The sequence below is a fragment of the Brachionichthys hirsutus genome, chromosome 9, assembly GCF_040956055.1.
Source record: "Brachionichthys hirsutus isolate HB-005 chromosome 9, CSIRO-AGI_Bhir_v1, whole genome shotgun sequence".
NCBI lineage: Eukaryota > Metazoa > Chordata > Actinopteri > Lophiiformes > Brachionichthyidae > Brachionichthys > Brachionichthys hirsutus.
In genome coordinates this window covers 1660446-1867816 of record NC_090905.1, presented here as the reverse complement: position 1 = coordinate 1867816, position 207371 = coordinate 1660446, and the positions used below count along the sequence as shown (strand labels likewise).

The 207371-nt window shown below is 42.6% G+C and overlaps 14 protein-coding genes across 15 annotated transcripts in view; 9 read left to right on the top strand and 5 right to left on the bottom strand.

The window, feature by feature from the left end:
* The first annotated feature begins 4039 nt into the window (after positions 1-4039).
* Positions 4040-50623, top strand: LOC137899303 (discs large homolog 1-like protein). Its single transcript, XM_068743326.1, has 26 exons — positions 4040-4142; positions 5185-5343; positions 6601-7375; positions 7549-7645; positions 16092-16415; positions 17607-17729; positions 30188-30241; positions 31559-31609; positions 32386-32510; positions 32582-32751; positions 32930-33066; positions 33612-33756; positions 35572-35704; positions 37161-37317; positions 37545-37647; positions 43146-43260; positions 46093-46275; positions 47053-47116; positions 47733-47748; positions 48139-48180; positions 48526-48576; positions 48854-48955; positions 49443-49615; positions 49694-49803; positions 49884-49975; positions 50517-50623. Exons 1-26 carry the CDS (start codon positions 4124-4126, stop codon positions 50621-50623), a joined length of 3627 nt encoding a protein of 1208 aa, XP_068599427.1. The 5' UTR covers positions 4040-4123.
* Positions 50624-53992: 3369 nt separating this feature from the next.
* On the top strand, positions 53993-61427 carry meltf (melanotransferrin). The gene is made up of 16 exons (XM_068743020.1): positions 53993-54035; positions 54297-54451; positions 54826-54925; positions 55258-55443; positions 55540-55696; positions 55957-56024; positions 56111-56295; positions 57072-57237; positions 57331-57473; positions 57680-57776; positions 57869-58063; positions 58525-58678; positions 59437-59504; positions 59594-59781; positions 60272-60464; positions 60719-61427. Exons 1-16 carry the CDS (start codon positions 53993-53995, stop codon positions 60784-60786), a joined length of 2166 nt encoding a protein of 721 aa, XP_068599121.1. The 3' UTR covers positions 60787-61427.
* Positions 61428-63468: 2041 nt separating this feature from the next.
* Positions 63469-65048, top strand: fkbp2 (FKBP prolyl isomerase 2). The gene is made up of 3 exons (XM_068743024.1): positions 63469-63511; positions 63602-64083; positions 64732-65048. The coding sequence occupies exon 2, from the start codon at positions 63632-63634 to the stop codon at positions 64046-64048; it is 417 nt and encodes a 138-aa protein (XP_068599125.1). The 5' UTR covers positions 63469-63511; positions 63602-63631; the 3' UTR covers positions 64049-64083; positions 64732-65048.
* A 991-nt stretch (positions 65049-66039) lies between these two features.
* Positions 66040-68389, top strand: LOC137899019 (nuclear cap-binding protein subunit 2-like). Its single transcript, XM_068743021.1, has 5 exons — positions 66040-66177; positions 66588-66674; positions 66896-66990; positions 67145-67283; positions 68252-68389. The coding sequence occupies exons 1-5, from the start codon at positions 66103-66105 to the stop codon at positions 68348-68350; spliced, it is 495 nt and encodes a 164-aa protein (XP_068599122.1). The 5' UTR covers positions 66040-66102; the 3' UTR covers positions 68351-68389.
* Positions 68390-68793: 404 nt separating this feature from the next.
* LOC137899020 (nuclear cap-binding protein subunit 2-like) lies at positions 68794-72217 on the top strand. 2 transcript variants are annotated; one of them, XM_068743023.1, is made up of 5 exons: positions 68794-68907; positions 70163-70249; positions 70431-70525; positions 70691-70829; positions 71673-72217. In XM_068743023.1, the coding sequence occupies exons 1-5, from the start codon at positions 68893-68895 to the stop codon at positions 71769-71771; spliced, it is 435 nt and encodes a 144-aa protein (XP_068599124.1). In that variant the 5' UTR covers positions 68794-68892; the 3' UTR covers positions 71772-72217. The 2 variants fall into 2 exon arrangements, with proteins under 2 accessions (XP_068599124.1, XP_068599123.1); XM_068743022.1 differs by lacking the exon at positions 68794-68907 and adding an exon at positions 69624-69739.
* A 12743-nt stretch (positions 72218-84960) lies between these two features.
* On the top strand, positions 84961-135181 carry LOC137899796 (contactin-associated protein-like 4). The gene is made up of 25 exons (XM_068743836.1): positions 84961-85042; positions 86617-86619; positions 93739-93849; positions 100756-100949; positions 104824-104971; positions 105732-105935; positions 110623-110801; positions 110991-111137; positions 111976-112243; positions 112866-113015; positions 113412-113571; positions 116662-116768; positions 119533-119652; positions 119801-120001; positions 120919-121081; positions 122521-122648; positions 123152-123322; positions 123830-124048; positions 127236-127475; positions 128717-128923; positions 130184-130317; positions 131131-131218; positions 134124-134339; positions 134758-134829; positions 134982-135181. The coding sequence occupies exons 1-25, from the start codon at positions 84961-84963 to the stop codon at positions 135179-135181; spliced, it is 3912 nt and encodes a 1303-aa protein (XP_068599937.1).
* A 20851-nt stretch (positions 135182-156032) lies between these two features.
* cp (ceruloplasmin) lies at positions 156033-163719 on the bottom strand. Its single transcript, XM_068743146.1, has 24 exons — positions 163559-163719; positions 163098-163342; positions 162804-163016; positions 162538-162711; positions 162323-162414; positions 161841-162003; positions 161580-161718; positions 161340-161479; positions 160828-160968; positions 160693-160737; positions 160401-160615; positions 160047-160197; positions 159716-159928; positions 159189-159393; positions 158507-158646; positions 158254-158382; positions 157824-157930; positions 157690-157745; positions 157502-157573; positions 157259-157350; positions 157006-157145; positions 156866-156922; positions 156148-156253; positions 156033-156058 (listed from the first exon to the last, which is right to left on the bottom strand). The coding sequence occupies exons 1-24, from the start codon at positions 163717-163719 to the stop codon at positions 156033-156035; spliced, it is 3222 nt and encodes a 1073-aa protein (XP_068599247.1).
* Positions 163720-165450: 1731 nt separating this feature from the next.
* Positions 165451-168873, bottom strand: tm4sf18 (transmembrane 4 L six family member 18). Its single transcript, XM_068743813.1, has 4 exons — positions 168681-168873; positions 166584-166652; positions 165960-166102; positions 165451-165805 (listed from the first exon to the last, which is right to left on the bottom strand). Exons 1-4 carry the CDS (start codon positions 168858-168860, stop codon positions 165607-165609), a joined length of 591 nt encoding a protein of 196 aa, XP_068599914.1. The 5' UTR covers positions 168861-168873; the 3' UTR covers positions 165451-165606.
* Positions 168874-170161: 1288 nt separating this feature from the next.
* Positions 170162-178040, bottom strand: LOC137899859 (glutathione hydrolase-like YwrD proenzyme). Its single transcript, XM_068743908.1, has 12 exons — positions 177941-178040; positions 176879-177032; positions 176654-176807; positions 175931-176137; positions 175452-175604; positions 175297-175384; positions 174496-174667; positions 172575-172731; positions 172050-172232; positions 171785-171869; positions 171480-171575; positions 170162-170307 (listed from the first exon to the last, which is right to left on the bottom strand). Exons 1-12 carry the CDS (start codon positions 178038-178040, stop codon positions 170162-170164), a joined length of 1695 nt encoding a protein of 564 aa, XP_068600009.1.
* Positions 178041-179409: 1369 nt separating this feature from the next.
* tm4sf4 (transmembrane 4 L six family member 4) lies at positions 179410-181531 on the top strand. The gene is made up of 5 exons (XM_068743580.1): positions 179410-179580; positions 180056-180145; positions 180874-181022; positions 181123-181309; positions 181514-181531. The coding sequence occupies exons 1-5, from the start codon at positions 179410-179412 to the stop codon at positions 181529-181531; spliced, it is 615 nt and encodes a 204-aa protein (XP_068599681.1).
* A 1557-nt stretch (positions 181532-183088) lies between these two features.
* On the top strand, positions 183089-184600 carry LOC137899045 (transmembrane protein 69-like). Its single transcript, XM_068743051.1, has 3 exons — positions 183089-183136; positions 183668-183713; positions 183815-184600. Exons 2-3 carry the CDS (start codon positions 183669-183671, stop codon positions 184598-184600), a joined length of 831 nt encoding a protein of 276 aa, XP_068599152.1. The 5' UTR covers positions 183089-183136; position 183668.
* A 1325-nt stretch (positions 184601-185925) lies between these two features.
* Positions 185926-191520, bottom strand: LOC137899044 (mitochondrial adenyl nucleotide antiporter SLC25A24-like). Its single transcript, XM_068743050.1, has 10 exons — positions 191341-191520; positions 190220-190346; positions 189969-190056; positions 189093-189204; positions 187706-187864; positions 187453-187605; positions 187200-187307; positions 186796-186963; positions 186557-186707; positions 185926-186116 (listed from the first exon to the last, which is right to left on the bottom strand). The coding sequence occupies exons 1-10, from the start codon at positions 191518-191520 to the stop codon at positions 185935-185937; spliced, it is 1428 nt and encodes a 475-aa protein (XP_068599151.1). The 3' UTR covers positions 185926-185934.
* Positions 191521-196895: 5375 nt separating this feature from the next.
* Positions 196896-202539, top strand: fam102bb (family with sequence similarity 102 member Bb). Its single transcript, XM_068743423.1, has 11 exons — positions 196896-197041; positions 198435-198555; positions 198828-198857; positions 199164-199280; positions 199416-199462; positions 199834-199905; positions 200945-201072; positions 201441-201645; positions 201825-201961; positions 202091-202160; positions 202497-202539. Exons 1-11 carry the CDS (start codon positions 196896-196898, stop codon positions 202537-202539), a joined length of 1116 nt encoding a protein of 371 aa, XP_068599524.1.
* A 1956-nt stretch (positions 202540-204495) lies between these two features.
* Positions 204496-207371, bottom strand: part of henmt1 (HEN methyltransferase 1) — a 2967-nt gene continuing 91 nt past the window's right edge. Inside the window, exons 2-8 of the mRNA XM_068743450.1 lie at positions 207084-207196; positions 206496-206630; positions 206201-206383; positions 205940-206123; positions 205416-205588; positions 204863-205014; positions 204496-204584 (exon numbers count right to left, since the gene is read on the bottom strand). Of these exons, the coding sequence (XP_068599551.1) occupies positions 204496-204584; positions 204863-205014; positions 205416-205588; positions 205940-206123; positions 206201-206383; positions 206496-206630; positions 207084-207196 (1029 nt within the window). The remainder of the gene's footprint in view (positions 204585-204862; positions 205015-205415; positions 205589-205939; positions 206124-206200; positions 206384-206495; positions 206631-207083; positions 207197-207371) is intronic.

Below are 207371 nucleotides of genomic sequence, written 5' to 3'. Positions count from 1 at the left end.
AGATGAAAATCATAAGCCTTGTGTACATAGAGCTGCAGCTTTCTGGAGCTGCCCTCTTCTTTGGGGTCTGGACAGACGGCCCTTAAAACTTTTAAGGTGAATATAAATGCCGTTGATGAACCACGTTCTCGTGAAAATACAGGGATCCCTTCTCCCAATGGATGATTTTCTAAACCAACCACTGATTTTTCTGTGAAGGAACCTCTTTCCATGCTTCACCAGTGCTTCACCAGTGCTTCACTTCTCATTGCTTTAGAAGCTGTTGCTTTCGCAGGCCGTGCTGAAAAGAGCTAAAGCAATATTACTGCGGTTCGGCCCTCCTGGAACTCGCAGCAGAGCCGGTCCCCTGCGGTGCCATCTCCCGAGCGAGTCATGCTAATGTTTACACACCCTGCCGTGCACATGACCTACCGGGCAGGCGGTAAACGTATGTGCCCTCATGCACGGCATAATAATACATGTGCCATTTTCTGAGAATCCAGTTTAATACTGCTGTATTTCAGTGAGACTGGTGGACTGTAGGTGGTGCCACATGCATCTGAGCTTTCTTTGTGGTCCAGCTCTGATCTGAGGAGAATGAGAGTAGCTGCGTGGAGGTCCGCTGGTTTTAACAGCCGCTGCCTCAGCACCTCTGAGCACTCATTGGATAAGAATCAGTGAAACTGAATGAGACAATCAGGGAAAGAAATGATCATCCGGGCATCACTTGAAGCCTTGACGGCGGATGTTCAGAAGAGACCCTGCTCTCCATTCCTGACAGTTGTGTTTGTTCTGCTTTACATTCCACGCATCAACTTCATTCTCTCTCATTTCACACGACGACGTCGCTTTTGTGTCAACCCTCCCAACGAGAATTAGAATAGATTTTGCTCAAACATAGGAGACACAAAACTGGGACGGCTTCGTCTCACCGTACACTATTAAGACTTGTTTGGATGAGAAAGAAGAAAAAGGTTTGATAATATAATTATTTTTTACTACATGTTTCAGGTAATTCTTTCTAAATATTGATATACCCTAGCTTTGCTCAAAAATTGTGATATTTTATAATAATGACAATTATAACCAAGTTATGGATGGAAGTACGCACAGTATGACTTGGAGACCTACACATGTACTATCCAGAGCTGTATAAAATGTATTTATACTGTAATTGTGAATTTGTGTTATACAAATATATATTATATATATGTATATGACTATAAGAAGTCATTTTCTATGTGTTTAAACTACATAAGAGCCGAACAAATGCGGAGGGTGGTGTCACTATACATAGCTGTGAAAGAAATCTGATTTAAAATGACTCATATTGATTGTGAATGTACTCATGCTTTTGCAGTACCTACACCTACCCAACTTGAATGCTGCTTCTTCTTCTGTTGTGTGACAAAAAGTACTTTGAGCTCCCAAGAGAGAGCCGCTGTCGAGTTCTGAGTTGGGCGAACTTTAGTGACGATTTTAACAGAACTGTTTCTTTCTTTCTTTATTTGCACATGTAAGTTGAAATCCTTCCAAGTTTTAAGTTTGAGTATTAATGCAGAGAAATGTAATTGCAGAAATATATATAATATATATCATGTGTTTAGAATGCATTTTGCAGATGCTATGTGTACATACTATTTAAGATACAATTTTTACAAAAAATAATATATGTATAAAATGGAAAAAATGCTGTGCAGCGATTATACCGGAGCCATTTTGGGCTTTGGGACGTACCATTTTTTCAGTATATAAGAAGTGTTTTGAATAATGTATGAAAGTCTCTATTGTACAAATAATAAAAATGTCACGATTGGTAATCTGAGCTCTGTCTGTGTGTGTAGGGAGGCAGAAGAGAGGGATGTCTCTCGTTCTCTGCCTTTGTACTTCTTTGTCATAGGAAAGACAAATGCAAGGACGAGAAGAGGAATAGTACAAAGGAAGAAAGGGAAGATTGAATTACACCGTATATGCTACAAGAAAGTTTTGAAATAAATTCTGAGGAGGTTCTAAAGAGAAAACAGGCCGGGGCGAAAAAAGGGGGAATGGAATTAAAGAATTGAGGATGGAAAATTCAGAAATTAAGATACCGGTACTGGTCAACTGGAAGAAAGCAGAAGACAGAAATATTGGAATGGATAATGAAGAAGAGATTTAATAAAGAATGAAAGAGAGGAAGGGCGATGAATGTCACCGCCTCAGGTCTGTGGGTGATTCCAGTTTCCTCTTCTTCCCTGTGGATTAAACTCACTCCATCTCAGCAGATGCTTCTTTGTCCGTCCATCAGTCTGACTGTCCAGCACTTCTTTATCCTTCTCTTTAGAGCCGTGGATCGGGCGTCTCAGTCAAGCTGCTTGGATGCATCTGCAGCTTTATTTATAATCTAAATTAATGATAGAGAAATTGATCTGTCTATTTTATAACCCACATTTATCCAAACTTCAAATTAAAAATTAAAATGCAAGCAAGTAATAGTAAATTAACAGGTTAGTACTGATGCTACATCGACGTATTTAAAGCATGCAGGGATTATTATGGAATATTACACCGCGAGACTCACCACTTTTATTCGTGTGAAGGGTTTGAGTGCTTCATCTGCTCACCACCGTTATAACTCAGCACCAGTGGGTCCTAATAAGATCTATAGGGATCATTAGCTGAAGGCTCTTCCACATGTCTGTCTTGTACCAGTCGCCTCGGTTCTCCTGGCTTCTGCAGAACAGCTTTGTTTACTGTGATCCAGGCTGACAATTAACAATAGAGGAGGGTGATAATACACACCCACGCACACACACACACACACACACACTCTGCATTGATGAGAGCTGAATGAAGCCTCTTTTTGTTCTCTTTCCTCTTTACTGTACTGATTTGTACAAAACGATGCTTCTGTGTGCCGAGTGAGCGACCCACTCACACAACCATGCATGATATTATTCCACACAGCAATGCACATATTATACGGACATTAATGTGTGCTTGTGTGTGTGAGTGAGAGATACAAAGGGACAGATTTTGTGCTCCCTCCCCATCTATCAATATGCTTTTGTGACCTGATCAATAACAATGCCAGAGACAGAGACCATGACCTGCATTCAGCTGTGGCATGTGTGTGTGGTTGCAGACACACAAACTGATCTATTTGACCGTTAGCCTCTGACTGACTGCTGTCCTTGTGGCTGAGTTAACGGATGCATCGAAGCCAGATGCAGACTGTCGGTGCTGCAGTTTTACAGTTCAGCTCATTTTACTGAACAAAGACATCTGAACCAAAATCGTGTTTCCCATCTTTATTATTATTATTATTTCTTTGTTTAGGGTAAACCAGGTAAATCCTGGTAGTTGAGGTGGATCTGGGCTGAGAGACGAGCCTGGTAATAAAAGCTTTAATCTACTCGACACAATAAAACTCCTTCCCATGATAATAGCATAAAGGTGCAGACTTGCCTGGACAGATATCTGTTGGATCTCTCACACATACACGTCCACGTTTTTTTTTCTTGTTATCTTTAAAGATTATCCCAGTTAAAACGCACGCACACACGCACCGCATTCTGGCTATTAGTCTGAAACTTAAGATTTAAGACTGCTGAAAACATCTCTATATTTCAATAGGAAAATAAACGTATCAATAACAGAAGACAGTGGGGGGGTCACCCAGAGGAGCAGGCTTTTATCCGATGTCGACTAAATACCTGTTTAAACCTGGATTAACTGTGCTTTGATGGGAGTGCGTGATTGTGGGACCATCCCACGGAACTGCTGAGAACCGGTTGGACAGCGTTCTGACTCGAAGCTGAAGGAAGGAAAGGAGAACTAGTTTCACCCAAGCCAGTCGGAGGAAGAACCGAAGAGAAAGAGAAGAAGAAGAGAAAGCAAACGCCAAGCCGCGGGTCCCAAGTCCACGCGGACGCCGACGCGGACGCCGCGCGTCACCTGTTTGTCTGTTTCTGCGACGCTTTCGGCCACTTGGTGAAGTTTTTTTTTTTTCTTTTTTTTGCCGTGGGGTCGGTGCAGCCCGTTGTGGTGTCAGTCTGCTGTCCCACTCTGGAGACACACAGTCGTCGGATTTACGCACACAACTGTAAAAGCACAGCGACACGCGCGCACACAAGCCCCGGGGAGGAGGACCGTGCGCGCCACCATGCCCGTGCGACAGAAAGGTAACAAGGATAAATTACTGTGTTTATTTATTTAAATCTCACTCATATTGAACTTTGATCTAGAACCCACGTCAGTCCAACTAAATAAAGGTTCGCTTTCACCGCTGGAGCGCACTTTTCTGAGTGTCGCGCAGTGGCTGTCCGACGAAACTCCTCTAAAAATCCTGCAAATTCACTGTATTTGTCCACCAGATGTAATAAAACCAATGATATATAACTTTAAGCGCTTTTACGAACTATCCACATATCGTAATCAATTCGGCTCGCATACATTTCTTCAAACAGGATGTTTTTTTACTATTTTGATTATTTGTCCAAATTTACGATGACCTGTCACCACTTCTGGTTGAATCAGCTGTTCTGAGTGTCATGGAGGCTGGAATGCACCCTGACCTCTGTTGCCCTCACGCATGAAACCTACACACGCACTTAAAGCTGCATAAAACTTAATAATTGTTGCCATACTTGTTGTCGTTGCCCTCGGCCATGGAACCTGGAGGAGGTTCCGTGATTGGGCGCATTTTTTTGTGTCTTTTGTCCACAAGAATGTGTTCAATCTGTAATGTTCAATCATCAGGCTAATCAGGCTATGGGTGTAGATTCTTCAATACTGATATTGATATATTAATATAGGGCCTTTAAAAAAAAAGGCCATACAGTCAATGTAATGAAAATGTATAAATACTATGTGCATTTGGATTTGGAATAGGATTATAAACATATCTGGGAGATTAAAAATTGCACGTGGAGAAAGAAAAGGCAACACTCATCTGGAACTCTCAAAGAGAATAAGCAGATCATACTGATAACACACACAATATGGAAGCAGGTGTTATTTATCTAATCCCAAGTAAATCCTGAACTTCATCCTGATAAAAATTCGGGGTGGTCTGAGTTTTGCACCACGGTAATCTTCTATTCATCAGGGGCTTTTAATGGACAGTAACTAATCTGGCTCTACCTACAAATGTCTGGAGAATGTCTCTTTCTTTACTCTGTCATTAGTTGTGTATTTACTCACCTTTTTATATTTTGCACACAGATGCTCACAGAGCATTGGAGCTCCTCCAGGAGTACCGGGCCAAACTTGACCAAAGACAGCGGAACCAGAGCCAGACCAAACATGAAGACCACCAGCTGCAGCAGTCTCTGGACAGAGTCATCAGCGTGTTCCAGAGCCAGCTCTTTAATGCTCTGCTTGGTGAGTCTACCTGCATATATGTAGTCAGTCGCTGTTCCTCTGTCCACATGGAGCAATAGAAGGTATGTGCTGATGTGACTTTACTCAAGGAATAGGATTATAAACATATCTGGGAGATTCAATGTGGGATTCAGTGACAAAATGGTTTGAATTTATATATTTTTTTGTTATCGTGATATTCGTGCCAGAAGACAATGAATATTGAAAGAGGTCAAAGTTTGCATTTCTTAAACATGAACCGCAGCCAGGTTTTGGCCTCTCTGTGTGGACGAAGGCTGGAGTTTGTGTTTTTGATTATGAGAAAAGGAGAGTAGCGCTGTTTGACGTCTGCGGGTCGGTTGCACTACTTTCCGCGGCGTCGGCCCACATGACCAGACGCAGGCCTGATGCGTCATAGAAAACACTCAGCTTTTAGTTCTACACATAGAATGTAGCAGTGAGTGTCAAGCTGCTTCCTGTCCTGGTAGACTGTTGCGTGTTGAAGGAGAACACCAGTGAGTCTTCATGATTTCTTGCATTACTACAAACTGGTTTTTATTTCCTTGAGCCACACCCACGCCTTTGGCTCTGACAGTCGCGCTCCTTTTTCTGTTTGTGTGAGTGTTTGCGAGCTGTTCAATAAACACGAAACATGAGTTCCTGCTTGCGACTGACCTTCCTTTGGGCTTTCTCTGAAACAGCGCTGTCTACCCCCCCCCCCCCCCCATCTCCTGATTAATAGTCCTTCCTTGTTCTGTCTTGGACACCGAAATGAGTCAAATGTAAAATGTGTTTGAATATAAAGTCCTCTCTCTTTTTATTTTACACATGCACACTCAGGTTGTATATGTATGTCCATATACTGTCTCTGTTTTTACAGCCCAAGCTCACAAATGTATGAATGATTTAGTGTGGAGCTGCCTGCCGGTTGTGTGTGCAGAGATAGGGAAGTGAAACCAGGCCACAGCAGTCACTTTGACACATTCGGTCAATAAAGAAGAACTGATAGTTGAATAAAAATGTCTTGACTTTTCCCCCCCAAAAATCAGAACATTAGAAGACCAGCTGTTTAGTAAAGCTCTGGTTGCAGTATCTCCATACTGACACTAGAGGTCAGCAGTGTCTCAGCTGGATTTGGTTTGATTTCTCTACCAATGCTGAATTAATTGGTGTTTTTGAAACTTCCTGCTTTGGGAGGAAGTTAACGGAGCAGATAGAGGAAGGAAAAAGCTGATGGGTCTGTAATTCTATCCATAATGCTCATACCTTTCCTTACAGATATTCAGGAGTGCTATGAGTTGACAGTCCAAGAAGGAGACATGTATCCTGTGGACCAGGCAGACTTCTCAGCCCCCTTTGTCCTTCCAGCAGACCCATCAGTCCAGTTACAGCCTTCCTCTGGTCCCCAGAGCCCCCATGCGTCTGGAGGACCAGTCCAGCAAAACCCCTTCGCCCATAGACCCAAATCAATCAAATCCCCTGCCCCTTCAGTCCCACCTATTCCAAAGCCATCATCCGATACAACACAGCCCAACACACCTCAGTCACAGCAAGACAATACCAAGTACCGTCCTCCTCTACCTCCTGCCCAGCATGAGGCCTCCAGAATATTCCTATCAGAGACTAAGCCGTTTTCTCCATCTGCTTCCACATCCCCTGGATTCTCAGTGAATGGCGCAGAAGCCTTTATTAAAACACCTCCTGCCGTATCTCTGAATGGAATGAAGCGGCATCTGCCTGCAAAGAGCTCCACCACCTTGCCTGGTCCAAAAGGCTGCCCAGTCTCTCCAGACCACTATTTGGTGACCGTCTCAGCGCTCGTTTCCAGCACCGTCAAAGGCCTTGTGTCCCCAACCGCTCCAGAAAAACTCACCAGCTCAGGTCCCAACAGAGTCGCTGTAACCTCACCAGCACCGTTGACCAGCAAGGACCCAGGCATTGGCCAAATCACTCCCAGCAAAAGTCCAGCTGGCCCCAACCAGGGCAAATTTTCCTTCAACATCCAGAGTCCCACAAGTCCTTCAGGGCCTTTGACTAAAGGGCCTCATCAGAGGTGAGTCTATTATAAGCAAAAGTGTGTAAGACTGTGCTGTAACACGATATAAATCTATTTTAATGATACTGTAAATGTGAAGGCAGTAACGGGATGCTGAATATATGTATCATGGAAATGCATGCATATGTCAGGTGTATTTCACACGATCTGTCCTTGATTTGTTTTCCTAGTCCAACCAGCTCTGGGCCCATCAAAGTCCCCTCCACTAGCCCTGGCTGTGGTCCAGTCAGCCCCAAGCCCGCTACAAGCCCACTGACGCCCAACAAGGTATGACATCTCTGCTTGTTTTGTATCCCTGAGGAAACCAGTATAGAACACATTGCCTGCTCGTTTAAAGCGGGCGGTCTCATTTTTTGGGCAACAGTCTTGAGATTGCGGGGCGACATGACTGCAGACGGAGTAAGAAGTGACATTGTGATTTTTGTTTTATGCTGAGTATAATTATTCAATTCAATTCAATTTTATTTCTATAGCACCAGATCATAACAGAAAGTTATCTAAAGGCACTTTATAGGTGTAGCAGGGAAAGACAGAACCCACAAGAGCAAGCACTTTGGTGACGAGGCAAGGAAAAACTTCCTTTTACCAGGCAGAAACCTTGGACAGAAACTAAACTAAATAAAGCCTGCATTACAGAGAACTTGTACTTTGAATATGTCACAATGTCATGGCCACACATTGTGTTTTGGACATAATACAGAACACGAGGTTCGCCACTTTTCCTAAATAAAAATAGTCTTGACTGGCGTTTTTAGAAGTTGCTGATGGCTGGAAAAAGCACTATTAGGTCAATTATACATCTCTACGTCTTCCTTTCTGTTTTTCGTGCACCGAGTGTGTTCTACTTGAGCCGTGCGATCTTTGAGGGTAAAGTGTGGCTAACCAGCTGCCACAAAATGAAGCCGGCAGCTGGAACACGCGACGGTGGGAGATGCACTGGGACAGCTGCCACGCTTTGGAGTTGTCCTCTATTATAGTGGAAAAGTCATTCCTGGCTTTACAGGTGGAGAGAACGTGAGGAATGTGAGGGAGGAGAGAGAGAGATTGAGGGATGACAGAAGAGGGTGAGAAGGAGGAGACAGAACCCAACAGATGCCGGGAGGATGTCACCGATGGTAACAAGCGACTGAGTGGTGGAGAAGGGAAGTGGCGGCTGGAGGATGCTTTGGTTGGAATGGTGAGGATGGACTGCATCTGTATCCTCACTACCAAGGTGAGACACAGGAAGAGAATGGGATAGATTAGAGTTTTTATGAAGAGACTTCCTCTTGATGCTGGTCTTCCATTCATAGCTGTCATGCATTTAATTTTATGCTGGTTTGGTGTTAAACATGCTGCTTTTTATTTTTATTTAAGATATATAGATTCATCTCGAGAGCAATGTTTTTTTATAGAACCATGAGACTGAGATTTGCACCCCTTTTTGGGGATTCCGGATGAAGCTGAAGGCTGTGCTGTAGTCATCTGACATTAAACTGTTTCTCAGCTGACAACATGTGACACCCTGAGAAACATGAAACTGGGTCGTTAGGATATTTCACTCCTTTTCCGGTTGAGTGATGGATTGAATGACTGGTTCCAAGGCAAGGAAGAATATTTGACTAACGATTATGCTGAAAAAAATTGCACGGTCCATTTAAATGGTTGCTTTTAAGCAATGTGAATTTTTGAACGAGAGGCAAAGGTCACGTGTCTTTGGATAATATCAGAATATTGACTATTTATTTTGTTTGTAACCACGATTCAAAAACACCTAAAGGAACTATCAAAGGGGCCGATGCTGCTGCAGACCTCGATTAATTGTGTCAAGTTTGCGACTTTCTGACTATTGAGTGTGCGTATTCTCGGGCTTGTCTCAGAGCCAACTCGGGAGTTTGCATTGCATTATCTACCTGAAGGGCAAACACTTTGAACCGCAGGTCGCCCTTCCGCCTTATACTGTAAGTCTTGGAGTCTGTTGGCAGACGCAGAAACAGACGGCTGGGATTCCAATCTTACATTCATCTGGTTAATCTGGTTCATCTCGTTAAAATAACGGATCACCAAACCGAGGGGGTTCCTCGAGCTCTGGACCGCTAGATTACTGCTGAACGAGGTTTCAGTGCATCTTCTCACATCCTCCTGGATTTGTCTTTTTCATATCCGATTCTCTCACACTTGTGGAACACTTTTGTGACCTGGCTGGCTCGCCAGAAAAATGCATAAAAATTTACAAAGCAAAATGGCGACAATAAAAGTAGTATGAACTTTGTGTGGCTGCAATCGTTAATGCATCCGATGCTTTTGGAGATTGTTTGTGGATTTGACTGTTTATCATTATGCTCTTCTCTATCTTTCCCAATCCTCTTTCCCCCTCTGATACATCCAGTTTTAAATCCTACCCTGGTTTCATCGGTATGTGATTGTCATTTGTTCTTACTGCCACTGCCGTCCTGTGCTCCAAGAGAGCAAGAGTCCCTGCTAAGAGGCTTATCTTAGGCTGCTAATAGACTTTTCATAGGTGGAGCTATTTGAGGACAGACAAAGAAGAGAAAAGAGAGAAATAACAAGAGGGAGATACACAAGGACCCGGGAAAGTCTGTGAGCTTGAACACGAGCTCTAGATCCTCGCTCGCCTAGCATTTTTGGTTTCTTGTACCTACTGGATTTTGCAAGGAAACTCCAATGTTGCATTGTTCCACCAGTCCACTCATCTGTGCAAATGCCCAGCTGGCACTGTGGTGTAACTGAGGAGAGGTCAAATGAATCAGAAGGCATGAGAGGAGACAGGTGGAGGGCGAGAACTTTGCAAGCAGCTGCAGGATTATTGCGCCAGAGCTATGTATCTGAAGTACAGTATGATTAACAGCGCAGAGTAAGACTGCTTTATGAGACCCAGACCGGAACGTCCTGCAAAGGTGTGCAGGATTCACACTGGTCACCTGAAGCAGCGCTGATAACTGCTGGACCAACGCGAGGGACTCATGCCAGGATGGACCGTCACAAGTCTGCATGCTCAGTCAGTGTAATGTATAATCTCTTACTCAGATTACAAGTCATTCTCTGATTCACCGTTGTCACTACACAGCTTGTAAGAGCTGATCACATGACCACATTTCAAGTGTATGGAGTCTTTTTTCTTTTGATTGGCTGCTGAGTAGAATGGACAATCCACCATGATTGGTGAATAGTTTGTGAGGTCGCCACACATACATAAACACAGCATAGTTATTTCTGTGCTGGCTGACCTACTATTGCTAACATGAAGTACATGCCTGCTAGGCTCATGATGTAGCATCCTCTGTCTCCCCCACCGCCCTTCTCTCCATATCTCTCTCTCCCTCTTCCATCTCATTCATTTTTCTTCTTTCTTTCCCATATTCTTTTGTTCCTCATTAATTTATCTTTCAGTAATTTGCTCGGTAATGAAAACGTGCCGGTCAGTCTTTAAACTTGCTTCACTGTATACTTTATGAGCATATGAGCCAGAAAGCCTCTGGTTATCACAGATGTATAAATGTGTGTGTGTGTACATTGGCATGCATGCACGCGAACAGGATCCCCATCTGCTCCTTGGTAAACCGAGAGGAACCCCCTATAGCAGGTCTCAGTGCAGTTACCTTCTCTCACAAACCTTTGGTGGAATTGTCACTTGACCCAAAATTGACTCTGTGAAAGCGTCAATATATTTACGGAATAACACAAAACTCTAGATGAAGTATTATTTCTAGAAATCCACAGAGAGCTAAAGCTTTGCATGTTTAATAAATCAATTATTCATGAATGCATCACGCCCAAACGCGGTCAAAAGTTTGATGTAGGTAGATTTATGCCTCAGAAGGGCTTTTCTTTCTTCTAACTAACTCCATGCTCTGAATAACCTTTCATGTTGTTGTATTATTTATATGACCTGTCTACCTGCATCAACTTCTCAGCTTAATTTGCTTAATATGCATTTATTTTTTTTCAGTAACGGTTGGAAAACCTAAAAATAGTTCCAGCTGTAAGTGCAACTCCAGGCAGAGTTTAACGCTATGGATCGGGTAACATGGACATGCATTTGTCTCTGCCTTCTTTCATCCGTTCTGTATTCCTTTCTCCCTCTTCCCCTCTGGTGACCTCTAAATAAGGTCCGTGTGCTCGTTGCCCTCACCGCGCCATCTCCCTTCTCGCGCGATGTTCCCCTCCGTCTGTCTTCGTCTCTTTCGTGCTGCGTTTGTTGTTTACCAGTCCAGGTGTGAAGGCGGAGACAAACTGCAGAGAGCGTACTGGTCCAGATGGCCCAGCCATCAGCACCATGAGCCTCAGCCGAAGACGGGGCTTCGACTGCAGTTTGACTTTCTCAGCCCTTTAACGCCCAGAAATCCTCTCCTCTCTGCTTCTCCTCGCTTTGATTTCTTCTTTGGTTTCAGTTGTAACTTCCACACTTTGGTAGTTTGCTTTAGTTGGCGTGATAAAACTGCGTTTACTTTCAAATTTACAGGCAATATGTTTCTCCATCTAAAAAAGCAAGACAATTTTTCCCTTACTTCTGGTGTTGAATCGGCTCGGCCTTGTGTGTCTTGGGTCTTTAGTTAGGAAATCGGTAAATAGCTAATCTCGGCTAGTAATTTACGCCAAAGGCCATTTTCAAACTGATTAAAAAACACAGCACTCTCATTCATTTTAATTAGGCCAATCCGGACATGCAGTGAGGTTGGCAACACAGCGGTTCCAGCAAAAAGTAAAAAGAAATGCAGGATTGTTTCAGGTAAATTGTTTGGCTGCAATACATGATGTAATCTGGAAAGATTTTGCACCGGCCAGTCACACAAGCTCTCGTTTCTCTTGATGGCTTCATAATTACGGCAAAGATTTTGAATGAAAACATTGAAATAGACGCCAGAATGACAATAAAATCACTTTGTCCAAATGTCGGTTGTAATTCTGATCCTCTACCTTCCTCTTCCTCACAATGTACATGAACATTTGTTATAGAATAGTAATACATGACAGAGCGTCACTGCAGCCCGTAGAAAGAGAGCGAGAGATGGAACAAGAGAAGGAGAGAAAGAGAGGGGGACACTTGAGAGATGACATATTTTTTAATCCTTACTCCCTAAACAGGCAGATCTCTGCCTCTCTTTCTTTTTCTTTCTTTCCATTTCTCATTGATCTTGCTGTTGAAAGACGGGCCAAGAGAGGCAGTGGAGCGAAACGAGGGAGAGCGAGAAAGCCAAGCAAAGCGAGAGAGAGACCAAGAGAGAGAGAGCGAAAGAGGAACATACTCACACAAATAGAGAGAGAGAGGAGAAAGAGGACTGGAGACGACGCTGCAGAGGACGACAAGCGAAATCACATCCATACTGACACATACATGCACATTCTTGCATGCACACACGCATACACACATATGTTTATTTGTGCACACACCCACCTAGGCTGACCCACACATGCTGACAACACACTGAAAACAGAAACACATGTGCTAACACACACACACACACACACATTCAGACATCCAGTGACCATGGTGCCATGGTGCTTCCTGCATCCTGACCAGCTATGAGGATTACAAATATGAAGATGACGATGAGTGCGATGAAGAGTGAGAGAGAGAGGACGCTGTCCTGCCACAGCTGAGGACTGTAACCAGGCGGTTGGGGGGGGGGGGGGGCAGTGGGGGCCAGTGGAGTGGGGGATAGTGGGAATGGCATGGAGTGCAGTTGATAGGAAACATGCATGCATGTGTGTGCACGTGAGTGTGTGGATGAATGTATGAAGATTAGGATGCCCCCCCAACGCGGGACCAGCTAGCTGAAGTTAGCCACATGTTGTGCCACTGCAAAGTAGCATGCAGCAACAACACCTTATCTCTGATGTTCGGATGCAAGGTAGGTATAGCTCTGGGTGTTTGGAAGCAAGTGTGTGTGTGTGTGTGTGGGGGGGGGGGGGTTATGAGAGACATTGGACAGCGATAGAAACACAGCAAAATGTGCTGAGAGAGGAGGAGAGAGTTAATGACTAAGCATGTCAGAGACTGGGCTGAGGCAAAGTAAGGTGAGGGTCAGCAGGTGAGAGAGAATGAAAGAGCGAGCGCAGATCTGTGTTCTGCTGTCATGATTTTATATTCTACATGGTAGGTACGTGATATTTCCATCGTTCAATTCATTTGAATTCGTCGGTAAAACTTTCTTCCATCTTTGCTAGAAAAAGCATCAAACTGTCATTTTGTTAACTGCTACTTTTTAATGCTTATTCTGCCATCAGGTAGATTAGCATTTTTGTCTCTGGATGATGAACACCTACGGATGTGGATATGGTGGCTAATTTATTAGCAAACAGAAGCCCCACAGCATTGCATGAAAATGAGATGATTTGCATCCAGGTGATTGGTTAATGACTGAGGCTTTTTATTTAACCTGACTGTGCCAATTATATATTGTAAATTGTATATTTTTTCTCTCCCCCAAAAAATCTGCATTTTAAATTAGAAGTTCACCAGAGCTCTTAAGGAGCTGTACATTTGAATAGCTGCAAAAAAACCAAAAACACAGGCAACCCATAATAATGCTGCAAACTTGCCTATAAATAGCACAGTGAGAACAAGACATGTGCTTGAGAGACACACAATGAAAAAACAATATGTAAATGTTGTAATACGTCAAGTGGCTTTAAGACGGTCTATTAGGCCATCCACGTGAGAAGCAGTAGGCTGCTACAGGAAGCCACTGAAGGACCGCTGTGTGCCGTTCAGTCCAGCAGTCAGCCCTTAATAAACTGTTTCGGCTTCACTTCTGTCCTTTTGCATTACCTCCTGATGACAGGCCGCGAGACAACCGCTAGGCCGGAGCCGCAGACAGGGCTGGAGTCAACACGTGAACACAACGAGAGCAATGGTGGCGTCCTCTAGCTGGGGAGGCTAACGACTATAAGTGTGTCCCGGGGAAGCTCGAGGCTTTTTAGACTGCAGATGAGGTTTTTGGGGAGATGGTCATCAGATCACATCATCACAGATAGGGGTTTTCGTGTGTCCCACTATAGTGTGCCTGGAGTATTTAAAACCGATCGAGTGACTTGTGTTGCAGAGACCTTATTTCAAAAATGTATTTTTGTCAAGCAATGCATTTGAACAATGTAGTTTTATCAAGCAGACTTGAAGAATTCATTTTAATTGAGTGCAATGGAAGATTTTTGAAAGATTTTAGCAATACATTTTAAATTATGCTACAGAAATGTAGAATATAATCAGGTCTATAATATAATATAATATAATTTTAGAATATGTTGAATTTATTTTATATGAAAATGATCCAAGTGTATCCACTGATTTAGATCGGGTTTTATCTTATTAAACATGTGTTGTCTTGGTTGCCAAATGAGGTTTAGCTATTCTCTAATGCTCTTCCTTTGGCATGATGTCCTTTTGGAGAGAGAGAGGGAAAATAGATGGAGGAAGAGATGGAGGTGCGTGTGTGTGTGTGTGTGTGAGAGAGAGAGAGAGAGAGAGAGAGAGAGAGAGAGAGAGAGAGAGAGAGAGAGAGAGAGAGAGAGAGAGAGAGAGAGAGAGAGAGAGAGAAGTCCCTCACGGCAGAGGATCCCCTGCTCTTTCATGTCTCACCAAGCGTGACTAACGCCTGGCTTTTCTCTCTCATGTATGAACGTGCTGATTCTCCTCTCTATCTGGTTACATTTCTCCAGCGATGCAGGCCTGGTTGAAACACCAAATCATGACCGAAATGGTGTGCATGTATGTGCTACTTTCCGTGTGTAGGAATGTGCGTGTGCGTGTGCGTGTGCGTGTGCGTGTGCGTGTGTGCGCGTGTGTGTGTGTGTAGGGTGCAGTAGCAGAAGTGTTTTGACAACACAGTGAGTCGGGGGTGTCTTCTGGGTCTTAGTGTCTGACCACAGAAAACCTGCTTTCGATATTACTTTGAGCCATCGCTGGCCAATTAGCGAGTGGATGAAAAGATCAGAATGACGGACTGAGAGGAAATGAAATGAGCTGAAGGTCATGAGTCGGGTTCGGATCAGTTCATTTTGTAGGAGCAGTGCTCCCAATCAGCCTAAATGAGGTTAAAGTACGCAGCGGGGACGGGAGCACATGCGGCCTTGTCCATCCTATTGGCTGATGTGCAGAAGCACAAAGCAGCCGTCCACTCTCAGCACAAAAAACACCATTTCTAGAAGAGGTTTTGCATCTGCTGCTGACTGCGACGGCAGCGGCACTGAACAGTCGACTGTCTTGACAGCACCCAGCGTCCTTTTCATCCAGCCTCCCTGTTAAACGTCTGATGGAGCGACTGCACGCCTCAATAAATCGAGAAGTTTGTCAGTCAGGCCCTCAGGACAACGTGTCTCGATTCCCCTCTTGGGAATGACGTTTAATTAAGACTGTCGGCTGAGTAGCCACTGGATCGGAGACACAAAGGGGCCCGTTTGATAAATGGCACAGCCATACTTGTTTTTGTAGGTTATTGGGACATTGTATTCGCTTACAGTAATTTCTGGGAAGCTCGCCACAGCTCTGACAGCTCTTTTATGCTGGCTATTATGTTGCACTAATTCGTTCTTCTTTTCCAACTTGACTGAATCTTACATTTCCGTCCTTTTGTCTTCTCTCCTGCTCCTTGCTTACCTTCCTGCACCACCTTTTTCTTTCCTTCTTTTTCTCTAACACTTCCTCATTTTGGTGCTTCTTCCGCCCCTTTGCTGTCCTATTTCCTTTCCTACCCCTCCTCCGTTCTTGCTACAGAAATATCGGTATCAGGAAGAGGAAGGGGCATCTCCAGGTGCCCCGAAACTCCATCAACACCCGTGCCATCAGCACCCAATGGGAATGATCAGAGAGCTGAGGGATGGTGGGACTCTCGGGAGGGAGGTGGGCACCTGGAGAAGAGATGAAGGGGGAGGTGGGAGCATGGAGAAAGAAAGGCAACGGTTGCTGGGAAGGGACGGATCTCTTGGTCGCCACGGTGACCTGCGGGGCGCCGAACTGGTTCAGGTGGCGGAGAGGCAGCTGTCGCAGATTCAACACGTCCACGGATACGTTACTCACACACACACCACACCTGCTCAGGTAACTCGCTCTGCATACTATTTTAAATTAAATTCCAATATTGTTTACGTGCCACTAATAGGTTTTGCCAGTTTAATTTTTGAGGGAAATAAAATTTCTACCTGCATCAGATTTGGTTCATTACAGAAGATGGTTTGATTGTAGTGCCATTCAAAATCAGGAAAGGAACAGCTCACCCTAAAAATGAATATTCAGCCATTACCAACTCTCCCCCACGCTGATGAAAGTTAGTTTCTTAGATTGTAAAATTTTTCTGAAGCTTCTTTTCTTTTTCCTCTAAACATGAAGCAGATTTCTTTTAAGATATATATATATAAAAGTGTTCACAAAATTGGTGTGTAGTAAACGAAGCATCTCGCGACCTCAAACCGGTTTGAGAAGTTTTAACTTGCATGCTTTTTTAGGCTGAGACCTTTAACCTCCATCCACAGTGGTCAAACTTGATTCATCAGCCCAGATACATCAGCTGATGTCAGCTTCTTTTCTTGGTCATTCATTTTCCATATACATTATGTTTGTCTTCGTACCGGGACAATACTGTACCTTTTGCAGAACTATGCATGCAAGTATTCGACCCACTGTTTTAACTGCAGAGGAAGTGTTGTTATTGGTGTATAGCGTCACCTAGTGGTTGGTTGTAATTTTCTTTAATTATATTTGACTGCTGCACAAGGTTGTGAGTGTTTTTCTTGACACAAATGTGTCAAGATAAGCAAGTACTGGTGGTGTGATTTATTATTCCATCCATCAGTAAAGCTCCTCATATGTGATGTGTTCGGTGGAAAACAACAATATGCAGCAAATGCAGAGATTCAGCTTTATAGATTTGGACTGTTGTCTTTGTTGTGTTCCATTTGTGCTCATCTTCATCATCATCATCATATTCGTTTGAGCTGATTGTCATCAGTCTGATTATATAAAATTATATTGTGTGTGTCTGCGTGTGCTGAATCTGGCTTACTTCTGCATGACAGATTGTCCTGCCATCATGTTCTCCCCATGTGTTCCCTTCTCTTCATCTCACTTTCTCCCTCTCTCTTTCGCTCTCTCTCTCTCACACGATAAAATGTGAGTTTATTTATCACCATTTTCGTGGTCTATAAAGACATAATACCACATTTATTTTGCACAATAATTATGTAACTATTATTAGTTTATTCTATGCAATAACTCAATGGTGGTACATCGTAGGTAGAATCACCTGAAGGTCCCTTTGATGAAGAGGCGTGGCCTCACCCAGAGGGAGAGAGGCTGAACGAAATCCCAGCCCCACCTTTCTCTTCCTTCTATTCCCATAGCCCCGCCTGCTACCAGGTAAACCCGCCTGCAAGCGATCGTGGTTGTGCTTATGTCACACATCATTTCTAATGTCTGCAGCTGAGGTTATGCGAGAATGTGGTTTCCTTTTCCCGTCATTAATTCCTCGTGTTTTGTGAAACGGTGCTGTGCATTCTTGAAAACGTGGGGAATAGCTGGGACTGACTTGCAGATATGAAACATGTCAAGGTGTTCTGAATCTGAGCTATATTTTAACACTGACCTAAATAGGGTTCTCTTCCTCTGCACAAATGGAGCCGAAGTGCCAGAGGTCTTGTTGGCAGATGGTGCAAGAAATTAAAAGTGAGAGAAAATGAACATGTTTATGTTCATAGAAAAGGGAGTCTCTGGAGGGAAGGCAGCTGGGATGGGAAGGGCATGTTTAATCGTCTTTTAATGAAGCATCACAGTTTAATATAGAGAATTAAAATTATTTGCAATTAGCAACCGTGGCATGAAAATTAGGCCATATGAACATTTCAGTGAATCACACAATCAACTTAGATGTTGTTTCACTTAATAACCTGCAGGAGGCAGTAGAGGCGGTAGAATAACAACCTTATGTCTGAGATCTGACTGAAATGAGCCTGAAATGAGCCTGTCTAATAGCAAAATGTGATGGAAATCAGTGAATGAATACTGCAGGTAAAGAGGCTCGATATATAAAATAACAAGGCGTATTGTCATTGTTATTGATAAATGTGTTTGACAGATAAGTGACGAAGCAATACAGCCCACACAGCAGGCGGTGTAAATGACTTGCTCAGCTTAAATAACTGCAGAGACTGATTGAGGAGAAACAGTAAAAAGCCGCTTACAGGCCTTCAGTAAACACACAAATAAAAAGGCAGACGTCGGCCACTCAGAGACAGTAGCCAGGAAGCTAATGCAGATAATTAGGAGGAAGGAAAGACAGAGTTATGGAGCTACAATGAAATGAATTGAGAGTATGTTTTTGTCGGCTATTGGAACCAGACAGTCGGCCAAATCACCCTGCAGTGAGTGTCTGTTTTTATTTGATTTTTTTTCCTGATGATGCAGAGAAATGAGGATTCTGAAATGTTTGCATTGTGCTGACTGTCTAATATAGTGGATTCTCCAGTGTGACAGAGACACAGGCCTGACAGTAGAGACATGGGAGTTGAACCCATCTTCTGTACGATTGCAGCGTCAGGACTTCTTTTGTCCCCTTGGGGAACCAATCAGCTCAGAACATAACCTAACGTCTTGTGTTGCACTTTCATTTGTTGCAATGTTTTTTTTTAAGTGATGCACAAGCATGAATTCAAATGCTACTTTAATTCAGACTGCAGCTGATAAGGGAAAAAAGACACATTTTAAATTATGGAGGGAGTTTGTGATTCAATAGATTTATATGCCATTCATATGGCCCCCAGACCCCCAGTCTTTGGTTTTGGTGCTGAGTATATCTATAGAGCACAGGAATATTTAAATCTTTATCAACATCAAGTTACAAGTCTGTCCTGACCTATTGGGCTTCTCCTTTTGCTTTCAGCTGGTGTTTTGCTTGCACTCCAGTGATGCATGTCTATTTCCCTACCTTCTCAGTATTTACCAGACGAGACACGGACATAGCTCTTTTTAAAATGGGTCTTACCAGAAGCTGAAGGCGTTGTAATGGAAGTGCTGGGGGGTAGCCAAAATAATGGTTAGGAACCACTGGAATAGACTGCAGTATAGATCAGCACGGTGTCTGCTTCACAGTCCCTTTACGGTTGTTGACAAGAGAAAGGCTGCAGCTTTTCTGGTTTTATTGAGAGCCATGTTTGAGTTAAAGTCGATGTGCCAGAGCAGCAGCAGCAACAACAACAACAAAATTGTGAGGATTTGGATGAATTATTAATACATGCACAGATTTATAATCAGTCATTGCAGTCCATTCACTGTTTAAATCGGGAGGGATGAAGCCTTTAGATAGCTGTAGCAAAGCTTTAGCATTTAACTGCATGGTTACTGGGCCACTGGGCCACTGGGCCAGCAGAGTCCAAAATAGGTTTTAGGTTAGTCTGTGGTGGCGCAGCAGCGAAGAGGAGAAGGACCGAATAGCATCTTAAGCCGGATCACAACATCTGTACGCTGGGCTATCGTTCCCCAGCAGGACCCCGCCCTGCCTTCAGCGGATGGTGGCGGGGGGGGGGGGGCAAAGTTGACTCTCAGCAGTCAGACATTAAACTTGCATGATGTGTGCTTTCATTTAATTGGTCCTGAAATATTAATATAGCTGGCATTCACCAGCTGACATTTGACTGCAGGGAGACAGAGAGAGAATGAAAAAGTAAAAGAGAGAGAGAGAGAGAGAGGCTCGGGAAGACCGGGGTTTGTTCTGGCCGCTGTCAGAGAGTCGTTCTTGTGTCAGATGATGTCTGTGTGTATCATGGCATGTGACGCTAATGATGTAAAGGCGTAAGATGAGAGCTTCAAGTGGCGTTATTCATTTTGCTTATTGCAATTTGTTTTGTAAGGGCTTTTTTTTGGTGTGGGGTAGAGATGAGCTTCTGAAAATTTGGACCATTGCAAGGCTACATGATCCTGATCTTACTTCCAGTACCATCTCTATCAGCTTTGTGATAACAGACGAAAACGTGTTTCTCTTCTGTCCGAGACAGTCCTCGGCTTTGTCACGCCTTTTGGTGTGAAAGGTCATAAGAAAGTCAGAATCTTGTTTGAAGTCAGCTGGTCCCCTTTAACGGTACGGTAAGTGTAAATCACTCTCGCCCACTCCGCTTTCACATTGAGGCTAGGTTCTTTCAGGTCAAGTGAATAAAAAAAAAAAATATATGTTCATGATCTTAAGGACTGACACGCTGCTCAGCCGGTGCTAGGTGTGTTTCAGGACTGCAAAATCTGTTGCCATAGATACAGTTCCCAAGGAAACACGGGAATGAGCAGTGACAGGGGTCCTGCTCCACCTGTGGGTAATCCTCAGGGAGGGTGTGGGCTAATGATACACCTTGGGCGCTGCTGGAAACGGCTCGGTTTGGTTGCACATGCATTCAGGCGGTGCTACCCGATGAGGCCAGCTGACCGCTCTTACCCTGAGCTCGCCTTTGGCATGCTGAAGCCTCAAGGCCTTCACGCCACGCTCGAAGGAGGCCGTGCTAGCCTGGTTGTTTTCTCCTCTCCTCTTTCCTTATTTGATTTGATTTTTTGGTCTTTTGTCTTAGTCATGTGTCCAGCAACAGCCTGTTGTTTCCATTGTGGAGTCACACATTGTGTGTGTGTGTGTGTGTGTGTGTGTGTGTGTGTGAAAGAGTGAGTGAGAGCCGGTGGTGTCCGGAACCAGTCCAAGGAGAAGATGGGTCTCCTGCACACACACTCATCGTCTTCAGCTGCTTCTACCTCATCTCCATCTCAACCTGCAACAGGCGTGACGTGTGCATACGTGATTGCGTGTGTTTGTGTGTATGGAGGTGAGGGTGGGCTCCCTCATTGTCATTGGCTGACTGGAATGAAAGGGGTGTGGCTTGTGCCGGTAATGTTATCTGACATTTGGAGAGGCAAAGACGGAGAGAGAGGCATCGGGTCGCAGCACCAATTAGACTGGAAAAGAGAATTTGCTGAAAGATTGACAGAGGAACAGAGAGGAGGTGCGTGTGCGGTAGGTTGAAGAAGGAGGGGGAGAGAAGGAGAGACAGAATAATGTACAGCGCTGTGCGAGAGAGGCGAGGAGAGAGAGTGATACTTGGAGCGACGTCACAAATGTAGGAGGGAGGGGAGCAGAAACAGAGGAGTTGCAGAGTGATTCTTCCAAGCATCCAGTATACTTCAGATGCTCTCCTCCTCGCCTGCATCCATCCACCTCCCTCCTTCTATATTTAATGGGAGTGTACGCCGTGGCAGAGGCGAGACTGATTGATCGTCTCCTTGGACCGGAGGGGAGGTTGGAGTGAGGGTGGAAGAGAGGAGGCGGGGTGAAAAAAGACAGAGTGAACTTAAATAATCAATTCTCATATCCTGTTGATGCCGGAGCCGGAGTCACTCTGTGCTCCTTCTGAAAAGGGGAAAGAAAGGAGTTGAAGAGAGGAGATTTTGGACTCCCAAAGATGCAGGAGCTGGATTTTTCTCCCGGTTAGAGAGAAGATGGGATGATGGACAAATGGATGGATGGCTGAGACAGAAGGGCGGTCTGTCAGAGTGACACTGACAGACCGACTGCAACACCTACTCTAAGAGGACTCTCTCCACCTGCGCTGCACTTTCCTCCGACTCCTCCTCCAGCTCCTCCTCCTCATCTCTCCTTCTGCCATCTGGAGAGAAATGTATAAAAAAGGAATTCTTAAAAAAGGGATGATGAAAATAGCATCAATGGCCACATAATCTTGTGAGAGATCAGAAGAAAGCGTCAGACCGTGTTTCTGAGAGGAGAGAGAGAGAGGGAGGCGATGGAGGTGAGGAGCTCGAGATGAAGCGGTGGAGGAGAACTACAACATGAACTCCATCCTGTCCGTCTAAGGGGAGAGCAGACAGCCGACAAGATGAACTATATTTTTGGGAACAACACCCTGTACCCCCGTAGTGTGAGGGTAGGCGGGCCGTCCGGGGGTCAAGGTGCGGGGCTGGGGGTCAAACAGAAGGTGGGACCCAAGCGGGGCTCCTCGGAGGAGTTGGCACCTCCCCACACCTCCTCCCCCTCCACATCTTCTCCCGCCTCCTCCTCCCCCTCCACGTCCTCCTCTCGCTGGCAGCAGCTCCTTATGTTCTTCTCCAGGAGGAGTGCCTTCACTGACTGTATCAATGCTGGCCAGGTAATGCACACGGCACGTGTGTGTGTGCGTGTGCGTGTGCGTGTGTGTGTGTGTGCGTGTGCGTGTTTTCTCACCCAAAACAGAGAGACAATCAGGCATAGCAAGAGGGTTGAAGCAGCTCTCTGTTTTGGGTGAGATTTCTGACGTTGTCATGGAAATGAGCCCTGGTACAGCATACGAGATCCGGTCGGCCAATGTGTTGGCATGACAACGCCATCATTTAGCTGCCGATTGTGTGTGGACCTTGCACGTCCCATGACACTTGATTGAAGTCCACATTAAAATACTAATCTTACCGTGGAAGGGGAAGCTGTGGCGATCCAGAACAGGAATCTCACGATGCAATAAGGCATGAGAATTAGCCGTCGCATGTCCCAGATTTAAATACGGTCTAATTGATTAGCATTGCTGTCTGCCTACGTCTACATCAAGCAAATGGCAAGGATTGTGATCCGCTTGAGCTGCTCTTATGCATTTTGTTGAGTGCTCTGACACTAACGTTGTGTTTTTCATAACACACTTCTTGCAAGAACATTTCCATTCCTAATGCTCTACTGTTCTTTTTAATAAAATAAAAGAAGAGAATATATCCTTCTGCTTTCCCTGTCTTGTCGTCAGCGCGTGACTGTAACTCAAAGTTAGCTCTCCATTACATCACCATTATAATGATTAGTTCCATAAACTGCTGACTAATATCCATAGATTTTCCGAGCGCTACTTACTCAATAGGAATCTTGACATGAAGCACGTCTGATGTTGTCTGATGCTATCTTAAGCCTTAATTCCAATAATACATCAAAGTCCCCCATCCTCAATCTGTACGAAATCTTTTATCCATGCCACCTTTCTTTTGTCCATTTCATTTACAAGTTTATCCTTTTCCACTTTTTTATGTGCTTTTAAATCGGGCACCATTTGATCTATGAATATTTTTACAGATCGTAGATACTCATATTTAGGATGCTTCTGCCTGGTTCTGCTTACATCTGCGGAGAAGCGAGCCTGAAAGTCTCGCACGAGTTGTAACCGTACAATCAAAAGTGATGGGAATCCCTTCCTGTCCAAGGCACTGTAACCCACGCACACGCACACACACACACACACACACACACACACACAAAGGATCCCATTCATATAATACATCCCCCACTCATTTAATGGCTGAATATAATTAAAAATAAGGGTTAACCTGACTGTTTTCATTTGTTTTTGTTGTGAACACACTTACCGGCTCTCCCCCCCCCCCCCCCCCCCTCCTGTATCTGTATAATTGATGAGTGGCAAAGCAGAGGCCTGAAAGTCATCCTGGTCCTTTAGAAAGTGCTCTAAAAGCCTTAAAGAGGTGTTTAGCGGTCACAGGAAATGGGAAGGTAGAGAAGGATGGCCGGAGCCGGAGACACGGACGGAGAGAGAAAGAGGCAAAATAAGGCGCCGGCGGAGACAATGAGGGATTGATCGTGAGAGAAATCCGATAGGCTGTTAGCTCAAAGTGGGCATTGTGAATAAACAGTATCAGGCGCCCTGGATAGTAATGTATCCATCAACATAGAGTCAGCTGACTGGGTGGGAGTTAAACGCTAATAGTCCATCAGCTGTTTCTGTAGATAGAGACGTTGTTAATGCATGATGCTGGCATGTGTTTCCTTGTGTCTACGTCTATTTATGTTTGTTTGTGTGCATCTGCATCGATAATCTAAACTAGATTATTACCACCAGTGAGATGTGAGTAACAAATTTGTTTTTGCTAGAATGACACCTTAAAATGTCATTTCAATATACTGGGTCATTTTTAAGATGGAAAAATGTGTGGGAGCTACGCAATTAACACCCAATCCACTAAGAGTGTACACGAGAGATCATCCCACTCACAGTCCTTCCGCTACCCGGGGAAAACTTTCCACTCTCCTGATGCCTCATGGGAAACCGCCGTGCAAGCGTAGGCTTCTCTGGTTATCTTTATCCTTCTGTAGATCTGCTCCCGGTGAGGAGACGAGCAAGAAATGTTATTTGGATTCTGCACCAACGCGTACTGTACAGCGATATCACAGTTTCTGCTCCATTGTTTTTATAGATCATCTGCTGCTGAGTGGGCAGCTTGTTAACAAGAAACAAAAACAAGAGGTTGTGTTTTGGGGGGCTCTTCACACCATAACTGTGAATTCACCATTGTGTGGCTTTAAATGTTTTGGCAGCATTATTCCCTCTCCTGTTGTTCAGTTTACGCCATTTGAGATCAAATCACAGGAAGCATCTTTGGACAGCAAGATCTGTGCAGCCGTTGCTCATGGCAGCCAATGGATCTTCTCCAATTGTTGGCCAACAGTCAGCATCAGCTGTTGTCATGGCGATACTGCTTTACTGATTGCCGAGCAGAACGTGGCGTGTGTGTGTGTGTGTGAGTGTGTGTGTGTGTGTGTGTGTGTGAGAATTTAAACACATTGTATTCTAGCGGGGGATGAAGCTTTCATATGAGCTCTCTCCCACACACGCTCTCTCTCTCTTTCTCTCTCTCTCCCTGCCATCTCTGTCTCTGTTGTCGATGTCATCACAGGAGATTATCTTACCGCAAGCGATCACTTAGCATGTCTGCTAACTAATGTGGCTGAACACAACACAACACAACGGCATCTTCATCTATCCGGCTGTAATTACTATGTAAAGGGATGACACCGTAGAAGGCTGGACCAATGCACTGCCCCCATGATGATGATGAAGATGATGACGATGATGGCGGTGGGACTGATGAAGTGAATCAAAGCTACAGTGCTTAGAAAGTTTAAAATCACCTGCCCTGTGCTGCAGAGGCAGACAGAGGAATCCGTCACTCCTTGAAAGACAGAGGGCACGTGTAACACTTTGTATTTAAGTTGTAGAGGAATACTCTTTAGCACGTATCCTGACCTGTGGAAGTGATCTTTCCCAACAGAAGCAGGATCGGGTCCTGGGCCCGGCGAGCAGCGAGCAGCGAGAGAGGAGAATGTTCTGTTATCTGCTCTGGAGAGCCTTGCTCCCGCTGACCCACCGCTAACGCTCCGATCCCATTATCCCGTAAAATCCTGGCTTATGATCGCTGGAGAGTTTGTATTGTGTTGAAGTTCATTGAGACAAATTCTGCTCATGGAGAAACCATACCATTGTTCAATAATCCGCCGTCTATGATGTATTTGATAGGCATTGTTGTCAGTCAATGCTGAACAGACTACATGGAACAAATACATCAGTAAAGGGTAGATCATGTAGAGTAGCTTCTTCATAGCTGGTCCATTAGTAATCCCACTTTCTGTGGTGCCTACCGCCCCCTGCTGGTAACACTCAGTGTAACAGCAGTGTGGTCAACAAGTTGAGTCGAATAGTTATTTGAATGTTTTATTCTGTTGCTGTTATTCAAACACAATTTAATATATACGTTTTTTGTATTGTCCATTAATAATCAAGTAGAAATTGGCTGGCATACCACACCAGTGTGTTGCATTTCGGATTTAAAGCCTAAACTGAACAGACACATCCCTTGTCTTTGTTTCACCTCCACCCCCTCCATCCCCCGACTCTCTAGGGCTGTGTTAGTGGGGGCTCCATCACGCAGTGTGATGCTAACAGCCTATTCTCCTTGCTCATCCTCTCCTAACTGAGCGGCATGCCTGCAGCGCTAGCAGCACTTTAACAGGGAACTCGAACGGAGACCTTTCTTTCATTTATTTGTTTTCTCCACGCTGCTGTTTAATCTGCCTCACTCTCTCTCTCTCTCTCTTTCTCTCTCTCTCTCTTGAGGCATATATTAGCTGACATTAGGTTTCGAGCTGGTACCAGATGGACGTGGGTGTTTGTCCGTCGAGCTCTGTGTACAAACTAATGGGAGCTCCTGCTCTTCTAACACAAATGCCGGCTGCGGAAGCCAGAAGCTATGATTTAATTTAAAAAATGACTTGTGGTTGAGCAATAATTTTATATACAATCTGTCATTTTGTTTCACTGTTGATGAACCAGTGCCAGTATGACACTCCATCCACCAAGGAGGTCATCATTTCACTCCTTTCTGATTATTTGTTCTTTGTTTGTTTGGCAATAGTACACGAAAGTCACTGAATGGGGTTATGAATTGACTTTTTTAGGTATAGTATATTTTATTAACTTTTCTTAGATACTTTCTTTTGTTGCAGATTAAAATGCATTTGCCCCCAACAAACAAACTTGAGAACACAAACAGTGAGTCGCTTTCTTACAAGGATGTAGGCCACACACAGACACACACACACTCGGCAGGCATTTCATCCATTGTATTCCAGTTTACCTCCCTCGCCTTGTGATGCTTTAAGAAGGAGATAAAGGTTGATGGAAGGACTGCTCTCCTCCAATCACAGCCCTCTGTTCGTTGTGGACATGGAAACACGCACAGACTGAGCGTCGCATTACCGTCCCTGGCTGCCTATCGATTTGTCATGCCTGGATGCTGTCATGTGCGGGAGTCCCATAATTGGCTAGTCCAGGAAAGAGGGCAAGAGAGGCAGAGTTGGTAAGAGAGGGGGAGAGGGACAGACACAGACACTGGAAGAGGGAGGTAGCACAGACAGATGAGAGAGGCTGAGAAAGAGAGTTGTGCGTAGCGATCCGGCCTAATATCAAATTCAGATTTTACTATTTTTACTATTTTACTATTTCAAAAAGGAAAATGTTTTTGCTTTTGGATGGACATGAATCTGAAAACAAAAGAGCATCAACTGTCGAGGTCTAATATGGGCAGTCCTTTTTTTTTGTTGGCTCTATTTTCCTTCTGGAATTTATGAATGGAACTACATTATCTCCACGGCGACAAACAATCTAGATTCAAACCCAGAAGGCTCAACAGCAAAGATGGATAAAGTGTGAAGCTGAATCATGGCACGAGAAGGACGAACCTTAAATAAGAGCAAGACTTGAAGGAAGTTCATTCTGCCTATGAGTCCTGCCTCTGCTTCTGCTTCTGCTTCTTCTTCATCTTCTTCTTCTTCGGATCGCATCTCTTACATTACTACTGTCCCTGTAACCTGAAGGAGTGGTGGGACGATCACTGCATCCCTGATGGAGACAAGCCTGGAAGACGGGGATCACATCGAGGACTAAAGGTTGCTTGCCTGGACTCTGATTGGTACGGGAGAAGAAATGGAAATAAATAAAGGAATTGATTCGTTTTCTGATATTGCAGTGATCAACATTTACTGAGAGATGCATACATAGCAGAGAAAGAGAGAGAGAAGGAGGGAAGGCAGCAATACCAGCTAACAAGAAGGGAGATATGTGGTTCTGGAGTTCTGGAGACGCCTGACCTACATTATTCAGACAGAAGCAAATCTGGAGAGCGACTCTCTTTTGTCATCTTAAAAGATGACGATGTGGTGAGAGCGGCGTTGAAAGCTAAAGAAGATCTCTTTGGGACTATTCGTATATCTCTGCATCTATGACCACTTACTTCCACGGCCATGAGTTCTGCTGTAGCCCCAAGAAACCCAGCAGTGGCTCCGCTAAGGGCAAATCTGGCAAAGGGAAGACCAAGTCAGGAAAAAGCCACTCTCACTCAAAGAAAAAACGGAATCTATTACAAATACAGCATGCACCCAATCACCAGCTTCCCCCTTCCCCCCTGCACTCACCAAATCACAACCCCCATGCCCCGAGACATAGCTGCCATCCGCCAAAGCATCTGCTTCCTTCTCCTTCCCCTAGCTATTACCACATAGCGCCGCCGACTCCAAGCCATCATCGAGCACCACCATCTCCAACTTACCAACAGCCTCCACTGTCGCCAAATCGCCTGCTGTACTCGCCGAGCCGCCACCAGCTGCATCTTTCCCCGAGCCGCCACCAGCTGCATCTTTCCCCGAGCCACCACCAGCTGCATCTTTCCCCGAGCCACCACCAGCTGCATCTTTCCCCGAGCCACCACCAGCTGCAACTTTCCCCGAGCCACCACCAGCTGCAACTTTCCCCGAGCCACCACCAGCTGCATCTTTCCCCGAGCCGCCACCAGCTACAACTTTCACCAAGTCATCATCAGCTGCACCTGTCACCAAGTCAGCTGCAGCATCACTGCCAAAACCATCAGCAGTGCCACCCACAGGTGATGCCGACACACCTGCTTTCCTCGCAGTCCATCCATCAAATCTACCAGCAGCAGCAGCAGCAGGTGCAGCTCCGTTCGCCCAGTCAACAGTCATTTCAGCAGTGCCAACACCAATATCCTCCTCCTCTTCCTCACGCCTCCCAGTCCCTATCCATCCACCCTTTCCACTCGACACAGCTCCCGCTGTGTTCAGGCCTGGGGGGATATGGATGGAGCACGTTGCCGAGCAGCCTGGCTACAAGGGCCACTAGAGGAAAGTGCTCCAACCTGAAGGACAGTCTGAAGAGGAGTCCCACTAGGAGCAAGGCCGGGAGCCAGCCGTGGCCCAATGACACGTACATCTGGACGTCACACTCGCCCCGACGTTTGCCACTGATGCACCCCTTTCCACACACGCATGTGCAGGTAGGTTTGATGGGTGGAGAGTAGAGGAATATATACACGTCTTCATGACGACCATGACCATGCAGTTCACTGATACAAACACACACAGATGCATCTGTCAGCGTGAACCCCCCCCCCCCCCCCCCGCCCACCCCCTTCCATTATGGCTTTCCCCACCATTCATTTTGATTGATTTCCACTCATCCTCTGGGTTTTCATGGTGTGTTTATCTCGGCACTGTACGGTTCCTGTTGTTGTGTAGCAGCCTTAACTCCTCCCACAAATATCTATAATCCTCCTCTGCTCCCCCCCCCCCCCATCCACTCTCTGCCTGTTCCCATGTGGGATCAAGCATCCTGTCGGCTTGACTGGCAGACAGTATGTGGTGGAAAGAGAGGCGTAGGGGGGGAGATGCATTTGTGTGAGACGATAAAGCTGTTTAAAGGGGGGATGACAGACAGAGGTGGAGATTCACGTAGCAGGCTAGATGCTGTTTTTGCTCTGTTGCAAATCTGGAGAGCGACTCTCGGCGTAACATCTGGGTGGACTGTCTGCTTAGTTTAGCTGGTTTGATGCGTGTGTTTTTGTTTTTTTTTTACTAATGAAGAACTGCTGCACCTTCAGATGAACACACCTGAACTGGTTTGCTCTTTGCTGGTTTGTCGGGAGATGATTCGACCTGTGGCTGCTGGACCGGCGAGCTCTAAATACGTTTTGGGAAAAACTAAAGGAAAGTGAAAGGAGAGGGCAAAAGGGGCGAGGTTATGAAATTGGGACTGATGCTGCAAAGAGAGGAGGACACCGTGCGGCGTGATCTCCAGTTTAATGTCTGCGAGGAGGAAGGAAGAAGAGCGCTTGTCTTCTTCAGCTCTGACACTGGCTTTGCTTTGCTGGACTGAAACCGACCATAATGAGACTGAAATCAAGTAGAATAGAAGCTTTGGAGTAATTAATAACCTTGAGTGACTATATGTTAGTGTAGTGCGTTAGCATTGTCTCATATAAGGGCTGTGCAGCATGTCATGTGGCGTTTGCTGTCGCTCTGTGGTGCTGACCTGTAGCAGATGTAGTCAACATGCTGCACAAAAACGCCAGACGAGTAAGTCGGCCTCGCACCCAGCGCCATCAGCAGTATACTGTGTGTCCATGGTTCCTCTGGGACGGCCCTCAACTTTAAAGGGGTTAAATCCGTGTGCTCTTCTGTCCTGCAGGCCAACCCCCCTCCTGTGGTGGTCAACACCGACAGCGCGGACACCCCCCCATATGTGAGTACCGGCTCTGAAATGTTGTCAGCAGTGGAAAGCGTGAAATCTCATTGGCTAATGTAGGTTTTCAGTCAAGATTTTCAAGACGTTTTGGAGTTCCTATTAAAAATTCTCAATAAATGCAAAATGCACCCCCCACCAGGGCTGGATTTTGATAGAAGGCTCAGTCCAGAATTAGATGGATCCAGATGTCGTTACTGGTAGCCAGCTGCCACAGCGAACAAGTGTCTGTTGTTGTTAGATAAATGTATTATGTAATTACTGTGGAATTACTCCCTGCTGTCTTACACACACACACACACACACACATAGCTTTATGCATTCATATCATGTAGATATAATTGCTCATTTATTCTCTGTAAATATAAGATAAATTGTTAATTAAGAATTTTTAATCAGATATTAAAGTGGACATAATCTTTAGAGCTGCATTCATTTTCTTGCTTTGCATCATCGTAGTGACGGATGACGGAGCTTTGTTAAACAGGAAACATCACAACCGATTGGGCACTTAATCTTTTCTGAAGCTTGATTGTCCTGATTTTATTGCAGAATAGTAAATTGTTGTGGCCTCTGACCGTCTGCCTGATATATGCAGAGTATGGCAGGTGATGGGAGACATACTGCACATGGCTGATTGGAGATTGTGCCCCATGTTTGAAATGACAGGAATTCAAAATCTAAACTAATCTGACTGCAGATTACAGCCAAGGGGATTACATTGACCATTGGGATGCTACTTGATTTCTGTGTGTGTCTCTTCCTAAAGTAGACAGACAGAAATATAACAGTCTGCAGCTCGATTTAGATTTATCCGTTTGCTCATTCGGTCCCGACTGAGCAGTTTGATTGGCTCACGGGCATGTTCTTAACGATGACATCAGAAGTACATCATCATTAAGTACGTATTACTGCTTTAATCTCTGGGATTCATGCGTCATTCATAAAAGATGAAATCTTTTTGCTGTAATTCTGATATTTGTGGCCGTTCATGATGAGTGAGATGACGATCAGATAATTATCATCATCGGAACGTGTCCCAATTAAAAAATTGTAATGTCTGTATGTCCCAATTTGGAACTTGGTGAAGGACATTTAGTTAAGAATCGTATTTAATCCAAACTGGAATCACATTGTTTGTTTCCAGCTCTTAAAAAGTGAAGACTTTCTGCATTTAGAATGCATGTGTTGTAGAAACAGGATGTAGTTTCATTCATAATCTGGCACATCAGAAACTTTGCAGTACTGTTCACAGGACTGTTTTAGAGTTGGGCATGGAAACCTGAACTGTCTCACGTCGCCTTTTCCCTCCAACAGGCCAATGGAACAGAAGCAGACTATGAGTATGAGGAAATTGCGCTTGAACGGGTAAAATCTAACACAGCAATGCACGACAGATTACACACAGTGTAAATGTACATGGTGACGGTACCTCCATCACGCCTCTTCTCCTTATACTCCTGTCTGAAATCACGCTGATCAAGAGCAGAGATTATTGTCTCCTTTTAAAATGACGTTCCTTCGCTCTGTCCCACCATCGGTCCGGCTCTGATGACCCGGTTCCCTCCTCTCTATCCTCATCCATCCTTCCTCTTTCTTTTTCATGACCCCCCCCCCCCCCTCCCCCCATTATATCTCTTGCCCGAGGCTCTATTTCTAACCATCTCTCCTTCTCTCTCTGTCTTTTACTCTATTCTCCTGTGACCTGGTTCTGTCGGCTTGACGGGATGTGCTTTAAAGACGCTGTGGACTACATACAAACAGACTGGCAGAAACGACAAAAGCTTTAAAACTAGCGATAAAGCATGACAGAAATAAAGAGTAATAATGACCCTCATCAGGTTATGTGTTCACCGAAACAGGAAGTCTATTGCTATAATTTTGTAGACAGTGTTTATCATTTATTTTTTTAGGATGAATTGACTTTGTAAGAAGTGAAAATTGGGCCAATAAATGAATTATAATATATAGTATTTAGACTTTGTGATGAGGGTTACTGGCTCTAATAATTACTTGCTTTGTGGGTAAATGGCCTTTATTGTATTAATTTAGTATAATTATCTGAGCAAGCTCGGAAGTGTGATGTATATCCTATTTTTTGACATTGTGTGTGTGTGTGTGTGTGTGTGTGTGTGTGTGTGTAGGGTAACTCTGGTCTGGGGTTCAGCATCGCAGGAGGGACTGATAACCCTCACATCGGAGAAGACCCATCTATCTTCATCACCAAGATTATACCAGGAGGGGCCGCAGCCCAGAATGGACGACTCAGGTACACACACACGCACACGCACACACACACGCGCCGGATTTGTCCATATAAATTATTTTTGCGATGTGCAGGGTGAATGACTGCATCGTGAGGGTAAACGATGCAGACGTCCGGGAGGTGACCCACAGCGGGGCCGTGGAGGCGCTGAAGGAAGCAGGAGGTCTGGTCAGACTATGCATACGACGCAGGAGGAGCCTCACCGAGAAAATCATGGACCTCAAGCTGGTCAAAGGGCCCAAAGGTGAGAAAACACACTGCAAAATAAAACTATAGGTATCCTGTATTTAAAATCAATGAAATAATTAAAATATTGAGTCTTGATTTCATTTCTCTGTGGATCAATCATCTGCATCAATTTCCAGAAATGATAGAAGGGCTCAGCTCTGCAGAAGTCAAATAAAACCTCCCTGTTCTCTCAGGTTTGGGCTTCAGTATCGCAGGAGGAGTTGGAAACCAACATGTCCCGGGCGACAACGGCATATACGTGACTAAAATCATCGAGGGAGGGGCTTCTCACAAAGACGGACGGCTACAAATAGGGGACAAAGTTGTCGCTGTAAGAAACGCAACACTTTGCACTCCTAATTTTTAAATTAAAATCCACCATAGAAGAAAGTAATATGAATGAATTCAGGTGTTTATTAGCTTCATAGGTAAAATGATCCAATCAATAATCCCATCCAGAAATTCAAACAATAAATCCCCGAAGGGTATAGACATAATGAATATCTTCACCAAATATTAATTCATTTGCCTGGGAATGGATGTTTGTCCGAGCAACATTTGATTATATTTGGAGGTGGGTACGCTTTCCAGGCCTTCAGCATTAAATACACCTCAAAGAGACGGTCTGTGAAGGCATCACCAGCTCTTCCATTCTAGCCCTTGCATCAGGAAGCGCTGCTCCTGTCGCCTAGCAACAGCCCATCATTTGTTGGATAATCTTTAGTCATAGTTGAAGTCATTGTCGGAAAACATATGTCACAGACGTAGTAGTTGTAGCAGTTGTAGTCCTACAGCCAGTGGAAATAAAAGTAGTACATATTAGTATTAGTATTACTGAGTAAAAGTAACAATGTCGACGTTTCCTTGTCTGTCCAGGTGAATGCTACCTCTTTGGACGAGGTATCTCATGAGGAGGCAGTTGCCGCCCTGAAATCGACTCCTGATGTGGTTTACCTCCGTGTGGCCAAACACACGTCGCTTTTTATCAACGACAACTTCCCTCCACCCGATGTCACTAATTGTGAGTACACACACACACACACCAGAGGTTGTGCTACAGTTTTCTCCTGGCTCATATCTCAGATTATCCGAAGCATCACAATAGTATATATATATATATATATATATATATATTATGGCATGCCGTTCAGGAACTTATTATATATATATATCAAAAGTGCTGGAATATATATATGAAAAGTCTGAGAATATGGACCAAACTATGAAAAGTCTGAGAATATGGACCGAACTCTGGAATATATATATGAAAAGTCTGAGAATATGGACCGAACTCTGGAATATATATATGAAAAGTCTGAGAATATGGACCGAACTCTGGAATATATATTTTGATATATATATTCGGATATTTTCATATATATATTCAGAATTTTTCATATATATATTCAGACATTTTCATATATATATTCAGACTTTTTCATATATATATTCAGACATTTTCATATATATTCAGACATTTTCATATATATATTCAGACATTTTCATATATATATTCAGACCTTTTTCGGTGCACGGGAATATATATATGAAAGCCGCGGTGACAAGTCACGTGATGGGGTCGAGGCTGCCTGCCCCGGAACATGCATAGCGCCGTATAAAGCCAGAACGGCGCTATGCATGTTCCGGGGCAGGCAGCCTCGACCCCGTCACGTGACCTGTCAAGTGCCGTAGGCAGCCTCGACCCCGTCACGTGACCTGTCAAGTGCCGTATCTGGCCAGAACAGTTTGGCCAGCGAGGGGGCGTGACGAACAGCTGTCGGCACGCCAGCCATCATGTGACTTGTCGCGCGTCAGGCGGACACCCACAGCATGCATTACATTACAAATACAGTCAAACATCCTGTCTAAGAGGAGCGTTTCAAAAAAGCCCCTGCGGATTTGTTTCAGGGCGTTCATTATCTCCTCACTGAGGATTGCCGGCACTAGATTTCGAGCTGACTCCATTTATGACACGAGATCGATCCGGCTCCCCGACCGGGAACCGAACAGGGGCAACGGGGGTGTGAGCGCGGAACCCTAACCACTACGCCGCGGCTTTCATATATATCTCCCCGTGCACCGAAAAAGGTCTGAATATATATATGAAAATGTCTGAATATATATATGAAAATGTCTGAATATATATATGAAAAAGTCTGAATATATATATGAAAATGTCTGAATATATATATGAAAGAGTCTGAATATATATATGAAAATATCCGAATATATATATCAAAATATATATTCCAGAGTTCGGTCCATATTCTCAGACTTTTCATATATATATTCCAGAGTTCGGTCCATATTCTCAGACTTTTCATAGTTCGGTCCATATTCTCAGACTTTTCATATATATATTCCAGAGTTCGGTCCATATTCTCAGACTTTTCATATATATATTCCAGCACTTTTGATATATATATATAATAAGTTCCTGAACGGCATGCCATAATATATATATAAAGGCCTATTTATGTGACTCAGTAGTATTATATTCTATATAAAGCAAATTAAATGCTGATTATATGATATTACATTACATTATCAGATAGCATCGACCAGACAGTCCTGAATGTGTTATGCAACAATAACCACTGATAATCAGACCAGAGTCATTTTGGCCCATCGGATTACAACATGTTGCCTTTCCAGATGAGCAGATTACCAGACACCAGGTCGTTTCTCCTCACTCTGACATGTTAAAAGAACAGGACATATCAACGGTTCTGACTCGTGAACAAAGCTCCGGTACGAGCTGTGAGAAAGCCGTAAGTGGAAGGATGGCAAAGATGGGACAGTGGGATAAAATGCAAAACTATTTTTGTCTCTACAGCATACTCACCGCATCAAGACAACCACGTAAAGTCCTACATGAGCAGCAGCCAGTCTGTAAGCCCCGCCCCATTGACCACACCCAGATACTCACCGCTGCCTCGGGCCATGACTGTAGAGGACGACGTTCCCAGGTAAGAGAATATTACACTCGACATAAACATCAAACACTGTCGTATTTTTAGGAGTGCTGAGTTCACTGCATGAATAGTGTACTTTACTAGTAAATAGAATGAATGCAAAACAAGCTGTAAATGTTCTGAGGCCATCCTATCTTCGTTCTGATCTTTTCATTCATTGATTGTCCCACGTCACACGTCACACTGTGGGGGTCTTAAAGCGGTCCACGACCACAGATTGGGAAACAGTCCGAGAGAGTCCAAAAACACACTGAGTGACCTCTGTGTGTGAATGTGTCTGAGCGTGTGTGAGTTTGACAGGAAAAGACAGATGGCTGTTTAAAATTTGGTCTTGTGTGGAAGATCAGCTCTCTCTCTATCACACACACACACACACACACATGCATGCAGATACACTCTGTGATGCGCCACTATCGTTAATCCATTATAATGGATGAATTACAGCCTATCACAGCCCTCGTCACTCAACCGATGTCACCGTGGTTACCAGAATATTACTCATTACGTCATAACCCTTTGGACCAATCAGAGTGCTTTGGCTATGATAAATCTGATAAGCCTCATACGGGCTGCAGAATGGTCATGTTGACGTCTGGCCCTCTTTTCTTTCTCCGTTTAAGTATCTCTCCTTTTTATCATCTGTTCCATCTCTTTCGCTGACTGATTAGTTTCTCATGCAAATGGTGGATTATAAATGTTGTCCACTGCATTTGTGAAATTGTGGCATCTATTTTCTCTTTCAGCGGGCACTTTCTTGTGAATGATGCAATTGACGTTAATTGAAGATGCACCAATTTCCCATCTCTCAGTTGCAGATTCTGAAACTCAACTTTATTTATGCAGGGCTTTTCAGGCAACACAGAGAGCTTCACAGACTGAGGGTATAGATAAACAAGCACAAAGAAAAATAATGTAAATAAAAATGGATTTAATACGAACTTGTGTATCCACCATCAAATCCTTATAGTCCACCTGGGTAGTGTTCTCAGGTTAGAAAATGACCAGATCGGGTATTCATCTTTGAATCTATCTAATGATGGTTATTTTCAGGCAAACTTCTTCATCAGGATGATCAATAATGAGACAAACCTGCATCAAACCATGTGTCATCATTAGAAGTCAGAAGTGCACGCAGTAACCGAGAGGCAAAAAGACTAATGGCTCAATGCTGACACCTACTGGTCATTGTCATGAACTAAAATAACTTTAAATACCTCTTCCTCCCACAAAGTCTATGCCATTGCAGTATTTTAAAATATTTTATTTTTGTGCATAAAATCCAAACTAATAAATACTGACTACTACTGCCACTCATCCTTTCTGCCTCTTGATCAGGTTTTATGACTGAATTTGAAAGTCAAAACACAGCAGTTTATTCAAACCTACTGACCAGATGTCATCCTACGTGATTATATCATCTTTTATATTTTGCAAACTATGGTTATTCCAGGGAGGCCAGGCGGGTGGCGCTCCAGAGAGGGTCCACGGGTCTTGGTTTTAACATAGTTGGAGGGGAGGATGGAGAAGGCATATTCATCTCCTTCGTTCTTGCTGGAGGTCCAGCTGATCTCTGTGGGGAGCTTCGGAAGGGAGACCGCATTCTGTCGGTAAGCGAGACGGTTCACACCGATAAAAAGTACAGTCGACTACTTTGTAGGTAAATAATAGATCCTCAGCTTTGTGGATTCTTTTTCATATCTCATCATAATAACTGTCAGTGGCAGACTCAACAATCCAATGATCATGATTGAAAGACACATTTCACTGAAGTGGCGTCGCCACTCGTCACTAATAATGTGCACGTGTGTGTGTGTGTGTGTGTGTGTGTGCGCAGGTGAATGGCGTTGACCTTTCCAGTGCAACACATGAGCAAGCAGCCGCTGCTCTGAAGAAGGCAGGACAGACTGTTACCATAGTAGCACAGTACAGACCTGAGGGTGAGTACTGCAGTACAACACGGAATCATCATGTGTCCCATGTACAGATGAATCCTTGAAGTACGTCCCAGCTGGATTCTCTGGCATTCCGATTCAGGCCCATCAGTGAGGCTGAGAGTTGAAACCAGACAGAGACTCTAGATTATTCTTCTCTAACTTCTCCTTCTTCCTGTCTACTGCCTTCTCCTCGATATCTCACATAGTCACCATGCTGGAATTTGGTCAGCATTCTGTGCGTGTTTGTATGTGTGTCCATCTGAGGTCTAAGTTTGCCTGTTCCCGTGGCGATGACGGGCGGTAACCAGCAGTGCTCCCTCTGTTTCACACGCACACTTCTTGCCAATGAAAATGGAGCTTGCCATGACCTCCAACCAGGAGAGGAAAACTGCCTCTCTTGCTGTGTGTGACCGCCTCCTCCTGTTATTTATATTAAATTCGGCGGCCCGTGTGGCTAAACACAGAACACCTTGCATAGGTATTTATATGTGTGTGTGTGTGTGTGTGTGTGTGTGTGCGCGTGCGTGTGGGTGTGTGGGTGCTTGGGTGCTTGGGCACGGACATGCTGATTTAATAAGCTGATTCAGCAGATATAGATCCGTGTTTATTTCAAGTGCAGCAGATGGAGTGTGCTTCTCCGTGCAAAGTCTTCATGCTGCATTAACACTCCCGATGTTCCTCAATGCGGTTAAAGCCGTTTGAAGCTAATTATGGAAGTCAGACACGATGCTCCAAAATGTGTTGTGCTGTGTGATTTCACATGGAATCATGAGACAATCATGGCTATTTAAATGCAGGCTTCAAAAGAAAAAGAAAATCCCCCTCTGAGAGATTTATTTGCAAAGATGGGAAATATAATGACATGATTTGAGTTTCTTGCAAAATACCCGAAATGTAATATTTGAGGTTACACATTCTCAGTTTTATTGCATTGAGTTTGACTGAACAAAAATAGATTCATGCGGAATGAGTGAAGCATGTCTCCTCCCACGACACAGCGCCCTGTTGTGGGAGTGGCAATGCCTGCAGGTTGACAGCAGCATTAGTCACTGGGATCACACACGTACTGTAATGTACGCACGCACGCACAGAGGCGGCGTCTGTTAGCAGGAATGCTGAGGTGACGGAGAGGATTAGCTCCACTTGTGTGTGTCGTGGAAGATTAACTCTGAGACACCCAATTTGTGAGAGCCAGAGAAGGAAATGCTTTCTTCAATTCCTGCATTTAAATGTACATTTTTACATTATTATATTGAAGTTTCTGTATTAATATGAGAGTTCTCTTTCCTGATCTCACTTTCCTCTCATCTCCTCTGCAAGCTGATCAGTTAATCAATACTAAAATGGATTACTTTACTCTATTCAATCAAATAGATGAGACTCTTGCATCGCTGCTATTTTTAGAGCCGGCGCCTGATATTGATTCTTGTACATTTGTACAACAGACTTGGCAGAATTATTTTTTTTTGAAAGCTGATCAGTCAAAGTAAAAGCAAGGAGGACATTTCATAAAAGGATGGGTGGACTGTCCTGCAGTCTAAAACACACAGCCTCTAAATAATTGAAAGTTAAGCGTAACACTCACAGTGCCTCGAAAGTCGCACATAATGAAACTTTAATCATGCCTTTAGATGAATTTGATTTCCGTAACAGGGGAATTATTTGGACCAGAATGAATTAATTGGAATTAAAGTCACAATTTAGTTTTTTTCCCCTCATTAAACTGCTTCAATCAACATGTGTTCTTTTTTTCTGCCTCTAAATATATTATTTCAATGCTTTTCACCATCACCGACGTGTCCACCTGGGGAAGCAGGTAACGCCCTCGCGCTACCAATGGCCTTTAACTGTAATAAAAGAATTATAAAGTTGTTACGTTCAAACAGTTACAGCACGAATCCAGAAATAAATCTTCAATCAGGAAGTTATATTGGGGAGGAGTGTATACACATTTATGTACTCTCATCAGTTATTCATGCTACTTGCATGCAAGGAATTTATACCGGTAATTAGGGGAATAAAAAAGGGAACTATTGGTGCAGTGCACAACTCATAGATGAGACCTGATCACCTCCAGAGGTTTTCTGCTGGATACCACTGATACTGCCCAAAGCGAGGTGTTTGCCAGCTGCTGAATAGAGCAACAATGCTCCTCTAGGGAGGAGAGGAGAGGAGAGCCATCCGTCTCTGTCATCACCCTCCCCCCTATATCTCCCCTTTCTCCTCCTCCTCCTCTCTTCTACCACATCTCTGACTCTCCACTCTGCCCTGTTTTCCTCATCCATTTCTGCCGCTCTTTCTCCGTGTTGCTGTTCATCTGACGGTGCTACATTGAGGTGATGTGTGTTGACGGAGGCGGTGAGATGCTGATGATGTGAAACTTCATATCTGGTGATTTCAATGTGGGCGACCGTATCGGTGCCTGGGAATCTGGTGTCCGGACAAAGACACATGGATGGAGGATAGGATAAGATAGCTGTTGCTTTAGTGTTAGCATAACACGAATGCTTAAATTATAATCTCAAGCAAAAGGTCTCTAAAGAGTGAAACAGATGTAGGAAATGGTAAAAAGAGAAAAAAGAATGAGTCAACGATGGAAAATGGAGCTGCAGAGAGAATAAGAGACAGATGGAGACACAGACAGATGCAATTCATGCAGAGAAGAATGAGTTGATTTCCTTATGCTCCGTGAAGGATGCTATTAGCCTCACTTTAATTCTTTTTTTTTAGTCTCTGTTTCCAAAACAAATGGAAAATCAATTTAAGAGACATGAACGCCATTTGAGCTTCCGGGAAACCAGCATTAGGTGCTTGTTAAAGATTTGCTGTGAGTCTGTGCTGTGATGCGTGGACCGATTCCCTGGGCCAAAGTAGGGCAGGAGAGCCTGGCATCAACTCGGCTTCTTGCATGACTGACCTGAGGAAACTGTGCGTGTGTGTGTCTCCGCCCTACGGCAAGCTGCTGTCAAGGAGGGGGAGGAGCAAGTGAGCGCACCAGTGATGGAGAGAGAGAGGAGGAGAGGAGTGTCGTAGAGGGAGAGTTAGCATCTGTTGTTCTTGTGGCAGCTGAGCATCACTGGACTGATTTCACGCACATCCTTTCTGCCACACACTGCTGCATACCTACACACTTTGTTTTAATATAGATTTATATCTATTTGCTTTTTCTCTCTCTTTTACACAAACATCTACTCTCTCTCTCTCTTGCTGTTGCTATTTTTTCTTCTCATTCACATCCTGAGACTTGCTGTGTGGACGCTGAGCCGCCAGTTCTCCTGCAGCATGTGAGTACAGCTAACGGCGGAGTTGGTAGAGACAGACCTGACACGACTTGCTTGTTAACGATCCCCGGCTCTAATTGCGTCGCCGGCGTCACTTTTTTGCAGATCTCATTTCATCCCGTTGCACTTTCAGCCGTTAGTTCAGGGAGTGACTCGGGGGTGGGGGTTATGCTGAAAGATGTTGGGACTGGGAGCAGAGAGTCGGTGATGCCGCATTAACACCTTGTCCTTGCTCTCACTTCCAGCACTGTTGCATTCGTTTTCTTATGGATGTATCATTGGGTTTTAGTCTTAAATCTGAACCAAATCCTCCGAAGAGCCAGCAAACATGAAGGTCTCGGTCTTTATTCTGTAGCTCACAACGCCTTTGTCTGCTTTGTCTCAGCGCTGCCCATCTTTGATATAGCTGTATTCTTTATCTGATGTCAGTTTGCAGCATCACTCATCTGTTTCCTCTCTGTCTCTCCCCCTGTCCATCCTTCATCCTCCCTCCCCATCTGTCTCGCCTCCGCTTGCTCCTCCTAATACTGCACTGAGGTGATGTGTGTGGACAGATTCCAAAGTTCACACAAGCACGTGGAGATTTCTGACATGCCGAAGCAGCTGAAATTAAGGTGTTAATCCATCAAACTGTGACAGATTAGAGCTGAGATTGACAAAGCCAGACGGAGGTCAGCAGGGAAAATGTTGAAGGTTAAAGCAAGAAATAAAATTTTCATTTTTATCCTTTTATTTTTGAAATATTGGAGCCAGTCTCTGCTTTAATGCATCTCCTCATAAACAAATTAATCATAGCTTTTTCTGCCCCCCCACTGAATCTCATTGTGGCATCTCAAAACAGCAGCTGCAGAATGAAAGCATCAGAGATGGTGTTACTCAGATGTGCATGGCTTTCAGCCGGTTTAGCACCATTTAGCTGTTTGTGTCTGTGATGTGAGCTTCAGTACATCCGGTTAATGAGCGCTTTGGGGGAAATCAGACCTGAGATGTCGGGATCGTGGGCTGGTGTTTTACATCACTCTCAGGTAAATAAGGAAATGAAGGGGGGGGGGGGGGGGAGTCAAGGGATGCTGTGGATTCCAGAAATGTGTGTATCTATTTGTGTGTGACTGTGTGTACCTCGAGTATAATTGAATTACTCAGGGTTAATTAGATTCTGTAGTCCACAGTAATGGTTCAGATACACACACTCACAGGGACATCCTTCAGCGGGGCTTGTTCAGGCTTATTGCCAGCGGCGTTGTCATCCAAACCTTGGTTGAGAGGTTTCTGGGTTTGGGGAAGCTGTGTGGTGTTAAGAAGACACAATGACAGTTAGTCAGGATTTATTACATGCATATCCGCTCTGCAGCAGTCCACTGGATGAGAGTATAAATGTATTTTTCTGCAAGAAGGACAACGTTATCTTAAAATACACAAGTGAGAACCATGTGCTTTTTTTTCATTTCCATAACTTATGTCCATTTATAATTAAAGGGGCACTGTGGCATTTTTACGGCGACTAGACAAAGACAGGGTCACAAACTGGAGGGTTATTCAGCATGTAGGAGGATGCTAAACCACAGGGTCACCATGCTGTATGAGTGTATGAGCAAATCATTGCAACTTGCATTGATGGCCTTCTGGTTGCCCCCCTCACAATTTAGTGTTTGTCATTCAAGTGAGGAGCGGCTGCAGCTGCTCCTGGTAATTTGACTGAAAGTGGCATTTTTTGCAAATCATTGGATTTTTGTGAATGCATTTGAATTTGCACAGAATACAGGATTAACGTTGCTGTGTTTCTGCTTGTCCCGTGGGGTTTCCTGATTTGTGATTTCCGGTAGGGTAGCTGCATTCGATCCATTGAGCAAATCTGGAACTGAAGGAAGGAACAAAATCACCATGAAAATGTTATAATGTGATGTTTTGGATCAGTCCATGGGCAGGTACAGATCACATCCTGTCAGGAATACCTGTCGATGCTCACCGCTACGTGTCCGGAGTACCGGTAGTTCTGTGGAATGGAAACTTTGCTTGTTGGACATATGGTGCATAAACCTGTCTGATTTCAATCCTCTACACACACCGGCATGTAGTTTCTGAACTTCAAAAACAGAACTTCGGCGATTGTAATATCAAGTAAAAATATCTGCACAGGTATTTCAATATTCGATGCAAACATGACTTTTGAAACCATTCACCTGAAGGCTGTTGACAATGTGTGTGTGTGTGTTCCTGCAGAATACAGCCGCTTCGAGGCGAAAATCCATGACCTAAGGGAACAGATGATGACCAGCAGCATCAGCTCCAGCTCCACGTCACTCCGCTCCACGCAGAAACGCACACTTTACGTCAGGTAACACACACACACACACGCACACACACACGCCGGCACAGAGGTGACTGATTGCTGAATGCCCTTCGGTGTGACAGAGCTATTCTAAGCTCTTATCGCAGCTGTCGTCTCTGCACTCTGTGTGTGAGATGAGATTGCATCGAAAATCGCAATTAGCTTGTCTGGCACACACTGTTGATGCACAAACGCATCCATCGCTTGTTGTCTCTCCAGATATCCACGTGTCATTCCTGTTCTTGCCTATTCTGGAGGTTCACTATTTGCATCTCCCTCCTGCAGAGCGCAGGAGCTGTGTCAGTCCTGAACCCGCCCACGCCGTTCAGATCCTTTCTGCACGAGAATCACAGCACTTAACGTATCGATAAAACATTAGGCAGCCGGGACCTGATGAGTTACTGGAGGATCAATACTTTGGAGAGCAAAGGAAGATAAAAGCAGCTCTAATGGTTGCACTTATCATTAAGTCCACTCTTTATGCTTTGAGGAGACAAGCAGGCCATTTTTAGGTTGTGCAAGTTCGAAACAAATATCAGCCCTGTTTAGGAGGATGATCAATTCGATCTCTACAATCCCCATTAATGTTCCTCTATGGCTGTGATGTCATTTACTTCTTCTGTGAATTTTAAATCGTGTTGTTTTCAAATTTGCATTACGCATGTGTTGGCAAATATAAGTGGTTGATGAGGAAACACAAACAGGTGATGCGAGGAGGAGGAGGCGATCGGAAATAGGTTGAAACAATTACAGTCACGCTGGAGGAGGGACAGAACAGATGATAAGGAAACAAAGCAGGAATTGTAAAGCAACGGACTCCCATGTTTATACGGCAGCCCATAAAGGACAAAGGCTATATTCAGGAATTTCAGTGGCCAGCGTTTGAGATGTGGTCGGTCGGTCACAGACATGTGATTCATAGATAGAGAATGTTGAAGTCAGCGCACACACTCACACACACACACTGCTTTGTAAAACCTCCCTTTGTATATGCACAATAAAACAAATTATTCTGCTGTGAGATGCAGCTGTAATAGAAAAAATATCAAAATTACAGATGCAATCACCCTCGTTAAATTTATAAGATGCTACCCATCGGCGTGACTATCATTAGCCCAAATGGGGCATGCGTCTGCTATTTTTATTTACAAAACGGTTCTACGACAAAGTAACATTTGCTTTGGTGCAATGAAGCGGTCCAGAGGTGACCCGCCTGATGGAGCAGCTGCAGGTGAAGGGCTTCATGGTAGAACAGGGCTTTAGGTAAGAATTGCATCACGAAACAAACAAATAGTTCTCCACTTCATCTATATTGCATGTTTTTGGACCGTGGGAGGTGGTTAGAACACCCGGAGGGAATGTACAGCAATTTGTGATTGCAGATGTAAAGAGAAAAAATATGCTTGTGTCAGATAATTACCGCGACAGCCCGTGGAGGATAATCACTTCAAATGCTGAATCTTAATGACAGCGTGGCTCCGAGTCTTATCAATGCAGGGCTGCAATCATTTTGAGGATACACAGAATGATGTAGTCTTCCCCCAAGAACCCACATAATAAATCACTGTCACTCGCAAATCTGGTTTGCTGCTCTGAAATGGCCAATCAGCATCAATTATTTAGGAGGAACTCCCGGCCTAGCAGCTGATTGGTCACGGAGAAAATGTTTGTGCATGATAGATAGTGGACGTTTGGAGCTCTGGGCTGCTGTGTGTGTGTGTGTGTGTGTGTGTGTGTGTGTGTGTGTGTGTGTGTGTGTGTGTGTGTGTGGTGCATGCGTATAAATTTGAAGAGACACAATAACCTTTCCTCAGAGGAAATGTCGCTGAAGCAGTATGACGTGTGTGTGTGTGTCCTAATTATTTTAATGTCCTGCTTCACACACTGAATGCCCTCGTTAGTATTGTACATATATTCATTGTGTGAAGAGCCACTTATTAGACAGGATAAAATGAAAGCATGTTTATTTCACACCTCCGTTCTAAATACACAGTGATATTTTTTTTTAAATTCTTTATTTGTTCTGATTTTAATTACTTACAAAGGCAAAGATAATTATATTTAAACCTTTGCAAGTCGATACTGTAAGGACTGAATAGATTGATTAAATTGCATTGATTGGAGTTTGATGGCTCTATGAAGACAAATCATTGTAATAAATATATAAATATATATATCATAAACAAATAAACACAGGATGCAGATAAAGTAAGTTCGCAAATTATGTTTACTTTTTAACAGCACTTTCATACAGTCGTATTCTGCGGTGTGTCTATGCAGCAATATTTTATGAGTATCAAGTGGAAAGTTAGACTGCAGTGCAATATGTACAAAAGTTTTGCTGGCTGGGCAAAAATAGCATCAACACATAATTTAAGAATTGAACTTTCCATGGTGCTCAGGAGGAGGACACCGGTGTAAAATACAGGCCAGGTTTTTGTGGTGCACTATGCAGTATTTCATCACGTTTCTTCACTGTGGCCTGTATGAAGTTAGACGCAGTCATCAGCGTAGACTACTAGCTTAACTATATTTACAATATACTCACATGCTTTTGATTATTTAAAGTATGCACTGCATGAGTTCTCATGTCAAGGCAACATCACAACACACTTTGGCTGCACACTTTGGTGTTATTAGATTTCAGCGGTTTTCACATAGGAATTGAAGCGACTGTAATATTGCGAACGGTTCATTGATTTAAACTCACATTTGTCTGTTTTGGCTGTTATTTAAATAGAGAGTAGAATGGATCTAAACAAACAATTGTCCTCAGTGTCAAACGTCTCACTGTAGGTGCGTTCCAGATGTTTATCACGTGAACCTTTGTTTCTGCAGGGCGTTGTTTGACTATGATGGAAGTGCGGCGGATTTGAGCGAACCCAATCAGGCTCTGCCTTTCCATTTCGGGGACATCCTCCATGTGAGCGGCGCTGGCGAGGAAGAGTGGTGGTCTGCCCGTCACCTCAGCCCCCCACCTCCAAACTGCCCGGAGGTGGGAGTCATCCCCAGTCGCAGGAGGTCGGTATAGTTTAGCTTCTCTTACAGTGTGGTATTAGTATTTTTACTTAAGTAAAGGATCTGGCTACTGGGACTTACCGTCAAAGATGACACTGGTGATGAGGAAAAAGAGAGGGATGTGGGAAGTGATGGAGTGGAAGGAAAGTGAGAGCTTGTTAAAATGTGAACATGGGATTAGAGGCAATGAGGGTGAGTGGGAGCAAGAGATGGGGGGAGAAATTTAGTAGGATGGGGAAAGACGGATGTAACAATGTCTATCATCAACTATATCATTGTTTATTTTACAGTAAATTATTTTTAACATTAAATGGGATTGAGAGGAGAATCAAATACATTTTATTATACAGCGTGTGCCATCAGGGATTAAAACTGAAGAAGCGGCTGGAGCCCAAAATCCTCCCTTTTTTCAATATTGTGATTTTGTTGTGTTCATCTCTTCAAATATATTTTCAGTGACTGTTGTTGACATTTTTAGAGATATTTTGAGGCTAAAAGCGGCATAATTTAAGACTTTGTCTAAAAACACATTTGACTCATCACCTTAAATTGTAGAGGGAGGTTTTCAACAGAGGAAACTTGTCCCTGATGACCTGTAGAAAATAAAACGGTGTCCTCAACAGGAGGGAGCAAATCTTCTGTGAAAAGAAAATGTCTTTCCCATTGTGTCGCAGCAATATGTGGGTCTTCTGTCAATCCCATCTCTGGATTTATTAGGAGATGATCATATGATATTATTATGTAATGTTCTTATATATTGTATTATCTTTTATCACACAGGGCAGAGAAGAAGGAGCGGTCGAGGTTAAAGACCGTCAGAGTCTCAAAGACTCAAGACAGGCCGGTGAGTAAAACCAGATCATCCCTTTTCTTTCATAACATTAAAATAAATTGATCCAGAGATGAAAATTCACTGAAGGTGAAGCTCCTCTACATGAAACAACAGTGAAACATCATTCTGAAGAATACAAGGACCTGTTTTAAAACATTAAAAGCAATCAAAAATTGACTCCTTGCTTGTCATGTCATCATCAGAGTCTCCAGAAGCCCTGAAATCCCAGATCGGTCTTTGTTAAAGCGTAAATCTGCGCTATATCCTCTGAAGTAGCGTTTTGCAAATCATCTCAGAACACCCTTTGAATACACTGAGTACAGCAGACAGCATGGGTGCCTATGAAAGCCTTAAATTACCAGTGAGCATCACTGCTCAGATGGAAATGAATGTGTTGACAGGTTGTTAAGCCACGTGCATGAGGTGCTTCTCTCACTAAGTTTATTGATGTGTAACAGTGCTAACATCATTCCATGCATCACACCAACACACGTGCTGCAGCCTCTGGCTCCACACGTGTGTGTGAGGTTTCTAATAGAGCGTCTGCCAGTAGAACTGAAGCTGCTGTTGTCAGGATATGATGAGTAATGCTCTCTCTCTCCCTCTCTCTCTCTCTCTCTCTCTGCAGGATCAGGATGATAAAGGTAGGTATCGTCTTCCTCAGTCTCACCTGCTAGTCTGCTCATTAGCTGACTGGACAGACTCAATAGAAAATAGCACCTGCTCCCGACATCCTCCTCCTCAATCCAGCTCTGGGACAGAGAAAAGCTTTGGGAATGTTGTTGTGTTGCCTTCTTGTTTAAACACACTACTGTGCATCAATGCTGCATTTAATGGCTCGCGTGGCTTACGACGTTTTTAATCTGTCTAGTGTGGGCCTTTTTGAGGTTATTCCACCCTCCTGATCACCTGAACACAAATCTGGTGAAGGGTCAATGGTGTCCCTCATCAGAGAATATCAGTCTGTGTGTGTGTGTTGTGTGTGGCTGTTTGTGTGTGTGTGTTGCTGATTCTGACCTGTCTTGTCCTTCCAGAGCTGGTAACATCTAGCACCAGCGATAGTGAGAGTTGTTCCTGTAAGTGTAGATCCTCGTCTACCTCTTAATTTCGTTCTTTGTTTTTCCTCTTTCTCCTTATGTCTTTCTTTTCTTCTTTTTTGTCTCCTTCAGTTTTTTTTTTCAAACCTCAGCAACTTTTTGTTGTTCCTGGTTTGGTGTGTGTTATTCACGTGTGTGTGTGTGTGTGTGTGTGTATGTGTGTGTTTGTATTTTACTTACCTAGTATCAACTGCTTCTCCAGCTTTCCCAGAGTGGCTGAAGAAGTTTAGTCCAAGAGTAGAAAAAGAAAAGGGTGGGTTATGTTAATCCGGTCCCGGCCCCTATGCTTCTAAATGTATCCATCACTTCTGTTTGTCCAATCAGCTGGCCAGGAGGACGCTCTCCTCACCTACCAACCTGTGATACAGCAGGAAGGTCAGTACTCAACCTAATGTCATCCTTTTTTAAATCAAGGTTTGTTTGTTTTTGTTGTTATATTAATCAGATCAGAACATTTTACAATTTGCACATCGATAAAAACCCGTTACGGAGTAACTAGAGTTGTATTTCTCTCTTTGTGATGAATTCAACGTCAATATTAAAACTCCTTACTGCTCGTTTTCTTTTTAAAGGGGTGAATTAGTTTTTATTTTCATACATGGACGTTGCTCGACTCAAGTCGCTGCCTGTCGTTGTGTTTGCAATCTCTCAGTTAACTACACACGACCGGTCATCATACTCGGAACAATGAAGGATCGGGTCAACGATGACCTCATCAACGAGTTCCCTGACAAGTTTGGTTCCTGTGTCCCACGTGAGTGTCGTAATAAAGCCCAACAGTGGCCTCGAAGATAAGACGGGAACTTCGCACAGAAGCCTTTCATGACTTTAACACACATTATGAAAACTAACAAATCACATTTGTCATGCTGTGATGTCATCGTCATGGTTTGTCATATATTTAACGGAACATTTTAAAGCCATCCTATTGAATCGAACCGGGCCAATTTATTCTATTTCTCATTATACTCTGAGATATTTTGAATGAAAATGTTTTTTTGCCCGTTCAGATGTGGTCAATCTTTGCCCCTGTTATTGCCTGTTTTTATGGAAAGAAATGAACTTCAAATGGATACAGATGGAAAACTAAACATTGCAATCATTTATTTGTGTTTTTAGTCATTTTAATGTCACATAATTAAAATTTCTGCTCTCCTAAAAATGCACGCAGCTCGACAAAAGTCCTACAAAAGACTCGTAAAATGATCCCGACATGCACATATTCTTGATTTGACCCTCAGACACAACGCGGCCACGGCGAGACTACGAGGTGGATGGCAGAGATTACCACTTCATGTCCTCCCGAGAGCTAATGGAGCGAGAGATCCAGGAGCACAAGTTCATAGAGGCTGGACAGTACAACAGCCACCTGTACGGAACCAGCATACAGTCTGTCAAAGAAGTCGCCGACAAGGTGAGTTCAAAGAGAGCAGGAGAAGAGAGGAGGCGGATGTAAAAAGCAAAAACGGGACCATCGCTGTTTCTCTTCCAGGGAAAACACTGCATACTGGATGTATCAGGGAATGCGATAAAGCGTCTCCAGATGGCAGGGCTCCATCCCATCGCTGTCTTCATCAGACCGCGCAATGTCGACAACATCCTGTGAGTAGTGTAAATATTAACAGACGTTTACGACCGGATTTCATTAAAGGCTGAAGTTGGAATTTCGTCTGTTTCTGCAGAGAGATGAACAAGCGTCTCACTGAGGAGCAGGCGAGGAAGACCTTCGACAGAGCTGTCAAACTGGAGCAGGAGTTCACAGAGTACTTCACTGGTTAGTTGTTGGCACACAAACGCTTACAAATACAAGCTGCTGTTCTTTTTTAAATATCTGTGTGATGAAATAAAGTTGGAGCAGGAGTCAATTTATGAACGAGAGACAATCGGGGATCAGTTTTTCACCGCAGCTCATTGTTTAAACATCTTGGTCCATTTGCTTTTCCGCTTTCTTTCCAAGAGTTGAATAATAAGATCATTGATCTTTGTGTTATGTAGCTAGAGCCTGGGCGCAACTAGACTAATACAATCCACTTTGTTGGCTTTTAAAGTATTATATTATAGGTATTTCCAACCTTTGTCTGCTCCGCCCTTAACTTCCTAACATTAGAATGACATCCGTGTTTGCTTGGGTCTTTGGACAAGAAGATGAAATTGAACCACTAACCTGTTAACAGTGATTCTATTGATGGATGCAGGATTTCAGTGGCTGTATGTGTAACAGTGTTTTTTTTTGGTATTGCTATCCAAGTCAACATGAAGAGATTCAGAGTGTTAATGTATGTTGGTAAAGCATTCTCCTCTTTCTCCGCCTGCAGCTGTAGTCCATGGCTCGACTCTGGTGGAGGCGTACGCGCAGGTGAAACAGGTCATTGAGGAGCAGTCTGGTCCTTACATCTGGGTGCCCACCAAGGAGCGACTCTGAATAGCACAAACATACTACATGATCACAGACATTACTCTTTCAACACTTCCTACTCCTCTGATTGCTGATTGATTTTCTGTTATCAGCTTGCTTCCTCTCTCTCTCTCTTTCTCTCTCTCTTGCTGCACTTCACACAAGCATGCAAAGTCGATTGAGGCTGGGACTATCTGGGGCTGCTGCTTCCTGATATGGGAGGAGCCAAGAGTCTGTCCAGTGGCCTAGCGGTGGATCTTCCTAGAGCTCAGTTCCTTAATGTTTAAGGAGGTGGTTCAAATCAAAGTGACATGTACCTTTATCTGATTTGATTTCATTGTCGTTCTTCTTATTGTTGTTGTCGTTGTTGTTTTCATATTAACAAAGGGTAATGCATTCATGTTTGGGTTTGTAATGTTATTATTGTCACCAAGAGGCAGACTTTTGCACGCTATAGCTTTAAGAGCATGTTTTTGGGACACAATCTTGATCTCCTTCCCTGTTTGTCTGTCGGTAAATCGTTTTGGCATTGTTCCTGTTTACAGTTTCTCTCTCGCTTGTCTTTTTTCCGTATTTCTCTCATATCACAGTTTTCCTTCATTCCTTATTCAGATGTGACAGTAAATCTGAAGGTGCCCCAGCATGTTGGTATCAAAGGCCAAAATGAAACTTTATAGTGAAATTACTGAATGACAAGAATTAAGTCACTATTTCAACACTTTGATATTTCCTGTAATAATAAGAACATATAAATCAATTCTATTTTTGCTTTGTTCTTTTCTCATTTTGTTTTTGGAGGGCCAAAAACAAATTGATGGTGTTTAGCGGTATTTATTGAACTTCTGAGAATTATACATTATAACTAAAAAAAAAGATACAGTTGATACATTTTGTCTTCATCACTATTGTCATAATCAACAGAATCATCGTTACAGCTTCCCTTCTTACTGTAGTTGCACAATTGAGAGCTGGTTTCCTAAAAGCATCTTAGAACTGATACCATCCCAGTGTTTCTGGCATTTTGGATGTGTGATGATGAACTTCTGTTCGGCTATCAGTGCTGATTGTGTTGCTTTTAAGTGTAGATGAAAAGGTCAAAGAGCACTTTTTGCTTTTGCAAGACACTATTTTGCATCCATTGACTGCATAGTTCACATCTAGCCTGTGCTTTCACACTGTACTGCTAATCAACAGCGAATGTAATGTATCTGTTTACAAAACAAAACAATGTTAGAGTCTTTGGATATGAATGCTTTAAATGTGGATTTAGCACCAGGAAAACATTTAATCTTGCTCTGGGCAGTTTGCACGTCTGTGACATCAACCCTCGGCTTTGTTTGAATGGGTTAAAAAAAGTTATTTTACATGTCCCTTAAATCAACTATGATCAATATTTTTTAAAAATAATGCAACAATGTGAAAGGGATTGCTTGAAGTGGTGCTCCCACAGAGAATTAGCATCTGAATCTGCAGGTTCCCTCCATTTTACAGAGCATTAAAATGAGTTTAAGTTCATCGTGCATCATTTAGTGTTCAGATTTTCTGTTTCGGTTCACGGTCAGTGCTCTCATAGCATTGCTTTCCGCCAAAATGCCCTGAAATGCACTGTAGCTACCTGCACTTCACCAAATAGTCGGCAGACACGGATAGTGGCGAGCTGGACGAGCATTTAGCAGCTAATGAGCTGGACGTTTCTCTTGAGCTGAAGGAGACTGAACACAGAATTATCAAAAAAAGACCGATGCTACAAATGGGGCTAACTGGAAACAGGAAGATGATCTCTGTTATAAGATGTAACAATTGAAATACCAAGATGCTTTTGGGAACACAGCCTCGGTATGGACCTCGTCAGCCACTCATATCCCCCCCCCCAAGGCGAATCTTGCAAGCTGACTGGACACTGGAGACGTACAGAAAGGCCGCTCTGTCACCCAGCAGCTCTTAGACCAAATGTATTACTTATTTTTACCCCTTGTGTTTGGCAAGCTTCAGTATATAGTGGCACAATATTCAGCTAAATGACCTCTTTCCATGTATCATCCGAATCGAGTTAAACCAGTGATGTCATCGGCCCGACAGAACCGTACTCTCTGTATGACTCTGGCCGAAGCCAGGGGGGCCACGCCTTTGTCTGTGAGAGAAAAGCACTGATGCAAAGAATTTATTACAGAGATGGATCTATATCTAACATATTGTAATATTTATCCCTGCTCTGACTGCCTATTTTGGTACAAAAAAAAATCAAATAAAAGTATTTCTTGAGATTTACTGAAATTCTGTGACTGATGATTCTTTTTGTTTTGCATTGTGGAATGTTCTTGAATGTGATATGTGAACTGTAAATGTTATATTTAACCTTTACGTTCAACTCCACTTTAGGTTTACTTATTTTTTTGGCTAAGAAGGAAAAATATCAGCAGGCATGGTTTAAAACCGAATTAAGAGTAATCATAAAATGTAAAAGTCATGTGTTGCTTATGCTAATTCTAAAGTGCAGTAAAGTGGACTAAAACCTGACTATTATACAAATTCATAAAATGTATATTTATATATAAAGGAGTGTAAACATAAAAAATAGAAATGTAAAGAATTATCTTTCTGTTATCTCGTTTGTTAATTTATTCATTCACTCATTTTCTTAATCCGGAATCCCGGTCGCAGGATCTACTGGGAGCTTATCCCAGCAGTCTACAGGCAAGAGGCGGGGTACACCCTGGACAAGCCGCCAGACAAAGCTGTTTAGTTTTCTGATCATCAACACTGGATGAGCAAGTGTCACAATTCACTCACATTAACAAACAAGTGTGCTCAAATATCCTGAATTCTTACTGTTTCTGCCCCTTTTTTATCAACTACATGGCCAGAAAATTGTATTTTCCAGAACACACCTGAACATTATTTTACGTAAGGCTGAAGTTGGTGTCCGCAACTGTGAACAAGTAGCTTCATCAGCCTCAGAAGGCTTCCAAAGCAGGTAAACAGACTCATTGTGTGCAGACAGAGCTGTGAGTCACTGACCAATGGCCTCCCTGTGTAGGTTTCCCTCGCCCACCAGTGGAAAAGCACCACACGAGTGGCAGAGAGGAGTTACAGGAAAGTAAAGGTGGAGTTCTGACGGGCTGTAAATGAACTCTCTGTCCAGACTTTGGCCTGCAGCCAGAGAGCAGCAGCAGAGACGCGCCAGTCCAGGTACAACGAGGAGTCGGACGCTTCCTGGACATGCTGCAGATGATTGAGCTGTAAAACAGTAAAAGTGCAGCAAGCTCTGAGGAAGTGAAGTGTGGACTTTAAGCTTTCAGATAGAAGCTGGACTTTGATTCAAGACTCATCCCATAAAGTCGAGGAGAGGGGAAAGTGTTCACCCAGAGGGGGAGACAGGAACAAGAGGCCGTGACCATGTGGAGGGCAGCTGGAGCGCTACTGCTAATACTGCACACTGGTATGTGTTCATTTAGCATTGCAGCAGGAAGAGCTATAATGTTACACAAAATGCTCCAGTTTTCATTCAATTCTGTGTATTCTTTATATATATTTTTCAGACTTGAGTTTATTCTTTGTGGCCACATAAAGCCAACCGTCATAGAGTTAAATGCTCAAATGCTTTCGTTGTTATTTGGTGGGATGATATATATAGGTGAGTCGTTTCTCTCGCTCTCTTTCTTTCTTTCTTTACTATTCACCATTTTGTCCTCCCTGTCAGTGTTCGGCCAGCAGAGCATCAGGTGGTGCACCATCTCACATTATGAGCAGAGAAAATGTGATGATATGGCCATGGCTTTTGCCAAAGTCTCAATCCACCCGGCTCTCAGATGCGTCAAGGCTGCGTCGGTCGAGGGTTGCGTTCAAAAACTGCAGGTAAGATTGTAACAAGCAGAACTTTCCTGAATTAAATAAACCTTATATAACTACGAAGGGTGATTGCTGGCTGTAATATATGAAGAGGTTGTAAAGTCATTCAAGAACATCTAATCAGGCATCAGATAACTAGATCGAAGGAACTTTACAGTAAACATTTCTATTGGTGATATGGTCATCATATCAAGAAGCTTGTGACAATCACAATCTTGAAAAATGTTGCTTTTCATCCATGATCAGATGCTAAGCTCTCCAGGCTACCTGAAGAATAAAATGGGTGGTACTGTGTGAGATGTATGATGTATTTCCTATCAGGAAATACCAGATATATGTGCAAATTACTGTTCTTCAAGTTCATTTTGCTGCGTCTGCAGGAGAAAGAAGCAGATGCCTTGTCCATGTCCGGCTCTGACATCTACCAACTAGGCAAGACCGCTTCCTTCAAGATGGTGGCCGACGAATTAAAAGCTGATGGTAAGAGTAGTTTCAGATCTTTTCAATGCATCAAGGAGGTAAGAATCAGCAACAGTCAAGGAGTGGCCCTCCACCCTTCCCAACCCTAAAGACCAAAGTCAAAGGACGTGGCTGCTATTCCCAGTTTCCAGTCTTTGTGCAAAGCCTCTGATTATTTATTATCATAGATATGAGCGAGTGGCTTCTCCTCGGCAAAGCGCTCAAAGCCATACACTGTCAGCCTTGAAATTCATGTCCTGTCACACCTGTTGCACAGATTATAAATGCATTCCTGCCTGAGGGATATTTCGAAACAGCAATATGTGTTGATATTCCTGATGTTCTTGCCTCAGGTACCGGCGCCTCCTACTATGCGGTTGCTGTTGTGAAGAAAGCGAGAACTGGCATCAACATCAACAACCTGGCGGGAAAAAAGAGCTGCCACACAGGAAAAGGTCGAACAGCTGGCTGGGACATGCCAGTGGGATACCTCACAGACCAGGGCTACATGTCTGTGATGGGCTGCGACTTCTCACAAGGTCGGGAACCTACTATGTACAGTTCGTGCATACTTACCGGTATATGCAATCAGAAAATAGAGAGCTGTACACGTGTGTGTTTGTTTGTGTGGACAGGTGTGGCAAATTTCTTCAGTGCAAGTTGTGTCCCCGGAGCAACTGGTGCCGATGACCCACCCTCTCTGTGTCAGCTGTGCGCAGGAAATGGGAATGGATCTCACAAATGTGAATTTAGCAGTAACGAGAAATACTTTGACTACGAAGGAGCTTATAGGTAATACTCCGCAATTGAACTATGATGCAATTTAGTATGATGTCACGGTATTATTTCAGTACCAATATTTCTATCCAGAATTTCGTTTTGCAAAAAAAAAAAGCTTGCAAAGCAATACCGAGGATTCCAGGATAGCGGTGACATACAGTTGTATCATTTTGTGACAGGGTGTTGTGGGTTTGTAGGGACGATCAAGATTTACAGTTACTGTCAGATCAGCTCATTTAAAATCAGTTTTCACCATCTCCTTCTCTGTGTAGGTGTCTGGTTGAAGATGCGGGAGACGTTGCCTTCATCAAACACACAACTGTTGAGGATAACACTGATGGTAACTTTTTAGTTAGCTCTCTGGACAGCCTGTCATTACTAGTACCGATTGATTCAAACACTTTAACCAGTTGGTTTTCTCACTAGGTAAAGGCCCAACCTGGGCACAAGGTCTGCTGTCGTCTGATTATCAGCTCTTGTGTCGTGACGGCAGCAGGGCTCCTGTCGCTCAGTGGAAAACCTGCCATCTGGTCCGAATCCCATTCCGTGGCGTCGTCGTGGGCAATGACATCAATCCCTCTGTGGTGTTTAACATGCTGAAGGATGCCTACGTATGTCCAAAGAGCTCACTGTGGTAACACTCACACGCACGAGTGCTACTTGAGCATCACCTCAGGGATAAGAATACAGTCACGGAGATTTGCACTTTGGCATGCTGTCCTGTCATCGTCTCATTTTTCACCTGTCACCTCAGTTGACACAGTGAGAAGAATGTCATAGGGCCAATTTATTTTTTTTCTTAGGCAGTGCTATCGAGATAATTATTTGGTCAAAGATCACATTCCTCCAGCAGCACCATTGTCACCAGGCAACTGTTGCATCATAATACCCTGGGGTGTGACACAGTAAGTGATGTCACAGTGATGTCGTCTTTTCACTCAGGTCTCATTGTCTCTTGCCATATTAAATATTAATAGCAAAAATGACACGGGAAACATGTTCTTGCAAAATGAGCGACGGTGGCGCAGGTGGTTGAGTGGGTCGTCCTGTGATCGAGAGAGGTTGGTGGTGTCCTTGGGCAAGACACTTCACCCACATTGCCTGTGTGAATGCAGTAAGCGAGTGAATGTTGGTTTGTGGTCAGGAGGGCCGATGGCGTGAATTGGCAGCCTCGGTCCTGCATGTCAGTCTGCCCCAGGTCAGCTGTGGCTAGTAGCTTACCACCACCAAGTATGGAGTGAATGAATAATGCACAATGTAAAGCGTCTTTGGGTGCCAAGAAAAGCGCTATATAAAACAAATGCATTATTATTATAATTATTAAAATAGAAAGAAAAAAAAAAGATTGTTCTTTTTAATCATTTAGTGCAACTTTCTCTCTCTCCAGGACAAGGCAGACTTCAATATGTTTTCATCTGCGGCTTATGGAGGAGGAACTGTTCTCTTCTCTGAGATGACGACCATGTTTCGGGAGGCGGAGTCAGAGGACGCCCAGAGATGGATGGGCCCCTACTATTACAATGCCATGAAAACCATGGACTGTAAAGCTGAGGGTATCTATCTATCTATCTATCTATCTATCTACTGTATATATCTATCACCTATCTATCTGTCTATCATCTGTCTATCATCTACCTTCCTTCCAGCTACCTTGCGATGGTGTGTGGTGTCCAGCAGTGAGCAGAGGAAGTGTGTTGACATGGCCACAGCTTTCAAGAGCAGAGGCCTGACTCCATCCATCCAGTGTGTCTTCGGTGAATCTGAGCCTGACTGTATGAAGAAAATCAAGGTATTCATTCCCATTGTAAATAAAAACTTTACAGTCTAGAGGCATATTTAAATGATTTATATTTTTCAGCCATGCTAAGGCACATTGGTGCTAAAAGCGGAATTCCAGTAGCATCGAATCCACAAATATGAGCATGTTGGTAGAAAAAAGGTTCAAGAAGTTGTGTTTTATTAAATCTCTGTTCTTTCTTTGTGACACTTGCGTAGAACAGAGAGGCCGATGCCATCACTCTGGATGGGGGGTACATCTACACTGCAGGGACAGAGTATGGCTTGGTCCCTGCCACCGGCGAGAGCTACACAGGTAAAACAAAAATAGACAGTATATGTAAAAGACAGATGTGGTCACATGGCACTGTTTCAAAGAGTGCAGATGCAGTTGTCTGTTGTCTCCAGCGGACCGTGATGGTGCCGTGTATTATGCGGTAGCGGTGGTGAAAAGGAAGAGCCAAGACATCAGGAATCTTCATGACCTGCGCGGACGTCGCTCCTGTCACACCGGATACGGTCGCACGGCTGGTTGGAACATTCCGGTATCGACACTGATGGAGAAAGGCCTGGTCATGCCTGAGCGGTGTCAGATTCCCAAAGGTCAGTGTGTGTAGTCAGGACCCGGAGTAAGATAATCAATCAGTATCAGGTCTAAAGGTGGTGTTTTCATTTTAGGGGTGCATTGATACTCATCACTCTGTGATTTAAAAAGATCATAATGCAATTAATCAGCATTATCATGCCGCCTTCATGCCATATTGGATTTACTGAAACTGCAAAATTTAGAATTAGAAAATATTTTTCTGAAAGCTCACTTTTTCTGACTTGAGAGTTAAGAATGTGGAAGTGTCTGAAACCCAAGCAAAGCTGATGGCTATTATCGAGTATTATCAGTAATGTTGTTGAATTATTATGGGTTTTTTAGACTTGTCAACATTCACTAAACCTAATATATCTGTTGAGATGGACTGACCCTGTATTCTTTCTTAAAATTTCTTTCAAAGCTTAAACTTTTGTGACAGTCTGACATTTCCTTTTTCCTGTTTATCCACAATGCTTAGCGGTTGGAGAGTTCTTCAAGCAGAGCTGTGTGCCAGGCGCCAACCAAAGTGGATTCCCCAAGAGCCTCTGTGAGCTGTGTATAGGAGACGCTTCAGGAAAAAACAAGTGTGAGAAGGGAAAAGACCTGTATGATGGATACAACGGCGCCTTCAGGTACATGAAACTGCAGCACACCATTCATGTTTCAATATTTCATCTTATTTTAATGAGAAATCTTCTTTTGTCCATCAGTTTGACATTGCAGACATCTCTAGATGCTACTTGTTTTCATGGCGAATTAACAACTTAGAAGTATGAATTGAAAGTGTAACAGTTAATTGTTGAAATTACAGTTTAAAAAAACTGTGGTAACTGTTGTCCACCAACATTAGATCAGAGTCCAAAAGTAATTAAATCTTCAGGTTGTGCAATTTTAGGTCTTTTAATTGATTTATTTGGCTTAATGTACCTTTTAGAGTGCAGTTTAACCCAAAAATTACAATTAAATTATGTGCTTGCGACCGTGTAGATGAAAAGATCAACCTCTTGGTCCATAAAATATTTTAGGAGAATCACAGTGAAATAACTTCAAGGTGTTCTACTAAAAAACTTTAAGAGCGTGGGGATGTGTTTTCAAATGTAATCAAAGTTTCTGGAAGCCCAGAGTTTGCATATTGATTAGAACAGATGCTGTTCACGGACTTTTGTAAGCTGAAGTCATCACTGCAGCCTTTAAACAAAAAATAAAATAACATTATCTTCCGGACAATTAAACTCCAATCACGTTTTTATACACAGAGCTTTGATGTTTGTTCCCAGAAGTCAGTCAGTCATGTAACTGTCAGAAAGAAATGGAAACGTGGTTGGAATAATCTGTGTCTCCAAAGGAACGGTTTTCATCAGTTTTCACCACAAGCTACTTCTCGTTTCAGGTGCTTGGCCAAGGACGATGGAGATGTAGCTTTCATCAAGCATACAACAGTCTTCCAAAACACCGACGGTAAGACACAAGCCACTAAATAGCCACTTTGAGGCTTTGCATAATTTCAAGCGACCAGATGAACCCAACCACGTTTTACCTTTACTCAGGTAACTCCACTGAACCGTGGGCAGTACATCTGAAGTCCACGGATTTCCAGCTGCTGTGTTCTCAGGACACTAAAGCTGAGGTCACACAGTACAGACACTGTAACCTAGCCAGAGTTCCCTCCCACGCTGTGATGGTTCGGCCCGATACCAACATCCACGCTGTCTATGGACTCCTGGACCGAGGACAGGTAAGGGAATTTATGCCGTTTGTACTTTCTGATTGAGTCGCAGATGTTATCATCACCTGAGGTCACACGGCCCCCAACTGTCTCCGGTGGTATCGAAACAGTATTTCTCATCTGGATCTGTGAGCTCCATGAAAATGTGTATACTGTAAATCTATTCAAAATTAGCACGGATTTACAAAAGGCTCCATCTGTTTCTGTGCGCATCTTTAATGCAAATCTTACATTAGGATAATTTTGGTCCAAATAAAATAACTTGTGAAACACAAAATCAAAACAGCAGAAGTACAAATTTTACAATATTTATTTAAAAACAACAGAATATTCCTTTCAATGGTTAAATGCTCGTAAATAATATGAGGTACCAAACTTCTTATGGTCATATATGAATCTATTCTTATTTTAACCTTTTCTGCGAAAGGAAATGAGATCAATGGTTAATTTCAGCTGCTACATTTGCATTCAGTTTCCGTCGATCTGCATTTCCTTGTAGGTGTATTTTGGCAATGATACAGGTCCCGGTTTCAAGATGTTTGACTCGCAGAGATACTCGGGCACAGATCTCATCTTCAAGGACTCCACCGTTCGCCTCGTGGGCGTTGGTGACAAGAAGGCGTTCCAGGAGTGGCTGGGTCAGAGCTACTTAGACTCACTGGCAAGCTTGGAATGTAACTCATCAAGTGCAGGTAAAAAATAAAAAGAGAGAAATAAATAAACGATATGCCGTATAATATCAATCTTCAGTTACACAGCAGTACATTAAGCAATTACACCAAGAGCCCAGCAAATGGTAAATGTTCTTTCACATGTACACAGTGTCAGGGAACAGCTACTGATTTCCATTGCAGTAGAAGTCTACTGAACTACTCGTCATAAGATCTGTGAGAGATGTGTTCTTGTGCGCGACCTCTGTAATATCTAATTTATCTTCCTCTTACAGTGCAGTCTTCTGTGTGGCTACTGCTGACGGCTCTGCTCAGCTTCATGCTGGCCAGCCTCTGGATGTAAAGACCTCCTTCTGCCTTCTTTCTCTCAGCATCCAACTCCACCTTCTTTTCACCCATGTTCACACGGGAACATTCAGATTAGCCCCACTTTCGTGTGCTTGAACGTGTGTTTTTCTTCTTCTTAAAATGTCACGAATTTGATGTGACATGATACAAGATATGAGAGAATTTACATTTAGAGCTCATTTCCAAAGCCTTCGTGTGATGATAAAAGTCAGATTGCTATTACATTCTGCTTCCACAGAGTTTAAGCTGTTTCTAGTACGAAACCATATCATATCTGCGAATTTGTGCCAATGTTGCCTGCTTGTCACCAATCCTCCCACCTGAAGAAAGAACAAAGAAAACATTTGGTACATTTTGTTTTTCGCCCGTCCTCCCAATCTTCTGATCCAGTCACCAGAACTGACTCTTCCTGCAGGTTGATGCTCTTCAAAGGTTGTTTATTTTCTTACAGATGTATTTTTATGACGTTCAGGTGCCATATCAGTGTATATGTACTTACGCACTGCCAGAAACATCCTCTTCCTCTTGATAGAGATTTATTTCTGTGTGAAATGATGCAACGCGACTAATATTTAGTTGCCAGACCAGTGCGTCTGCACAAGTATTATTATACAACTGTCAGATTTCAATAAAAGAAAGCCATGTAATTGTAAAGTTGTTTTTCCTGGAGAATTTAGTGTAGATATCATCTTATGCTTCAAACCATTTAATCTAAGAAGTCATATGGGAACCCTTTACACTCACTATAAACCTTTTTGCTTGCCTCATTAATTTAATTTCCTTAGTCAAAGGCAGATTTATTTTTTAAAGAATACATTTGAGTGCTTTAAAGACATCTAAAGTAACAATTTCCACACTTCGTCTATTTATTTCCAATTAAACAGTCTATTTTAGCAAAATGCCATGATGCTCAAAGCAATAGATATAAATCATCTCTAAATGTATTTTAGTGCAGTGGTTCAGGTTGTATGATAATTAAAATCTCGCTAATTTTGATCACAGTTGAGAACAAATATATTTTCAGCCTCTTGCAGCAGAAATTAGATGACTTCTATCACTGTAAAAATATATCTGCATTATTTTAGTGAAAGTACAGCTGCAGCTAACTTATTTTAATTAACAAATCTGGCTGGCTCATGATTCAACCATGTAAAAACGCAGGGTGACATGAGGAAAAAAAGCAGTACATTTATAATCACTGATAATTAACAGCAGATTATTTCTACTCACACATCATCATACAAAGTCTAGAAGTCAAGTTGTTGTTATAGATTATCTTTATTCATAGTCCCCAAAAAAAACAAACTGGGAAAATCATACATGCACTAAAATTTACATTCGCTATAAATTACACTCGTCACCCAGACAAATTCACATCCATTATTGTGAAGAGGCCATCAAAACAATAGCAGGATCTGTCCTCCTGAATAAGATCTTCTTGAATTTACTTCAGAATTATAGATTTAGACTTACAATAACTTTCTGAATACATAATCGTATTCCTCACAGGCACATCCAAGTCGGTTCAGGGTGAGAGGCAGGGCGCGCCGTGGAAAGGTAATCGGCTACTTGCATGAGGGAATCAGGCAGACAGGAAATGTTCTGACCCGAATCAGAGTCAATTGCCCTCCGGGGGTCGGAGGTCACTGCTTTAGTGCGGCCGGCCGTGCGTTTTGGATGCAGGTTCTCGTTTCCATGTTATAATTTCTGAACACGAGACGCTCTGAACCTGTTCAGGTGCGTTCCCAGTGTCCTGCAGTCAGTCTGTCGTCTTCATTTTTTTAGCTTTCTGGTGCCGTCCTTCCATCCATCCTTGATTTCCTTCACGAATGTTTCTCCGACTCTCCCGAGCCGCCTGCCGATCTCTCCCACGTCACCGGGGACTCTGCCGGCTTCCTCCCGCATCTGCTTCAGGGTGTGGGACCGCATGGCGTCCCGACCGGCGATCTGCGCCTTGGTTATGGCGTACGCTGTGAGCTGGGCCGCCCTGCGGATCGGACGAGACTCGGCCAACTTCTCAACGACATGGAGACTATTGATGAGATTGAGTAACAGACGCGATAGCATCTTGTCGAGCGTTAGCTTATCCTGCTAACGGTGACGTCACGTCGAACACTTCCACCCTGCAATGACACGAACGTTCACCGTCATCTCGCTGTAAACGCTGTCATGCAGGTCGCCTTCGATGGTTCGGTTAAATATGAAGCGCAATAGGAAGGTAACTTACTTCAGGTGACGCTCGGTCGAAGTGGACGAGATAACAACAAACACGAATCAATCTGCCGAAGGTCGTTTCCGACTCCGAGTCGACGTTACCGGAAGAGCACTTCCTGATTCCTGCTCCTTCTTTGTTTCTCCGTTTTCACAGAAAGGGGACAAACAAATGTATTTATTTTATTTTATTATGCGAGAACTTTCACGGTGAGCTCTGATAAATTATTGTTTCAAAATAAAATGCTGCCTCAAATGAATTGTATATGTTTATTGATTTATCGTTTTCTTGTCTTCGAACCTCAAAGTCCTACAACAAGTTAGTAATACATTTTACATTGGATTTCGTTGCGCTTGTTGTCATGACAACGAAGACATTCTACTCTATTCGTTTTTAATTAACGGAACTCGAGCTAACCTCGATTTGTGATTGGCGTCTCACCGGACGTGTTTTGCGGTAACACCACCAAATCAACTTCTTCCGGGGTTGTCACGCGCATCTGCTGACGGTACCGAGCTTCCAGATTCCATTTCCTTTCTTCTCGCTCCACATTCGCCTTGTCGAGCCGACTTTTATCCCATATACCCCTTTCTTCCAGAGGCCTGGAAGCCGCGCGTGCGCTGCAGCCATGAGGGTGTTTCTTTTGTTCGCAATGGCGGTGCTGTCTCTGTGCCCGATGGCTGCGAGCGGCGCCGAAAAGAAGAAACTGCAGATCGGGATTAAAAAGCGAGTGGACAAATGCCCTGTCCGGTCCCGCAAAGGAGACGTGCTGAGCATGCATTACACGGGCAAGCTGGAGGACGGCACCGAGTTCGACAGCAGCCTCACCCACAACAGACCCTTCACCTTCACCTTGGGCACCGGCCAGGTGATCAAAGGCTGGGACCAGGGTCTGCTGGGCATGTGCGTGGGGGAGAAGAGGAAGCTCGTCATCCCCTCCGACCTGGGCTACGGAGACCGCGGGGCGCCTCCGAACATCCCCGGAGGAGCGACGCTTATATTCGAGGTGGAGCTGCTCGACATCGAGAGGAGAGGCGAGCTTTGATGAAGAGGAAGAGGAAGGCAACTTTTTAAAAAAACGTAATTATAACAGATGTTCTTTCAGACCATCTGGATACGTGTTGGATGCGCCGGCCATGAATTTAAAATGAAGTAATCACAGAAATTCATTTTACAACGATTTACATTTAATAATTTGAATTTATATAATTTCCCTGTGGGATTATTAAATTATTCTGATTAGGATTTAATGCTGGCCTTGCTCAGTGATATCTAAAAACAGTGAAGGTCTTAAAATGTAATTTCTAGAAGAAAATGCTTTAAAAAAGCATCATTGATCTGTGCTTCGGAGCGCTGTCTAGTCGTGACCCAATATTACCATGCAAATCTCAACACATGGTCAGTTGGAGTAATTTATGGTACATTTGGCTCAACAACATTCCCTTGAGTACAAAAAAAGAAAATGATGTGTGTGACTAGGAAATAAGACCCTGAAAACTATATTTGCCTTCATAACAATCAAGTTTCCAAAGAAAAGTGTTTAGGATGCGATAGAATCCCGTTACCCAGCTTGTTTATTGATCGAATATTTCCTTTAAATATTAATACTGTACAATAATTGAAGTAAAAAAATGACCCCGTTCCATCATAATGTTAGAATCGAGATACATTTGCTTTCATTTAATGATGTAAATATTTAAATTCCTGTCATTTTCTTCCATGTTCCAGAACCTGCTGCACCACGAAGTGAAGATCTGACCTCTGATGAAGATTATATGACAAGTTTTTTTTAACTGATTGTTTCACGTAATACTAGAACTGGCAGAATGTCTCTGTTCAAAGCGATAGTAGCACTGACAATGAGCAACCAAGACCTCACATTTGGTTTTCATTTTCTGTGATGTGATTCCTGAACAGGTGCATTCACAATATTCTTTTTGACAGTTCTTTCCTTTCACCAATTTGTTTTAAAGTCAGCGTCAGGTGGTTGATGGGTTAGGGAATTTTTTTTATATTTGAGTTATGATAATAAAAAGTTGACCTCTGCAGTCTGAAGTTGTTTTTGACAAGTTTATGCAGGCCTCATTTGCATTAAAATTGTAAATTAAATGAACTGGAGGGTCTCGGCCCAAACTAAATATGGAGTGTGCGCTTGTGGCTGGAGAGGGGACAGTCTACCTCCAGAGCACTGCCGAGGTGCCCTTTAGCAAGGCACCGCCCCTTCAACTGCTCCAGGTGTGGCAATTATGGCGGCGCCGTCACCCCTATGCCCTCTTTGCATGCTATTGGGCCCCTAACATACAGTTTATGCGTGTCTGTGATTGTTTCGAGGGGCCCCTTGTACTAAGGTGTAAATCAAATGTCATTGCTGCGTTTGTAGTGGTCAACATTCAATGACAAAATAAAGCTTTGCCTTTAAACTCCATAATAAGATCAAGATAGTTATCATTTCCCCTCTTACCCCCCCCCCCAAAAAAAAACAAAAAAAAAACAGGGCACTTCAAAACCCTTATTGACATATACCCATGTAAAAAAAAATTAATAATTAGATACAAATTTCAAGATAATGTGTAAATTTTGCCAAGTTGATGTTGATTCTCAAGAACATTCATTTTATATGCAGTGAATACATTTTGGGATGAGTTATATAATTGGCTGACTGTAAACAGTGATGTGCCTATATTATATTACAATAGAAATACATTTGGTGTATTTATGAAAGACAAAAAAGTGTAATATATGTTTAATCATTTAATAATTACGAGTATATTTTATATTCATAAATGTAGATTCCTTAATTTGAATCCAAATTTTGTCCCATTTAAAACCTGCTTTTTTGTGCTGCTTGGTTTTTTAGCAGTGTTTCCAGAGATGTGTTCTGCCTTTTTGAATTTGTCGAATTGAGAACAAAAACATCTGGTCTTGCGTGTTTCATTTTATATATTTTTTTTTTCCCTCCCCTGGCAAGTTTGATGTTTTTATGTTATTTCCACCGGAACCGGAGGTCTTTAAGGGATGGACGCATACCGGAAATGCAACAACTATTGGGAACACAACTTCGGGAATAGTCGGAGCGCATCTGTCCGCATTTCTTTCACAATGGCTGCTAAATTAAATGCGTTGAGTAGTGATTCTTATATTGATATGAGTCGATACAGAGACCAGCATTTTGTGGTAAGAAGAAAGATATTTTTAAGCAACTGCATTGAAATATAGCTAGCGGTTTGTTAGCTGTTAGCCACAACCATCTGACAACAGGCCTGCTCTGTTCAGGATAAAGCGAACAAAGCGAGCATCATTACAGTTACCACAAAGTCATCCAGAGATGACTTGCAAAAAACAGTTGATTGATGGAACTATTTAATTAAAATGTAATGAGCCACGTGGTGTCAAAGACGGCGCAACGATATTTTTGCATGTTTTGTTGAAACTTCGGGACGAACCGAAATACCGCAGATTTTATCAACAGAGGCTACAGCTCGCGTGATGTTTGAATTGTTCATTGACTGTATAAGTCTCTGAGGTGCTTTTTATTTATTTGGCAAAGCGACGAGAAGAGGCAACATCCACGTTTGTCTTTACAGGGTGAGCTCGGTACTCAAGAGAAGCTTCTGAAACAGAGCCACACTTTGTATGTCGGGAATCTCTCCTTCTACACCACTGAGGAGCAGGTGGGATGCTTAATCCATTCGTTCTGAATATAAATCAGTGAAATCTTTCCATCAGCTTCTTACAAAATCTGTTTTTTTTTTCATCTTTGTTTTAATCCTTATATTTCATCTGTCAATTGTTCATGGTTGCTGATTTGTTTATTCCTTTGTCCCGAGTATTCATTTACAGGTCCTGACTAGTCTCAGTTTTGTAATTTTTCTGTTTGTTTTTTCATAAATAGGTACATGAGCTATTTTCTAAAGGTGGAGACATTAAGCGCATCATCATTGGTCTGGATAAAGTCAAGAAGACTGCCTGCGGATTCTGTTTTGTGGAGTATCCTTTTACAGATGTATTTTTCAAACATTGCTTTAAAAAGGAAGCACTTCTTGGTATCAATCAACAATCTGGTGATAAAAACACAACAGCATATTAGCTGAAGTTTTACCATCATAGGATGCGCGGCAGACTTTAACCCCTGCTCTACCAGATACTACACGCGTACCGATGCAGAAAATGCCATGCGCTTCATTAACGGCACACGGCTGGACGACCGAATGATCAGAACGGATTGGGACGCTGGCTTTATCGAGGGCCGGCAGTACGGCCGTGGCTTTTTTGGAGGACAGGTGGGGATTTTAATAACTTCTTTGTTTTGACTTGGCTGCTTTTATACGACCAGCAAGGCTTTTCTTTGATTGGATATGACACTGGCTTTTCCTGGTGGTGTTGAGCGTCTTGATGCATTGTTTTTTTTTCATGGTGCAGTTTCCTGTGATTAGGTTCCCTAGTCCAAAGCTGTAGGTTCTTCCCACTGTGTTTGACAGTGAGGATGGTATTCTTAGGGTTGAAAGCTTCTCAATGTGTTTCTTCTGACCATAAAACAGAAGACAGGAAGTTTTTTTTTTTTTTTGTATGTGTGGGTGTCCAGATGAGCATTTTCCAAAGGCCAGTTGGGTTTTTGTGGAGAGCCTTGAATGCTTCTTCACCTTTCTCACTTTCCTCTTGGCCAGCACAGGAGTAGCGTTTGACCTAATTGTAACACATCCTGAGATTTTCCGCAGCGTGCAACGTCTTGTATTTATAAAAATAATACTTTGCATTGTAGCTACTGGTACTGAAACGTCAACACATTCAGATGTGGCTTTATAGCCCTTTCCTGACTTGTGAGCAGAACGTGGAGCCGCAGGTCCTCAGTGAGCTCCTTTGTCTTAGCTATTACTGTCCACAAACCAGCTGCAGAGAGTTGCTGTTTTTCAGCTGTTCAGTAGATGAAAACAGCTGTTCCCTAATAAATCAGGATAATTAGGATTTCGGACTGGCCAATTTTTATTTAAATGTAAATAGAAGCTGTGAATTGTGTTTTCCCCCACAATGATGCCTCTTGTACATCCTCTTTTTACTGCCTCATTGCCAATCAAGAAAAAAACTTGATGGTTACTTTTTTTCAACAGAGTCAAAATTTACCATGGGTAGGAATAATTCTGGGCTTTAAGAAAAAAAATATGGAATATTGGAGAAACATTTCGCCACCCTCCAATGACTCAGTTCTATTTTTTTTACCTGTGCCACATGGTTGTTCTTGTTCCATGTGTAGGTGAGAGATGAATACAGGCGGGACTACGACCCGGCCAGAGGCGGCTACGGTAAATTGGCTCAGCAGACTCAATCCCAAGAAGGACAGAATACTTTTTAGAACGGACCCTGCTTCACAACAGACTGAACTACGCCACACCCCCGCTGTCAGGCCTGGCCCAGATTCATTCTCCAGCGGTGCCTCAACAGATGAGAAAAAAACTTGACGGATCACCGGAAATATGAGGCTTATGTCAATTTCTGTTGTAGGCTTTTTGCTTTCTGTCCTACGTGGAAACAGTGAACATTCCTGAAGGCTTTGATAACATGTAATAACTGGAGAGACGGTGAGTTTTCTTGTGGGGTAAATTATAGTTCCTGTTGCTCTCATGATGAATGAAAGTGTCAAGTATTTTTTTTTTTTATTAAATAAAGGTTTGACATTTTACTTTATTTTTTTCAAAGATCATAATGTCTGCGATGTATTAGTCCTTTAAGGTCTGTTCTTGTCTTTCCAAACCTTAGTGGATAGTATCTGGCTGCATGCAGGACAAGGAGTGTGGGGCAGGTTTTCAGAGCTAATTGCTGGAACCTGCTGCTAGAAATAATGCTAATTAAACTGGACCAGAACATTGAGGCTCAGAGCTCCGGTTGTGAGGAGTGATGCATTACACACAGGTTAGTTCAGGTTCAGGTTCTGACTGCTCCCTGGAGGAGCGGTCAGAATGTCCGATGTGCTGCCTGTTTAGTTCGTTTTCCACCGCTAGTTAAGTAATACTTCTCGTAACTGAGAATTGTCTGCACAATGCAAATATGTATAATGTGCCTCAATACTTTTTTCATGTGGCTCAAGAGATTAATACAGATCGCATAATGAAAATAGCAGTTTTGAGTACTTCAACATGATTTAAAGTGTTTCGTTGTGAAGAATGTGGTAAGGTTTTATTTTGATGATGCTATTTTATTATGGTTTAGGGAAGTGATGTGTCGACATTTCATATATCATGAAATAATATCACGAAAAGCACTTCAACAGGGAGCGCAACTCGGTCAATGTTTGATATAAAAATGATCCGCCAAACCCGGAGCTCTTTACGGGACGGACAGATGAACCGGAGACAGTTTCTCGTGTTTTGTTATTATTGTTCCGGTTCATTTGTCCGTCTCTTAAAGAGCTCCGGGTTTGGCGGACATTTGAACCGGAAAATTCAAAGTTTTTAGTGGTGATGAATGCGGTTACGCTTTATTCCAATGGCACAATTTCATTGTTTCTTAAAAATAATGTTTCAGGATTTCATTTAACAAGCTTGATATCAAGACGTTCCACCGGAACCGGAGAGCTTCATGGGACGGACACGTACCGGAAATACTATGACTTTTCGGAACGTCAATTATTGTTGTCGATAGTCGTTGCTCGTCGGTCAGTTTCTCCACAATGGCTGCTCAACTAAACGCGCTGAATAGTGATTCTTATATTGATATTAGTCGTTACAGAGATCAGCGGTTTGCGGTAAGTGGGAAAATATTCTCAAGGAACTGTATTGAAACATAGATAACATAACACCGCATCCATCCGTTATAAACAACAGAGGCCCTAAAAGGTTAATTTTAGGCCGTTTAGCCAGCGTTATTCAATAATTACTCAGCTAGTTCTGATATATTCGGGATTATGCAGTGTTTAAAAGACAGCAGCGATCTTTACGCCACTGAACCGAACTTATGGACAGTGTCGTTATTATAAATTAGACTAGTTCTCAACTGACTAAATCGAACTTGCTTTGGGGACTAACCGGACTACCGCTGATTTTATAAACAGACGGTACAGCTCACGTGATGTATGGATTATTCATTAACCTTATATTGGGGACCTCTGGGGGCTTTTTTTACTTGACAAAGCAACAACAAGATGCATTGTCCACGTTTTTCTTTACAGGGTCAGCTCACGACTCAAGAGAAGCTTCTGAAACAGAGCCACACTTTATATGTTGGGAATCTCTCCTTCTACACCACTGAGGAGCAGGTTGGGAGGCACATTCGTTTGGACATATAACAAAATCTGACTTTCATCACCTTTGTTTTGATCCTTATTGTCCAGTTGACAAATGTTCACGGGTTGCAAAAGAGCTGATTTGTTTATTCTTGCTCCTGACTGTAGTCTCGGTTTTGTCATTTTTCTGTTTGTTTGTTTTTTTCCTAAATAGGTACATGAGCTATTTTCCAAAAGTGGAGACATTAAGCGCATCATCATTGGTCTGGATAAAGTCAAGAAGACTGCCTGTGGATTCTGTTTTGTGGAGTATCCTTTTACAGGCGTGACCAAAATGTATTTTTCAAACATTGCTTTAAAAAGCAGGCACTCCTTGGTATCAATCAACAATCTGGTGATAAGAACACAACAGAATATTAGCTGAAGTTTTACCATCATAGGATACGCAGCAGACTTTAACCCCTGCTCTACCAGATACTACACGCGTGCCGATGCAGAAAATGCCATGCGCTTCATTAACGGCACACGGCTGGACGACCGAATGATCAGAACGGATTGGGACGCTGGCTTTATCGCGGGACGGCAGTACGGCCGTGGCTATTCTGGAGGACAGGTGGGGATGCTGATTACTTATTTGTTATACGCACGGTAATTTTATTTAGTAATTGTGCCACTGTGGGTGCAGGCAGGTATTTATATTTACAACTTTATACAATTAGAAGCTCCCAGATGGTGCCCTGGCTTTAGGTTTTAAGATACACATATGTTCCACAATTATTAGCTTTTTAATCACTTGCCACCTCAGACGTCCTATGGCTGGGGGGCTTAAGCCACTGAGGTCTCCCGCTGGTTTTGTTTGTCCATCACACTGAAAAAGTTTAGACTGTTCTGCATTTTAAAGCGCAGCTTGCTTTGTATGGCATTTGAAAAACGGCTTTTAGGAAAAAAAAAAGTCAATACCGTATATCATGACATTTGAATACATCAACATGATATTTGGAAAGTGATATAGCTCCTAAAAATAAATTATGCATGATTGATTGACATGGCTTTTGAGAAAGGGAAGCGCATATTGTATTGTTAAACACGACATACATAATCATGTTCAAATGTGTTGGGCTCACTGTGAGCCTTCCAGGAGTGTATAAATAATAGAACAGAAATACAGTGGAACCTCGGTTCTTGAACATAATGCATTCCGTAATGCGGGTCGACCCTGCCTTTGTTTGCGTGTCTTCGGTTCACCTCGGCTCCACTCGTGTGTTTGAACTCCGAAAATCTGTTTGACTTCCGAGACAATTTAAACTCCATTTTTTTGTTCCACTACTGAGTCGTTCGAGAACCGAGGTCCTGCTGATATTGGATCATCTGTTTTATTGTGGGATGAAAATGTTTTTTGTTTTTTGTTAAATATATATAAACCTGTGCCATATGGTTGTTCTTGTTCCATGTGTAGGTGAGAGATGAATACAGGCGGGACTACGACCCGGCCAGAGGCGGCTACGGTAAATTCGCTCCGCAGACCCAATTCCAAGAAGGACAGAATACTTTTTAGAACGGACCCTACTTCACAACAGCACACCCCCCGTCCCTATGTTTGGACCACATTTATTCCCCAGCGGCGCTTCATCAGATGAGAAAAAAGGTCTGCTGGATCAGCAGAAATACGAGCCGTTTTGTTTTCTGTCCTAAGTGGAAATACAGTGAACATTCCTGAAGGCTTTGATAACATGTAATAACTGGAGTGATGTCAAGACAACAGAACCCTGGACGAGTTTCCATGTTGAGTATATTAGTTCCTATTCCTCTCCAGATATGAATGAAACTGTCAAGTTGTTTGTGTTTATTTATTTTTAATAAAGGTTTGACATTTTACTGATTTAAGAAAAAAAAAACTTAATCACAATGTCAGATTTAGTAGTTCCAAGTCTTGTCTCTTATTAGTAGAACTCTGACTTTTAAAGGTGGTAAAATTACACACATTTTCTTGGATATTTTGTGTATTGCGCAAATAAAGCAACAAAGAGCATAAATCTGCACTGGCTGACAGGTTAAGTTTACTATCCTTACCTTTAAGGTAATACCTGGCTGTGTCTGCCTGCTTTTGCATGCTGGGCGAGGAGCATGTAAACTGAAAATAGAATAGAATAGAAAGCCTTTAGTGTCACGGCATAGTAGCTACACAATGAGATTAGGAAACAGCTGTCTGCTGCTAGAAGTAATGCTAAAAATGAGTGAGCTAAAAAAGGCCGAATGCACTTGAGATACGAGGAACTAGAGGAGGGTGATGGGAGTTTAACATTACCCAAGATTGCTTTCATATTGCAGACAGTCATTTCATGCAATGTTAATGTAATATTGATTAAATGGGCTTTAATAGTAAAGTTGAACACTAAATAAATTGCAATCTTGAGTAGCTATTGATCTTGACATGGCTGCATCTAGAGATATCTGAGGATATGGGTTTAATGATTCTGGAAAGCGAAACATCTTTCTTCCTCCCTGAAAGGATAGTTTTCCAGCAGGATCTTTTCCTCTTCCTGCTCCACAGCAGCTTGAGCTGGGGACCTCTAGTGCCCAAAGCAAGAATAGCATTCTTAGTAATGCAGAGAATACGCCACAGAAACGAATTTCTGTTAGGTTTATTTGTCCAAATGTTCTTTAATTGTATGACTAATCATTTTGACATAAGATACCTTTCTATGTCACAATATTTCCTAATTGCAAGTAATCTGACATTTCGCAGGTCAAAATATTTCTTCAATGAAAACCATACAGACAGCATGTCCCTGTTCTCAGAATTAAATCGTTCATCATTTCCCTTGACCAACATTCCTCATTCCACTCAAACATGCCATCTGGGCATTTCATTGAAGGAGAAAACGTTTATTTTAAAGAAAATCTCAGAACATTCTGCCTTTAACATTCTTAACTATTTGGATTGGACAGCGTTGTCCTCCATATTTCAAAACGATTTATTTTTGTCCTTTAGGCCGTGAAGAGTTCGAGCCATAAAGTTTTTGTGCGTCAGTTATACGAACCGAGAGATTGTTCCGCTTCCACTCGACTGAAGCAACACCGGCCGTTTTCACAGTCTGGTTCAAAAAGTCGAGTTCGAGTGGAATCAGAACCGAGACCAGAACAAGAATTAATAAGACGTCATGCTAATGTGAATGTGTCTGAAAAGAGAACAGAAAACCCTACGTCTAGTTTCTTCTCGGTTACTGAGGCAGCCTGTTTTGAGGTGCATCCGAATCTTCAAACGTAAAACATTCAGAGAATGATGCCAGTTTACTCCAGCTCTCCTGGCACCCATAATAAAAATGTCTACAGGCCTCCGCTGCAGAGGGTTGACTACTCATCCTTCATTAACACTTGTCAGTGAGCTTAAGTCACAACTACAGAATAATTACACGTGAGCAATAAAAAGACAGCTCGAACTCTCCACCGTCTGTTTCCGTGTCTGGTTCCGGCTGAGGAAACCCGTCTCTCGGAGCCGCTGGGCCGGTGATGCTTGTGGGTCGTCACGGCTCATGGACCTCTTGGCGGGAAGCGCTGGCCTAATATCACGCTCCACAAAGCTCTCAACACCCTGCAGCCTCCCGTGGAGCGTCACCTCATCCCCAGCGATACGTTCCTCGTGTTCACACACTGAAGATCGACGTCGCTGAACGAAACTTTCATCATACTGATATTTACATTCTCATATACCGGCTCAATGTCCGCGCCAGTGTTTCTCCTGTTGCTTTTGTCTCACTCTTGTTTCACTCGAGCTTTCCACCTGCTCCCTTTCAATTTCCTAAAAGTAACCTACATCGTACAATTGTGGATGTAAGTGGCCATTCATGTTTGCGCATGTACGCTGCTTTCTTTTCAATGTATTTGAGCATTTTTCCGAGACCTCATGGATGCGGATGAGGTGGAAGGTCAACAACAAATGAGTGAAAGAAACTCCCCATCGTCATTGATGTTTATGCTGCTGTCAGGTCTGCTGCAGACAGACCTCGTCTGTTTGAACAGGCCACCCCGAGTGAAATTCACATGCCCGACCCGTCACGCCTGAGCTCCTCTTGCTCGAACCGCAAAGTGCCCGGCCTCCTCCGTACCCATGCTATAGCTAATTGAACACAGTCATAATTACAGGAGATTTATTTTTCGCTCCGTTTAAATTTAGTACAACCCATTAGCAGCCTCCATTCGATCCGGCTCCTCCCCCCCCCCACAGCGGTGCTCATGGAGGTCTTTGGAAGCCAACCACTCAGAGTAGCACACCGATCCACAGATAAACACCACTTTATGACCCTCTCTCTTACTCTTACAGCCGAGTAAAGGCAAACCATCCATCACTGAAGAATAGAGAGATCAACAGAGTAGAGAGGAAGGCAAGAAATCCTTCAGTGGAATGAGAGGATGGAACTCTGGAAGTGTTTGAGCCGATCATGCAGGCAGTGGGTTTCTGGAGAGGGAGAGTCAATGGAATCCCTCGTTCTTACAGGAAAGTTATCAGATTTTACAGACAGACATTGTGTTTGCAGCGAGTTCCAATGATTGTCTGAATTAACTATGACATTGTTTGGGTAAAGGGATATACCAGAGAAAGCAGATCTTCTTCATCCTTACCTTGAAACTCTTATTTACTGGTTCACAAATCCGTAGAACAACAAGAACCGTTACCCGTTTGAGTCCCAGCATCAGCCTTCTTTCAACATGCCGGAGTCCCCACTGTATTCTGGTGAAGTTGGAGTCACACAGGACGTTTTATGCAATTAGCTGTTTTCATTCTATATAACAGATGCTCCAAGGAAAACAGCTGTAGCTAAGAAGCAGTTCCTAATCACACAAAAATGGGAGCTAAATTATGAAAGCGCCTAAATAAACCAAAGAAAGGATCAGAAAGCGTCACCCCTCAGGAAAGGGCATCATTGCTCTCTGATTGGCTAAGCGCTGCTGTGTCAGACAAAGGTCTCCACCCCCTTCGCAGGAGATGCTTAAAAAATTAGCTAAAATAAAAAGGGAAACTGGAATAATCTTGCCAGAGATGTTGACATAAGCAAAGGATTTGAAACACTGAACTTCACTTTAAACAAACCAGAATATGTGGCAAATAAATTATACATGGATCAAGCAAAACTAAGGACCAGAAGAGGCCAGATAGTTCCTGTTTCGTGAACAAATCAAATTAAGATTTTTTTTGGTGAGCCTGCAATATTAGAATGTTTCAAAGACAGGATGCATGGATACTGATATCACTTTTACAGACTGTTGTTTTCTCCTTTCTTGTGTGACCTTGCTTTATAAATCTGGTCTCATAAGTTACACCTCGGGGCTGTGCTTGTTTTCATTACAAGGTTGGCTGGACAAAGATGTGAAGCAGCTCTCAGCTTAACGACAAAACCCTCACAGTCCAGAATATTTTACAGCTGCCCACTGCCAACTCGCACTTGGATTATTGGACATCAATAATAGAATAATAAATAACTTCATGCCCATAGGAGGGTTGGTTTCGGCAACATCGTATAGAGAGGTGTATCTATGTCTTATGGCCAGGGCATGTTAGTATAGAAGTCCAAGCCCCATGTCACCCCAAAGAGTCGTAGAACGATTTGGAAACTTAATAAATAAAATAAATAAAAGATGAGGCAAAGTTCTCGAAAGAGCAACCAGTGATGGAGACACTGAATATTTTTCCAGCCCAACAACCTGTCAAAACCCCAGAAGAATTGGGCAGCAGATGTTTGCAAATAAAAAGTCAGGAGAAGTGCGCATAGATCACTCGGCTGACTCCAGTTGCTTTGCAAAATAAATTATGCCATGCAGGATAACTCTTTCTCCTGCATCTCCTGACAAGGGACAGCAGGGCCACCCAGAATTGGCTGCAAAGCAAAATGATTCATTTCATTTCAAAGCAAATTAAAGCATTGCATCAGCAGGAGGAGCTGACGAGGCCTCACTGCCTGGTGAACCTAGAATTATTATTTTATTTGCTTATCCTGCCAAATAATTCACTACAGATTTCTTTTTAAGTAATAAAATGATTACCGGTATTTGACGTTATCTGTTAATGTTTTTATATAAGGAAGCTTTGCTGAGCACACATGCTGTTTTCGGCAGAAATTACAATTACATTTGGGAGGGGTTCTGCACAGACACCATTCGCCTCTGAAAAGTCCTAAATGAAATTTCATCATCTTACAGTATAGCTAACCTTGACATAAAGGACACTGGGTTGAAATAAGCTCGGTATTCAGGCAACGCACTGAAAATCCCACCTTAAAGGTGCCGCTCAAATCCACAGCCGTGAATATTCAATTCCTAGTAATACCAGAACTAAATCTTTCGAGAGGGTAAAGCCTGTGTGAAATGCAAACGAGCCTGCTCGCACCTTCCCTGCCCACACTGGAGATCAGAACAATAAAGGCAATTAACAATGTTCCCGGGTCAATCTGGACGCTGAGATCCAAAACCTGCCAACCATCACTAACCCAACACCCCGACCCTGCTCATCAATTCATGGTTTACAGCAGCGGCCCCTGACCTTTATGGTCTGATGTAGCGCCTCTGGCTTTGCCAGTGGAGCCCTCCTACACTGGACAGTTTTTTTATTTATCATTGTCTATTTTTAGCTGATGTTGTCATGATTATACTTCTTCCATAAAGTCAGGCCATTTGCATTTATTTATTCAATGCTTTTAGCCATTCAGTCATTTCTCCTTTATATATATATATATATAGTGAGCTATTTCAACCATATAGACATTTTTATAAAGTGTTTTTGCATGTTTAGTTCCAGGACGCCAGACTGCTGATAGCTTCATCTGGTATACAGACACAGAGAAATAGTGGCGTCGACAATAACAGGAAAGTACTTATGCCGGTCATGCAGAAAAGTTTTCTTTAGACCTTTTCTTGACCAACTGCTCATCTATTATGCTACTTCTAGCTACATAGCAATTTTCCCCATGCAGCCCCCCGGTAACTTTAAAAGTAGATCATGCATGCAGCCTACAAGTAGCCCTGATTAGCGAGCGTGTAAAAACAAATAGGCAGAGATGCACTCCAGGTCCACAGACGCCACCTTCCTTTGCACGATTCATTAAAGTGTGTCGTTTCACTCGTCTCACATTGCAAGGCTTATCAATATGTGAATGGAAAAAGTGACGGTGAAAAGAAAAGTCAACATGAATAAGGAATTAGATGCCCAGGAGATGGCATGGCCTCGGACCTGAACTCCCGCACAAGCTATGGCTAAATTGATGCAAAAGAGGGAGAGCAGAAATTCAGTGTCTGTGGGCGCGAGGGATCCTAATGAGCGTGCATCTATTTACATACAGTGCGGAAAGATTTCAATATCAAAGCGAGGCTGACGTCAGGGTAAATGAGGCAATTATTCCACTGACCCCTGGGACTCATCTGCAGTATATGCTAACTATGGTTTACAGCACCGATGTTCGGCAACGGTAAGGTTGGAATTCTCTTTTCTGAAACCAAACTGGATGATTCTTGTAAAGACACTGAGATTGAGATTAAGGGTTACACTGTTATCAGGAAGGACAGGGACCGTCATGGGGGCGGGGTCTGCATCTACATTAGATCAGACCTCAACTTCACCGTTCTACCAGAACTAGGAACAGACACAGAGTCTGTCTGGGTAAAGATCATTTATCCCAGAGCTAAACCTCTGGTCATTGGCGCAGTATACAGACCCCCAGACCAAAATTCATTCTATGATTTATTGGAGAAGCATGTGATCGGCTTGGGAAGCTCGGAGGTCATTCTGATAGGAGATTGTAACACCAATGTCCTTCGGAAAGACACCCCGACTTTCAAATCCTTCAGCAGCTTCTGTAATCTGCATAACTTTACCCAGCTGATTCAGCAATTTACAAGGGTAAGCACCACTTCTAGAACCATCATAGACCTAATCCTGACATCGGACAAATCTAGAATCAAAAACAGTGGTGTCATCGAGTGCAATCTAAGTGATCACAACATGATCTTCTGCACTCGAAAAATTCGTAGACCTGCAGCCCATTGTCACACCACAATCAACTGCAGAACCATGAAGCATTACTCCCCAGAAGCTCTAACAACAGCGCTGGAGGAAACTGATTGGTCTGAAACTTTAAACTCCGCCTCTGTCGAGGGGACCTGGTCTTCCTTTAAATCTGCATTTCTGTCTGTAATCGATAAGATAGCACCCATAACAGCTGTTCGGGTCAGAGCCCGTACAGAACCTTGGATGAAGGGGGAAATATTGAATGCTATCAAGCTCAGAAACAAATGTTACTCTGAGTACAGAAAAACCAACAACGAGGAACTACTTGAAAAAAGCAGAAAACTACGCAATGAGGTTAACAAAATGATAAAAAATGCCAAAAAGAATTTCTTAAATGAGAACATTGAGGCAAACAAAAGCAACCCACAAAAACTGTGGGAGGCCCTAAAACAATTAGGCTGCAGCAACAGACTCCAAACAAAAACCAGTAATATCTGCATTAACTCAAGTGGTTTGCTCCAGACCGACAGGTTGGTGGTAGCTAATTGTTTTAACAGCTTTTTCACCACTATTGCCACCCTGTTGGTCAGCAAACTCCCCCCGCATTCACGTCTGTATGGTTCTGACCACATCCAAACTCACTATGAGAAGCTAGGTGCTAAAAAGGACACTTTCTCTTTCACCTGTAAATATCGTTGATGTGCTAAAACAACTAATTGCCCTTCGACCTAACAAGGCCACAGGCCTTGACAACATACCCACCCGGTTCCTCAGAGACGCAGCTGTCTCTATCGCCCCCGTGGTAACCCATCTGATAAATTTATCCATCAATCAGTGCCACGTCCCACAGGAATTCAAGATGGCGCGGGTTATCCCTCTGTATAAAAAAGGAAACAAATTAGAACCTGGCAACTACCGCCCTGTTTCCATCCTTTGTTCCATCTCAAAGGTTATGGAGAGAATAATCCAGGAGCAAATCAACCGCTACCTCGCCGAGCATAGCCTGCTCTTTGAATTCCAATCAGGCTTCAGAACATCCCACTCCACTGACACGTGCCTCATATATCTGACCGACTACATTAAGCGTGAAGTAGACTCGGGCAAATACTGCGGCATGGTTATGCTGGACCTCCAGAAGGCCTTTGACGCCGTTAACCATTCAATCCTATTGAATAAACTAGGGGCGATTGGTTTTGATAGCACATCAAAAAACTGGATGAAATCATACCTAGAGGGACGAGAACAAATGGTAGACATAAACGGAACCTTGTCCTCGTCCCTCCCGGTGAGCCGTGGGGTTCCTCAAGGCAGCATTCTAGGACCGTTACTGTTCCTCCTATACATTAACGACATGAGTGCTGCCTGTAACTGCAAATTGTTCCTGTTTGCTGATGACTCAGCACTCCTGATTCCGGGAGAGGACAAAGTGCAGGTTGAGGAGGCTCTCAGCTCTGAGGTCACCAGAATCCGTACTTGGCTTACCGATAACAAACTGTCACTACATCTTGGTAAAACCGAATCGATTCTTTTCGGGTCTAAACACTCTCTACGTGAGATAAATGTTCATGATTTCAAGGTCACAGTCGATAATACAGTAATCTCCAGCAAAGAAGAGATACCTATTTGGGCTGTGTTCTTGACAAATACCTGTCTGGCGATAGTATGGCAACTAAGGTGATCAAAAAAGTCAATCAAAGAACAAGATTTTTGGGCAGAATGTCTGCTTTTGTCAACAAAAGTGCTCTCCGGACGCTTGCTGGAGCCCTTGTTCAGCCCCTCTTTGACTATGCTAGCACCTCCTGGTATTCAAACATCAAAATGTCCCTGAAAACCAGGCTCCAAACCTCCCAAAACAAACTGATTCGGCTACTCCTCAATCTGGGGCCCATGACCCACCTTCTTCCTGGACATTTTGCTAGCCTAAAATGGCTCAGGGTAGAAGACAGGGTTAAACAGCTCAGAATGGGATTGGCATTTAAAATAGTCAATGCAGCTCTGCCCTCAGTCCCCTCAATCCCTGCATACCTGACGGAACACCTCCACAGATTTAGTGACACCCACAGCCACAACACTAGAGGGAGCTCAAACAACAACCTGATTATCCCCTCCTATAGGACTAACATGGGTAAATCATCTTTTTACAATACGGCCACCCAAGGGTGGAACGGTTTGACTCCTGCCCTCAAAACATGCACCTCTTTGGCCTCCTTCAAAAAGGCCCTAAAAATACACCTTTTAGGGGGACAGAAACGGAGATAGTCATCACGACTCTCTCCGGATCAAACCCCCCCTCCTTTTTTTGTCCACCTACGTTGCACATATTAATTGCCTTAGTAATTTATTGTAATTTATGTAAGTTATTTATTGGCATTCATTGTCATTTTGCATCAGTGGTGTAATTTATTTTAGATTAATTGTTAGTTTGCACTGGCGGTGTAAAATCATTTTATTTTTGTTTTTCTAATGTTACGTTGCATCAATTGAGTAATTTAATATTGGTTTTATTTTTATTTGTATTGTTAAATTTGTATTGTTAATTGTGGATGATTTATGTACGAAGAACTTTCAACGGAAACAAGACCGCAAGGGCTTTTTTGAAATGCTCCTCTTAGACAGGATGTTTGACTTTATTTGTACTGTAATACATGCTACTGTGTGACTGTACTTGTACTCTAACATTCTATCTAATAAATATATTCATCATCATCATCATCGTAGGGAGAAGAAGAATGACTAGACGACCAGCGGTAGATGGCATCTGGCTTGGCAACCGTTACCTGGATACATCCAGAGGAGACTTTAACAATCATACATATCAAATGGAGCAATTTGAAGGGAAAGTAAACAAGATAATGAATAAATTGATGAGAATAAGTTACCAAAGACACATTGATTTATACAACAGCTCCACTCAAAAGTGGTTTTCAATCACATTTAAAATGTTAGATTCTTGACCACAAAAACTACTTTTCTGTGGTTGACCCACAGAACTCCCCCCCCCCCCCCCCCCCCTACTTACCCTGCAGCATAAAATACAGTTTTGAGGGCCTTGACACAGACAGAAGCCAGAGAAAAGGATTCACAATTCAGTGAATTAAAGATAAACAAATCAAAATACAAACTAAGCAGGTCAATAGTGTCAAATGTCTTTAAATTAATCAAGGAAGCAGAAAAAAATGTCTAAAGTAGAATAAAGTCCAGGAATTACCGGTAGTCAAAAAGCAAATAAGGATATTTACTTACAAAGAAACACGACACGATGAACCAACAACTTTAAGGAGGACTCGCAGAGTAAATCACACCGAGTGACTCGTGGATGACAAACAGGTGACACAGAGGAGCCAGGTGGAAATAATCAGGCACTCACAAGAGGAGCAAACAGGATGGCACAAATCAGAGATAAGGAAAGCACAAGACCTCTGTTACAAAATAAAACAGGAAGTAATCAAACACACAACACCCACAAATGTTAGTAATTGATTGAGAGCATTGATAAATGAGATAGTGAGATATTTCCCTTAAGAGATGGTGGCAAATGATTTAATAAATGAATGTGATTGTGCTCCATTGAAGTGTAAAAAGATAAGTGACTTTATGATTGCAGTCTTCACAGGATCAGATGGAGTTTCTATGACGAAAGGACATAAATTACAAGCAATGTCCTCATTGAGATAAATCTCTCTATGCCATTATCCGGAAAAAGATGATCTTCCTGTTAAATACAGGCATCATTACCCCGATAGCGAGATGAATTCTAGGTTTCATAACATTTGCTGCTGCTGCTGCTCTTTTTTCTTGGATTTTGTACTGGTGCTTATTACAAATCCAGGAAGCTTAATTTATTTGCTTTTTGCTCACTGAGGTTTGACTCTCTCCAGAGCGGCTGTCCCTGCTAGAGTGTTAGCATGACTAAAACTCCAATCCTCATTACAGAATCCTATTCAAATGAGTTCATGTAGACGGACAGATGTGAAGCCAGCAAGCTGCATCCTCCGTCCTCCTGTCATCAGTGCAAGGCTTTAAAAATCGGTCGACTTTAAAACTGGAATAAACTTGGAAGTGTGCAGCTTTCCATTCCTTTAAACGCAGGCCTTTTTACAGTTTCCATTCCAGCTTCCCTTCGAGTAAAAGGTGCATGGGATTCACACAGAGCCTGCAATGAGACTAACAATAATCAAACGGGTTTGTATTCAAAGCAGAATTGGAGGTAGCAGTTTAGAGATGTCTCGGGCACGTCGGATACAGCCGGCCGGGATGAGACTATGCTTTTGCACAATGCTTGGGAAAATTACTTTTCTCACACCTCCGTCCAATGGTTTTACGTCCCGCGCAATTGCGAGGCAATTTCCACAGATCTTTGAGATGTGGCCACAAATAATCAAGAGGACAAATGGCTTCAATTTAATTTTGCATTTTGGAAAAGAGGCTTTGGTGAAATTACGGCTCTATGTACAGCACAATGTCACACCGGGAGGAAAAGAGTTGCTCTTTGAATTTCAGAAGTATTTTCCCTGCTTCACATTTATTTCATGTGGTGAGAAAAAGAGCAAAGTCCTCAGAAAGCCAATGATAAGAAGAAAAAAAGACAGAAAATGAGAGGAAAATAACATTAATGCCCTCCTCATTCTAAAGCTGCTTTGTTCGATCAGCTTTATTATAGCAATAAATGGATTCCTCAGAATGATTAAAGCGTCCAGCGTTTTAAACATTGGCATTTAAGGCAAATTGAGATGAAACATATTTGAGAAAGATTTTAAGATATTTTCTTAAGATGAAAATCTGAAAAAAGACCTGAAACCAGCTGGGAAAAAAACACATGGTGTGAGAAAGCAGAGCTGCTCTTTTTAAATAAATTTTTCAACTATCACTCAATCAAATCAAAAGTAATATTAGGTTTTTTTTCTGAATATTTTTGGGATGCTTTGTTGCGTTTTGCTGTCTGAATTATTCCTGGTTCTAGTTCTAGTTTGAGACATTTCATTTCGTTTGACGCACACCTCCACACTTTTTACATACCTGGATATTTGTTTTCAGTATTTTTAAGCGATGGCTTGCATCAGTCTTTTTTCCTGAGGCCTAGTTGTTTTTTTATTCGTCTTCTTTCTCAATGATCCAAACATTTCTCTTACAGAAACATCCTCGGTCCCTTCTCAGTCAGGTGCGCCTGTGCTCATGGTGCACATTGTGCACCTCGGGGTTGATACAGCAACAAGCACCAACGGCTATAAGGAATCGCTTCCACTGCAGCTCACTGCTAACTAGTGAGTCCTCCAGTAGCAGCAGCAGAATTCAGAAAGGATCCCTCATTAGTCTTTGCAATTTCACAGTCCTCTGTTTTCTTGTGGTGATTCACACTTGTGTTAACAAGGATGCTTTTATCACATGTGTTCGCACAGATGCAGTTCTGCACTAACACAGCCTCACAAATGCTTCCTGTGCATCTGACTGTCTTCCTAAGTAACAGATGCACCCTGTTTGGTGGTTAAAGGAAGCCAGTTGAATCTTATATGGTGGCAAACATGGAGAAACACAGTGTGTCATTCATGCATTTTGCATTTTGGTATTTGTCGTTGCCTTATGTTACATGTTGCACAATTGCACCGATATAAATTCCTAGTCTGTGAACGCTCATTGACAATGAAGTTATTCTGATTCTGATGTCATGTAATTGCACACACCAATCTGATGAAGAAAAAAGAGAGACTCTGTATTAATGCATGAGCTGAAAATGCAGATCCACAGCACCCCTCTTTTACAGGGCATGAACCTTCTTTTGTGTCTGGTGCCAGCTTTTTCCTTACGCTTGGTTGAATATGATCACGCAGCAGCTTCATCAGTCAGCACTTCACTTCATCAATGGGGAAATGAACCGGGTGCCTCGCTGTGCATTCTGGCTCGCCGCTAAGGTCTTGTTAGATTTCATTGGTGGGCTACACAGGAGCAGGAAAAAGGAGCCAAGCCGAGTGGAATTCAGCCAAAATAAGCCTTTGCTCCTGTACGATCATGGAGGCGAAGTTAGACTGTGACGGATTCATAAGCCCTTCAGTATGTAACCTTCCCTATATCTCTGCAACATACCATTTTGAATGGTGTTTGATCGCTCAGAATGGTTTCTATCGCTCACTCTAAGTGCGGCCCACAGTGTGGCAGGACTGTCCCCACCATAAAATTGAGTCAAAATTCGAAAATGATTAGAAACTGATTTAAGCTTTTTGTATGTGATTGAGGTAATCTCCTCTACAAGAACATAAATGGATGGATGGTCTGCTGGAAGTTCAACTCTGAACTGGGACGGAGTGAAGGCGCATATCTCGGAGTTTATTTCATTCCAGCAAAGCTTCCTTCTGTTTGAATTCACAATACAAGAGACGAAGCTGATTCCTGCGCTGCTGAAACAGTCCTCGGACTCCGAGCCTCTTTGGGATCCCAGCGAGAGAGGTGGGATTCGACTTGAACCCGCAACAGTCGCGTAAAAGCCCTCCCTCCTCTTTCCCTTCCATCATTTCACGGAAGGCAGGCGGTGTGGGAACATCCACCCCACCTGGTACCGGTAGCCCCCCCACCCCCCGTCACAGTGTCAGCGGGGCGGCTGCAGCGTAGCGCACCGGAGCGCACCAGAGCGCACCGGAGCGGAGCTGGAGGTGGAGGAGTGCAGAGACACGCAGCCAACAGCAGAGGAGAAGAGGGGGAAGGATTGTCTCCTCCTCGGTTGACGGGAATATACCAGACACCATCTCGTTGATTCAACATGTATTTGTGGAGTGTAAAACTCGCTGGGATTACTGCGCTGGTCGCCGCGCTGCTGCTCGGCTCCCGTGGGACAGGTGGAGGTGAGTGGAGAGGATGAGCGCGGCGTTGAGCTGAGAGGGAAGCCCGTGGATTATTGTTGCACTGGCTGCAAGGGTATGCGTTTCCAATGGAAGGAGATGGGACGTGACGCACGAGGGTGGCGATGACGTTTAAATGTTTCAGACTAAAAAAGAGTTCTATCTATCTATCTATCTAACCATCATCATCATACTAATGTCTAATATTGTATTAGTTCATCCACAGTCGGTGTAATTAGGAGTTGTTTTCAGTATTGATTAATATGCCAGTTATACTTTCTCATTAATTCATTGATCAGTCACCACAAAAACCTCCATCAACCAATAAAACCAAGAAAATTGCTTTAAAAAAATAGTGCAAATCGTCCAACTGATTAATTGGTCATATAATTCTGTCCAAAAGATAAAAAGTCAGATAAAATCTGCCTCTTCTTTTGCGGTCATTAGTCAAGAGCTCTCAGGCTGAAGCAGCAGCTGCCATGCAGGTTCTGATCCGAGCTGCGACCCATTCCTGCATATTGAGGAGAAGTCGTAGCCCATGCAGTTTGTCCTGCATGTGAATGCAGGAAGAGGAACAGCTGGCTGTGTCTGATCAGACCTCCATGGGGGGTTTCGTTGTTGAAAGGAAAGCTTGCATGCCTCCAGGGAGTTATTTCTGTCAAGTTCCAAGACACAACAAACCACACAATTTGTGCGTTGCTTTGAATGCTTCCAGCTTTCGATGTTTTCTCATGAGAGGATGGGAGACGGCGGTTTGTTGGTGAAGATACTGGCGAGTTGCACAGGAGGGTGCTGCCGCTTTAGCTCCAATTTAATCCTAAAAAAGTGTCTTCTTGGGCGCAGGGAGGATTTCAGAAGGGGCTTGAACAGAAAACGTTTTTTATTTAATAGCTGTGAGTAAAAATTGATTTCAAGGAATTGGAGAATTCACCTCACAACAAGTGCAGGAGGTTGTTCTCGTGTTCCCGCTGTGTTCAGGACCCTGAGAGGAGCTGTTAGTTTCCTCTCAGGAGGGTTTTAATTAATCATTCCAGCCTATGCTGGAGTAGTGGCTCAGTAAAAATCTGATGAGCCTTCCTCTGTAATTATTGTGTTCTCCCTGAGACCCACACTGTAAATCATTGCAGGCATCATCGCAATGCTGAAGGCACTTGAAGGAAAAAAACCAAAATCACTAACGTGATGGATTCAGAGCATTTTCACACATTGTTATTCAGCTGGTTGCACGGAAGACCTGATGGATATGGAGGAAGAAAGATACGGTTGGCTGCATTTACATTTTTTTTTCTTCCAAAAATAAATTGGCTATTTGGGAAGACAGCTGTAAAATAGAGGGCGATAGCGTGAAATAAAATTGACCCACGTCCAGATAAAATGGGCGCATCATCTCCCTCTGCTCAGACACTACAATCTCAGAGTCAAAAAAAAACAAAACAAAAATCACGACTTGAATTTTTATTGCATCACTCTTCTGTGCTTCATGTGTTTTGCTCTGCGGCATGCTCACATAAAGCAGATCATTTGTCAACCACTTAAGGATCTTCCCTCTGTCTACATTATGCTTCTAAAGCAAAGAGAAGGTTTCAATTTGTAAATCTTCACATTCAATGGCTTATGCCTGAGAGATGGTGGGTTTCTGTCACTGTCGTTGTCACATCCATCATCCTCAGCGCTGCTCCCGCTCTCTCTGTTACTAGACTGTAGCCCCCCCCCCCCCCCCCCCCTATGTGAAAAACTATTTGCACCTTTCAGGAGAAACCTTTGAGAAACGTAAACTTTTTTTTGTGTGTCACGTTCAGTTATTCATTGTTTCTCAAGCTGCGTTCAGGTGAAGCCGTCAGGAACAGGTTTCAGTTTCGGGCTTGGTTGGTTGCACCACACGCACAGCCCCTGTCCTCACTTTATTTGACGGGGTAACCCTAACCCGGAAACCTCATGCCACAGAGGCTTTCAATCCAAAGAGCATCATCACAAAGTCTAATCCAACGCTCCCTCAATGACATTGAATTCAATACCTAATTGGTAGAAATACAAAACCCCATCTGGGTTGTAACCCTCCCCCCCCCCCAAAAAAAGAAAAAACAAACAAGCTTTATTCATCATATTGAAAATCTGCTTTACAAAGAGCACCGCAAAAAAATGTGAACAGTTAGGGGACAATTCTTCATGCCGCAATGACAAAATGTGTTCTTTGGCAGTTCTTTGTTCTTCGGCTATGATTAATGTCTGCTTAAGTTGACTCAACAAAAAGCTCGACCCTTTTCCTTTGTTGCAGAACAACAGCATCACGCCTACACAGCTTTTGTGAGTAAAAGAAGCAAAATAATAAATCACAATAATTAGTCAGGCAAACAGGCCGCCCGGTCAGGAAGACACAGAAGTTATTGAAGTATTTGAGCAAACGACCAATGATGGTGAGGATTTAACATCCTTCATCATCATTCATCTGTCATCTTCATCATCATCATCACCACTAGAAATAATCAGCACCTTCATAGCCGATCTCAACGTTATTGAGCCCAGGCGGAGATTCGCCTCTCGTGTCAGCATCTTGGCAAAAGCAGCAAACAGGTAGACACATCTTCTAAAATGTCACATTTACTCTCATTTCACTTTCACCTCTCAGAGGGCTTCAGACTGGGGATTGTGCATTCGGCGATCAGAAGTATGGAAGCACTGTTATTGTCTACGACTTCAGGGATCCAGCTCCTCCGGTTCACGACCAGACCGAGACAAAGTTGATTAGAAATCAGGAGTTGAGAGGAGTGGATTTAAATTTGGCCTAGCTTCCTGCTTCATATGCAAATGGCCCTGCCTCATCAGAATTTAGTGCTTTTCAGTGGTTAGCACCGAGATAGCCTAGACCTCTGAATAAATTCAACTTGTTGTGAATGTGTGAGGCTTTTTTTTTTTCTCTCTCCCACAATCCCTGCTGTCCTTTATGCTTCACAAGACAGTAGAGTCTTAACAAACCACTCTAAGGAAAGAGTGAATTAGCGGAGGATAAATCGCCCCTACTTCTCTTCTATGCCGTCATTTATGAAAATGTGTTTTGCAAATGGGAAGTCGTGGAGAGGTTCTGATTAAGTCAAGGTTACAGCAGCAGCATTTGAGTCTGGAGCTGCCAGTCATGAATCCTGATTCATGAATCCAGGGACAAGTAGTTTAGCGATTAAAGCGACCGAGATCTGCAGTCCATCCATCTGCCTCTGTGACCTGCAGGGACTTTGTGTTTGCTCAAGGCCGGGTCCCTGGTGAAAGTCTGCCTCCCTAAAAACAGAGCCATTCATCAAAGGGCCCTGTCCTTTTATCAGATGACTTGTTATCACCCTGATATTCAGCCACATTTTCACTATCACTCTCCAGTGCACGGAGGATGTATGTATCATCTGCTAGCAAATATGAAATACTCACCTGTTTGTTGGGGCTTTATGAGATACTGTTTTCATTTGATAAATATCATTGAATAAAATGTTATTATAAGTAGCAAGACAACAATTAAACCATAGTCCGTCACACTGAGCTCTGGAACTATCTCGCCACACTGGCATTACTTTATAACGGTGGGGTCGTTATCTGTAACGCATTAGCACTTAGCAGGTGTTTTAGTGTTGCCGTTAGGAACGGAACACACGTCAGTAGTAGCAGCTGTCAGTAAGTCAGTGAGTTGTATTATTAAGCCTGTTTAAAATGGGTTTCGATTTTAGAAACCATGTTCATACAACAGGTCCCCAAATTGTTGGTAACCTGGAACCAAAGTTGTTCTTGTTTAAACAGTTTTTTAGTATCATTATCAGCAGGTGGAGTTTTAATTACCAAATTTAATTATTTAATTAGGGACGGAGTGAAGTAGCATAAAAAAAGACTATCTCGGATTTTGATTCATTCCCCCAAAGCTTCCTTCTGTTTGAATTCACAATACAAGAGACCAAGCTTTTTTTTTTTGCTTTTCTTTATCATTATGATTGCAAATAGTTAACATTATGGTATTATGGATGAAGGTCAACATCAATATATCAGCAGCCCCGGAGAGTCAAGCTCATGAAAAGCTAGAGAAAGAAAGAGAACATTCAAAAACACATTCATTTTTTTATTAAGAAAAAGGTGCAGCAATGCAGAACACTGCCCAAACCTACCATACTGTATGAAGTGAAACAGAGAATAACAATTTAAATAGCAAATAGTTCCTCATTGTGTGATTGGGAGAGAAAAAGTAGAGCCAGGTATTGGTAGAAGAGATGATAAATGCACAAAGGAATGCTGAGAAGTGGAGGTTTTTGGTTGAACGCACCGCGGACATTCATTGTAGCCCTTCGTGTTTAAACCATGCAGTGACACTCCCAAATCCCTCTCTCATTTCACCCATCAGTGGGTTTGCTTTTTTACTTGGTGTGTGTGTGTTTGTGTGTGTAATGTCAGATTAATTCGCCTAACTCCCCTCATCTCACCTTCAGACTGCTTCAGCACTGTTGTGCACAGCAGCACACGTTCCAGCAATAAAACCCTGCTCTTCTGCAGCCGTCGCAATCTGTCACTTATTTAAAGACGCTAATTCCTCCCACAAACTGGTCAAATACACAAAATTACTCCTCAGAAATACAAGTACAACTGAAATGTCGTCACTTTTCTGCAGTCAATAACAATCATCTTTATTTTTCTAGCACTTCCAAAAGCCTACTTGCAAAGTCCTACACAAAGTCCTACACAAGGACTCAAAATAATACAACCAATACAGCGTAGAGGAAGAATGAAAATACCGCCAGTTAAAAATATACTTATTTATTTGACGTTGAAAAGAGGACTGACTGCAGATGCTCTGTCCCCTTTGTCCTCAGTTGGTTCCAAATAAAATGCAAACCCTATGCCTGGATGCTTTAGGGTTCTTCATACCGGTGTGTAAGGAGGAGAGATGTCTGTGATTCCTTCAATAGTGTGGTGCCGCTGTTAAAAAGGCAGATCCCCTCCATGATGAAGGAATAAGCCTGCGCTGTAAGGATGCTCTGATGCTGATGGCCTGCATTGAGTGCATCAAACCTCGGCAGCTGGCGGTCGCCTTCGTGGCCAGTCGTATTGTCGGTGTGTTCCGTACCATCATGCCCCACCTTTTGGACTCTGTGCTGAACAAAGAGAGGGTCGGAACCGCTGACCGGATCCTCAGTGTCTCTCCTGCAACAGTCAGTCTGCTCCATCCTTCCCCGTCCCTCCACCATAATTGATAAAGTCCCTAAAGACAAAGCTCAGCCTTCCTTCAGCCTCTACCCGACAGCTGAGCTGGAGTCTCATTCAGCACCTCTGAACCCAAAGCTACCACAGGCCACACGCAGCAGTTTCTCTGTATATATGCCCCTCCTGCTGCTGCTCTGCTCAGCGCAGCGCACGACTACCACTCATGCATATTTAAAATCAGAAGAAATAAATGACAAGGAAGGAAAGAAAATATTTGTTTTATAATGTCCTGTCTTTCTAAAATTATTGACCTCCTAATAATAATAGTTACTCTGGCGCTGTTGCCCAAGTAGAGAGGTTTTTCTACTAATCAGAGGGTCAGCAGTTCTCTTCCCGGATCAAGCGACATGGCAAAGTGTATGTGGAGGAGTGAACTCTCGGGACCTAGAGAAGTGTAATAGAAATGTAATGCCATTAATAACCAATGGCATTTTACTATAATGCACCGAAGGACACTCTTTTGCATGTAAGATTTCTCTTGTTTTCTTTAACTACAATAGTGGCGGCTGTTGTTAGTGCAGCGTCGCTCCTTAAAGGAAAACGGCAAAGTAAGGTGCGTCCATATGTGGCCAGTGTGTCGCTGAACTTGTATCAGGGGAGAAAAATCAGTGGAGCAGGAAAGAAAGAAGGAGTGAACGGAAAGTTGTTATTTTAGCAGTAAACCTGCAGTGCAGGTTATAATTTGCCATTAAACAAAAACGGCGGCTTCTTAAGACCGAACAGAAGTTCTAATGCGTTTTCTTCCCAACTGCTGTAAAGGTGAAAGGGGTTACGAAGAATTGGCTTTGGCCCAGGAGAAAAATCAAACATCCCTGCTCCCCTGGCTACGGTCTGGAAACTCAGCGGGAAAGGCGATCAGCCGAAATAGATTTTTTGGTATTGTGGTTCTATAAATGCGATGAACGGGGCTCTTTTATTGCTGTTGCGTTAACACAGCAGCCCGGTGCCTTTGTGTGCAGTAAGTAGGTGCAGGGAGTGTTTCGGGACTCCTTTGCAAGGCGAAATGCAGGCGACTGTGTGAAACATATATGTTTCATGAGAGTTAAAAAATAATAATAACATTGCGAATTAAGAAAAGATTATGCAACTCATTTTGCAAAGCTCTGGGGTTATTGAAAATATTTCCACACAGCCGACATTGGAATCTAATCCTTTTGTAAAACCCTGATAATGTTGGTGTGGCGCAAACTTTGTCTGCAACTACACAGCAATACCTGATTTTAATAAAAATGAATAGACATGGCAAATAAACAGCAAACATACAGCATTAAAATGTGGATTGGCTGTGTCGGCTCGGCGACGGTGTTGCTCTCTGTGTTTGTTTGATTACAGTCTGAATATCGTGGGCAGATACTGCAATTAGTGGTATTGAAGTTTAGACCCACATCATTGTCCAAACCACCACAGGAACATTTAGAGGTAGGCTTAGATGTGCTTTAATGTGCTGCAGCGACAGCAGCTAATTAGCCATTTATCCTGCATGAAAACGGACTTCAGCACTATGCATTTTCTCTCACAATAATTGGAGATGGAAATAACATTTTGGTCGTGATAGGAGCTCAGGGCAAATTTAACCATGAGAGGTTGCTGCTGCGATTCCCAGTCATTATGAGCTGTTGCAGTGTAGCTATAGTTTACAAAGCATCTTAAACAGGAGCTCTGGAATCATCTGCTCATCAGATTCACGGATCTGAGAGTTGCTCAAGAGGCCTTGGGGTGCTGAGTACGGTAGTTTTTCAGTTCTGTCCTTGCTCACAAATCCTAAGAAAAAACACATCTGTCAAAATTCAAACTGGGAGCCAGTCAAACGTCGAGGGAATGATGCTCATTCCCATAGAAAAAGACCTCCAATTAAACCTCCTGGTAAATTTTCATTACTTTGCTTTGTACGGTATTGAATGGAAGTAATTACTCTGAGATTGATAAATAAATAAATACATGTTTGCGTAGCCATCCATTTATTAATATAACAAAATTAACACAGGCACAGCAATTTGATACAAAGGTCCCCTAATCAGTAAAGTGGAACTCCAATCTAGGTTGGAAAGTTGCTTGGAGTCTTGTGCTCTCGCTCACCTTGTTGGTTTCTGCAGATCAGTGTTCACAGAGGCTACGAAGCGGGTGAACGTTCACCTTATAATACATAATAGAGAAACCCCTCGACTGCATGGGAGCAACCGTTAAACTCTGCAATATGGGCGCGAGAGAGAGGGACTCACGCCGCACTAAACCGTTTCACCTTTACTTTGTTGAAGTGATGGATGGTCCTCATCAGTATTCAGCATCTCTGGATCAGCTGTCATTCCTCTGGGCACACAGTTATTTCACTGAAATGGTAAACTGGATGACTCAGTTTACTGCAGGAGGATGGACTTGGTATCTGTGCCTGAAACCGAAACACCGGGCGCATCACAAAATCGTGTTATCGCTGTCATACAAACAGATGAGGCATTCAAGGTATGGTAGCTGGGATGGTGCAGGGAGCGGGGGAAAGTGGCGCCGTTCACCCTGAAAATAGCACTACAGCTTTGCCGGATAAGACATGAGCCTTCAGGCTTAAAGCTATGCCACTAAAGCTCAAATAGACACGCCCACACATCTGTGTGAACCAATAGAAAGGGGCCACATTGCTGGAACAGACTCACCTGCAGCTCTCCATACATACATTGATATGGTATTGTCACATTCCGACATCACACCCTGTGCACTGCTATTAGCCCACGACCCAAAAAAGGAAATATGTGTTCCATCTGTCAAAACGTCATTCTTAAAGTCATTCATCAAACCGGACATCCAACTGGGACTCGGACTTGAAGTATGATTTCCACTGCTTTGCTTGAATTTGCCTTTTTTTTTAACACATTTCACACGCAAATACCGTCTAATGTGAACCATCAGGGGTGAGCAGAGGGGAAAGGAGCGTGTGACAGTTTCCTAAAGATTAATTTCTGTGTGCAGTTGCAGCAAATGACCTGAGCTTAAATGGAAATAGACTCTGAAGTGTCTGCAGAGAGGAGAGGAGTTGGACTGTGTAGACCTCGGTGGATATGACAGGCTGTTCAAAACTGTCAACACTGGGTGGTTTATAGCCTCAGGTAATGAAAATCCCTCTGTGGCTTGAAATCAAGTACAATAATGTTAACAAAGTAATTTTGGTTGAAGCCTCATTGTCAGAGTGGGGAGACGGGACCAAGCATTTCCAAAAGCATCATGAATAATTTGAACTGACCCTCTCCTCAGCAGTAGGAAACTGCACCCATTAAAACTCACACAGCAATCATGGGAAAAAAGTCAACATTTGATAATGTGTTAATAATAAGATTCTGTTGGACGTCCTATCCTTAAGAGGGCTTCAGATTCGCCCTTTTTGATTAGAAGAAAACATGAGATACCGCTGAATATGATCAGACCACGTAGGGTCAACAAATAATCTGTGCTTAGAATGTTTTTTCTGCTTTCTGATTGGTTAACAGAGGTGTGTGACAGCCCGCTGGTGACCAATCTGCCATCGACATGTTTCAGAAGCTCCTCCCAGCTAACCAGCAGCCACGGGCCGGTCTTTGCGAAGGTCAATAGAAGAGAAGGTGAGAATTTATTTGTCTGCATTTAAATACCGTAGTTAATTTTTCAATTAAATTGGCAGACAAGAGTACTTCCTATTTTTTCAAAGTTTAAGTGATTTTATTTCCCAGAATGCATAAATATCTTATTAGTTAAAAAGGATGGGACGCCGGTGATTCACTGTTGATGTATCCAGGATTCCCTGCAGAGACTATTTTCTCTTTGGCTTTACATTTAGTGGGTAGATTAAATTTGTCTGCACACACAAAACACCCAGCAGATATTTAATTTGGTAAACATGATATATTTGCTCGTGTTTATTCATAGGGATCATTTTTTAAAGGCATATTATTGTAATTTAATTTATATTTTCTAAGTCTAGTGAATTGTTTTTAGGCATCCTTTGGTTGCTAGATGTTCATGTGTTCCCTGCATCCCACGCACTCGCATGGTGCTACCTTATTGCACACTCCCTTCTGATGTTGACTTCATTTGGTTTCTTCTAATAAGTTTTGTTCTGGTGTAGCGCGCCTCATTAATTTGATGATGTTGTTGATTTGGCTTCTTCTATAGTGGGGATTAACAATTAGGTGTTACTAAAAGTTTGCGAGGGACAAAAGAGTTTCGATTTGAACCAGGGTCTGAATGTGTTTCCAGTGTATTCACAACAGAGCAGTTTAATTTTGTCTTAAAGCTGGAGCCAGATTGTACCCAAAAGTACTTGACACACACACACTTACGTGGATTAAAAAAATGCTGCCGTAGTTTGATGAAACAGGTTCAGTACACAAAATCTGGGCAAACTGTCTTTCAAATGTGTTCAGCTCCGTGGGCTGTATAGGAAAGTATTGGCCATTTTGTGACACACATAGCACAATATCTAAAAAGGAAAACTTCAGCTGACAAAGATGGATAGAAAGGGATTGGAATTGTATTAGTCTAGATAGTACATCAAAATGCTATACAGGGCTACCTCCTCTCAGTAAGGATATAAATCTGAGTCGGGATTCACCCACCACAAAAAAGAGTCAAGCGGGAGCTCCATGCTGCCTGCTGATCTGAGGTCTGTTAAGGATCATCATGACTCTTTTTTTTCTTGATTTACAGTGTTCAGTGGCTGACAGTAAGGCCAGAGCAGACAACAATCACTGACCCTTTAGAAATCCAGCTGTAGGAGAATGATTCACCCAAGAATCATCAAGAATGGAGAAAAACCAATACAATGTAATTCTGAGCAAATGTCATGGTGTCTCAGCCATTATTTTTTAACATATTTGAATACTTGCATGAAATTGATGTTTAAGGCACATTGTTATCCACATCCGTCAGGTTTGAAGACTCTGCAGAGACATAAAGACAATTATGCAACTGGACCAGGTCCAGAAGCTCGCTGGAACTGGAGCGATTCCCAAAGTGGGTCACTGCGAGGGTTCGGCAAGAATGCCACGGGAGTTATCCATATTAAAACGGATGGCATTTGGATTAACTATATTTTATATCATAGTTTCAAACACACAAAACGGTCAGAGGTTTTAGGAGCTCAGCAAAGCAAGTCTAAGACATCCTCTTTGGGCAAAAAGCATCTTTGCTGATGTGAGCAAACATGCTAGAACAGCTACGCAAGCAGCAGCAACCCAGCTATCCAATCTCATCACCAAATTGATCGCCATAGTCTGCAGGCTCATTGACATTGCTGGAGACAAGGGGTTTAATCCAGATCACCTCAAGCGACCAATCGGAACAGCCTCCCAGTCTAGGGGAACCATTGTCTAAAAATTCACAAAACGTACGGCGGGGAAAATGCATAGAAAGCTAAGCTGTTGGCACAAGCTTTTGGTTGAGATTTTAATTTGCAAGCAATTTAGAGGCAAGCTGTTTTCACTTTGTTGCAGACTTTGCTTTGTGACTGTTCTTTATCTGGTTATCTGCTAATTAAATCTGAAATTAACAATGGGTGTTGCAGGAAAAGTAAAACATTTTTAAAATCAAAACTAAGATGAGATGTAAAAAAACAAACAAAAACTCCTTCCTCACTCATTTGTACCAAAATTTTAAACTTGGGATTGAGAATCATTTTACACTATTATTGATATAATCAATAGGAGGTTCAGTGAAGCCCACAGCAAGCAGATGACCTCTTACTGATGCTCTATGGGAAACATAATATCTTTTGAGACCCAGCTAGTATCTGCAATAAGTGTTCACCTCCTTTGTTTGCAGTGTGAGTTTGCCGGGTTGTGAATTTATCAGGATATTGCTCCAGTGGAGGAGCCATTGCTGACTCGCTCTCTCTCATGACGAACAGGTTCAGGGAATTAATACAAAGCCAACAAGCATTGCCAGATGAAGCGCCCTGTCCATCACAGAGTAATTATGACAGACTCAAATTGAGGCCAAGTGGCCAACTGGGATCTGATAGCTGCAAAACTCCCACATGTCTTCTTGGCTTTGTTGCCGTTCAGCCTCGTCTTTGCTGGTCAGCCCACATGGGGGCTGGGATTGACAGCAGTGTTCACACATGGTGGTGGGTTAATTTCATCACAATGCTGCCTCCATTCCCACTGCAAGAGACTAGGAGGAAGCAATTGCCCTTGCAAGACTTATTATTCTTAGTTAGATAATAATGTACAAAGTGCACAATTAATACAGTATCATCAATTTGCTGAGAGGCCATGGTTAGGGGTCTGGACACAGTCGTCAGTGCAGCCCAGCAAACAAACTGGGGTCAAAATGCACACTGGAACATCTGTTGAAGCCAGGCGAATACAATTAATGCCCCATGGAATCGCCCCACTCTCCAGCTTGGAGAGAACTTCCTCCAGCGTCGTCAACCTGCAGAGCCGTGACCCGACTGAATCAGTAAAAACACACATCTTTTACTCCAGACAAAAGAAAATGTCATGCACAAGACCATTAATGCGTGTCGCTCAATAGAAATTAAGCAGTTAAAGGTCTTTTATTTCAATTCATGCCGAAATGGAAGGTTTTAAGCCATCCCCATGGTAACCAGAGAACCCGTCCTGCATTTTGCTTTGAGTGTATTGATGCCACCTTTACTGAAGCATAATCTGCACAGACAGCTGATTGCATCACTGATCGACTGATCAGCCTCTTGTCTGTCTGTGAGCATGTTATGCCGCCCACTTGTAATCGTTGTCTTGGAAATAAAATCAGTTTTGATTCAGTAAGCTAAATATCTTTGACCAATCAGCCTGGGGAAGGCAGTTTGTTTGGACACTGTTCTCTAAACTCCTCAGGAGCTGAACCTGTGGACAGAGAAGTTGAGCGCTATATCCATGATGATGTCAATTCGTCACATAGCAGGAACAATCAGTGATAAAACACACGATTGGCTGCAATGCTTATGTGCAGCATTCACCTTGCAGAAATATAGAGACAAAGTGAAATATTGGATAACGATGTGAGGTAAAGTTTAGTGTTTCATAAAACCAACAAGCCCCTTGTACAAGCGTTTTATCGAACATCAACCAAGAAGCTTTGAGACGGGAGGCCATCAACCTCACAGTCAAAGCTTCATTTATTTTAATCTCACGGCTCATGTTCTCCAGATCCTCGTCCTGCCCTGTGGTTGCACTTGTCGAGTGTTGTCGTCTACTTGTAAGTTTAATTCAGCCTTATGTGGCCAGCCAAGAAAACACTGAGACAACTTCACTCCATCTTGTGCCAAATGTTAATGATAATAGGTAACATTTACCGGCAAATGTTAATGGCAGTATTCAACATCAAATCCATCTCTGTTTTCAGTGTGCCACACTGATAATTGCACATTAGAACCACTGCTTTCTCCACTCAGTCACTCAGTTGTCCTGACAAGGATTGTCTCAGACTCTATTTCCTTATTTACACTTAAATGATTGAGATAAAAGCCAAAGAGAGACAGATGGAAATAATGTTCTGGATGTTGTCTCTTATCAAGAAGCTAATTCACCACCTGATGCTTTGAAGGTCTAGTTTCCATTACAGATTGGTTACAGACTCCAGGAGGATTCCTTCAGCTATTCACAAATCCATTAACATTTTAACAGAGGTTCTGTGTAAGGTTGTTCAGGAGTTAATGTTTTGTTGTTGTTGTTTTTGCTGTGGATCACTGCATCAATTTCACAGAGCAGCTAAAAATGGTTAATAAATCAAGAAAACAGATCCTCACTGGTCCATGTTGCCGTTAAATGCTGGCCTTCAGCAGTGGAATCCATGTGCTCCTAATATGAACCCATGCAAGAAGCTCCAACTCCTGCTTATAAAAACAGTTGCGCCTTCCCAAGAATGAAATATCGGTACGGTAATTAGCTTCTAGCAGTAATTTATTCATCATACTATAGACAGCTAGTCAAGTGAGCAGTGGAAAAACGCAGATAAAAATAGTAACAGGGTGATTACAATTTCACATGGTGCAAAATAACCCCCCCCACCCATAACACGCTTGGTACATTTCACCAGGACCTTGACCGTAAAAATGATGCAATGGGTTTGGCCGTTCCTGGATCCAAATGAAAGGATCGCCAAGGCCCCGTTGACATGGCAACATATTCGCTGAAAATTGGTATATTTTTTATTTTCCTTTGGAAACATTCTGCGTTTCCACTGCTATGTTTTTGAAATGATCCCCATAAATATACAGCCACTAAAATGATTAAATACACAATAAATGGCAAAATGCATCAAAGGTCTTTGGATGGATGGAGATTTAGATATAACTGAAAACATAATGCCAATTCCTCACTTGCTGCACACGTTCAGTGCATTAAAGGAAACAGCATTAAGTCCTGCTGCGATCAGTTGATGCTCTGTGAGCTCTCTTGATCTGGTTCATCATGCAGAAAATAGAAGCCTTGACAGCTGGTCGCAGAAAAGGTTAACTGGAGTCAGCTGAGCTGAGCTGGTGTAAACTAATGCACAATGTTTGGCATTTCTATAGGTAAAAGAAAACAACCTGAAAATGACTTAATGCCTTAAACCTATGGCTGTTCTCTTTCTGTCATTATGACATAATCATTTCTCGTTTCAGAAAGGTTACCCCGACCATAAATGTCGTCACTTGGCATTTAGGCCGTAGATCGATACATAGAGAATTTATAGGGATTAAGAAAGAAGTATTCCAAGGTCCTCAACTAAAGTGTCCGCATCTAAACTAATCCCAGGGGTTTATGGATGTTTCCCAGTTGGGTCCAGGACTGCAGATTCGTATTTTGACTGGACATGATTTTAGATGATGCTTGTACAACACTTGTGATTTTTGATGTGCTCCAACCTGCTGCTGTGGGAACTGAGCTTGTTATCTCTGAGTGTCTGTACCACCTCCCATCCCTGCCACCATTAAAAAAAGTCATAACCCAGCTCTTATGCTGCACATCCTTGGCCTGTATCCGAACACTGGGCCAGGAGGAATCAGCCAAAAAAGATTCCTTTTGATGCATTGGTGCGAGCCCAAATAAATCCATGTCGGTTTTACAGGGATGACACATTTTGACTTGGCTGCAGGAGTTCACTAATTGCATGTGTGGGCGGGGGGGGGGGAAGAAGTATTACTTTAGTTTAGAATGTTTGAACACTAAAGTTGGCCATTGAAAACTTTGATCAAGGGTTGAAATTATAGAGCCTTTTTTACACCTTGGTGCAGAAATGGTTGAAAGGAATAATCTGAGACATGTGAGCTCTTTACCTGCTGAAGAACAAAACATGAATAAAGATTATTAACACATTAGCAGATTAGTGCAGGACTGCCCTTTAGGAGAGAAAATGCTTCCATTGGCTTGTGTAGGAATTAATTTTAATAATGAAATAGAAACTTGTGCACTCAATACGGAATCCATCCATCCTTTTATTTTATTTTCATTCTCACTCACAATGACTCTCTTTCTCTCCATCACTCTCTCGCTCCATTTTTACTGCCTGCATTCTCCTTTCCTCCGTGGTTCTAATGAGTAAAGGTCAGTGTGTCAGCTCTCTCCTGTTGCGCTGTCAGTGTTACTGAGGTATTTATTAGCTCTGCCCTTTAGCTGCCGCTCTAATGAACAAGGCAGCACAGGACTGACACAGCTGGTGGGGGGTGGGGGGGCACCAGAATGAAGCGGATAACCTCAGACGCGGCTAATTTGAGGCTCCCACAGATATTTCTTATTTTAATCATCTTTGAAACTACAAATCAGATCACGTGGAAGCGTTAATAGTTTATAGGTTTTGTAAAAGTTTCTAAAATGAGAGGATGATAGAATGATACAATATGTTGAAAACTATTTATTTCCTTCCCAAATATGTTCTAGAATCTCATCACCTTGAGTAAATTATTATTGGAAGAATTCTGGCAAAGTATTTATGTAAGGTTGAATCTGTTTAGTGTTTGAAGATACACTTGCATCAAGTTCATGTTTGCAGTTGAGTCAAAGTGAGAATCTACATCTAGCAGGTATATTTAATTAAGCACTGAGTAAAATTTTGCATCAAGGAAGAAAGTGTAAGAATTAAGAGACTGAAATGTCAGGTGAGTTTGGCTGCAGTGGGAGGGTTTTAGTTTTAATGCTCAAATAATTATGCAAAGAGGCACAAATGCAAACGCAGCAACTCACATGCAATCCACACTTCAGCAGTTAACTCTTTGACATTGCTGTGAACTCCACACCATTAGTCTGTGGACATCACTCAAACACATAAACAAGCGGTTGGCATTTGCATCCAAGCTGGCTGCCTTATTATTGGCCAGCTTTATAATCACAGCACGGAGTATCGACTCCAAGCCATGAATGTATAATTTTAAAGCTTTATTTCAATGAGATGAAAATAAAACGAGTCATATTTTAGTTCTACACGTTCTTCTGTCACCTCTGTGTCGCCATCACACACTCAGTTCACTCACGCTATAACATGAAGTGGAAGCTGATGCCTTTTTGCCACTCTTCTTTTTCCCTCTGCAGGAGCTGGAGGTTGGTCTCCCCTCGTCTCAGACCGATACCAGTGGCTGGAGCTGGATCTGGGGAGGCGAACCCAAATCACAGGTGTTGCCACGCAGGGTCGCTACGGCAGCTCCGATTGGCTGATGGCTTACCTGCTCATGTTCAGCGACGCAGGCCACAACTGGCGACAACACCGACAGGAAGACAGCCTAGGGGTAAAAAATACAATAAAAAGAAGGGATTATAAGGATCAATAATTTGAAATGGTGAATATGCTTACAAAGAAATGCAGTATGGTCAGATGGCTGGATTATTTTTCTCATCTGTGATATAATCAGTTCTAATGGTATAATCGTGCTAATAAACAAACTAAACAGGGAAAACTGAAAACCCCTTTAAATGATTTCAGCCCTGGATCATCTGGCAACACATCAAGTACAGGTTTTCAGTGTTGCTTCAAATTCATGAATGCGAAGCCAACACTGAAAATGTACTCCTAAAAGTATCAGACCAAGTTGAACCCTCTCTGAATCTCCATTTCAGCTCCACATTGTAATGGTTGCAGGACCATTCTTTCATTCAGCAACTGAAAAGGACCTCTGCCTATGAAAATCTTTTGATAGACGCACACAAAAAAGTGCTGCTCTCAGTATTAAAGTGCAAAAAAAATTTCGGCTTCCATCCTTTTATCCACATCCACAAAAACATTTAATGTCCTTTATTTCTCTTTGCCTGTGCAACACGCTAATACATTACACAGACATGCATTCAGTTCTTTTTTGAGTAATCGCGCCAACAAGCAGGCAAGAAAACCCGACGTGTGGAACAATAACCTCCATTCATAAAAATAATAATAGCGCATGGCTCATCAGTAATCTGCACCAGGGTGGTTAATGAAAGCTACTGTTAAAAATAAAACAAATAAAAACTTAGAAAAGGAAAAATAATTCACTCCATCTTTTATGCTGCGACTTAACAAGCACTTCCTTTAGAAGCATTAGATAATTAATTTTATTGTCGCAATAAGATCAACTCACAGAGGCTTTAATGTCTTTATTTTATTTTTATTGTTTTGGTCATTGTGCCAATGAGACAGAGACACTAACATAAAATATATTAGCTTAAGACTGCAGCCATATTTTAAAAAAATGTGAGTCTCCCTTCTGATGCTGGAGCAGTTTTAAGGCCAGCTGGACCTCATTGAGCAATCAAGATGTGGAACACCTGGGCAGATCTGGCGAAGAGAGGACAGGAGGCAGAGACGACGAGTACAGCGCTGCAACAGGGGTCACCAACAAATAATAGAAAATCTCACTTCATTTTTCCAAAGACGGTTTTTAGGTCGTTCTAATCACACTAATGTACGTTCACATTAATTTATCAAATACGTTTGTGCTTCTAGCAGCACAGATCCCACATTTGCATTGATTTTATGGATTTTACCAGCTATGCCAGCAGACAGTCTGGGAGGACGAACTGCAGAAGAAGTCCCCGGTTCATTGAAATAAAAAGTCTTCCAGTCTCCCTGTCATAGACATAGTTTCCATTTCTCCGGGGACTGGTATCGCCTGGAGTGTAAGGCCGCCTCGCCCGCAGCCTTTCTCTATTCATTAATAATGGATGCAACAATGAAAGGAACCTGAGCGGGGCTGTGTTGGCTGTCAAATGGTTAAACCGCTGCTGACTCAGCTGGAGCTGCTGTTAAAAAGACGAAGACTCAGAGCTTTGGTTCCTGCAGCTGTGAGCGTGTCCATCACAGTCTCCCAACAAGTCACACATGGAACATGCCAACTCGCCATTATACTAGCCGGCCCTGCAGAGAGTGTCAGCTCACTGTCTGAAATGTCAATGTGGAAACACGACCAAACATGCATACAGTATTCTGGTACTTCACAGCTGAGTCACTTTCCTCTCTACTTCCTTTAAAAAGTTGTATTCATTCATGTTTGCTTTCGAAGCACATTTAAAGGTAGCACCCATTCACATGTTTCAATAAAGATTGCTTTCTGGACTGACGGGAAAGCCAGGCAGATTCTCTCCTTCATGGAAGACCCGTCTTGTAGCAAATCAGCTTTTGAATCCGATCTGACGGGACAATTTTCACACAGTGAATGATACAAATCCTCTGAAGCCTGGAAGACATTTCCAAAAAGAAAGAAATGGATAAGACTTATGACAGATAAATTTACACCTGACATGTAAGGTAATAAACCAAGATCAAATCTCTAGGTGTTTTAGGCCATCTTATTCAGTTAGATGAGGAGGGGATCGGATGCAAAAATAGCTGTGTTAGTCAAAGCTCCTCATCTTAGACTTAGATGATAAGTCCTTATCCATTTACTCTCCATTAATGAGTACATTTACTTTATTACCACACTTGCAGTCCCACCCAATACCACTTCCAATCCACTCTATTTACAATTGAAATACACATATCGGTACCTTTTAATATAAAACCAATTACCATCCACACATTCTTACATTTTCTGCAGCCACTTGTTTATAGTGGGAGATAGGTGGGGTTAGTTTCCTGCTGTTATTGTCTGTGGTTATTGATTGAAGCATTAATCCAATATCTTTCCGTGCCTTTTTAAATTAAGGTTGCTGTCAGGCACTCCATTCACCTACCTATCACCACCCAGCAGAGTCATCAGCCGCCACCACCACCACCACCGGCAGTAACTGGACTCCACAATGGGATTGATTTTGTTGTAACTCAGGGCACGTGGCATGGCATCCTCATAAAAAATTCACAAGTCTTAGTGCTGAAAACCTTCCGAAATACTTAATTACTGCCATGTGTGAACCTTCCAAGGTTTACCACTAGGGATAAATACCTTGCTACCTTGGTCAAAAATCCATTATCAATCAATCCTGCTGCACTTTCATATCTTTCCAACGTTAGGATGTCTGTATTGCAAATATGGACTCAAATAGAACACAAAGTTTTCTTTCAATCTTCATCTTTGTGGAAGATTTCTGCTGATATCACACACCAGCAGGTAGATTACATGGTGTAGTGGTGCCAAACCAATTTACATCTCACACCTTCAAACAAACTTATAAGTTATACTATACTTATTAACTTGTGTATGATTACAAGTACATCTCCAAAACCGTTTGAACTGGAACACGGGCGGTGCAACGGGCTGCTCTATATAAATGTATGATTTTGAATACAACGTGTAAAATAATGCATATATACTGTTTTATTGGAACCTTTACTGAAGTTCTGAACTCCTTCCATGACTGTTCTCTGATTCGCATGCCTCTGCCTCCCTCGGTCTCCTTGGCTGAGGTCTTGTCAAGGGATTCTCATATTTCAAAACATGCTCAGTGAATAAAATAAGACGCCACTCTCCTCGGCCTCCTCGGCAGGAAACAGAGTCGTTTGCCACGCTTAACGCTTTGCTGCCTACCCGGCTCAGTCCTTCAACGTGCCGAAGATACCACTGAGATCGCAATTATGCAGTGGCGGGGAAGACACTTCCACTCCTATCACAGTCACATCAGTGCATGACACATGGCCTAAAGTGGGCAGGATAGTCACAGGCAAAATGCGAGCACTACGATACCACCAAAAACGACCGTGTAAATGTCCACGCATGGTTTGCTCCATATGTGCCGTTTGTGGGTCAGACACAGAATCCCACTGGATGTCCATAGGCAGCTTTTCTGTGAAATTAAGGCCATTAGTCTTTTAAGAGGGGCTTGGTGTGGAGACAGAAAAGGTCCAAGAGTTATTGATCACTGGACAGAGAGAGGGGAGATCAATGACCTCTCTGAGGAAAAGATTTGAAAGACTGCCTCGGGATGGGTGAGGTTAGAGGGAGTTCTTCTCTGCAGGCCAAATGTAAATTTTCAGTGAAATCTAGACTAGAAGTTGAAAATAAATGTGTGTAGTTTGAAGCATCTAGGATGACCAGCTTCAAAATCAAATGTTCCCTTTATCAGCAGCTTGATTTGAACTATCAAAGAACAGAAACAGAATCTACCGTTTCTGTCCAACTCGCAATTTACTAGAAGCTGGAAAAACAAATATGGTTGGATGTAAAATGTAAGATAAAATAAATGTGTTCTTTTTTTCAGGCTTTTCCAGGGAACAGCAATGCAGACACTGTGGTCCAGTACAAACTGAATCAACCAGTGATCGCTCGCTACCTCCGCCTGGTCCCGCTGGACTGGAACCCAACCGGGAGGATTGGACTCAGACTGGAGATATATGGATGTCGATATAGTAAGTCCACTCAACTGCTGTGTTCGACTTGAAAGAAGTCAGAGCATCACCTCAACTGGAGCTGTGAGGTTTGAGGAAAGTGTTTATTGTGATCTCACTGATGGGGAGCCTTAAATTGCTCTCGCTGGTCTTTCTTTCTGCAGAGCTGTTTATTAGCAGAAACGGGACAAGACTGTTTTACCTTTGTGATTGAAGATCTTATACTTGGAGGGGTTGGTTCACTGGAAACAGATCTTTGAAATGAGGAGTAAATAGAGACAGTCAATACCTCAACACAATAAATCTACTGTGATGCAGTAGAACATATTTTTTGATGTTTCTGTGGTTTAGCTTCGGGTCATTTTCACTGTATGAGTCTGGGATGTTTGGATGCCAATTGCAACTTGATTGTTGTGGGGTTTTTTTGGAATTTGGAATAGCTGGATTTTAAATATTCACCTTTGTGTTCTGGAAATAAAGGTGGGATGAACGTCTGGGAAGGACAGATAGGAAGAAAGACTGTCAGCATGGATGGGAGTCTTTGTTTTGAATGTTTGACTTAGCTTCAATTGAATCTTACATATTGTGGACTAAAACCTTTCCTGTTTAAAGCTACTTAAAAGTTTGTCAAACCCAGCTGCACTCAAGACACTTGTTTTCTACAACATGTATTGTTTGGAAAGATTTGACAACAGTAAATAGGAAATGGTTATTACAAGATAACTGTGTTTGCTCCTTGCATAATAAAGCCCACCCTCCTATACCTTTCCTTTTCATGTAGCTTCTGACGTGGCCAACTTTGATGGCAGCAGCAGCCTGATTTACAGGCTGGGTGTGTGGCCAAACTGGACGGGGATGGAGGTCATCACTCTGAAGTTTAAAACCCTGAGGAATTCTGGGATGCTGCTGCACGCAGAGGGACAGAGGGATCACAGCTTCACTCTGGTGCTGAAGGAAGGACGGCTGCTCCTCTTCCACCAAGAAGGTACAGCATCAATCTACTAATATTTATATTAGATGAGGTTCACACTCCCCGGAGATATGACAGCAGCGCAGGCGGAGGAAGATAGGTATACAGGTCTATTAGAATGACATATATATATAGATGGAAGAGACAATGTTCAAGACGTATATGTAATGTTCTCAAAAAGGTGGTCCATGTATTCTCTATCTTTTTATATATTCTTTTAGCTTTGTGGCAGACATTTTCCTCACTTTCCCCTTCATCAGCTGCTTCTCTCGCTCTTTCTCGCTCCGTTTCCCTCTCAGCTTGACATCCTCTCTCATATTCTGTCTCGTGTAATCTATGATGGATGCAAGCGACATGTGTTCGTGGTGAACTCGGTGAAGCACAGTGGGCCAGCAAAGCATAACATGATTTCATGGCTTCTACGGAGATGAAGAATGGAGCTCTGTGGAGTGTGTTTGTGTGAGAGAGTGTGTGTAAATAAGGTTAAATCTGAAGTGCTGTATGACGGCCAGGCCGTCATATTATCGGCACATGGCGGACCTCTCATCAGCCGAACCATCTGGCTGCCCGAGTCCTGCGTGGCTCTGCCTACCAACCTTTCCTGTCCTTCCATCATTTCTGGTTGACGGTTTTCCTCCAATTTGAAAATGATTAAATCCTGGGAATATATAACGAGAAAAATGTGGAGTTTCTTGCCCTTCATTAAGTTCAATTGAAATGACCGATCTTTAAAGGGATATTTTTCAGATGTTTTGTCGGGATGTGTGATGACACAAAATGCTATTAACAAAATGTTACATTTCACCCCACGTTTTGCACATTTCCCCATGTATGAATATGGAGAAAGATAAATAAAACTCTGCTTCACTGACAATCTGGAAATATTTCATGGCCCAGCTGCAACTTACACCCATATTTTATTTTCCTATCACTACATCGGGTCGCATTTGTGACATCTTAAGCTCGTTGATATTTGGGATGAGAGGAAATGAGATTCCCCTGCTGGATATGAACTGGGAATGTTCCCATAGGCCCATCAGGGGATACAAAAGCTGCCATTTGTGAAAAGCCGTTTGAAGAAATTGCTTCTGAGAAAAAAAATTACATTACATCATTTCATGGTTGGAATTGAGGATATAGATGTAGCTACAGCAGTTTGAAGAAGACATCCATCATTCAGTGCGTGCAGGAGCTTTCACTACAGACCACAAACGCTGGCTTCTCCAAGAGTCTCTACTGGTAAATGTAGTGGATTTTGGCGAGCATCCAATTTTTCTGCATTCGCTTGTAGTTTTTACCTCTCTTGGCACTTCTCTCCATCCTCCACACTTGTCTTATCCTTCCTCTGGTGCTGCCTTTCTGCATTCTGACAATAAAAACAGAATATTTTCCTATAGCCTCCAGTTGGGAAGGGGTGGAAGGGCATTCATTCTCTGGCGGTGTTGTGTGCCAGTGAGAGAGAGGGGCGTTATCAGCCGAAGTCATCAATCTGACATCAGCTCCCCGAGTGATGCCTGTCACATCACCCTGCTAGCCCCGAGTCGATACTCAGCAAACTGCTCAAAGAGCCCCGGGTAGTCGGGAATGAAAATAAACACTTGGTTGGTTTTGTTACTGAGCAGAGATAAGAATGAGCTATGATAATCGAGTGATAGAGGAACATCCTCCGCTTCCATGACAGCGCTGTCACTGCATGCATCTATCTCCGGCTCTCTTTGTTTTCCTGCCTGCCTTCCAGGCTGCCCCCTCTCTCTTTTTTTTACTTTTTCTATTTTCCATTCTCTCCATTGTTATTTATTTCTGATTTTCTCATACAGTATGTTGCCTCAATTCTGTCCCTGTTCCTTTTTTTCTCCCAGAGATGGTTATTTGCCTTTTTCAATTACATGCTCTTTGTATTTCCCCCCTCTTTCCCCCTTCCCTCATGCTCTACCAGGAGTTTGCAGGCAGCAGACATTGTAATTTAGATCAATAGCTTGGCGTGTCCGTTCTGAGCATCGTCGTCCTCCTCCCTGGTCAGCTGTTTGCTGGAGGAGGTATTGCTCCTATTTGGCAAACTGATTCCAGCTGTCCCATGTCTCACTTTAACGAGTGACACAGGTCGCACCGTGAGGGAAAACAAGATGGATATAAACACAGCTAATCACGGCGAACGCTTGAATTTGGAATGCGTGCAGAGAAAAGTAAGAGCTCAGACCAGACGTGTTTCTGACAGACAATCTCATGGACAAATGTGCAGAAAGACCTGCAACCAAACATAAATAAAACAGCGAGATGCCCTCTCTATCGCTTTGGTCCGTGCTTGTTCAAGCACAGGAAGGAATTGGCTGGCTCATTAAGATTTATGCCCACTATCCAAAACCATCTCATTTTCTTTCTTCTTTACATTCATCAAAGTGTCAGTTTGCTATAATGTAGTGTGCCGCTTCGTAATTCCGTTCAACTACTCCACTGTCACTGAGAAGCTGTAATACACAGCAGTAAATACAGTGAGGGCTAGTGAGTCCTGCTCTGGTGCATTCTGGACGAATGGCATTAAGTACTGCCGACAAAATTACAGAGATGCTGCAGGACAAACTGCATTCTAAGTGAAAACCTTTTCTCTCTATCCTCCATGATGAGGAGGGACAGGGGTTGGTTTCTGGCTGCCTGCTTTGCTTTGTTTTTTTGGTGCGATAGGAGATTGAATGTTTCAGATGTTACTTTGACAAATCATCAGCGTTGTAGAAGCCAAATGCGTGATGGAATGCGTTTCCAGTGTTGTGCACGGTGTGGCGCTGTGGCCAGAAAGCGGTATATAAGGCAGGGCCAATCAGGCGGTACACAGGTGTTGACCCGGAAGGGCATACAGGTTTTGACCGCTGTGGCGGGATTGTTTTTCCCAGATGCGCATGTTTTGTTGATTATACTTTTGTTGTGTTTTGTAATAAATGAGGATAATTTTACCTTCTTAAACCGCTTCTGGACTCTCCCTGTTTGGACACGGAGAGACGAAACACGACTTAGCCGCTGGAGCGCGTCTAACCGAGCACTGCCGGCAACACCACAATAGCCCAGCATTGGGCCGGCTATTATAAGCGTGATAGCAAATGTTTCAGTAACAGACAGAAAGATCAAGGTTCTTCTAAAGGTATCTGCAGAGCGCCGTACATAAAAGCACAGAACTATATATGTAGATATTTTCTATAAACTTTCCAAAGATATTCCCATTTGAAAATCCACTTAAACATTTGACTGAATATCAGAATGTTGGTGATTGACATTCTGCCTCAGTTAATCTGATCATTTCAGTCAATGGTTTAGACATAGATGTGATATTCATCAATGTGAACATGCTTTATTTTAACAAAGTGTTTTTTCAATCCAACCTCATGCCGGTGAAACAAAAGAGAAAAGAACTGAAGAGAAAGAGAAAGATCTGATGCACTTGTGACATTCTTTCCACAAGCATTTCTCTGCACTTTTTTTTTTTTTTACCTCAGTTTGTTTTATGGTGACAAGCTCAATTTCTAGCTGTGACTATTACTGCAAATTGGCGTATAAAAAGTACATTATTTTCAGCGGCAAGCATATAGTTCCTGCATGTGACAATGAAATACAGAAACAATTATAACAGTCTGTCTTCTGTCATTGTCATCCTTCATAAACAGATTTAGACCCTGCGCAAAGAGCTATAATGGAACAGCAGACAGAATATGATAAGGTGATAATTGCCCCAGGGAGCTGTCTATAACAGTAGACTCCTCAAACGTGGGAACTGGCACAGACTTCTCAGATTGAAGACAAGAACATTCAATATTAGTCTACTCAGTATGGATAAATCAAGCTGTTATTGCCTTGCAATGCTCTCACAGGCATGCTGGGGAAAAAGACTGCTAGACTGTAAGGCAGCAAGGAGGGAGACGGGGAGTTCCATGAATGAAAGTTAGGCATTTGTTTTCCTTGATATTTGTTGAATTTATGTATCACTCGGCCTCTTTTTCCACTTTTAGCTGTAACCAAATATGTCGCCTCGATTTGAGAAATGGTGTTAGAAGCTTCTCTGAGCTGGAGCCAGGAGGTGATTGGTTTAGCTTAGCATATAGATTGGATCTAAAGGAAAGCAGGTACCGGTAAGCAATGCTATCTAGCCACTGCCATCTAAAACATTTGAAGTCAGTTCAGGTTCAAACAGAAGTTTCCCTGCTCCCATAAACATGTGAATTAATGAAACCTAACTTAAATGATTCATTCATAGTGAACGCATGTGTTAATTAATGTGTTTTACAACTCACAACATCTCTAAAATCCAAAGACATTTTTCATAATAATTAAGAACTCGATGGAGCTCCTTCTGTCAGCAGAAACTCTTTTCTCTCCCAGCGCATCGGGGGATGCAGAAATGCATCCACCACTTTGAACCCGCTGGTGGTCGGACTGCCATTAATCATGTCCTGCTGTCATTTTGTAGCACCATCATTTATTGCAGCCTCCTCCCTGCAAGCATCCAGACATATCCACTCAGTGACCCACTCCCTGTTGGACACAATCAAAATATTCCACTGAAGCTGCGGCATTTGCACGACATTTTGATTTGACTATTAAACACGAACCTCTCCATAGAGAGACTTTTAGAAAGTTATGTCCAGCCATGCTTGTCCTCGTTGAATATGCATCATGCATAATTGCGTAGCTATGAAACGCATCCTGGCCTCTTTTTCAGGTGTGAATTCCTCCTCCTCAGGGAGAGAGCTTCTTGTTTCTGTGGGAAGTCTGCTAGATGACCAGCACTGGCACCATGTAAAGCTTGAGCGACTCAGCACTCACTTCAACCTAACCGTGGATGAAAACACCAACCAGGTTGACATACCAGCTTGGCTCAGCCACTGGGACATTCGCCAGGTGGGAAAAACGTTTCCGGAAACACAGATTTCAGCCGATTCTCTCTCCAACATACGGCAGGAAGCTCAGTGCCCTTGTGCTTCCGAGCAGTGGCGTTGAGGCTGGGCCCCTCAGTCATTTGTGGATTGTACGCTTATATAAGCATTTTTTCTTTTCTTTCATGTTTATCACTATTGTTTCATTGTGCAGCTAACTGTAGCAGCTGTCCAACGCCGTGGGCTACAGGAGCCCATCCTGTCCGGCAGGAACTTCCATGGATGCTTGGAAAACATTTTCTACAATGAACTCAACCTAATAGACCTCGCTAAAAAGAACAACCACCAAGTCTCTGTCAAGGTAAGTCATAGCATATCAGCATCTTTGGGGCATCATCGATTTATTTCAACCATAAATATTACCTCGATTTTGTGTTGTATTATTTAATTGTAGGTGCAAACATGTAGTGAATGTATGCGTACTGTATAAAGAGAAGCCTTGAGTTACAGTACAAAAACAAATAATCATTCCACTTAGAAATCATTATGACTTTATGAATCACAGCTATGATAATTATTTTCATTGTCTGCATCATCATCACTTCCTTTGTTGTTTTGCACATGTCATCATCATCATCATCCCCAACATCATCAGTAGCACATTTTAGTGTGAGGAAGTCCAATGCCTAAAGGAAGACATTTAAAAGAAGACAAATGATTGAAGCAACGAAATGAAGATGAGGGAAAGAATTAAAGCAATTATTCTAGCGCCATTACGGAAATGTTTATTTCAAGTTGGATTTACTTTTACCTCACCTTGTCCTGTTTAGTAAAACTCATTTTCTTTCACAGTTAAAGAACACTGTACCTATCATATCACCATATCATTATAGTACAAATATAAATCACATCAATCCTTCTTGAATTTCAATCTGAAAGCAACAGTTCATTTTTCCATTGTGATTTTTCATTTGCGCAGTGGCACGCTGGGAGATCAGCACAATGTGCGCCTGATTCTTCAGGCTTTCAGGCGGCTCTAATATTCATATGGTGAAACAGGTGTCCTTTTCCATGAGAGCTGCTGATGAGACCTCTTCGACATGGAGTCAAATCGTTTCAGCCTCTACAGCTAATTAATATTCATGTTTTATCTCTCATAAGCATTCCTCTCTCTCTCCCTTCCCTCCTCTCTTTCTCAGGGCAACGTGACCTTTTCTTGCACCGAGCCGGTTTCCGTCGCTGTAACGTTCGGCAGCGCTCAGAGTTTTCTCCAATTGCCTATACTGTCGTCGTGGTTGTCGGGGGTTGTCTCTGTGGCACTGCAGTTCCGGACGTGGAATGAGGCAGGCCTTCTCGTCACCTTTGACCTTCCACAGCAGGAGGGCAAGGTCTGGCTTCACCTGAGAGAAGCCAGACTCTGTCTAGACATCAATAAAGCTGACAGGACCCAGCTGGAGCTCAACGCAGGTCAGACCGCTCAAGGTTTTTACAGGGAGGAGTGAATCTCTTTTTAAGGTTCCCACAGGGCCTTGAAATGCTCAATAATATTTCAGTTTTAGATTAAAAAATAGACATGGGTCATTGACAGTGCTCAAGATTATATATTTTGTGTGAACCTTGATTAACCCTGATTGATGTCTTCAAACTTTAAGTGCTGGCTCGTTGAATTCAAGGGAATTGGGTCTGGAATTATTAGCTTATATGTTCAGTAAGTTGTGGGAACCTTGAGTTGTTATTTACTTGTCTAACAGACACATCATAAGATGCTCTCATAGCCTGGAGTTTTGACAGACTCTGAGAACTAAAACAAACAATACCATAAAATGGATTTATGGGAACCTGGTCATTTCACATTGAAGGTGCAATGCTGAGCTCAAGAGCATCATTACCATTGAGAACGAGGATATTCAGATTTTTGCCTTTTATGTTGTCCATAGCAACAGTGAGCCATTAGTCATTTTAAATATTTATTGCAAAGGTTATTTCTTCCACCTGGGAATCATTTGTCTCCAGGCTCGCATTAGCTCTTAGAACCACGTCGTAGTTCGCACTTGTTTTGTTGCATTTGTGCTTCTATGTGTGGGTAAAGGCTCAGGTCTGAATGACGGTCAGTGGCACTCAGTGGCGCTGAACGCTGGTGAAAATCATCTGAGCATCACTGTGGACAAAGACAAAGACACCGCCGCTCACACGAGCACCCAACTTCATCTAACTGCAGCGCGGTCACTCTTCTTTGGTGGTAAGAAAGCGTGCGTGGCTGTTGTGTCGTGGAGCAACGCAGAAGATGTGCCGCACAGTTAAACCTTCTAACACCAGTAAAGTTACTGAACTAGCCTGTATGATTTTGACAACCTTTTTTGCAAATATTTTAATTGTATCTCAAGTATTTTACCATAAAATATGGGATAAGTCTAGACTAAACTTGCATTAAAATCCGATAGCAAATATTCCTCATTAAAATTCAACAACATGAATAGATATTTTTATATTTCTGGAGTGTAACTGCTGAACGTGAAAAGAAGACATTAATGTATGTTGAGGAAACACATTAATTTAATTACGTACATTTCAAATTTATTGATTAAAGGCGCTAAAAACCCAACTGTTGATCAAGCATTGTGGTTTTCCCCTTCAGGTTGTCCCAATCTGGAGTGCAGGAATCCCTTCAAAGTGTTTCAGGGCTGTATGCGTCTTTTGATTGTGGATAACCAGCCTGTTGACCTGATCAAAGTGCAGAAAAGGCTCTTGGGAAACTACAGCCACCTGCAGATTGATATGTGTGATATCATTGACAGGTTTGTCTTCAAACGTATGCCACAGATTATGTCTTATGATTTAACAGCATTTTGCTTCTTTCTTGGACCACATGTATAGACATTGTAATAAATAAACGTCATCAATGTATTAATCAGACACATTTCTTCCCTTCGCAATATGCATGCATGCATGGAACATTTTATTCTTTACTTGTCCTCATTGAAGTCAGCTGTGGAATGAAGTAATGTTCTGAACCTACATTCAACAAAGCTAATTAACTAGACTCCATAATGTCACTCTATTCCCAAGAAAACAGTAAACAGCTACACAAGGGAAACAATGATTTAAAGCCGCATGAGAAATACAAACAAACCCAACCATTTATTGATCTACTAACAAGTACTGTCTGCATATCCACAGCATGCTTAATCCTCAAATCCTCCCGTTTCTCCTGCCAAAAGCCATTCCAAGCAGAACAATGAGCCACACGTTTAGCATTTTACATCTTCTACAACTTGGCAAAGAGTTCATTTTCATACAATGGCATTTTACTTGAAACCCTTATTCCAAACAAGTTGGGATGCCCTGCAGAGCACAGATAAACCGTGATGTGGATTCCTAACGATTCTTTGACGTTCACTTCAATTTAATTCAGTATGAAGACAATGTATCTGAAGTTTTACTGCATCAACTTCATTGGGTTTTTGCAAACACATGTTTGTTTAAATAAATAAATATTGTATTTTATGCCGACAGCAAGTGGAACACAAGTTGGGCAAAGAGTGACAAAATTAGGAAAGTAATGGAACAAAAATAATTATAAACAAACAAACACCAACAAAGGCTCAGTCTTTCACAAGCAAAGACAGGAAGACATTTGCCATGTTGGAAAAATCTGCTGGGGCAAATATTCCAAAAGTTTTTCAGCGTTTTTCGCTGTGCATTACAAATAATTATAAATCCATGATGTAAAAAAAAAAAGAAATAGAGAAATCCCTGCAGCAAGGAGCTGCCCAAACATGGGTTTGGGCTTGTACCGTACGAGCATTCAAATATACCTTTTATAGTTTGCATGAATAATTGTATTAAATGGGATTCGGGTGTCACAGCTGGAATGCAAAAATACAAAGGAACAGTTGATGGAGGAATAATAAAGTGGATTATTAAACATTTAGTTTAGTGAGAGCCAACTCATATTACACCGAAGGGGATAGTACAATATTACATCTGATTTCTGAAACTTCAGAAAGAGAATTTTCCATATAGACTCTTCTTTCTACACAGTTATGTAAATGTCCAAATCCGAGCCATCTCTCAGGAGAAACTAGATCATTTTTATGACACAGACTGAAAAAGAGTGTCTTGAATAATCCTTCCCTAAGAGAAATTGGATCAAAAAATACACTGGGATACATTTTGTATCTGCAGCTAAGTGGATTAATTATTACTAAGAGGAAGATTTATTTAAACCAAAAATGACTATCAGCGGCAAAACGTTTTTTTTAAGGTGTCATTGAGAGAATAGACTTAATCAAACAGTGCACAGCAATAACATTTGGGACCGGTCCAAAAATGTCAATTACTGCACTGTATTAGTTTAGCTCGAGGCAGTGATAGAAATCTCAGAAACGGACTGCAACCCCCGTCACCGAAGCTAATTTTCACTCTGTGCTCCAGTTGTATTAAAAAACTGCTGCAGAGAGTTCTTGGCAAGAAAAGTTGAATTTCTCCATTTTCATGCAGTGCAGTGAAAGCAGGTACAAAGTGGGCACAGTCACAGGCATTTGGCTGCTTATTTATCTTGTCTTGGCTTTTACACTGAAGGTAGCGTAATTTCTCCTGACATTTGTTCAAAAGCCTGCATGAAAGAGCAAGAAGTCTGATGGTAAATAATAATGTTTTCTTATGCAAAAAAGGTCCAATTAAATTTCAGAGGACGTTTAGTTTTAAAGGTTCACGATTTGTATTTTAAATAAAGTTAATGACTGCTCATCATGAAGTGAAAATGCATATTGCAGAGATTTGAGGGATTTTTATTTTTTATTTTCCCCCTGATGCAGTATTTTTGCAAATTAGCCAGTACTATTAATCCATTACATTTTTCCATCCAACTTTGCTGGTGTTGAAAATTAATACTCTGTTTTGTAGCACATATTCTGTGAATATAAATTAGCTCATTAGTATTCAACTCACTGCTCTGCTCTAAGTCCCATCTAAATAAACAGTAGATTAAACTGCATTGCAGATGACTTCCTAATGTTAGAGTCTCCCAACAGTAAATTATCTACTCACTACTAATAGCACAAATAAGCTCTCATCAGGTGGGAACCTCTGCGAGCTTCATCTGCCAGATTGAATGGATGGACAACTTTGCTGTTGTGGTTGGATGTTCTGCTGGGACGAACAGTGTGGGTTTAAAGTGGTCTATTCACTATTCAAAGGAGCGGCTGGCTGGATTGCAGAATCAATGTTTACAGAGAAAAATGCATACAATTATAGGACACAGTGATAAAATGCACAGTATTTTTTTGAGGTTCATGGCAAAGCTAAAAAAAAAAGAATTCATTGATTGATTAAACAAAGAAACAGGATCTCGTGGGTTCCCCTGTGTAAAAGAGAGAAGCGTTTTATTAGAAATTGAACAAGAATGCATCCCGTATCTATCTTAGACGGAAGCAGATCAGCAAACGTGAGATTTAAGGAAGGAATTATAATTCAATATCTTGAAAAATGGCACGTTTATAAATTGAGATAAGATTATAAAATGGGACTCTGATTTTCGAAAACCGAGTTGGGTGGGAGTTTGGCTTTCTTTTTTTGTTTGAAGTTATAATAGTCAACATGACTAACAAAGGGATTATTTCAAACCAGCTACGTTTCACAGCGCACACCTGTGCTCGACTTGACATGAAAAGAAAAGACTTGTGTTCATGTCTTTGAAAAGATTGAAGGCTTTTTGTCGAATAACTTTTATTTCAGGTTTCATCCGGTCCCTCCTACACACCTGCTCACCAGGCGCACTGAAGGCCTATTTTCTTTCTTTTCTTATCCTTGGTAAACTTCCTAAAGGCAACTTTTGACAGATGTGAAGATTCTCTCTCTTTGTCTGTGTCTCCCCCCCTCCCCAGGTGCTCTCCCAGCCACTGTGAGCATGGAGGTAGCTGCAGTCAGTCATGGAGCACTTTCCACTGCAACTGTTCCAACAGCGGCTATCGGGGAGCCACCTGCCACAGCTGTAAGCAACCAGCAACAGGGCATCTGCAGGTCTTTAAGACGCTTGATGCCTCAAATGTAATGATGGAAATACTCAATCATGTTTCAATATTACAAAGTCGAGAGATTTATTCGTATGGAAAACCAGGAGATTCACTTGAAGATGTGTCCATTGAATGAATGATAAAATTTTTGAATACGTTAACAGCTCCTTATTTACCTTTTTAACAGGGACAAAAGCTTCAGAGACATTTACATTTTGTATCTGTGGTTACATAAATCATTTCTATGTAACATTTGATCTGTTTTAGCTCTTTCTTTTCACCACTGGCTCCAGATGAATTCTGTTTTCTTTTGAAAGATGCTCTATTATTTTATGCACATTTGTCAGCTATGACTGTTTTTCTGTCTAAAACATTGACAGTAAACCCCAAAATGTGCAGTGAGCCTATGGATGTAAAATTATATATAGTGGATGGTAACTGCAGAGTTGCTGCAATGTAGCATCTGAGTTATGCTGTAATACAGAGGTCGGGAACCTATGGCTCACGCTCAGATTAAAAAAAAAAAAAAAAAAAAAAACATTTTTTTTTTTTTTTTTTTAACTCGCCTTGCCCGTGCTGACTGCAGCTGGTTTGCGCGCCCAGGTCGTGTTTCGTGTTTTTTGTTGTAAGTAACTTGTTCACTTGTGTCTGGATCTTATGTTCCGTTTTCTTTGCGGCACCAGCCAGTCGCCGTCTGTTAGTAGAGCTTGTGTTGCAGGGGCATTTTGCACGGCTGGCATTTTATTGTGAAAATCACAGAGCGGAAGCACGCTGTCACGGTTCCGCCCTGAGCCTGGGCTGCCACTTTAAAAGTAGGCCGTCATCCCGTCATTAGGGGTGGGCGTGGCCAGCTGTGTGCACGGTGCCAGAGTGGACTTTGTTTGGCTCCACCTTAATTCCAGATTACTACTATTTTAATGTGTTCTTACCTGGGACCTTCTTTCGGAATAAATGTGTGAAAAAGACGGGGCCCTGCGTTTGCTTCAAGAGGGCAGCACTTGCTTTTTGGTTTTCTCTCGGCTGTGTATTATTATGTTGGGCTCCCGTCCTGTGTGCAGCTCCAGGTGTAAATGATCAATTCAACCATCGCACCGTCTCTGCTCTGCTTTCTGGGCTCCGCTCACGTTAGTCCGTTACGTTCAGAGGCTTATTATACTAGTTTCATTACCTGCTTACCGCTTATACTGACATTTAGTTGAATCCACGTTTAAAATATATTATATGGCTCTCACTGAAATAAATTTCCAAATATTTTGCTTTCATGGCTTTCTTAGTCAAAAAGGTTCCCGACCCCTGCTGTAATATATGAAAGTCATTGATGAGGTACTGCATAAAATATATGCAATTGTATGCAGAGGCTCTCTAAATCTCTCCTTTTGTTCCTCTTTAAAGTATTTTCTAATTTACATAAAAAGGAAAAAGTGTTCAAAACAAATAATTTGAAAAAAAAAAAGCAATATTGCACTTCTAATGAGAAGGTAAAATTATAGTTACATTAAAAAAAAAAAACATTTTACTGACTAAATTGCCATTCATTAAAACCCCATCGTAATAAAATATTCCTTTTATGAGCTTTTGATTATGTTTTTCTTACGAGACAAAAGTTGAGAACATCTCTGTCCATTCCGATGTTTGAAATAATTAGACTGAGATTTCTATTTTTGCGATAATAGAAATTTCAGGTTTAATTAGTTGTGTCTTGAATATCAGAACACGATAATGCACACAACTTCATTTTGTCCATATTGTCTCTTGGTAAAACATTTGATGCTTGGCTGGATTAGCATCTGAGAAACTGCAAATTAAGCATTTGATTAATAGCGAGTGAGATTAATGCAGTATTCCACACATGTTCTCATTGCATCTGATTTAATAACATTCAGACCCAAAGCCCCCCTGACACTTTTCCCCCCACTATTGTATTCAAACTTTAATTAGCCGTGTTCAATTGGGAATCGACTAAACAGATTGTTGGTACTTCATTATGATGAATAAATTAGACTTTTGTTTAATTTTAAAGTCTTTAAAGAGGTTTATTTTTGACAACTGCAGTCAGCTCACTCCCTGGTCTTTTCTATTTTCTTTCTTGATTTTAAATCTGTGTCTATATTTATATCACATATGTGCCTAACTCCAATCGTCTAGCTTGTCAAAGTAGTCCCGATCCATTGGAGCTCATGGTGGAGTTATGAACCGCATGAAAAGTATGAGCAGTATTAGTTTTTGGAAAATTAAGCAAATATAATTTAAATGGTGATTGGCTTATAATTATGTTTATGCATAATCCTGCTCATAAACCAAACATTCAACAAACAAATGATCAGGGGGGGACAACAAACATCTGTGTGAGAGCCATCAATTTTGGATAAAGTGAATATTTGAGCGAATCTGTTTGGACCTTTGTTGTTGGTGGGGAACATAATCCTCCCTGTTTTGCTAATCTCTTTGTTTGTGTGTGTTTCCATTTATCCGATGCAGTAATACAATGTTAGAGGGCTGCTTTGTCAGGCAGATACAAAGCTGTTCACATTCAGCCTTTTCTGCCAACGAATGACAAAATCGTTGACAATAATGAAAGAAAAAAAAATCCTCAGAGAATGCTTGGTTTTTATTTGTTTCAGTTGCTGAACTGGTCCTTGACCAGTGACCATTAGTACACAGAAAATGTTAGTTTCAATGCGGTACATTGTGTGTTGTGTTATTATTGTTGTTGACGTCCCTTCATTACGTTGTCTTTCATAGCGATATATGAACAATCGTGTGAGGCGTACAAATACAAAGGCAACACGTCAGGACATTATTCCATAGATGTGGATGGGAGTGGACCAATCAGAGCGCAGCTCATCTACTGTAACATGACAGGTAGCACATGCACGTCTACACAAACGTGGTCGTACAGCCTTCAATATATTACACAGCTCGATTTGAATTTTAAAATCACGATTGTGTCAACATTAAATTTAACACTTAATAATTCCCTCTCTTTATTTGCTGTTGTCTCTGCTCTCAGAGGAAACGGCGTGGATGGTGATCCAGCACAACAACACAGAACTGACCGTGGCTTCTTGGTCCCCTGACGCAAACCAACATTCAATCAACTTTGACTATGCTTCTGGAGCCGAGCAGCTAGCAGCCATCATCAGCCAATCAGAGCACTGTGAGCAGGAGTTGTCCTATTACTGTAGGAAGTCCCGCCTCCTCAACGCCAAAGGCAAGGCTTGAGCTCAGTGATTTTGTGTTTTGTGTCTAAGCAGTGTGTGTGTGTGTTTGATTGTGTTTGACACGAAGGTAAATGGTGTATTTGCGTGATGTTGTTAAATAGCTGCAGAAATGCAATTTGCAAAGTAAGCTTTTCTGCATCTTAGAGATCTATACCTGGAACAAAAGAGGAATGGTGTGTGCTGCACATTTAGTCAATTTACTATGTAATTAAAGCATCAATTACTTTGTATTTTCTCCTCCTTACTCTACTGCAGCTGGAAGTTAATTTAAACCAAAGCTTTGTTTATTTCCTTTCGACAAACATGCACATTTGGTCTTTATTGTATTTATTTGATTTTTTTTTACCACAAAGATTATGTCTTCTTGCCTTCACTCTAGGAGAAGAGAGAAAAATTCAGTTTCAATTTGCACTGCAGAAAGAGTGGGCATCTCGTGTTTGCCTTTGAAGCTTCGCTCTGTACACTCCAAAGCCTACTTATGAGAATGCTTGTGAGACAGAGAGAGGTGTTTTGATTCCATGGGTGGCCATGAACGAGACGGAAAAGCAGCAGTGATGCACACTCAAGCCTGTGAAGTGGAGACAGAACAGGGTATGTCTGTGTTGAAACCCTGAAAAGATGGCAATTATTAGACGATTGGAGAAGACCAATTCAAAAAGGGTCAGAACAACACAGGAAGACCCGCCAAGGTCCCATGATTGATTGATTGAAAGTCTGGTTTGAACAGATACATTGACCCAATGTCTTCTAATGAGAGCAGCACTGTGAGAAACATTCCCACCCGCTGTGGGATTATGTCTAATGTCTTTGTTTTATTCATGTGAGATTAATTTCTGTTTTGCAGAATCTTTTAATCGTGGCAACGCAGACAGTTTTTAATGGTGTGATTTTTGCATGTGTGTTTCAGAGGGTGCTCCGTACAGCTGGTGGGTGGGGGTTTCGGGTCCGGGTCAGGCCCAGACGTACTGGGGGGGTGCCCAACCCGCGAGTGGGCAGTGCGCCTGTGGTCTGCAGGACAACTGTCTGGATCCAAAGTACTACTGCAACTGTGATGCTGACTACGACCAAAGGTAGTTTACTTCCTCATGGTCCCTCTGTCCTTTCGTTCAAAATCCACATCAACTGTTAAGAATTACACAGTTCGCCACAATCCATTCTAAATACATCTACGCCATGAATCCTGTTGCTTTTCACTGTTATCCTGACTTTATTTTACCACAGAGTTCACATTTCATGGTCTTTCTGAGGAGACAGGCTTTGATGGTGCCCAGATGAATTACCTTATTGATCCCATAGGCACTACATTTGGTACAGACATGGTTACTTGACCATGCTACCCTTTGAGTTTGGTGATCCCAGACTTTCTCCAGCCAAACAATGAGATTTGATTTATGGAGACACTTTTCACCACCATCAGCTGCCTCTGCTGCATGCTGTGTTATGTTCTGCAAATGTTTGGGGTTAGGGTTAGGGTTAGGGTTTGCTAAAATAACTGATTAAAATTGTGATTTGATGCTACATTACAACATCATCATGAAACTGCAATATATTTGAATGTCTAATGACCAGACATGAAACTGGGTGGCTTCAGTGACATAATTCACTGAAATCATTTTATGAGCTCAAAATAAACCAATAATATGTTTCAATGTTTACACTCACATTCTGCCATATTGAACAGAAATAAGCCAATAGACATGCAGGATGAACCTTGAGATATTTTAACATCCCTTCACACTTTCTTTCCAATTCTGTATTAAATATATTTTATCCAACCTGTAAGCTATTTTGTATTTAGGTCACCTCCTGTAACCAATTCTGCAGGAGACTCATTTTATTGTATCCTACTTCTATCTGCATTGCCAGAGGTCCTTCTATCTATCATCTCCCTGCCCAAATCTAGGAAACTTCATCTTTCTCCCGTCATCGTAATCGGACTGAATTCAACCGTGCAACTTCAGGCCAGGGTTTATTTTTTTGATAAAATGTCACAGCAGCAGAGTTTCATTTTTGAATTCAAAGTATGATGAATGACACGGCCTATGCTCAAAACGTGGGTTGTGTTGTGTTGCATCAGCTGGAGTTCCTGTCACTCATAAGTCTGCCAGTAAACCTCAAAATATAAACAATGGAGATCAAGTGTTTGTCATACAAATAGAGAACGTCCCATTTCTTCTAACACAGCTTGAGCTCAGGTTGGCTTGTGTTTTACACGGCTTCCATCTGCATAAACTCATCTCCCTCCTCCTTTTGATGTTCTCTTTATTACTCCTTCCTACCCTCTTTCTTCCTTGTCCTTCATTTTATTTATTCCTCAACCACCTCCTTCTTGTTATATTTCTGCTCAACCCTTTTTCTTCCTCCTGCCTTCCACCTCATTCATCCTTTTGTTTCTCTATTTCTCAACCTCCTCCTTTGTCTCTCCTCTTCCCTCTTTTTCATCTGCTTTTCCAAATCCATTTTCCTCACCTTCCTGCTCTTCCTCCTCCTCTTCCTCCTCTTCCTGCAGGGCTAATGACTCAGGTCTGCTTACTCATAAGGAAACCCTCCCAGTGAGGTCTCTGGTGCTGGGCGACATCCAGCGGCCTGGGTCAGAGGCTGCCTACAGGGTGGGACCGCTCCGTTGCCATGGAGACAGTAAGTCTGTGATGTTCATTTTCATTTTTCTCAGTTGAACCAGAGGGCTCTGTGTATCCATCGTCTAACTGCCAGTAGCCATGTAGCCAACGGGCAACAGCTAATTACATGTACCTAATTAGCAGACAAGCAGCTAAACTATAACTCCCTTTGTACTCCTTAGCAGCAACTTCTAATGATAGGATATGTAATAAACTAACACAAGTGATATATTTTACCTTGTTTTAATTGCCTCTTAATTTCAGCCTTTAGTTTAATGAAAAAATAAAGGCCTTGAGAGCGAGAGATCACCATAAATGAGATAGCCTAAGTGGAGTTACGCCTTTGTTCCCTGCTAATTAGCCAAGCAGTCGCTTCATTTGTTTGCAACAACATTTTCATTACGAAGGCAACATAATGAGATTTGGCTCTGGCCTATAGGAAAGCGTAAAACATCCTTTTGTGTCAGAAGTATTGAAGGATTTGAAACACGTAATAAGTGAGACCTTTTGTTTGTGTCCCAGACAACTTATGGAACGCTGCATATTTTAACAAGGAGACATCTTACCTTCACTTTCCCACCTTCCATGGAGAGCTGAATGCAGACATCTCCTTTCTCTTCAAAACGCCGTCTTCCTCTGGGGTCTTTCTGGAAAATCTGGGCATCAGAGATTTCATCCGCATCGAACTCAGCTGTAAGTGAGACCTCAACAATATTATCGTACACGTTTTTTCTAGTTTGCTTCTAAATGCTGGGTAGACAGTGACCTTTCGATGTGAATCGTCTGCAATCAATGCAGCACCTTACGCAAGGAGAGACAAAATATACATTAGTTGGACTATAAATTGACAAATATTCATAAGTGGAGCTTCACATTTACACTTGTCAGTTTAGGCCAATGAATTGCCTCATGCAGTCTAGTATAAACTAACACTGAGCTGAAGATTTTCCAGTTGAACTGCGTGTTGTCTCACCAGCAAGTTCTGTAGATGAGTGGTAAGAAAGAAAGAAAAGAAGTCGATCTGGGGTCAGCCTGTCATTAGCAGTGAAACTTAACAAGGGCTGCATTTCAGAGATGTGCTTTTGTTGTCCAGAAGAATGGAATCGTGCTGCTCGAAAGAAGGCATCCCCGTTGATTTCTCTTTTACATGTTTTTGCACTCGTGTCTCATCTGATGTAATGCTTTGACCTTCCTCTCCAGCCTCCTCGGAGGTCATTTTCTCTTTTGACGTGGGAAATGGGCCCCTGGAGGTGCGGGTAAAGACGAATGCGCTGTTGAACGACGACAGGTGGCACAGCGTTCGAGCCGAGCGGAACGTGAAGGAGGCCTCGCTGCGTGTTGATGACTTCCCTGCCGCCACTCAGGAGGCCCCCGTTGATGGGCATGTTCATCTGCAGCTCAACAGTCAGCTATTCATAGGTGAGGAGTGAGGTGTGTGTGTGTGTGTTTGCCAGAATGCCTTTCAATGCTGAAAGTCAGGGCATTTAAAAGGCTTAGAAGTTCTAGAATTTTGGTTTTATGTTAAAATGAGTCAGGGTTATTTTAAGGTCATATTAAGAATTACAATTAGACATGCAGTGGAGAGAGTTATGGTGTCTGAACACCTCATTAGCAGCTGAGTGCTGGTGATAATTGCTAACACATATTATCCTTTCTTATCTCAGACTGTGTCTCTTAACAAAACACGCGTAGACACAAACCACACACACATACACAAACACACAAGCACTTGCAGAGAAGCGTGCTAAAATCACCACAAGCACCAACAATGTCTTACTGGGAAAAATATATATTTTACGACGATATTTTACGACGATTACTGTCTCCTTGGCTTTATTTATCTTGAAGTTGAAGCCAGTCAGAAATCTTGGTTAGCTTTTATTCCCATTTCTGCTCGCTTTGTCTTTCAGCTAATACTGGAGGAAAGTTTTGCAATGCAGCGATAAAAGTCTTCTCATGCGCAACGAGAAAACCGCTGGAAGTCAGGAAACCATGCAGCTGCAGGTGTCCCATAATATGTGGATAAGTCTTACCGTGAGCAGCATGGGTAGCGCTGTGTGTGTCACAGCCAGTAGGTAGTGGGTTCGATTCCTCTCTGTGTGGAGTTTGTGCGTTTTCCCCGTGTCTGCTTGTGTTTCCTCCCACCAACATGCGATTTCATCGGAACAACGGGCTCTTTGAGCTGCAGCGCTCTGGCCAGCGCCTCAGACTAATTAGACCCAAAACAAAGAGACTCGGGATGAGCTTCTTCCCTCAGACAGTGAGGTGCTGGAACTCTGAAGTCCGTTGACTCAAGATGATTATTTGATAATAAAAGAATAGATTTTGAGTTACTTGAACCTCTGAGGCCTCTTACAGACCTGTTGTGTCGACCCCGCTGTTCTTTTCTTCAGTTTAAACTTACTTAATCTCATCTACAAACGTCCTTAATTATGTGCAGCCCCTCGATCTTATCTGTCGAACGGCGCTAGAGGGGAAGAAAACCCATTTTGTATTGTGATGAGTTATTCTCCTGCCAATATCACATACATTTGTTTTCCTTTTGTAAACAAACATGTTGAGGATAAAATCAACAAGCAGATAATAATGAGATTGGAGAGATGCTTCGAGATGGAGGTCCATGCTGATTGGTTGAACTAATAATACTCCCTCAGCAGAAAGAGGTGGCCGTGAGTCGTGCTACTTCTGTGGACAGCCCTGTCCCGGTCGTTGTTTACCAGCAGTGCAGAGAGATTTGTGCATTTGAATGGAAATGTGACGGGATTATGAGATAGACTGCTGTGGGAGAGAGCTGTTTGTCTTTGATTGGATATACAACAAAGCAATATTCATTTGGGTGTCTCTGCTCTCTTGTTTTGGAAGGTGGCGACACTCCAGTTTCAGAAACTATTATTGTTAATCCAAAGCATCATAATTCAGAGTAGTGCAGAGGCACCTATATTACTGTGAGTGGAGTGTCCTATTTGGAATACATACATTTACCTTCTATGATTTAAGACATGCTATTCTATAGTCTGAATAGTGGCTGAATATATGAGACAGAGTTATTGTGGTTCAACATTTATTGCCTTGCAAGGAATTGATTTCATATACACACACTGCACCATGCATCTTTGCATAAACACAGTAAAAGGAATAACCCTTTTATATGAACATTATTAAACTGTCTGCTGATGTGGACAGTTGTGTTTGTTTATGACCTGCTTTAGTTCATTGTGTAGAAAATATATGGGTGAATACAGAATCCAAGGATGGAAGTAATACATTATATTTATTCCTACTATTGTAAACTAGTTTTGCAGTGCAGTTAAACATGATTGATTTTACTGACCTAACTGTATTTTCCAGCAGTAGGTGTGTCTCGGGGGGGGGGGGGGGGGGGGGGGGGGCTCTTATTTATTTTTATTTTTTTCACAATTAACCTTTTGCTGAATAAACCATCAGAAAATGAAAAACTTTTTGAAGTTGGGCTTCAGAAGGAAGCTAGAGAAACTATGATGATGATAGAGAAACTGCTCCGCTGAACATTTAAATCTTTTCCAGACCCATACTGTGAGACTAATGCAATTCCCAGCTGTGACAGCAACAGCAACAACAACAACAACAACAATAAAATGGACAACTTGGAACACTAGGAGAAACAGAATGTTGCCAAATCTGAACACAGAGAGCGGCATGAGTTTGCATTAGTAAATTACAGTGATAATTGTCAGGTGAAAACATGATGTAATTCTTCGTCTTGCCTGATAGTGGAAGGGAAAGATTTCCATCACCAGATGGCTCATCAGCAATGCAATTAGCCAATCAACAACCACTGCAGTGACATAAACAGCATTGATGCTTCGGTACCCTGCAGAGCAGACATGGCCTGTTGTGTTGCAGCCGCACCATGTGGTTGTGGATTATAACAATGTACAGCCGTAGAGAGGCGGAATTAAATGAAGAGTTCAAGCACTTTTGCTAGTTTTCAACCAATTCCAGACACTTTTGTCAAAGCTGTGAGATTTTTCATCTAATGAAAAGCTACACTATACCCCACTGAGTCGAACACTTTTCTTCTCAACTAATTACAGCTGATGGAGCAATCGGTTCAATGTGCTTGACTCATGACTCATTTAATGGCGTTGCTGCTTGGATGAATGTTTTTTCCTTCTCAAGTATTATTCAGCCAGTCAGGCTAAAAAAGCCTTCAAATGGACACTTTTAATGGGGAATGATTTCACAAGCGTTCCAATCCATGCCTGGGGCCTTTCTTTGTGGAGTTTGTTCTTATTCTGTGTTTCTTTGGGTTACCTGCAGCTTTTTCCACTCACTTTAAAATCATGCTATATAGGTGAACGGGTGATTCTGAATAGGCCATAGCTGTGAATGAGCGCGTGGCCCATCTGTCATTCTACACGTTGGCCTTGTGACGACTTGTATACAGTGAAGGAAAAATGGACAAATGAATTTACAACTTCAGATGATGGCATTTATTTATTCATATAACTGTTTACTTTTGTTGTAAAATATGTTAAAATGGACGTTACGTGGCGAAACATCCATCTCAGCTCAAGGAGAATGCTAGCGCTAGTGCAATGTGTGGAATGCATGCTCTTTTTGACAGGAGGCACTGCGTCCAGACAGAAAGGGTTTCTCGGATGCATCCGCGCTCTGCAGATGAACAGCGTCACTCTGGACCTGGAGGAGAGGGCGAAGATTACCCCGGGGGTCAAGCCTGGATGCCCCGGCCACTGCAGCAGCTACGGGTCGCTGTGCCAGAATCAGGGCCTCTGTTTGGAGAGAGACAGGGGTTTCTCCTGCGACTGTGTCCCGTCAGCCTACACAGGATCATTTTGTCATGAAGGTACTTATATTCACACCAAGAAGAAGGTTACAGGTTCAAATTCAACTCCTTTGGATTTGGGCCTTTCTGTGTCAGAGTTTTTATGTTCTCCCTGTGTCTGTGTGGGTTCTCTCTGGGTTCTCCAGCTTCCTCCCACTGCTAAAAACATGTGGGGGGTGCACCCCGCCTCTCGCCGTAGACTACTGGGATAGGATCCAGTTCAAAGCCACAATTATAATAACATGTTTAGCCATAAAGTGAATATCAGATGCGTTTCAGAAGAGGATCCGCCAGTCTGCAGACACTAGGCTGTCCCTGAATGTTGGTCTTGTTTGCTCTCCGCAGCTGAGCCTCTCCAGACTCCTTTGATTCAGTCCTAATGAGTCAAATCTGTCCAGACTGTCCGGCATTTGGATTGTCTTTGAGAACACTCTACACCCCTCATGGCTTAGTGTCTACCACGAATCAAGGGATCGCTTGACATTGTTAAAAGAGAACAGACTACATCAGTTCTGCGTACTTATGTTGTCAAAGCAATAGTGAAATCGATAACCCCCTCAGCCAGCTGCCAGTTCCATTTGTTTTGCAGGAAGAAGAGAAACGGCTTTGTCTAAAGTTGATGAGATCCACTTATGAGCACCTGTATATATACAGAATATTACAGTGCAGACACTTAATGGTTTTGCGGGGGGTTAAGTTGTGTAGCATTTCTGGCTGCAGGTGCATCGCTGTAGAAACGGAATATTGAGGATGACCTCAACCATTTGTTTGAAGAGCAAATTGGTGTAAACGCTCAAGTTCTCTGGATATTGCAGTCTCGCACTTTCCAAGTACTTTCAAACTGTCTCTCACCAAATCTTTATCTAAACATGACTTCAAACCTCAGTGCTCTCAGGGGGATATAGCGCTCACCACCTGCGAGTGCGATCTTCGTATTCAACAGATAAGAGCGTCGCTGATCTTGACTCTCAAGAAAGAGAAGGTGCGATTAAAATAGTGTTATTTCAAATAACAACTTATTAAAAAACCAATTGGTTTCTGTTTAATGAAAAAACAACCTGGAATGCAAATTCGGTTCAGCTGAATGCCACATGGCTAATTGGCTTACGTTGATCCTGTGTTGCGACTAAGATGTGCTGATATTATTTCAACTGTAAATGCATTTTGTTATTTCTCTGCAGCATATGTGAGAAAGCCATATGCATTTAAAAATCCACTTCCACCCCTGTCTCCTCCTTAAACTGTCCATTTCCATCTTTCAGAGGTCTCAGCCAGCTTTTTGCCGACTACGTCCGTCACTTACATCCTCAAAGAGCCCTATGGGCCGAGCAGAAACTTCAGTTTCACTGATACGACCCTGAAAGGAGAAAACATCTCCCTGAGCTTCAGGACCAGGCAAACTCCTGCTCTGCTGCTCTACATCAACTCTCTCATCAGGGAATACCTGGCGCTGCTCATCAATGAACACAGTGAGAACACCGGAAATCATTTTGGTTTATCCAGGTTGGCCAAATTGAATCCTGCAACTCCTTTATCGTTGCATTTACTTAAGTTCAGCTACTTTCCTCTACTTCTTCCTCCCCCCCTGTGAGTTTAGTCTGCCATCCCCTGCTGCTTCCTTCTCCATGCAGGGAGGCTAATTATTATGCACAGCCAAAGAAAACACTTGCAGCAGTTACTGTTTAATAAGAACTCTGTTGTCAGTGGGATGTTCTTTCCTTTTGTTCTTGCCATTGTGCTTATTTATGGTGTTCATATTTCACCACTGACTTCACAATGGATCAGTTCCAGCATTCCTATTTAGCATAATGGAATTTGCCAATATCCAATGTGTTGTAACTCAACCTGAATTAGTCGTGCATTGTTAAGCCATCATGAAATAAAGTTCAAGTTATCCAGATAGCAAAACAATAACATGCTGAATCCTTTAACCAACTAGAACATCATTTTATGTCATTCTTGTAAAGTATCCTGTTAGTGGGAGTCGTTTGTAGATTTCTGAACAACAGAGAAAGCTGGGATTAAATAGTCGATCTGGTCACCATCAGGTTTCCACGGTCTTATTGGTGTCTGATTAAATCCTAATGAATCTGTGTCTTTTGCATTTAAAAACCAGATTTTCTGTTTTGCTGCTGCAGAAACAGAAGCCTCAGCCGCTGCGCAGTCGCTCGCTATGAGCCTCAAACGCCCCGTGCCCTCGGCAAGAGTGTTCCTATTATAGAGATTTGTAATGATAAGGGAGTTGCTCCCTATTACCCTGTGTTTGATAAAAGAAATAACACAGTGCGTCATAATTAGTAAAAAAAATATATTTTGAAAGGGTACGTGTTTGGATTAAACGAAAGATTCTCATCGGCAAAGCATGAAATCCTCTCAAACTGGCTTAATGCTGTGGAATTCATTAATTCAATTGTTATGCAAAAACAAAAGGGAAATTAATTTATACTAATCCTGGCAGTATAAAATGGTTTGTGGCTTCTTAATTCAGCGGCTGATATTAATTTAGATCATCCGATATCCAGATTAAATGTCCTTACTTTGAAGGAGAGCTAAAGGAGTCTTAAGATGTTAAGGGTTCTGCACACTTTGGCCTAAATGTTTACTTAATGACAAAGATCGGCTAAATCGTGTGATTGGAAGCGACAGATGTTTTTCTCAAATTAGATCTTCATGCTTTCATATTCATCTGTGCATGTAAACTGCATCCCTTTGACAATCTTTCTTCACAGACGAGCTGGAATTGCGGTACAAGTTGCACGGCAACAGAGACGTGGAGGTGCTGTGGAGCAGCGCCACAAACCTGGCTGACGGGCGTCTGCACACGGTGTCAATCAGGAGACAGGCGGACGCTGTCTCCATTCAGGTTAGAGCCTGATAACTTATTCACAAGTTGTTGGATTTGTCAAGCAGATATGTCAAGAGCAGTTGAAGTGCTGATGCCCGTTATGTTATTCTTAATTGAAGCTGCTGGCTGACGCTTTGCTCCTGACGTTGCTGCGTATTCTCCCACAGCAAAATGAATCATGCATACAGGGTTTTGAATACCATCAAACATGCGCTCCAGCTTCTCCTAATACAATCCAACCTAAACTGGAGTCACATGCAGCAAAAGACATAATGATTACCAATATCCTGCACCCATAAATGAAAGTATTTCCTGAGCTGCTCCAGAGTAAGAAGATTGAGATCACTCCGGTTTCAGTTAATGACAACGAGCAGTCATCCTAAAATGATATTACAGTAGACAGTATTCATCATAAGCAGTTCAGATCAGTCTCTAATTTGATTACCTCTCAATGATATATTTTCTGTGGCTCTGCTTCAGTCTCATGTTGATCATCAGCAGGATGTCTTAATGACAAATCTTTCCCCAAAGCCCAAATCTCTGCTTGCGGCTGGAACATACGTCACAGCCGCTCTGTTTTATTATAACAAGTGTTTGACTTCAATGCATTTACCTGGTCAGAGCATGCCCAGCTACTGTGAACACCTGCAGCTTATGGCTCTATTGGTCTCCAGCTTAGTGGCTGATTCCCGCTTGGACATTCAGGTCAGACCAGAGGATGAGTCTTTTTGTCTGTATTTGCATCCTTGCAGATATTTGTCTAACTGAGCGGTCTGTGTGTTTAACATAAGATGTCCTATGCCTTTACATGTGATCTGCATTATCTTGCAGATTGACCGGGATCCCACAGAGGACTTCAACTTGACGTCTGATGTGGAATTCAACAACGTCAAGACACTCGTTTTGGGCAGAGTGCAGGGTACGTGGGGCTGTCATCATGCACACTGCATTTGAATAACAGCACTGAGATTTTGGTCCCATGCATTTCAGTTTTTTCTGGAGTGGACTAGATTCGAGCATTAGGTGTGGCGCTTAATTTTTTTTTTAAGAAAATGAATAAAAGTTAGGCAATTAAAATCATACATAGAACTATGCTGTGGAGATGCAAAATAAGAACAACCTTAGAAATAACGACAGACGTCACCACTGGAGACATTGCCATGAGGAGCGTTTTAGATCCATGTAGGGAAGTAAGACACAGTTTTTTAGATTTTGATCTGTTTTCAAAGCTGCGAGTGATGCCATTTTTATGTCAGCCTTCAGTGGGGCTTCAGGCAGCTGTAATGGTAGGAACTCCAGAAAAGTTCCTTCACTCTGTATGCTAATGAGGAGAGATTGAAAGGAACAAATGATTTAGTAGATTGGAGTCAGCACCCTGCAGTAAGACTCAGCCTCTGTGGATGGGGTCGAACTAAAACTGGAAGTAAGAATTGTATGGTTCATGCTCTTGTCCGCCTGACGGAACATGTTATTTTCACTTCCCTCCTGTCCTCCTCCACAGGAATCTTGGAGAGATTCTGAAAAGGGAAATATTTACTATGGTAAAGCCCCATGTGGGATGAATTGGGAAAGAGGTTCTCAAATAGAAACAATTGGAATTGCGTAAGTACAAGGCGTTGGTTAGAAATAAACTTTTTTTTAAGTTCCATTATTACTGTGTGATTCACATGCCTGAAGCTGCATTTGTATTTAACAACTTTTTGTTAAGCTCCATGTCAGATTTCGTGGCATGTCATCACCACAGTACAAATAAATATATTGGATGATTTCTCTGAAAAGGACCAGCTATATACGCAAACCTATGTCAATTAAAAAGGAGTAGTTTGCTGAAAGCTTCTTGTACTTTCTTACATTGTTACCTGTCTTTATTTTTAACATGTGAAGGAAAACATGCACAGTTCTTGTGGTTTCTGCCACGGCCCCGTTCTGCGGTGACGTGTACAAGGAGGTGTGTGCCAGTTGCAGTGTCGGTACAGCTGTCACTCTTAAATATTTGAAGACTTTAAATATTTATGTCGGCTTTTTTTTTTTTTTTTGCATTTATGGGACAGTGGTAGGGAAGAGGCAGACAGGAAAGGGGTGAGTGGGAGGAGAATGACATGAAGTCAAGCTTTGCCAACTTGTCCTGTGGGCAGAAAAGTTTAGGTGACATGTGCCATAGCGGCCTCCTAAAAGCCACCACATGTAAGTTTAAATCCAGTCCAGCCCTGACTGAAGAGAGCTGCAGCAGAGCTACGAAAAGAGGCTGCAGTTACTGCAGGATTCCATCACGATGTTGGCGACAAAGCTGGCTGCAGTCATTCTAGATTATGCTTCCTGAAGCATCCTTGAATTAGCCTGTGTCCTGTTTGTTTGTGACAATAAACTGTTTTCTCAACCCCCCCCGAAAAAAACCCAGCACAAATGTCTCACAATCAGTCTTGCACCCTAGGGAATTGGTATTCGATAACATCGTCCATCTACAACAATCAGAAACTGCTTCACAGCAAAATCCATCAAATCGTTGGCTGGCTGATGATAATGAATAAAGAAGAAACAGACTGTTTGCATTATGTAGCAACTGTCAATGGAGACATTGAAGGATTATAAAATATCTTGTCATTTAGCAAACCATCCATTCATTCTTGCATTAATGCATTTTCTATCCCTATAATCTTGTCTAGCCTCTTGGAGTTTGGCGATCGTGCAAACTGGACAGCTTGCCAGTCACAGCGTTGCTTGGCTGTTAGGTTATGACTATAAAATCAATGTGAAGCATTGACTAGCTCAACTGACTACACAGTACACCAGCATGAGAAAAATATAAATTGATGTGTTTTGACCCAATCTGTGTGACCCAGCCTTCCCTCTGCAGAGCCAGAGCATTCCGTCAGTCATACCAGTGTCAGAGAGGCAAGTTGATATACCGTCACTCCCTGCGAGTGCTGACATCCATCATCCCGACTAATGGACCAGGAAAGGATTGAAAGACTAAGGGGTTCTCACAGACAGAGAAAATGATGATGAAGGGAGGAGGAGGGTGAAATAGTGAGGCAGACAGAGGTGGAGGTGAAGAGCAGCAGCTGGTGGGCAGTGATCTTCAGGTCAGGGATACAACACTGAGGTTTAATAACTAGCACAAGCATATCAATTCACAATGAAGGCACCAATAATGACTATAAAATCAATCATTGTGTAGCCACTATGCAAGGACAAGAAAGGCTTTCTATTCTATTCTAAGGTTACAGCATCAGTTAAATGAGCACTACATCAACCTATACAGAAGTAATTTTTATTTTTTATCTGAACTTGAGAAAAAATGAATAATATCAAATATCGTCTGTCAATTCCAAACATAACAAATATTTATTTTATTTTTATATCTCAGTTTGAAGTGTAAGTCCACACAAAAGAAAGCTTCAGTAGCTTCAGCACCAATCATCAAGATGAGACCTTAATCTTTCATTTGGAATATTCAGCGTTTGTTATAGTAATGAATATTCTGTGGGGCTTGGAAAATCGGGCAAAATGAGCAAAAACTGGGGCACTCAGCATATAGCTGAGTTGAAAATGGCTGGCACTCAATGAGTTAAAATCTGAAGATTGTATGTTTGATTAATTGCCTTTAAGAGCAGAAATCTTTGTGCATAAAGTGTTTTTTCCCCTCAATATTCTCCATTATCAGTATTTTATTTGACAGTGGGGTTGAGGCTTCCAGCTGGGTTTTCCTCATATCTTTTTTTATATTCCGACATTGCAGATAATTATTTATCACTTCCGCTTTTCAACTGTGCCCTTTGACCTCGTGCCTTTCCATCCTTCCCTGTTTCCATCTCTGCGTTCAGAGGCCGACGAGGTGGATGCGGAGCTGCTTGGCCTGGCCTCCCTCGGGTTCACCGGCTGCCTGTCAGGCGTTCGCTTCAACTCCGTCAGTCCTCTGAAAGCCGCGCTGCTGCAACCTGACAGCCCTGTTGTTATCACCGGCCCGTTGGCCCAGTCAAGCTGCGGCTTGTCCTCCCCAGCCAATCCCTATGCAGCAGAGACTACACACTCCTTATCAGGTATGAAGAACATATCTAACATATCTATATCTAACACTAAAATACATATAAACAAGCCCTACCCTCTCCCCACGTCTCTCTGGTGTGCCTTTATTATTCTAAGGGCTGCTAATTAGCCATCGCCCTTGATGTGCAGACAGAGTAATGACAATACGACAAATGAGATGGAGTCTGACTCCTTTGGTGAAGTCCTTTGAGGCTGAGTTGACGTTTTCAACCCACATTGATGCTTCTCACGCAGTGTCTGCCTTCTAATCTCCTCCACTCATTTTCTTCATCTTTACGTCTTTTTTTTGCTCATCTCTCCTCATCTTTGCTTGATGTTCTTGCTTCTCTGTGTTGTTGCCGCTCTGCTCGATTTTTCCCTGCATTGTCTTTACTATTTATACAGTATTTTCGCTGCCTTTTCGCTTTGCAGACCAACCCGGATCAGTGGATCCAGGTCAGCCTTTAATCAACGCCATCAGGAGTGACTCCGCTCTAATTGGAGGTAATGCCAGTCATAAATCCATGGTCACCATGTGGATGGTGTAAATCTATTTATGAGGGGAATGAGCTGCTCGGCGGAGGTCTGCGCTCTCTGAGTGCTTTTCTAGTTATTCTTGTGATTATTAATGAATAACATAATTTCTGTATTTTCAGGGGTCATCGGCGTGGCAATCTTCGTCACTGTGTCTGCGCTGGCAATAATGGCCAGATTCCTCTGCAGCAGGAAAGAGACCTATCGAAACCGGGAAGCCAAAGCGGCTCAGCCTGAAGATGAACGCCACGAGTTCCCGTTCAGCAGCCAGGTGGACTCCCAGAGCGCTCCCAGTGAAAACCAAAAAGAATATTTCATTTAGCAGGAGCCCCGACAGGACAGACTGGGGAGATTGATCAAAAGCTTGGAGCTTTGCGACAAGCCCAGATCCTCTCATTCACCGGCACCAGTGACTCAAGAAGATGTGGAGTGAAAAAAAGAACAATTTGTGAACTTATGTCTTTTCTGTTGTTGTTAAGGGTGTAAATATTTTAAAATGTAAATGGTAATTTATGCGATTACAATTATATTTCTTTGCCATATTGACATGTTTCAATATATTTAATACGAGGAAACAAAAAAATATTGATGTGGTGGTCGACATGCAACTTTGTTCCAGTTTGGGATTACTGTCAGTTTATTTTAAAAAAGCACTTTCTATGAGAACGATGAACCACCTGTGGAATGTGTGATGTCACAGCCATGCAATTTTGTCAGAATATGGGCAGACAGATTTTTAACAATTTTAAGGACTGACATGCTTGTTTAACATCTTATACATCGCACCCGGCTATATCCCAGAAAGTCCATCTGGTGCATATGAGCATAAATTTCAACGCCTGCTGTATACAAACTTAAAGTCACTCCACATATGTCAGGAAGCTTTTATGTCCTTCGCTGTATGTTTTCCTTATATCATGAGGAAAAAAATAAAAGATTTACATTAAAACTGGGATTTTTCTTTAATCTCTGCCTGGACCTCCTGTAGCGAGCGACACACATTAAAACTCCTAAGGTGAAGTTAAGCCACGCTGTGAAGTCTCCGTCTGTCTCAGCAATAGTTTGGATCGTGGCATTCGAGGAGAGGCATGTAGTTTTTTTCTTTTTAATATTGAGGTAGCAAATGCCAGCATAACGGCTTAGTGGCTGTATGTTTAAAAAAAATACCAAAGCCTACGTCTTCGCAAATCCTTAAAAAGTTTTTAATGACATAAGAGTGAGCAGCAGCTCAGAGAGGTTTTAAGGCTTGCGTCAGCCGCAAGCAATCAGAGCAGCACTAATTGTCACAGGTGCAGTCGTGAAAATGTGACCACCGCCAGAAATAGCAAATACATGATCAGATCCAAGTTGAACAGAACCGTGTGTTGGTTTACTCATGTGTGACAAACGGGGTTTTGTTCATGACTCTATGAGAAGCACAAATGACATGCATGATCCTGTCCATGCTGATCTGAATCGCCTTCATGTTTCCTCAAATCAAACACACATGTAATTCCTGCTGATGCGATGGATGTGTGAAGCCAGATTTAATTTGACTTTTTTCGTATCGCTGGTCTGTTAACATTCATCTATTGTGAAATACAGAGGATGACATCATGACTGGAAGACAGGAGGTTTTAATGTAAGAGATAATTGGGACAATGCTGCAGTCAAAGCCCTTTTTTTTGCATTCCTACCCTCCCATCTCCTAAAATAACTGATGGACTGTCTGCACTTTCCTGCCACCATGATAAAATTAATAAGAAATGAATGCCTGCATCATTGTTTTATTAATTCTAAGGACACACAGCAGCATTTTATCTCGAGAGGAAATTAAATTACCATACATTTACATCACAGATTGCTGTTTCTAGAAACCTTTGGCATAGGGGGCGGTCTCTTTATGCAATACATGACATTATTGACGGATATTAATATTGTCCTGTCTGCTGAGGCGAGATATAGACAGATGAATAACTAACTAACACTGAAGCATTCAGGAGATGAAAATATCAAACTAATAGTTAATGACATCAAAGCGGAGATTGTAGACACAATTGCTGAAGTTAGAACCGATCATTTGATCATAGTCTCAAAACAATGGGACATTTAGCATTCTTCCTGCAGGAGTAAAGGGCCAATAAGTCATTTATCTTTAGCTCGGTTCACTCCCATTTATTGAACACGAGCGAGCCCTGAGCACCTCTCTGACTTCCTGTTTTCACAACTAATGTTTGCAGAAAGGTCAAGCTTATATAAGGTCATTTATTACAACATTTTTCAAGGACAGAACTTTGTCTTTGTAACAGTGATTTGAATTTCCTTGGTGACAATTCATGTCCTTCAGAGCCCCAGGGGGACCACAGAAGGGAAACCTATTCCAAGGACAGGTGTTACTGCACTGAACGCTCAAAAGGTCTGCTGTGCCTGCATCATATACAGGTCATGCATATATTTAAATGCTGTTTTGTGCACAAGGTAAGTGTACAGAGCCCACCCTTGTTCATCAGTGTTGAGTAAAGTGGACCTGCTGGTTGCAGCAGTGCTAACACGGTGAATTTAGAGCGATTATTTCAGCAGTAAACACATCAACCTGCCTCAGTCCCTCATGCTTTTCCCTCTCTGGAGTCGCTCTTTGCGAGCAGAATGTGTCCAGACTAGGTGGACAGGATGGATGTCTGCAGGGTGGCTGTCTTCGGGCTACACCTCCACACCAGCAGGACATGGAAATACAAAAGATGCATTTCAGTGGCAGCAGGGCTGAGAGACAAGCCCCCACCAGGGAAAAGGTACATATTGGAGTTCTGAACTATCATTACTTTATATAGTGGAAACAATATACAATATATGTTTGGTACTGGCTCTACTTTATTGCTTAATATCGAGTGTTGTACTGACAGTCTATCTTGTCTGGAGTGTTTCATGTTTTTTTTTGTTGTTGCTTCTTGTTCCTGCAGACAACTTCACAATATGTGATAACAGCATTTGTCCGCCCTCTCCGCCAGAGGAAGAGGACAAAATGTCTCGCCTCATTTAGATGACAAAGCACTAATTAATGTCAAGATGCCCGATTGATCAACACGTTTGCTTCCACTTTTCCTCCTTGGCTGACACATGAAGCCTTCTCTTTTGCATCTCCTTCTCCAAATGCGTTCTAAATATTAAATAGCACTTTGGTAAAGTTTAGTGTCACCATCACTCAAACTCAATTCTATTTCTCCCTGGGCTTTCTCAAATGGAGCCAAATGGTCAGTTCGACTTCATTTTGGTGAAGAAAAAAAAAGAATACGCAAACCTGCAGAATCTCAAGAGAAACCTGAGATTGACTTTAATGAAGCGGAGAATTTTATAATGTGCTCATTATCTGCTTGAGGTTATTATAGCCTCCCATTTTAAAATACACACAGGCTCGAAGAGAAGATGTAGTATAGTGTGAGAAGACATCTAATTATCCTGCAATGGAACCAAGGGGAGCACAGATTTGATAGGGGGACCATTGCAGCTGAAATTAGGGAGGTGATTATTGTGAAACAATATTTTCAAAATGTCCCTCCAGTAGCATTATGGGAAATGACTCAGACATATTGTGCATCCCTGGATCTTTGACCTTCACCCAATTTCTTTTAATGCATCATAATGTTTTACAGCTGTAACTAATGGCTGGTTAACATGTAGCATGTGACTGCAGGAGAATGATATTAATAGAGTTCCTCAAATTAATTTACCCATAAATCCTGCGCCTATATGTGATGGAGCGTGAAATGACAGGAGATGCAGCATGAATCGAGCTTAACCAGAGTGGCACTCTGCGTGAATCACAAATAAGCACTGCCACCGCTCAAACAGAAGCGTAAAAGGGCTTCATAATGAAAAATATATTGAGAGATTTGACATGAAATCCACATTACTCCTCAGAGAATGTTTTGGTGATCAATATTTGCATAGTTTGCAAAATACAGCTTCATGCATGGTTCAAATCCCACTGTAAAACAATGTGTTACATGATAAAATTTGTTTTATTAACAGATCAAACACATGTTTGCTGCTCATTAGACTTCGGGATGCGAAAAATACCTTGTATTTATCATGTATTTTTAATTAAAAGCAAAGATTATTTGAATAAATTAATTAAATATTCTTCCACTAATAGGGTCTGGGTCAGAGAAGCCTGAACCTCCCTCCCAGTCGCCTCCTCCAGGTCTTCTGAGATTAAACCAAGGAGCCAAACCAGAGATAAAATCCTGCTGATTGAAATGAAAACTTTTATAAAACATCACTTCCTTCCCTGTAGTAATGTATTGCTTTTAATTGTTTCCTATGAATAAGATACTTAACCAATCTTTAAAACATGCAATATGGAAAGTTTTATAATCATTATGAGATGTCATCAAAAACAGACTTTAAATTAAAAATTCATTTAATTCCAGAAACAATTAAAGAAGCATAGAAGCCGCCTCAAACTCATCAACTCTTCCTCGGCCTGGGGCCAAAACGTCCTCAGAATTCCAGCAGAATCCATTCGTTTTTTGTTTTTTTTTAAATACGGTATAAATAAGCACGCAAACAAACAGACGAGCACAATAATGGTGTTGGGAATGGTTTGAATGTTAATAATGGACTGACTGAGCCTCCTGCTGATGGACTCTCTGTCTAATCATTTTATAATCCATCTGCAAATTAAATCCTGTCGACTTGAGACAGAGAGAGGCTTTCGGATTTAAGTTAGAAAAGTCACCCTCTGTTTTTTTCAATTCCTCCTCCAGTTACAGCGATTTTATGTTTTAAAAGTTCCTCCATGCGATACTCCAAACATCCTGAGGGTGAATGCGGCATTTCAATTTCCATGCCCATCACACAACCCTGAGAGTTTACCTCTTCTCTTGTGTCATTGTGAATCACTTTATATCAGTGCATGCTTGCATGTCTCAAAATCACCTAACAGGGGATTTATGCTTGTCTTGTAATGAGACGTGGGCTAAAATTCCACGGCTCACTGGGATGATAATTGAATTTAACTGCTCACTCATGGTGTGTGTCAAGGGTTAAAAATAAATGAGCTCTCAGCTGACTGGAGAGAGTTGATTAATGCTTCTCCAGACAGATGAACCAGCAGCAATCAGTGGGCGGAGGAAAGCGAAGACTCTCAGCTGCTGATGCTCCCATTTTCTGGAGGTGGGCTGGATAATTAAGAGCAGCCTTCTCTCTGATTAGTGATCTGATGAGATCACGGTGCTGCAAGCACAGGCAGCGTTGCCACCCACCTGATTACAGACGACGTCACAGACTTTTGTTGTCAGATTCTATCCATCTTAATCATTCCTGTGACGGCGAAGGAAAAACTGTCCTGTTTGGAAATGCATCTGAGCAGCAGACAAGACTTTATCTGAATCTGAATATTTCTTTGTCTATCCATGAGACATAAATAATAAGTTAATTTTTCTTTAACATCTTTTGGTCTCACACTTGGCTTATGGGGCTGTGATCAGAAGAACTGTTTGGGTTTTAGACGCAGCAGCGACTGGACTCTTAATTTGGAATATTTCTGTGTCATGTCCCTGACCAGCGCGTGCTCACCCCTTCTCTGATCTCAGCCTCAGACATTAATCACCAGGCTTTTCTGCACACTGATTAGATCTTCAGCAACATTATGCAAAACCAGCTCCATAGATTACAGCGATCTGGACACAAAGTCACTCAGAACCTCATGTTTTATTGATATTCTGCATACAAAAAAGCATCCTTCAAAGTTCTACACCCTCAGTGTTTCAGCACAGGTTGTCTGTAGTACTCTGTACGTGAGTTGCATCAGTTGTATGAATTTTTTTTTACATATAAAATCAACAAAATGTTTTTGAAACATTTGAATGTATGTAGAAATATGAAGGTCATGTGTGCTTAATAAGAGTTTGGATCTGCTCCAGACTCATTATCCACACACACACACAGATCAGTAGGTGGACTTGGATTATAATAAAATTCAGTATTTATTCCAACCCATGCTCGCTGCATCCAGCCTGCTGTGAATCAGATTCCCTCATCTCCACCATGTAATTATTCAGTCTCTGCTCCTACAATGCATCAGATACTGTTTATGGCCCCAAGGTCAGGAGGAAGGTCCAAGGAGTCAAGTCGCTGATGGATTAGGAGTTTCTGGGGCTTTAAAATCTCACACACAGGGACACATTTTAGCAAGCCAAGACAGGCCCCATTTTTTAGAATCCTTTAGAAGCCACCCTGGGTATTGTGAACTATAGTAAACCAAAATCTGCATACAGTCGAATGTACAGTTGCTGCTCTAAACTCAGACATGCAATCCATTTAAACAAATTAGGATCAATGGTAATCCGTGCACACCTAAGAACATTTGAAAATCTATTAATCATATTTGTTCACGGTTTAGCATTGATGCAAATCACCCAATTCTTCCTTGGACCTAATTCATTCAGTGTTGTTGTATTTCCTAATCCAGATTATTGTGCACTCTTTACTCATAACTAAATAATCAGCTTCATTTTGCAGGAAAAGACGCTCAGATTGTTGCGGTCGCTCCCTGAGCTTCGGCCTTGAACTTGAAATGAAAGTTGTCTTTGCGTTTGGCATGTTATTCACCACGGTTCTTTTCAAAGTGCAAAATAAGAATATTATAGAGCTGAATTACTTCGATCATTTGATGCTTTGCATAACATTTGCAGCAGATCATAAGATAAATTGTTAAATGAAAAAAATAGACTTGTCATAAATGAGAAACAGAAAACAAGTATTTTTTTATTTATATGGTTTTCAGATCAGTGTTGCTTTTTCAACTGCTACACCCTTCTGCTTCCCGTTGCAGCCAACCGTCAAGGAGGAAATTGAATCAAGGAAACACTCAGAGGAGTTGGAGGAAAGGGGAAGTGCCCTCCTCTCACCTTTACTGCCTCTCGCTGGTTTTCTCTTATCTCTGCACTCTCTCCTCACTTTAGGAGAGGAGTCATGTCCCGTTCAGCCTCAAAGCGCTCCGGTAAAGTTCATTTTGAAGATTCGAATTCCTCATCCTCCATCTCCTCACTAAGATTTGTGTCAATTCAGGGTTGGTTGGGGGGGGGGGACAGAAAGCATTTCCGGGAACCGTTTATCACTCGCATGCATACACACATTCCCATCTGCTTCCATAAATACGTTACAGCTGCATCCTCATTTTTTCTTTGCGATGATTCAGATTTCAGTCAGACCCGTTGGCATCGCGGCTTTAAATCAGTCAGAGATGGAGCGCGGTCTGCTGGTCTGCTCAGCTGAGAAGCTGTTGGCAGACTTGTCATTCCCGGTTGAGCTTTCCTTCAGGAAGCATGAAGGGAATGCTGACATCTTATCTTGTTTGACAGCTCTGCACATCATTTTACCATTATGGTCATAATGCACAACTCGCATAAAGAATCTCTTATTTTTGTCCATTGCAAAATGGATGTCAATATGCAACCGGTAAATCGATAGAATAATTTACATGCATTGCATAATGAGGACATGGTGTGACTTTTCACACATATCTACCAGCTTTTTTTTGCCTGATCTTAAAAATGAGGCTACGCATTTTTTATATTAGACTAAAGAAACACAAACTCAGAAATGATTTCTGATGATGATGATATGAAGTAAATGAGGAAAGCACGATTTCAAAATTACCATAATGCTCTCCCTCTATTTTAAATTGGAGTTGATTTTCTTCCATGCAGCCTCACAGATCAATCTCTCGCTGCCTCCCGAGTCTCCTTCAGGACCTACATTAAAGTCAAACTCCCAAATGTTTAACCGGCAAAGTGGTCATGTGGATTTCATATCCATCTTGACAGGCCTTCTGCTTCTCCAGGGAATCTCTGGACTTGTAAAATTCCTGCTTAATATGTGGAACTAACCACACATCTTACACGAGTGGAGGTTTGAAGTCCATCGTCATCAAGCCACTTTAGTTTTCTGACTCGAGGGAACTGCAAAGATAATTTAATTCTTGCTCTAATCACAGATGTGGTTGTGAATTTCCAGAAGCCATTTTAGCAGATGGTGTCGCTCTTCGCTTGTTTTGTTTGGAAAAACCGAAATCCATTGTTTTCAAAAGAAGGTAATTTACACTCTAAAGGCGCAGAGATCAGAGGACTAAGTGCTTCTGCTGTTAGTGTAATGACATGAACAACATTGTTCAATCTATTTGTCTGTGTCTTGCTTCATATTTCATAGCATCTCGGGCTCTGCCGCCTTGGTATGCTGTGATCATGGAGTCATAAATTGCTGTGGCATATGGGCCATTATGTTTGACCCATACAACTTTACAAGTGTGTTTATATGGAATTGCGCTTTTCTAATTTAAAATGTTTTACCTTCACAGTTGGGAGAAAGGGGTGTGTCATTTCACACCTCCTGGTCTGATTGGATTGATAAAAGATAAAGTTGCTTTGAAGTTCTCTGAAATGTAAACCATCCGGATGGACGGCAACACATTCTGACACAATCAGACTGGCGATGTCACAGGGCACAGCTCTTTTTTGGTTAGTTGTCTTTATACCTAAATAGACAACACACACATTGTCTATTAAGTTACTTTGAATAGAAAACTGAAATGTGAAAAATCTATAGACAATAGGCATATTAGTATGTCAATCATTATTTTATTAATTAAGAAAATTATTTTTGATCAAATCTATTCACTGCCAAGACACGGAGCAGCGCTCCTAATCTCTTTGCATAGCCACTATGCAAAGACAATAAAGGCTTTCTATTCTATTCTATTCTATTCTACAACCGTTGATTGACCATAATCAATTATTTGTTTTTGCAGAAATTGCCATTGCCACAAAAAGGGAAAATCTAAAATAATGTCCTTCATAACTTCCTTCTTTATCAGTGAAATGCAGGATCCGATGGCTTTCTTTGATTTGGCTACACCACAAAACTAATTCCAAAGAATGAACTGATGCTTCTCCTGGAGGAGAAGGAGCTGTAGACTTCCATGGATATCAGTGAGTCTGATAGATTCTTTAAAGATACCAGTATGATAGAGAGGGAAGATGTAGTATAGTAGCATGTATCCAGAACTCCATCCCCTCTTCTATACATTGAGCCCTGTGACCTGCCATAAGGACTTAGTCAAGTCTTTAAAGTGGTGGTGTCATGCAGCACCATTCACTATTCATCATGCTGTGGTTTCATATGAACTTGGATGACCTTTCCTGTTTGCACGTAAAGTTGGAGCCGGTTTTGACAGATATCTGCCATGCTGGTAGATTTATCTATAGGCTCCTACTTCAGCAGGCACCGTGGGGCCGCCGGTGTGTTTGCAGGAATGGTCGTTAAATCAGCGAAGCATGAACAGTTGTACATGCAGCATGTTGTATTTACTGTAGCACAAACTGACCAGAAGTTGACAAAATTCCGTTAGGATCTGAACATTGGAAAAACAACATTCGGCTCAGACTCTGCACCTTGTGAATTATGCAGGAGCAGAATTGTGTTTTGTTTTTTGAATCTTTAAAGACGGCGCATGACAAAGCAGGGTGCTTGTCAACAGTTCTGTGAATTATTAAAAATGACATGTGGACTCAGCAAAACTGAAAGTGTTTACAACAGACTGAGCTGCTGACACTGCAGCTGTGTATGAATGATGTAGCAAACTGGCATGATTGATAGCAAGCATGCTAATAGAAACACAAGGATATGCCGTGTGCATGTTCTCATGCTTTCTTGTTCATAACCCTACTTGCTTTCAACTGATAAAAAAAAAAAAAGTTCAATGAGCATCCACAGATCTTGCAAAACTTTTTAAAACTCCTAGAATTGTCATTTTTTACAGTATAACCCTGTAGCTTCGGGGCATCCGGCATGTCGCGCAGTGAAAATTAACTTTCCTCACAGCGGCCCATTTAACGACAGTAAGAAACTGGATCTGGGTCAGGAATAAAACACTGGCATGTGCTGCAGCCGGCATCTGTCATAACGCTGCAGCAGCCCTCCCTGCTGAGTTATAAGGAGAGTTCGATCCGCAGGTGAGGCGGGATGAAAGGAGTATTCCTGGTGTGATTCACAGCACAGAATTTCTTTGTGCATTTTCCGCAATGCAATATGAAAAGAAATTGAGAATTCCCTGTTTTATTTATTTTATCTTATTTATTTATTCATTTATTTAACAGGGACAGCGCACATTAATAAACATTTCTCTGAGCATGAACTAAAATTTCTTCTTGGTATCATTATTACAACAGAAGAAAACAAACATCTGAGCAATAAAAAAGGATTATTGTATTAAGTGAATATCTTCTAATCTGTGAGCTGAGTGGTTTTCGTGCTTGATGTGAATATGAAGGTAAAACTCCTTAAATTCTGTCAGTTTAAATACTGGCCTGCTGGTAATGTGCTAATTATTGATCTTAGGGCTCCATAGTAAAGCTGATAACGTCACTGGGCGAGGCCTCTGAGGGCTTTATGCCTGCCAGACAGGTCTACATCCGAGACGGCAGGTGGTCATTCTGGATGAGTCTCCCATGGATCGTTTTCCGAACGGGCGGATTCCTTACTGGAAAGGGTCGAGGGTGCCCTCTTCAGCTCATTACTCGCTCCGTGCCAGAGCCAGAGGTGGCCGGTTGATTGAGAAGTCGGCAGGGCATCTAAGCATCTCAACTAATTATGATTTATGCCTCTGATCACAAAGCGCAGAGGCGTGAAATGAACTTTAATTGCTCAGTTTGTACAGTTGGCTTGTTTTTGTTTTGCCTCGCTCTGATGGAGCCCTGACTTAGCTACTGTGAGGATGAGCTAAATGGGTAGCTCAGGGTGTGCATTTAAATCTACTGCGTGTGTGTCAGATAGATCCATGGTTTATTATTGAAACCATGTGTGTTTTTAAAATGCTGGTCTGTTTTACATATTTTAATGTTTGACATTACGCTACCTTCCCTTTGAGATGTTCGTACATGAGCAGGTTTTTGCATTTTGAAAATCAATTATGGTTCAATATGTAATTCAATTTTCATGTGAAATTCTAAAATGATTTTTTTTTATTACCTTCTGGGTTCTTCAGAGAAAGACAAGTAGGCCTTGATGCAATTTCAAGAATTCTAACGCTTTGCTTGAATTTATTTTATGACAACAACAAACCAATCAGACACAATTTTTTATTCCAAACCGAATATTTTTAAATGTGTGGAGGCGATAAAATTTTAATTAAGAGGCGTCTTAAGTGCCGGAAAATCCACCATATATTGTCTTCCGTTTCCACTTGTGTTCTCATCTTTCTGTTTGATGCAGATGTTTGATGTCAGTTTACGAAGCCTCATCACCATTTCCTACTTGGATAAACTTATTGTGGGGCTCAAAACATTAAACCCTTAACAGACTCATTTTGGTGTCGAACATTTGCGGTTGTCTACCTGCTAAACGGCCCAGGCTCCCTGATGTGAGCATGATAAATATGCTTTTAAGGCATGCTTTAAACTGCATCATTTCATGCTGGCTGGCTCAAAGTTGCATATATCACATTTAATGGAGTCATAGGAGCCATGAAATATTCACGAGCTGCTCTCTGTTCAGCCAGCTTTATCAAAATATGGTGAGCAACTCTTCACATTTTCAAATTCCTGCTTTCCCTTTCTTTCCCTTTCTTTGTGCCGCTGCCAGATTCTTTTAGGTGATCAGCAGTTTCACTCTTCAAGTATTGATTTAAGGTCGGAGGCCGGTAGCTGTTTCCTTGTGAATGTCCTGAAGCTGCATCCATAACAAAGAGGAGAGTTTCTTCTAAGATGGACATTCAGGGTCAGATTCGCCAAGGTTTTTGGAGGGCACGTCTCCTGTCTGCTTCCAATTAGATTCGGGTCCAAATTCTGAGTCAGAGTGTAAGATTAGAAGGCATTTAAAAAAAAAAACTTTCATTATTTCTCAGGAGCTTCAGACCCCTCATTTACTCTCCACACAAACCGAACTCATACACGGTTTACATCGCACATCCTCACATAGTCGTTCTAAGCACAAATGTCACCAACAGCTAGACGAAATGATCCGTGATTATTTAATTCCATTAAATATTCTAAAGCTGAGAGTTTGAGGTCTTTGTTCCCCAACGTCACATCCTTATTTACATATTTGTGAATCACCTCGACATTATTTATTAGCGCATCCTCTTGTCCTCAGCGTCCCCTCTTGAATCATAGCATCATCGTAGTCGGTAGGAAAACAAAACGTGCAGGTAGATTAATCTGCCCCCGGCCCCCTGATAGGCATAAAAACAGTCAAGTCTGCCAACAGTCGTCTAAACACACGTATAATGAACACTTAGGCTCAGATGTTATGGTAATTGGACAACAAATCCTCTCACTCCTGTCTATGCATTTTGCTGTTTCATGTCTTTTCATAGTTAGACTAATCATTGATTTGCTTAATGCAGAAATGTGTTTGATCACAGAGGACAGTAAGAGCAGGAAGATAAAGGATCTGAGTGTGATTATAATCCTGTTCTTTAGGCATCCATGCCAACATTATGCTCCATGCTAATTGGAAATTGTTCCATTGCGGCTCTTTATTGGTACTTTAAGCTGATGATGCTTGTTTGAGCATATAACATCAGAAACCAAGACTGGGAGGAAATTGATGTTGTGTGGGCTAAAGCCTCTTCAGTTACTTTGCAGTACTTATATATGTCTCTGTCAATTGGTGCGATCTTATATACAACAACTGTTCAAATTAGTCTTTCATTCATTAAAATAAAATTGATCCGGTGATGACATTTATTAGAAGGCTTCAAAAGGTTCCGTGGCATCAATTTTAAATGTAGGTCTCACAGGTCATGTGATCAGTGTTGATTCATCCTTGACCCAGGCTTAGAACTAACCTGACCAGTTTGGTCACATTTTCCAATGCTGTCCATCTAATTGTTGATGTTCAATTTAATATTTTTTTCATTTTAAACATTTCAAGCTTTGTCCAGGAATCCATGGCTTCCACTTCCATTGTAGCTCTTTTAGAATGTTATAAAAACCTTCTAACACTCAGTGAGAAGGAGAATGTAGGACATTCTCCTTCATTTAACATTTAAAAGGAATTCTGTGGCATGAGATCCAAACAGGAGCCGGCTGAAAGGTCAGCTCACATCCCAAGACGGCGCCATTTTTTTGCTGGTCCTCAAAAAAGGTCAGCTTCCCCTCCGGCAACACAAAGCTCAGGGAGGGAACCATGGGATCATAGCCGGTGGAGTGGTGGTGATGGTAGTGGGGGGGTCTAAGATCGGTTCAGGATGATTCTGGGAACGCATTATTATGCTGCTCAGGAGGAGGTCCAAATGTCTGATCAAAACATCTCCCTGCAGAAACTGGAGGTCAATGACCTGCCTGTGGACACATTGTGATCAGGGTGGAAAATCAGGCTAGATACTCCTCATCTACCTCCTCATGAGCGGTTTTGTGTTTAGTAAACAAAAGTTTACTCTTGTTTCTAACGTGTCTGCAGACTCTGCAGCACCAGCTGGAGTCCTCTTATAAATCTGCTGTTGAATTCATGAGCTTGTTGCAGTGAAACCCTCGAGTGAAAATTTGACCCTAAGATGTTTTCACTGAATGTTAATGAGAAAGGTTTGCAAAACGGGAGCTGTGAAACCACCGAAAGCAGCAAGAGGTTGGTGGAGGGACAGCGGACAGCGAGCGTCTTCCTGCTGTAGAGCATGACATCCAGCCCCTGGAGTCACCCTCGCTGCGGCAACATTTCCACGCATCGACGCGCCTCAATGTGGTCAACGACACAGTAAATGCCTCTCAGTGTGAGCGTGAATAAAACATGGCTTTTACGTGACAGTCAGTTGTGCTCTTTGTGCTATGGCAGGTTCTCCTAATGAGAGACGGATTGACAGCTTTTCACTGGAGTGTTGTGTTGTAGAGTTTATAATTAATCCTCCTTAGGCCGCTGCCGACTCTCCTCTTGACCAGTGAAGAAAGAAAGAAGTGTTTGGAATGCATATAGATACAAGGCGTGTTCTTCCTCAGAGAGTTGATGTACAAATTCAGGGGATGAGGAATTCTAATGCTGCACCCTAAGGTTTTCATGCCTTCCATTAATAAGAGTAGATTAATAAAATCGAACTCTATCTATCTATAGACTCAAAAGCAGATTATTTGGTAACATGTTCTGACAAAAATATGATAATATAATATAATGCAGACATTAATAGACCATTTATTTATTCCTCCCTACAATCCTTTGGTGTGGATTTCCTTCAGTCGAGGATGACTTTAGTTGAAAGTTTAATGAAAATATCCCTTCAGGAATGAACCAGAAAATGGGATGTGATTTCCAAGTGGGAGTGTTGTCTATCCAAATAGTTTCTTCATCACAAACAAAGATAGAGACAATCTCCATCAGAATATGAGCCAGTTAACAGACCACACATCCCTCCAGGCTGCCCCGGACTCCGTCTGATCAATGTTCGTTCCATCGTTTTTAATGTCACAGATCTCCTGCACTGAATTGTTTCTGTTCAGTTTGATCGGAATTGATGAGCAGGACAGAAATGAATCGGGACTTTTCGCCTTTCAGCAGCTTAAAACCTCGAACTCATAATTACTTTTAAGGCTGGTTGTGAAACGAAGTGACCATGATGAGAAAAAGTGGTTGGCTTGAGCCAATATAAAGTGGGACTTGCGCCAAACAGAGCAGAGAACTAATGTCCTATTAAATGCCTAATTTGTGGGAACTGATAGCAGCTAATGAAGCAGCTGTGTGCTTGAAATTGGCTGGACAATAAACAGCATGTGTTGGAGGAAAAACAGAGAAAAGGCAAACAGGATAGCTGAGAGCAGTGGATGTTTCAAGTCTCCAGGGGGTCTTAATCTACTGTTATTGAGTGTTGCAGGAAAACTGGAGCCTTAAGAATCAAAGTCTGCAGATTCACCATTGCATTGTTTCAGAGTTTGACAGCAACAAACAAACCCAAGGTCATTCAATAACAGCAACACACAAGGGGTGTTTTTTTTGTTTGGTTACCGGGAGACTCGACTGCGTGGACGTCCTTGGCCAAGCTCCATCCGACTGTCTTAGTTGAAGACAAGATGACCATCTGCCACTGAAAAAGAACACACAAGCAAAGGCTTTGAAATTCCAGCTGGACATCAAATCCTCCGGATGGCGTCTTTGGATTTTTTTTCTGTTGTGTTTCGCCATAATTATTGGCTAACAAACCGCTTTAAATCAATATTTGTGCACTTTTAAGTTGAAGTCTCTTGGCAATGACCACTGTAAAACTCATCTCCCCACGCAAGTGTAAATGTTTGTTGCTACAAGCGCTCCTCTTGCCTTTTATCTAAAATGAGATCTATTAATTACCCTGGTTGAAGTATGTCTGCAACAATCTGCTGAGCAGCCGCTGTCCAATATTTCATGAGGAGAAAGGAATAAACATTTAGGTCTCGTATTATATATAATCATCTTTCATTTATCAGGAGAAACCAAAGGCGTCATACACTTCCAGTAGCTCCTACAATTAAAAAATTATATGATCAACGTGAACCAGAATGCTGGAAAAACAATGAAAACATATTTTATAAAAGATATTTCTGCAGATTTAGACACAATATCCTCACAAACGAGCAAACAAAAGTGTTAAGTGTTAAAGGAGTGTTCAGGTTAATGGAGATGCCATAATGCATTCTGGAAAAAGGCTCTGTATCCTCCATTCTCACCCGCTTTTGGACAAAAAACATGTATATTTTTCAGTGGCGGGCGGTGCATTTTACACCTCGGCCTTCAGTGAAGTCCTACTTAGTCCGACTTGAATAAATACCCCTAATAACACCATCATTCATGACACCACTGCTTTAGAAATAATGTACAAACACACACTTACGCACTACTGGGTGCTGCATCACCTCAATCGTGTACAACACAGGATATTTTTTCCGGAGCATTTAAAAATCAATAAACTGCATCAGCAATTAAAACTTACCACTATACGTGGTACCATCAGAGTTATAAATAAAAGGGAATTTAACATTATTTGTCCAAAACGTTTTAAAGTCCACCATGAAGCTTCAAATTGCAAACTTGCAGTTTAATATAAGAAAGACTGCAATACAACGTGTTGTACTTCCACTACAATCACACAGCTGCACCGGCGCACCACATTATTCACACACATTGCATTTACGGTATATCTGTGATTTTATTTCGTTATCATGTTAAATAAACAAAATGTTGGTACTCACCAAAACAGCTGTCCCGTTTGAAAACAAAATCCATTCTCCTTTCTTAAAGTTCCTAAATCCAGTGTTGCTCCAAACATTAAATCCATCCCTTGCAAACAAAAGGCATTCCCAGCAGAACAATTTGCAGCGACCCTCAGAAGTTTGAAGCCTGGAAGCAGCGTACCAATCCTTTCCCCACCCGGGACAGGTTAGCTAGCTCCGGAGCTAGCTTGAAGCTAGCTCTCGTGAGCCGAAGCTAGTAGCTTCTCTGTAAAGGCCCGTCTTGAAAATGGCCTTCCAAGAATATCCACAACCAAATCCACACTTTCCCCTCCTTCGGCCATTGTGGGTTAAAAGCGCAGGAATAGTTGTGGCTTTATTCTCGGTCGGTCGCGCCGTACCGGTGCCAGCTGATTAGCTGATGACGCAATATGCATAGCGCTGCCCTCTCACACGGAGTATCCAATCACAGGCAGGAAGGCCTTACTTTCACCAACTCGTGATCTGATTGGCTATCGCAACTGTCTATCAACTCTAAGAGCCAATCACAGGACGCGTTATTGAGTTGTGACGTGAGACAAGCAGGAAGGACTTGTTTCACCAACTCATGATCTGATTGGCTATCGCAACTGTCTATCAACTCAACTCTAGGAGCCCGTTCCCTCACACAACACAGACGGCAAGCGGCGCTGATTCTGAAGGTCTCGGACGGATAGTACTTGCCACTGGTACTATGAAATCCGCCTGGCAACACAAGCTAGCTGAATTCTGATTGGATAAAAACTCTCACCTAAAAATACATCACTGTACTATAATATAACATGAATGTGAAGAATATATATATATATACATAAAATTAAATTGATTTTATCATAAATATGATCATGTATTCTTGATTTCGGGTTATGTTAGGCAAGCAGAGAAGGCCTTGCATGCCCTGACCGCCCGCCACTGATATTTTTGCATGCATCTTGTGGTATCTTTGTGTATTCTTTCATTCTGTTTTCAAATGAGTTCAGATTTGTCACCAGTCAATAATGGCAGCAGCAATAGACCCGTGTTTGTTCATGTAAAGGTCTTCCAGTTTGTTGGTTAGCATACCTGCCATTTCTGCAAGTCAGGTTAACGTGGTCAACACCAACCCCTCCAACATGCTACTGGTCTGCCCCAGCGATCAAGGATCCTTCACCCGTGTGAGCTTCAATCTCTACCATGACTTCCTGTGGCATCTTCCCCCTCCTTCCAAAAAAGGCATAAAACAAGGTGTTGGAATCTTTACCGTGTGTTTTATAATGTTCTTGCCTGTTTAATGTCAAACTGTCAAATCTAGAGGGAACACGCTTTGGACAATGTATTTGCTTTCCTGCACATAGAAAGAGGGGGGGGGGGGGGGTTACTCAATGCCGAATGGCAGATGCTCTCCCAGAAAGCACAGCTGCAGAGGAACAGCTGAGCTGAGGAGCAGATTCAGGCCGTAGCCTCCAGCATCCAGACAGACACTCAAGGGATTAAGATGATTATACTTTTCTGTGGAGGATGGATTTTATTGCCAACTGGGTGGTTTCATCCTTCGACTACCCAGACTGACACTCAGCCAGAGGGGATTTTTTATTTTCTGCTGACAGGTAGCTGGTGTTTCGCTTCTCGTGGGAGAGCGAGGAATTAGTGTTTCTTTTTTTTTTTACAGCATTTAAATATTCAGCAGAGATCAACTATGCTATCACCTGACATTAGTCCGGCTCTATTTCCATAGAAATAACCCTTAAAACCCGGCGGGCTTGAATTTGAAGTAATACTCTGCAGAATTTAAGGATAAAATATTCTTATGTTATTTTAAAAAGGTCTGTTTTATTGTGTCTCGTTTATGCTTTACTTGAATTGAAAGTGTCCGTGGCGTACGAAAAACAACCTTTCGCCCGGCATCATCTTTTCCTGCTGAGCCCGGTCCTGCACCATGTAGGATCTACCAAACAGTTGTATTAATCACACCTAACTTGCATACCTTATAAAAGGCTGGGAACAGGAATAATTGACTTCTCTGTTAGTGTGAAGTCTGACAGCCCTCAGCAAGCGTCTGCATCATTTTCCCTGCAGCAGCCACACCGGGCTGATCTGAGCAACTGTGAGAGTCAGAGCTTTGAGAGCAATCGGTAAATCATGTGGAGAGAAATCCTCTCACTTTATATCGTGAGCTGCTTCCTCTGTTACATGTGGAGCAAACGTCTGTCTCCACGCTCCTTTTAACGCCTCCGCTGTTATCAAATCATTCATTATGCTTTTGTCAACGCTACCCAGAGAGCCTGATGTGGGAGAGAAATACGTCTGGAAGCGCCACCAGCCATCTGCCTCTCTCAACACAATGATGTCACAGGCGAGCGGCCCTAAAAGCGTCGCCGTCCTGGCAGGGCCGGAACGAGAGCCACACAGACACGCCATGGATTTTGAATCAGGGAGCAAAACCTCAAAAGACCAACAGAGACTCCTGCATGACATTTAATTACCAACACCCCAAAAATAGATCCACAGATGTACCATAACGTGCACATAATGAGCCTTCATGAGAGAAGATTTCTGACCTTTAATCCCACTGTTAGCGGTACATATAGTATCTAACTTATCAGTTTACACTCACATAAAGTTAGATGCAAAGCTAAATCTAATTCAATAAAGAGGAGATTAGTGTAGTTCTGCTTCTCCGTGTAGTTTTCTGAGAACTTATATTCTGCTATTCAAAATGTCTGTCGTGTGTGTGTTGTAGTCTAAATGATGTTTTTCCTCAGGTTCATTTCTTATGATGAACAGGTGTGCATGTTCTCTACCAGGTGCAGGCAATCTGGAACGTACCAAATGGGTACAGAAATAGGGGGGGTTCCGACAGTATTTTCCTTTTTCTTTTCTGCCCCAGAAAAGCTAACCCTCCCTTGATTATGTGGATTTCTTGAGGTATTACACAGTTAATTGGAAAGTGAGCCGAATATTGGAATGACACAAACGTTACATTGTTTCTGCTTTCCTTGGTGGCTTTAATTGTCACCTGTGTAATATAAAAGTGATAATGACCTGGAAGTCTTTTAAGCTTATTTGATTCATCTGTCTATTATTTCTCTAGACTGCCTCTTTTTATTTTTTTTGAAAGGAATGAAAGTATTTTATTGTAAATAGAGTTGTGAAATTCTACCAATCTACTGGACTTCTGTTTCCATCTGTGCTAGAATTTCCCCAAACTGACACCCTGATATACCGGTATATATGTTTTAATCTACAGAAGTCTAGAAATTGAGAAACGTGCTTGACAATCTCAGTGTGAGGTGTCTTAACATTATGACAGCACGGATGACAAACCCATTTTATTGTGGTAACAGCATTCCCGACTGACGTCTTCAAGATGACTTTATGCATTTTTTGCCTATACAGTCATCTCAGAATGAGGTTGTCAACTTTTTTTTTTGAAGTATATGAACATCACAGCATCACAAGTAACAAACAAGGCTATTAAATGCGTCTTTTTGTGGGATAAACAAATTGACATGCAGCTTTTAATTGGCTTAATCAGTCAGACAGGTGTGTCCAGCTGGTTTCTGAGGTGGTGCATATTTTGGCATTGCAGAAAGACCGCTTTCTGGGCTGAGCCAGCGTCACTTAACGTTTGATGAGTTGAATCTGATGGGGTTGTTTGCCCCATCATTGAGATTCAGTGCAGGTTTCGAGCAGAACTGGCATTATTGGCCACATTTCATGGTCTGGAACGGTTAAATTCCTTTTCCCGGCCTGCTAAAATGCAATGATTGAGTGATGACGATCAGCACAGTGTGCAGTGATAGGTAATCCTCTCAGATACCTTTGAAATTATAAAAAAAAGGGCTAAATCAAAGGACTCCTCATAAGCCTGTGAAAATGCATATTTGCTTTTTAAATGTATTTGAAGCATTAGTCTGAGGCATCTAAGGTGACTTATTTCATAGCCGGCAGCTTTGTCCTTCTGAACGAACACAGCCTGAAGGTCCCTCTGTGGGATGCTGATAGTCTGATGGTTGCATCACCTCAAGGCCCATTAGTCAATGCATTCTGTGGGTGCGCTACGGCAGCAGCAGGAATGTTCATCTCTGTTGCAGCATGGGAGTTATTGCTGCATTAGTCGGTGTTTAATTCATATTGTTTCATGGATTTTATTTCAACATGTTGGTGAGCAGTATGACACAGATCTGAGCCTTAATCCAGGTCTGTGTCCAGACCAATAATCCAGTCTAAACAGAGCATCACCCACTTCACAGCATTCACCCACCAGCTGGAGAATAAACGTTTCATTAGAGTAGTATCACAGAAATGTTTCTCTTGCCGCTCATCGTTTGCCACTCATTCCTCATATGGAAGTCTTTCAAGACCATCTTTCAGGTGGTGAAACACTTTTATTCCGTCTTTCATGAGCTCTCATCGGCAAATTGCCTGGATTACCTTGTGCAGGGACTCCAGCCAAAAACCTGTTTCTGCTCAGTGGTCAGCTAATCCACTTTGATTGAAACAGGTTTAATTTCGGAATTACAATTTCATGCTCGGTGATGGAAGTGAAAGGTAAAATGTCATATTGTTGAGGAAGATTCTGGTAGCTGGTTCAACAGTATCATCTGACTGTCGGGATGCGATCATCTGATTAAATGTATCGGATATTTTCAATGGATCAGTAGAAGTGGAACTGAAGTGCTGATGACCTTCAGTGTTTGGATCATCATTTAGGTGATTATGGTGTTAATCCTGTTAAGGAAATGTTACTTTGCTGCCCCCTGTTGTCTGAGTTCTGTCACTATAGGCCACACAAAACAGTCACAAACGCTCCAGTTTTCAAATGAAAAAATTTCGCTAATTTAATTTCAAAACAAAGTAGGAAAACTATTCTAAAGAGGCCCATTTGAATGTGCAGTGTCTCAGGGTGTGACGTTTCATTTAAAGTGAAGCCAAATATTGAAATTAATTTCCATCCATTTGTTTTGTTTGTCTGAATCCATTTTCATCCACTGCTCAGCCAAAGATTCCTTTCTTCTTTGCTGTCAATGAGAAACAAACAACTGTCAGTATCCTCTATTATTTTTCTCAGAATTTGCCCCCCCCTCCCCTGCCCTGTTTGCCTTCTTACCCTCTTCAGTAACCGTATAGATGGCCTCCATCCCCCCTTTAATATGATCAGTGACGTGACAATGGAGGAGCCAGGAACCAGGATACAGAGTACGCATCTTTACTGTCTGAACAGAAAGATGAAGGGAACAGCACATGATGTTCTGGTTGCAATTTTACTTTTCCATCTGATGTTTCACACCATTGTCACACAAACGGGCTAATATTCCTGTAACTGAATGATCTCATTTTTTTGGATTTGAATGTCCCACATCGGCAGACTTCTGCAACACTGTATCAGTGATGGAGCAAAGTCTGATGCAAAGGAAAGTGACACATAAACAAGAAATAAACATTGACTATAAAGCAAAAGAAGTCTTGAAATAATAATCTAAATTCCTGCAAAGACAAATGTAGCAGCAGCTACTGCGTTTACATTAATGTGCAGTAGCCAATCAGAAATCATCATTCATAATAATCGGACCTCTTTTACATTATGTAGGAACACTTTACTAGCTACCGTGTTTTTTGTGTTTGTTTGAAAAATATTATTTTTTAAATCTAAAATCCAATCTGGATTGTTTCTGATACATTCTATATATTTAGTCTGACATATAAATCCACTTGTTTACAGTGAGGATCTGACATCAGTACAAGTTACAGGAACAATTGAGCGACATCCGCCAAATGTAATACAGTATTGCAAAATAAAATCTGAACCAAACTCAAGGTTCCTGTACCTGGAAGGTTGCTGGAAACAGCTCAAACACATCAGTGCGATGCGGACCTCCACCCAGCTGGAAGGCAAGAACGGTTGGATGTTGATGTGAGCCAGATTCAGCTTGCGTTAAACTGTTGGTGTCTTTTATATTTCACATACTTTATATTCCACACTGTGACCATGCCAGTGCACGGTGTGTAAGTCCACTTCATTGCCCATTCCAATCAGGTGCCAGTAGATTTTATCTCCCACATTCATGTTCAAACCATTCAGGTTTGCATACATGTACCCGTTAACGGCTGCAGACACAGGAAAGCACACATCGATTTATGTCGGAAATAAACTTTGAGGTCATTCCTGGAGATGAAGCAGCAAAAACTCCATTCCACCCCCTGTGCGTGTTTTATCTCACCGTGCATCTTGTTGCTCTCTATGAAAATGTCATTATCTTTCAAGTCTGCACGAGGGTTCTGGATGTTTTTCTTGATATTCTCATCAAGATACCTGGAATGAGAGTAACAGTAAACGCTAATCTCTCGTGATTGCTGCCTAGACATAAACAGTGTCCGGTGAGTTTTTTTCAATTGACGAAACAATGAGAAACAAAATGTCAGTGTGGCCTATGTACTGGATTATTGAGAATCTTTATACATACCAGCTCTGATTCTCATCAAAAACCAGGAAAAGCAGCGCAAACTCTTTGACTTTCTCTTTCAGATTTAACATCCTGGAAACAGTTTATGTAACATATAATTATAACTGCAGTGTACAAATAAAAATATATACCTGTCCTGAAACACATACTGTATTAAATGATGATGTAATAGGCGTGGAGTCACTCACCTTGACCAGGTAGATCTACAAATCACCAATGGGCCAATCAGACCACTGTATAGGTCCTGTGACAAAGAAACAATGTAAGTGTGTGTGTGTGTGTGTGTGTGTGTGGCCTGTTTGCATGCATTAGTGCGCTGTACCTTTTCAACATCGACAGTGGAGTAGTATGCCGACACAGAGCAGCCCTCTTGGTCTGCGGTTGGTCCAGTATTCTGAGTGATGTACCAGGAGTAGGTGTGAGTCTCACCTGGGGAAGACATTCGTTATTTTTTAAGGATTTGAACACTTTGTGCACTGAAAACCTGAAGTTATAAACAGCGCAGTTGAGCTGGAGGTTAGAAATTTGAAGCCATGTAGGATAAGACCAAGGCCGCTCGAACCATAGCACGCTAATCCTAACCATCACGCTTCCATAAATCTTTCTGGAAAGTGCTTCATTTCTTTCCCACAAAACCATTGAAGAAAGAGAAAAGAGCATTTTGGATTTGCCCTTTAATGAACCTTAAAGGGTTGCTTTTGAGGCCATGCTACTGTTTTTATTTTACGATTTTCCATTCTTTTCTATTGTACCTGCTTTGGTCTGGTAGACATCAGGTGTGAGGGTCTTGACTCCGTGGGCGTGGATGGAATAAGGCCTGAGTGCCATGTTTTTAAAAACCACCTTGACCTTGTCTCCCAAGCTGACGTGAATCATCGGACCTGAGGGAAGGGAAAGCGGTTTCACTTCCCAGACCAATCAATCTGAGCAAGGTTTAATCAGCACAAATAAATCCACAATCTTTACAATCTCTTTTTACACCTTTCTGCTGCCCTAAATGCTTACCCATAATGCCAAGGTGTTCCATATCAGCTGTCCTCTCTGTCAGCGTGGTGAACTTATCGTTGGTGTACTGGCGGTAGACCACCTTTTTATAGCGGGAGCCTATAAACCCACCCTCCTTGTCCAGGAAGGCAGTAGCCGGACTGCAAAGGATGGAGGGAGAGAGAGACTTACTTTGTAGGTAAATGAGTGCATTTATGTCAGAATAATTTCCCCATATTGATGTGCATGAATATTCAATTTTATTTGTCTATTAATGTCTGTTTTTTATTTACAACTGAGATACAAAATGGAATTAAAATACAATAATAATAAAAAAGATATCTGCAAAGGAGACGTGACGTGATAATTTTCCACATGCAGATTTAGTTGTGATCATCACAGCAACAGTTCCACTTCATGCAAGGCTTTGAGATGAATTGGAAATCCAAATGAAAACACGTGGCTGGAACGCTGACAAACAACATTCCCCTTCCAGCATGTAGCTCCAGCGCTTAGAAAAGAAGTAAATTGTTGGGGACTATTTCCAGCTGCAGATTAATCCCATATTTACACCTTGATGTGTATTTAATCTTTTTTTTTTTTTTGACAGATGGAAGTCAAGCTGTGACTACACAGTCATGTGAATGGGTAAGTCTCACTCTAGGATCCATGCTGTGCGTGCACAGGCGAGGCGGTACCGTACTTCTCCTGACCCCGGAACATCTCTTCCTCCCAGGTGCGGTTTGGAGAGTAATCCCAGTCCACTTCCACAGCAGCGATGTAGTAGGTTTTTGTATGGAGCATGATCTCGCTGTTACTCTGAAAGGGGCGGCAGCTACGTACCGTGTAGTTAGCTCTCATCCCACCCTTATAATTCTTCACCATGGGGGACACAACTTCAAACTGACCTGTTTGAAGTTTAAATCATATGCATCATATGCAATGAGTATCTATTATTAGCTCTGAATTTTACTAAGAAATGCTAGTTCAGGAAATAACTTAATGAATAAGTAATAATGATAATAAATAATAAAGAATTTAAGGATATCCACGTCCACATTTTCATCATATCCCATCCATGGATTACGGAAACATCATCTGGCTTTACTTGATGTTTTGCTTTTCTCTCTGTAACTGCAACAAGACTATATTCCAGAGTACTCACTAGTATTGTGTGAAAGTACTACACAATGTGAGCTTTGGTTTTGTATGAGAGAGAGAGAGCCTTACCCATGTTGTCCGGCTCCATCGTAACGGTGTGTGAGATGTGAGGGAAGACGCTGATGGAGTCCCGTCTGTTCTGGCGGTAGATGAAGCGATTTCCCTGGAAGTAAAGGCTATTGATGTCGGTCTCCGTGCCCATGCCCGACAGGTGCCATGATACTTTAGCCCCTTTACACATGGTCAGGCCCGGGAGGTTCCTATAAATGAACCCATTGATGGCTGGGACCAAGAACAACAGAGCATAAAACTTTATTAAAATGAGAATTCACACATCTTTATTTTCCACAGCATGAAGAGTGGCATCGTTCTGATTTATAAGTGTGTCCCTCCTCCACACCATGCATCTTGTTGCTGTTTTGAAACTCCTCATCCTCTGTTTCAACAGTCGCAGGAGTCGTGGCGAAGGCCTCAATGTTGTCATCCAGATACCAGCTGAGGTTCTCATCAAACACTGTGGCCATGAGGTGGAACTCATTATTAAAGCGTTTCTGCATAAAGAGAAAGAAACAGGAAATTTGTCAAATGAAGTTACAGTTTTCTGTGAAAACTGGTTATTGTATTTTATTCACTTAAAAAAAACACTTTTTTAAAGCTTTGTGTTTCACAGAAAATTCCAGAATTCAATTTGGATCCAACCAATCAGCACTGACAACATCAGATTCTACAGGATGTGATCCGGCCCTCTTCTCACCTGCTCTCCTTTCCGCAGAGATCCAGGTCTGCACACTAGGAGCGGTCCAACCAGTCCAGAATGGGTGTCTTTTATGGGGTTCACTCCAGAGTAGTACAGATAGGTGAGACAGTCGGCCTCCCCATCTACTGGACCAGCACCCACCGGCACCATCCACTCATAGATGTGCACTGTCCCAGGTTGCACCTGGGCAGCTGGGAGAGGGGTCACCACTCCTAGATGGAAACATTGACATTATTATATAACTCTATTATTGTTAATGCTAAGGCTAGATATTCAGGGCTTAGCTCACTTGGTTCCTTCTTTAGCTCCCGCAGCTTTTTCTCTGTGTAGGACTCTGAGGGGAGGAAGAGGAGAAGACGGGTACGGGATGAGGAGGGTATTCATGTTTAATCTAGGACGCTATGTGTTTAAGTCCTTCATTAACCTTCTAGTTCATTATAGTAGAGAGTCCCATCCTGTTCCACGCTATACTGAACGCCATGCGGTTGCATGCTGTAAGGTTGATGAGCTTTGTTCTTGAACACCACCCTGATGGTGTCCTTTTCCTCAGCTCGCAGCACAGGACCTGGACACATGGACACAAACACACAAATACATACAGAGCAGGGGGATCGTTTAATTTAGAACGGACATCCTTTAGATGATATTCAATCATGGTGACAAGTGTTAAACAAACTTAGATTTGTATAGAAAGAAATGCTGGAAATAGTCATGTGACGATTCCTTTGTTTAAGCTGAGTGACAAACAAAGCAAAGGCAAGCCAATCAGAAGCAGAGTATGGTGGACGCGGTCATGACATCATCCCTGTGAAATCACCTGATTTTCTCTGTGATTTTCCTGAAACTTTCATTATTTTCAGTTTTCCTTATTTTTCACTGACATTACGAAGCAGTAACAGATTATTGTGCTACCATCCCCAGCCCAGCCTCATTTACCCAGAATTCCAAGATGTAGCTCCTCTGAGGTGCGCAGCATCTTTGTCAGGAAAGTGTTGTCAACGTATTCCACATAGCGAACCTTTTTATATCGGCTTCCAATACGGTTTGGGCCTCTAGTTACGAACTTTTCAGCTTCACTGCATAAAGAAGAACACATTATTAGGTCTCTCGAGGAATCATCAAGACCAGCCGTGATAATGAGTGTGTGTGTGTGACTGTGTGTGTGTGTACAGTCACCTATCATCAGGCAGGGTTGGCGCGTAGTCCCAGACCTCCTCCTCAGCAGCTATGAAGTACTCTCTGAGCTCACCGTGGGGTCTGGGTTTATGGACGTTGGGGAAACACTTTTTGATCTCAAATATTGCCTGCATTCCAGCTGGATGAAACCATGAAACATTAAAACTAAAGAACTTCATTGACTTTCCTGTTGGGTGACAAAACACTAACTCTTTGGAATTATACTAAGAAACATATTAAGGGCAAAGGATGTGAGCTCACCTTCTAAGTGGTCGTTCACGGTGCACGTCAGCAGCCAGTGTCCGGCGTTATCGGATACCATTTCAGCTGTAATGCTGGAACCAGGGAAGAGACTGACTGTGTCTGTGTGGCGGTTCTGTGTGGTCAAGATCTGCCCGTGGAAATGGATCGAATGCATGTCCACCTGTTGCAGATGGGAGTTGGTTCAGACTACATGCTTGTGTGGGTTTGAAAAGACACCTTTTTTGTGTGACCGCAGGACATAAAGAATAAGCAGAATGAAATTGATTTGATTGAAAGCTAGAGAGGGAGAGGATGACGACTGGAGGTCAGTTAGCTTTAGCATGATGCCAATATCCAGGTAACTCGGGCGGGCAAAGTCAACCAAATACATTTCTGGAAGTATATTAAAATGGCCAAACAAGGAAGCGTGAGGAAGAGGAAGTGTTAGTAAAGATACAAGACATGAAGGTAGTAGTAGGAGTAGTAGTAGTACTAGGTACCTCATTGCCGAGGGCAAACAAATGCCAGTGGATCGTTTTACCTTGGCACATGCTTAGTCCAGGCAGGTTACCATACAAATAACCATTAATACCTAAAATCCACACATAGAGTTAAAAGTCTTCAAACATCTGTTTACAGGATATATCTTTATATGTGTATATGGGGGTGAGGGTGGACTGTACAGCATACTGCATGCATGTGGGCCTCCCCTCACCATGCATTTTGTTGCTCTCAATGAAGTCTTCGTCCTCCTTCAGGTCCTCGACAGGATTGTTAATGTACTTCCTGATGTTGTCATCCAGATACCAGCTGAAGTTCTCGTCCGACACCATGAACAGCAGAGCATACACATAGTCTCCTGGACTGTTGACATGTAAATCCAGCGTTCCTACAGAGGTGAGAGGATGGCATGAGGATAATGGACATTGATATCTTGTAGACACAGAGGACCCCCCCCACACACACAGCAGGCTTAGTTACCTCTCTTACAGACGATGAGGGGTCCTACCAGTCCTGAGTAGATGTCTTTCGGCGTGTTGATGTGTGAGTGATAAAATCTGGTCAGACAATTGCTGTCCCTTGGTGTTGGACTGTGACTTTCAGGTACGGTCCATTCATATGTCACCGTTGAACCCGGAGCCACTGAGTCATCATGCTTCAGCTCTGGACCAGTGCCATCTGGGTATAAGGCCCCTGAAGAGAGGCATGCATGCCCAAATTGGTCAAGCGCCCAGGCTTGGGCTGTACGTACGAGTCAAGTCGTTGATGCCTTACCCTCAGTGCTCTTGCTGTAGTTCAGTCCGTGTGAGTGGATGCTGTATGGTCTGAGTGCCATGTTTCTCAGGTGGACAACGACCGTGTCTCCCTCCTCCGCTGATAACAAGGGTCCCAGGTAGCCAAGCCACTCTGGTTTCTCTATTTCTGTCCTGTAGGTGGCGTCGCTGTATTGCTTATACAAAGCCTTCTTGTAGGTGGAGCCTATTCGCTGGGGGCCTCTGGCTAAAAAGACTGACGCGTCTCTACAGGGACGGAAAATGTGTTGTTTCAAAAACTTTTGATTGGATTCTCACATTTACTGATTGATTAGGCCGGTTCACACCAAGCATTAAGACCTTTAATGGTATGAGGTACCCATATGCTTAATTAACTACGATGCATTTCCATTAACTGTCTCAGATAAACTCCAGGAGTGTTGTGGACTCCATCATAATCAAGAAGCACTTGGGCTTACTTACTCATCCTCCTGCAATGTGTGGTTCTGAATGAGGTTCATCCCACTCGCCGCATAGTCCCAAAACGTCTCTTCTATCTTGAGGAAGTATTCTCTCCTCATTCCAGACACACACGCTGCTCCACAGCACAGCAGCAACACCACCTTCAACGGAGAACGATGCATTCTGGAGAAGAAGCGCTGGATTTCTTTTCCAACTTCAAAGTTGTCCACAGCAGAAATGCCAAAGATGAAGAGGAGTATTTCTGTCCAGTGTCAGACAACTGTCAGCCCTGTAACAGTCTGCTGAGAGACTTCAGACCCTACGTGTGTTTTTATATCATCTCTGACCTGGAAAAAGCTTAGCTGGACACACAGGTCAATGGCCTCTGGTCAGTATTTGTCTAAAACAAAATGTCAGACTTGCATAATAGCAAAAAGTAATCATCCTTTCATGAGCTCTTCACGCCCACGTCGAATTTCATTAATACAAGGACATAAGTTATAGCAATAAGATTAGTTTCTTTAGACTGTACTTAAGAATATTTTAAAAGCTCTTTTTTACCATATTCTTTGACATTAGGATGTCTTAGAGATGACAGTTTGACATTAACCTGCTTTAAACATGTTATAGCAGGCCTAAATATTCTATCAACATTATCTTAAACCATCAAGTGTTGTTGGCTTTGGCATTGGATAAACATAAGACAAGAATAATTTGCTCTTGAACACAACATGGTGGTAGAATTAGTACATGTTGCTAATATATAATTAAATGTAATAAGGCCACTTAAAGAAGTAGAAATAATTATTGAGTAACTGCTAATTATTGGCTAGCCAGGGATCCAAGGCTTCTTTTAAACTGACTGCTGAATTGCTTGAAATCCTCCTCATAGCCACATTCTGATAGGCAATTTGAATAGAATACAATTACTATTTGTGAAGCTCCCGAGGTCAGAGACCGTATTTGCTCAGGTTGGTGAGTTGCCAACAGGCAATTCTGGAAACTCCACGATTTAAACTTTGTCCAGTTATTACGACACAAAGCAAGCGGTCATACATTTGCACACACAAATCATTTTACTGACCGGTCACATGTTGATTAATGCTGAACTTGAGATAGCTTTCTGGCAAATGCTTTTTATTCGAGGCAGCATAAAGAAACACACATTATAAAAACATGTTATTAAAATATACAGTATATATTTCTTTTCCAACTTCAAAGTTGTCCACAGCAGAAATGCCAAAGATGAAGAGGAGTATTTCTGTCCAGTGTCAGACAACTGTCAGCCCTGTAACAGTCTACATATATATATATATATATATATATTCTAATCTATAAGCAAAGAGACATGGACAAAATAGTTTACAACAAAAAAGACAATCTGCTCTTAATTCTCGTATGATCCAACACAGTGTATAAAAGATGCTTTCTGGTACGTCAAGATAATCATGTCACCAAGTTGCTGTTAAAAAAACAGAATGGAAATCACTCCTTGAAAATACGCCATCAGTAATGACCCAGAGTCATTTCCAGTGTGACTACACATCGGCAGGCTGTGGTAGGTCTACCAGTGTGATCGCATTGCTATGAAGAGTAGGATCACCTGTTTGTTCAATACAAATATTACAGAACTTTATCGTTCCTTTATAAAGTTGCACAAAGTCTGCAGCAAAAAATATATAATTGAGAGCAACACTGAACACTACAGATTCATATTTCAAGAAGTGAATAATGTCATTCAAAAGTTATTTAAGCATGCAACATGTATATAACATACTGTAATTACTATGATCATGTGTCTTCATCATTATTATTTTTATCAAGGATGCTCTACTATATTCTTTGTGCATGTGTGCTTAACCTCCTTTAATCAGGTGTGCTGAATCCGTCAATGATGTGCGTCATACTCCCTACGAAGTATTCAGGACATTCACAACACAACTGTGTACAACTTCAATGTATACATGTGTCTGCTATTGTCCTGCGTGTGCATGCAGGTTAAGGGTTTGAACTGTTACGTGTGCACATCCTCTTGTGTTCTCCGTGGGTGGATTTATGCACATGTATGTTTACGCATTGAGGCTGTACTCCTGCTTGTAGCAGCAGGGCCGGCAGACGGCGTTGACTAAACCGTTCCCCAGCTGTAAGAGGCAGATGATGAACTCGAGTACAGCCAGGCCCAGTAACACACACAGCAGAGTCACATTCCACTCTACAATATGAAGAGGCTGAAGACAACGTGACCAAGTATCTGGTTGTAAGAGATACCTAGACAGAGAGAGAGAGATCAGTGGATAATCAATCATAGACCTTTTGTTGCATTGTATTCTCTGGATTCAGCTCTTCAAATGTGAAGATTACATTTTCTCTATTTTATAATACACACCCCCGCCACAACACACATAATCTGACAGTTTCATACCTGCCCTTGTGGTCTGCGAATGGGTAAGACCATCCATACGAGGTGAAACACTGGGGACCCTGCAACAAGGTGAACCCTGATACGACAAAACAGTAGCCAGCACACACGAGACCAACGACAGCTGCCAACACCGACCCACACATCTGGAAAAGACAAGAAGAAAATGTAACAAAAAAAGGAAAGAACCGAAAGAAAGAACGTCCGTGTTTGGATTTCATCATGAATGTGTGAATGCAGTCTGTCTCCATGAACGCAAACTGTTTCATTTCTACATTTCTCAGATAAGAGGCAGACACAGCGGCAGCTGCAACGCACACATCACACACACACACACACACACAGCACTGCAGCTGCAGCTGTGCATGTGGCTGGAGTCAAGATTACTGTGCTGAGTGTGAACGAACAATGGAACCCTTCTTATATTATAATAACTGGATTAGCATTAGCATTCCACCTCATAAGGACGCACCGTTAGCTGTCTCAATGAAAACTGTGCACTATTATTCTCAAAGTAGTGAGAAATAAGAAATAATGGTAACTTTATTTCTTATTTCACTAGCCAAAATATTACAGTGGTGCATCTTAGCATTAAATAATGACTGGTATTAATGCTGAGTCCCTTACCATTAGGCTCTCATTCCAGCAGCAGTTACATTTCCCCAGAGTGATGAAGACCACAGCTGGAATCAGCATCTGGAAGCATAGAAAAGTAAAGTAGTTCAACATATTAACCTTTTTGCTTGTTTGTCCTTGTCTTATAATATAATGACACAGCAAAAACATTTGAGAGAAGTAATTCAACCGGAGGCTGAAGCGACGTTATTTTTAATACATTTAACAACAAGAAAAGATTATTCTGCTTTGTTCTCTTTTTTTTTACTATTTGTAAAGTTACATGAGGGTTTAATGTTCATTACAAATATTGTTTTTTAATTGTGCTATCCATATGTGACCGTGGAACTCTTTACCGGTTGTGATGAAATTCTGATGGTTGAAATATTTCAATCAGGACATGTCATATTGATTTATGAAGGCAAAGCTACAACAAATGGTCAAACAAGAGCTTCTGCTCCTTAAAAACCGTAGTCCATTATGCACTAAAGTTAGTCATGAAGTAAATAGGTATGTTTGTTCCAGGGTTCAGCTCTCTCCCAACCTCCCCTTCTCCTCTTCTCCTCTTTCCTGTGCTGCTATCTCTCTCCCAGAGGTCAAGGACTTACAATCACATCCTAACAGGAACGCTCCCAAGACTTTTCAGACTCAGCTCAGCACACAAGCTCAAGCTCATAGGCGTCATTACATATACATCCTGGATGTCCTTATTCTGTGCTCTAGCGCAGGGAGTCACCGACGTTACAACGGGAAGTGAAAAACAAGACAAGAGAGGAGGAAAAAGGAGGGAGGAAGAGCGAGGAAGAGGAAGAGTGGGAGCTATAGATAGATTTCTCTCAAAGGGGTGAGTTTGCTCTTTGACTCTTTGGTATTCTGCCATTTCCACAAAGAGAGGAAAAATCCTAAGAGGGAAAAAATAAGGACTGCAATGCAAGAAAAATACATTCATGTATGAAGACATCAAGAATTAAAGTTCATAGCACCCCGTGTTTGCAGAAAGAGTTAAAATCCTGTTTTCCTAAAAAAGTGAATGCTATCTTAACCTCAGTTGAAGGAAGAGCCGGGTCATTAGTTGTGAAAGGCACTCAACAGAGGGCTTCAAGTCGAAAAGTGAGGCACAACAAGTTTGTACGGAAACAATCATGAGGGGAAAACGTGAGTGAAAAAGTGAAAAATCTCACCATCCTCAGGTCTCAGCGTATTTATAGCCTCATATACTTCCCCTTCACAACCCTAATACAACTTCAGACTTGGTGTGTGGTTCGCTTGAAGCCCAAGGAAGTGCAGCGTCGAATTTTGGTTCAGTTTGCTTGTGTTTAATATGAATACAATTTAGAATAAACTGGAGAGCAGCTAAGTGCAGACAGGAGGACATGGCATGCTAGTCCTGCACGTCCTCCGCTACATCTGCAGCTAGTCTTTCTGTGGCTGCAGGTCACTTTTGCTGCTAGATGCTAAATATGAGAAATAATCAAATAGGTCAAATAATCGTAGCCGGGAAGTCACACAGATATGATTTCGTGGAGAAGGACCATATGGTTGCTTTGTGCAGTTTAGCTTATAATGTCATCATTTTATCTAATAGTTTGCGTAATATCTCTTTCACTTAGGTGCCAAATTGTTCTGAGTATCTTTATGTACGTACCAACAAGTACGTGTCAATCTTATCTGCAGAAAAACAATCTTGCCTCTGTTTCGCCTTAAAAACTAAAAGAACAGCTCCTTTCTGCTCAGTCAGCGCATAAACCCATCAGATCAGCAGCATGAAAGCAGACGGATTAACTGTGAGTTCACACAACACGCCATTGTTCACAACGAACAACTGCAAGCTCACACTGAATGCTCTTTAAAGGGAAACAAGATATTTTTGTTCAAATGGTGTCTTTAGGAGTCAAAATCCTGCTGGCGGATATCAATAACTGGATGTTCTCAGTTGGACAACAAATGGAAGAAAAAGGTTCTAATACAAATAAAATTGATAATAAATTAAGACATTGGAGATTTAGTGTGTCACAGCATCCAAATGTCCACTAAACTGAAAGTTATTAAAAATTGGTTGACAGTATTTTGACCAAACCAAACAGAATATAAAACCCATTCTTTACTCACCAGCAGTCCACCTCCTCCGAGTCCACCGAAGTACCAGATGTAGCTGGCCAAGCGGTCCTGCTGGACGTAGGTGATTTCTCCCATGGGAAACAGCAGCAGCAGGTTTGCCAGGATGCAACAGAGGGCCAGAGGCAGCAGGGCCAGACCCAGAGACCTGGCGAAGCCCACCGAACAACACATGGCTCAGCCAAAAAAAATGTTCACGACCGGAGGAGGAGAGGAGAGGACTGGGAACGACACGGGAGAGCAGAGAAGGAGAGGAAGAGGGGAGGGAACGAGAGGGTCAGAGCAGCTGGGGAGACAGGAAACAAAAATAAGTGTGTGTGTGTGTGTGTGTGGGGGGGGTACTTACTAATACTTTCCCTCTGACAATACATATTGCAATATTGCACATGGTAAATAACTAAAGCAACCATCTGTTATATATTATAGATGTAAACTCATAGTTGTCCTTGAAGTCATCATCAGGCCCATCGGCAAGGCCGCATTGTTCTAGGTCAGCACGATACAACGGCTCAGCAGGTTTTTGAAGGGCAGTAGGGCTCAACACAATTCTTAAATGTGCTGTGGGAGAAAAACGGCGTGTATACATGTATGATTTAGAGGCCAAGCATCCTGAAAGCTGCTTTATATTCCAACCGGAATGTAGCGATGGAATCGCTCTGTTTCAACTACTGTTAATAAAGCAGATTATGTCAAACAGAACGTGTTTGGGTGACTTAACAGTAAACAGCCGGTACCAGGCGCCGTGAGATCGGCATGAAAAGAAAATCCAACATCATGTTTTTACACCAGGAGATTTGTGTCTAAGTAGATTCTTGCTTGGGAAAGTGTTTTACAAGCTGTTTAAGTTCAACCAATGCACATACTGTATTTACCTGGTGCCTACACGATGCATTCAGGGACAGCAGTACGAGATAATGTCCAACCACTTAGCCTGAAAGCATAGAATGCAATAGATGCATTTATTTGCCATTCGTTATTTTGATCACATGTCCCAAAAAAATGTGAAGAGGGGAAAGAACGGTACTCAATATTTGATGTGTAAAATTATACTTTAATACAGAAATCGAACAAACATGTCCTTTTTCAAACATCAAATGTTAGAAACTCCAACTGATCATGTGACTATTAATAACATTAGCCGTTGTAAAAGTGAAATCTCAAATTGTAGTCTTATAACACACTAATGATTGGAGCTAACATCTACATGCAACATGCAACAACACCTACAAGCTCAAAAATTTGTGTAATGTAAATGTAATCAAGAATAAAAATCAAGGAGCATGTTTTGTTATCATTATAATTATTATTCAACCACCTACTATGTATGACACCTGGTAAAATCAAATGATTATGTAAATTAATATTTACTGTGAAATCACAGACAAATCTTTTGAATGCTTCTGGTCGACAAAAAATTACATTGGAATTTGCCTCGAGAAAGCTTTGTGACAGATAAATAAGGAGGAGGAGGTATTCTAGTAACCTTGAGCGCATCCATCCCCTCTCGGATCTGACCCTGCCCACAGCACCATGGTCGGATGATCAGCTTGATTGACAACTGGGTTCCACCAATCGCCCACTGCGATGATCTGCCCTCTCCCAAACACGGCTCTCTTGTGGCCTGAGTGTAAAATAAAAATGATATATATATAGTCTGTATCTACGATGATGATGATGGTGAGGCATAAAATGAGGCACATATTGTTGTTCTGAAATGTTAAGTAGCATAGGGATGATCAGGTAACACTTTAGCTGGCGCAAATATAATTTGTTTGTTGATGATTTTACATTGCTATACGTTTCGGTGTATAATATTCTATTTATTGCAGCAATAATTAAAAATTCAACATGAGACATTGTGTGCTAACTTACAGAAAGAACTAATAACTTCCTGTTTGTGACAGGAAGTAAGCATCAAAGGGAACTACGCTTTAATGTTACTACTGTTGGGGTTCAGGGTTGTTTTGGTTTCTTCCCTCTCCCTCTCTCTCTCTCGACAGTGGGCGTGGCAGAGAACGGAGCGGCAGTAACAGACGCACCTGAAACCCATCATCCCCATTACCCCACTGCTTAAAGTCCCTCCGTCTCCACAGTCAATCACCAGATCACCCGAATGCTTCCCGTACGTGTTTCCCGGTCCCGGTCCCGGTCCCGGTCCCGGTCCAGTTCCAGTTCCAGTCCCTGCGTCTTTGAAGAAGCTGTTCCGTTTCTCTGCCAGTTACCAGAACCAGCTGAGTATTTTGATTTTGTTTGTCGGAGTTGATTTCCCGACCAGCTGTTGTTTCTGCACTTTTGTTTGGCTGTGATTTTGTGTTGTTTTCTTGCTAGGACGTTCCGGCCCGTCCACCCCCTCAGTACAGTTTTGACTGAGTGTTTTGTGTTTTTGGGAACAATTAAAGACTATATTTTGGTTTCCCAACTCGGTCTCCGCATTTTTGGGGTCTGGCTCTGCTCCTTGGCCCTACGGGACACGACAACTACTACTTTTTTAGCCTCAGGTTTGTTTATAACTGTTACTTTCCATCAATATAGCAATTAAGGTAGTACATTAACTTTTGACTGCTCTACATGCAGCATCTGTTAGTCATAAAATACGTCATCACTGAAGCAAAAACGTGACCTCTGGCACAGCTGACTGCGAAGATCATTCTCTTTCCTTTTTTAAAAATTGTTTTTTATTCAGATTGATCAAATAATGTGTGAATAAATTAAAGATATACAGAATGATCTGTGTTCTGTAAAAAATAAATAAAAAGCAGCCAGTGAAAACAGGAACTGTGTAAAATACGGTACCTGTGATTGGCCCGATGACTTTGTGGCCCCGTTTTCTGAGGTCCTCGGCCACCTTCTGGTTGACCCCCTCCTCCAGATTCACCAGCCACTCCTCGGCTAAACAGACAGGATGCTGTATCAGATTATTTTAATCCTTAGAAAATTACATTAGAAACATTTGGCACATAAATGAGCCACCATAGTGAGACACAGTTGCACCAGTATCAGGTAAAAATTAAATAAAATAAATGAGTAGAGATAATCTTTATAGTTCTGTATTAGGCAATAAAAGATATTTGTGTTTGTGTGTGTAATTGGCGGAATACCTTCTTGGTCATAATGCACATAAACTCTTGGTGCATCCAGAGCCTGTTGAGGATTCATCCCAAACTCCAACATGTTCAACAACACCTAAACAAAACAGCAACATCTGGATATTTAGTCATATTTAGTATTTAATAATAGTAAGAAAAAAAACATTTATGTCTCCAATTAGGATTTATCCAATGCCTGACCATAAAATAAAAGATTTGTAAAAATCCAACTTATAGGTAATCAAAAACAAACCATCTGTTTGCTACATCAGCGTACCTGAATGTGACCTTGTGGTTGCATAAAAGCCCCCATTACCCCGAATGCAGCGAGGAGCCGTGGTTTTTGAGATTTGGGCTCAGACTCTGTGAGAAGTGCAGGTATGATGGTGTGAAACGGCCGCTTTCCCCCCGCAACACAGTTGAAGTGATTCTGGAGAAGAGTGAAGTTGGCCCCGCGATTCTGTGAGATTTGGTGACACACACCAGGAATCAGCTTTGCAGCCTCTTCGCTCAGGTCTGGGTTATTTGCGTCAGCAGGACAAGAGTGCAGTCCCAGTGTGATATTTACATGTTAGCACAGCAATATGTCACACCTCAAATATTTGTAAAGACACACAAAATTTACATTCGTGCAGTATTATCATGGAAACTGGATCAGAAAATTTGCAGCCTCTTTATTTGTGTCTGTTCCTCCTTGTCTTTGCATCATACATCTCAACTCCAGTAGTAACCAGATGCCAGTTGCACAAATGTGACCGTCTATCATGCATTCAAAAGCAGACTTTGAGCTTCCTTCTGAAACCTGGAGAGAGAATCCGCAATCCTTCGGCACCAGCCCACTTCCGAAACCCATGTATGTGCTGTTGGCGAATGAGCAGGCGTTTCCCTGACTGTCAATCACACAGAAATAGACGGTGTCACTTCCTGTCGGCAAGCCAGGCTCCACTTGTTGCATCGTCCTGCAGACAAACACACAGACGTTATAAAACTGCGTGGCCCATTACCGTTCATTCAGATAAAGTTTTAAAAAAAAGGACAAACTTGAGAGAAGAGTTTGAGTTTGGGGAAAAGTGCAACAAATGACAAAGTAAGAATAATAAAATACAAACTGTAACCCTTTTTATATTTAAAAAGGAACGTTATGATAAATCTGTCAAAAAATAAATAAAAGCCATTTAATTAAAATAATAAATGTTGTTTACATTTAAAAGAGTTAAGGACTTTTAAGTATTCCATATAGTTAAAAAGGCACTGAAAGTTAAATTAAAATGGAGTAGAGGGTTACGGTTGAAATCGAAATATAATTTGTTCTCATCAAATATATATGTGTAACCGGATGATTGGAGTTAATTGGGCAGGCAGGTGTGGGAGGGAGCACCTGTGGCCCATTTACCACTGATTGGCGGGGGGGGCGTATATAGGTGCCTCCCCTCCCTCGTTCCAGTGTCCTCATTTGTGTTTTCCCCGTCTCGAAGGCAGGTTGGCCGTAGACTGTCACTGCCTTGTCCCTCCTTTTCTTTTGTTTTTAGAGTGTTAGTAAATATTTTAAATTATTAACTGCCGTGCTGGTTTTCACTGTGAGCGGACCTGTGGGTGGGGAAACCCGCTAAAACGAGCTGGGAACCCGACGGAACAAAAAAATAGATCTTTAGGTTGCAAGTCCTGAAGCGGCGTTGTCGGCAAAGGTCGGACCGTTTGGCCCCGTATCCCCAACGCCACATATGAAAATACAGGTGGTCAGTTGAAGCCAAAGGCCCCAGTTTTAATCCTGGCATACTGGAAGCACCAACAATCACTTAGATAATCTTAACATGTGTGCTTTCTCACCACCTGTCATTTTACAGCCCCATCATACTTTATAATCCAAACAGAATAAAAAAAAATACTCTTCACCCTGTAATGTCGCATATCACTGATAAACCCTCTGCCAGCCAGTTCAAAAAATATCCTAGGATGTTGGCTGAGAACACTCGCATGTAAATACGGGGTTTATGGTAACCACCTTATGACAGTGCTTTTAAACAGGATCTGTAATTTCCTGCTTTCACCAGATTTTCTCCAATAACTTGAATTATTTTGTGCATGTAAATATAAAGATACAATCATAAAGCTTAGCTTTGCTATATTACATTGTATTGTAAGTTCTAATTCACATTTCAGGGTCGAATCATTAAGGTAGCAGGTGAAAATTTGCTCAAGGCCTAGGTGCAAAGATTTGAATGTCTAAGTTCTTGCCACACCAGGGCTGGGCAAACTTTTTGACTCGCGGGCCACAATAGGTTCTAAAATTTGGCAGAGGGGCCGGACCAAGAACAGATGGATGGAGTGTTTGTGTGAACTAATATAAATGACACATGAAAGCTATAGCATTAAAGGATTTGGCCTTTTACAGGTAGCATTACAGGGAAAAGGTCAAATGACTGAGGTTTAATTATAATACAATTTTATTTAATAATATAATTTGGACAAGTTTGGCGGGCCGGATTAAAGAGACCAACGGGCCGCATATGGCCCCCGGGCCTGGGTTTGCCCATGCCTGTGCCACACCCTCAATGATTCAGGGTTATAAAGGAAAATGGAAGAGGGACCGCATGGAGGCATGAACATTAATGTCATGGGGGGGGGGAAGTAAAAGTCTACAGTCTTATCTTAGGTCAACAGAGTAGGACTGGTACACACCGGTACAGACACACATCTGTAAACACACAGAAACGCTCACACACCTGTCCATGCTGATGTGCTGCGCTCGCTGGCGGCTGTAGCTCTTTTCCAGTAAGGTTTCCACAGGGATGGTCACATGCTCCGGGTCGCCAAGGTAACGAGAAGCATCTTTTACTGTCAAACGGACTGCCTCCACGAGTACATGGATGTAGTCAGAGCTGTTATGGCCAACAGCTACACACACAGAAACACACACAAGACACAAAAAATGGCATTTGGATTTAATATATATATATATATATATTATGTTATGTTAACTTGTTCTTCTAATTGATCAGTTTTCATGATGTGTGTTAAAATATAGCCTACATTCGTGTTTGGCAAAGTTTGAATGATTTGTTCTTAAAGCTTTGCATTCCATATAAGTTTTTTTTTCTCAACCTAATCTATAATTTCTTACAACCCTACAAATCATCTCACACATCTTTTGCTTCTCATACACATTTTATTGACTCATTGATGTATGGATGTGATTTCCAACTTTAAGAGTGATAATAAGGACCTGAGCCAAATACTAAACATACATATTAAGTGCTTTTGTTACCAGAGCCAGAGAGTTAATTTAATCTGTGTTACTGTATATAAATTAACATCCTTAAATAAAAAGTTAATATTTTACATGTTATAATTATATTGTATTATTACATTTTTATAGCCCACATGGAATTCCATTTACCTCCACTGCTAAGAGATGAAATAATATATTTGTCAGGAATACCTAAACCCAAGTAAATTAAACTGGACAATCTGATCAATGCTCTTGCTTATGTTATCACTACTAGTGCTGGCTGCGATGTAGGTACCTTTGAGAGGGAAGTTCTCCAGGATGTTGAGCAGCAGCAAAGCAACCAAACCCTGACTGTTAGGGGGAGTCTCCCATAGTCGCACACCCTGAGCACACGGAATCACTCTCAATTAAAGTACATACACAATAAGCATCTATGGACCCAGACCTCACCTTGTATTCTGTGCTTAAAGGGCTGATGACCTCACTCTTATGGCTGCTGAGGTCATCCAGAGTCATGACTCCTCCGTTTTCATGGATGACGTCCACAATCGCTTGGGCCACTCTGCCCTGGTAGAAACCTGGTTTGCCCCGCCCACCCAGCTCCTGTCAATACATCAATCCAACAACCAATCAGCTGTCCCCAATGCATTCTCCCATTCCTGTTTAAAAAATAAAACAGTTGTGTTTTAGATTATGTCACCCCGCAACAGTCTAGTATGCAATGACTGTGGGTGACATGTCCGCATTTGTGTACATCCACAGGTCTGATCAAAGTTATCAATGAACAGGATGACGTGAGAATTCCACAAGGAAGTGACATACACCGGCATTCTATACTCATCTTCCTTTATCAACCTTGTTTTATTTCCAACAGGAAACCCCAAGAGGCTAAAAGGTCCAGGAATGACTGCCTCACTTTGATGACTCACCTTCAGAGTCTGGGCTAAGGAAGGGTTTCTGAATATTTGTCCAGATTTAGGTGCATGACCATTAATCAGCAGTCCACGCCCCAGTTCCTTCCCCGCATCTTTCAGAGCAGCCGCCGACATAGCCCATTGGCAGGCCGCTACCTCTGCAACAGGAAACCCCTCTTCTGCAAGATCCACAGCCCCGCTCAACACCTCCTGCAAGGACAGCTGGGGAAATGGGACGAGGAAGCATGCTTCGTACATGACGGGAAACCTCACTGAGCAGGAAGTATGAGTCATTGTTTCAAGATGAAACATGCAGAGTAAAACCGGTTTACAATTTCCTTTGAGAGATTTCCAGAAATGGAAAAAACGGAGTGAAGTGATCACTTTTCTGATGTGCTGATAGTAAAAGTCACCCCTCACTTCTGCTTTTGTAACTCATCTATTGTGTATAATCATATTTTCAAATAAATAATACATAATGAAAAGATAATAATTCAATTATATCTTAGCTTTCATGAGAACAGCAAACTCTGATCTATAAAAGAAACTGACTTCTATAAATAATTGTGAACACCAGCACGTTACTAAATCTGACTACGAGCAATTTGTGTTATATGGAATGTGCCTCCATCCATCTGCAATAATAATCCTGCAGTCTCTAGAAACACAATCCCTACTGCTCACGTACTTCAGCTTTCAAATACAAAAATAAGTCTATTAATAATAAACCAAACAAACCTTTTGACTACCAAACAGTTGTACGGTATCACACCAGCATGCAGGGGCCCCTGGTACTGTGACATTCAAAGCGTCAAAAGGGGAAGGAGGGGCCTCCACAGTGTAACCACATCCTTCCAGGAAGTCCAAGGTCTGCGCTCTGGGCGATCGACCACTGAGGATACAGAGAGAGACTCAGTCTTTACTATGGGGACAACAATGACAGGAAGAAAGAGGAGAGCCCACCTGCCATTAATTCCTCTGATCTCGCCAGTGTCTCCATTGTAGAACAAGCAGAAAGCGTCGCCACCAGGACCAGTGCTGGCTGGCTCTGTCACCGCCAGCGCTGCTGCCATGGCAACTGCAGCATCTGCAGCATTGCCACCACGCTTCAGGATATCTGGACATGAAAACAAGACACATCTTCTAATTTCAGGCCTTAATGAGTTTTGGTTCTCCTTTTAAACTTCCTGCTATCTAATGATTTTCCTTTCTAAATTTGTGAGCTGGATTATAAATCCACTGATTTTAAGCAGTTTATCCAAAAGTTCAAAGTCCAAGGTTCTGAAAGATAAAAATGTGCTACCTTCCTTTTTCTGTGCTGAACTCAATCTATTTGTGGTGTAGTGTGTTAGTCGGACAGCAACAGTAAAGTGAATATATCACACTGGGCAAAGAGAGATTGTTTAACTTTAAATATTCAATAATATTTTATAAACAAAAAGCTTAAATTATTAATCGAAAACAACACGAGCTAACTTACTGCAACACATCACAAAGTATTCAGCCCCCACAAAATGAAAACTTTAAGGAGTCACTGCGTCTAATTCTTTTACTTTAACGCTTCCTAATGTTCTGTGTTTCTGGTTCCAAAGTTCTTCTAGGTGGGAGTTAATGTACAACTTTGCAAAACATTGATTAAGCAAATGTAATAATTTACAGGGGAATCTGTGTAAGATTCTAAGTATTCTTGACCCTATAGAATTTTCAAATATTCCATAGACAATCTCTTCATTTTTCCAATAAATTTAATCATATGCAATCCTGATGTTTTCTGCCTTATCCAGTTTCCCTGTGTAAATAAGGAATATTCCAAATAGGTGTCCTTGAAGCTGTCCAGTTCCATTAAAAATCCTAACTGAAAATTATTTTTATGCAGGAAAATTTGGAAAAATATTTCCCTCAAATCTTGATGGATTTTCCCGATTTTACGCATCGCAGAACGCATCACTATACGAATAAATAAAACGTCAAACTTTTTTCGCAGTGATTGTTTCTCTGATTCCTTGTTTGCATTATTTTACGCACCCAATCCAACATTTGAAGCGAGCGGTTGACTGGAAGCCACACAGCCGTGCAAACACACCACAGGTGACCGCCGAGAGGAGAAGGGCAGCTCGGTGTCCATCCGTGCAGCGTCGGACCAGCGGCGTTTCATCGAACCCGATCGGTCACTCGGGGTCGGGAGTGTGAGCCCAGACAGCAGCGAAAGATGCCAGATACATCGATTGAACGCGATCGTTCAGCAGTTTGTCGAGATTTGCGGCTGGTTGGTGCTTACAATTCTTCCCAGACTCTTAAATTTCGCGTCAGAATCCACCTCAAATTGTGCAGGAATTTTTTTTTTTTTTTACGAAGAACAAGATCACAGAAGGCACAAAACAGAATTAGCAACGTCATCCTAAAGTTTGCTGTCTGTATTTCGTGCAAACTTAAACTGAAATTTCATTTTTTTTTGTCTGTTTTAATTGTTGGTTTTGAACTGTGTGTTTGTCCACAAAATATTTAATCAAATATTACAGCGATTCATGAAAATATTCTTCACACTTCAAAATTGATGTATTAATACACATATAACGTATTTTTATGAAAACAGAAGCACAGCCAATGTCTGAGGAAAAACACAGTAGGGGAAATCGGAGCGGCAGGGAAACGTTTTTTGGAGTGACATGTTTCAAAATGTCTGCAGACCAGAACAGTGTCTTTTTCATTTCAACTACCATCACACTCACTTTTTGTATCTTATTGTGATGAATGAAAATATTGCTCGAAGTCTTCATGTTTGAATCTCTGACTTCTCTTACCTGTCAGAATATAACATGCTTTTTGGTTACACACCAAACCTGTGGTGGTTCAGATCACCAATGGGGGCTCGGCTGTATCAGCTGTATCGACCGACTGTCCTCCTCGCTTCCTCATCTGTCTCCATGTACACAAAACACATAGTAGAATATTAACCACTAGCATCACTGGTGTGTCTGTGACTCTGTGTGCACACTCACCAGTATGCTTTCCTACTAATGGCTGTGTTTGCATGTAATACCCTTCATCTACATGTGTTTAAGTGTGTGTTAGTTCACACAGTCACTTTCTTCCTCAGTTCTTTTTTTTGGGGGGGGGACAAAACACAACCCCCACATAACATAAGTCACTACATTTGAGGGTGAAGACTTGGTTTAAAGTCAGGGTTAGAGTTGGACGACGTTGTTCTGTTTTGTGTGTGTGTGTGTGTGTGTGAGATCCTGCCACCTTCCAACTGACAGTTGTAAAAGTGAAGCCGTGACATCACTTAGAGAGACAGGTGGGGTGGAATGAGGGTATAAAAGCTGAACTCCAGCATCAGCCTTAGAGACGGCAGAATTAAGATGCAGATTGTCGTTCAGGAGATTCTATAAAGAAGGCAGAGCTGAAAGGTGCAGGAGTCTATCATAAAAATAGATAAATAAAGGCAACAGGAGTCTGTTATTAGTGGAGTGGATTGAACCATCCGGGTCAGAATGTGTTCAGGTGGCTTTGCCAAGTGTCTGGGGATCAGTCTGCTGCCTCTGTCCATCATATGTGTTCTGTGTAACATCTTGCTCTTCTTCCCCGGTGGGACGACGGTGGATAGCGAACATATCACAAAGCAAGTCTGGTACTTTGGCGGGATTCTGGGATCTGGAGTGCTGGTGAGTGAATTAAGATTCACCATGCTGTTAGTAATAGCTGTCATAGTCCCCAGTGCCGTTATTAAGATTACACACTGTGATATAGGCTGCGTTTAGAACAATGAAAGGCAATTGTTCTTTTACATTCTGATGTTTTTTGTCTAATCATTCAAATTTTAATCAGTGCTGATTTTGCACGAAGGACAATTTTTCATATTTATCTCTTTAAAAAAATATATTTGATTAATGTGTCAACTATTTTTTCCACTCTCGAGAGTTAATGATCTCGTGTATATTTTGTGTCATCTTGCTCAATGAAATTTGAAATATAGGAAATGCAACATATTATTTTAATATGACTGCTTCTTAAAGAATCAGCGACCATGTGATATAGTTATTATTTAATAATGTACATCTCAAATATTGCTGCAACATAAGGCAGTGTACTTTCCTACCGCAGGAGCAAATCATAGTGTGTGTGTGTGTGTGTCGACAGATGATCTTCCCAGCTCTGGTCTTCCTGGGTCTGAAGAACAATGACTGCTGCGGTTGCTGTGGCAATGAAAGCTGTGGACGGAGATTTGCGGTGAGGAGATGTGCAAACGATACCCAAGGACCGTGCATCAAAAATAATAATATGGATAAAATTAGTAATTGATTTATTTCTCATTTTATTTCTGTGTCTGTTTTGTCTGTTTTATGAATTAATTTGTATACGGAGCTGTGTTGTCTTCATAAAGACCTCAGCTAGCAACTTTTATATAAATTATATCTCATTATACTCCTAATATTTTGCCTTCTGGGAGGCCTACTAATAAATGAAATAGAGTTGAAATGTTTTCAGGGCGTTGCTGTGTTTGTCTTTCCACTTACAGATCTTCTACTGATCATCACCTTTTATCTGCGGAAATCTAATCATCGTGAACTTATAAAACAAACACAATTCTGCTGCACACACCCTCCATCATCCGTTTGCACACCAATAAATTAAACACACACGCACAAAAAATAAATAAATAAAAGGTCCCATTTCGATCGCTGCACCAAGAATTTCCTCTGATGGGAGTTTCACATGACTTTATCACACAGCCCTTGTTGTTCGGCTACAGACACACTTACTGATCAATACTTAAGGAATGTGTAGGTGTGTGAGGTCTAAGGCATAATCAGCACGCACGCACGCACACCATCTTTGTTGGCCGTGCAGGTTTTTGTGTGTGACCCTCGGGCTGTCCTCTGCATGCTGGATTATGTCACAGATTGTCACAGGTGATTCCCAACGTGAGTCATGGTTCGCTCTGTGTCTCTCTGCAGATGCTGAGTTCCATTCTGTTTGCAGCTGTGGGTGTTTTGGGGTCTGGTTACTCCGTCATAGTTTCTGCTGTGGCTATAAACCACGGCCCTCAGTGTGTGGTTTACAGTAACAGCACGTACGACGAATGGAGCTATCCCTTCTCAAATGGGTGAGATGCGCGTTGTTATCAAGAACTTATCAAGGCTAATGCATGAATGAACCTGTGCGTTGCCATCAGATTAAAAAGCTGTCATTTCCCACCCTTTCAGTGACTACCTGTCCAACACAGACACCTGGACAGATTGTGTTGGGCCAAATGATGTGGTTTCCTGGCATCTGGCTCTGTTCTCTGTGCTGCTGGTCGTAGGATTAATCCAGGCGGCGCTGTGTGCTGTGCAGGTGTTGAACGGCCTGCTGGGAGCTCTGTGTGGGGACTGCTGTGGCTGCTGTGGCGGGGTCGGTATCTCGTCTAAGCAGAAATGACTTACGCAACAACTGCTTGATTTGTTAGGATGAATGTTAGAAAACAGATGTGAATTCTGTAGAGGAGAACACATGAAAATGTTCTACTACTACTGTACTTTCGGTTTGTCCCGAAAGGGGTTGCCACAGCAAATCTCCACTTCCCTTCACCCACATAAAAATCTGTTTGTTTTACAGAGTGACGGATCTGTCTGAGCCCTTCCTGCAAGAGTCTGAAGATGACTGTTTCCTGTGTTTTTTCTGAGCGATGGCAGACGTCTCTACTTTCATCCATGTTTCTGCATTAGAGCTCATTGATCATCCTAAAATGCATCTTCTATTTAACACCACTGATGAAATGACAGAGCTCTGCTTTAAAGCATTTCTGATCTTGTTGGCAAGCATATATATTTCCCTTTTCAACACCGTACCATCCGCTGCAGTTATAATTTTCCCTGAGTTAAATATATTTTTGTTTTTGCCCATTCGGCCAAGGAAATAAGTAAAAATCCTATTTTATATATCGTTAGCGTCTTATGCTATGCGGCTAACAATATGTATGCATTAATTTCCTAATTTTTTTAATCCACTTAAGCCTATACAAAACTAGTAATTCGTCCACAGACATTGTTTCTCTCTAGTCTAGATGAAGTATTTCTGTTGCGTGACTGCTGCCTGCTGGCCATTTTGGTGTTTACTAAGTGGGGGGTGAAAGGTCCTATAATCAAACCGGTGGAGTTTATATAGTTCTGTATCATGATTAAATGTCTCCAGATTATCACTAAAATCTTATTATTCTATTTTAACAATGTTCACAACAAATGTGTTGTAATGTCTTACATTTTTATATTTTTGTTCTATAACTTACTGTAAGTATGAATGTAAGGGGCTTTTTTCCTCTCATGAGTTTCTAACTTACCTGAGCTGTTATTGTAATATATCTTTCTCTATGTCTGAATGTCTGATATCATTCTATGGGTTTTATAAGGAATTAATATCAATGTTTAGCTGCAGTTACAACATTGTCATGTCAAGGTCACCACAAATCATTGGGGTAGCTATAATGGTTGTTTCAATCCAGCAGTAATCTAAAGAAAATACCAATATTTATTTAGAACATCAGATAAAGTAACCCGATATAGCATTAGTGTCAGCAAAACATGGACACATGCTGAGACAAAATATTTTTAATGTGTGCTGAAAAAGTTAATTGATGTTTATTAATTTTTTTGTTTAATTCACGGATCATTCCTTATCTTGAGTATCAGCAGTAGTAATGCCACACCTTTTAGAGTAATCCACTAATTCTGCATTTTAAACCCTTTCTGTATCAATTTTGTCAGGAATATCAGCAAACATTTGACAAATCAACATTAAAGTACATCATTTGTCTCTGTCAGTGCTTTACAGTTATATCAGATGTTTGTTTGGGTGGTTGGTTGGTTGGTTGTTAGAACCCCACCTGCGTTTATTTTATTTGGGAGGGTAATTTATAATGGAATGGATTTCCATCTTCACGATTTGTGACGCAACTGGAATGTCAAGAATGTTAGTTATCAGCAAGATTAATTGAGACGTGTATTTGTGCTTCAAATTTTTGACGTGTATTTTTGTACAGACAACTTCTGTACTGTGAGGTTTATGCAAACTAAACTTGCTTAAATGTAGACATGGCGCTTTGTAGTGGAACTAACTTCAAGGCCGGCGTTTGACAAACACGGAAGAATTATACCGCGTACCGGTGCTTCCGCTCTAGTGTCCGTCACCCATTTTGTGACCCCCCCGGAACAAACTTATATGAGGTTTCGACTTGAAATAGAGGTGATTAATTGTGTTTGTGGTTTTAAAGAATGTTCTTGTATTCTAGCAAAGGTCTAGAAGTGTCTGAATATGTGTCGCGTAAGACAGTAACTCAGTCTGTCGTCACGTTAGCCAGTGTAACGTTAGCATTGACTCGTACAATTATTCTGATTAGTTTTCAATATGTGTCAAATATTCTGCGTCTTTGACTGACTGGACTGAAAGAAAAAGCGCTAAAAAAATAATACAATTATTATCAAACTTATTTTGTATTTTTATACACATTTCATAGCCTATTTTTGTGGCTATATTTTTAATGAATATATTTGAATTTATACGTTTGAGCACTTTGGGGTTTGGGAAACGATTATGGAGTTTTTCATAATTTTTTTACATTTTATAAATCAGATATTACAGTAATAATTAGTTTTTAATTAATTAATTTTCCACGTGAGTTATGGGTTAGGGTTGTTGTGACAGTTAACCTTCATAGTGTATTTGTGTGATTTATGCCCTTAATGGTCTGGCCTGTGTCTTAACTCTTTTCATTAGAATGCTTCCTGTTATTCTTAAAAGAAGCACCTTTGCTGCCCATAAGGTAAGACATTTTTTGTGAGTTTTATCCTCTAAAATCTTATTTGCCTTCTAATCATATGACAATTTCAAATTCTTTTAAATGTTTAATGGTTGTCTTTTCAGGTGTGGCAGTGGGCTGGTTCTCCACAAAGATGCTGGACATCAGTCCTGACTGGAGCTTCTCGTGGTGAATCCAGCTTCCTGCAGATCTGTTGGGCCTCAACAACAAGATTTCCATTTACAGAAAGAGACGATGTCCGAGGAAAACCTCCTACTGTCCTCGGATTCAGGAAGAAGCTCTTCCAGAAGGCCCAGGCTCACGCAGCCCCATTTTTCGTGAGGAATCAGTATTTCCACTCCACTCCCGTTAAACTGAAGAAGCGACCGCTGCCTGAGCCGACTCCCAGAGAGCTTGATCTGCTGCGCTATGACATGAAGGAATTGTGGAAAGGTCCCAAACCTGCCCTGTTCCTGGGGTTTGCAGGTCTGATTCCTTTTGTGGCCCCAACTCTGTTTATGTTGGTGAGCGAGATCTTCTGTCCAGAGTTGGCCTATGCTCAGTTAGCTTACGGTGCCTCCATCATTTCCTTTGTGGGCGGAGCTCGATGGGGATTTGCGCTTCCTGAGAGCAGCCCTGCTAAACCTGACTGGATTAACCTGACCAACAGCGTGGTTCCTTCCCTGTTTGCCTGCACGGCCATCCTGATGAGCAGCAGCATTGTTCCTTCTCTCACCTTGGTCATCATGGGTCTTGGGGTCTCGTTACATTATGATCTATCTCTCCTGCCCACTTACCCTCCCTGGTTCAAAGCCCTGCGTGCCACCCTGACCATCGTGGCTTTTTTTTCTCTTCTTGGTACTATATTTATTAATAGCACGTACCCAGAAAAGAAGATTTTCTTTGATTAAGAAAGCTACCAGGACTTGATTTTGATTATATTTCAAAGTTTTTAAAGTACACGTCCTTTTGTTTTTCTGAAGACATCAGTACCTCACACAGCTTTGATTGATACACACAACTGTAATTATTTGAAAAACATAAAACTACTAAATGTTTATTGTACATTTACCAGCTTGAGTGGCCAATTAAGGCATTTAAGTTCCCCACATCAGATTAACTGAACAAAATAAAAATAAAATGAGAAAAGGAAGTCATACTCGGTGAATGTGCACAATTGTCTTTCTATATACTTAGCTGTAATTTACCAGAAGTGCAACAACAAATTACCAAAACTGCTGTCGCTTCATCTTTTTGCGTGGCCAGAAAGGGAATGCTTAAGCATTACATAAGATCTTAAGCAGAGTAATCTGTGCTTAGTGTCAGAGATCGGCTCATTGCTGGACAAGCGTCAAATTAATTCAGGCCTATTTCAATCACATTTAGATGGAAATCAATACTTTAAATCATTTTATATCCAAATGCTTTTATTAATGTAAACACCAGCATCTAATAGTGAAAAGAGGGATGGAAAAAGAAGCGGTGACAAATCCAAGTAAGGCACAGTTCTCCATCAAACTCACTGAACAATACCAAGGACATCCTCAAACCAGATCTCAAACAAACAAGAAAGTGAATCACCGAAGACTAAATACAGTACAGGATTACACTTCAGACTTATCTCTGAAAAGCTCCCCACTTTGGACATCTTGAGTTATATTTTGGAAGACCGTCTTTAACAGAATGAAAAGTGAAATTTTAAAGTCTGCATCCTTTTGACAAAGATTATTCCTCTTCTGCAAGTTTCCATTTTTTGGATTGGTACATGATAAGGTGCCTTTTGGGCAAACAGAGGAACATGTGACATAATGGGTTCCATCCATACACGACTTTATTTACCCAAAGTGAGAGAGAATTAAAATGTAGTGAAATCAGGATGAGCCTTTAACCAGGACTTTTGGTTTTCAAGTATTTAATATCCACTTGGTAGTTGAACTGAAAGTCAGCGGATCCAAACTAGACTGCAAGAGTGGACTTCAATCTGGGGGTTCATCTTGAAAGAAATACAGCTGGAAACATTGTCGAACCCTTATTAAACATTTACATCCCAGTTTAAGTGCTGCAGGATTTGTTTTTAGAATAACTCAACATTTTAGTGAAATTCCTGCAATTCTTTTCAAAGATCTGCAGCAGTATGAGGCTGGACTTTGGTGACCGACAGGTAAACAAGCTCCTTACATTACAGGTTGGCATTAAAAAAAAGCTGGGCTTGTCTTGCACTCATACAATCACAGATCACTGCTGTCTACTTTTGAATGCCCATGCTATCTCTCATGTACTCGTACACCACGTAGCTGATGCTAACGGCCGGTATGACCTTCATGAAATTGGGCAGGATGCCACGGTAAAGTCCAAAAAAGCCGTCCTTTTCCAGAATATTCTTGACCATCGCGACCATGGGCAGCTGCTCTGCACCCTCGATTGAAGCTGAAAAGAATTTAAGAAAGCGATGGATGTGTGTCAAAGAGAGAGAGACGGATATCCATCAAGCTTCAAATAAAGACCCAGGCAATGTCATCCAAATGATCAATATTAAAGACAATCGCTGCCCAAGTGCCACCAGCATAAAATTTAATCTGTAATAACCAGTATGAACCAGTTGGAGGCGACAGAAACAAGTGGCAGTGGCAATTCAATTTGTCCAGTTGTCAATTTATCAGGCATTTATTGTGTAATATTGGCAGCTGTTTGGAATCATGAGTCTGGCAACCTGATGAAAGTAAGTTAAGTTAGGTCACTCTCTATTTTCTAGCCATGCTTCATAAAGAATAGAAGATTATTATTCTATATAGAATAAACCCACTTCCTCCCCATCCCTCTGGATGAGTGGGTGACAGAAGGTTTGGATCTGGTTTAGTTCTCTGTACCTTGTGCTTGCATCCTGGTGCGGATCAGAGCCAGGGGGTAACTGGTCAGCTGGCCACAGGTGCTGGACAGGGTACCACAGCCCAGCAGCACCAGAATACCCGGGTTGGCTGAGTCTTTGGCGTACCAGGACAGCCAGAGGTTCTTCAAGCTCTGGCGGCGATAGGGAAGCGTGTGTGAGAAAGGAGGATCTTCGCTGTTTACCGACAGATTATGTTGAGATCAATGCATAATCACGCACTTCGTACACCGCCAGATCTATTCCAGCATAGGGGATGATCCCAATTATGTTGGGGACGTAGCCCTTGTAAAACGCCTTCACTCCCTCCGTCTTCATGATTTTCTTGGCACAGTCCATCATCCCCGAGTACTGTCCTGTCTTCCTCAGCGTCAGGCGGGTTTTCAACACCTGTCGGGACACAGAATGCCATCACTAAGGCAACCGAGAACAAACAATAAGGGCATGTCTGAATTGCTTTATCGCTCTTTTGGCCAGAAATGTATTCATGATGCTTGCTTTCGGCAACATTACAGTAAAGTGCAAAACATCTATATAAACTTCTGATATCACTGCTGCAGCTCGACCATTCTGGGATAGAGAACAACCCGTGCAACACAGGCCCACCGGCCTCCCCCTGCGCTCACCTCCATAGGGTAGATGGCGGTCTGCGCCGTGGCTCCGGCCAGCGATCCAGCCAGGAACCTCTCGTGGGTCCTGACTTTCCCTGGTTCGCTGGCAAACATCTTCTTGAACTTGATGGCAGACGAGGAGGAGGAAGCATTCCGTCAAAACGTGCATAAATACTCCCATATTGATCTTCAGTGATGCTGAATGATAATCTGTATGACGCCCGAAGCCGACGCCGTTTAGCATGAAGGCAGTGAGGTATGGATCTACCCGCTCATAGGCCATGAACTTAATGGCGGTCTCGGGGGCGATCTTCAGCACGTTGATGCCGTTCCCTCTCCACAGCGACTTCACGCCTCCTTCTTTAAGCATCTGCTTGAACCCGCCGGAAAGACTGATTTCGTTGCCCTTGGAGGCGTGCACCTGAAAGAAAAAACACGCCTCAGATTCCGTGTTACGTGTACGAGTGCACACTATTTAAGAGATGTAATCTATACATCTGGATGCGAGCAAAAGAACTCACCTGCATGAACACCTTCATCCTGTCTAATGGGGCGGTTCCAGTTCGAGAGACGGCCCCCGCCATGGCCCCCGCCGACAGCTGCTTCCACCACAGACCGGTCGTCTTCTCCTCCTCCGTGAACTCATCGGGGATGGCGATGCTGTCACCGATGTCCAGAACCTACACGCAGCACAGTACTCGACATAAAAGTCGACCCAAAACTGCTGACGGAAACTTACAGGCAGAATCTGATGTAAACCCAACAGCTCAGCGTGTGTTTTAAGTCTGCCACAGTACCAGACATGAGACTGATCATGAGATGCACGCACATGACCCATCTTAATAACCAGCTGATAAACAGCTTGGGTCCGGTAAATACGTGGGGTTTTTCCGCCGCGGCGCCCAAGTTGAACCCGCAGAGACTAGAATAGCACCGAGCCGTATTAAACCGTTTTCTTGCAGTCCCCTGCTCTCTGCTTCATTTTGGGTGGGCTCAGGCAGCGCCTCCACACAAACTCTCACACACACACACAGACAGTCAGACATTCTGCTGTAGAGACATAAACGGAGCTCCCACTCGGAGACGACCTGGACCGAGAGGCTGATGCACGAACCGCGTCCGCCTCCTGGGTCCTGCCGTCCTCTGTCGCTGCTGCAGCAGAGCCAATGCAGTCAGTCTCTGGGCTTTGACAAAGCTGCTGTCAGCAGCCGAGGGTCTGCAGCATCAATGCAGCCTGAGGGGAGTAGCCGGTAACCTCGAGCGTGAATACAGGAGACGAGTCGCTGCCACAGATCTGAGCTGCCTCACTGCGTCGCTCGTCTTGATCCCACTGACCGAGCTAATCCGACTTTAAGTCAGCCTGAAATTAGCTTATCCCTGTCCCAGGATAGCCGCCGAGGACAAATCCGTGTCGACATCAGACCTCATTTTCACAACTTTCCCTTCATGTGCGTTCAGCGGGAAGTCCGGGACAGTCGCGGAGCACGGAAGCCACAGGTCGGACGGGAAACTATGAACATTTGTTTCTCAAGGATAGAGAATCCCCAACCGGCTGAGATTGAGCCAAAATTTATCACGACTAGTTTTACCTCTGTTCGATGGCAAGAGCGTGCAATTGTACTTTACATGAGGCGGCACAGAATATACCTGCATGTGTGTTTTAATCAAGAGGGACGGCGATCACCTTCATGCTACACAAATCAAAAGAGGGAGACATCAACAGCAAAAATTCAGTTTCATAAACCGAAGCTATAAAAAGTTCAAACGAGATCTCTTTGATGCATCTTTAATTTGAAGTTGCTCATCTTTGCTTTCTGAGCTTATCACCGTGGTGACTAAAGTAAATCCCTCAGTATGTCCTCCATCACACACACCCTCTCTAGTCAGTGCGTTACTCTCTCTTCTTACCGTGCTGTGCTTCCAGTACCGGATGATCTCTTGCAGGTTGGTTGCTGGGTTAAACAGGAAATGGTCCCTCCACTCATTCCAGTCCACAGTCATGGTGCCGTCAGCGTCGATGCTGCACAACAGACATGCAAAATCATGCAAACTCTTAAACATCAACTATCTGGGTTTGTTTATTGGTTTGAATGAGTAGAAATGAATGATGATTTGCATAAAATAGACTTTCAAGTGTCCTTTTCCAGACCTCCAACAAAGATAATGGGTTATCTAGAAAATAACTTCTTCCTTCTCTTTAAATAAGCTCTAATAATAAAAGTGACGAGCCTCTTTTATCACCAGAGACAAACCCTGAAACATTTCTTCCTCTACTTTCATACCGGAGCTGCTGCAAATAAATGCAAAGCAGGCAACTGCAGTTGGAACGCCTTTCTCCACCTGGTGACAATGTCAGCCAATCAGGACTGACTTCAACATGACGAATGGAAGCCAGATTACCAAGCCCATTTTTGCCTTTGATGCCAGCCCTACTCTGCTGCTGCTTTGGCAGACCTGAACTTGAAGTCGATTTATTTTTACTGAAGATAATTTTATACTTAGAAAATAAATGATTACTTCAATTACTTTACTTTATAGATGGATTCATTTTCTCTTAAATGCACGAGCGCTTTAATCGATTCGATTCTTAGCTAAAAGAAAACTCTCCCCAGTCGCGCTCTTGTTCTGCTCTCACCAGTCTCCCCGGCTCTTTATCAGGCACCATGAGGCAGCTTCATAGACGGATCTAGTTATCAGTCCCTCACATCCTTCACTTTTACTTGAGGTCGTGGAGTTTAGTTTGGTTCAACCGGCAAAAGGAACATCAGAAAGGAGCAGAAATACCTTTGAAGGATCTTCTCTGCCTCGGCTTTGCTGATGCCTATGCCCAGCTCTTCAAGCGAATGTTTTATCTCCGTAAAGTCTATTTTACCTGTTGAAATTAAACAGACAGCGGTCCTGATCCTCATCCAATGCCCAGAGAGATCCTTGCTACACAGGCGCAATCTCTAAATTCTAGAGATTGTACCCGTGTAGCAGGGATTTAGGTTTAATTGTATATATATATATAAATTTGCGAGATAATAGCAGCCTACCATCCTTATTTTTGTCCAAGCTCTTGAAGGTCAGCTGCAGCTTCTTCTCATGCTCCTTTAAATACTGGGAGAACTCGTTGAAGTCCAGCCCGTTGTCGCTGTCTTGGTCTCCAGAGGAAATGATTTTCTAAAGAAAACACAGCATATCATCAATCTGGTGTTCATGAATGCGCTGATTAAGGTCGCTAATATTTGAATGAGGCTCGTGTTAATTGATTTACATCACGCCATCATCGCATAATCACATGGATAAGATCCTTTTTCCAACCCTACACTCAAGTTGTAAATATGTTGACTGGAGGAATGTGAGATTATTTGATCGGATTCGGAGACAAACGAACGATAACAGCTCACCGACACACCGTTTGGACTTTGAGACGGCCTCAGTCCTTCTAGTGGAAGCGTTCTTCATCCACACTGCGCTTTACTGGCCTTAAGTCACGCTGAAAAGCCAGACATGCGGTGGGTGTCATGTCCGATATTTGATCTGTAAATCTCCCCGCTTCCAGCCACTCTGCTTTTATGTTTTTAAAGTAGTTGTGCATGAAAATAAGGAATTTATTTAGGTTGAGTTTGGCACCTGGAACAACCACGACTTGTTCTGTCTGACAAGAATGAGCTGTTAGGTGGTGGGGGGGGGGGGGTGTTTCCTGTGCTTTGCTCCAGGGCAACTCGGCAGTGGTGATGAGGGTGGAGCACACAATGCTCTCACCTTTCAAACCGAATATTGATTAGCTCTGAACTGCTGGTTAGATGAAAGAAGACATCTGAAGACGCTGTTTTAAGCAGAGCTGGCAAACTTTGATGGTCCCTTTGAAACTTGTTCCTGATAATCTGGTCCAGACTGACAATAATCAATGAACTAACGCTGTGACAAAAAACATTAACCGCTAATGACAATTAAAGATCACTTCAGTCCTCGAGTAAAACACTTAAACGTCTCCCAGCTGTACTTAAGGGACAGTAGTGCAGTACATTTACTCAATTACTTCCTTTTTAGGCCGCTCTGGGTTAAGAAACTGCTGAATTGACATCAAATATCATTCAGGAATTCTCTGCATTGCTCGTTCCAGGCCTCCTCTGTCCTGTTGGGTGCGCGTCGGGTGCGCGTCGGGCTCTACCTGAGCTGCTGCCTTCCCGGTTTTGATTCCCATGGCAGCCAGGCCTGCCTTCAGCTCGGACACGTCCACTTTTCCATCCTTGTTGGTGTCCAGCTTGGCGAACAGCTCCTCGTATGTTTTTGACGCGCCCGTGGCGCACTGGCAGTCCGCGAAAAACAACTTCCTCACGACCTGATACATGGTGATCCGCCTGTAGACTGAAGAACACAACCGCAGAGGAGACCCAACCCGATTCCAGCACGTCTGGTTTGAGGCGGTGGGGAAAAGTCCTGTCGGGTTTCAAGTCGATTTCCGCAGTGCCGCGCGCAAAAGTCGCGGAAAAGTCGACATAAATCGTCGCAGATGTGTGGAGCGCTGAATACGACTGATCCAGCCTGATGGGTGTTTGTTCCAGGCTGGGCGGGGAGTCGGTTCGGTTTGTCTCAGACCTCAGACACACCCAGTGTAACATATCAAAGCCTGTCTGTCCACGTTTAGCTGGAACCGGATTCGCTCTCTAGTGGGTGCTACTGTTTTAGTTGTCTTCTACGCGTGCGTAAATACGCACACGGACACAAAATGTTGCTCTGCAGATGGGCCGATTCGGTTCAGTGAGTCACACGCCACAGGAATCTGTTATCTGGCAGCTGCTAAGAGCATTTATATCCCAAAAACATTTGGATCAACAGTTCTGAGGAGGGGGGCGCACGCCATGCGCCGCAGTTACAGGGATCCATAAAGCTCATGATAAACTCACGCCGTGCAGTTTGTTGTTTATTTTATTCTATAAATATATCATCCTACACCTTTGCAGGGTTGTACAGGGTATTACCAACACTGGGCGTATTTGTTGTGTGTTTATTGTGTGTGCAACATTACGTCAAGGTTCAGGAAACGTGTAGTACTAATGTTGTGCCACTAGGCGGCGACATATTACATCATAACAGCTGGTTTCATTTTGCTGCTGTTATCACCTTGATAATGGAGGCCTCCAAATGAGAACAAGTGGAACTGATGGGTGTTCCAGTGGATCACCATCTCTCATGGTCATCTCATATAGATCATGTAATGAGTGAAATGGGGAGCGCTATTGGGCTGGTGAGAAGGTGTTCCTATTTTATCGCTTCAATAATTCTGAAGCAGGTTGTTCAATCTCTCGTATTAACACATCTCGAATACTCTTCTATTATAATGCTCTGCTGCTAGTAAAGGCTTCCCGATTAAACTTCACCCCACTTCTGGATAAAACCGATTAAACTTCACCCCACTTCTGGATAAAATCAGCAGTGATCTGAAGCGTTGGAATAACCTCTCAATATCCCTTTTGGGAAGAATAGCCACCATCAAAATGAAAATTTTACCACAAATAAATTATTTATTTTCAATGATTCCGTTTAAACCAACTTCCAACTGCTTCCAATCGTTGGATTCAGCCATCACCAAGTTCTACTGGAAAAATAAAAAAGCAAGAATTAGTCTATCTACCCTTCAGAGGAGTAAATCTAAAGGAGGCCTGGAAGGCCACATTTTATGAATTATTACTTGGCTAACCAGCTACAATATCTTATACTATGGATGCACCCGAATAGAGACTCTAATTACTGGTTAGAATTGGAACAGAAGGACTGCAAGGATATTAGACTCGCAGATCTCCCCTTTATCACAACAACCATTAAACGGCATAACTGTTTTAAAAACCCGATGATTTCTTCCACCTTGTCCGCCTGGTGGAAAGCGTTAGAAGTTACAAATTCTAAACTGGAACCCTGCATGCTCTCTCCAATCTGGAATAACCCTGACTTTCAGGCTAGCAATCAACCTTTCCATGTAGGTATGTGGGAACAGAAGGGAATTTCTCAACTCCATCATCTCTTTCATGACAATACGTTTATGTCATCTACAAAATTGTTCCAAAAATATGAACTCGGAAGCGGAAATTTCCTTTACTATCTTCAGGTAATGAATACAATTAAGAAAAGAATTCCAACGCTCCGGGGCCCGCCTCAGCCACCTGTATTTGTTATGGAAGTCACAAAGATTTCCCCGACAGTTAAAAAGACCCTTTCTAAGATTTATAAACTCCTCTCAAGCACAGATACAATATTTCTTCCCATCTCAAAATGGGAGACGGATCTGTCACTAACCTTAGATCATGACTTTTGGACACAAATCTGTGAAAATGCATTTAAAATGACAAAACACAGGAATCTTCAACTCATCCAATATAAGATCCTTCATAGAACACACATTACTCAGTATATGATGAAGAAAATGGGCTTCTCTGAATCTGACATCTGTTCTCAATGCTCCCAAAATACTGCTGACACTTATTTCCATGCCCTATGGTTGTGCTCACCCGTCCAGGATTTCTGGGTCGCAGTATCACATAAACTGTCGTCCATCTTGGATTGTACGTTCCCTTTATCTCCGATCACGTGTCTACTCGGTGACTTGGCAGAAATCGTTATTTCTAAGAAACATACGCACCCCACACTCGCAGCCCTCGCCATCGCCAAGAAAACAATCCTCGTTAACTGGAAAAATAAACAGTCTTTAAACATCAATCATTGGTTGAATCTCCTCATAGAACACATATCAATGGAAAAAATCTCCGCTTCCAAAAAAATAAATAAAAAATATTTGAAATATTTTACAGAAAGTTGGTCTCCTTTTATTAAATCATTAAATATAAATATTGCAACCTGATTCTGCCTGCTAGCGAAAGCCACCACAACGATGTAAATGGTAATGCTGCTTACAATTTTTTTTTTTTTGCATGACTCATCTTGTTTCTGTTTTCATTTAGGAACCCGGTTTCTGTATCCAGGACCGAGTGGACCTCAGAAATACATCGCCGCCCAGCCATTCTAACTTTCTATGTTTCAGCTCCAGTCTCCAGCTCAATGTTTTTCACACAAGGATGGTTGATCTCCGGGGCTGTTGGCATGCTGGGCTAACTCTTCAGGGGCTGTCCCCGTGGCTTGATATGTGCGACCCGGCTCCTCTGGTCTCTGCTGGGTGGCGCATGCTTCTCGGGCGGCCGCCGGTGTTCCGCTAGGTTGCCATGCGGGGGTGCTGGCCTATGCGTTCGGGATGGCACTGAGCTGGCGCAGTCTGTCACTCCTCTGCTGGTAGTAGCGGCCCGGGTCCGGCTGGTGACCTGGCGTGGCCATGGCCCCCTCACCTCCCCTCCCTCCTCCCTGACCTCTCTCCTCCACCCTCCCCGTCCCCCGCTCGCCCTCTTCTCCTTGGTCTCGTCTCCTGTCCTGCCTCCCCCTCGCCCCTCTCCCTTCTCCTTCGCCTCCCTTTCTCTCCCCTCGTGGTCTCCCCCTTCCCCTCTCTCCCCGCATCTCCTCTTCTGGCATCCTGCCTCCCGCCGGGGCCTCGCGGCTCCCTCCTTCCTGGGGGCTTGATTATGGGGGATGGGTGGGATGCGTCGGGGGCGGCGCTCGATCCAGGCCCTGTGCATGGTTGGGCCCTCTGACACCTGTGGGTGGGATGGGTGAGGCTGGGGACTATGGTCGGGCTCCCTCCTCCCCCCGCCTGGTTGGCTGGGGCCTCATGTGCTGCGCCTCTTAACTCACCACCTTAGCACAACACATTTGTAAATATACACATAGGGTACATGCACCTGGGGGGCCTGGTGCTGGGGGGCGTTCACCGAGCGTCCCTCTGCAACCCCCCCCCCCCCCCCCCCATTTTAATGCACCACATGGGGTCACGTGGGTGCTAGGCGGGGAGATAAGGGGGAGGACGCGGGGCAGGAGTGCGCCGTTGCCCTCCTCCGCATCCCCCGTCTGGCCCCACCTGCCCCAAATTTTAATGCACTACATACATGTGTATATAGCACCTGGGTGTCCACACATTCACGGTGTTGGGAGGGTTCCCCAGTCTGGGATCTGGGGAGCCATATAGACAGGGTATGGGGGGGGTCACAATCAATTTATTTATTTTTGGCCTTGGCGCGGCATGTGGGGCCTTAGCGGGCTGGGCTTGGGGTGGGACGGTGGTCCGGCCTCTTGCTCCCTCCTCTCCATCCCAGGGAATAATACTCTCCTCCCAAATGGCTGTATAGGGATAGGGCAACCCCCCAACCCAGACGCTGGTTCGCTGGGTTGGGGGGTTGCCCGAGCTCGGCGGTGGGTTGGGTGGTGGGGGGGAGGGGTGCGGTGGGGGGGGCTGGGGGACTGGGGGGGGGGGGGTGGGATGGGTGGAGGGTGCTGGGAGGGGGGCGGGTGGTTGTGGGGGGCGTGGTGTTGGGTGCTGGTGGGGCGCCAGGCCGGCCCGCTGTGCCCCGTGCCGCTGCGCTGGCCTAGGTTTCGTCGGCTGTGTTGGTGTAAGTCGCCCCCGGGCCCTGGGCTGGTTCTTCTGCGTGTGGCTCTGGTGGGGCCATGGTGGTCGTTCTTGGGTTGCTGTGGCTGCTTGGGGTGATCTGGGGGCTCATGTTGCCATTGTTGGGTCCGGGATGGCTGCCCCGTTCTTAGGTGGAGGTTTCACGCATGCCAGATCCACCACTCCAGCACCAATCAAAACTCGTTTAGAGAGTCAACCCCGCACACAGATCTCTGAGTTAGTGGAGGTTGCTGGGTCAGTGTTTGTGGCTCTCACTATGCTCTCTCTCTTTTTCCTCAGATCTGAGAACTTGGTGATCCATACTTTCCTCTAGAGACGAATGTGAACCTGGTGTATTGGGACAACTCTTGGTGATGATTGGATGGAAGGGGTAGAATTAAGGGGCACAAATAAATCCATTGCACTTTCTTCTCAGAACACTGTGTATTTGTCACTTTTTGTTTGTCCATGTTGTATGTTCACTGCGGTGTGCACAGCCCTCTACGGCGGTAAGCAGGTAATAAAACCAATAAAATAGGAATAGGCTAGGCTGCCAAGAGGGCAGGTGACGGTCACAATCACTATAAGAATAAAAATTGCATAGAACTCTAGCAGTGACTGACGTTATGTACGTCACTGTGGAGCACGAATGCAGACAAGGTAAAAAAAAGAAGAAAAAGAAAAAGAAAAAAAAGTAAAGGCTTCAGGTTGTCCAAAACAAGGCTGCTGTTAAATTGTTCTTATGTGTCTTTTTAATTTATTGTTATTTTGCATCTGTGGAGTAACTTATAGACCCATCTAGAATTATCTATAATAATTATGAATGTTTTTTTATTTTATTTAAATCCAAACATGTTTCGACAATGATTATTTGAAAAGAAAAATTTCAATGGTCTACATAAAGTATGTATTAAATCACTTGGTTTCTTTCAATTGCACAAAATAACAGTTAATTGTAATATTTTGTTTTCATGACTTATAAAAACATGATGAAATATCAAGACTAGTGTACAAAATATGCTCTCAAACTAGAGGTATTCCTAGAATGATTTATTCGCGCGCAAACATTTTATGTTGAAAACCCAGGAACCGGAACAGGAAGTACTATTCCTTGACGTTTCACGATGCTTTTATTTTATCAGCAGCCGCTCCATCCTCCTCCCACAACAACACAGTAAATCCGCGGCACAATGGGGCTGTAATGAGTCGGAGCATCCTCTCCTCGCGATTAACCGAATCTTTTTATGGATTTAATGATGACGAAGAAGAAGAAGTTTAAGTTCAAGGTGGACTTCGAGCTGGACGAGCTCTCTTCCGTCCCCTTTGTCAACGGCGTCCTCTTCTGTAAAGTGAGACTGCTGGACGGGGGCTTCTCCGAGGAGTCCTCTCGGTGAGGACGTTTGATCACAAAGACAATCTGGGTCAACTAGAACTTTAGCCAGCCGAGCAAACCTCCGCCTACAGTCGTGCTTACTAGCTAACTAGCTAACGTTAGCACTGGCCCCAGTTAATCCATTGAATGATATCAAGCTGAAACTGGTGACAACTGGTGGTCGCAAATGTTCGACAGTCGGTTCTGTCATCGTGACTTTCAACGCGATCAGGTCGCATTTCAAGCTAATGTCGTCTCTGATAGTGGAATCGATCAGCTTACTGATTGGTGGATTGTCTCTAAGTGCCCTAAAACCAAATCCCACATCGATTACTGGTCAGTCAGAAACATCTCTGTTGTCCTGGGTGGTCTGGGAGGGGGGGGTGTCTCGTTGGATTGTTTGTTATTGATTATTTGCAATTGATCAGGCAAGACCAATGCTAAATATATTACTCCCCAAAACCTCCTAAGTAGCGGTGGCAATCATGTGCTGCAACTTTTCTATTTCAAAAGTGGTTTTAAAATGCATATAATTTCCTAAAAATCCACATTTAACAGGTTTTTACTTCTGAATTTGATTGAAAAATGGTTCTTCAAATCAAATCAGCTGCTGATGCATTGTCAGAGGCTCGAGTAAACATCTCTAATGTCTATTGTTCAGCTGCAGTGTGATTGGTTAGATCCAAAACGACATTCTCCCAGACGCTCCCGGGAGTCATCCCAGCTGCGTCTGCACGGGAAGCGACAATTGTCCTTTTATGCGGTTTCTTTTCCTTTGGTGCGACCTGTCGCCAGGACCGCACCATTGTTTCAGACTAAACCAGCGTTTATGGGAGTCGATCCCGGCGTTCTGAAAGTGCAATAATTTCTGCAGAAATTCAGACCACCGAGACTTGACCCAAGTGTAGAGATAAAACCAACGATTTACGCTGACACCTGAAAGCGGCATGGCTCAACCTGAGACGCGCTGTGGAGAACATTTCATGCAATTCCCATTCCCTTTCCGACGCAGGGTGTCTCCGCTCCGAAATGCAGTGCATGAAGCAGGCCTGTTCAGTCACCCCCGTTCGTTGAAATCGTTTTTAATCAGCACTCACTGCATCGCAAGATTTAGCAGATGTAATGTAGGCAGTGCACAATGGAGATGACATTTGGAGGCATTTAAATCGGTCAGAAGGAGTTTCTGCAAAGCAAACCTCATCCTGTCTCTGAGCGTGGGCGGCACCTCTCTCTCACTTTAACCTCCAGCTCTTGGCAGAGGTCATGTGAGCACATTTCTCTGTTATAGTCGTGCCAAAGCAAGCTTCACCTTCAGATTCAGTCAGGAAATGAGAACTCGATGAAAGGAGGACTGGAATTCACTCCTTAGTTTAATAGGTTGCCTTTGCTTTTTTGTGATCTTCCCTCACAGGGAACCAGTTCAGGCCAACTGTGTACGCTGGAGGAAGACGTTCTCGTTCCCCTGCAAGATGAGTGCCAGTGCAGGAACGGGCGTGCTGGACCCTTGTGTGTGCCGGGTGTCCGTCAGAAAGGTAGGACTGTGTGCTTACACAGACGTTTATGTGGCAGTTTGAAACGTGAGCTCACAGCACAGCGGGAGCAAACAGACTTTCTCGAGGGCTGTCGGGTTTAAACACGTCTCATATTTAGTTAAAAATGATAAATGCTTCTTTAAATGGTAAGAAAGGCATAAAGCTGAAATGCTTCTCGTATCTTATCATCAGGCTGCTCCTGATGGGCTCTGCGCTCTTTAAGGACTTTTGTTACTTTGCTGCAAACAAATGTTTGTGCTCCTCTTTTACAGGAGCTGAAAGGTGGAAAGGCGTACGCTAAGGTAATGCCTCTGCTGTACTTGGCAGCTATAGGTTACCCCGACCCCCATCCCCTTACGTGAGCTAAAGGCCTCCCCGATTTACAGTAATAAACCGCATTCAAGCATTTGATCCGCGCGCACCTGCAGCAAACGGATGGCGTGAACTGCCTGCAGGTTGAACCGTTAAGTCACGTTTTCCCCGCGGAATGTGGAACCACTGAAGAAAAACGAAAAAAGACGTTTGACGTTTCTCTCATGCCCCGACGGTTGTCGATTTTCATTCTGAGAGGAAACGGCGTTCAGCCGCTGAAATTCTTTCTGCTTCAGCTCGGATTTGCGGATCTGAATTTAGCAGAGTTTGCCGGCTCGGGGACGACGACCCGCCGGTGTCTGCTGGAAGGCTACGATACTAAAAATACTCGGCAGGATAACTCCATTCTCAAGGTAAGATGAAAGCCAGTCAGAACGGCGCCATTCCTCTGATCCTTCTCGGGGATTTCGGGGCGCTCGCCGTGACCTTTTGGAGTTTGCAGGTTCAACTGCTGCATGCTAATCAGTCGACCGTCTTTGTTGTCACAGGTTGTCATCAGTACGCAGCTCATGTCAGGGGATCCCTGTTTTAAAACGTAAGTTAAAGTCAAATCACTCACGTTTAATGGGGTGTTTGAGCTGCAGCATGAGTACGACCCTAAAGAGCTGATGGACGCGTATCAGATTTTTGGCACAGACCCGATGTCCTCCTGCATTGATCTCAGTTGCCATGGCGCATCGGTGTCGTGCATTTCAGAGGAAGAATGTGTGACATAAATATGTACCGAGAGAAGAAGGCTGCTCTGTCCCGGGGCAACATTTGACATGGAATCATTTTGCTGCTACTTCATGTACTTCAGTATGACGTTAAAGACAGTACTGTACAGTATATTCACATCAACATTTAACGTCTTGACTTGCCGTTTTGACCTAAAAAACGGTGTTTTCCTCTTTCCTCCGCCGTCAGGCCTCCTTCCACAGCCACGGTGATCGGCATCCCGAGCGATGGAGAGAGCCTGCTGGAGGAGAGGAAGGGAGGTGACTCACAGACAGGCTGTTCTGGTGAGATGTCACCACGCCACACTCCTCTGCTCTGCTTGCTCATCCCATCCCACCGGCTTTTATGAACCGTTTCAGTTTGTTTCGCGGTTAGGTTGGAGTTTTTCCCTCCTCTTTTCAGTTTGTCCGTCTTTCTGTCTTCGAGCCTGTGAAGTAGCACCACGGACATCCCAACATAAACCAACCATTACCGGCTGTTTTTCATGGATTACTGTCTGAAAGGCTTTTATTGTGAAGGAGCTGCAAGAGAGAAAATCCTATTTGTCACCAAGTCCCAGTTTACAGCAAAGAGCAGCAAATATTTCTGCACGTTCTGCAATTTTTTTGATTCCGTGTAAGGTGTGCATGCAATACCAGTAAAAAAAACAAATTCATCAATACCTCTTCTGATACAAGAAGAATATATAAATTCTTATAGAACTTTTAAAATGAGATCCAAAAAGAAACTATATTCATTGCAATTTTCTGCTTTACTATGCGTTCTGATCTCCTACAGCTAAGTTACATTCATCTTCGTCCAGCATCATGAAAGCATGTCTCTTGTAGCTGCCCCCCCCCCCCTTCACAGTGCAGCTCTTTCATGTATAATTTAAACTAGATTAGCTGCAATCTGCTGCGACCCTGTAAGCTCTCACATGCTTAAAAATGGGACGCGTGTGTGTGTGTGTGTGTCCAGGAGGGTTCTATGTGTGTCTGGTTTATTTATACAATAGTATAATTATCAATCTATCCAGGCATCCCAAAACTGACATCTTAAATGTAGGTTGCAGATGATTTCCTCTTCCCAATCAATCTTCTTTGCGTGTTTATTGGGTCACGACCCCAACAGAGCGGCCGGCGTGTCCTGATACTTCCTGTGGTCGCTCCCTAATGAACGCAGGGATGCTGACCAGCAGAACTGTGTGTGGGCGTGTGCTCGTGGATCTGGATCGCATTCATAAGAGCAGCTGCTGCGCAGAAAGCAGCCCCAAATTGTCTAGAACGGTGTTTCCATGTATTGAATAAATCTTGTAAATGTATGAAAGTCTCTCATCTCATGCTTTTCCAGAGAGTCGGGAATGGAAATGTCCCGTTGTCCCTGATGACCTCGGGGGCTGCGGTCACTCCCGAACATCCAGCTACGCCAGCCAGCAGTCCAAGCTGTCAGGTAGGGGCAGCCGGTATTTATAAAATATAACGGTTATTATTTTATAGCTCTTGGCCTGATGGGGGGGGGGGGGGGGTGACAAGCAATCATTCAGGCCATTTCTTGCACACACGCATAAAATAGAAATAAATATTCCTACCCCAGGTTTGAATTTCCAATACTGGCATATCAGATGACTGTAATAAAAGAGGAGGAGGAAGAGGAGCGATGCACTCAGATCCGCTCTGATTTATTTAGACCGCACCATTACGCTGTGGGAAGTGGGCTGTAATGATCTGATGACCTGAGATCCACCCTGCAGAGATGTGGGTGTCGATGTCCTGCTACGAACCTGCTTCCTCCTGATGTGCGCCGTACGTTACCCTCAGGCTACAGCTCCGGCCACTCCCGCTCCTCCAGCATGTCGGAGTTCAGCCACCGGAGAAACCACTCGGTGGGCAGCGCTTCGACGGGAATCGGCAGCATCCCAGAGCCCAGTGAGGATCGGGACAAGGATTGCAGACCCTGGCCGGTTCTACCTGAACACCCGGCCCCCTCCGCCGGCAGCAGCGCCACTAGCAACCCAGCGGGCACGCCAGTACGGAGTTCCTCTTCCTGTGAGAGACTCAACAGGTGAGTCAGGACCACAAGGACCCCCCCCCCCCCTTGCATCTGTTGTTAGAATTCTGAAACTTCCACTAGCAGCTTTATTCCCTGTTAGTTTCCTGGTAACCTCACAGTGAAGACACTTCCTAAATGATCCCCCCCTCCAGACACCCAGTAAAGCAGGACTCCATCGAGTCTCAGCTGAAGAGAATGGATGACACACGGGTGGATGCTGATGATGTTGTGGAAAAGATTCTCCAGAGTCAAGATTTCACACGCAGCCTACTGGACTCGAGTGCTGAAGGTCGGTCACACACACACACACACACACACACACACACCCAAAGGAAAAGACCAAGCTGTCCAGAATGGCGTCTTCTAGGGTTTTGTCCTGTTGAAGATGTTCATGTTTTTTGTGGCCGCTCTGTTTCAGAGGAGGGCTTGCGTCTGTTTGTTGGCCCCGGAGGAAGCACAGCGCTCGGAAGCCATCACCTTCCAACCAGGTGAGAGCACGAGACATTCACTGAACCGAAGCCAAATTAAAACGTTTTTACGGCAGATGGAGAGAGAGTATGAAGTATTGTGCTTAGCAACCATAAAAATGCTGCTAACCATTCCCACAAAGTCTGATTCGAGAAGGTAGAAACAGAAATGCAAACGCTGGTGATTTTGTCAGAGTGAAATTACCTGCTGCTAAGACAAGTGGAACCAGTTGTGGGGTTTAATAACAGTCAGACAGTATTGATCGATGACGGATTGAGCCGCTGAGCGCCACTCTTCCTTAGGGTGGGATTAAAGAATGGTATCCCCTGTAGATTCGTTCTCGCTTGTCGTTTCAGAGTCGGTGCTGGAGCCTACGAGCCGGTGGTGATAAAGCGTTAGACCTGCAGCCTGCCACGTCCCCCCCAAAAAATTAACCTGCAGCACAGGCCTCACTTTATCACCAGGGAGTTTGTCCTTATCGCACAGCAGTCGTGGGAACAACAGCGCCATCCTGTGTTTGTGTCTAACACTGCAGCTCCCTGGTTTTAAATAAGCGTCAGACGGGTAGCATCTGTGCAGAAATATATCCACCTAGCCAGGAGGATCAAGCACTGAGCAGAACATTCACAACATTAACTTTAAGTAACTGAAACTGTCACTGCATGTCTTGGTGAGATTAGTGTTCATTTTAAACGGTTAGGAATAGAAGCCATCGCCCCTGAAACCTGCGCAGAAGAGGAGTAAGAAATGTCCTTTCAATACATTCCACTTAATTTTTGTATTTCCTCTTCTAATTGGATGTTGCGTTCACAGATAAGCGGTTGCGAGCACTCATGGAGTGGGAATATTTCACTACAGACGAGGCATTAGATTTGGCGCGTGAACATGGATGTGTGAGTGTGTGCGTGTCTGCTATGAAACGGTTACGGAGTGGAGATCTTGGTTCTTGAACACACCCCTGAGGGTTGTGTATGAAAATCAAGCAGCACTTATCTGCCCTGCGAAGGCAAAATAAGCCAGAGTTTAACTTCGGTCTGGGCTCTGATCGACCTTTTATCGCGCTAAAACTTGCTCATGAGATGCCTTAAGGAAACTAACATTTTTAAAGTGTTAGCTGTTGAAATTAAAACTATCCTTAGTGATGAACCGGCAGCTTGGCAACATAAATGAAGCTGTAAGCTGCACCCTGCTGAGGCTAACTAGCTTAGCAGAGCTAACTAAGGCCTGCTTTTGACTCATGTAAAATCCATGAGTCACATTTTTTTTATTACAATATAGTTCCATGAGTAAATAGTACCATAGATCAAATTAACTCCTATAATCTCATAGCTACGATCACCCAAGTTAAATATTATTTTCTTACTAGTTTACGCGCTATAACTCTGTCCCTTCAGATTCACTGCTATTAAAGTGCAGTTTTGTTTTGCTTTGGCTGGAAGTAAATCGATCAATTAGATGTTACATTAATATCTGCACAATCGTCAGTGTTTGATCCGTTGATCCGTTTTGTCCGCTTGCAGAATTTGACGTAGTTTCACGGTTTCCCTGTTCAATGACGTGCCATCTCTGAGTTTGAATATTTTCCACATGGAAGAAACGTTTGCGCTCACCTTTCCCAGCATGCAGGAAGTGGTTTGGTTCTGTGACGAGCAGATATCTGTGTAGTAACTGTGAGAATGTGTTCCCATCTCGTTTTAACGTCCAGCGCGGTTTAAATGTCTCACGACGACTCGTTGCTTTTGTTTCTCGTTACTGACCATATTTTTGCAAAATATTTTCTTGTTATAAGGACCAAAAAAAATAAATAGTGTCCTCTCTACAGTGTCAAGTGTTGATTTGTGGCTACCAAATAGCAAATGTCGGGTGTTTTTTAAGTAATTGTTTTACCTGTAACGCAGGTATGTTCATCTTGGTATCAAACATGTTGCTACAAACATGGTTTCTTCTCTTCTGTGAAGCTGTTGTCTACGTAAAACTGTAAAGTCTATTCTCCTGTAGTGATGTTCTGATACTGTACAGTGTTTCCTGTTGTAGACATATTTTTTGCTTCTTTAAAAAGTGTACTGGATGCATAATGTGAACCTCGCACTGTTGAATAAAACGGTTAAACCTTTGAGCTCGTGTCAGCTGCACTTTATCCCGGGTGTAAAGCACAACCATCAGACTGTGAACATCTTTCAGAACCAAACGGATCATTTATTTATAACAGAGACGTGTGTATTTCCCAAACAAGCTGCATATCAAAGGCAAAAGAGCTTCAGCAGAGCGACTTCAGAAATACGTTGTCGCCAATGGAAACAATTGAAACTACAAATCTTTTTCCTGAGAACGTAACTTGGAGATTAAACATTGAGACTACCAGTCTTCATCGGTGCAAAGGGAGCTCTTGCTGGCCTCAGCAAATCCACTGTCCTCCAGAATGTTCTGTTCCTCTTCCTCTGTGTCTGAAAACACAAATTAGAAACCGCTTAAATTCAGAGCCGCAGCTCAAGGAAAGGATTGTACTTTGACATTGGTGGCATCTGCTGGGAGGCCCCGGTACTGCAAGTGTATTGGAAATATTACATCGACGACAGAAGAGGAGTTGTTACTACAAAGTCACCGGATGACAGGAAATGTAATTAGAGCACGAGAACAGTTCCATGCAGATTTTCACGACGCGTTTCTACAGCAGCACCGACCTTTCACAAACGTAACAAGTAAAACTTAATGTTCACATCACCTCGGTGCTGGAGGAGCACAGCGGAGCCGTCCTGGTTCATCTTAACCTGAGGATCCTCCATCAGGAAGTGTCTCAGATTGGTGGGAGTTCCACTCAGGGATCTGATTCTGGTTGAACTGGACCACAGAGAGCTCAGCGGCACAGACACGTACCTTCCACCGCACACAAAGGACGGCACCGTGAATGTTATGAGGATCATGAGGGGGGGGGGGGGGAAATCGACACACTTTACTGGTGACTGGTTCAGCTCATCTTCATTGTGGAAACACACCTGTGCAGTTTAGAAGCCTCCTCTTCATCCTCTCCTTCCTGATCCTCTGGCGCACCAATGCCAGGCAGGTACTTTATCGCTGCTCCACATGCTGCCATCAGGTACGGTGTGTGCGTTGTTTTTTTTAAAAGGTGAACCATAAATTGAGCAATTTAGAGAAAACCGACAGAACCGAAACAGAAATAACCACCGTCCTCAGATCTCAACTATAAACTTCATTAAGAGGCGCAGCTGTGGCGATCACCTGCGGGTTCCTCTTCGTTCTCCATGTGTTGCTCTGACACTCCGAGGCCATCCGCCACTCCTCCCTCAGCAGTATGAGCGGAGAGCCTCCCATCAGTCCTCTCCTCCACCCATCCTTGCTTCAGCTTTTCTGCGCAGTACAACGCCTCGCTCACCAGGACCCTCCGTAAAATGTTGTTGTCACGTAAGCTGGGGTAGTTAACACTATAAAGCTGATGTAAAAACAAAAAAGATGTCGATCACATGATCAGATTATCACCGAAACGTTTACTGATGGATCGGCCCCCCAGTGACACTCATGAAGTCAGTAATTGATTAGTTTTGATGCAGACCAATGTAGTTGCCAACTGTCACCAGGAGAGGCCAGCAAAGGTAGCACAGTTAAAGATTGAACCCATTATCTTTAACATCCATTTGCAGCATTAGCTTTTGCCATGTAAAAAGAAATATATACTTGCACAGCCTGCTGGATAATCTTGAAGCGAGTAAAATGTGGGACGGGATGGACTCATGGAGGCCAACAGCAGATATTTAAGTAGCTTTACACAGACAGGTTTACGAACCAGAGAGTATGAAAACACATCCTCAGCATCATCGCTAAACACGTTGCAGTCAACTTTTCCCCCCAACCGGCGAAACACGGCAATCTGGGAGCAGAATCCGACGCTCTCCTGTCGGCCCGGTGGGGCGTGTCCAACGCCAGTGAACTCCACCTCGTAGCCGTGCGTCATGCACACCTTCAGAGCCCTGGGGAGGGGAAATATTTAGTCATCGTCTTTAACACTCAAAGCTGCCGAAGAACGGGATTCTTAAAACCAGCACACCAGGACTGGAACTCTGCTCTGGTCCACTCAAACTTGTGGTCGCTGTGCCTGAAACCAATCAGTCCCGGCAAAAGGGGGTTGAACTCGGCGTTTGGCGTGCTGACGATTACTGCGACCGGGGTCATGAACCCGAACAAGACATCAGAGAACGTCTCCACATCAGAGAGCGTGAGATGCTCTATGCTGAAGAGACAAGCGGTGGAGACAGACAGACAGACAGACAGACCGACCAGGTCAATCCAGGGAGCAGTGATGGAAACCTGCACACGCGGTACGAAGGCAAACGACCACTTACAGCTCGATGCTGCTGACCAGATCAAATCCTCTGAGACGGGCGTCTTTCTGTGTGACCGAGCCCTGGTACAGCTCGACCCGCAGCGGATCGGAACCGGGACGCAAATAGTCAGCTGCCAATGGAGCTAATCCGTTCCTGAAGGAACACGAACGCACGCACGTTATCACAAAAGAGCAGGAAAGGTGATCCAGGAGGCAAAGATCAGTTCCCGTTTGATCACACGATCCTGAAGGCATCATTTACAGTTTAAGAACATGAAAATAACACTCGAGACAACACATTTTTAAAAGGTCGGGGGTTATCCCTGCCAGTCCGGAACTGTGACGTCATTGTCAATCAAACGTCGTCAAACACGTTTGTTTGATTTTATGATTTCACGTGACTGATTTTTTCTGGTGAGTCACTCAAATTCATTCTTCTCGATTCATTTCTCATTTTCAGTTAAAAACACGTTTCATTTTAGCTACTAGCAGGAAATGGATTTTCATCGTGGCGCGTGTATTTTTCTATTTGGCGATCAATAGAATAGCTAGCCCGCTAAACATATATCGGAAGTGGGATGTTCTTAATTATTATTATGTTACTTACATCTTTCTCCTAACCTTGGCTCCGTTTACGTCCACCCCGACCAGCAGCTCCATTTCACGGTGGAACCGGAGTTTCTTGAGAAGGGTGCACTCAGCGCACCCTAAATCCACAACCTGAGGAATTCAAGACGAGGAAATGATTTTAAAGTTATCAACAACAACAAAAATCACGCTAAAGACACGTTAAACGAAAGAGGGTGGCTAATGTTATGCAACATTAGCTGCTGTGGAAAAGTTAGCTAACCTAGCAAAGATTCCTCAAACAGACGTCGGTCCTGATTAATTGATT

Bases quoted from the DNA above. Each gene is read 5' to 3' on its own strand.
- LOC137899796 (XM_068743836.1), top strand. From the start codon at position 84,961: ATGTATTTGTGGAGTGTAAAACTCGCTGGGATTACTGCGCTGGTCGCC. The intron at 113,016-113,411 runs GTAAGAAAGCGT...TTTCCCCTTCAG, and splicing joins GCGGTCACTCTTCTTTGGTG to GTTGTCCCAATCTGGAGTGC. The intron at 121,082-122,520 runs GTAGTTTACTTC...CTCTTCCTGCAG, and splicing joins GATGCTGACTACGACCAAAG to GGCTAATGACTCAGGTCTGC.
- LOC137899303 (XM_068743326.1), top strand. The intron at 7,376-7,548 runs GTGAGTCTATTA...TTGTTTTCCTAG, and splicing joins ACTAAAGGGCCTCATCAGAG to TCCAACCAGCTCTGGGCCCA. The intron at 46,276-47,052 runs GTCGGTATAGTT...TTTATCACACAG, and splicing joins GTCATCCCCAGTCGCAGGAG to GGCAGAGAAGAAGGAGCGGT.
- cp (XM_068743146.1), bottom strand. From the start codon at position 163,719: ATGCATCGTTCTCCGTTGAAGGTGGTGTTGCTGCTGTGCTGTGGAGCA. The intron at 160,616-160,692 runs GTGAGCTAAGCC...GTTTCCATCTAG, and splicing joins GGAGCTAAAGAAGGAACCAA to GAGTGGTGACCCCTCTCCCA. The intron at 156,923-157,005 runs GTATGTGAAATA...CTTGCCTTCCAG, and splicing joins GTCACAGTGTGGAATATAAA to CTGGGTGGAGGTCCGCATCG.
- fam102bb (XM_068743423.1), top strand. From the start codon at position 196,896: ATGGATTTAATGATGACGAAGAAGAAGAAGTTTAAGTTCAAGGTGGAC. The intron at 199,281-199,415 runs GTAAGATGAAAG...TTGTTGTCACAG, and splicing joins AGGATAACTCCATTCTCAAG to GTTGTCATCAGTACGCAGCT. The intron at 201,962-202,090 runs GTCGGTCACACA...GCTCTGTTTCAG, and splicing joins ACTGGACTCGAGTGCTGAAG to AGGAGGGCTTGCGTCTGTTT.
- LOC137899045 (XM_068743051.1), top strand. From the start codon at position 183,669: ATGCTTCCTGTTATTCTTAAAAGAAGCACCTTTGCTGCCCATAAG. The intron at 183,714-183,814 runs GTAAGACATTTT...TTGTCTTTTCAG, and splicing joins GCACCTTTGCTGCCCATAAG to GTGTGGCAGTGGGCTGGTTC.
- LOC137899859 (XM_068743908.1), bottom strand. From the start codon at position 178,040: ATGGACACCGAGCTGCCCTTCTCCTCTCGGCGGTCACCTGTGGTGTGT. The intron at 176,808-176,878 runs GTGGGCTCTCCT...CTGTATCCTCAG, and splicing joins ATCAGAGGAATTAATGGCAG to TGGTCGATCGCCCAGAGCGC. The intron at 171,576-171,784 runs GTATTCCGCCAA...CTGTCTGTTTAG, and splicing joins TGTGCATTATGACCAAGAAG to CCGAGGAGTGGCTGGTGAAT.
- LOC137899020 (XM_068743022.1), top strand. From the start codon at position 69,665: ATGGCTGCTCAACTAAACGCGCTGAATAGTGATTCTTATATTGATATT. The intron at 69,740-70,162 runs GTAAGTGGGAAA...TTTTCTTTACAG, and splicing joins ACAGAGATCAGCGGTTTGCG to GGTCAGCTCACGACTCAAGA. The intron at 70,526-70,690 runs GTATCCTTTTAC...CTGCTCTACCAG, and splicing joins TGTGGATTCTGTTTTGTGGA to ATACTACACGCGTGCCGATG.
- fkbp2 (XM_068743024.1), top strand. From the start codon at position 63,632: ATGAGGGTGTTTCTTTTGTTCGCAATGGCGGTGCTGTCTCTGTGCCCG.
- LOC137899044 (XM_068743050.1), bottom strand. From the start codon at position 191,520: ATGTATCAGGTCGTGAGGAAGTTGTTTTTCGCGGACTGCCAGTGCGCC. The intron at 190,347-191,340 runs GTAGAGCCCGAC...TGTTTTCTTTAG, and splicing joins CCGGGAAGGCAGCAGCTCAG to AAAATCATTTCCTCTGGAGA. The intron at 189,205-189,968 runs GTATTTCTGCTC...TCTGTTGTGCAG, and splicing joins GCAGAGAAGATCCTTCAAAG to CATCGACGCTGACGGCACCA.
- tm4sf4 (XM_068743580.1), top strand. From the start codon at position 179,410: ATGTGTTCAGGTGGCTTTGCCAAGTGTCTGGGGATCAGTCTGCTGCCT. The intron at 179,581-180,055 runs GTGAGTGAATTA...GTGTGTCGACAG, and splicing joins TTCTGGGATCTGGAGTGCTG to ATGATCTTCCCAGCTCTGGT. The intron at 181,023-181,122 runs GTGAGATGCGCG...CCACCCTTTCAG, and splicing joins AGCTATCCCTTCTCAAATGG to TGACTACCTGTCCAACACAG.
- meltf (XM_068743020.1), top strand. From the start codon at position 53,993: ATGTGGAGGGCAGCTGGAGCGCTACTGCTAATACTGCACACTG. The intron at 57,777-57,868 runs GTAAAACAAAAA...TGTTGTCTCCAG, and splicing joins CACCGGCGAGAGCTACACAG to CGGACCGTGATGGTGCCGTG. The intron at 58,064-58,524 runs GTCAGTGTGTGT...CACAATGCTTAG, and splicing joins GCGGTGTCAGATTCCCAAAG to CGGTTGGAGAGTTCTTCAAG.
- tm4sf18 (XM_068743813.1), bottom strand. From the start codon at position 168,860: ATGTGTTGTTCGGTGGGCTTCGCCAGGTCTCTGGGTCTGGCCCTGCTG. The intron at 166,653-168,680 runs GTGAGTAAAGAA...CTATGCTTCCAG, and splicing joins TCGGAGGAGGTGGACTGCTG to ATGCTGATTCCAGCTGTGGT. The intron at 166,103-166,583 runs GTAAGGGACTCA...TGTCTTTTCCAG, and splicing joins GCTGGAATGAGAGCCTAATG to ATGTGTGGGTCGGTGTTGGC.
- LOC137899019 (XM_068743021.1), top strand. From the start codon at position 66,103: ATGGCTGCTAAATTAAATGCGTTGAGTAGTGATTCTTATATTGATATG. The intron at 66,178-66,587 runs GTAAGAAGAAAG...TTGTCTTTACAG, and splicing joins ACAGAGACCAGCATTTTGTG to GGTGAGCTCGGTACTCAAGA. The intron at 66,991-67,144 runs GTATCCTTTTAC...CTGCTCTACCAG, and splicing joins TGCGGATTCTGTTTTGTGGA to ATACTACACGCGTACCGATG.